Genomic DNA, 212,044 nt, shown 5'->3' on the forward strand with positions numbered 1-212,044 from the left:
GCCCTTGCAACAAAATCTTGAAGCCATACGTCACAGTTTCCCACCCCTACTCTGCCCACTCCGCCCAATAAGATCGCAATGTTTTGAGCCAACAATCATGGCGGAAACGAAAGTAGCCAATGAGACGTGCCGATGCTCGGTTGACCGATTTAATAGGATGAAGATACATATGGACAGATCCTCTATTTATAACATCCTTGAATGAAAGTAACAAATGTTGAAAGAAAGGAAAAAGAAAGCTTATCTTGTGGGTCTTGAAAAGAAGAAGAAAAAGAAATATGTAAAGATTCATCAAAGTGTTTCGTGTGTAATACTGTGTTATACAGGGCAGAATCATGGATACTACGAAAGGTTGATGAAAAAAATTGAAAACGGCACAAAATTGACTATGGTAAATGTGGGCTTCTGCAGGAATTTTCACAGTAGGGGACAAAGTTTATAATATTTATTTATTTTCTTTCTTCGGAAAAAATATTTGTAGCCTTCTGGTATAAAAGGCTCACTTCGGAATAAGGGACAAGAAAGGATGTGGACAAGAGTAGATTTTGATTAGTATGGTTACATCTCGGTATACTTTTCAGCAACAAGACAATGCTTGTGTATTTTGCTGATCTCTTAGTACATATAATACGAATAAAAATATATTTATAAGTTGGAAACGCAAAGAAAGAAATTATTGAAGAATTAAATTTAGAAAATTTTGCTCGTGTCATGAAAGTCAATTCAAATTATTGATTTGCTTGATTCCAGGGTCCCTCTTGCGGAATATCATAATGGTAAAGGATGGAGAAAATCAGCATGATTGAATAAAGAACCAATGGGGAAGTATTAATGTAAGTGGAGATCGCTAAAGCTGAGAAAGAAGCAAGTTCTCATATTATTTCAAATCAATTTGTTTAGTTAGAGAGTGTGATGAAGGGTGCTGGGGAAGTCAGAAGGTGCAGAAAAGGAAAGTTGCAAGAGAAACCGCAGCAGCACAGGCTCAACAGTAGAAATCGGCCCTGCGTTGTAATTGGCCATTTTACCGAGTATTTGCTAACTAACTTCATTGCCATCATAATCTTCACGAAGGAATTGCGATTGGAAATGCAAGTTGAAACTATTTTTAAATGACAGGAAATTGTTAGTTGCCAACTCACACTTTAGACTATATTGAGCCAAAGTAGTTTTTAACACTATTTTTACATTTCCTAATCCAAAACTATGCTGACAAAATGACGGCAAATTGTTGGTTGGCCAACATACACTTAAGACTATACTGAGTCAACGTATTTTTCAACTTTATTTTTGAACCTGTCAATCCAAAACTATACCGACAAAAATATGTACAGAGAAAATAACAAAAAATTTGTGGCACTATCTTTACTAGTTTTGTTTCTAATGACTATCGGACCATACTTGAAAAAATAGTCCTCATATATCCACTTAGTCTGTCCGTATGTCCATTCGGAAGACACAAAATATCAAGAAATACTTGATGGATCACCATCCACTTTGGCCAGGCTGTATGAAGCCAGGATGTTCCCAAAAACCAAATCAAACTCCTTTACGTGATTTCATTAACCGTGACACTACTATTTGTTTTTCTAGGAAAAAATCAAATACAGGATGATAAAATGGATAAAAATTTTGGATGTGTTATTTCTATCTGAAAAATACGACATGGTAACATTATGACGGTGTAAATATCATGTCGTATTCCTCAGTTGAGAAAATTTGTCTGGAATTAACACTATAACTATACTTCATACTATAACTTATTGTATTCTCTAAATTTTAATGGAAAATCCAAACTTGGCCCAACTTCTGATTTCAATTTACTCTTAAGCTCTAAATTAATCATTTCCAACAGACCGTTCCAAGTGTGATTGGAAAGTTTTAAGACTGGTCTTGTAATTTAAAAATGGCAGTAGTTACAGGCTATTGAGATGGATCTCCATCAAAGTAGTCCCCTGCTGTCTGAACACACCGATTCCAACGGTGTATCCACTTCTAGAAGCATTTCTGAAAATTATCTTTCGTAAGGGTGTGAAGAAATCTCTCTCCGTATTTCCCTGGATGTCTTCAATTGAGTCAAATCCCTTCCATGGGCCTTTATTTCTGGACCATACCTATAAACCCATGTTTTATCACTTGATTTTACCCTATTTAACAATTTTGGGTCTGTTTCGATTAAGCAGGTCTTGGGACACTTCCACTTGGTGTTGTTTATGCTCGTCTGACAACAATTTAAGAATGAATTTTGCAGACACTCGATGCATGTTCAAATCGTCAGTTAAGATTGACAGAACTGAGTTGAAACTTAAGTTCAGGTTGTCACCCATCTCTCTAATTGTAAGTCTACGGTTGGATTGCACTAAATCGCGAACTTTCACTATTTTTTCCTTGGCTTTTGATGTGGAAGGCCGGCCGGACTGAGGGTCATCTTCGGCTGATTCGCGGCCGTCTTTAAAACCAGATAAACACATTTGACCGGCTCAGACATTTATCTCCAAAATCTGTTTTTAAGAGTTCATAATTCTCCGAAGCAGATTACCTTGTTTTAAAACAAAATTTGACACAAACGCGTTGTTCAGTTCTTCATCTACTTTGCGCAAGTAATAATCCGCCATGAGACACACGCCCGCACGCACTCAACAGGTTGCTACACTGTACTGAACTAAGATATGGCAGTGATTCTTGCAGCACGTATCAAGGTCACGCCAACGGCAATTATATCTACTCCTCTTGAGTAGTAGTGCCACCTGTCTTAAAACTTACCAATCATACCTCGTATACCGTAGAAGCTAGCTTTCAGAACCAGGGAAATACTACAGTGAAGAGATGAGGTAGGGGAATGAAATAACAAGTGTTGATGATGAATCCATGGTCATAGATTCACGAGTAGTATGCTTCTATTATAAAACCATCGACTACGCTATTAATGTTCTTGTCTGCCTGTCAACTGTCTTTTATCAGATGTTCTGTCTGCTCTGCTCCTCCTTCTCTCCGTGCAGTCTACTGAGAAGAAGAGCAGAAAACTGCCATATCTTAGTTCAGTACAGTGTAGCAACCTGAAAATGTAACATGTAAGGAAGAGTTTTTAAATTGCATTAATTAAAAAAAAAACGTGTTTTAAACTTTAATATTTATTCAAACAAAATATATTCTTATTTACAAGCATACAGTAACTGAAGGTAGCAACTATAGAAATCCACGAAGTTTTTTATTTTTTGTTGAAAATTTTTTCTCGTAATATATTTCTTGAATAAAATAATGTGAAATATTTTTCTGTAGAATTTTTTAAAACTTTCAACTCTTTATACATTTTCAGGTAAGTTTATTTAAAGTTTTTAATTTGGCTCAATATGAACTCAGTACTTTTGACAAATAACTATTGTAAAACGAAACAATTTCGAGAAATGTAATACTGATTTTTTTTTAAAAAAAAACATATATATTTCTACACTAATATTTACCTATTATAATCATTCCCAAGATAGAACATGACTAGATTTTATATATAAAAAAATACTTCTAACAATTTAATACAACCCATCGTAAATGTTTACAATATACGTATATTAAAAAAGAATGCCCAATAGCTGCAAAATTGAATATTTATTACACAAATTTATTTTTGCAGCTAACTTTGTATAATACATTTACGGGTTTTTGATATATTATAGTTTGCAATACTCCTTTACAAATAAAATCTTTCTCTCTATTGTTAAGTACAAAACATAACTAAAATCATTTTTCCCACCTGGTAAACAGTTAAGAAAAAATAGTTTAAAGAATTAATGAACTTTGGAGACAACTGTAGCAACACAAAATAGATACAAAGAAAACTTTCATTTTTTTGAACACAACGGTGATTGATAAAATGTATTAGAAATTAATTATTATAATGGTATAAACAATAAAGAAATAAGTACATGATTAATTAAACATCCGTGTATCATGACTTGAATTATTGCTTTAAAGTGAATAAACTAATTTATTTTACAAAATAAAATTACAATAATAGTGCAAACAGTTTAAAATAATACTTTTTTTTTATTTTCTATTTGCTGATTTGTTTTGTGTTCTCTCCTTTAAGGAAGATGTTCTATTGATCCATTTCCTTGATTAGAACATTTATTGTTTGGAATTATTTTCAATAATGAAATACTTTATATATGCACATGAACACGTAATCAATATTGTATTCATATGCGTTGTTTTACAAATAACGTCAGTCAATCTTTTAAAGATATTCAATTATTTGCTTTCTGGAGTCTGTATGAATTGTTTAGAGTTGAAACAACATTGAAAGATGACATTTACGAAAAAGGAGAACACGTCGTTTTATCAGTAAAAGATAAACTTATTCATACAGATCCCTTAAAAGCTGTAAAAATAATATTCATTAAGATAGTGACTAATGCTGTTTTAATAAATATTGATTCTTATTATATTTCTTTTATACCTATTTCCGTCCACACAAGCCTTTCAGTTTGCACTTTGTTTTACAGTTTGATAATAATAAGCGATAAAACGAAATTATCCTTCGGGTACTTACAAACAATTACAGAACACATTGAAAAATATATAAACCCTTGGAGCAAAAGTGTACATTAATAGCTACATATGAATACATTGTAGTCAGTATATACATAGAAATAAAATAAATAATTACATATAAAAGGAATGCTGTATTTTTCATTGCATAAATAGTTCTTATTGCTGAATTCATGTTTAGACCCATTGTTTATGGAAATTAATGATATGCACGAATCACATCTGAATGTATTGAGGACTTCGAGTTAGGACAGTAAATTTAAAATATACTCTCTAACGTTTCTCGGTTCGATTGAAAACACTTTTAAAAAATCACATCGGGAAAAGGTAGACCCTCAAACTCGAAGTTTTCAACTTGTACAAGGGCATAAAAACTAAATAAGTAAATGGAAATGACAGATACGAGTACAACGTTATTACGAAAATCAAACGTAAAATTACGAGTTCCTAACAAAGCACTTAGTTCACAAAGATATCAATTCCTGAATATAAGTTCTCTGTATTTCTTTCGATAGATATAATACATCTTGAAGAATCGCTACACAGTTATATGTTAATTGATAAAATTGTTTATATTTCAGCAAAATAAAAGAAATTCGAGCTTGGATAGAAGGTTTCATACATATCTTCTCACGTCATATTTTTAGGGATTCAGGAAGCATGATTCCTTTAAATATTTCGTTCGCTTCTGTACATTCACTAAACCTGAAGTGAGAGTAATGACTGAAATTCAAAGTTAAAGATAAGATTTGCCTTCTTAGATGTCATTTCACTTCTTTAAACTTACATAGTGTATGATTGGCATACGCGTCTTTGGCGTGGGAAACCCGAGTTCGATTCCTGGTGGGAGCTCATATCCAGATCCCACGTTAAGCTGTAACTCTACATTTCATTTAGACATGAATCTAGTCTTTAAATTTTGTTACTGACTATCAGCTCCAATCTTCTAAAATGTTATAATAATAAGCTAATTGAACTCTAGGGAAACTAGAATTTTTCAGAACATTTGTCAGACTCTTGCAGTTGAGTGACATGAAGTTTAAAAACTAGTCTCAATAAAGTTTCTTTGTCTTTTGCAGATAAAAGAATGTATCTACTGGAATTTATGTTCTAAAATTAATAAATCTTCATTGCATTTTTTTTCTTTTTGACCTGAGCAAATTCATTTTATGATTTCTCCTAACTTCTATTTTTTTTAAAAGGAAATGTTACACATTGTTTCGCTTGCGATTACGAATATGCTTCTCTCTTATAAAATATGTGACCTTACTAAACATTCAGTTCTGTTTTCATGGTTTCATGACCACCAATTACTGCAAAATTTCATTATTAATGTTTGATTTTGATGGTGAGTAAGATCCTTTAAAATAAATAACTAATTAAATTTCCTATTATCGATACATATTACTAAATCTTCAAGAAAAAGTTAGAAGATAACTGGATGCCTTATATATAAAGTCTATTTGGCTTTCATAAATGAAATGAGTGCAAATGAATGGATGAATGAAATGAAAAGTGTTAGGTACAGCACTTTTACATTAAACGTGGCGTGCCTATATAAATATTTACTGGAGATCTACGATGAACTAAATAGTGAATTCAGTTCTGTAAGCATGTTGAATAATATTTTTGTTTTCCTGCAGCAGAAATGTAACACTAATTTAACCCTTTTAGCAACAAAAATTATTATGTTATTGAATTGCAAGTTTTTTGTGCGACTGTTTAAAATTTAGTGACTAGTAACTTCTTACAACGTATTATGTAAATGATTAATTTTTCCATTTAAAATCTCTTATTAAATATCATTATATATCTTAAATAACTAAATATAAACATTTAAATACATCTTTAGAAGAATGTTCATTCAATATACATATACTGTCTCTCGGAACATACAATTGGCAGGAATTTCACAATGCATAACCTTGTTCAAAAAAAATCTAGCCACATATCTCTCTTTAAAAGATCTCATTCTTACAATTGTGCATAGGACAATTTACCATGTATATTAACTTGAAACAAATATCATTAACAACGAACACAAAGTCATATATATATTTGTGTGTATGTGTGTGTGTGATTTACATTTATCTCCGGACTAGAAGAGGGTTACCATGATCCTTTGAACAAGACTATACAGGTAATTCCATCTAATAGTGCACAAAATATCTCACACATTAAAATAACAACTGCCTATATTTCTTACTATGATAAGCTATTCTATAATCTAAAATATTATTCTATAATCATAATCAACGGACTGATTCATAAGCTACTTCATAAGAAGATTTTTAATTGCAAAATAAAGAGTTAATTTGCAGAAGTCTTTTCAACACACAATATAACTTGCTCACTCATGCTTATTTTCATCACAGAAGAAGGAAGTTTTCTTTTTCTAGTTCCAGTATTTATTGTCAACACAAGCCATTGGATAGATATATAAATGGCTTCAACAAGGACATAGTCAGCAACACCGCTTCCGTTTATTTGGAAACTCATCAGCAACGCTTAATCTAAGAGCTCTTTCCATTTCTTCATCCTGCCTTTCTTGTAATAACGACGCCATTTGGTACATCGATTGATACACGTCTTGCCCAGTCTTTGCGCTAGTCTCGTAAAATAGTGCTTCCATCTCCTAAGGGAAAATAAATACATAAATAAAAACAATACAGTCTTCAGTGTATTCATATGATATATAAATAACATACAATATAATGTCTTAAGAAAGTGTTCTTCAACGTGTTTCATAATTTCAATAAGCAAGTGATAGGCTGGGCTACTGCAAAACAGTTCACAGCCAAGTAATAATGAACAGAGACGAAATGAAAAGCTATACTTGTATATGTTTTTTTAAATATATATATATATATATATATATATATATATATATATATATATATATATATATATATATATATATATATATATATATATATATATATATATTTGAGTTTAATGTTTTACGATTATGCATCGGGACTAAGGGAGACGATGGTGATGAGATTAATGATCATGATGGAATGATGAGACCGAAAGAACATGGAAGAACCCGAGAAAGTCCCTCCACACGGTTTATGTAATGTACTATAATATCCACATTCTCAAGTTTTCACGTTAGTTTAATATTACACTGCAATTCAATATGTACAGTTTAGTTCATAGGACCGCAAAATTAAAGCTTATGTAGGATGTGACAGCGAGCTGCAGAATGTAGCTTCAAGAATTTCTATATTTACAAAAGGTCTTTTCAGATTTATAGTAACGAATTTTGCACCGTTACCAGATTAAGAAATATCTCGATACCACCAGCTGTTGTTGCTTCATGTGCAGGCCCTATCTGTTAACACTAGAATGCCCGGTGGAGTCATTTTGACTCCTTCTCAGTAAACTTTTTATTACAATTTTCTTCCTACGCGAGTGACAAAAACTTTCCGTGATTTTAAACTATTTTCACTTCCATATATGATGAAAAAAATCAAACGTATAACTAAATATTTTGACGCGATTTTGCTAAATCTACCTTAAATGCCCAATGGAGTCATTTTGACTCCTTTCATAATTACAATAAAAATATATGTTGAAACACTTACTGTTGATCGGGATGCATAAAAGTTATCATAATAATCTAAAGGAGTGCCACAGGCTGTGGTCTTTTAATGGTAGAGCGCTCATCTATGGTTCATGAAGTCCCTGGTTCGATCTCAAAACACTGATGAAGTAGGCTTTCTGGCCGATAGACTCTCAATGGCTCAATGGTAGAGCACCTTTGTGGTCCGGATCAACACATATGTGTGGGTTTCCCTGACTTCTTCCGTTTCTTCCCACGTTCGTCATTCCACCATTATGATCCATTCCATTATCACATCTACTTTAGACTCGGTTCATAATCGTGGAACATTAAACTGAAGAAAACCCTAGTAGATGAACAATAATTATGTTACCTGTGATAATTTCTGTCCATCTTCAGTAGGAACTTGACGCCTGATTCCTTGTTCAACAAGGTCAAGCTTGTTGCCTGCCAATACCACTACTACGTCCCGTCCAGCATCATCCTGTAATATATATTAAAAAAATAATAGTAAACACATGGAACATTTATACACCTCTCAACTGTTCGGGATACATATTGTAATATTAGGCAATCTTGTCGCATAATGGAAGCACAGACTCCCTGCCACCAAAGAAATTACCACTGAGCCAGTGTTCGAAAAGTGATGGTAGCAATGTTTTGGAATAGCGAAGGAGTAATTTTCACTCATTGTGTTCTAGAGGGCACTTTAGTAATAGCTGTATTTTATGAACATACTTTGGAGATTATGCTCAGTGGTAGAGCGTTCACCTCTGGTGCTTGGGGTCCCGGGTTCGATCCCAGCCCCCGCCAAGTGAACTTTGTGGTGGACAAACACCGTGTTCGTGGGTTTTCTCGGGGTTCTCCCGTTTCCTCCCACTTTCTTCATTCCACCAATTTCATTCATCACTCATCATCACCGTCTCCTTTAGCCTAACCGGCATAACCGTGGGACGTAAAACTCAAAGATTTCATTTCATTTTTTGGAGATTATGCTAATCCCAACATTACGGGCAAAAGAAACTGAGAGGGTTGTTCATGTGCTTTTGCACGAAGATATCGGACACTTCTATTTAAGAACTTCCTTGGTAACAACAACTTTGAAGTGGTGTGTCATACTTCCAATTCACCAGACTTCGATCCCAGGAATTTTTGGCTGTTTTCGACAATTATTATATTTCAAACAATGAAGGACACTCTCAGTGGACGTTCATACTTAAATTAGGTCGCTTTGGCACAAGCAGTTTTCGCGTGGTCAAAACACCTATAAAGAAGCGTTCTTGGTGGAAATTTAAACTTTTGACGTTGTAAATAGTTTGTGAATTAAAAAATTAGAGATCTTAGAACTTTAACGTATCTCTAGGTAGAATTTCTCTTTTAGAAAGTGTTTTGGGTAAATTTTTATAGGACTTCAACGAAATGTGTGGTAAAATTTGGGGGTAATGGTAAGGGTAAGAGATAAAATGAAGAGTAATGGGGTAATGATGTTATCATGATAGATGTATTGAATGGTGTTTTCACACTTTATCTTATCCTCATTTCGCCTAACAGTTTATTAGTTGTCACTCAGATAAAAGTTACATCCTTAATTTTAGGCGAAACGCCAAGTCTATTTTTTCCTAATTCTCATTCTGCCCAACGATCTTATCAAGGAGGAAACATTCCAAGATAGAGAATCTGATAGTATTTCAAACCAGCACTGAAATTTCAATCCAATGTGTTAAAAGATAGATTGCGAAGCACATGTTGGCTTGTTTTCTTGTATCGATAATATATCATACTATGTAGATAATGCCTTAAGGTATGTTACATGTCTGGATGTGAATGTATTATTAAGATTTTTTAAAAAACATTTTTCATAAGTTGGTGATGTCGCAGGGCTTTAAAAAAAACTTTGACTAAGGCTATATTTGTTGTTGAAGGGCTATGCATTCTTTACGAATACCATACTGTTAACTTACATATTCATCTTAAGGCACGACTTAGTTCTTCATTTTTGGGAAATAAATAATATGTTTACAGTAATTTCTTCTGATTTTGAAATAATTTATGTTATAGTTATTGGAAATAAATATCCCTATATGAGATGGTTAAAGCTATAATTTGCCTACCTATTTATTTTATTTTATTTTATTTATTTATTTATTTATTATTTTTTTTTTTTGCCAATATGTCCTTTACTATATATATCAGTTACTTAGTTATAAATTTAGGTATAGAAACATTGCCAGATATCTTATTTCCCGTTGTTTCGTCCCTGATATGATCTTTTTGGAGGAATAAGCATTAGGTTAAATGTGAAATGGCCGATATGATTTTCAGCTGGAAATGAATTAAATCATGTTGAATGTGTATTTCTTCAGTGCAACATTTTATTTCTTTTCTAAATGGTTCTTGTCTTATTGTTATTTTCTATTTTCAAATGGTGACTCCGCGCAGTGTAGTTGCTAATGCTCGTCTTTGGTGAAAACAGCCCGGATTTGATTCCCGGTGGGCAAACCGGTCGGAATTACGTAGAAATCTTTTCAGGCCTGCAATCTTGAGTAAGGTTTTTTCTAGTTTTCTTTTATTCAAACAAGGAAAATAACGAGATGGTGCCTAAAGGTCTCAGGCCTCTTCCTTCCTTCCTATTTAAAATTTGGTAGTGTGATAGCCGAGGAACGTCATCCCTCATACGCGCTAAAATGGCCATACATGCTGGAAGAGCCAGAAATACAATTCCTAATTCCTAATTCAATTTTTTAATGTTCAACTCCATGTTTAAAACTAATACTTTTGTATATTAATGATCTCGAAGGTTTCTCTGGCTCTTAAAACCGGAAATTCAAGTCTAGTGTATATAGATGTAGAAGTTCAGCTTAGAAATACAGGATGTAAAAGGCAGGGACGATAGTAGGATTTAGAATATTCCGAGGAGGATGGGGAGGGAAGGGGTGAAGCAAAAGATAAACACTCAAGCATAGTGAAAATATACGCACACGCTTTGATGTACGTGTACATCGTGCAAAACAACAACTATTTGTGCTTTGAATAACTTTGTTAACTATAGCAAGTAAATATCAAACAACGAATCGTCAGATGAGATATCTGAGCAGCTTTGGCAGAAAATAATTCAGTATACAAAAAGATTGAACTTAGCTATATTATGAAGTGCTGGAATAAAAACATGTATAGAAACATTCTGAATTAATTTTAGGGCAAACACCACAAGTAATCTGATTGTACAGCCACCAGTAAAAGTATCTAGTAGTAATCTGCTAAGTAGTAAATGTTTGCTAATAAGCTTCATAGTTTCCGAATTAGATTGCTTTAATTAAAATCTTCATACTTTCGCCCATGGCTGTCCACACACAATAGAGTAAGGATAGGGCGAGGCGGAAACAATTGCCTAATCATGGATATTTATAATAGAATAACATGTGTAGAGCACTGTATTTATAAAGCAAATTACTACAAGATTTGCCAAGAAGAGACTTCATCTACTGCAATTTCTGTTTGATGAATACCAGTAAATGATATACCGTGTACAGTCACCAGCAAAAGTATCTCCCCACTAAGTGCTCTAATTCCATTACTTGGGGCAGTTGTGAGAACGCCTGGACAGATGCAACCCAACTTACACGTAACTTCTCTCGGCACTGACAGCAGTTGGCACTACTGAGTCAGGTATTTATGTAAAGAAAATAGTGAGTACGTGACGCACGAAACAGTTCTTCATTCTAAGACGAATATCTATGGTTCAAAGCGTGTTGTTCAATGAACACCATATATTATTCTCAATATTGCTGTGTGTAATGTACTATTTCGTTATATACTGTATGTTCAGAGAAATAAAAATACTGACCACGCATGAATAAAAAAACGCTAGAAAGTAGATGAAAATATCAAATCTAGAACAGCTGCTGGAAATAAGTTTGTAAATGATTGCCTCCATTGACAGTTCTTCTCCAACTCTCATTCCAACATTTTTTTTTTAAGGAGAAGATCTTGCTTGTCACACTGAGTATGCATTGAAATTGATATTGAAACATTTGAAAAAGTTTGAACCTGGCCGGGATTTGAAACCGGGTCCGTCGATTACAAGCTCAATGCGCTAAACACTTACCTACCGCGTCACTACATCTTCCGCCTAAACTATTAGCTAGTTAAAATCGTTGCATGTAAGACTATATACAAGATGCTAACGCTCGTATAAAGAGACGTTCCTCATGTGAGTGTCACAATGACTTACTCCAGGTTTCCTTCTTTAACTCAGAAACAAGTTATATAGACCTTCGTCAAAGAGGAAAATATTACGAAACGTTCTTCAAGTTGAGGCTATCTCATCGTTCTTAACGATGGTCCCGATTTACATTACTACTATTCTTTCTTATCTTAACTTAGAAGAAGAAAAGACGGCAGACATTATTTTCACATTCTTTGAATTGTATCAACACATGTAGAAATAGAAAGTTCTATTTTTATCTTCCGTAACTACTGGTTTAGTTTCTTATCTTTGTATGGGGAATTGTTAACAGAGTGGTAAAGCATAAAACTCGTTTGGCAGAGACAAGGGTTCGAATCCCTTGGCGAATCTTGTAGTAATTTGCTTTATAAATACAGTGCCCTACACATGTTATTCTATTACAAATATCCAGGATTAGGTAAATGTTTCCGCCTCCCCCTACCCTTACTCTATTGTGGACAGCCATGGGCGAAAGTATGGAGATTTTAATTAAAGCAATCTAATTCGGAAACTATAAAGCTTACTAGTAAACATTTGGAAAATTATAACAAACTATAGAAAATTTATTTTATCTAAACATCCATGATTTAGATTCATGTGGTAGTTGTACACACATTTTAAAATGGAAGTCTAGGTTGTTATTTTCAAAAGCAAAGCAAAAAAAAAAAAAAAAAAACTACTTACTCTAACATTAGATATCCATTGACGTACACTTTTGAATGTTTCTTCGGATGTGATATCATACATTACAAAAACACCATCAGCTTTTCGGTAATACTGTCTCGTAATGCTTCGAAATCTTTCTTGACCTGCAAAGAAATAACAGAAAGGAAGAAATAGTACATGGATTGGCATTAACTTGTTCCTGCCCTTTCAAATAACGGCATACTAAATTTGACACAACTTTGTTCATTAAGTACTTGCAGTAATTTAAAAAAGAAAAAATAAAGGAATTCTTTAGCTATCTAATATTATTATTTGAAACAAGTGAGTTCGTTTTATAGTGTAAAACTACGATAGAGTTCCAAATTATGGGAATTTAATATTCAAACTTAAAGTAGTACATCTATAACTACTGGTAGAAAAAGAGGAATAAGATCAAAGATAAGGATAGAATATGTTTCTCGGACGCGAATCCATTTCAAAAAGCCATTATTCGCTATCTCTTTCTCGGTTCTAATAAAGGAATAAAATCAGTGGTGAAACGTATTCTTGAGATACTGAATTCATATCTAAAAACTAATTGCTGCTGTCTATTTCCGTTGGTTTTCATAATTCGATCAGTAATATATCCGAAAAATTGATTACGTGTTGTTTGCCACGGTGACATTTGCCACGACTCAATTTTGGTGTTGTTTGCCACGGTATTGTTCTCTCTGATTTATCTTATATCATAATCATATTTGTCGATTATACAAAATCGACTTATAAGCTGAAGATTGCCAGATGACTATATTGTAACAATCAAATCTATTATATTTATAAACAGAATATATACAAGACAAACGGTCTCAAACACTTTATTGGGTTACTGCGCTATCGGCTGTTAACACCACAGTTAAATTTAGTCAAGTTGAATTCAAGCACTCGATGTAATCATCTGCGTGCTTACAAACTTCCCAAATGCATTTTGAAAATTGATATGATATACAATTTGTGTGTGTTCGAAGTGTAGGTAACATTGAATCATAGGCATATCATCAGGACCACTCGTAAGTGTGTGTGTGGGGGGGGAGCAATCTCGACAAATAGGGATTTTTTCCCTTTTAATATTTCATAACTTTCCTAGAGATTACATTAAACAAAATAATAATTAAGTATATGGATTCAGCAATCTCTTCAACATCTTTGATGAGAGAAAGGAAATTTAGTCTAATAGTAATACAAAAAAGTAGTGACTTTTGTATTGTTACTTGGCAATTTTTAAGCCCACAAAGATTATTAAAAATATTATTAAAAGTACACGGGCGGGCAATCTCTTCATAGCATTTCTGAAACAAGATGGAGTGTGCACGAACTGACAAGGAACGGACATGAACGTGTCATCCGGACATCAGAATCAAACCTAGTCCATTCGATAAACGTAACAAAGATACGGAATAGATATGAAGGAAAAGATTGTATAATAATGCACGCTTTCCTCTCATACCTTTTCTGTCTATCAATACAAAACTTGGTATAGTTATTTCTTATCTTCTATAGTATTTTTCGAGATACACTTGGAGTGCGTGTTTTTATCCGGGACCACTCCAGAGGGGTCCAATGTTGATGGGAGGGAATTTTTCCGACATTCTCCCAATTTTCCCTGTTCAAGTATGTTATGGGCCCCAATACATAGCACCTCTGGAAAGCTTGTTTCACGCTGAAGAGAATGAGCTATAAACCATGATTTTCCAATGAACAGTGTTGATGCAATAGCTATTTCACTGCTAGTCTACGATTTTCTTTATACTAACAGGGCTAATGGGTCCCAAGGACTTACTCCGTTGTCCATGACATAATTTTTTGTGCATGAACATATCTTTGTTCTGTTTATCGAATGAACTAGGTTTGATTTGGATGTCTGGATGACAGGTTCATGTCCGTTCCTTATGAGTAGGTTTGACTTAAGCGTCCGTTCAGCAGCAGACTATCAAGGTATATGAGACCTGGAGCTACAACATAACATGGAATCCGAACCACATGAGTGTATACCGATAATCGAGCCGCCTGCGAGTCCGAGTATGAACCAAATGTGATATGGTGTTATAGTCATTACTTTATTTCACCATTCTGAGCGCATAAATTTTACTCTATACTATGTTACCCCTATGGAAAGCCTGCTGCGGGACATTTAAAACGAGTTAGAAATGGCAAAAGGGCTATATGATATAAACTTTGAGTTTCGTAAGTTAACATACATACTTATGTTACAGTTGACATTTTGTAACTTTTCTATTCTTGCGAACGCCTGAACTATTATATATATATATATATATATATATATATATATATATATATATATATATATATATATATATATATATATATATATATATACAATTCTTAAATAGTACTGTATATATGGAGCAAAGGTGGCTCAGTGGTAAAGCATTCACTCTGGTGCTTGGGGTTTGTGATGGACAAACACCGTGTGCGTCAGTTTTCTCGGGATTCTTCTGTTTCCTACCACTTTCTTCATTGCACTATTTTTCATTCATTCTCATCATCACTATATCCTTTAGCTTACACGGCATAACAGTGGAACGTAAAACTGAACTTTTTCTTAAGTATATAAAATGCAGGTGCTTAATCGCATAATGTAACGAAAAACAGAACATCATGTAACAGTAGGTGATATTAAGAACTCTGTTAAAAGAGAAATTACAATTATGTCAATTTATTAATCTGTTGTGATATTAATGTTGTTTAGTGTTCATTTGTTTGGAGCTTAATGTTCTCCTCCAACAGCGAGTCTAATGAGACTCTCTCGTCCCAAAGAAGAGAACACTTACCACTTGTTCCAGGGTATCAAAAACAGAGGTGCCTGGGAACCCTTCCTTTCACTCCACGTGTGTGTGAATCTTTACGATAATGAGATTTAATAAAATCGGAATGGAAATACTCTGGCATAATCGTCGCAAACAATATCAAAATTGAGTCGTGGCAAACAACACACCACTGAAAAATTGAAGATTTTTACCACTTCCGGTCTCAACAAATAGATGCAGGCAGAGACAAAACACATTCTTGGGAGTCTGAATTTGCGTTTAAAATTTCTTTTCGATATCCCTTACTTTTTTGCTCTATTGAAATAAATATTGAAACTGCAAATACTAGTAAATTTCAATCACTTTCGGTATCCATAGATTGTTGCGAATGGTGATGGTATTTCTCTTAAGATGCTGAATCGACTACATAAGAAAAACAACATTTGACACCGTATATTACTGTTCCTGTTCTATAGTGACGTAGTAAGCATAACTAATTTTTACCACTTCCGGTTTAAAAAATAGAAGGTTAAGGGAGGATATGGAACGTATTCTTAGGACGCTGGATCGATTGAAAAACAACAGCTACACGATATGCTTTACCGTTCTTGCTTTACGAAAATCAGGATCGAAACCGGAAGTACTAGTAGCTACACGATATGCTTTACCGTTCTTGCTTTACGAAAATCAGAAGGTCTATTGAAACGGGAAGTACTAGTAAATTTCAACCATTTCCGGTTTGGGTAGAATGTCTCTGGTGGCGACGATGTTCTCTCGTAATGCGGAATGATTGCAAAAAGCACTTGTCGCTATCTACATTACCGTTTTTATTCTATTGCGAAAAATGTTGAAACTGGAAATTATTACTTTCAACTACTTCCAGTATGAATAAGGGGTTAAAGGAGAAGATGAAACCTATTATTTAAAAATGCTTCTTGATATCTCTTAACCGTTTTTACCTGTCGACAGACGGACGGACATAGCCGATCTATAAGAATACCGATAGTTTGGTTGTCTAATAAAACCACGAACTATCTTTCATATGGTTTTCAGAATACAACATTTTATACAGAACTATATGTTCCGGTACGTAGCCAAATTTTAAAAGACCACTGACATAAAAAAAAAAAAACTTTCCTATTCACGACAGTGATATTTGAAATAATTTTAGTAAACATTAATAGAATAGCAGTAGTGCAATATAGACTTGGCAGTAAGGTCTGTAGCTATATTATAGTAAAAGAACATAATTGTGTTATTTCACTACAAACTAAAATAAACAAATAATGAAGCTATACTATAATGAAGCTCGTATATAGCTTCATTATTATTTTTTTAGTTTGTAGCGAAATAGCACAATTATGTTCTTTTAAAGTGTCTGGCAGGTAGAGCTCGATTGGGACATTATGATTTTGTACCATAATGCAAATACAATTTTGCGTTATTTTACTTTTATCTTACAAGGTACATTCGCGAAGTGTCTCCTCGGGATTCGTGTAAAATTGATTCAAATTCAAAGCTCTCCGAGGCCCAATGTGTATTATACTAATTTTAGCGGCCCATACAAGTAATTTGCATATTTATCGGCCTTCATATATTCGGAATTCAATCATAAAATACTATAACGCTCGGACACAAAATTGCTTTTAGTTTCTTTAGATGTAACAGGATATGAATGTGGGCATACGCAAAACAAATTGGATCAAGTACTACTTCTCTAACGTATGTTACCCACTCCGGTCGCCATCTTGGATCCGCCATATTAAATTCAACTTTCGATTTTTTTAAAATGGGAATAGATCCAAGTGATACATCAAATTCATGTACAATTTTCTCGGAAATTCACTGGTGTAGTGAGTTTTACCGTACCTTGTGCCGTTTTCAAGGTATTGCATGTTAAATGTCAGGCACTTCACGAATATTGAACCAAATGACAGTTGCTCAGGGCCACGTGTGTATATGTAATCCTTTACGTGATTTATCGTTGACGAAATATTCTCTGAACGTATATACATGCAGACACAAAGACGTCAATACGGAAATGGTAGGTCTTCACTCAAATCTGATCGTATCTGAATTTGCATTTTGACCTTGATAAAATACATACTTGTCATAGTATAACATGAAAGTAATAACAACCACTCGTTGAAATGTAATAAGATTATGACACCAATGTTGTAAAGAGTTTGTTTACACCTACAGTATTTTTTCAGTTAGAAACTGTTTTGATTTGTCAACATCAAAAACGTAAGCATAATTGATATTACTCTGCAATGTCTATTCGCAAAGTGCCTGGAGGGATTTAACATGCAAACCTTCCAAACGGAACAAGCTACGGTAAAATTCACTAGACCAGTGAATTTCCGAGAAAATTGTACACGAATTTGATATATCACTTGCACCTATTTCTATATGAAAAACGGAACGTTGAATCCAATATGACGAATCTAAGATGGCGGCCGCGGTGTGTAACATGCGTCAGAAAAGCAGTACTTGATCCAATTTGTTTTGCTTATGCCCACAATCATGTCCAATTACATTTAAAGAAAGTAAAATCAATTTTGTGTCCGAGCGTTATAATAGTGTATGATTGCATTCTTGATATATGAAGACCCACAAATATGCACATTACCAGTATGGGGCGCTAAAATTAGTACAATACACATTGGGCCGAATAGAACTGTGCATTTGAATCAATTTTACACAAATTCCGAGGGGACACTTCGAGAATATACCTTGTTAGACTTAAATTAAATTCTGTACCATCTTTTTTTTTTCTTCAAAATTATCAAATGTTTCAACTTCTATATTTGTTGGTGTGTTGATTACCTGCTACTGATGGGCTGTTTAAACAGCTTGCCAAATTTAGTTAAGATTGGTTAAGCCCAACGACCAAAGTTAACTTTTCTTTGTCCATGGACTTTTATTTTAAAGAAAAACCTTGACCAATTAGGACAACATTGGTTTGGATCACTTATAATCTGATTAGGTAGATTGAGACTAGTAGAGGTCAAAGAATAATTTTGTCAAGTAAACGAACTCGTGAAATTTTCTCAGAAACGACTGGATATATTCACGTTAAAATCATAATAAGGGTCCATAATGAACTAATTGGGCGTTATGCCAAGTTAGCAGCCAACTTTGACCGCTTTTGTAGGTATAGAGGTTGTCCGTGAATGTTTATTTCTCAGAAACAGTTGGACAGTTCGATCACAATTGGTATGAAGACCACAAATGCTCTGCTTAGATCGTCTTTCAGTCGAGATTTGATAAAGACTAGTGGCCTAATTTGGTCAAGACCAAAAGCAGAAGCTGAATTAAAACGCTACTCGTAGGAAAGATTTAAAAAATTTAGAATAAATCGCCACTAAGTAATTTATTAGCTAACTTAGGTGTCCTGTAAAATTTAGGACCAAGTCCAACAATTTGAGCTACAAATGAAATCTTTCAGTTTAGCGTCCCACGCTTATGCGCTTTAGGCTGAGGGAGACGACGATTGAAGCAAGTGAATGATGTTGGAAGAATTGGTGGAATGAGAAAGTGGAAGGAAACGGGAGTACCCCGAGAAAACCCACGAACACAATATTGTCTACCACAAACTTACTTCTCCGGGGATCGAACCAGGACCCCACGCACCAGAGGTAACCGCTCTCCCACTAAGCCACCGTGCCCCCCCCCCATGAATTTGAGCTAAAATTGGCATGAAGTTCGCTAAGATCAAGTTAGCACACCTGCAAAATTCAGTTTAGACCGTCTAAGACTAAAAGTCAAATTTGATCACAGTTAAGAGAGTAAAAATTAATTATTTTAGGATAATTGCTTCTAGGATGCAAGGTAAAAGAAAATGTTACTTGTGATGTATAGTGTTCCGCTATAAAATTATTTTGGTGATGACATACAATTGCATTTAAAAATACAATAAATTGAAATTTCTATTCATAGACACTACATTGGAGATATTCTTTCATGAGTGCTTATCACTTTATTCACAATTTGATTTTTTCTTTATATACATTTAGCTAAAATTAACGTATTCATTAATTGATTATTGTTCAAGTAACTGGATTGGGTAGTACGGATTATAGGATAATCAAATGTCGGATAATACGTAACTTGACTGAATCTTTCTTTGTTAAAAAAAAAAGAAAAGTCTTTTGATGAAAGTATTGTGAACATCAGAAATGTAATGAAGCGTATACGGGAGTATACAGCGTATACCCACCGGATATTTTTAATAGATAAGCGTATACTCACTTTAAATCAAGGATGTAATCCAAGGTATAGGGGAGGTATACGCTACATTTTTGAAAATAGGCGAACGCATACCTATCAAAACAACTAACTCCAAAATAACTTGATAATAGGACCTAAAATATCGTTATGATTCTATAGATATTCAAACATTATTATAAACATACTCATTGTTAACCAGACATAGTTTCCATGTTGAACAAAGAAATATCAATAAGTAAAACAAATCGTGGGTATAATATAATCGATAACTAAGTATTACAATTTGGTAGGTTGTTTGGTTTGAAGTTCAACTTCCTTTTCACCACCGAATCTATATGAGATGTAGTGGTATCTCTATAGCTTGGCGTGAGATGCAAACAACATGAACTCCCACCAGAAAGAAAAGTATTTCATTTGGTTCATCTGCGAAAAAAAAATAATAATTACAAAGATAGTACCGGTATATATCAGAAGTCACCAGACTTAAGTATTTGGCGGTTGGAACGCTGTAACATGCAATGAGCACTTGGCTGCAATCGAGGCATAGAACATGTGCATAGTAGTTCAAATTACATTGCCAACTGCTGAAATAATTAAAAAAAAAAAATGCTAATTCACAAAGTGTATATGTAATTACTGCTTTTGATCTATGAGCATCAATATTGAAACCAGAATTTGCAGTGGATTTCAATCTCTCTCGGTTTTAGTACAGTGAGAAGAAGACCTACCCTTAAGACACTAATTCACATAAAAAAGATTTTCACTATCTTTTTACCGTTTTTGACCCATTGCGATTAATATTGTAGCCGAAAATGGTCGATTTTTACCACTTCCGATTCGACTAGCAGAATAAGAACAGAGATGTAACTTATTTTTGAGACGGTGAATTCACATTATAAACAGTTTCTCCCTATGTTTTACAGTTTCTGTTCTGATAGTTGTAGACAGACAGACGGACGGGCAGACAACCATTCTATGACTTCTCTTACCTATGTTTGGAAGTCTAAATGTATAATATAGCATTAACAGTCATAAGCCCTTCATTTGAGTAGCTTAATTTAACATGTTTTTATCTAAGTAAATAGGATATTTCGTTACATACGTTTGCACTAAAAATTATTAATAGTTTATAGTTATTGGTATCCTATTCATTCTTGTCTTTTTTTTAAGGATGAGAAAACTCTTCATTTGAAAGTGATGAAAAATTTCACTCATGAATGTATATCAAACATTTTGTTTTCAAATAATGTGTGATGAAAATTGTAAATCTCACCTGCAGTGTCCCATAACTGGAGAATGACTATTCTTTCCCTCACCAGAACATGTTTAATTCTGAAGTCTACTCCTACAGTTGCACTGTACGAAGGTTGGAAATCATCTGTACAAAACCTATACATAAAACAACGAAAGTTTAGATTTTTTTTTAAAAAAATATACACAAAATGTAAAATATTTTGCAGATGTATGTATTTCCTAAAATGTTTTAAGATGAACGTGCTATCCCAGGTTAGCTGACCGTTAGTTAATTCATTATGTATTTCTTTTATCAAGAGATAGACAACTAAGAACCTTATATACACATATGGAAAGAGTTGTATTCCTGTGTGAAGATTCACTTTACGAAGATTTGACAGTTATGGTTATAAATATAGCGTGTGGGCATATGCTATAAAAACGATAGTGTAAAAAAAAAAATCTATGCTAGGTGGCTACTAAAAGTAGGAAGTGTATCTAACCTGCGTAATACGAATCTGGTGGGCACGCACGGTAGCGCATCTGTAGGGAGGAGGCGCATCAGCGATGGTCGTATGTGCATAAATGAAGATAGTTCAAATTAGATGCCCTAGGTATTTACTCATCCCATGTGAATGTGGCCTAACACACACTGAATATACGGCACGAACAATTAAAACCAGATGAGAGAAACATAAGAAAACATTTACGGTTAAACCAATCAGAAAAATTAGCATTAGCAACACTGGGAGAAAATCATAAAAATTTGTTTGAAAATGTGTCAGTTTCTAGGAAAACCACGGATGGATGTCAAAAGTTGTTAACGGAAGCAATGGAAAATATTGAGGGATAGTACCATGAATAAGGAAGATTTCAAATTAAGTGTTATTTAGAACATTAACAATAACAATAAAAATAACGAACAAAAATAAATAAATAAATAATAATCAAATATCAGTCAAAATTATAAATTTAAAATTAAACTAAAAGTCTTAATAATATTTGATTAATACATATTGATAAATACATTTATAACAGAAAACAATTTTACAAATTTTCTCTACATTAATACAACTCTCATCATAACGCTTTTGAAACGTTAGTTGTAATGAAATTAAGCACGGAAGAAAATAGTCTTACTTATTGAATTACAAAGACCTCCGTGAAAATTGTATATATATAAGTGTTTTTTTCAGTCTATTGGGATAGTAAGAAAACACTTCCAAAGTATTCTAAATTTTGTAAGAATATGCTTTTCTTACCTTTGGATGAAAGACGTTTTTCCTACTGACGGATCTCCCAACATTACTATCTTGAACACTCTATCTGGTGGACTAGTCTAGAACAGAAGAAAATATAATGTAACACGAATTCAATATAGGCTGACATTCAAAAATCCGGCCAATTATGTTCCTTCAGATTTCCGGATGAATTTCGGAACGTGTTTGCAAATTTACCGCATTGGTGTGCCACTGTTTTCTGCAGGCCTACCGTTTATGTTTTAGAACGTAGTAGCCGATAATCAGTTATTGGGTCTGCTAAGAGGCATTCCTGATCATTCCTTATCATTTTATCATTTATTTGCTACTGTATAGCCTCATTATAGATTCAACAAAGAAAGAAAAATGCTGTAAAACGTAAACATTGTGGATTGTTGAACGAAAATTAAATAGGACTGTTTTACTTGGTGAATACTAAAATTTCATTCGCTTTTCATTAGTGTATAATTTTCTTTCATTAAAGGATTGTGCATAACCATCCAAAATTCGGCACCTCACAGGTCTGGAGGTTATTGAATTTTTGAATGTCAACCTGTGTACGCAACTCACATATCACCATATGAGATATTCTTATTATCTATCTTATTTACTCTTTAAAAATCTTGTTTAAGTATTTCTTAAAAGTAAGACTAACAAATATTTTCATATCTAAAGAATTAATAAACTAGATGAAGGTGTTTATGAAATTATATCAATAATTATTGTATACTTTACAGCATAATTGGTTGATGTAATTCAATGATTTGTACTTCCTCGTTTCGGAATGCAAATCGTGCTACTAAGCTGAATTGTATGCGTAAGCTGTTGATCCTGTTTTTAAATAAAGTAATGTCTCAACAGATTAACATATGTTTGGTAACTTCGGATTACTGCATAATCTGTTCTCGAAAAATAAAATGCCCAAAAAACCTTTGGTACAAGGACAGTTGGGCAGAATAGTTAAAGACAGATGTTCGTACGTGGACCAAGGAAGTCAATTGAATATTTCTACGAGGAAGTTAGGCTAGTGAAGCAGCGAGTGGAAAAAGGAAAATATTCCAAAATTAGAGGGGACTATTCCACGATAGCTATTTCTGTATAACTAAATATCCAATCTCATAACGTTTTTGGTTTTGGAAAATGAAAGCTCTTAGCAGCTATAAATGTCCAATACACTTTTTTTTTTTTTTTTTTTTTTTTGTATAAGCAACGATATTTCTGGTTAGGTTTTTTTTTCGTTTTCCAAAAGTAAGGAGTTGTGTGGAATCTTCTCTCTTTTCCATTCACTGGTTCCTAGAGTGAGATTCTTACAGCAATAAAAGCGGATGTAAATCAGAAGTCTGGAAGTTTATTTACAGATACTCTTGTTCTGAGTTTGATGTTTATTAATATTACTTCATTGCTCGAACCTCGAGCATTAAGTAGCAAAATTCTGTGTGACTACTATTCGGCTACTCTGATAGGAATGGGGGTTCTAGCACTTCAACAATTAACATCAGTCGTTGTGACTGGGCGTTCTGGCACGTACAAGGCGACATTTTAATGAGCGGATGTTTTGGCACTGGGTGTTTTGGTACTTCATCATTAACTCACGAATACTAAATAATCGTTTGTTGGAGGTAGGTATACGTTTCAACGCTCCTTTCACATGATTGCCCATAGTGCCTTCGATGTTGTAAGAGACTGCAATGGCGAGGCTTCATTGATTTATTGATTATAATTTAATTGTGACGTCAGCAGTGAGGCTATCAACGGCGATGTGAATAGGCAATGAGAACCGTTTCCATGTCGAAACAAGTGATGGCCGCGTGAGTGGGAAAATCAAAAGTGTGTTTACACTTGTCATACATGACTCCACGCTTGGTATTTTGATATAAGAAGCAACAGGCTACACATCCGAGATTGCCTCTGGTCTTCATTTAGGGAGATATGATTTGTATATCTATTACTCTTCAATTCTGTTCTGCGACCTTATCTGGACGCTTTCCAGGGTCCCATTCTGCAGCAGAATAAGATTTATTAAACCCACCGAGACACTTAGCATATTTATGCAATGTAAATACTGTATTTTATATTTTTAAACATCCTCTATAACATGTTTGGGATGTAAATACTGTTGGGTTTATTGCTGCCTACCATCATCTTTTTCTTGTGTACCGATTTTAGGTCAGATCAGTGGCGGATCCAAGGGGGGCGATCGGTGCGATCACCCCAGGAAAGGAAACTTTCTTATTTTATATATATAAATAAAACCCATCCCAGAGTTTGAATCTCTTGAAAGTAGCTCTAAGTAGCAGTATGACAACCCATCGCCGTCCCCTTCCCCAGAAGTCGGTCCTGGATCCGCCCCTGGGTCAGATTCGTGTATTTCTACTAGTGGTTAGCACATGAACCGTTTTTTTCGGTGTATAGAAAAAAACAAACTGGTTTCTATTACAAAACTTTTGTTTCTATTCAGCTACCAGCTTCGGCGAAAATCATACTGGTTTCAACAAAAACCCAACGGAAAATGGTTTCAGTGTAAAACCAAAAGGTATTAACATAAATAAAATATTTCCAGTTTATATATATATATATATATATATATATATATATATATATATATATATGTGTGTGTGTGTGTGTGTGTACTATATGTGAACGGTTTTGATCATCTTTAGTTTCTACTAGGTGTTCTTAAATGCGTTTCCTCTTGTATATATATATATATAGTAATATTTGAATGTTTTATGAATTATTTTCACAGTTCCTTGCTTTTTTTTAGTTTGATCTCCCACAATTATGCTCCGAGGCTACGAAATATGGCGACAACCACAATGAATGTTATGATAGAATGAAGAAAATGGGAGGAAATGAGAGAACCCCGAGAAATCGCATTCAAATTGTGTTTGTCCACTACAACGCCCTCTTGGCAAGAGCTGGGATCAAACCAGTACCTCCATACACAGAGGTGGATGCTTTACTACTGAGCCAACGCAGGTTCTAGAGTTTTTTGTTCTAACATTAGTATACATTAAAACATATGCCAATTCATTAACATATTTTTTTTTTTTTTTTTTTTAAATAAATCGATCTCTTTCTCTTATCACTAGGGAATCATGGATTGATAGACCTTTCAAGAACCAACAAGTAAAATTCAGCTGGTTTTCAACATTGTACAGCTAGAACACGCGAAACAATGATAAAATTAGTATCACTATACTACGATTGCAACGCTAAGTAGGAAAGAATAGTATAGAATAAATGTCTTAACCTAGGTATTGTTAAAAGTATACCATTGTAAACTACTTACTCTAGGCCAAGGTGTTAAACTGCAGTTACTTTTGCAATCTTCTGTTGTTAATGACAAATCCACCGGCGTCATTTTTTCATTTTCTGAACTACACAATTATATAAAGAAACCAATTAACAAATATATTGTATATATAATGTAATAAAATCTTACATTCTTAAAAGATTACTTTCGTTCTACGCATAAAGATTTTTGGAAGATGAAAAGCTTTTTCCTTTTTCTTCTTTTAATTTCACCATACTTATTATTTCATATAAACAATAATGCGCATAGTATCTTACGAATTGTTTATACAATGTTACTAGTTTATAGTATGTCATCATATAGATTAGAATCAGAATTTAAGCGACGATAGCTTTCTTTTTAATAAAATGTAGGGAAACTCAAAAGAATGCTAAAACACTTTAATTTATCACAAAAAAGCTTACGTACTTATATTTTTATCACGAAAACTAGAATTTCTTGATAAAACACGAGGTAAACGGACCTGAGTTTATTGAGTTGATTATCAGTTTAGCGTCCCTTTCAGCAGCAAGGCTATATTAAACGTGGACCTACAGCTTAACGTGGGATCTGATCTACGTGAATCCCCATTTGGAATCGAACCCGGGTCTCCCATGCCAAAGTCGCGTACACTAACCGTTTAGCCATGAGGGAGCTATGTAAACTGAATTAATGAACAACAGTTGTGTAACCTGGATATTTCAATAATGAAAATTGCATCAAATCGTGCTTGGCTTCAGAAAATCTGCGAACAAAATCCTAATAAAATTAGTTTAAATTTTAAAGTTGCAAATATTGGACATGTAAGATATGAAGCTTAGATATTAAATTAAAATTATTTGTTAAATAGTAAATAATTTGATCAATACCCAAGTAGAGCAATGTTCTAATTCAACAAAAGATACAAAAGGTAATTTTCACTCTCTCTCTCTCTCTCTCTCTCTCTCTCTCTCTCTCTATATATATATATATATATATATATATATATATATATAGAGAGAGAGAGAGAGAGAGAGAGAGAGAGAGAGAGGGAGAGATAATACACTATTGCTCCTTTAAAGATAATTTCACAATCACATTTTCTACTGTTCCACCAAATTGTTGATAAAATTTTCCTCCTGAAAAGATAATCTTCATAATCACATTTTCTATTGCCCAACTGAAAAGGTATGATAAAAATTTTCCTCCTGAAAATATAATCTTAATCACATATGCTATTGTTAACTAAATCACCATCATCATAGGTATTCTGCCCTTATTGGCAGGTCAGGCAACTGAGAAGCTTCCATGCTTCACGGTCCTCCGCTAACTTCTTCGACTTCTGTGATCTTTCTGTTTTTATATAATCCATTAATTGTAGTCTTCTTTGTCCCCTCCCTCTCTTTTCCGCTACCATACCCTCTAGGACGTCTCTCATGATACAATTTCTTCTTACGCAATGTCCCAACCAATTCTCTTCTTCTTCTTAATACTATCTAGAAGTGTTCTTTCCTCCCCACCATTTCTAACACTCTCTCATTCGTTTTCCGCTCGACCCAACTAATTCTTTCCATTCTTTTCCACATCCACATTTCGAAGGCTTCCAGTCGTTTTTCATCACTTTTACGTAATGACCATGTTTTCGCCCCATACATTACAACACTCCACAAGAAGTATTTTATGATTATTTTTTGCAACTCTTTATTCAAGGTCCCCCAGAAAAGAATTCTCTTATTCCTAAATGCTTCTTTTGCCTTTCCTATCCTTGCTTTTATTTCACGTTCGCACTTCATGTCATTACTATGAATGCTACTCAGATATCGAAAACTATTCACTTGTTCTATTTTCTCCCCCTCCCACTTTTATATTTGACGCAGATTGCTTCGCCCCAATCACCATGGCTTTTGTCTTTCTAACATTTATTTTCATCCCATATTCTTCAAAGCCCTTTCTCAGGTTTTCTAACATCTTACTGATTTTCTTTTCAGATTCTGCAACAGGCGCCATATCGTCTGCAAATCTTATGCATCTAATCATTCTACCTCCTACCGAAATGCCGTCATCATCATGTAGGCTCTTTTTCACTATCTCTTCTAGATAGGTATTAAATAGTGTTGGCGAGAGACAGCATCCTTGTCGAACTCCCCTTCCAATACTCTCCTCCATCAGTTCATCCCCTATCCTAACACTTACTTGTTGGTTTATGTATAAGTTTCTTATGAGTCTTCGATCTTTCCATTCCAACCCTATCTTCTTTAGAACTCCCAACAACAATTCCCAATTCACGCGGTCAAAAGCATTTTCTAGATCAATAAATGCAACATACACCTCTTTCCCTTTCTCTTTAAATCTTTCACCGATCGCCCTCAATAATCCAATAGCATCTCTTGTGGCCTAACCTCTCCTGAACCCGTACTTACCCTTTTTCATTTGTTCTTCTGTTCAGTATTCGGAACAGAACTTTAGCTTCATGAGATATGAAACTAATAGTTCTATAATCCTCACATCCCTTTCCCTTCTTAGCCATCGGTATCATAATCGTCTTCAGGAAGTCTTTTGGCCACTCTCCTGTTTCATATATTTCATTGCATAGTCGGAACAATTCTTTCTTTCCCTTGTCTTCCATATTTTTAATGAATTCGATTGGCATATTATCTATCTCGGTTGCCTTTCCATTTCTAATCTCGGATATAGCCTTTTCAAACTCATTTCGAAGAAGATTAAACCCTTTAACATCCTCGTTTACTACATTTTCTACTTCAACATTTAGGCTACACGGTCTATCCCGACTTTCATATAAATCTTCAAGAAATTCTTTCCACCTTCCTATGACCCCATTTCTCTCGTTGACTACCTTCCCATTCTTATTTTCTACTGCCATCGTACTACCACTTTGTTTCCTCCAAAATTCCATAGATTTCACCTCCTTGAGCATTTCCTTATATTTTTCCACTCTTTCTAATTCTTCTATGCCCTTACATTTTCTTCTATAAAACTCTTCCATCGCTTTGTCTGTTTCCGTTCGTAATTCATTATTTAACTTTCTATACATCGTTATGCCCTCTTCTGTATCAACCTGTTTCCACGTCTTTCTTTCCCTCATTTTCTGCAACATCTGCTCTGTAACCCATGGTTTCTTAGCCGTTTCTTGTTCGCGATAACTTACAGCTTCTTCTGCAGTCTGCTGTAATCAAACTTTAATATGCTCCTACCGTGCGCCTATTCTTTCCTCGTTTGAATATTTTTCTTCGAACTTTCCAACTAAAAGATTTCTTACTTCCTCGTTTTCCAACTTTTCAGTATTCAACACTTTATTGCCTCTTTTCTTCTCCTTACGAATATTTACTTTGGCCAGCACAAGATTATGATCAGAGAAAATATCGGCCTCGGGAACGATCTTCGTGTTCTTAGAGCTATTCCGATACTTGTCCTGAATCATAACATAGTCTATCTGATATCTTCCGCCGTCTATTGGTGATTTCCATGTATATCTTCTTTATTAAATTAAAATGGATTATAAAATTTTCGTTCTAAAGGTAATCTTAACAATCATATCTTTTATTGTTCAACTATAAATGAACGATAAAATTTTCCTTCAAAAAAGATAATATTCACAATCAAATTTTCTATTGTTCAACTAAAAATGGATGACAAAATTTTCCTCCTCAAAAGATAATCTTTACAATAATATTTCCTATTATTCAATTACAGATGTATGATAAAAGTTTCATCTTCTAAAGATAATCACTGCCTCACTAACTTCTGCACAAGTTTTCTTTCGGGTTGATAGACGACCAGAACGATGGACATCCAAAACACTATCCAGGCGAAAAACTTTCTTCTCCCACGTGATCCAAGTGTAATGCCTTGGTGACTCCTTACCGAACCATACATGAAATCTATCCATCACCTGTGGCATATTTTCGTTGTTGTGCTTCTGTTCATGGATTCCCACACTTGCACTAAGCGCTCCTCCAAAGTGAAGTCACTGGTATCTGCCATTGTTCACCAAACACGAAACGGCGAGACAATGAACTGGTCAACGCGCAGACTTTAGAATCCTCCCTCCGTGGGCAGTCACTTCATGTGAGGACCACTGCTGCCGTATCAATGATCAGGATGCGAGATTCAGATTTTAAATATCTTAACATCTTACATTGTTGTACACATTTAAACGGCGTGACAAACATCTTGGCATTTGAGGGCGGCGCCCGAAGTTCCCTTTAAATGCTGCTAACAAATGAGAGGCCAGCGGTATTGCCACGTTTATTTTGTACACATCCACGTCTATCCTCAGCCATCTGATTGCGCTGTAGTTTGTCTGCTTAGTCATAGCCACACCCCTTAGCATTAAGCAACGTCGCGTCAGAGCTTGCGTTTTATTCGTTTAGCTGAAATGCCAAGGTGTTTGTCGCAGGCTTTAGTTCGTGTGTTAAGGGACTTTCTGGCCACCCTATACTCTTCAATCAAAATTGATTTCTTCTTTGAACCACGGGATCTGTAGCTTCGCATCCGTTAAAAGATAGGATTCTTTACAGCAGGCTTCCTCAACCCATTTGATATCACGACCTCCCTTTATCACATCCTCTTGCCGGCGACCCCCAATAATAAACATTTTAATTGTTGCTGCTGATCATTTACACTTTGTTTATCTTTGTAAGCCACGTATAGGAATAGAAATAACAGTTCAATAATAAGTAGGGAAATAAAAATGTCTATCAAAATAAGAAATTGAAAGTAATCTACAAGAAATATTTTTCTGGTACTAGATCCTAATTACATTTATCTTTTTTTTTTTTTAACCTCTTTTATAACCCCCATGAATTTCCTCCACAAAATAAGAAATTGAAAGTAATATTCAAGAAATATTTTTCTGGTACTATATCCTAATTACATTTATTTATTTTTTTTTTTTTACCTCTTTCATGACCCCCATGAATTTCCTCTCACGAGCCCCTAGGAATGTCATTCCCCAGGTTGAGAAACTTCTCTTAGAGAACCGGTAGTTCGTAATACGAGCCGCAGACAGCGGCGATAACTCGAGGGTTGGGCGCACAAGGCTGAAGGTGCTTTCCTCTTATGTATGAAGAAACCAGAGACATAATTAATTAATGATGATTCCTGATCTCAGCACAATCATAGAATCATGAATTCTACACTTACTCTGCACGTGATGAAAAGTTGGTTAGATGTCATAAATATCACTCCGTATGAATTTATTTCTTCTACTTTCAAGCGATGGTAGGAGAGAAGGGAGTATGGTAATGCTGAAAACTCGAATTAGAGACTTCAACAGTTTAGCACGTTTGATGTCCCCATAGACATCGATAAAAGTTATTGTTATTACGTATTAATACTATTTTCTTATTTGTCCATGTATTCGTCCCGATATATGTAGGCCGAGAGACCACACCATTCAACTATTTTGATCAACTTTTAAACTTCATGTTTCTTTTATAAAATTCTTCAGTAGAGCTTTTCGAATTTTCTTCCTATCTTCAAAATGTTTTTAAAATGTGATTTTTTGGAGAAACGCATCTAACGATTTTGTTTATTTTTCATCGCAAAAATATTACAGCGGTATTAATGTTATTCATGGTAATACAAATAATAATTAAATTTTTACACATATGTACAGCAGTTACGTCTGAAATAAAGAAATTATCCACATAAGTAATTTGAAACTTATTTTAGGGGTACTATAATATGATGAATATGAATAAAGATATCGGAATGAGGGAAGTTACAAAGTGGAGCTGAAAACATTTAATCAGCACCTCTTCTGCATGCCAAAACTTACAAGGCTAACAGTTAAGCCTTCATGAAGTAGGGGACACGGAAGTATTGCTGGTTAGTGGTGGGCACAAAAACCGGTTTTTCGGTTTTTGGTTTTTCACCGAAACCGGTTTCGGTTTTCTTCAAAACCGGTTCGGTTTTCTCCGAAACCGGTTATCGGTTTTCTCCAAAACCGGTTCGGTTTTTTCACCTGATCCGGTTTCGGTTTTCTTCAATACCGATTCCGTTTTTTTTTCAAAATTTGTTCTATTTCTGACCAGAATGGTGTTTCGTTGTTCTCCGGAAACCGAATCCATTTCCACAGAAATAGTTTTATGTGTTTTCGAAAAGTTTTCACCGAAACCAGTTTCGGTGAAAACCGAACCGGTTTTGGAGAAAACCGAAATGTCGGTTTTTGGGTTTTGGTTTTTATAGAAACCGGTTTTCGGCTTTTATAAAAACCGGTTTTGCCCATCCCTATTGCTGGTAGCTTAGTGGCAGAGTCTTGCGAGAGATTGTGTTTCGATTTTTTGATAGTCTATCGATAAGATGATATTTATAAGACCATTGTGTTTACATGCGTTCTTCGCTCTACCTCTCTTACATATATTTGATGAAGAACTTGGTTGGTAGTTAGGTTGGACCACTGAAGCTATATAAGACGTTGATCTACAGTTTAACATAGAATCCTAAACACATGAGTTCTCACCGGGACAAGGACATTTCCTATGAAATAAGCAGAAAACGCAATAACTAGGTATTTATCCAAAACTATTTCTACTGTTAAATCTAATGTTATTTCTCAAGAATATACCTACAACGTAACATCAGATAAGCACTCTGATTGGCTGCCGATTCCTTCATCCTCTTTTTGATTGAGTTCGTCGAGTAGACTAGTCCCTCCCCGTTCTAGTGACGATGATCTCGAACTTTCGACAGACGATGTTAGTAATTTTTCCATGTGATTAGGAGATTGCTAGATAAAAGGAAAAGAAGTTATTTCAAATCAGTTAGAAATTATTAGAAAATAAGATAACATATTCTTACTCATTAATTAAAAGTACCTAGGTTTAGGAAACAGTAAGTTTTTATTTTTCACGTAGAAATAAAGAAGACCCACTACCAGAGGTGGCTCATGTGCAAAATTATCCAGTAAAAATTATGGTTTTGTCGCTTCAAACTAAGGGGAAAAGTTACTTGATGTAGGAGAATGTCGGATAAAACCGGGACCTGGGTTTTCTGGCTATATTAGTGCCACTATCTGTTAGTGGTGGATCCACGGGGGTGATAGGGGCGATCGCACCCCCCCAGAAGAGGGAAGTTTTTTTATTTTATATATAAATAAAACCCATCCTACAGTTTGAAGCTCTTTAAAAGTAGCTCTAAGTAGCAATATTACAACCCACCGCTCCCCCAGGAGTCCGTCCTGGTTTTGCCCTTGCTATCTGTTGGCCAACGCATAAAATTAGTTGCAAACAGCCGCCATGTCATTCTTAGTTTAAGAGAAAGTTGAGTAAGTGGCTCCTTTGTCGTTGGCAATGTGTTGAAAAATTTGTTTAGCAAAGTTTTGATTTGTTTCCCATCGATAATATAGACTACTGCTTGACTTATGTAAGTATACAACATATAAATATAACTCTTCCTGCTGTTATTTCATGTCTTGAATCAGGATTTTTGTGCTCTTTGAGAGGTGCTAGGCCTGTAGTTCTGAATAATGGCGTAGTAGGATAAAACCGGAACATCAACAGTCGGACAGGACCGGGTAGTACGTGTAAATTTGAGAAGGTTAGATACAGTGTCTTAACTGTAAAGGATGGGTACACGAAGTTTGTAGCAATGTGAACGAGTAATTTTTTTGTTCTTAGATTTAACCAAATTGTAACCTAAAGTTAATTTTTCTAAGTTATTGGTCTAATATAGTTTAGCCCTCTATATATCAGCGTTTCCCAACCGGTGTGCCGCGGCACACTGGTGTGCCGTGAATAGGCCACTGGTGTGCCGCGAGCAAATCAAAACAAAATTAATAATTCTATAGCAATCAAATTACAAAACGTAGGGGAAAATGTATATTTGTATTGAACATTACTATGAACCTTTACAATGAATCTACAACTTTAAGTTTCATGCCGTGTTACTTTTCTGTACATTTCTGATGTTGAAAAAAGTATTTGTTATTGTTATGACCATTATTGCTTCTTTATTGTTGCAGACTGTTTCGTAACTTGAAAATTTAAAATATCATTCAATCCTTTCGACAAATTACCTACGTTTGTGTTTTAGAAGTAAAGGAGATCTGTTTGTTCGTTCGTTATTTAGTGATCTTCCTTCGTAGTAAAAGGTTGGATACAGTTTTTAAAAAGAAAGCGTATTTTTAAAAACCTGAGTCCAATATTTCATTGTAATTGTTTTCTGTTTTTAAATTAGGATGAAAAATAAGCATAGTGATTTACCACGGGGAAAAAAAGTGATCGAGCTTTCTTCTCTATGCGAAGGAGATCAGTAATCAAAGGAAAAAATACCACTGTGTTTTATATTTACAAAAAATAATATCTATAAGTGTGTCGCGAGAATCCAAGTTACATCCGTAGTGTGCCGCAAGTTGAAAATGGTTGGGAATCGCTGCTCTATATTTTCGTACTTTTTAAGCTCACATGTTTTTTTCAGTTGTATTGATTCTTACTGTACTAGTTCTTGGAATATAATTACATATTTTTCTTGTAAAAGGAAAGTTTTTTAAATAATTATTTTATAGCACCCGGTTTCGTCCGATCTGGTCGGACAAAACCTAGTTTTTGCATATCCTTTAAAAAATGTTTTTGCTCTCGAAATTTACCAGCTTTTTCCACTGAAATAAACATTTTTGTGTCAATAAGAAATCTGTTTAGCATTTGAAAACTAATTCAAGGTATAATATCCATGTAGATGCTGAGGAACAAACAAAAACATTTTGAGTCCTGGTTTTGTCAGACTTTCTTCTACTATTTGTTCTATGCAACAATTAGTGTGATATTTAAGTTTTTTCTTTGAGTTTCAAACTGCGAAACTTCAATTTTTACCAATGTAACTGCCCTCACGAACTACCTCTGCTCACCACTCAGTTGATTGCCCAGCTACGTGTACACCACGTGAAAAAGTTTGGCTTGTATGGCGTGATAGTATCTCAATTCATATTGAAGCCGGAAAATGATAGTAGATTTCTATCATTTTTGGTTTTCGCAGAGAGGTTAGACTAGAGATGGAATATATTCTTGGGAAGCTTAATTGATTGTAGAAAACAGCTTCTCGCCTTTATAGTTTTTATTCTTTAGCAATCAACACTGAAACCAGAAGTAGTTGATTTCTGATACTTCCGGTTTGAATAAAAGGTTAAGAATGAAGATGGTATTTAGGCTTTTAGAACGCTCAATTGATATATAAAAAAGACACTTTTCGTTATCTCTTATCATTTTTGGTCCATGCAGATCAATATTGAAACCGGAAGTTGTAGTGGATTTTTATCACTACTGGTTTTAATAGAGAGTTAAGTATGAAAATTATATATACTCTTGGGACGCTAATCGATTGTAAAAAAACACTCTCGTTATCTAGGTGTTTCCGTTTTTGCTCTATAGTGATAAATGCTAAAAACCCAAAACGGTTTATGTTTTACTACTTTCGGTTTTAATATAATGTCTATTAACAAACGTGATTCCTAGGTTGTTTTTTTTTCTACATCTTGGCTAAAATTGATAGTGACCAATAAAGTAGTTTTTGATTTTTTGTCTTCGGGATTGATTGGCACACAGTCATTTCTTGTCCCTCAAGCGGACAACAGGGTAAATGTATAAATCTGTTTCGGTTGGTAAACGAATCTCTTTAAAAGGTAATTGGATAGTGTTGCTTTACTCTCATACTCAGAGAGGAAGAAGCAAATCATGCACACACTTTCACGCGAGTCAGAGTCCCTACGAGAACATGCAGCAGGAAATTGGTTGTACACTCATCTCCAAAATTATTGTCACATATCTATAACTGTCTTCTTGTAAGAATATAATTTGATAATGATTTTGCAGGGTACTTTTAATACTGATACTATGTGTATAATCGGGAAATGTATATTTGTGGTAAATTTCATAGGAAAAGATTTATACATACGAAAATTAGAATGAGTGAAACAAAATGTTACTAAATGGACAAGAAAGTTTTATTTTTGTTTTATTGTTCTTATTTACTGCTCTTTGACATGAAATTTGCCACATACATGTCTTTGCCGATTATACGCATACTAACATTATAAGAAATACAGGACGAATTCGTTATCAAATTATATTTCTAGAATAACATATTTATAGACATGCGACAATAATGTTGGACATAAGTGTACATGTAACACAATGAGTTTATCCTTCCTTTGAATTTCCTGAACAACCTAAGCACGGATGATATAATGATCAATATATTTAACTCAAACGTTTTTCAGTACTTCCTTCATGAAAATTTTCGCTCTTTGGTTGTATAGGAAGTAAGAGTACTTCGTATTCGAGGAATGTTAATATATAAAATGATCAGCACTATAATGAAACCATAAATACACAGTTCTTGCTTCTTTAATTCTAATCATATTTATCTGACTTTAGTTTCCAGTTTGCCATACCCCTTTTGAACCGAACACTGATCACTCTATCCTTGCCTGCTCTAATAGCTTAGTGGGCCCACCTAGACACGTTAGGGTAAGTAGGTTAGAACCAGCCTTCGGGATGAACACTCAGACGTAGATATTTTCAGTACTTATAGACCTTTGCAGTACTTATGGGACTAGAAGTCAGTCATCTTTCCAACAGAACACACAACTACCCAGTTGAAGGAAACATTCTTTCAATCGAACATGCTTTACACTTAATAGTTCTGTTATTTTATTAAAGTACTTGATTACAATATAGTTAGTTAGTTAGCTCGCTAATGATAGTGTGTTAGCTTTATTTGACTCTATCATAGTAACGTGTGAGTTCTGTTTCACAGTGTTAATCCACGATTGACTTCCATACTACACGAATTCAATACTAAAGCTGAAAGTTGTACATCCATAACTTATAGTTGCAATAGGGGCACAAGACCAAATATATATATATATAACCTGTTCCTCATACGCAGAATTCATATATACTGCATATATAGCCTATCCAATATAAATAAAATAAAGAGTTTGCTTGTGTGTCTATTTGTCTGTCTGTCTGCGGCCTGGGGACCAGACGAATGGACCGAGAGTTACCAAATTTGGATTAAAGGTACCTTGGTCCAGGCTCCAGACCAAGACGAAACGTTTTCTTCAAATTCCGAACCAGGGGGTCTCAGGGGGGCGTTTACCGGGACCGGCCTGGGGACCAGATAAGTTGACCGAGAGTTACCAAATTTGGTCACGGATACCTTGGATCAGGCCCCAGACCAAGGCGAAGTGTTTTTTTTTTAATTCAAACCAAGGAGGGGTTCAGGGAGGCGTTACCTGAACATGTAAAAGTAGTAGAAAATGACCGATATTAGTGTCGAATTCATAGTTTTCGCGGTCGCTGAGATCAATGGTGAAACTCTGATTGCATTAACTTCCAAATTCACCCTATTCCGCTGCGGGACGGGGGGTGACACCGAGACATATAAAAGTAATCCAAACTGACCGATATTAGCGTCAAATCCATAGTTTTCGCGGTCGCCAAAATGAATAGTGATACTCCCATAGGCGTTGACTTCCAAATACAACCCCCATACGAAAAATGGGTATATCCAGCTAGTAATTAATAAAATATACATAATTATAACATTAATAGCAGTCTCGTACTGTTTTTGTTCTATGGAAATCAATCTTAAAACTGGAAGAAGTAGTAAATTTCTACTACTTCCGGTTTTAATCAGAGACATAAGGGTGATAATATCTTTCCTTCATATATTGAATCGATTGCAATAAACATGTCGTTACCTATTACTTTATTTGTATAATGACATGGTGATCAACCTCTGTGATGATGGTTAGTTTCTACCACTTCCGGTTTGAACAGCGGAGGAGATTGAACTTATTCTTGGAACGTTGCATAGATCCCAAAACACCGCTTCTCTCTATCTCTTAACGTTTGGCTCTATCGCGATCTAAATTGAAAGCAGAAATGGTTTTTTGGTCTGAAAAGAAGTTAATGGGGTAGATGAAGCCCATTATTGGGACGCTGAATCAATTGACCAAAAAATCGCTTGTCGTTTTCTTACCGGTTTTGCTCCGTAGAGATCAATATTGAAACAAGAGGTATTAGTGAATGTATACCACTTCCGGTTTTAGTAGAGATATGTGGGTATATGGTGGCTTTTCTTCAGACGCCGAGTCAATTCCAAGAAACAACTTGTCCCTGTCTATTACCGTTTTTGTTCTACGGTGACCAAGGTTGAAACCAGAAATTGTTAATTTATAGCAATGGTTAATTTTATTGTCGATAATAATTAGCTCTTGAAGTTCTATTGAGTGAAAACATTACTAACATAAAATATATGGCAAGGTGATAGATATATAGCTAACAAGGGAAGTAGGCGAAGTAGTACGCGGGGATCTGCATGTGTTAGTGAAAAGGTCACAACGAGTACATCTCATACGTGAAATATCTAGCTTGAATGGGGCCTATAGGGGGCATGGCGACCATTTGGAGATCAGAACAAGACACGTTCTGAAACTCCAGAAAACGTGGATAAAATAGAAAGCTATGATGTAATGGTTTTGAGACGTGGTAAGGTAGCTGAATACGAATCTGGCATCAAATGTTTACAAATCAAAATGGCGGGCACAAATTACAAAAAATAAGCTTTGGATTTTAAATTGAGCATATTCGACTTTGCTATGTATGAATCGGGTGCCAAATGTGTAAAATTCAGCATGAGTGATCCAAGATGACGGACGAAATGCAAAACACTGCTATGGAATTGAAAGCGGGTAGGTAGAGGGTTTCATGGTCACGGGGTACGAATTCAATACTAAAAGTGCAAAATGCAATATGACGGATCCAATATGGCGAACAAAAAGTGCAAAACATATGTACAATGCGGACATATGTGTATCGAGATGAGCCTGGGCTCCGTCTCGTCTCGCTTCGATTTGAAAAAGCACATCTCGATCTCGAATTCGAGACGAGATTGCGACTAGTCTCGGTGTGGGTACCATCACTACTCATGAGACTGAATATTTGTCATACATATGGCCCACAAGTGTACACTGCATAATGTGATTCCGGAAAGAGAGTTGTGGAAGTAGCGATGTTTTAAACTCCAACGCGCACTTTTCACTGTTATTGTTCGGATCTTCAGATGATATCTGCAAATAATCGCAACGCACGCTACAGGCGCCATTTAAGTGAGATGTTACAGATGTAAAGTGTACTCAGTGTGAGCTATCTAACGATATATAACACATGCCGATCCCCTCGTATGTCTTTTACGGTGGGGGAGGGAGTTGGTAGTGAAATAACTCTTGTCTATGGTTGCAATCTGTTCGTATCACAAAACTTTTATGTGCGCTACAAAACCTGCCCTGCATTCCGTACCTTAACTTTGGCATGATTGTATAGCAAAATAAGCTCACTGTTTATTGTATTCACCGCCTGCTCCTACTTGACCCGTCATGCACTATACGTATTTTTCTATTACATGTGTAAGAATTACATATGTCCGATCTGTTCTTATTTTTTGCACTTTTGTCCACCATATTGGGTCCATTATATTGCATTTTGCACTTTTAACATTGAATTCGTACTCTGTAACTATGAAAACCTCTACCTACCCACTTTCAGTTCCATAGTAGTGTTTTACATTTTGTCCGCCATTTTGGATCTCCAATACTGAATATTACATTTTTGTTCTCCGATTCATATGTAGCGACATCAAATATCTCTATTTAACCAATTTCAGATCCATAGCTTGCTTTTTGTAATTTGTATCTGTCATGTTGGGTTCGCCATTTTGATTTGTAAACATTTGATGTTGGATTCATATTTATCTACCTTTTACATCTGTATATACCACATTTCAAAAACATTACATCATAACTTTCTATTTTATCCACGTTTTCTAGCGTTTCGGAGCGTGCCTTGTCCGGATTTTCAAATGCTCACCACGCTCCCTACAGGCCCCGTTCAAACGAGATATTTCACATGTGAGGTGTACTCGGTGTGACCTTTCCAACGATATATAACATATGTAGATCCCAGCGTACCACTTCAGTTACTTTCCTTGTAAGAGAATTACAACAGCACAATGTTTGTTGTGTGTTTTGTTTATATTATTATTATTATTATTATTATTATTATTATTATTATTATTATTATTATTATTATTATTATTATTATTATTATTATTATTTTCTGTGTGTGTGTATGAATACCCATACATTCAATGTGGACTTCAAAGTTACTATTATATTAGCATTAAGAGAAGCCTTTCAATTAATGAATGCGAATAATTGTTTTTTTCATATGAAGTCCTTACGTAGGAAGGAGCAAAACTTGGCCTCCTCTGTGAAAATAATAGTAATGAAGTACAGTTGACAACCCACATGTATATATAGTTCTAGTTTTTTAATACTACAGAACGTGGATGAAGGCTTATTATTCATCCATGGTGAAGCTTCTGCTAATGGGAAGACAATAGAACGTTGGATTATTTTCTACATCAGTGGCTGGAAAACGAAGATACTGCTGTGGATATGAATTTGCTACCAACGAAGACACAGAACTAATAATGTTGTAGAAGGATGGAATAACAAAATGAATACATTATTCGATAGACCCCATCCGAAGGTTTCAAGATTTGATTTCCTGCCTCAGGTTGGTAAGTAGAAAGCACGAATGTGATGTCTATCAGCAGTGGCGCAAATCTGTCTACAATACTAGGGTGAGGGGGGCAAGTAAGACCTTTTTTTTTTTTTTTTTGTTAAGCGATGCTCAAAATATTTGTAAAGTAGAAAAACAATCCTGTGATGGATCAGGGAGCAGAGTTGTCTTCAACATTGGGAGGCGGGTAGATTTGAGGCTTCTTCTGGGGGACATCAATTTCATCTCATTTTCCTTTCTGGCAATCAGACACAAATCATCACATTCCCCCCCCCAAAAAAAACACATTTCAAATCGGATTTTTGGGAGGGACAGTCCCCCCAGTTATCAGATTGGAGAGGACATGTCCCCTCATCTCCCCGGGATTTGCGCCAGTGTCTATCAGAGTAAAACTTAACCTAAAAGGGATTAAGAGAAAGGAGTAGTACGTAAAATGAATGAGAGAGTTACGAGAATCATTCAGAAGTGCGAAGTTGTTGGTGATTTCAGAAAATTCTTGAGAGTTTTTATCCGCGTTTAAAAGCTGAATAATGCATAACCTCCGGTGAAACTGATGATAAATATGATGCTGATATCTCATTGTTCATATAAGATATATAATAACAAGACTAGATAAATACTTGAAAATCATTTAAAAACACCACGAAGTGAAAATTAACAGTGATTTTAAACACAACAAAATAGTTGCTCATTGGCTCGGGGTTCTGATTATTTTGTCAGTCTCAAACCTAAAAAAGGCGAGAGAAAAATCAGCAGTTTATCATTAATGTTTTTATGTTTATATAATAATAATAATAATAATAATAATAATAATAATAATAATAATAATAATAATAATAATAATAATAATAATAATAATAATAATACTTTTTAAAACTATAGAAATTCAATAATAAATATTTTAAATCTCCAATTGATCGTAATTGTCACTGGAGGATTCAGATTAAGATAGACTACTTTCTCATTAATCACAATTATTGCAGGTCGTAGTTATCGAGACACCATTATTTTCATACTTTGTTCTCGGCTTTCCTAATGTTAAGTTTTCTGACGAGATTCCAAATAAACTTCTGTGTATCTTATATATTGTCCATGCTATCCACAAACTGCTGGACTAAGAGGAAGGCTACGAAGGCTGAATAAGAAGTGGGATCAACTGCTTTAGTGTTATTGTAAATGTAGCGTCACTACAGAGCTCGATCTGTGTTTCTAAATACGGTTGATTTCATTTTTCTTTGGCGAGACATTTGAAAGAAGAATGCTGGAAGAGGGAGTAAGGTGTACTGTGTGAGCAACTAACGATGATTTTCGTACCAGAAAATCTAAGCAGATTTCACTTATAGATTATACAAATACAGCCTTACTCAAGCTAATATCAGACTTGGAGCAGAAATTCAAGACAGTACGCGGTATATATGATACTAAAACGGGCCTCAGTGTATCAGCACTTCGGCAGAGACGGTCCAATAGGTAGAAACTGACTAAAACTAGCAAAACACTAAGCCCAAAAGCATTAACGAAGCTGGAAGCTGGAAGTTGCCTGTATCACATATGACGATGTTTAAGATTCTTCGTTAGGTCGCAAGAAATGACCATTCAATATTCAGATTTTGCATTAACTGCGAATAAATCAGTCACCAAGTAATGTTGAACTACCAATCAACACAATTGTAGACGAATATGAGGGCGAACAAATAGTTACGTGAAACCTCCACCAGGTGCGAAATATCGAAAACATCCATGTATGGGTGGGAGCCACTAACTACCAAGACTATGGACTATTCAGTCTTGTGAAATCATAATAATAAGCACGTCGCATCTTGGTTCATTGTGCGTGTTCTTTCAATAAAAATAAATAAATAAATAAATAAATAAATAAATAAAAAGTGGCATTTTGGGAACATCCCTTTAAGTTCACAATGGTTATTCGAGAACATCTAGGTATAGGTTCCATATAGGTTGATACGTACGGATCCCCACGAAACTGGGTACCATAGTTTCCATGTATTACAACAATGCGCTCCAGCATACATTTCGTGAAATGGTGCGTCACTAAGATATATATTGATTTGCAGAGTGTTACGTAGAATTTTACTGACATGGAATTGTATAGATTATGATAAATTGTGTGCGAGGGATGATGAATTATGTAATAGAGTATGAATCAATATATGCTATAATATGAATCAAACTAATAATGCATTTTCTATAGAGAAAAACGGACCAATACTTACCATCACTCTGTTCTTTTATTGCGTTGACTTAAAACTTATTTATAAGAGCTTAAACGTAGCACTGATTTTTATATAATTTGGAGGGAGAGAGCAGTCAGGTATGTGTTTCATTGTTCCAAATCTAAGCATAATTTGGGGTTAGACACGATTCCTCGGAATAGGTGCCCATGGAGCTTTACTGTCTTATGCAAAACATCTAGCGAACACCTGGGCATACTATTCTCTTACGATCTATATTTTAGTTAAGTATTTACATAGTTCCTTTCGTTAAGTATTAAAAAGTTGTTATTCATATTTGATACTTTTAAAGCAGTTAATTGGTGTGTATACTGGGAACCAGCTCCAGTATTTCTTTAAGAACATCCTGGCTAGGAACCTACCCATATGCTCACATACTCAGTAAGCTTGGGTCATATCTCAATTTCAAAATCAATTCGGGATTTAAAGGAATAGAAATTGCAACACGCAACTTCAAAAACACAGATAATGAAAATAATCCGTAGTATCAGTTTTTACATTTATGTGACAAAAGTAGAAGCAATCAACGCTTGACATTAGAATAAAAATAAGTAAATAAAACAGCAAGGGTACAATTTACATTCAGAGATTAGAGCATTTTCCTTCCTTCTATACATCTCGTATTATACCTATCGAAAGAACCAGGTTCTAAACAATAGATTTTATCTCAATGCTGATGTTCTTTAAAAAGAAGTTTTTTCTGTTTCCTGAAACACGAAGGTTTTGAAAATGTTCATCATTATTAACACCAATTATATTCTTGAATTAAAATTTATCATCATTTTAAAATTAAAGTGATATACGTATTATTCTGTTGGACAACAGACAATTTTAGTATTTAAGTATGGAACACAACCCATGAAAGGGAGGGGTTTCCAGTATTTTATTTAATGGATGTTTTCTTTACTTTTTAGGTGTATTTGCATGTTTGAGGCTACCTCTTTTCTCTCCAATACACGAATCACAGGTGAAAATACATTACCAATTCGAATAATTGCATTAATGAAACACATGATAAAACCAGCAGTATTAGAGACCGCTATGTTAGCCAAACAGACAAGAGGGGTAAAGGGAAATGAACTTTTAGTATGTCAATTTCCTGTAAACGATTATAATGTGGTCCAATCTCCAATTACACTATGAAAATAGCTGGAGATAATTTTTATTATATGCTTTCAACAAGGAAATTTCAATTGTGCAAGGTTTACTGAATTGATAGTGGGGGACACAAGTATGAATTGAATTTACATTTTTCTGTCTCATATCAAATATAATAAAAAGAACTTACCATGTAAAAATTATCATCACATTCAAAGTTATGAGAAATAGGAGATAAATCTTCTTCGTCGGCAATTAGTCTTGGGTTCATGTCTCGAATAAGAGATCCTGTGTCGCTGAAATTAGAGAAAAAGTATTATTTAGAAGAAGAAGAAGAAGAGAGAGAGAGAAAGAGAGAGATAAGAAAACACTCATACTACTTGGTGTTTTAAGTTTAGTCCAATATCAAATCATGTTAGATTTCTTAGAACTTCTTATATCTAATACTACATTTTTTAAAGAAATGACTTATTGAGCCTTTAGTAGAGATGCCCATTCCCCGAAACTTACCATTGTACCCTCCAAGTTCACTATTCTCGCTCCAAATTTACCATTCTCCAGTTGGATTGAACCATTTTCAATATATATAACAACAACGTCCTACTTATACATCCCATGCTATTACAACGACTTATCAAAAAGATAGTCGTAACCCTGGTTCGTTTGCTGAGATAAAAATTTGAAGTGGTAGTATTTCTTTGGCATAAAAATATTAGCTTCGATATTTAAATACTATTAATCTCACCTTTTTAATAAAACTGACCACGTCTCTAAACAGTGTTAAACTGGTTTATTAGTTGATATAACTTAAATATCCTTTTCTTAAAACTGTTAAGTACACAAATTCACTGACTAGGTAACCATAAAACATGTCCATATCAACAACTATCCCATAATAATCACTTACATATATTAAAAACATTCTTCTTTTGTTAATAAGAAATGAACATTCTACTAAGTATAGTGCATATGTATGAGTACTTTCTGCCCAAGGTACAGGTAAATATTACACAAACCAAAGTATTTTGTTATATAAAAATGTCGCTCGACAAAGGGACTGAATATAAAAGTCATGAGTAGGCTTGACTTTTATCTTCAAGAACCACTGGTCCGTTTACATTAGTGTTCTTACATAGCATATGTCCATCATATTTTGATCGCACCTTGTATATCTATTCATTATATTTCACATATACATATATATAAATACATTCATAACAAATCTTACATTTCATCAATATTTATCTTTAATTACATTAATTATATTTATTTCATTATTATCCATTATATTATTATTACATTTTCTTATTAAAATATCGTCGCTTATTTAATTAGTCGTCGCAGGGTGCGATTTCAAAAAATGTAAAGGACAAACGTGGGTTACAAATAATATTAATCTTTGCGGGCGCATTAAATAACAAACAAGTTAGATGTTGCATTTAAAGATATACATAGTAGCACTAAGATGTTATAATAAAGAAGAATCTCGTTCAAGTTAGTCGTTGAATAATTAGTTTTATAGAATAGAGCTTCTTTTTAACGTAATCTTTGACAATTAAGTTTTCAACACAAATCAATCTAATATAAATAATCTTTGCTTTTAATTAATTATAAATCGAATTATAATTCCTCATATTAACAAGAAAGAATAAAAATCATTTGAAAATTAATTTTCCAGTCTACCTAAAACTCTATTTAAGCAATTCAAGTATTTTTAAGAATCGTTTTCATTATTGATATTAACACATAAACTTTAAAATGAAAATTTACAAGAATCTACAACTAACATGAATTTAACCTAATTTCAGTAACGGTAATCAGGTTACATTCGAACTTGCATATGGTTCTAATAATGTACACTGTACTGCGCTATCATGATTAGGTTCTACATTGTTTTGTACATGTCTTTCATCGTGATTTTGATGTTGATATGAAGTCCCATCTCTTGATCTCCAATTACGTCTATCCACGTAGTTCGCTGTATTTTTGGAATTTCGCCATACATTACGTCGATTTTTAAATCTATTTTGACTATATGGTCTAACATATGAATTGCTACGATTAATTAGGTTAGGCGGATTCTCTACATAACCTTGTCTATTTTGCTCATTTTGATTGCTAGAGTATACTCGGCTTAGGTTAGGTTCTGTATTATTCACACTCCGAATATTTAAATTCCGAACAGGCACCAAATGATCTGAATTATTCTTATTTTTACCCATTCCTGATTGTGGATTCATGGCATGGTATTGAGTTTCGTAGCATTGGACAAGCATCAATAAATGACTGAAACTCATACACTGTGTGGAAAATAAGATCTGTTGCAGTTTAAATGGAAGCAAATTTCGGATCGATGCTATTATTCTCGATTCCGATTGCAAAGGATTAACGACCTTTAATTCGTTGTAGACATTTACAACAAATTCTACAACAGATTTGTGCAATCGAGGATTGAAGTGTTGATTTCTAAGGGTGGCATCTCTATTTGCCAGCAAAAAGTCATTTTCATAATTTGCGATCAATGCCGCTTTGAATTCCTCATATGAACTAATGTGATCACGTATTGCTTTAAACCATAAGGAACAAGGTGGGAGTAATACATGGGGTATTAATTTCTTATATTGTGATCGATCGATAGACATTATATTGCATTCGTCTTGGAATTTCTCTAAGAAAGAAGTAGCATTCTCATTACACTTACCACTGAATTTGCTCATAGCTCGGATTTCACTCATCTTAACACTTAATTTTACCTTCTTTTTCTCATTCCTTGTTCTTGTTGAGTGATAGTTCCTATCCGTGACGTGCTGTGTCGTGACACCATCTATGTTTCGCTCATCAGTACTCTTCGGACAACTTTCTTCTAGACCCCGGCGAAGGCGAGTTCATCTCTGGTGAGTGGGGAAACTCAAAGCGATCACTATCCAAGTTATTACGGTAAATGTTGTCTTTAGCCTGTAACGTTCTAATCTCTTCCTGAATAGTAGCTAACAACTGTGTATTTACACGTATGTTATTAGAATTGTTGCTAACCTGGATCTTTTGCTGTTTAATGGAAGATTCTATTACTTCTAAATCTTTTTTTACTGCACTAAGTTCTTGGTTTTGGTGATTGTGCCTTTCTTGACAATCATCGGATATCTTTTTTAACTTTTCCTCGAACTGTGAGGATATGTCGTTCACCACCTGGACAATTGTTTGTTTCTTTTCATCTGATTTCTGTTCTATCCGTCTACTTAATTCTTCATATTGCTTATTAGATTCGTCGAACTTCTGGTCCATTCGTCTACTTAATTCTTCATTCTGCTTGTTAGCTTGGTCAAACTTCTGTTCCATTTCGTCAAACTTCTGTTCCAATCGTCTGCTTAATTCTTCATTTTGCTTGTTAGCTTCGTCAAACTTCAGTTCTATCTTCTGTTCCATGGTCTGCTTTAATTCTTCATTTTGCTTCTTTATCTCGGTAGACATCTGCATTAATTGTCGCTGTAAAGCTAACAAGATATCTTCCGATGTCAATCCTGGTGTTACACTAGTCTCATCACTGTCACTAGTATTTGATTCCTGCTGCATTGTTTCGTTGTCCATTTTTCTAATGATTACTTTACCACTTCGCAATATGGTTAAGTTCGTATTCATAAAAGTAAATTCAACCTTACTCTTCTTCTTCGGGAACTGAATTTACAAAGTCCCGGGTGAGGTAAACCAAATTTTTACAACGACTTATCAAAAAGATAGTCGTAACCCTGGTTCGTTTGCTGAGATAAAAATTTGAAGTGGTAGTATTTCTTTGGCATAAAAATATTAGCTTCGATATTTAAATACCATTAATCTCACCTTTTTAATAAAACTGACCACGTCTCTAAACAGTGTTAAACTGGTTTATTAGTTGATATAACTTAAATATCCTTTTCTTAAAACTGTTAAGTACACAAATTCACTGACTAGGTAACCATAAAACATGTCCATATCAACAACTATCCCATAATAATCACTTACATATATTAAAAACATTCTTCTTTTGTTAATAAGAAATGAACATTCTACTAAGTATAGTGCAAATGTATGAGTACTTTCTGCCCAAGGTACAGGTAAATATTACACAAACCAAAGTATTTTGTTATACTATTCAGACTATTCTTAAACTACATGAAATTTTTAATACTATAACTCTCTCCTTAATACTTCGGCTATCTTCTTCTCCTTCTTGCTCTTTAAGGAAAGAAAGTTACCAAGCAGGTTGAACTGAGGAAGGAATAATTCCAGTAATGAAAGGGTTTCCTACGATTCATAAGGAAGTGATAAAACTGAAGCCGATGCTTAATTGCCGAGGGAATCTGTTTGAACCACTAGAGGAAAAGGTCAAGAGGATAGCTGAAGTGTTAAGGAGAGAGCAGGAGAGATGTGAAAGCAATGTTCCCGAGCTTGAAAATGGAGTACATATTAAAAACAGTGGAAGAGGAAATGGAGAAAAGAAATTATATGGTTGAGATGCAGAAAAAAATCAAAGAAGCATTGAAGACCATGTGGAAGAACAGTTTCTGCATTATAGCAGAGAAGTTAGCAAGGATCAAGGAGGGACTGAGCATAGGATCAAGACTGAGTCCTGTATTGGCGGAGATAGTTATGAACCGATGGGAATAGGAAACCAATAGGAAAGGGGGAACAAAGTTATGTTTTTCAGCGGGTAAGTCGACGATTGCTTTGGGATATGGAAGGGTAGTCAGAGGCAACTTATCAAATTTGTGAAGGAAATAGAAAATTAGGAAAAGGGCATAAAACTCGAATTGGAAGTAGAAGAGAAAGGGGTCATTGTGTTTCTAGATATGAAAATAAGCAGGCGGGGAGATGATTTGGTCACAGAATGGTTCCAGAAGAATGTGCATCAGGGAACTTCTTTCATAGAAGGAGCAATGTTAAACGATCAAGAAAAATTTCATGGAAAATATGGAGGAGACGATCATGTAGATTAGTAGTGACAGAAGAAAGGCAGAAGAGGATGTAGAAAAATTTCACAAACAATTGGAGACCAACGGATATGATAAAGGAAAAGTAAGGATAAAAAGGATAAAAAGAAAGGTTCAGAAAGGTAAGAAGAAGAAGGAAAAAAATGAAATGAAATCTTTAAGCTTAACGTCCCACGGTTAAGAAGAAGGAAAATTAGAAAGAAGAAGATAGAGGTAAAGGAAATAAGCCATGGTAGGGAATAGAAAGTATGGAAGAAGACATGGAGATAATTAAGAGGGTACTAAAGAAAATAGGGAACGTTTCAACATACAGGAAAGGGAGTAAGAGACTATTGGATGTCTTACGCAAAAGGAAGAAGAAGAAAGAAAAAATGAAATGAAATCTTTGAGTTTTACGTCCCACGTTTATGCCGGTTAGGCTAAAGGAGACGGTGATGATGAGTAATGAAAAGAAGACAGGAGGGAAGGAGGAAAGACGAGAGGAGCTGATGGAAAGAAGAGGAGTGGTTTGTAAGAAAAGTTTAGTGAACGAAACAGTTGCTATATTAATGAAACGGGAAAGAATCTAAAAGAACGGTAATTTGGCTACAAGCATATGATTTGAACTACTTATTAACTACCTCTATAAAACTTGTTGCGGAAATATTGCAGGATTCTGAAACATGGATATTTGGACAGAGCACATACTGGTTCCTAAGTGAAATCTTGATCCGACTTCGGTAGGTCCCATAGTATTGGAGTTATGGGCCTTTAAAGTTCATTTTTTCAAGTTTTTGGCAGCCTATAACTCCGAGCGGAAGCATTTGTGCACCCAGATTGGTCTATACTTTTTGTCTTATCTTAGTGTCAGGAATGACCTAAACAAGGTTGACGATGTTGTTTTGAAACACCCTGTATATTTTAAAACCCGATGGAGGAAGGAAGGTATATTTTATCGTTCTTGATTGATTTTAAATCCAAGTAGTGAGAATGAAGTATCCCCAAAGAAAATATATGACACATTACACCAAAGTCGAACATTATTAAGAGAAATTATCGTGTAACATATTTTAAAATACAGTGAAATAGGTTGCTGAATTAACTGTTCATTATTGATTGATTCTAATCCCATGGAAAAGAGTCAAAGAAAATAACGCTATATGTAACATTCTATAAAAAAACCGAATGCATTTTAGAAATTTTATCGTGAAACATTATAAAAAGAAACCGAGGAGGAAGAGAACGGCAAATCCACTACTTTATTCTTTCTTTACTGATTTTAACTCAATGCAGAAGGGAGGATTGCGAAGCTTCAAATAAAATGCACAACATATTACATCAAAATTCAACTTTTTTGACGAAAAATTATCGTGCAATGTTTTTTTAAAAATTGAGTAGTGGGGTAAATTAAACTTCTCATTTCTGGTGCATTTTAACCCCTAGCTTTGGAGTTATTCATAATATAGCAATATACACAAAAATTTAGTCACAATCAAAACTTTTTTTTTTTTTTTTAACGTGGCTTATGTTGGAAAGTTTGTCTTGGATGGGGTAGATTTGTACCCCATTTTCAGCTCATATTCTTGATTAATTGCAACCTCAAACAATAAGGTTACTTCTGCAAGTTGAAGGAAAGCCATACAAATCTTCAATAAAATCGGGTAACTTATGCATATGGGAGTTGTCGTGGAACAGACGAACTAAGGAGGAATGGACCGACACACAAACGCCGATCGAGTAGAATGGTAGAACTTTGGTACATTTGCTGTTATTATTATTATTATTATTATTATTATTATTATTATTATTATTATTATTATTATTATTATTATTATTATTATTATTATTATTATTGCTCTCTCACTGGAGCCACGAGATCTGCACAGGCCGGATTTTTTTAGCCCGGCCCGAGATCGTGTGATAATTAAATGAGCCCGAAATAAGCCCGAATTACAGAAACTTTATAATTTACGCAAAATTGTACTTTTATTTACAGCATATAGAAGTTTAATTTTGCAGTTGTGCTCTAAAAGTTCTCGAGAAAGAAACGGTCTAAACATCCAATAATTATCGTTCCACAGTACATTTACAAAGTTAGGCCCGAGAAATATACTTGATTGTTTATAAATTTATGGCCCGAGCCCGGCCCGTGGGCTTGGCCCGAGTCGTGCAGACCTCTAAGCCTCGTGCAGCACCAAAGGCATACGTGCTAGCTACTAGACGAAAGAAGGGGATTGAGGGAGCGTGAAATACAGGGTGCGGCACGTAAAACCGGCCCGTAAAGTGAACACATAAAATGAAATGTAATGTATTGAATATGACTACTCACCTTCACAGCAGGTGCTGAAAGTGTCCTCCGCCCACTTCAACACACATGTGAGCATGATTGAGAAGATTCATATATACCCTTGTCAGTTCTTGTGTTGTAATGCTATTGGTGACATCCTGGATCCTGGTCTTGAGTTCTTCAATTGTGTGTGGATTTGTTTCGTATACTCTTCCCTTTAACAGTCCCCATAAGTAAAAGTCACACGTGGACAAATTCTTTGTTTTCACAAAAGATCCAGTGAGAATGAACCCTTCAACAATGGCAACACACTTGGGTATCGAATACGGCATTATCACACACTGACACTCACCCGGCTTAACACAACGAGGCCTTTTTCTCAACTGGTTTCGACAAGTTTCACTGGCTGCGGCTGCACGTGACTGCTGCAGGTCACATAAGTCGACCCGACCTCGACACGCCATCTCTTGGTAGGAAGGTAGATTATTTAAGTGTTGCCAAAAACACAATATACCAGAATATTACGACGGGCCGGTTTTACGTGCCGCACCCTGTATATTGGTTCACGAAGGGGAATGCCTGGCAAACGAAGTTAGGAACTACCGGTCTAAACCAATCAGCTAAGCGAAGCGTGTTTTGCTTCCTTGTAAATATCATATAGTCCAATCGTATATTTCTTCAAAATGCCTGTTCTGCTAACCGTTAACAGAATTATACAAACAGGTAACGTCTTAGAGTATTTTAAGTATGTAGGTCTATACTAAATCGATGCATTACATATCGTACAATTTAAATAAGTAATTTAAAAGAATTTTCACTTACTTGATGTTTATTCTAACTTTCTCTTTGAGATTAATACTATTTTTATTGGTAATAGTGTTTGCCACTTCAACTTGAGGTGCTGTACAATTGGCGATTTCTCTTCGTGTATTCGGTTCTGTAGTTACGTGACAAGTATTCATATCAAGTTCATTCTGTAAACTAAAAATAAAATAAAAAAATATTAAGTTATAAAGAGGAAACTACGTATTTAAATTGAACTTAATTTAATAAAAAAAAATAGTACAAAATTGTCCTAAACTTTGAAATTATGGTTTCACGTACATCAGAAAATAATAAGCAAATATAATAAATTAATGGTGAAAGGAAAACGGGTATAAAGTTGGAAAAGTCAAACACACACACACGCACACATACATACACACACACACACACACACACACACACACACACACACACACACACACACACACACACACACACACATAAAATAATAATCGTATTGGCAGGGAATCAAACTGTAATCTTCAAAATGTGAGTAATGTTTCACTGTAGTATGTTAGACATAAAATAGTTCAGTTTCCATGTTTATAACTCAATTTCTTAAACATCAACTGACCACTCTTTTCTGGATATTATTTTGTACAAAATATGAGTCTTTAACTTCTTACGTTGTTTTATTATCATGAAGGAATAGCATTAGGAGATACTTAAGCGAGTACGTGGTTTAGAAATTGTCATTGTCATTTTTTCGTGCGAGTAAACTGAACTTCTATAGGATCGGAGTACACAGATGCGTTGGCTTACACAATGGAGATGCATTATTATTATTATTATTAACCATGTGAAAGGAAATACATTCATATTGCACACGTATATTAACCATGTGAAAGGAAATACATTCATATTGCACACGTAACCTTGCAAAGCAACTCATTACACAGGTCGCATTCACTATTAACAAATATGGATGTCCTAATTTACCAGCATGATCGCATGTTTCAATGAAAGAATTTTATAATGGACTAGCAGCGTTCACCCCGCTTCGCTGCGGTCACCCCGGAACGCAATAAACTTTGTTACTTAGATAATTTTTACTTTTTCGCTTTCAAGTGATATGATAAAAACCATAGAAGATTGCAGTAAATGTTAACATTATATCGCCTGTCATTTATGTTAACCCGCCGAGTGACACGGTCATGCGGGTTGCATATAAATACGTTTATTTTTACCTATGATGAACTAACAAAGGATTTGTACGTTATGGACACTTGAATGGTCAATTATCTCAAGACACTGGTAATTAAAAATTAAAGTGATATGATAAAAACCATCTAGGGTCCAAATCCTAATAACCCCCCAAAAATGAAAGAAATTGGTTCAGCCGTATTAGCGTGATGAGGGAACAAAGGATTTGTGCGTTCTCTTTTATATATAAGATATTTTTTTGCGTATGAACTTTTGTAGATCCATAATATCAACCTCTTTCAATACATATAAAGACTATATCTATATACTGGAAACTAGCAGTGAGATTTTTTACTTTCGAAGTTCTAAAATAATATTTTTGCTTTCGTATTTCTCTCGCACTTCTAGTCCCAAACTAAATTCTCCTTAACCCAAGTTATTAGGTTTTTTAATTCTTTTTTTTTTGCTACATAGAGGCTCTTCTCTCAAACTTTGATCAACGCACTGATTAACGCTGGATACAAGCCTGCTTATAATATTATAATAATTTTGGTAGAGTCAATAATGGACCGAGATTTATCCCCTTCACCAAATTTGATAAATACAAAACGTCTTTGATTACAAAGAGTACAATACTGTTTTCTCGTTAATGTCCTAGTAGAGGAGAGTAGGTGTTTTGCACGGTGCCCCTTCTCTCAAAGCAGTCTCCAAGGCACCTGCCGGTTCGGTGAGTCTGGAAGGATAGCCCCCTTAGCTCAAGGCAGATTCGCAAGGCTTGGTTGTAGAAAGGACCCGTAGTCCAGTGCGACCTCGGGAAGGATAGGTGTACCCCTAGTCCAGTGCGACCTCAGGGCGGTGTAGGTGATTTGATCAGTTGGACGACTGATGCTGGGTCCCTCGGTGCTCCTCCTTTTATTTGTCCTCTTCGGGTCCTTCCGTGGGATCCGTCTCTTTCGGTGTTCCTCGGTGTCTTTCGTGTCGGCTTCTTGTCTCCTAGGTTGATTATAAACAGTGGCGTAGCACACTTTTGCGCCCCCCCCCCGCAAAGTATAGAGAAGGGGCCCTAGTTGTAAAGCCGACAGAAGTAAGGTTGAAGTTCTACTTCTTTAAATCTTTATTCATCGCAAGACTTCGGGGCCCTCTATACCTCGGGGCCCCCCCGCACTGCGGGGGTTGCGGGGGCAGCTGCTACGCCACTGATTATAAACAATAGCACGTGTTGAGTTGACACGTGCGTCTGTCGTGATGTGGGGATCCTTGCAATATATAGCAAAAATCTTGCACAATACTATAAAAACTTCCAGAGGCTGTATTGGTATATTTTTACTGAAAAGTGAAACACTTTAATATAAGGCATATGCCTTGTCTGGATCTTTTTTAGTGCTTTACCTGGTTATTTCGTGCACTAAATATGAAAGGATTGGGGATTTTGTTGGTCACAATATGTTACTTATTGCTCTCTCGACGACTTGCATAAATAAAACATGAATGCAACAAATAAATATAAATATATATATTCTCTGAACCTGTAACAGAAATTTCTTATACTTTTTATTTAGCAAGATGTCTAAAGTAAAACTTAAAAACACAAATATACCTTAAATTTAGCAAACACTAACAACTAGGGTTCAGGGAAATCTTTGATAGAAAGTGGGAAATTGCCTTGATTGAATGTAATGACTCTAAAGTGTTTCAGAAGGTCAAAAAGGTTTGCTCCTCCTTTCAGAGAAGTGTTCCTCCTAAATAAACTCTTAATAAATTGTGTACTTTAATTAATGAAGTAATTTCTCAAAAGTTGTTAAGTTCCCTTAAACGACGGAGGGCTTAACATTAGGTTCGGTAGTAAGGTGAAAAATAACTTAACAAAACTTTCATATTCTCGAACATGAAAAATGCAGCTCAAATCAACAACACAGCTGACCGTAAGCAGGATAACTTAAAAAAAAAAAAAAAAATCAACCAAACCTTCGTTGCTATGACAATAGGCGTTCATAACCACAAATTTAAAGCATCAATTTATTGCCCTAAATTTGCCTAAATTGAATGTGACCACGAGGTACTTATTTTTTGCTACTAAGAGTTCTATTGCTTCAAAAGAAACATAACTTCTCTATCTAGGGGATTGTCTCATGTAACTTCTTCCGAAATACATGCCTCCTGAATCAAAACTAAATTTCAGGGTAGTTTCTCAGCCATTATTATAGGCTGATATTAAAATTTCCCGAACACCGGATCTTAGCTCGAAAACGAGAATGTAAGAAACAAGTCCGGTACCCACCCGTAACATGGAGCCTGAAAACTCCAACCCAAAATTTTCTTAGAAATGAAACCTACATGCTTCAACCAAAAAAATGCCCCCTGACTGCCACTCGGAGCGGTCTCTTATATATACGAGTCGAAACGCCACTCTCCAAGACAAAGGAGTGACTGTTATAGAGGATAACTATATATAGAGACAACCAACGAAGCATGTAGAACGGAGCTACAACTTGGTTTAGAAGCAATCAACCACGTTCTCAGCCGAACTGCTCAACGTTGTAATCTACGTATACTAGCTAAGAAAGTAAAAGAAAAAGTATTCGCATGATTGGAGTTGAGTTGATTTTGAGTTTAACGTCCCGTTCAGCAGCGAGGCTATGTGAGACGTGGACCTACTTATTAACGTGGAATCCGAACCACATGAGCTCCCGCCGGGAATCGAACCCGGGCCTCCCACGCCAAAGGCGCGTACGCTAACCGCTTAGCCACGGAGGAGCTCTCGCATGATTGGAGTTCTTTTCAATCCTGTAAATATAAGTAAATGATAGCTCAATTAAATATACATAGATCATACTCAACACTATAAACATATATACATGCTAAATGAATAATGAATGCTTTAAATAAATACTACCAGGATTAATTAATTACCAAGAAATTAAATAGGCTACCAGGATAAAAAGAAAAAAAAACATTCGAGTTTATTGCTGTAGCACAGCGAGCGAGGGGGGCAAGTTTCGGTCCCTGCTGAGGAAAAAGCGGTTTTAGTGGTCGACTGGAAACCATTTGGGACTCCATTCTATAATTGTTTTGGTCAATACATTGCAAAAATCTGCGATAATAGGCATAGTGGTTATGATTTACTTTTGCGCCTCTTTTGTTGCCTATTACGGTGCTGGGGGGCGCGGTGGCTCAGTGGTAGAGCGTTCACCTCTGGTGCTTGGGGTCCCGGGTTCGATCCCAGCCCCCGCCAAGTGAACTTTGTGGTGGACAAACACCGTGCTCGTGGGTTTTCTCGGGGTTCTCCCGTTTCCTCCCACTTTCTTCCTTCCACCATTTCACTCATCTCTCATCATCACCGTCTCCTTTAGCCTAACCGGCATAACCGTGGGACGTAAAACTCAAAGATTTCATTTCATTTTCTATTACGGTGCTGATACAGAATGACGCCATTGAACTTTAAGCAGACAAGTAAAATCTGTTGCTTCCGTCAACACGAAATTAATTGTATTTAGTATATTTTTTATTATATTCAGTCGTTAAGTTTCTCGAACTCTTTTTAAAAATGTAAAGGAAAGAATATATATAATACTTAAATTGCAATATATTACGTTTTTCGTGTTATTTTGATATTACTTTTTTATTTTTTATTTTTATTTATTTATTTATTTATTTATTTATTTATTTATTTTTTAGATATTACTCTCTAGAATATAACTGATAAGTAGACATCGGATTTTTAGGTACAAACCTATTTTTTTTCTTAGCTCAGAATGAAAAATAAAGTCGTATATGAAGGTTTTATGACAAATTAAAGCACTAGCATCAAGTTTTATTTTGCCTAAAAATGCCTAATTGACCGTTAGATCCTATTTTTGCCTATTTTGAGCAAACTAAACATGTGAAAATTTTCGAAAGGTTAAACACAAGAAAACTGTTGTACACACATGTTATGTCACCACAGCAGGCAGGGTGGCAAATATGGGGAAACATTTTTAGACCAGATCAAATGAATGATTCTTCTATCCCTACTGATTTGCCATACATCCGATCATACTACACAGGGCTCGGAAATACCACTTTCTAAGAATATTGAGCTTATTCAGGAAGTGAAGCAAAAAATCGTGGAAGTGCTCGGTGAAGTTGGAGAGAAAGTGAAGGTAAGTGCGTTTGCACACGGCAACGATAATATCGCTGGAAGCCCCGATAATATCGGTGTCGGTGTCGGCGTACTTTGCACACGTCGCCGACAATATCGGTGGAAGCCCCGACAATATCGTTGCCGGTGATGAGCGAAGTAAGCGACACACACAAAAAAATCTTCTCCATATATGAAAACAAATAGAAAAACAATAATTGGGAAAATTATTTTTTAAAACAAGGACTACAAAAACTGTTCTGAAGAGGTGTGGAGGACGGTACAAAACTTAGAAAAAATAGTCCTATGTCTAAACATGTTTAGATTTAACAGTGCTGTTTTAAATATATGCTGTAAACATATTATTTTCGTTTCGATGAGAATTGATGCTGCTGTACATTGCAAACTATATTAGTTTTAATTTTTGTTGGAACACTGTTACATATTGTATGTATATTATTTTGTTTTCCATGCAATTAACATTAATGTCATAGTAGATTAAATGATAAGATTCGAATTAGTAATTCTGTTTTATATTGCTCCATACATACACTGGCGCAAATCCCGGGGGAATGAAGGGGACATGTCCCCTCCAATCTTGGAACTGGGGAGATTGTCCCCCCCCCAATAATCCGATTTGAAATGCGTTTTTTGGGAGAGAAATTTGATTGTGTCCGATCGCCAGAAAGGAAAGTGAGATGAAATTAATGTCCACTCAGAATAAGCCTCAAATCTGTCCGCCCATATGTTGAAGACAACTCTGCTCCCCTGATCCTCCACAGCATTGTTTCTCGACTACAGAAATAGTTTGAACATCGCTATATATATATAACAGGCTTGCATAAACTTTTCGCCATGCTTTTTGCTTTTCAATTCTGTCCTTGAAAGAGTCTGTTATCTTATCCCATATGCAAGGTCTACATTCCACAAGTTCAATAAGGGTTAAAATATCGAATGGAAAAATTCCTGCCATTTCTAAAAATCTAAGCAAAACTAGAAAGATACGAATGCAATAATACACAACCTTTTCATTCAGCCACTGTAGCTAAACTGCAGAACTCTATCAGGGGGTCGATTTCGGTACAAAGGGGAGAGGGAAAACTTAGATACATAGCTTTGGTCTTTGTTTTCAATTGCCATTCCACAAATTATTTTTAAAAAGGGGGATTTGGGATAGTTTTGGAAACGAGAGAAAAAATCTGCAACAAGTGAAGCATGAAGTCACATCCCTATTGTTGAGAGCACAATCAAGAAAATGCCAAATGAGTAACTTGTCCTTGGAGCTTTGGAAAGAGCGTTTGATTGTGCTGGTTTCGTTTCAAAATAATAATAATTCTACTTTGACTTGTCAACAAATATTCTATTCAATCATTGCTTATTGAGTGGAACCGGGGAAAGTGATCTGCACACAATTCTGATGAAAATAAAAGAAAGTAATAATAATCAGGATTTTTTCCATATGCTTATGTTCACAGTGTATCAAACTGAAAATTATGCTTAAATTAATTTCCAGAATGTGTTAAAATTTAGAAGCATTAATAGATTAAAAAATATACCATCAAAGAGTGTGTGTGTGTGTGTGTGTGTGTGTGTGTGTGTGAGAGAGAGAGAGAGAGAGAGAGAGAGAGAGAGAGAGAAAGAACAAAAATATAAAAAGGAGAGGAAAATAATCAAGAAATGGTTATCTATATTTGCTATATTCTATTTGGTAATAGCTATTTAGAGGGAAACCAGTACTCTTAAGACTTCCCACATTTTATATTTATTTAATAAAGGGAATTAGCTACTCCAAAACAGAGACTGTAAAAAAATAATAAGCTGTTCCGAAGTTGTTTATAGGGCAAGATAATAATAATAATATTATACAATTGTAATAGAAAAAATGGAAACAAAATTCCAAAGACGAGAAACGAAACAAAAATACACAGCGCCTTGTCACTCACTCTCTTCATCTAACCCGCTGGCCGGCCGACATTATCGGTGGCGTGTGCATCCAATCATAAGAAAACATTGCCCCCGACAAAATCGGTGTCGGCGATACCGCCGACAGTATCGGGGGCTTGGCCGACAGCATCTGCGTGTCGGAGGATCGGCCGATAATATCGGTGGCGTGTGCAAGCTACGATTTGAATACATTGAAGTCGATTTCACCGCCGACATTATCGGTGGTCCCACCGATATTATCGTTGCCGTGTGCAAACGCACTAAAACTTGAAAGTGTATTGGAAAAGAACTTGGGACTCAAGAGTTTGTGTGCAGCAGCAGATATTTCGGCAGGAAAACAAAGCGAATACAAATGCGAAATACCAATCGAACATGTACCGAAGTTGAAGTTTGCCCCCATCACGTCAGTTGATGTGAAACGTTCATTCTCTGCTTACATGCTCATTATCACCTAAAACGGCACCGTTTCACCATAGAAAACCTGGAAAAGGTGCTTATTATTTACTGTGAGGGCAATTACGGCTTATGTGGTGCCGAAATGTGAAGGTGTTGTGTTTTATACTGAAGATTTATCTACAAACATATAGTTTTATTTAAAATTCTTAAGTTCAGCAGTATTTCAATATTAAGCAGGTTAAAATGTAAGGTAACATGACATTTGTGTATGCATTTCTATATCTTAAAATTGGTATTCAGATCGAAATGCATCATTCCATTAAATATGAGTATCTTTTATAAGAACCTATTTTTTTTTTCATTTTTAATGCCTAATTTAACATTTTTGGCACCAATTTTAGGCATCTAAAACATACTTTTTTAGAACCTAAAAATCCGATCTCTACTGATAAGGTACAATGGAGACAAACGAAGATGATTTACTTATATTATGTCCTATATCAGCAACGAAGCTATGTAAGACGAGAAAAAAAGGGGAGGATTCAGATTTTCAGCTTACGCGACTGATGTTGCAACACTTTTCTTTTATCTAACTTTACATTTTTCTGGCCATAGACTTAAATTTTAGAGAAAAATTTCAGAGTAACCATAATCATATTTTCTTCCATAGTAGTTTTCAACTTGTCAATTTTATGGAAATAGATGAACTACTATAACAATAAGTAAAATATATTCAAAAAATAAAATATACACACAACATAAAATATACCCACAATATTTTAAACTTGAAATAACAGTCAATTAATTGGATAACGGGGATGTACTGAACATCACATATTCCCACTGACAAACAAAAAAAAAAGAAAGAAAAAGAAAAGAAAGAAAGAAACAAACAAACAAACAAAGAAAAAGAAAATGCTGATACCCTTAAGCTTAAATTGGAACTATATCTAAATGGCTAGCGCACAGAGTGGATGTTCGAATTCTTCTTTGAGCAGGATTCCTTCTCATATACAGTACCACTGCTGAGAAAAGAGGGCATAACATTAATAAAACATTCCTTCTGTATTACCTATATGTTACAGCACTGATTCATAGTAATTTTTATGTAGATCACTTCAAATGCAAAGTACATAAGTCCATTTGTCAAAATCGGACGCTTTGTAGTGTGCTACTTTGTTTTTCAATATTGTAGCATCCTACATGATTGTGTTTACAAACAACCGACATACGCTTATATTTAGAAACGTCAACCATGTGTGTATTACTACCGATTACTAAACCTGCAGACGACAGGTACAACAGCGACGCCACTGGACGACGAAGGAACAATAGCGCACACGCCTTATCTGGAACACCTATGTAACTGAGAGGATTTCAGCGACAAGTATCAGCGTTGCCAGATCTAGCATAATGATGCTAGATCTAGCATAATTTGCATGTCTTTAGCATCAAGCCGTAAAACCTGTTGATGAGAAAGAAGTTGGTCGTGGGAAGAAAAAGAACGGCAGAAATGTATATCCTCTTCCACTGATTCATACAGTCGGTAAACCATAGAGCCAGTCTTTTTTCCGAAATAAGTTAGAAACGGCTTTGGGCTTTTTTTTTTTCTTTGATGGCTCCACCCAGGGTTTTCTAATCTTTAACTGCGAGGCATGGGCGAAACTATGCGGGCCATTCTCCTCCCAACTTTTTGACAACTTCACCATCTTTATTTCTGACTTCATGACCATCTTTATTCCTGAAATAAAAGGCCCGAGACCGACAAAACATCTCCCCCCCCAGCAGTCAATTCCCAACTCCGCTTATGCTGCGAGGTACAGTAATTTTCTTTCAAAATATGTAAACAAAGACTTTGTATTCATTTATACGATATATACGCCATTGAGTCTGGCAACGACTGCACTAGTTTAGTTAAGTTAAATCTTTGGTGCGTGAAGTAGTGAATTCTATCCACGCATTCTTGCGCTTTGCGTATTTGAAGTTACGTTATCGTATCTCAACTTCGTTTTTTTTCTTTCTTTTAAAACTCCTAAGTAATTATGAGGATCTAGCATAATTTACCGGAATTTAGCATAATTTCGATCAGGTTTTGGAATAATTCCGAGCTGTCAGTCTGGCAACGCTGACAAATATCAGTCCAGTCCCTGACTGGTCAAATCCCCTTCCTTGCCTTGCAGTGGAGCCAAGGAAGTACCTCATCTAAACTCAAAGCCTCTAGCTTACAGTAGAGCTCTTGGCTTTCTTTTCCTCCTGGCTTGCAGTGGAGTCTTGTGGGAACCTTTACCTCTCTCTCTGCTTACAGTGGAGCATTGGAAGATTCCTTATCATAACACAAGTTTGGCTTGCAGTGGAGCTCTATCAGGACTCTAACTCCTTTCTGCTTGCAGTGGAGCTTTGAGTGTCCTCCCCTCCTCACGTAGCTTTCCTGAGACTGTCAGGTCAAAGGAATACCTATTTTACTCAAACATTAGAGAATTTGTATCTATTTGTATTATAGTGGAATTTTGTGATAAAATCTGATAGCGGGAGAAAACGATTCCGGACTGTAATTTGCTCTACCTATGCTTTACCTTCACCTGCACCTGAACTTTACAATATGCTAAAATACATTTTATATGGACAAGACCTACCTGATATTGTCGGATAGATTATGTTGCATGTGTTGATTCATATCACGTGCATCTTTCTCATCCATCAACGTTGTGTTAATAGCTCGCAGGAGATGAAGCTGCCGAACTAATCCTACGAGTGAAACATAGATCATAACAAATTAATTGTCAAGTAAATCAAAATGTTTTATAAAGACACTTAAAAATATTTACACTTAACATGCTTGTAAATACATGTAGTGGTTACAGGTAGTTGTTAAAAATGAGTTGCTTTTTAACATATGTGAAAAGTTACTTCTCGCTCCTGGTTTCAGAGTAGACCTATCTCAGCAGCTTGTAATTTTCCCACTTTTCTAAAATCTAAATTTAAGACTAATAATCTCTTCAATAGAAGGTTATACCCAGGGGTGTAGACACAGGATTCCAAGTGGGAGCTCGGGTCTTTAAACTATTTCCTGGTTCCCCAAATAGGATTTGTGAGTTTGTCTATTATGAATTAATTAAACTTGTTTAATACCTAGAGCAAATGAAGAATGGTTATAATAGAATGTGAAAGATTTTTTTAAAAAGTAAATAAACCACGTTCAACAAGTTAATATTAAAATTAATTATCAATTTCTTTACTCTTATGTAGCTATATTGGAGCCAGCAAGAGAAGGTCTCTGATAGCTCGCAGTGATGTTGCCACTATTCACGTGTCACGGTGCATCTATAATGACAATTTAATTAATGATGTAAGACAGAGTGACCATGGTTGGTAACACTAGCTCCAAAGTAGGGTCTGTCTTGTCCAAACGCATGTGGTAAGAAACTTCAGAGACCATCTCTTGTTGGCTCTGCTATAGCTCGATGCAAATAGTTGCTACCTTATTACCATGTAATTAAATTTCAGTCTGATCTTAGTCTGATCTTATTTTTTCTTTTCTTTTCTTTTCTTTCACTTTTCTTTTTTTTTTTAAAAAAAAAAATACTTATACTCAAATAAACGTAAAGTCAAACAAATGGAATTTCATAAACATTTTTTTGTTTCCTTATGAATAGTTTACTGATACATTTCCTACAATTTGTGATTTTAACTTCACGAACTATTAAGACTAGTGTTTTAATATGGTAGTATACTGAAACTATAATTATAATTATAATTATAATTATATGTATGTACGTATGTACCATAGTATGTAAAGTGAGCTATTAATGATTTCAGATTAATATTCTGAAAGAAAACATTTGGTTTTGCTTTTGGGATGTACAAAAAAAAAGTCTCCTGAAAAAAAAAACATGAATAACTTACTGGCTACACCCTCTTTGAGGGAAGATATGGTATGGAAAAAGATGAAGCAAGAAACTAATGGATGTGATATTATTTGAACAACTTTATAAATGATTAACATGAAGTGCGTAAAATGTCATTCATAATTATAAAAGACCAACGTTCTCAGTCTTTACGTCACCCTAATTACTCATAGTAAACAGTCACGCTAATATATGTCACTCTCACTACCTGCTTTGCCTGCCGCCAATAGATGCTGCTAGCGTATGGGCAATTTTTCCGATTTAAAACTAAGTACTATGACGACTTAAATGCAACTTGAAAGCTGTATTCTTTCAATTTAATTAATTCAAAATAGGACAAGGGCTGTATTAATATCTGTGTATTTGGCATTAATATTTGTGTAATTCTACAGCCATATATTGTGACGATTAAATTGCCACTTAAACTGTGTGGTTTCGAGTTAAAATATTTCAAAATAGATAGCGAAGATATGGAGATGAACGTACTTCGCTACTATAATTAGGATAAGAACTGTAACCTTATTTAGATTTAAGCATTAATATTTGGGGCGTTCAGAGCACCAGCGAATCAACTCCAATTAGCAAAATCCTGACAAAAAAAGATACTACGTTTGAACGGTTCGCTTAAATACATAGAAATGTAAACACTGTTTTTTTTTTTTTTTTTTTTTTGAAACAACTAAAAATTCTTTAAGAAAATAAATACGCACAATTTTAATCTATAGTGTACAGCTGGCCGAAGGCTCGGGGGCAACAACTAATGTTGGTATGGACCACCACACTAAACTTTCTCGCTCCAATTTCTTAAACTAAAGCTTGGTATGCTGCAGTTATCAATTAAACATTTTCTTCTGAAATACGAACAAAATTATAAGACGTTTTCAGAAAATCTCGCCCAAAGAAAACACTTCTCAAAATAAAATACCCTCATAAGATCTTTTCAGAACAAATGAACAAATGACAATTATATTGTCAGGTTATTAATGCAATATTTATTTATGAAATATGAACAATATTGTCTGAGTCGTTTTGGAGAAACTCTTCCGAAAACCTTATCTTCAAGAATAAACTAAACCTCATACATTTTCTCAGGACAAATGAGTTATGTCATATTATCAAATCATTAATGAAATGTTTATTTATGAAATATAAACGAAATCACCTGAATCGATTTTGGGAAACTCGTCCAAAAAAAAAAAAAAAATCACCCCAAGAGTAAACTACCCCTTGTGGATCTTTCCCAGAGATATGGCTTAGTCTATATCACAGTATAGGGTTGTTATTGAAAATTTAATATATGAAAATATAAACCAAATCGTTACAGTTGTTTTTGAGAAAATCATAAATTTTGATTTTCACCCTTCAGCAAACTACTCTTAATTTTAGTAGTCGGAAGAAATTCGAAAAATCTCTCTGGATCATCACATTTGGTCTTGATACGTAGCACGGTATGGCGTCTAAGCGAATGTACACTCTTGTCCAAAATGATTGTCGCATATCTATAACTGTCTTCTTGTAAGAATATAATTTGATAATGATTTTGCAGGGCACTTTTAACACTGATACTATGTGTATAATCGAAAAATGTATATTTGTGGTAAATTTTATAGGAAACGGATTATAAATACGAAAATTATAATGAGTAAAACAAAATGTTGGTAAATGGACAAGAAAGTTTTATATCTGTTTTATTGTTCTTATTTACTGCTCTTTTGACATGAAATTTGCCACATACATGTCTTTGCCGATTATACAGATACTAACATTACAAGAAATGCCAGACGAATTCGTTATCAAATTATATTCCTACAACAATATATTTATAGAGTTGCGACAATAATTTTGGACATGAGTGTACATACATCAGGACGAACGGACGAACAGACGTCGAAAAATCACTTTTTCGGTATGCAATGTCTAAATCCGTTGAAATTGAGATTTTTCTCAATGACAAATATAACTTATTCTCTGCTTTCGTCGTTTGAAAGTTAAACGATTTTTGTATAGCACTCAGAAGTATAAAGAAAAGCAAAGTAGAAAAAAACGTAATGATATTTTTTGAAAAAAGACTGTTGAACGAAAGCAAATTTTTGATTGTTCTCCGCAACAGACAGTTAGAGCGATTATCTCATCCGAGTTCGTTAATGAAGTCAGTACGTCAATATGTTTACGGGTAACGGTAACGTTAGCGGTGACTATCCATATGGCGTGATCCTCTTTACTGTCTTTACCAGAGTTTACATTAATAATTGAAAATTTCATAGGTAAATAGATATAGTATATTACAAGTTTAATATGCCCATGAAGCACACCTATCCTTTACAATGAACTATTGTGACATTATATATATATATATATATATATATATATATATATATATATATATATATATATATATATATATACGAGAAGCAGTCAAAAAGTTTCGTTGTAACTATTTATTACCACAATATAGATACACATTCACTCAATCGCCTTCAAAATAAGCTCCTTGAGAACACATACATTTGTTCCACCGCTCCTACCATTGCTGGAAACAACACTGATAATCCTGTTTTGGTATGTTTCAAAATTCAGCCATCGCGTTGGTTTGAATGCCTTCTACGGTAGCAAAACGGTTACCTTTGAGGCCCTTTTTCATCTTGGGCAAATGCCAGAAATCCTCTGCTGCTTAATCCGGTGAGTAGGGAGGCTAGTAGAGGAGGGAAATGTTCGTTTCTTCGAGCCATTTTGCTACTGTAGAAGACATCCAAACCAACGCGACGGCTGAACTTTGAAACATATCAAAACAAGACTATTAGCGCTGTTTCCAGCAATGGCAGGAGCGTCGGAACAAATGTGTCTGTGTGTTCTCAAGGATCTTATTTTGAAGGCGATCGAGTGAATGTGTATCTATATTGTGGTAATAAATAGTTACAGCGAAACTTTTTGTCTGCCCCTCGTATATATGCAAGTGTATATATCCGAAAAATAATGAAAAGTATTTGTAGCCCAATTTAAAGTGAAACCTATAGCTCCATAGCAACTACATCCATATCAACTGCTTTTTTAACCTTTATATCTCTTAGAGCAACATCATCTTCTATAGCCAAACTCTTGCATGTTTTTTTTTTCTTTCTTTCTAAATGCTGTTAAGTACAAAATAAGGAAAGTAATAACATACCTTCTCTTTCCAGTGCTATTCCCTCGCAGATGTGAAACGCAGTAGATGCCCGTCTTCTTTTCTCGTACTTGCTTTGTTTTCGTAATTCATCAAGAGCGTGCTGTAATTCCTCCACTTCTCTTCGTTGTACTTCTAAACGAGATTCTAAATCCTCCTTTGAAGCACCAACAAAGAAAAGAGAATACAAGATAATGAGTTTAGAATGTATATTTTTAATAATATAGAAACCACTCCATTATCCACATTTACAACAGAAAAAGAAGTCGCATATCAAATACAATAAAATTAATAAATGTTTCCTTTGGTCTAGTGAATGTTAGCTAAATTTATCCACTCGTAACATTAAGTCTAAGTAACTTCGCAAATTCGCTTGATATGATGTATTTCCTGCTTAGCATACGCAAAAGGAAGAACTAAAAAGAGAGAAAAAATGAAAACATGTTTCCGGAGCTTGATCCCGTTCACCTGAACTAGTTAAAAAAAAGTTACAAAGGCAGCATCCGTTTCAACAGATAATAAAGGTTGTATTATGGTTAAATCAATGATCATGTACTTCAAGTGACGTAAGTATTTTTTTAAAATCTAAATTACAATTCATGATTCATCCTCATACAGAATAACTATGTTTTGGTTTTGAAGGTTATGACAATCACCTGATAGTAGACGACAAAACCATTCTTCGTTGACCAACCGTGGTTTCACCACACAGTAAATATAACTACTTGTATCGGGATGCTCGCTCATAAAGGAAAAAAAAAAAAAAAAAAAAGAGAGAGACATTGGTATCTAAACTTCGGCACATGAAGTTGAAAATAAACACTAATGTGTGTGAGTAATGCTATACCAAGGAGGAGGATTAAAAGAGAAAATTTATAAATTACGATTGTGTGCACAATTGCTGTACGAGGACTTAACCGACGTACACAACCAGAGCAGGTATGGCGGCCGATGGCCTTGCTGAACGCGAAAATCATGTGATTCGTGGAAGGCATAGTGGTTACGATTTCTGCGTCAGATTTTTGTTTCCGAAAAAGAATCGTTTTTGTCGATTTTCTCGATTTCCGAAACTCGATGAGAATATTTTGATATTGTTTAATGAGATATATCGATTGGTATATATATATCGATAGATATATATTGGATAAGTTTGGGTGAATCCGGACAGTTCTGATGTTTCTTTCTTTTACTGCTACCCCCTAAACAAAAATATCCAATACTTCGTCACATTATTTCATGATATGTTGGTATGCATGTACTGTACAACTGAAATAGTTTTCTTGGAATGGCATGTTAAGAAATAAAAAATAATAACTTTCTGAAAGTTGACGAAATCTTTGATTTGCAAATTTGGAAGGGTGAATCTGGACAGTAGATTGGTGATTCTGGACACTGAACTTTGAAGGAAGATATACACATGATAGGTATATTTTAGCTTACTACCTTGCTACACTAACATTCTAACATTATAAGTACAGAATATAAATACAAATACATGATAAATACATACAAATTACGAACATAGCAATTTCTATACTAATTACTGTTGAAATTGTAAGCTAAATGCACAGTAGTGTAACTACCACTATAGTGTTTAATAATTAAACATAGTAATCACATTTGTTTCTATTATAACTACATTGTACTACTATTTTTTGCTAGCAACAACTAGGCTATTAGTAAAATGTATAATAAGTGTGCAGTGAGACTAGAATTTATTTTTTAATTATTTTTTTTTACGTTAATGACGTCTGCCAGTTTCGTGAAGCACTAGTCATAATTCAGACACATCATCCACAGGTAAAATACAGCTCTTTATCACCTGCCACACATCTTTCATGAAACCAGGTCTTACACACAGCACAGGACACCCAGGAATCGTATTTGCTTGATGATGTGCATAATAATTCTCCCCACAAAATCCACAGTTGTTTTCATCCATACCTTCGATTTGTGTTTGGGGAAACAGTTTGAAACTAACTGCAATTCGTGACACTTAATCTTTTAACAATACATGTCCTTTGGGATGTGGGTTTGGAAGAAGCAACAGCAGGAAAAGATATGAATTGTTTAACTGAGGACTCTGAAGGCGATTGAGAGGATGAGTCTGATGACACAGAAGAGGAATTGTTTCCAGCTACTGGCGGATCATGTTCATTCGACAAAAGAAATTCATGTTCCCGAACTTGTTGCGGATCAAATGGGAATATAGTAGTGTACAATTTTTGAGCACCTTATGATTAGCATTTTGTAATTTAATTGTGTTTGTAGATCCTAAGATAATTTTATAGCTTTTCCTGGTGATTTCTCGGAGTCAATTTATGGCAAACTGAATAGACGCTAGATATAAGCAATAGACTTCACGTACAATTTCACACTCATAAACATGAAAAGTGAGAGAAGAGAGAATGTTCTGAATCCTCTTAGTTCATTAATCACATTGTCCGGATTCAGCGTAACGTAATAAACGTGTCCGAATTCACCCTTCCCTAAATGTCCGAATTTGCCCGTTTTAAGCACTGTACACTTGAGCACGCGTTGAGCAGGCACTCGCAAAGTAATAGAATTCTTCCAATATGTAACGAGTAAACTAGGGTCTCCGCTTCGATATATGTCTTACTTAATCATTTGCTGACAACCACTTCTGTGTAAAACCTTAACATATTCCACTAAAAAGTTACATCAGGTCAAAAAACATGCATGAACTTTCCTGTTTCTTCTTCTTTCCCTCACCGTCGAAACTACGTATAACACTCTTTGCACTTCCTACTCAGCATTGAACTATAGGAAGGTACAGTGCTTCAAATAGGCATCACAAGTCTCCACATTACACATGAGAAGAACAGTATTATCGTAAGCTTAGGATGTCCGGATTCAGCGACTGTCCGGAATCACCCAAACTTTCTATCTATTTATCTATCTATCTATCTATCTATATATATATATATATATATATATATATATATATATATATATATATATATATATATATATATATATAATTTGACAATCTTTTTTTGTTATCGTATGCCCATTTTTATCTGCTAATCATTGATAATACTTTTATATATATATATATATATATATATATATATATATATATATATATATATATATATATATATCCAGTATATTTTAACAATATAACAGTAAAAGTGATATATAGCATTATGTTCTTGAAATTTTTAAGAAGTAAAACTAATCTCTTTTAATGAAACTCAGTCAAAAATGTTTTAAAAATGGCATTTTAGGACTTTATTCTCACTTAAACCTTGACTGGAAAGTTATTTCGAATTTAAGAAATTTATATATATTCTGACAAGGGACCTAACCTACTCAATTACTAATTGCCTTACAACTCATTATTATTATTACTTTTCTTAGCAGACTTTTTATACATCTTATGAATTTTACAACAGCTGTAGTTTTGTCTATGAGTTGTTCGCAGCACTCAAAATAAATCCATTATTATTATTATTATTATTATTATTATTATTATTATTATTATTATTATTATTATTATTATTATTATTATTATTATTATTTAATAATCGAAGTTTAAAATAGTTTCTCTTCAATTGCACGTTACTGGGAACAGGAATTAATTTTCGTAATCTTCCGACAGATGTCACAGTCTTTCTTGTAATAAAAATGGAGGCTCTTGGTAAACCGCTTTCCTATCTTAGCTTCCAAGTTTGCTTTGTGCGTAAGTGCGTAATGACAGCAATGTGTTCATTTAATTATCGTTATTAAATTAGTGCGTCCCTTTTCAATTTAATCTCACTTGCATCACGAGATGGAAATACGCCAGCTTATCTTCAGTTCCTTACCTTCTCTTTGAGTAGTTTCGAGTTCTCTTGCTTGGCCTCCACTTCGCTGGATTTTATAGTTTGTAATCTCACTGCTAATTCCTGGCGCTGGTTCATCAGCTCTTGCATCTGAAAATCCTTGTTCTGTAGCAGTTCTTCTAAATCTTTCCTGGCTCGTTTTTCCTTCCATTTTTCCTATTAAAAGATACAAAAGAAAACAATGTCAAATCTAGGAAGAGCTAGGTTTTCCACCATTATCAGTTAAGAGATATTACTAATATTCGTATCTGAATGCGAGTATAATTCTATCGACATAATGAAGCGCTAACGTGTAATTGTTGTTTTAATGTTGTTATCAGTGTTGAATTTACATGGAGAGAATAAGAATCTCCCCGTCTCTTATAAATATTTTCTCTAACTGAATTACCACCGCGACATAAAAGTTTTTGCTCAAAATAGTAAAGCATCAACTTCTTTTGTGGATAATGGAATAACAATTGAAAACAAATATTGATTTTTTTTTTCAAATAAGTATCACAGAAACATTTGGATAGACTTCCTATTTACTAAATATCGCTCTCTGCCTTATTGAATCTTTTATGCTTTGTCTTCTTACTGAATAAATAATCTTTACTTAATTTAGAATACTGAATAATAAATCTGATATTGTTACTTTTCGTTTAACACGTAAATTTGAAATGTAATAAGGTAACGTAGTGATATTTGAAAAAAATATAAATTTATGTTGGTTGGCAACACTGTTAATTGATGGTATCTTAAAGTAGTTCAAATAATTTTCCCTTACCAATATTTGCATCGTATAAAATTTCAGCGTTTTATACGAAGAGCTCCCTGAAGCCCGATTTTACGTATACTGGAAAAATGGAACTGATGGCACCTATTCATAGTTTAAAATGAACAAAATGACATATAATCGTTTGTGTATAACCTGTCCTTCCCTGACCAAACTTTGTACGTAGCATTGCACTTGACTTTTACGGTAAAGGTTGTTTTCAAAAATATGGAAGGGATTATTGTTGACAAACTTAAAATACAAATACATTCGAGAATTTCGGAGAGGTTCTGGCCTTCGCGTTTCTCTTTTGACGTATTACTTCCTACCGTAAAAGATAAGTGTTATATAACATTAATTGTTCGAAACCGTGAACAGTAATTGAGTACAATCAGACAGCCTGTTTCAGAAAAGACTGTTTTTTGTCCTGGATTGAAATTATTGTTAGTAAGTTATGCAATACATTATAGATCCACACTTCCTGCATAGTTATATATTCAGAATTACTATGAAACGGTAAGAAGTGTCTTTAAATATGTGTATTTTGTGTACTATATTTGATAGATATTCGAAATCACGAACTATAGGGGGAGTAATCACAGTTTTATGAATATATTAAATGCTAATTAATTTATATAATTTAATAAAATCGAAATTCTTGTTTTTTCATCATTCGATATATTTGAACTTACTTACAAATAGACCGACTTCAAAACTATCTCTCACTTAGAAAGTTCTTAATAAGTATTTTCAGAATTCAGTATTGAAATGCGAACACAAGAGTGGTATTTCCCCATGTCTGAACATAGAATTCCCAGGATCATAGGGCGCAGACTACATGGGTGTATCAACTCTCAAGCATATCCTGAATTTTTGAATAGAAATTAATTTCGAAATTTCACTGTCAAGCTACACAATTACATATAAACTACAGACAGCTTCAAATTACGTGATTGCAACGTAATGTCAAATCTTTTAAAGGTTGATTCTAATCATTATTTATTTTAATATTTTCTGTCTCGTTCCTTTGGCCAATATTGCTAAACATTTGAAATAGAAGAACAAAATCTCAACGTTTAGTTTGCGTTTTGTTCAATACAAGCTTAGGCAATCATGGTAAAAGAAATTGAAAGAAAGAAAAAAAAAGAAAAATCTGACGCTTTTACAGTTTAAAAAATAATTTTACAGTTCATTCTATATTATAGTAGCCTATATCCGGGATGAAAATTACTAGCGTATAACATATTGAAAATTAAATGAGTTTCAGTTCAAAAAATAATTTTACAGTTCATTCTATGATATTATAGTAGCCTTTGGCCCCTTACATAGGTTCTGCAACTCTTACCTTGTTTGAGCTTCTAGTTTGGATCGGTTTAAAGATTATAATACAAGATTATGTGATTTATCTTATAAGCAAAGCGTGAACACCCATCGAGAAAATTATGTCAACGCGTATATCTGGGATTAAAATTACTAGCGTATAACATATTGAAAATTAAATGAGTTCTGAGTAGAAAATATGTTAAAAATCTCTTTAATGAAGTTTGAATAAATTGTACTTATGTATTAATGAAAGTACATCTTACCTCTTGAGCCAATGATTCTTTTTCTTCATTTAGTTGAGCCTCCATCTCTTCAAACAATCGTCGAACCTAATCAGCAAGTAAAATGAACAGTCATATGATCAAATTGATAGAATTATACTTATTTTAAAACATTTTCTGCTTTATTTGTATATGAATAATATACATATCTTGCTTTGATCTTCAGATTAGTCCTGATAAAATTATTGGAACAATTATTTGTATGATTATATACTTATTCGAATAACTAATATTCAAACATATATTATATGAATTTTTTAAACAAATTATTTGTATAGTCAATTAGCTAGTACTCCAATAATTGTACGTTATTCAAATAACTGTTTTTAAAAAAGCAAAGAAAATACAACCACTTTCTTGAAAATTTTGTTCTCACTCCAATTGCTATTGAAAATAGTGGCGTTTGGGATGCAAGAAGTTAAATTTATTAGGGAGGTAGGAAGACGAATTTCTTGCGTTTCCTGGAAGATTGTTCTAATTTTTTTCCAGCGCCGCAAATCCCAGAGGGGTGAGGGGTGACGTGTCCCCTCCAATCTTTTAATTGGGGGAACTGTTCCTTCCCAATAATCCGATTTGAAATGTGTGTTTTTTTTGGGGGGTGGGGGAGAAATGTGATGATTTGTGTTCGATTACCACAAAGAAAAGTGAGATGAAATTGATGTTCCCCCAGAATAAACCTCAAATCTGCCCACCTCCCAATGTCAAAGACAACTCTGCTCTCCTGACCTTCCACAGCGTTGTTTTTCAACTTCATTAATATTTTGAACATTGCTTAAAAAAAAAAAAAAAAAAAAGATTATGGGAACGGTCTTACCCTCCCCCCAATGTTGAATACGGATTTGTGTTTTTGATCTTTTCAAGTACAGAGCATAGCTGTTTCTATCCAACGTGGCGTCTCGTGGGTCCTTGACACTTTACTATCTAGAAAGGAACTGGACGAGGTGTTTGTTCTTTAATAAGAATAGAAATTTCATTGAATTCCATCCCTTTTGAAAACTTGTGGTAATAGAGTGCACAGTGTTTATTATATGTATATCTTAATTTGTTTCTATATGTGTTCATCATAAATCCCGTTTATATTTTAGTTGTATATGATTTATATCGTAAATTTCAGTCTGAAAAAAAATCGTGGCTTAAAAAAATATTGGTAAATTTATTTGTTTATTCGAATATCTTATATTTTAACCATTATTTGTTATTAAATCAATTATTCGAATAGTTATTTTGATTTATTTTAAAACCAGTATTCGAATCACTGGTTTGAAACTGGTGGACAACATTGTGTCCGTGTTATTTATTCGAATAACTAGTATTCGAACCATTGTGTGTTATTGAAATAATCATTCGAACAATTATTTCTTTATTCGAATAATGGTTCGTTTTCCGAATATTTACTAATTTGCTTCTTTTGAATAAATTGTTTAAATAATTATTCGAATTACACTAGCCTGCGATGGTTCTGTTTTTCAACACTAGATGATGGATTCCTATGTATCTTGGTGCGCTTAATCCAAAAAGGACCTTAGTTTGTTTCCATCACGTCCGACTTGTCAGCAAATGGCAAATGTAATATATGTCGAAATACATAATACGCAAATGTAATACGAGTATATGTCAAAAATATCACAAATATGCGACGTAATGACATAGTCGTTTCTTATATGGAACGTGTGGTACTGTGTGGCTTAGAGATGGGAGTAATATAGTAGAATGTAATACAAAAGAAATACTCACGAGTTTAGTCGTTGTGTCGATCTCTTTAGACCAGTAATGCTGTGTTTCTGGCTTTTCCACGCGTTTTCTCTTCTGGGTTCATCTCTGTGCAATATCCAGCAATAGTCCGCCATCATTGTTGTATTCCGTCGTTCTTGGTAACGCTTTTCCATTTCTTGGATGTCCTAATGGAATCTCTTACCCATATCTTCACTAACAGCACCCAGATTCTCAGGAAAGTAGTCCAAATGTAAATGTAGGAAATGAACCTTCAAATTCATGGAACAGCCTAACTTTTCGTACTTCAGCAGCATAGTGTTAATGATGGACTTGAAATTCGGATCCTTCTTGTTGCCCAGAAACTTGGTTACTACGCCTTTAAAGGCAACTCAGATTTGTTTTTCTGTAACTAAAATACACGAGATACGCTTGTCGCATTAACGTTGTTATCTGTGTTTTTTGCCTTGCCAACATGAACTCACCACAAATGTAACAAAAGGAATATGCAGACGTTTGACAACCTCTCGACGCCATGTCGAACACTGTATGTTTGTTTTTTCCGCCGACACATACTTTAGATCGCAGAGGATACGTACGAACGGTTGCGCCAGCACAAACAGTTGCAATGTACAACCAAGGGCGTCCATCAGGGGACAAGGTGGGGCGCTCCCCCCCAGGGGAAATTGTACTTGGGAATATCGAAAACCCAATACAATTTTTACATTAGTTACAACAAAATTTGAAACTATATATGAAATGTCGCTTATACTTGCCCCCCCTTGGAAACCACAACATGGGCGCCCTTGTGTACAACACGTTTAATGACGCGAATGCTGCCATCGGCCGGTTTATGCTGCCAGCGTTTCGTTTTCAACATAATCAAACAGATGGCGGTATTTCCTATGTCCTGACATCTGTCTGTACGTCTCATATCTGTGATGTTTTCAGACATATAACTCATTCTGACACATTGCGATTTGCAAACAATTCTAACGTGATGGAAGCAAACTACGATCATTTTTGGATTCAGTGCACCAAGATACATAGGAATTCATTATCAAATGTTGAAAAACATGACATAACCGAAATAATGCAGGTCTGTGTTATTATTTTGTGCGAATACTCGAACAACGAATATTCGAAGAATATGTTGTAGGAATATTGAAACACAAAATTATTCTCAATTGGGTTAACAAAACATACACAGAACCTACCATTGTTTCATTAGTAAGTATAAAGGTAACCAAGGAAGTTCCGTCTCTTTTTGGGAAGTCTGTGTTCCAGTGGCCCTCACACCGTGATTTGAATGCGAATGGAGATAAGGCGAAGGTCAGTTGTTGGTGTGGGTATATCCAACATACTACCTGGTTGTGGCAGTTAAGTTACACCGTGAACATGCGTGAGGACAGAGTGAACATTGGACCTCCACAGAGCGTCATAAGGGCGTGTATGCTGTACAAGTTCAAACTGGGGTCAAACACCGCTGCAGCGTTGTGGAGGATATGCCAGACCTTTGCTGAGGGCGTCGTGACTATGCGGACAGTGCACCGGTGGTTTAATGAAGTTAAGGACGGTGACGAAACACTCGAAGCGCACCACGTGCCGGAAGACCAACACATGTACAAAATGAAGATCTTCAGGCAACAATTGAGACAAACAGTGGCCAGACATGTGAGGAACTGCGACTAGGATGACCTGGGATACCATTCTACGTCTTGGATGGGAACACTACCATACTCTCGGGGGCGCGGTGGCTCAGTGGTAGAGCGTTTACCGCCGGTGCTTGGGGTCCCTGGTTCGATCCCAGTTCGCGCCGTGTGGACTTTGTGGTGGACAAACACCGTTTCCCGGGTTTCTCTCGTTTCTTCATTCCACTTTTTTCATTCCACCATTTCATTCATCTCTTATCATCACCGTCTCCTTTAGCCTAACCGGCATAACCGTGGGACGTAAAACTTAAAGATTTCATTTCATTTCACTACCACACTTTTCGAACATTGCACCGTCCGATTATCACCTCGCTTCACGGCCAATCATGTTCTATCGCAGTGGAATCCGTGGACTTCCAGAACGTTGGCAGAAGGTTGTCAATGCCGATGGGGACTATTTTTGATCTTCCAGGACGTCTTAGGTGATATATTGATGTTCGAAAGTGGTGGGTGAAAAAACGACAGAACTTTCTTGGCTACCTTTATATATGTTTTACCGCCTCCTGCTACATATATTCCAATAGCTGCTATGCAGTTGTGCGTATGTCTGCTACTTTCATTAAATTTATCATTGTATCTATCTTTACGCGATTAACTTTAATTCAAAGCAATTTCTCACATAGCTCAAAGAATGTATCTTTGTTTATCTAGCTCGGATACTGGAAGAAATAATTTATCAGTTATTTATTGTACATTTTGAAGACATGAAGGTGGATAAGTTCATCTAAGGACGTTATTACAATTGAGATAGAAGCAAGAGTAAAAGTACTTCATTTTCAAGGAAAGCAAGTCACAAAGGAAAAATCAGCAAAACTCTGAAAAAATATAAAGTTTTCTATCCAATATTACATTACAAATCAAAGAAGAAAAATCATTTATAAGACAACAGACGAGGGAATGTGATTTAGAGAAATACGACAAACCAGAAAATTGACCCCAATTCAGCTCCAAAAGGTGACAGAAAAGTATGTCACACCATATGTATAATATCAATTAATAATGCAGAACTGAAAACAACAAGTTCCAGCAAGACTCTAAAACTTACGCCCGCAATGAGGAGAAAACATGTTTAATGAACTAGAAATGTCCCAAATTGGACTTCTGGAAAGTAAGGTGCGACAATGTTGTAAGAACATAATTTAAACACTTGTTTACTTTAGACTTGGAAACTGACATAAGCACATTGGACACAAAGTTAATCATCCTCCCGTAGAGCACATATAATATAATAGCGGGAAAATCATATTATATGAATAATCGTCTGGATGTGTTTGAAAGTGACTCCACAAAACGTTGCAGAGATTACATAGCGATGTCAATCCTTGCGTTCATTATTAAATCTCGTGGTTCCAGTAAAGTAAGGAGATGCCTATTTCTATGTCCTCTGCTGCTTCAAATAATCCCACAGATTTTCAGTTGGATTTAAATATCAGAACTTCTCATGCTAAATGAAGTGTGACAGGGCACCTGAATGTTCCTTAAACCGTCTATAAATCGTTTGAGTGTTATATCCACGACGATCCCATCATGGAAAATGGGTATTTCCACTGCATGCTGATCATGGTGTTACGGAAATAGGAACTCTTACTGAGTCAGAATGTCCAAATAAACAGATTGATTCGTTTTGAAATTTACCTATACGAGTAGGTCCAACTCAGAGGGAGATAAACACTACTCCCTCACCATCATAGAACCTACTTCAGCATGAACCATACCCTTCACAAGGAGTAAAATGCATTATAAGGGCTTTCGGAACACTCGGCGCCTTGCATGATTGAAATAAAGACGAAAACGATACCCTCTCTTCCACATCATGTGTTCCCAGTTCGCTTCGGTTCAATGTCTGTATTTTTGAGCTTATTGAAGACGTATAACATTTACGCGCCGCAATAAGTAAGTACATTTACGCGTTAGATACTCGACTCTAATATTCATTCCATGAAATGTCTTTCGGTTGCTGAGATGGACTTGCATTCACATATTGCAGCAATTCCTGTCAGGTTTGAAAACGATTTTCTTTATCAGCCGCTAAACAGACTGTCAGTCTCTGTTTATCTCTAGCCCTAGGATTTTCCTAATTTACACTAGCCAAATGCTGGAATGGTACCTAACATAATGGTCTCAGACTGCTTCCTTCCTTCCCCATTGTTTTCTCCCTCTCCAATTTCCCGAGTACTGTGATCCTTCATATGTGACGGGTTAACCTGACGCCGGGATGCCGGGAGCCCAGAAATCTAATTCCTAATCCTATTAAGGCGAAACTAAAGGTGAAGTCGCTATCATTAAGCTCTTCATTACGACACCAGCAAGATGATAATACATAGATGGCTTATGAGATATAGGCCAAAATTGTTACTAATTCTTAAACTTCCAAATTTCTATGTAACTAAAATAATGTCCAAACCTCGTACATATATCAATGGATAGCTTGCATCGAGTCGAACAACGTGACATATTTGAGGCTAAATTCCCATTAGTAGTTTTGAAGAAAATCGAGAAAAACTTATTTTTAATGCGGTAAAATAAAAAGTATGTCGTTCATTGTCAATATTAATTTAAAACTTTTATTGTACTAGATTATATTGCAAAGTTCTACATGTGATGCTGTAAACACACTTCAGATGACACCAACAAAGACGTCGTCAATCATCGCCAATGATCGAAAAGTGAAGATTCAAGCAGTCAGCAATATTTCTGGATAAAAGAAGCCCACACATCACAGTCATCAATCTCCACCGAATGATCATTCACCATTCTCTAGGACGCCTGGTCTCTGATAGCTTCCTAGCTTGAACTGGTCCTCGCAATATCCTTGCCCGTCTTTAGGACGCATGGACTCGAGAATTCCTTTGCTCGAACGCCTGGTCCTCGCAAACACCTCACCATTCTCTAGGCGCCTGGTCTCAGAGTTTTATCCCCCTCTCTAGGACGCCTGCACACCTTGGCCGCAAGAGCCTTGATTCTATCGCCCTAGGTCGCTTGGTCATTTTGTTCCACTAGCGAACCACCAAAAAACTAGAGGAACTTATATATTTTATCTTTAATGTTTATTACTGCTATATAGATCTATTAGAAGAGACGTTTAAACTGTATAATAAAAGGTGATAAGAAAGTCCAAATTCCCGTGTACCATCTTTTAGCTCTAACTTAAAAGACAGAATTTTACAATATAGTTTTTTTTTTTTTTTTTTTTTTTTTAATTGTACTGCATATGTAAAAAGTAGTCTGTTAACTAACAGACTGTATTTATTATTGTTCGTGCTCTCCTAGAGGTGAAACCAATATAGTAATCTTAACAATGACACAGATATTTATGACAGTTACGCCCGTTCTAGTTGTAATGTTTGCCAAAAATTTTGGTTGACAGTAGTTTCGTATTTTAGTTTCATTCCTAGTGAATTATATTAATGAGAAGAATACTTATAGTGTCGAAACACTGCTTCGCATTCTTATTTTCTTTATTGGATATTTTTTGGCAAAATTGCTGATGCAGAACTTGATATACGAAGTATTGTGTCAGTAACAGTCCTGTATCAGATCTGAACAGTTCTGTACGTAGTTCTTAGAAGTGTAACACGAAGCATAAATGAGGGTGTAAAAGCCCTGTGATAAGTAAATTTTTCGTAGTTCTGTTAGAAATCAAATTTCTCTGTAACAGATCATAATTCTAATACTACCGATAACGTTTTCGGAAGATGTAAATTTTTAATTGATTCTATAAATAAGAGATTCTAAGCCAAAAAACTACGTTCTGAAGTTCTGATTCTAAATAATGAAATCGTACCTCTTCGTTGTGTGTTTCGCTCTTGGTCCTCAGTGCCTCTTCTAAAGTTTTCTGTTCCTCTTGTCGTCTTCGAAGTTCGTCTGCCAATTGTTGAAGGAATATCTCAAAGTGCTTCTGAATCCTTGGAGATGCTTCTTTTTGGACTTGTTTCCACAACTGTTGCAATACTTTCACACTGTGTATAAAGAAAATGATACAATTCAGAAATTTAATTGTATTCGTTTATCTGGTTATTCACGAAAAAATATTTAGAACGAAAAGGACTGTCATACGAGAAAATTGAAGACAGATTCCGTGAACAATAATATCTGGTTGCTGTTGAAATATTGCGTGTACAGAGGTTGGACTATGTTCATTGCACAGAAATTAGGAACGATGTGTTTAATGCGTTAGGAAACTCTTAGAAAAAGATATTTGAATATACCATGATAACACCAACAGGAACAACAACCCAACGTCTTAGCACAGAGTAAAATACATTAGGATTTGATTCTCGGCGCGAAATTTCAGCAATGTTATTCATTAAACTAAATAAAATCAATTTAAAACATCATTAGGTATAATTTAGAAAACTTTCAATAAGCAAACTAGATGTACCATTGACATACTTGGTTTGGGTTAAGTTGATTTGATTTTGTATCCCTTTCAGCAAAATCTGTTTCAAATAAGCAACTACAGATGGCTTTATCTTCGGCATTTTAAGTCCGCTCGACATCTAAACTCACGAATAGAAGAAACAGAAACAACACCGACACACAATCAGTCAACGTCTTGCGAATAAAATCAGAAAAAAATAAATACACTGCTGAACAAGACTGCACTTGGCTAGAAGATCAAAAAGTTTCGTGTAAATGTGTGTTTTTTTTATATTAAATAAGTGCAGTCTTGTTCAGCAGTGTGTTTATTTTTTTTCAGAAACAACACCCTTCTAACAATGAATATCGGTCTAAGATGCAAATGTTTGTGCTGAGTCATCTTCAAAAATACACTGTTTGGCTGTACCAACTCTACAGTTAAGCTGTCAGTTTCTATTGATTCTCAAGCATACGGTATTTATTGTTAATTTTCAAAAGAGATAGTTTTGTTCCATTTCGAAACAATCAATTTTAATAAATTGCTTCTTCGCCTTAGAGTGTTGTGCGGGCTGTAAACTAAGAAACTCTACAATGTTGCACTTGGCGATTTTTCAGATAGGATTTGTTGCGCTAGTATGTAAATACAGCAAGTAGCACAAGATTAACATTCCGAGAAAATGGAAACTGTTAAAAACTTTTTATATTTTCAGCATGCACGCTTGTTTGGCTTTCAACTTATTAGAAATCACGAAAACCATTCAACGAAATGTAAATGAAAAAAAAATTAAGAAATTTCTTTTAAATGACAATCATGGAAAATTTAAAATTAAATGTCCTAAAACGACACATTTTTTTTAAAAAAATATGCAAATTAAAAAATGACCTTTAAATGACTTACAATTTTAAAACTGACATAGAAATAAAAAATTTAAATAATGACAAAAAGAATGTATTTCTTAAACCTGAGAAGGATGTTCAGAATTTTTGTACTAGTTTAGCAATGTCTACGTTGCGCCAATTAAACAATGATAATGTCATCAAAACCTGGGTCCTAGTAAAGAGTAACTCCAAACTAACGTTTATCTCCTACGTGCTTGTTCATGGTTTTTCAGTTACCAAGTGAACTTCTTCTAATGGTACCATATATCATTTTGGATTAATATTTATACATTTTTACTTACTCTGAAAAAACTTCTTTGACATTCATTTCTTCAAGCAAAGTACATATATCTTCATCATCATCTCCTTCATCTGATGAAGATCGAGCTTCATCTTCTTCCGTGATGTCACTTCCCTCACTTGATCTCGAAGCTTCAGCGTTTGATCTTGCAAAATGACCTGAATTTCAAAATTAATAGATGAATAAGCTTTATATTTTTGAAAAGAGAAAAATTAAAGTACTTAAAAATTTCAATTTTAGAAGTTATTTAATGTTTGTAGATTTAAGAGCAAATTCTACTATATTAAAAAGATATAACGTATATATTTATGAGGTTGTCTAAAAGGTATAGAGCATTGTGCGTACGAATTGGCGTTAGATATCATATCTCAAGTTATATGTGTTCCAGCGGGTCAGACTTATCGCCATCTGACAGCAGAAAGTTGAAGCTGGTAGTTGGGCAAAAACTGTTTCTATTCTTATAATCAGATGTAAGATATTGCGCTGTGAATATAAGTTAACTTTCCGCAAAACTGTGTTATAGGTTACCTTTTTGTTTCGGTATATGCACGAATTCTACGCTGACCTGTGAAGAAGTTTCTGCTGTTTGTGGACAAGATACGTTATCAAAAGCAACAGCCAAGAGATGATTCAGTCGATTTCGTTTCGGAAATTTCGATGACCAAGATGCTCCTCGGAATTCTCCTGCGACGAATCACAGCAAAAATGGATGATATTGTGGCAAACGTTGAGCAAGACAGGCATGTAAGCAGTCATGACATTGCTAATGTTCTAGACATCACTCAGCAAACAGTTTTAGACTATTTGGAGAAAGCTGGCTACGAAAAGGAGCTCAATGTTTGGATAGCACATGATTTGACTCAAAACATTTACTTGATCAAATTTCTATCTGCGAATCTCTATTGAAACGTAACGAACTAGAGCCACTTCTGCAGCGGTTGATCACAAGTGGTCAAAAGTGGATAATCTACTACAACAATGTGTGAAAAAGAACGTGCTCGAAGTGAGGAAAAGCTCCACAGTCCGTGGCAAATCCTGCACTGATGCCCAAAAAGCTTATGTTGTGTGTTTGCTGGATTGGAAGCGCATTGTGCATCACGAACTGCTGGTGCCAGGAAGTACGATAAGCTCGGATCATTATTGTTGAAAATTAGAGCGAGTGCATCTAGCAATTCAAAAGAAACGGCTGGATCTGGTCAATACAAAGTTTGTCCTATAGCAGCTGACTATGCTTGACCGCACATTCCTTTAAAACCCATCAGAAATTGAGAGGACTTGGCTGGGAGGTTTTATGCACCCACCATACGCCACAGACCTGGTACCATCAGTCTACCATTTGTTTCAGTCTCTACAGAACTTTCTGAATGATGTTAAGTTAGTTTCAAAAGAAACCTGTTAGAAACCAGGTATACATATTTTGATCAGAAATCACAGAAATTCTACTGAGACGGGATTATGGTGTTGCCAGAAAAATAGCAGAAGGTCAATGTGATGAATGTGGGTTCTTAACCATTTAACCGTTATGAGGCATCAACGCTATGCCTCACTGTTTTTATAAATTTGTGCCACATGGCACTTATGGATGCTTCACACTTCTTTTTGTTTTCGAAGATTATACACATGCAGTACGCAGAATCGGTTCAAATAAAATAAGAAAAATCAAAATTACGTTTTGGCCCCAGGGATATAGTTTTTGCTAATACATTGTGGCAGTTAAAGGGTTAATATTATTTTCAAAGCACAGTAAATGTATTGTCAATTTTGACCTTCAAAAGCTCAATACCTTATACACGTATATAACGAATGAGACATATAACATTCGATAGACCACATTGACCTGAAGTTTGAATTGATTGATTTGATTTTCAGTTTAGCGTCCCTTTCAGCAGCTAGGCTATATGAGACGGGAACCTACAGCTTAACGTGGGATCTGAACTACATGAGCTTCCGGAGGGAATCAAACCCGGGTCTCCTACGCCAAAGGCTTGTGCGCTAACCGCTTAAATACAAGGGAGCTCGACCTGAAGAAAATTATATGGCAATTTTAAACCCTCATGCGCAATTTTCGAGAAAACAAGAAAAGCCAATTTTTATGGTGCTGAAAGTATATCTTCCTTTGCATCCGAAAATTTATTGTTTTTATTCTATCAGAACAGTGTTTATTTATTTATGTAATGGATATGTAAAAAAGAATAAATTGTTAACTCGCAGATTACTTGATTGTTGTCCGTCTTTTCCAATGGTGACATAGACACTTCTTCTATAGCAATGACGCACAGTACTTGTAATATATTTTACACAACTCGTTTAAACAAAAATTAATTGCATATTTGATAAATTTTCATACACCATAAAAATTATTACATATATATTCATCAATGTTTTTATTTACTTTTGGTCGTACCTTCCCCCCCAAAAAAAAGAAAAAAAAAAGAAAAGAAAACTGATCCATAGACTAGTAATTTTCAAGTGGATGCTCTATGACGTCAGAAGTTGTTGCTCGTATTCTTTGTAAATGTAGAACAGAGAAAGCAAGGAGAAGACAACAGTGTTGAGAGAAGACACTAGTGACAGATAAGCATGAAGTCGATGGTTTGTCGTTTACACTTATGAATTTGTGACTAATTGTGTTCAGTCTCTGGTCCAATCTCAACCTTTCTAAATTGACTTTGTGCTAAACAAACAACGTGTACATGGGTTTTCTCGGAATCTCCCATTTCCTTCGTTCCCTCATTAAAGTCTACCTCATCATCACCATCTTCCTTAGCCTGGGAGAATGATCGTCTGACGTCGAAGCAAAAATGACTAATCGTATACTATCAACATTTTATTTTAGTTCTACGTCACTCATATATGCTCGGATATTAAGAAAAACAAATGATGGAATGAGGAAAATAGGGAGAAACAGAGGAAACCCGAGAAAACCGACGCACACAGTGATTGTTCACCAAAAAACCGACTTGATACAAGTTTGGATTTAACAAGAGATCCCAGGCACACGGGTAAGCGCTCTACCACTGAGTTACTGTGGCTTCACTGCTAACACTTGTTTCATTGCTCCGCTCCTATGTCATTCATCATTACTAAGAAGAGACGGCATAATCGTTCGTGGAAAACAGAACGGAGTACATAGGTAATTTGTAGATTTTGTCAATATTTCTCTAGTTATCGGGAAAGATTTTGTGCAAGAAAATATATTATAAGTGGTATAAAGGATACTGATATCAAAATTACTATTAGTTTCAACATATCCTACACAGAATTTGTACAATTTTATTATTTTGAACATGAAATAAAAAGGACAGAAATGGCCAAAAAAGGGTCTTTAAATAGACAAAGCAAGGTTTCGTTTGTGGGCCTTTAAATAAATAGTTCAAGGCTTATAAAATGTTTTATAAACAATATTGTATATTATGTTGCAGAAACATAGACTACGTAAAAGCGACTAAAAAAAAAAAAAAAAAAAAAAAAAAAACGAGGTTGGATTTAAGAATTGACCAAATTTGCTGACTAACGAAAAAGTAATAATGAAGTGTGAGGGGGAGGGGGCACGGTGGGTCAATGATAAAGTGCTTACCTTTGGTAAGTAGGGTACATGTTTCGATCCCCGGTCAAGTAAGCTTGTGGTGGATAACATCGTGACCGTGGGTTTTTCTCGACTACTCTTGATTATTCCCACATTCCCATTCCACCACGTCTTCCATTATCATTCACTTGCTTTACTCATTGTCTCCCTTAGCTTAATGATCATAATTGTGGGACGTTAAATCGAAATATTTCATTTCATGAAGTGTGAGGAATAGAAAGAGAGAAAAGTAGAAAAAAGAGAAGTAGAAATATAAGTTGTAACTTAAAAAAGAAAGACGAAGACAAACTGAGTAGAACATTGGCTGGGAAGAAATTGTATCCTAAAGGATGTGATAAAAGGTGGAGGAAAGTAAAAAAAAGGTTGAAATTGAAGTTTCTAAATAGAAAACTGTTACGTCAAGACAAAAAAGTTAGCTTAGGTTCGTGATTTCAGTTTGGCGCAAGTGACATGTCAGTAATAACAGAATATCTATGATCAGGGGCGACTAAATGACCCTCCTCTCCTAGCCTGCTTGTATGTTCGCCAGGCCTGCATGTTTTGTCAGCCCAGCGAATAAAATTGAGAAAATATATGATTCGTCCTTTGTTCACTTTATGTGTAACAGAAAGATTGTAGCTGATTATCATAATATATATACAAGAATCGAGACTTGATTTTTCATTATAAAAATATTTTGTTTGGTTACCATGCTCATTCTGCCGCGACCACCAAGCTGATTTTCAGAAAAGTTAGATCTCATACAGATAATTTCAAACGTTTCCAGCTCAGATTCTAATTGGCCTTGACACATGAAACAAAATGTAGGATAGCAGAAAGGTTCACTCACCAACCCATAGAAATGTTCACTCACATTCAGCGAACGTGATCTCAGGAGTTGGGTTAAGAAAAATAGAAAATGTCCCCAAATATAGTTCTTATTTTGTTGTGGCCCACAAAGCGTTATAAATTTGTCATCACCGCTTTATGATGATGATGATGACTGCATGTAATATGGTTTTAAAAAATCTTTAAATAAACGTCTTTCATTCATTAGATGTACGGAACTCTGAAGATTGGTTCGGAGTTGCCAGTTGCAAGAGGTACACATTTGTTAGTTCATGTATGTCTTTTGGTGTTTTAATGGTGTCGTAAAAAACACAATTATCATGACGGTTGTGATTTTTGTATTCGTAAAATATCCAGATTTAACAGCAATATGAACTCTGCTACACAGATCAAATATTCCAACATTCTAACATTACCGACGACATTAATTTAGAATGTATTTATTTCACTGGATACAGAAGATAGAAATACATAACCTTTCTATCTGTCAAAATTGAATAATATGGAACGTGACTTGGATCTAATTGAAAGAAAGTGTGAACTTTTGGGGTCAAGACAGAAAGGAGAAAAAAATCTTTCAGATGCTTCAATGACCTTTTACTGGAACAACCTTTCGCTGAGGTACAGAAGAAATCAACTTTTTTTTTTTTTTTTAAAGGGAAGAATAATTGTATCTGATTTATCAACTGAAAGAAAAAATAGAGCCTAAACAGCTTTCTTCTTCACAATTGGTATTCAATTGGTTTCATGTCAGTCTCTTATTTAGCCTCCATCGTACCAACCCATCTAAAGAAAAAATGTAAACATGTTGAAAATGAATAGTATATGTGCTGTGTGATCTGAAGGTCTCTGGTAGTTAAAAATATCCGTTGTTTCCAAGACGAAAGTACAAAGCAGAAATATAGATTTCTAAACTATGCTATGCATGAGTATAGGAAATTTATAGGATTTCATTGGGTTGTCCGCATAGGCGGAGCTAGGAGTTGTCTGCTGGGGGGGGGGGTATTGGGGGCCAGACCTTTTGGTCGGTCTCGGAGGTCTTGGTAGGTGGCCATCTTATAGATGGCATTTTTATTTTTTTGTCAAAAAGTTCAGGGGGCAATGCCCCCCCATAACTCCGCCCATGGTTGTCCGTCAACAACAACCAGAACAAAAACGGTAAAAGACCATGAGAAACGGTTTCTAGATTTGGAGTCAGCGTCCAAAGAATAGATTACCTTCCTATCTCAATTGCGGTTTGTTACATTAAATTAGGATTGATTCGTTAGATTTTCAGTTTAATGTATCTTTCAGAAGCAAGGTTGTATGAGACGTGGACCTATAGCTTAACGTGAGATCCGTATCAAATGAAATTCAGCCGAGAATCAAACCTCGATCTCCCGCGCTAAAAGCACGTACACTAATCATACGTTAAAATAGGAATTATATATATATAACAATCTCAACAAATTCTCACTGCTAACTGAATCTTATGGCCATCATCATTCCATTGATTCCAAATGTGTATTAAAATTAAAATCTAATAATTATATTAAGGGTGTTAATTCTTCCAGTGCATTCTCATTCATCATCATACCTTAAGTTTCCTTATTATTCCATAAATTTTCGACTCTTTCCCTGACTTTGGTTCACAACTGTATTGAAAAGGTTTTCTTTTTTCTTCAGTATATCTCACAGGCATCCATCTTAACATATGCATCCAACTTATTGTTTAAGGAATTCACGCAATTTCATTAAGAAGGCTAAAGAGCATGTTGTTGAAAATTCTTGTCATTCATGTATTTGTTTCGCAAAAATTTAATAGTTGAGTCAAATATGACTAGACTATGGTGTCTGACATTATTTTAATATGTTGTAGCCTTCATATAGTTGGTTTTGAAGTGCTTGAGTACTTTTTTCCTTTAACCGAAAAATAAATTTACTTTCAGATATAGTAATGTGTTCATTTATTCAGTACTCCCGAAAAATCCCATTTATTTCAGACCAGCATGAGAACTTATTACGAACAAATCACAAAGCTCAAGTGTAAAAAAGAACACCATAAAGCAGTTTTCAAATTTTTTGCAACCTCTTTTGTTAAAAATGGACCATACCTTTAGGTGGTTCGCAAATATCAGAAACAATCTCTGCTGATATACTGGTTAGAGCTCGCGCTTTTAGTGCACATGGTCCCGAGTTCGATTCCCGGTGGGAGATCATTAAAAGGCATTATGAAATTATAGTTCCACGTCCCATATAGCCTCGATGTTGAAAAATGACGTTAAATTTCAACAAACAATCAAACAAAACAAATATCAAAAAGTAATAACCCTGTGCTACAACTTACCGAATCCTGCGAGAAATTCCTCCAAAGTAAGATAGCCATTGTCTTTCACATCTAGAGTATCAAACACAGCTTCAAGTTGGTCGGGAGATAAAGGAACTTCCGGGCGCATTCTCTGGAAGAGATTATAGAGACAATAAAGTTAAATAACATGGGAAGATTGATAAAAAATATTACAATTCAAATGATCATTTATTATCTTATTAAGTTAAGTTTCAAGACTATACTTTGCATGTTGTGGAGATATAGGATATAATATCATTTTGAACACAGAGAGAAAACAGTCCTGAATGACAAGAATCTAGTGTTTAGTTTTGAGTATTAAAAATATGTGGGTAAAAACATAATGTGACTCGATATAGTAAGTTTTTGGATTTCGGATTTCTATCCCCTTTTAATATCTGTTCGGTTTAGTGTCAGACTATTTTCTAAGAATAAATAACGAAGAACGTACATAATTTCACTTCTTTATAAAATATTCGAAACTTTGTAACAAACATGAAGATTGGAAACCTGGATTTCATTTTCGTGATTCAAACTTTCCTAAAAATTCAACGTCCTCAGGGCCGGCCTTAGGTAGTGCGGGGTCCGATTTGGAACATTCTGCGAGGCCCCAGGTTTAAAACTAACTTGCACCAGATTGATTGATAAATAGATATAGGTAGATAGACAGATTGCGTTCTTCCTGTTGCTCCAGTGGTTATACTCATTTCCCTTTATAAACTTTTCCCATCTGCAAAATTATCTGGTGTGAAAGCGCTCACCCTGTTCATTGCTTATAGCAGCTAATGTTTCAGAGAAATAACTCAAATGGAAATGCAGACAGTGAATGAATTTTAAAATACATATTTCATCCTTATGCCTTGCAGTTTTTCAAGAAGATTCTGTGCCAGTATTCATAGTTTTCTTCTCTTACGAGTAAACCTATCTATGTCGAAATCTAGTTTCTTGACAAAACTTGGCAGAGATGTGTGGAATATCAAGAAACGAGCGTAAGCAAAGTTTAAAATTCTTCCACCCATAAAGACGGCCGCGAGTGGCCAAAAATCTGATTGATCAGAATAAGCCATGACAGTGTGGTTCAAGTTTGAAAATTTCATTTTATTTGTAAATCGGGTAAAGGGATTAAAAACAAATACATTAATCGACAGCGGGAGGAAGTAGACATCTATTTGAGCTTATGCTTAGCATGGTTGCCATCTTGAAGCCGGCCATCTTTTATCTTTTTTTTAAATAGGAAGGGGGTCATGTTAATTTTACCAAATTTGGCTATAATTTTACGAGAAATACAATAGTAAAGTCTACGTTTCCATAAGTGTATATTTGTAAGATATGAAATGCACATTGATGTGAATTCATTGGTTCAAATATTTCTTAACAGCTGTATCTTTTTGAAAAGAATTCAAGTCAGGGAAACCTAATGCACGTTAGTGAGAACATCGTAGGTAGCCACTTATGAAAAGTATAATCAGTTTGAAATCGTTATCGACTGCAGACAAAATGAAATGGTGATGAGACGATTACAAACCTTAAGGAACTGATGAAAGGTGGATGACATAGTATTTTCTATTGGAATATTCGAGTTGGAAGACACTTTCATAAGCAGACACCTATTCAGTACTAGTATACATTCGGCTTTCCTGACTCGATTTTTTAAAAAAGTATATCCACGGGATTTTCCGCAGAAGAGGGCAAAGTTGTCCTCTGTTTTGTGTTTTTAATATAACTGAAATAAGAGAAAGGATATGCAAAGAAGTTGCACTGAGGCTGATTTATTTGATGCCATCTCGGTATTTGCGGTAGTGTTACATGACATAACCAGTAAGAACGCCACGAATTTTTACTTAGTGGGGTGTTCAAAATAAAAGACGGTGTGCACCAAGAATAATGATACACATTTTTACACATACTCAAAGAAAACAATATTTTTACTACCAGGGATGTGTGTAAGGAAATTTGAGGGAGTGTTAGGGGTGTTGGGGCTGTGCAGAAAGAAACTACTGCAGCATTAAATTCAGAAAATATTTGCTTATTCCCGGAAACTTAATACAAATTATTCATTTACTTGTTAGGGAGAGGCCATGTCCTCCTTTATAGAGTCCATGGATGTACCTGTATTAAAATATGTTGTGTGTACTTGGCAATCGAGAATAGCAGAGCCATCTTAACGGTATCATAGCTACTTGGCCGGGAGCCCCGCGAACAGAATTACATGTATTAGGAGTAAAATTTAAACATAGGGACCACAACACACTTTAATATGCTGTTAAAACGGCACTGGAGAGTAGAATAGACAGCACTAGCACGGGACCTCCTTAGGCGCGGGGCCTGATTGGGAGCAATCGGTCCAACCGGCTTAAAGCCGGCCCTGAACGTCCTTAAACTGAAATCATGAAGTAGATTAAAAATGTAAGTGAACTTCGTTTTATATAAAACTCTGCAGACATTTTACAGTGGAAAATTTGGCAATGAAGTATGGAAATTATTTTTTCAATGATTTGTATTTAAAAGTACTATCCCAGCATTAATCTAGATATAATTAAAAAAATATATGATCAGCCTTGCGATTCGAACTTGAAACCCCCGATTGAGAAATCACAGAGCTAATCACTCAGTTCCGTCCTCTAAATTATGAAATATTAGTACATAACATGCAATGGATAATTAATTTTGAAATAATTTGGTAAAGCATTTTGGTTCTTCCTAAAAGAACCAGACTATTAGTACGCCAGTTTGGTAGACTATGTGAGTTGTTTGTGAATATGTTAGTTGTTGCGTGTGGTTATGCTTTAATACCGTACGCAACACCAAGTTTACAAAGGAAGAAAACATACACTTAAATTTGGATTCGCAATTATGTTTTTATTCAAGGGTTTCTACTCGAAGAAGTGCTTGAACCTATGAACTCGTCCACCAAAAGAGAGTGTTGAAGCATGATTTAAAGAGGATCTAATCTAGACTATGGTTTATGAAATATCGTAATACCAATATTTATTCATCAGCATTCAAATTAATAATGTTTATTAGAATAATAACTATTGACTAAGGTATTGTAGGCTTAAAAGCGTTTGTTAAGTGGTTTAACATATACAGTGGTTTAACATAATGGAAACACTCATAAGGACGCGGTGGCTCAGTAGTAGAGCTTTCACTTCTGGTACATGGGGTCCCTGGTTCGATCCCACCTCGCGCCAATTGAACTTTGTGTTGGACAAACACCGTGTGGGGGGAGTTTTCTCGAGGGTCTCCCGTTTCCTCTCACTTTCTTCATTCCATCATTTTATTAATTTTTCATCATCACCGTCCTCTTTAGCCTGGCCGGCATAATCGTGAGTCGTTAAATTGAAATATTTCATTTCATTTTTAAAACACTCATGTACTGCACGTAATATTTTTTTTACTTGTTAGTAACACTGAACGTTCATGCACAACGGTTGTTTTAGAGTTAGTGTTGTTTAGTATTGCCCACGAGATGATTTATTTTTCGACTTGTCTTGTAATTTTGAAGAAGTCAAGTCTCATTTTGTAAATTTGTGCAGCTCTGATTTTTTAAAATTTCATCTAAAAGTTATCAAAAGAATTCCACGAGGGGTGTAATACAAAACAACATTTAAACCATATTTATTATTGGAGTATATGGAGTAATGAATTGCATATATTTAAACATTGATAAATGCTGTTCACTGTATTCGTACAATCACTCCAAATTATATATAGCACTAAAACAGTGTTCGAGATATAGGATTTGGGTTAACTAGTACTGTCCACGAGCTTCGAGAAACTTCTCGTCTCGTCTCAAATTTAAAAATGTACTCATCTGGAGACGAGACGAGAAATTTCTCATGTCGTGGGCAAAACTAATGCTGAATTATGTGATGGTGAGTAGTATGCAAGACGTTGCAGTACGTATTTGCCTGTGTAATAGGCCAGTCGTGTTGGTGCAAGATTAGACGCGACTCCAATTTTCAACTTCTTAACATAAATAAAAGCCCGAGAATAATGGGATGTTAAATTGTATCGAAAATATAACATCCCGAGTATACTCGTGTTATGTTTAAAACGACGGTTATACTCGCTTTCCTATATTTCTGTATGTTTCCGCCACATAGTGCTGTTGAAGTTGTTTTCGTGCTTTCCGGTAGATTTAATCTTCTCTACTTGGAATTCCGGTTTGTTTTCGTCTGTAGCAGTGGTTGTGATAAAGCAAATCCTGGCGTCTTGTCTTCTTCTGGGTTTCTTGACGGCATTCCTCTTGTATTTTCTATTTATTTTAATTATTCAAATGTATTTTCTAACTTATTTTCGGAAGTTCCATTGGTAATATTGGTCCCTTAGCGAGCACAAATACCGGTATACTTGGGGTTTTATTTTAAGTGCTTTTGAGATGCATGCATCTCATTGGGGAGTTGTCCACAATCAATATTATCATCATCATTTATAATCTTCTTAGGTGATTATTTCAATTGAATGATTAAAAAAAATATATTAAAATTTGAATGTCTTTTTGTTCAAAATCTACATGTTAAGAGGTTTCAAAGAAGTCCAATTGTGGAAGCGTTGTTAGCTGAAGCAAGTGTATTCAAGACTGTCAATGTGTCCAAGCTGATGATATACAAAATCTGTGGTATTACGCCAAGACAGAAGAGTAATAACGGAAAGAAATCAAGTCTAGTCGAGAGAGGTCACCGAACATGGAAGAGGTTTCAACAAGGACCCGAACGGCTAATGCGACACAACAGACCTTAGAACCTAACATCCATATATGGAACGACCTTTCTACGGGGGCTGATCAACAAATATTGAGACTGATTCTTTTAAACATGTGTTTATTACGAGGGCCATCCGGAAAGTGGTACCCGTTTGAGCAATAAAGACACAGTAGTACATATTAACAAATATATTTTCTACACATTTTTATTGGAAAGAGCATACTTTGCACTTTTTCTCACATAATCACCAAGCAAATTGAGGCATTTGTCATACCGTGTGACGAGTTTTTGTTCCAGCGTCATAGTCCTCCGCCGCCAGCGTATTGAGACACGTAGTCACGCCTCGTTTAAGTTCTTCATCGCTGTCAAATCTTTTTCCCGTCAGAAAGTCTTTAAGCTTCGTAAAGAGATGAAAATCCGAAGAGGCCAAGTCCGGGCTATACAGTGGATGGTCGAAGGTTTCCCACTTGCATTGCTGCAGAAGTTGTTGTGTTTTCGCAGCTGCATGGGGCCTGGCATTGTCATGAAGGAGAATGACGCCTGTAGACAACAGACCTTACCGTCGATTTTGTATGGCCCGCCGTAATTCTTTAATGTTTCACAATACGCATTAGCATTAATTGTGTCTCCACGGGACATAAAACCAATGAGCAGTACACCTTGTCGATCCCAGAATATGGTTGCCATGAGTTTCCTGGTGGACGGAACTGTCTTGATTTTTTTTTTTTTTTTTTTTTGTTGGTGAATGAGCGTGATGCCACTCCATGGACTGCCGTTTACTCTCAGGTGATGCATAACAAACCCATGTTTCGTCCTCTGTAATGATGCAATTCAGAAAAGAGTCTCCTTCATCGGAATAACGTCCCAGAAACATCAGTGCTGGAGCCATACGCTTGGTTTTGTGCTCATCTGTGAGCATGCAAGGGACCCACCTTGCACAGATTTTTGAATAATGCAGATGGTCTTTGACAATTTCATGAACAATTGTTCGAGACACATTAGGAAAATGTTCACAGAGTTCATCAATTATGACGCGTCGATCCTTCCTCACGCATTCGTCTACTGACCTCAGGAGTTCGTCTGTAATGACAGATGGTCTCCGTGAACGCTCCTCGTCGTGTGTACTCCCCCTTCCCAGGTTGAAGTTGCGACACCAGCGGCAAACAGAGGACTCGTCCATCACATTGTCTCCATACACCTCCTTTAATTGGCGATGAATTTCACAAGGTCGAACGTTTCGTGCATTAAGAAATTTATCACGGTCCTCACTTCACAACTGGCGGGGTTCTCAATTCATTTGATCATTATAAACGAGCACAGACACAACAGAGGCACTGCTAGCGTCACGCAACCTCACACAGAGCAGGCAGACAAGCGGTCTGACCTTGCCCAGCGGCTCCCCGAGTCATCAGCGCTTCATGCGGCGCAAACGGATACCACTTTCCGGATGGCCCTCGCACTCAAACTCTATGTTCACATGATCTTCATCAAAGTAGTCCCCTCCTGAGTGAATGCACTTCTTATAACGTTCCTGCCATTCCTGAAACACGTGATACATGCCATTTTTTGATATGTCCTTCAGAATCACCTCACACTTTGCGATTCCCTCGCTTACTTTCTCTCTGGATCTTAGTAATGTTACCAAGTTTCATCTCCAGTGATAATTGACTGAAGAAACTTATCTCCCTCAGCAAAGGAACGCAGTACCTCACGGGAAGTCTCAACTCGCACAACCTTTTGTTCCGGAGTCAACAGTCGTGGTACCCAAAGGGGAAAAAAATGGGACATATGGAGGTGATCGTGCATTATTGGAAAAACACTACCATATGAAATTCCCAACACTTCACTTACTTTACGTAATGTTATTCTTCGATCTTCACGGACAATCACAGCAGCAGTATTGATGTTTCTTTCTGTCACAAGAGAGGCTGAAACACCAGGTCCACCTTGTTTAACGCATGAAACTCGTCCTTCTTTGAATTCTTTGAACCACCGAAACACTGTTGCTCGAGGTAATGGACTTTCACCGTAAGCTTGCTTGAGGTTTTCGTATGTTTCAGAAGCTGTATGGTTCAAGCGAAAACAAAACTTTATTGCTCTATACTGTTCTTTTCGTGTAACCTCCATTGTACGCATATACACAGCACGTTGTGAGGCGAAATGGAAGCACTGTCTAAAATACAGTGGATCACTCCCACCTATCGATAAGACAATGCTGCCACCTAGTTAGAGTATACATGAAACACAACTCTCAACTATCAAACGTGCCGGCATTCGGCAGCAAAGGAAACTGCGGGACAATAATCAATCTCAGTTTTTGTTGATCAGCCCTCGTATAAAAAGAGTCAGACGAGAGCTGCATAAATGTTAACAACCACTTTCGAGTTGATTTTGGAATCTTTGATTACTGATAACCGTGAAAAAGAAGGTGCTAACATCAAACAATGGAGTGCTGACAATTGGAAGAAAGAAATATGGTTCGATAAGTAAATTTTCTCATTGTTTCTAATAGTAGATGGATGTTCAGAGAAGTGTATGTCCCGGACTGTCTGTCAACTTTCTACAATCAAACAAGCCTAATAGAAACATCTTGAATGAAACTTGAATTTTTTCTCCTTTACATTACATGGTAGATTCCGTTTCCGACATTTTTTATACATCATGTATTACTGTATAGAATAAAACTAACTCTATGTCCTATGACCTGGAGGTTCAATGCGGTATTCACAAAAGCTCTCCAATGATCTTTATCCTTAACCAATGGATCCTGTTTCTACTTTGTACTTCTATTTATGCAAAATCCACTTTAATATTGTCCTCCCATCCTTCCTAACGTCCTTTCCCGATGGGTTTTCAGTTAAAATTTTGAAGGTATTCCTACAGTTAATCATTGAAAGTCTATAGTTAATCACAGGAAAAGAATATATAATATTAAAACATTTTTAACCTTCAATAAACTACTGCGAAGAGTAGTATGAAGAGTAAAACAAAACATTTTCGAAAGGAAACAAATTAGTGTTTTGTCCTACTTAGTTGAATAACAATAACTCTGTGGGCCCCCAATGCTGATTTCGTCACCACCGAGGAGCAACATTTTTCCTGGCGTACAAACAGATAGGTCTGCAGTATCCATGACAATTTATTCAAATTATAGCATTAAATTGTTCAATTTCTTAGGTATTACCCTTTATTCAGTTCTCAGAGCAGAAATTCTGTAAGCCTGACTGACTTCTTCGAGGGTGAGGGCCCCGGAGCACTGCCTAGTTACGGCACTGGATATATGCTTATGTAATGCATTACAACCTTATGGACTCGTATAAGAAACAGAATGTACTGAAAGTGAGACGCGAACTATGCGAAACATCGTACTTTGAATCTAACTTGTTTGGTGATCCAACCTGAGACCACACATAGCAAAGATGAGTACCGTAGCTCCCACCACAAGGTTCAGGAAGTTCGTGTTATGAAGTGTCAATTAAAAACGGAGATATGAAACGGTAATGAAGCATTTGATCAATTTAAAACAAAATATATTGTAGTAATAGTAAATGCATATTGTAGTAATTTACCCTATTTGATAAGATAATGAACGTTATATTCTGTTATTAAAATGACAGAATAAGCAGAATATATTGGATAATAAATGATAAATTGTAAAATTTCAATTTCTGTACGATTAAATACCTTCGTGCTACTACGTGTTGCGTTATTCATTACGAGGTATTGAACAATTCTGATTCAAAGAAAGGAAATAAACTGCTGTATAGTACTGGAGTTAATTTAACAGAGTTTAATTGTATAGGCAGTACTGAGGCTATATGAGACAAAGTATATTGCTGAAAGTGAAATATGGGTTACTATTAGGGTTTTATCCCAGGTATGATATACCCACTGATGATTCTACGTACTTGCAACACATTCATGGAAAGCATTAGCGCTAGCAAATTAGCTATGAAGAGGTACAATAGATACCATACCATACCATACCATAATTCTAAGTGAGAAATAAAGACAAAAAATAAGCGAAAACGACAGATTGTACGGTAATAATACTTTCACAATTTTAGTTATACATTATTTATTTCAAGACTTTCGAGACGAGACCGAGACTTGGCCCTCGGGATCTAGACAAGCATCTGTTGACCGAGACAGAGATGACGATTTTTGATTTGAGACGAGACTGAGACCGATATTTATCAACCGAGACGAGACCGAAACTGGACAAAGTCTCGTCTCGTCTAATCTAGATACCATCCCTACTTACTGTACGTAAAATTGTAGAAGAAACAATAGGGTATCATCAATGTCGCCATAGAGGGTCGAAGCTGGCACCTTGGTTTTCAATCATATGATCCCGTATTTCTAGTTAACATGTTCAATATATTTCTATTCCCATCAATTCACACTGAAGCCCTGAAGGACTAGGGTTCCTTTGATACAGTATATCTCCCTTTTCTCTCGTCAGATTGGTTATTATGAAGAACATCAGTGTTTAAAAAAAGTCATACACAGAAGAAACAAAGAAAAATCAATCCAATATCTTCAGCTTGTCTAATATGCACGTTTATATTACAAACCATTTTTCTGGACTTCTTGTAGTTTTAGTAGAAGCATTGCAGACCATTTTAAATATCAAGCGTTCTTAAAGCGCATTCCACTATTATTTTTTTCAGTATAAATTTAATGAAATAATATTTGAAAGTAAAACGACAAACGGTAATTCTCGCCAAGTGGGCTTTGCGGTGGACAAACCCCGTGTACGTGGATTTTCTCGGGATTTTCCCATTTTCTCTCACTCCGTTAATTATCATCATCACCGTCTCCCTTAGCCTCGCAGCACAATTGTGAAACGTTACACTCAAAAATAAAAACAAGAAAAACAAATTGTAGTTGTGTTAAATGTTCAATTTAAATCTTGTTGTACGTAAATTAAAATAAAGATGCTAGTTCTTCAAAAGTATCTACAATGTATTACACGTTTCAATACCCGTGTTTGTGTCTATTTCAATGTGCAACAGATAGAGTCTATCGGTCTGTAGCTACAATTACCATAGATTTAACACACAAAACAGTGAACGCTCATGTAGCTGGTAACAGCTAGAGACATCCATGCAACTACAATGTATACAAAAACATGCCTACCATTTCCTGTTTGGGCAATGGATTTTCTGTGTTCGTCAATTAGTCAACTCCATGGTTTGTCTATTGTAAAGGTTGAACATATCGTTGTGGATAATGGGGGAAGGGAAACATGAAAGAGGATCTGCCATTTGACTATAACAAGAGGTTGAGAAACATTCAAAGGGACATCACTAGTTGCATAAAGTCAGACAATTTGTCCTAGAACAAAGAGAACTTTGTCACTCGAATGAGCTGTAGTTAACCACAGAAATGCAGTTCGTTCTATGTGGTCTTCACATGTTTCATTGTAGGGGTTAGTGTATATATATACACACACATATATATATATATATATATATATATATATATATAATGTGTGTGCGTGTGTAAGGGAGTATTTTGAGAGGGAAAAAAGCGGTAATGTCAATACCTGTGACAAGTATACTTCAAACAACGTCGCAGTTTGCAACTGTAAAAAAATGTATAAAAATAAATAGTAGGTTAGGTACTTTTGAGATTAGTATCTTGTTCTATTATTAATAGTTGCGCCACAATATCGAACTCCATAGTTATTCTCCGGCTCTCCCTGGGTCTCTCAACTGCTCTCCATCAATCAATACACAGCACGGACTGCTATGTCTTCAATAATTCAATATTACAGCTAACGGAAATGAAAACAACTGAGGTAAAGTAAGGGAAATGTGAATGACGAAAATTTAAAATAATGAAGGTATAAAATGGGCGTTACCCTGATAATTCAGTTTTTGATTTGGTTATAAGTAAAAGTATGTTTCCATATTGTTCAAATAGAACTAAACGTTAAAAACATTTTCATTTCACTGATTTCATATTCATTTTTCAACTAAATTAGTCCATGTAGTGTAAAGAAATATTGCATTTGATTTTTTATTCACTTCAAAAGAAAGATAATCATGTGTTAATAAATTTGAAAGGAAGCTATTAAGAATATGCGATGGAAATAAAAACTAGAAACACAAAATCATTAGTGACTGGAACAAAACAGCTGGGTATCAAACATAGAAGTAGGAGGGAGTAAGTAGAACACGCGACTAGTTTTCGATGCCTGAATAGTGTTATTATGGCGGACATGAAATACGAAAGCGAAATAAAAATATGGATAGGAATGACGAAAGAAAGATTTAGAAGGAAGAAAAATATATTTTGTGTTTTTTAATAAAAAATATTCAAGAAAAGACTCAAAAAAAGTTTTCAGTGGAGTGTTGTACTCTATGAGTGGAAGCGGGGTCACGATGGCTCAGTGGTATGGAACTTCTGATCTCACGGTGGCCGGGAATCGAAACAGAGACTTCTGATGCATGAGGTTCCTGGTTCGATTCCCGGCCAAGTAATTTTGGGGTGGACAACATCGTGTCCGTGAATTTTCTCGAGATACTGCCGTTTCTTCCCATTTTTTCATTCCATAAAATCTTCCATCATTATTCACTTGCCTTAATCATCGTTTTTCTTAGCCTAAAGCACATAAACTGGGACGTTAAACTGATATATTTCATCGTGGCGGAAGCACGAACGTTATGTAAAAGCAATGAATAAAGACCGCAGGCTTTCAAAATGTGAGTGTGGAGAAGGATTGAGACAATTAGCTGGATCGAATAGAAGACGAATACAATGTAAGAAATATTGAGAGGGGAAAGCATTTTAGATGTAAAGAGATAGAAGTGAAACTGGATGGGAAAATGATTGAAAAGGAACTGCATCACGAAGACCATACTAGAAGGTATGGTGGCAGGAAAAATGAGAGCAAGTGAAATATGTTACAATTGACGGACAGTATTAAAACAGAAAATTTCTACAAGACAAAGACGTTAGCTCAAGACCGATGAAAGGTTCAAGTTTGCGGCAAGTGACCCACAAATAATATGATTCCGATTCACTCTGTGTTCGGTCGGTAACACCTATAGAACAAGAAGTATTTCTTCTCGCGTCTGAAAACGGAAAGAAAGAGCACTACGGAGTAAAGGAAGCCAAAAATAGCAAGAAGACAAACAGCTTCAGGAGCACCCAGCGGTAGTTGAATTCGTGCTGGATATTGACCTATTATAAGATCTTGAACTCATCAATATGTATCTAAATAAGGAAGATATATGTATAAAAGTATATCAAATCACGTACAGAGAAAATTCCGTCATCACATACATGTGGCCCCTTGGGCATGTATTAACTAACTGTCCAGACCTGTATCAACTACACGAAAATACATACACACCCACAAAGAAGAACCACATATATACAAAGACATCAAGGTCACAATTTTCTGCGTGATATCTCATCAGATGTCAACTGAATACATCTGAAAAAATCTTCAATCTCAGAAAGTAACCTTCCACAATGTATCTAAAATCCTTTTCTTCAAGAATCACTTCACAAGAGACCTCAATAAGTTGCGTTTCTTATACAAAATGGACTCACCACCAACCGAGGCGCTTTTGCTTCATTTGTGGGGTCATTGTACAAGCGCAAGTAATTTCCCCGTGAACCAATTAAAAAATCAAGCACTCAAGGGCTCCTAGAATATTCAGTCAGTACTGTATTAACCAACTATCCAGACCTGTAGAGACTCTACAAAGGACCACAAACAATTTCTAGTAAACAATTTGACCAAGGAAGGAACAAGAACCCCACTCAAACATAGAATTATAAGTGCGCCAGAATCACTGCCTAACAAGCAACCAAAAGCAACAAATGCCCAACCAAGAAGAAATATCCCAAGAAATCAAACATGTTAAAAAATACTTCAAAAATGCATCCAATGAACTACTGATAAAATAACAGTAATAGTAAGAAACAGTAATTGAAGATATCAAAACCTGGGCTACATCTGTCTTGACCATCATCATCTCACTACAAGGTGACAACAAACTATTATGACTATTACGAAGACAAACTATTATGACGGCTTAACAAAAGATTCAGAAATAGAGTGATCATATACTTTATTGCACAAATAGTGGAATCTACGACGCATTTAAGAAATCCACATAACAAGAACATTCATATCAACTATAGTCACATACAATAGCACAACAAACAGAACTGACATATCAACATCCTAATTCTTAAAAAGAAAATGCACAATATGAAGGAGAGAGGAGTTAATTTTAAAAGACTAGAAGAAATTCCATCATTGTTTTCAAAATACTTTCTCCAACCTTCCAAGATACAGAAGACAAAATACCTTGCTCTAGAAGTTTTGTGTGATGTGTTTCGGTTTCTTGTCCAGTTCAGCTATTGAATAATATAAATTTCCATGAACAAAAATAGGTATTGCTAAACGTCCTGCTCTCAATGATTGGTGGAATCAAGGACACCGTACAAAAAGCATTACATTTCCTCGTCTGTCTGATTTGGGTGATTTTTGGATATTTTGTAGCTGAGTATCCCCCGGTCAATTGTTTATATGGAGCCAACTCCCTATGACCAACCTTGCGACCTCCAGAGGTCACCAAAGGCCACACTCTACAAACAACATTGCATTTCCTCGTCTGTCCGATTTGGGAGATTTTGGGATATATTGTAGCTGAGTACGTTCTGGGAAGTTGTTTATAGAGTAAACTCCCTATGGCCAATCCTGTGCCCTCCAGAGGTCACCAAAGGTCACACTAGCTCAAATTTGGCATACAAAAAATAGTTGTGTGTTATACTGGGCTACGAAAAATGAGGATAGTCCACGTAAACAACCAGAAAAAAATTACATCTATTTCTCTTTTCATATTCTTCTTCTTCCCTTCTTGAACAGCTTGTGCATAATTAAAAAATACATTTTGCCCACAAATACAAATAAAGATATAATAAAGATATTAGAATACAAGTATCGTTGTATGTGGCGCCTGAACAATAGAACCTTTATATATAAAAAAGAGAAATTTGGGCCGTTAACTATTACATACTAATTACTTAAATTTCTGAATGACCCTCGTATATATAAAAATTACAAGTCATACAATCATATATCATATTTTACATTTATATCAATATTATTTTCATATTTTATCTTAATCCTCATAATAAATTTAATTTCAAATATTTATATACTTCAACATCGATAACAGAAGGTACATTCAGATAACGGCATAGAAGTTGTTTAATTTTAGGTCCTTTTGGGGATATTGATACGTATTTTAAGTTGAAAGTTAACAAAGTCTATATTATTTTATCGGGCAAAACTAAGAAGATTGCGAAAAGGATATTATTAAGACATTTACATAATTGCTCTTTTAAACATGAAAGGATTAAATATATGATATATTCAAACAAAATACAAATTAAAATTGAAATATCGACAATATTTAGAACAAAACACGATAATTAACACGATAATTTATAATTAACATCATAAAAATTTGTATTACGGTTTGAACAAAAGAAGTTCTTATTAAGTTCATGAATGTACGAATTGTTCCATTTATTGATTCATTGAATTATCTTCATAGAATTCAAATGAAATGCAAATAACAAACAAAATCATAAGGGTATTTACAGTGACGTAAAGCAAAAATCATTGAATATATTCTTCTCGGACGCCGTAGCTTTAACTTAAGTTATGCTACCATAGGATTGAGTTAAGTTACATTGCGTAGCACAATCTTGTGTACAGTCTTGTCTATTACGTACTTCATCGGTATTCTGATTTCTATATTGCGAATTCCTACCATCTATGAACCTGTTTCGTGAAAACGTCGTACGATTATTATTTCTATTGCTATTCCTGTAATTAGGTTCGGTTCAAGTACCGGTAAAATGTAATTCCCATTAGAATGAAATCTATTATTATTTCACACATTTGAAATATCCTCTTGTTGAACATTGATATTAGGATAGAGGCATAATTAACGTGGCTATGATTAGGGTTAGCCTGCCCTCTATTGTATTTTGCATCATAGATTGGCTTTTAAAATTTTGAACAATCATAATGAGATAGTTGAAGTTGACGCACTGAGCCGAAATTAACATTTGTTGTAGCTTAAAAGGTAATAAGTATGGATGCTATTATCCTAGATTCAGGTTGAAAAGGATTAATTGATTTCAACTCATTATAAAGCTGATATTACAAAGTCAGTGATACTCCGGTCCAGTTCAGGATGATAATGCCTATTACGAATTAATGCATCCCTATTAGCTAACATAAAGTCATTTTCAAAGTTGGATAATAACGCATTCTTAAAATCAGACTAATTACGCAGGTTAACTTTGATAGCCTTAAACCAAGTTGAACAGGGAGGTAATAAAACGTGTGACAGGATTTTTAAGAATTTAGATTCATCCACCCCCATTAGATCACACTCATCTTCGAATTTCTCTATAGCTGGTATATCATCAGATCTTTCACTAAACTTTGTAAGTGATTTGATTTCACTGGCACGGAAAAATTTACCTCTGTTCCTATCCTTCACCTGTCGGAAATTCACAGGATGATTTCTTCCACGCTGCGAGGAACGTGGTTCTCCGATGCTGGTCCAAAGTAACCTCACTATCACTCCTTATTGAAGATTCAGATGAACCACTTTCTTTCACGTTCCTTCGGTGATGATACTGGAATGCCTGCATAATGTCAGTGAGAACTCTATCGCCGTTCGCATGAGCATTGACATGATTCTCATTAGTAGCAACAAGACTTTCTTTGATAGAATTCACTTCTTGCAACTCTCTAATCTGGTTATTATGTTCACTTATTTGGGTGGTGTGATCATTAACTATAGTTTCTATTACTTCAACGGAATTTTGCACCTCGGTAAATCTACGTATAATCTGTTCCATTTTAGCATCACTTTGTTCAATTCGTTGATTTATTTGTTCCGTTTGTTGTTTCATTCGGTCACCAAAATCTTGCTTTAATTGTTCCATCTGCTGATAGTCATTGGTTCCGTTTGTTGATTCATTTGGTCACCAAAATCTTGCCTCAGTTCTTGCTTTAATTGTCCCATCTACTGTTTAATTTAGATCGGCTAGGTCAGAGTAGTTTATCTCCCTATTACCGTTTGATTCAGTTGTATTTTCAATATCAGGAAGACTCATTTTGATATTTCTGAAAATTTTTCTGCCACTCCTTAATAAAGTACCGTATACTCCGTTTTGATGTTTTTTTAGCAAAATCACTACGTAGCCTTAAAATCAATCTGCAATCCTGGAGTTATTATCTAGGAGATTGTTTAGTTAACTTCACACAAATCTCCTAAAATTCTGAGGCGGTAAACCACCGATTTATATAAGGACCACAGTTCGTATATTTATATAAATAAGGCTACTGATATATCAATATCCATTTTACACACTGCATCAAGATATTACCTTTTATTGTAGTACCAAACAAGTTAAACAAGTACACTCTTTAAAAATTATACATATAGATTTCACGAGGTGGATCTTCAGATATACATTATTTATTTTTCGTTGCTATGACAACTAAACTCACATCGTCGAATCACTATTATAACAAATATAATCGCATAACAACCAGAAAAAAATTACATCTATTTCTCTTTTCATATTCTTCTTCCTTTTTTGAACAGCTTGTGCATAATTAAAAAATACATTTTGCCCACAAATACAAATAAAGATATAATAAAAATATTAGAATACAAGTATCGTTGTACATTTAACATATGAGTTAAGTTTAGTGCATATCATTGTCAAAAGTATTTATTTTAATGAAACCTGGATGTATTTTATTCGAGGTTTCCTAATGTTCCCTGTTACTTGAGTGGTTTACATCAGTGTGAGGTAACAGGGTGAAGTCTTTCGTTGGTTAAACATGTAATCGTTCAAAGGAAAAGGATGAATTTAGCTCGCACTGTAAAATAATGTTTCACGATAAATTATGTAAACTTGATCTGATTTTTATTAAATTTAGCGAGTACCTTATTTCAGGTTTGAGGTTGTTGAAAGGCAAGGGAGTAAAATAACTTTCCTAAAAATTACCTAATTTTCATCAAATGGAGTGTTAAATCTTCAAAGTGAGGTCTATTACTTGCGGTTCACATCGATCAGGGGCAAAGGGGTCAACAAAGGTATCAAGTACATATTTAAAAAAAAAAAACAGCACGTGTTTCTTTGAAGGCTCAAGAATTCTTATTGATTAACCATTGGGATTGAAATCAACTAAGAGTATTTTCATGGAAATGTCCAATATTTTTTGAAAAAATATTCGTTTGTACAGTATTAAAGCTCTTTTCAGATGAGAAGCAACACGAACAGAAGCCACTGGTCCGCGAACTTTAGCGCAGCGTTGCCAAGTTGCGGAATTCGCTTTCCTTTCTAGCTCTTTCTTCATCTAGGAATACGACAAATTAATTGACAGGGTTATTCACATCATAAAAGTGTTATTTTAATAAAATTTAGAATATTCACTGCTCACGCTGGAAATATAAATAAATATGAACTAAATTAATTGTCTTTTAGTTTATATCATTAGAAATGTTAAAACTCGTCGTCTATTTCATCCTGCCATAACCATTGCCTATGATAGTTTGTATTTTGTCGCTGTATTAGCCTGGGTCTTACACTTGTTATAACAGGTTACACATTTTGTTAGTCACTGTTTCATGAAATGTTCTCTCATAATTTTTCTACATGTTGTGTAAATGATCATTCTCAGTCTTCCTGCTGCGTGGTTAGTTTCTTCGTTGGTTTGGAGAAACCTTCCTCCCTGAGGATTTAGTTGCTTCAACACAGGTGAAGTACACAAACGAAATGAATTCTAAAATCTCTGATTTTATAGTTTTGGAAATTCACTTTTTGCTTTTCTTGCTTGTACGCGAATTTCTTTCTAACCTTTTTTTTTTAAAGAATGTATATATAAACTCTAAAAAAGATTCTTGAACCCACTTTTAAAAAAGTGGGGATCATTTTTTAAATACGTTTTATATAACTCAGGCAAATACAATGCGAATTTTTACTAAGAAAGAATTCGAGGAATAGTTACACAAGTAAAAACAAGAAACCTTGTTCCCGTCCAATTATATCATTTCTCTGCGTTTCGAACCAGTCAAGTTTGTTTTGCGTCCAATAATTTATGATACCATTTAGATGCCTGTTCGTTTGTTCAGCTAAGAAATGTTTGTTTTAAAATTGTTTTCATTTTCGAAAGAAATACTATCTTCTACTTTATTTATTTATACTTCTTGTTTAATGTTATACATATGAAAATGTTTGTTTAAAAATAGACACTTGCATATGCTCTCCAAGTAAAGAAAACCCAAGTAGTGTTAGTAAGTTATTTTCTTTACTATTTTGTGATAGATTACTTGTTTGATTTCATATAGAAGGAAAATGAACAAAGCTTTGAATTAAAATCTACTAACCGCTGGGCGATATAACGCATTCTAAAAATTTTCACAATTGTTTTGTATGGATGCATTTAAAAGTCTGTATCATGATAATCAGTTTTCATAGAAACATACGGTTTGCACGTATATGTTCATAATCAATTTTCTTACTTGCTAAAAACAGTAATTAATATAGTAATACAATATTTGTAGGTAACGCGTCTAGTATTGACAATTTTTGCAATGGTGCGAGGAGGCAGTAAATACTTTTATGAAACATATTTTGGATGTTTGGTTAAGATTGAAGACTTCCACTTACTTTTTTAAAAGAGAAATTATAATAATAAACAATTTCAACCCTTCAATTAATATTCACTATTTTATACAAATCTAATGCTCAATTGATAAAATATTTTTCTCATATCTCACTTATATTGAACTTTTGAATACCAGTGTGTATACGCGTTCATTATCATTTTGATTATTGCAAAGTATGACCAGTTGTAAGTGGCATTTTATACAGTGCAAATATGAAGTCTCCTTGGATGAGTGCATATACCTGTAAATAGTTAACCGATAGGGTACCAATATGAACTTGGTATAACCATAATTTAATACTCAAGTTAATAATAGTCATGTCGGACACATCATATATTGATTTACTTGGCGTTTTATAACTATTACAGAAATTGTTCATTCGTGCTGATCATGACGCATAAAATATAAAATAACTATTTCACTACAGAAATCAACTTAACTTAGTCTTTGTGATTCTATGCGATGATGATTCATAAAAATTACTTCAATTCTTATTATGAGTCACTAGATAGTCCTATGTTATGTCTGCTTCTGCTTCTGCTTTTTTTTTAGCCGATTAGGCAACGTTGGTTTCTAACTAAACAATACAAGTTGTACTATTGATTTCCAGTCTAACGTATGTGTTACGCTAACTTACACATATTTGAAAGTCTATTCCTATGAAACGAAATGAAATGAAATATTTCAGTTTACCATCCCAGATTATATCCGTTTGGCCACGAGAGACAATGACTAAGGCAAGTAAATGATGGTGAAAGAATTGGTAGATTGAGATTGTGTGTGGAAACGAGAGTACCCCAAGAAAATCCACGGATACAGGTTGGAAGAAAATAGAATAAGTGACTAGTTTTCTTTTAATACTTGGGTAGTAGTATTTAGTGATAACATGAAGTGCGAATGTGAAGTAAAAGTAACGATAGGAATGGCGAAAGAAACTTTTACGAGGAACTTTTTGTGGGTCCTCGAATAAAAAGTTTAGAAAAAGACTCATAAAATGCTTTATGTGGAGTATAGTACTACATGGAATAGAAAACATGAACATTACACAAAAGCAATGAAAAAGACTAGAAGCATTCGAAATGTGGATATGGAGAAGAATGGAGTGAATTAGCTGGGTCGGATGGAAAACGAATGAGGTGTGAGAAATACTGAAGAAGAAAGGAATAATTTTAATGTAATTAAAAAAAGGAAGAGAAACTGGTTTGGATTGATTGAGAAAGAAGTGTATCATGAAGGATGTTCAGGAACGTTGTGGCCGGAAATAGAAAGGAAAAAGGACGAAGGTGGCTACAATTGATGCACAGTACTTAAAAAAAAATTCCTACGCCAAGACGAAGAGATTGGCTGAAGGCTGTGATGCATGGAAACTTCTCAGTTGCGGCCAGAATACTTGTGATGATGATGATATGTCAGCGATGGAAGAATACATATGCTGCTGACGATGACTATAGAAGGGTAATGAAATGTTACATGATCATAAATGCCTGAACTCATGTGATCAGCAAACACCGTGTGCGTGGGTTTTCTCGGGGTTCTCCCGTTTCCTCCCACTTTCTTCATTCCACCATTTCATTCATTTCTCATAATCACCGTCTCCTTTAGCCTAACCGGCATAAACGTGGGACGTAAAACTCAAAGATTTCATTTCATTTTTCATGTGATCAGCATTCAAGAACTCGTATCTCACGCTCACTTGATTTCACACTACAAAATGAGTGTGAGATCGATTGAGTGAGAGTTCTAAATTGTGATGTGAACGTCAAGTTGGAAGAAGTTATGAGCGTAAAGTTGAGTGGATGTGATGTCAGATTGAACATGTGAAAATGAATGAAATGAAATTTCTAGTTTAACAAAAACACTGTAAGAAACAATGTGAGAGCATGGTTCTTCACAGGACGGGGCAGGATGGGAGACAATCAAAAGGGAGTTAATTATTCGAAATACAAGTCAAAACATATTAACTTATTAGATTAGCTTATTTACACTCTAAAGTACATTTACTGTAGTTATTAAAGTTATGTAATGTGTGTATATGATTGAATCTTCGGACGAACAACGGGACAAGCTCGATTGAATCAAAGCTGCGATTATCAGTGGAATGTTGAGATATTGGTGAAACAAGAAAATTTTTGTTGCCCAACAATTAGTTTTTGGATCAGCAGCCACAAAATTTTTGCACGGCCCCAAATTCGAGTTTTTATTTTTTATTTTTAAGCAATAAGCACATCATACTGAGTTAAGTGATACTTTGGATTTGGCAACACTATATGTAGTTCTCCAGATATAAGGCTTACATTTTTTTTTTTTTTTTATTGAAATGTATTGGATATTTTGATTCAAAAAGAGTTTCTCAGTAATTACTCTTAACTTTTCATTTTGTAAAAAGTTGAATGGAAGAACAAGGCACATCCATAATCCGTCCTAGTTTTGTGTAAAATGAGTTGAAGCCTTTTAAATAAATCCTGCAGAAGTTAGTGGTGCTTGTCCCGTTGTTTATCCGCTAGCCTCAAGTGTTGTTTTACATGAATTTTTATATGTAACATGTATCATGGTGTGTGAGTGTATGTATTCGCGGTTGCACTTATAAATCTCTGAGAAATCTTTCAGGGACGTCATTTGAGAGAGAGAAGGAGGAAACTGCCCCTGATTATGAGAACTGTATTGCATACCAATAAAAACGTGAATTTCTTGTTTCCCCCTTGGCAGAACAAAGCTATTCCATTAATACTGGAAAATGCTGATAATGCACATTACTGGAACTCTCATTGCTGGTCTAGTAGCAATGGCCCCGGGTTCGATAACCAGTGGGAGAGCATTGAACATATTAGGGTGGTTGAAAATCTATCCTAAACTACTTTACGTCTATAGCCTCAGTGCTGAAAAGGGACTTCAGCAAAGAAACAAACAATATTTGAAGTAAATAAATCACTTGTCATATCCCATTCACGTCTTAGATACAAGTTGAATGTCTTCACCGTTGATAATTATTAAGCATTCTGCCTGCTGGCAGGTCCCGGAGCTAATGAAAAAATCCTAGCAGATGTGGACTTTAATGAAAAAATCAAGAGTGATTAGGTTTTTTCAGAAAATTACTTCCATCAGAAAAATAAATTTTTAATCAGAAAATAATAATTAGGAAATAATTAAGATAATTGTAATCCACCCACACCCCATCTTACAATGTCCGGGATTAATGTCCAGAAACTATGGTAACCCTAACTTACACGACTAAAATGCCGCTGGACCATCGTTGGTCAGTTGATCGAAACTGATAAAAGGGTTTAAATATCTGCGATTCAGAGGAAACGAAGAGAAAGGAGAAAAGTATTTTGGTAAAACAGAGTGAAAGATTCAATTAATATTAATAACTTTTTAATGCAAAAAACAAACTTTAATTATCCTGATTTATAACCAAGTGCGCTTTTATATAGTCGACCATAAATTTTCTCCGGGACTATCCCAATACAGGAACATCATTTGGGGGGAAGAGGCAATGCCCTATAGACTAAAGGTCACGATGGGAATGATTATATGAAATAGTGGAATGAAATTAGTGGGAGACAACGGAATAGCTCCGATAAAACTCGCGCACATCATACAGCACATGTTTCTCCACCACAAATCCCACTTGAAACAAGCTGAGATAGAATCATGGACCCCACGCACCAGAGATGGACGCTCTACCACTGAGCCATCATGAACCAACTGCGCTTGTGTGTCAGTCTTTCGTCTCCTCCCTTACTCGAAGCGTTGTAATTAGTGTTGTAAAATTTCCGGAAATTTTGAACCCGTTGGTAAAACACCGTTGGAAAATAACAAAAATCTTTGTATTAGGTTAATTTTACTAGTAATAGAACAGTTTTTTTTTTTCAAATTTATGAAAGTGTAAGTTGAGAAACTTCAATATTTCAAATATTTAAAAGAAAGAAGCAATCGAAAATAAAACTGTTGTAATCATTCTTGAAAATTAGTAGTCTACACTCATTTCCTTTATACGCTTTTTAGCCGTTTATTCGTGGTTGTGCATTAATTACAAGCCTTTAAGAACTGCATACACATTTACCATCATGAAACGTTTTTGTTGCAACAAATAGGGCTCTTGAATGGAACTGAGTTCTTAATATGCTCTTTGATCTGGTGAAATTTTGTTAATTTTAAGCAAATTACTTCTTAAAAGGGAGAGCAGTAGGCAAATTTCACTAATACTCTTGCACTTAAACATATAATTACTACAGGGTTGCCCAAAAGTAGGTATACAGCCCTGCAATGATCAAGTATGACATTTCAGTTTATTAAGATCATGAGTTTCTTCGTTTCGGTCTGTTCCGAGTTTAAGTTATACGTGAAAAGAAATTAAGAACAAATAGTAAAGAAACTAAGTCAGTACCTGTATGGATAACAGTTAGTAAATGATACAAAATGCTATGAGCGGACTCGTATGGGGACTGTATACCTACTTTTGGGCCACCATGTATTATTAAATATTCTAATATAGAATTTTACATAAACTTTATGCACAAAATTTTGTATGTAAACAAATACCTGTTTTCTAGTGTGACAAATTATGTAAAAATGAAAGTGACTATATTTGTAACTTAACAACTTTTGAACCAAATGACCGATCTAGAAAAAAATTTCAACACAGGTGAGGTTCGGGCCTAGGATAGTTTTCATCATTACACTTTGAAGGTGCACCTTGGAGGAAGGAAGGGGATATATATTGAAAATGACCGATATTGGTGTCGAATCCATAGTTTTCGAGGTTGCTGAGATGAACAGTGACACTTTCGATGCCGTTTAAATCCGAATTCATCCCCATAAATTGGAGGAAGAGGATATATATATATATATATATATATATATATATATATATATATATATATATATATATATATATATATATATATATATAAATGATGGAAAATGATAGATATTAATGTCGAATTCATAGTTTTCGGGGCCACTGAGATAAACACTGACACTTTCGATGCCGTTTAAATCCAAATTTAAGCCCGCAAATTTAGGGGGGGGGGGGGAAGATATATAAAAATGATTGAAAATGGCCGATATAAGAGTCAAATCCATAGTTTTCGGGCTCGCTGAGATGAACAGTGACACTTTCGATGCTGCTTAAATCCAAATTCTACCCGCAAATTGGGTGAAGGGGAGATATATAAAAATGATGGAAAATGACCGATATTATTGTCGAATCCATAGTTTTTGGAGTCGTTGAGATGAACATTAACACTTCCAATGCCGTATAAAACCAAATTCAGCGACGCAACTTGGGGAGGGAGAAGGGATAGACACATAAAAATGATCGAAAATGGCAGATATTAGTGTCGAATCCATAGTTTTCGAGGACGCTCAGATGAACAATGACACTTCCGATGCCGTTTAAATCCAAATTGAGCCCCATCAGTACTCCTAAAGGGGGAGGATGACATGTAAAAGTAATTGAAAATGACTGATACTAGTGTCAAATTCATCTCAGACCATTGGGGTCCCAATTCATTGGTGACAGTTTTGGTGCCCTTTATGTCCAAAATGAAACGTATTCTTCACGTTCAAAGAACAGGTATTTTGCTAGTATTTAATAAGAACGAACGGAAGTTTCACTTGTTAAATTCTTTAATATAGTTTTCGCTACTCAAATTTACACTTGTGCTGTGTATATGTATGTATAAATAAGATCATCTCTCTTTCTAAATTGTTCGAAAAACATACAAATAATAAAGAGGGATTTTTACCAGAAATCAGAAAACTAAAAAGTAAAATTAAAACCTGTTGCTTTAAGTACTTTTCCTGCTAGCGAAATACATTGTATATGCGCTGCATAAACGTTACAGCAAATAAGATTAACATCAGGCGAAGAAATAGTTTTTAAATTATATTTTCCGGTTTTGCCACCGGAAATATATATTAAATGTATATATATATATATATATATATATATATATATATATATATATATATATTGGTATTAATTAAAATGATTCTGGCCCCGTTATTTTAAAACTTCCCTGCTATAAAGCGGGAACTTCATAAGATGGCTTAAAATTATTTAAATATGTCTACCTTAATTAATTTATTTTAGTATCTTTTGTAGCCATAACTTCATTCTATCTCGGTGCTAACTTTAAAGGAGTGGTGCACATATATTTGTTGACACACATTTTCCCCATTCTAATACAAGTGCTATTTGAAAAAAATCTGCAGTGATCACTGATTGTGGGTGCTTCACAGTGAATCACTGTGGCCCCCAAAAATGACCGGTTGAGGTGTTTTCTTTACAGCTCCAATGCTTCCGTTACAAGGAATTGATCATTACATAAGGCTGAGAAGGGAAGCTCTTGATTAACCATTCCTACTCTGTGATGTAGTGCGCATTACGTACTTTCTTTGTTTACATTTATCTTGTTCCACTAAAAGCTTGTGCCAGAAATACATTGGCAGTTGTCATGTGTTTTTTCCATTAGCACACATTAATCGATCCAATTCGTACTTCAAACCTTTCTATTCTACAATGTACCTTTTAGACAACAGCATAATAGTTGAGTAATGGTCATCTATTGGAAAGAATGAAAATCAATATAAACATAGACGCTCTGTCTTGCAGTTAGCTTGGTAGATGGAAAGCTGTGATTCCCTACAATGTTACAAATAACAAGGAAACTACATACAGCATCAAAGTATGGCTTTGTCGTGATCTAGAATTTAGAAATGAAATTTTATCAAGTGTCTAATATTTTTTTAATATTGATTCCTACTGCATAACTTCATCGTATGTTGAAATCAAATAGTTTAAGGTCCTGTGGTTTTGTCCTATAGTTTAAAAAAAAAAAAGCACGTGGTAAGTGTGAACGAATGGTAATGGAACCTTTGCTGGAAAAAGAAAGTAGGGGGAATCTGAAAAAGTCGAAAAAATCTAAAAACACAATGTAGTCCACCAAATCCCTCACAGTCTCGGACTAAACCAGAGAAACTTTCTCACCAAATCTCTGTCGCTGACCCTATGTACTCCGATCACAGCTTATTGTGTAACGTCATACATAAACAAGCAAACTATTAGGCCTATGTTTTAAGAGACGAAAATTGTAGAAAATTAGTAAATTCATACACTTGTTTTAAAAAGCCGTGCACATCTAATTGTATACTCTTCTGTGTTGGTGTTCCTGTCATATTGGAGTAAGTACAGAAGTGATTACGTAGAAGACGTGGAGATAAATGTCCGGTTGGGATGATTGAAAAGATACCCTAAATAAAAATAGGTAGCGTGCATGCCTTTGGTTCACAGGGTTCTGGTTCGATTCCCAGTGAAGCAGTTGGGGAATCTTGAACTTTGAATGCATTACGGTAGTTCGAATTCCACCTTTAACTATAGGTCAACGCCTCATAAAACCTCGGCAGTGGCGGAGCGAAGGGAGTGCCTGGGGCCAGGTCCCCTTGCTCAAATTCTTGGCCCGTCTAGTTCCCCCGGAAAAGAGTGATACTGTTATAGGTCGACAAATGATGAGTTGATAGTGGCCACACGTGAAACTACTACCGAAACATCTCTCGACAATAGAGTTACCAACTGCAGAATACCATATGTTGCAGTAGTCTGCGTTCCGAGTAAAAAGCTCCAGGCTCGTTTTTGTTTGTAGTACAGCTAGATCTAATTAATCGAAATCTGTAAAGTGCATGCATTGACCTCACTATCTGAACGTTCCTTTTAACCTCTGTCCCTTATCTGGTTATCTTCTTTGTTTTCGACAAAGAATCAGAAAAAAAAAGCATAATCAGTTGGCATTCTCATTCGCTTCGATGTTGAAAGTCATACTAAATTAAAGGATCTTCTTACAAATAGCATGCACTGCAGTAAAACATTACACTTTTGCTGGACGAAAGAATTCTTCGTACACTAAGTCATTAATTTCCATTTATTATGGCGACATAGAACATATGCATAACATCCATTACCTAATTTGGTATTGTTATTATTACTATCAAATAATATCGAGCCGTTTTGTTTGGAAGTTTTTATTATTTCTCTCATTCTGTTGTTCGTATCCCAGTCGTTCGAGAAAATTAAGATACTGAATACTACCAACACCTACTATTTGCTACTGATACTGGTTCTCCTTCTCGAATACCTTCTGGTCTTGTCTCTAGTACGTCTAGTTTCCTAACGCTCTTGGGCGTTGGCAACTCATAAAAACCTTCTGCTCCGATGTTAGCAAACGATGCTAGCGATCTCTAAGGAAAACTGAGTCAGTGCTTGTGGACCTATACTACTAACTAAAGCCTGGGGAAATGAGACTAAAAATCAGCGATTCTTTATAAATAAATCGTTCAGAAGTATTTTCTTTTAAACGATGTTAACTGTAGTTTAATCCCAAAACTGGTATTACTAGAGAAATTCCGAAGTTTATCACAGAGCCAGTGCTACAATCTCCTGATTACTAACCATCAAGTAAGATACCGAGATGATACAATTAGGTTAGGTTAGGTTAATAATGCGGCAGTAATGCTATTTTGTGTAAAAGTGGTAGTTACTGCCGTGATCAGGTTGTATCATCCCGTCATCTGATGGTTAGTAATCAGAAATATATCAGGAGTTTGTAGGACTGTTCACAGATATTCCATTCTGTAAGTTCAGTCAATGAATACCCATTTTTATCACAGGTTTATGTGTGTTCTTCGTCAAAATATGCATTTCTGAGAAAATTAAGTATTAAGTATTTCTGAGAAAATTACATTGTAGGACTTATGCAGAACAGTAAATCAGTGGTGATATGAATTTTCAACAGGATATACTAATTAATGCCCCTCCTTCAAATTTAAACTCAGAACTAACAATATTGATTTATCATGGACTACAGGATAATAGCGTTAAGTTTTTTCAACTATATTTGAATTTATTTTTAAGGCTTTGAAACATCCGAGACTCAGAGGATAGAAATGAGGAAAATGAGTCAATAGGGCCCTAAAAATTTTCCTAGTGACACCGAGGAAGAATCTTAGTAATCTCCTCAATCGAAATATTTATCCACGAGGGATCAATTACACCATCTTCCGAATCTTAAGTTGATGTTCTACCGCTGAGCTTTGGCCATTCGGTGTGGGTGTGAAATGTTTGTGTAATTGAATTCACGTCGAATTCTAAGAACTAGTGAAGGTAAACAAACGAAAGAAAAAAAAACGTGTATACTTCTTTTGCTGCAAGGAGTCCCGATTGAAACGTCTGTCCTAACACTGTTTGATATTAGCGAAAGAAAACACGTTTCCTCTTTTTTCTTCAAAGAGTGTTCACTTCATCATTTTACTAAAGGACAGGTACATTCATTACTTAGTTTTAGAGCTCAAGGGTAAAAGTAACCAAAAATAATTGAACTACGACCAGATCAAAACAAGATGCTACAACCGAGGCAGTTGCTCCGATCGCCAGCAAACTAATCTGTGTGTTTATTGGTGTAGATGTAGATGAAGGGATGCTAATCGCAGAATTTGCCCTGGGCACCAAATATCTAGTTTCGTCACTGATTAGGCTACCATATTTTTAGAGTGAAATCGGGACATTAAGAATATCACGAAATATTAAGAATATATTATAATTGTTGGCAGTTTACTTTAAAGTGAAACTTAGCTTCAAGAGCAAGGCTTAAATTTAAAGCGGGCTGGAACGGCAAATCAATGTCCTCCTAGAGTTCAGTTCCTGTTTCTGTGCATTTGTCTCTTAAGAAAATTTGTCCTTGTCCATCACTTTTTACTTTATTATTATTATTATTATTATTATTATTATTATTATTATTATTATTATTATTATTATTATTATTATTATTATTATTATTATTATTATTATTAATAATAATACTAATAATACAGTTTATCTACCAAACAACTATTTATATTATTATGCGGTATTAAACCAAATCTGGAACTTGTGATATTTATTTACTTCCATCATTCCATCCGGCAAATTAGTATGATCTGTACAAGAAGGAATGTTTTCGGGCTGCTAAAATTTGAGATAACTGCTGCCATGCTATAACTTTGAGCTTTGCCTTATCTCAAGTAGATGCAGATATGTCGGAAGGTTTGATTCTTGTACATTCACTAGTTCAAACGTTTTCGAAGATGAGGTCTGGAGAATATGACTCTTAACGAACAACATTCGAACAAATTTATCAAGAATGTTTGGAGATATGCAAAGAAAATGGTCTTGAAATCCCAGAGCCGGAAACAGATAGACTATAGGGGTTCCTCGTGGAAACGAACTCGACATTCGCCACCGAAATATCACAAATTTATTTTGGATGAATCTCTTCCTTCATTGGAGGCAGAAAACGAATTTTCTAAAGATAATGTATTAAGAGAATTTTTTTGCCTACTATTGATAAGGCAATGACTGAGACGGAAAAACGCTTTGGATCATGTAGCAAAATCATTAGATCAATCACCGATCTACATCCAAAAGGTGAAGACTTTCTAAATTACAACATTGTGGAGCCTATGGCCCAAAATTATGGACATATTCAAATGTGAACTCAAAATGCTCCCAAACACAATTAAGTTTTATTAAGACGAGAGAAAACCAAGGTTGATTCCTTGATGAATTTCGTTGATCTTTGCGTCTACCAAAACGCATTCCTATAAACCTACAAGCTAGATATCATCTCTGTGACTATATCAGTTTCTAATGCTAAATGTGAAAGGCCATTCTCATGTTTGAAAAGATTAATGACATACGAAATTCAATGACTGATAATAGGCTAAAAAACTTAGGATTACTTTATATTGAGAAGAAAATTACTAAATCGTTAGATCTTGAAGTTGTTGATAAGTTTGCTGCTGCCCACAAGAATAAAAAGATCCTCTTTTAAGTAGAGTTATGAATCTATAAGTTATTTTCTTTAAATGTAAAAGTGTATTTCTCTGCTTCCGCTTAAATCAACCAATCACAAATATTTTAAACGCAGTGATTAAATAACTACTTACTTATATTAGAAATCAATTGTATTAATGTACCCTAGTTGTTTGAGGTAGTAAATTCTTACATTTTCACTGTGAAAGAATAAAATCATGAACAAAAAAGATAAAAACATTCACCTTGAACACACAAACATATATATATATATATATATATATATATATATATATATATATATATATATATATATATATATATATATATATATATATATATATATATATATATATATAGAGAGAGAGAGAGAGAGAGAGAGAGTGTATGTGTGTGTGTGTGTGAATATATTTTTTTCATTCATTGAAGATGGCCCCTTCTTAATTTTCTTAGGCCCTTCATTGGCCCCCCTGAAAAAATTCTAGCTACGCTACTGAACCTCGGCGCTGAAAGGAACATATACCTCGAACCCAACCATGTTATTCGTAAATGGTGTGAAATTGAACAAGTGTGAAACTTCTGTACCCGTTTGAGATTTTTGTTTGAAACCAAAGTATTAACATAGCTTCTGATTATTTTTTAAGTGGGTGGTCAGAGTTTTTAATAATATGACTGTTCATACGTAGATTGCGCATCGCCAAGATTTTCCAACTATAAGGAGCATTTCTACAGCAGATCTTTAAAAATCTTTTAATATGTACAATGATTTTTAAGTAGCAGATGTACTAATTTGACGTCTTGTTTATTTTTCTAAAGAAGCATCAACATATCCGGGAGACTAGAATAAGATTCCCAATTGAAGAAAAGAGGACCGTGGTAGCTCAGTGTTTGTCACACTGAGGCACCAAGTGGCTTTTTGTGAACAAACACCATGTGTGTGGGAGGGGTATCTAAAGACTTTCTCGTTTCCTCCCACTTTCTCCTTTCCACCATTTCATTCTTTTCTAATTATCATCACTTTCTTTAGCCTAAACGGCATAACCGTGGGACGTAAAACTGAAAGATTTCATTTCATTTTTTTCAATTTCGGTAAAAAGCCGTTCTTCATCAATTTTTAATAAAATTTTTATTAAAATCGTTCGGCGAAAACTTCAGTAAATTGTAATCTCATATTTCATGCCACATAACTCGATAACCAAAAACTTGATATTATATTTCATGGACTTACATAGTAGGTCAAGGTCTATCATAATGCCAAATTTGATCCACATCGGAGGAGTTCGGTTTAACTAGATTTTATTTTGCGAAAACATGGAAGCCCAATGTTTGCTGGCCCATTACTCGAGAACCAAAATCCTGTACGCCTTAACCTTGTATAAGCTTGCATAAGAATTCAAAATCCAAGCTTGTGTATCCCAAGCTTGTATAAGAATTCAAAATTTATCATCATACCAAGTTTGTTTCAGATTGGATGAGCTCATTTGATATTTCTTAAACATGTGAAACGTCAAATTTGATGGTACATAACTCGAAAGTCACTAACTTGAACGTCATAACATTTTACAAGTCTGTAAAGCAGTTCAAACTCTACCACCACGTGAAGTGTGATCTAGATCAAATAAAATTGATTTTTTTTTTCGAAAATTTGGCCCCAAATGCGATGGTCAATAACTCGAGAACAAAACTAGCATCCACAACATAATATGTCATATAAGTACTAAGCTAGTCAAGATCTAGCATAATGCCAAGATTTATCCAGATCGGATGAGTTTGGTTGAATTCGTGATATATGTATATATAGGGTGTTTCAAAACAACACCGGCAACGTTTGGGAGGTGATTCCTGGCACAAAGATAAGACAAAAAGTATAGACCAACTGGGATACACAAATACTTCCTTTCGGAGTTATAGGCTGCCGAAGACAGGAAAAAAATGAACTTTCAACGTCCATAGCTCTAACACTATGGCACCTACCGTAGTCGGATCAAGACTTCGCTTAGGAACTAATATGTGCCCTATCCAAAAATACATGTTTCAGAATCCTAAGGTACTTACGCAACAATTTTTATAGAGGAAGTTTGGCTACGGGCATATTATTTGAAGTATTCACCAACTACATCTATAAAAATTGTTGCGGAACTACTGCAGGATTGTGAAACTTGTATATTTGGATAGAGTACATGTTAGTTTCTAAGTGTGGTGTACTTTTCTGTTTATGTAATTGAAATATCTTGTTAAGAGCATTGGCTAACCAAAATGCCTGTCACTGTTAAATAAGATACACCTTTTATTATAATGGAAACAAATTTAAATGATATTAAAAAGGGTTGCTAGTACATTTAAAATGATTTATTGAAATATAAAGACAATTTAAATGTAGTTACAAAATTAATAATTAACTAAAAAGTGAAAGCTAGTTAATTGAATGTTTATGAATTAGATGGGAGACATTTTCAATTATATGGTAAGAATTTTGAACATTTCCTATTGAAAATTACAATTTAACATTTATCCAAATTATGGGATAAGTAGAAGGATTGTTACTTACAATATTATTTGGCAGAAGAGCCCAGAAGTTCCAACCTTTGATGGGCAGGAGAGATCCATCTCTATGTTTTGAATCGATGGAGACTTCTTCAAAACAACTACCTTGCTTCTCCACTGTACCAACTGACCCCGAAGCAAATTTACGGCAGTCTTTTATATGAATCGTGTAACTGTGGTTAAATTCCTCTTAACCTATTTCTGTTGTGACCCACTCACCTACAGAAGTCACGTAGCATAGAACAATTTTTAGAATTTTTACTGTTAGGTGGAGACTTCTGGTCTCTTCTAACTCAATGAGCATAGAGAAATACATTAATTTTTGGTTTTTCCACCTGTATGAAAAATATTTAAAATATATCACTTTTTTTTCGACTGTGATTTTTTACCACATTACCCCTCCTAGAGTAAATTCATCGGGCAGGAGAGATCCATCTCTATGTTTTGAATCGATGGAGACTTCTTCAAAACAACTACCTTGCTTCTCCACTGTACCAACTGACCCCGAAGCAAATTTACGGCAGTCTTTTATATGAATCGTGTAACTGTGGTTAAATTCCTCTTAACCTATTTCTGTTGTGACCCACTCACCTACAGAAGTCACGTAGCATAGAACAATTTTTAGAATTTTTACTGTTAGGTGAAGACTTCTGGTCTCTTCTAACTCAATGAGCATAGAGAAATACATTAATTTTTGGTTTTTCCACCTGTATGAAAAATATTTAAAATATATCACTTTTTTTTCGACTGTGATTTTTTACCACATAAGTGAAGTCTTGACCCGACTACCGTAGGTCCTATAATTTTGGAGCTATGGACATCGAAAGTTGATTTTTTTTATGTTTTCGGCAGTCTATAACTCCGAAAGGAAGCATTTGTGCACCCAGGTTGGTCTATTCGTTTTGTCTTATTTTGTTGTCAGGAACCACCACCCAAAAGTTGTCAGTGTTGTTTTGAAACACCCTATATATATGGCCGATTCCAGAATTTTTACTTTCCGGATTCCGGAAAATAAAATCGGAAAAATCCGGAATTTAAAAATTCCGATTTCGAAAAATATCCGGAATTCGAAAAAATTCAAAATATTCCGAATTCCAGAAAGTGAAATTTCCCATTCTGGAGCATTTTGGCCACTACCAATATATATATACCAAGGTACAGTAATGGAAAAATTAAAAGCAACTCCATATAATTTTATGCGTTTACTTGATTTAGTAAAATGTTTCTACATAAGTAGCATAAACATACGATGAAAAATACATCAACCCAAATAAATTTTATGCAGAATGCAGATTACGTTACACAAGACACCAATATATGCAGCAATGGATGATATTTTACAAAATGTGATGTAAATGAAACATTCATCAACATCAACCTTTCCAAATGTTCATTTCATGGCCGAACCGAGTGAGGTTCGTACTCTACTATTTAATCGTGAAGAATTATTCTTCTCTCCACTGTCGTTGTGCATATGTTCACCATTACGCAGATGGAGTGTTGAAGTTGTCAGACGTCTAGTGAAACTTATCAGTTTTGCAATTCACGCTGATTATGAGATGATGACACAATAAACTGTCGCACAATAATAAAAGGACAGGATAATCGAGCAGAGGCACACTGAAGGCCATATTCCTCCAGAGCTCCCATGCCTTTGCCGTGTAGTCCAAGACAACTATTCCTATCTGGATAATAAAAATTGTAATTGTTCATAGCTAAAAAGATGATAACGACAGGATTATGAAATTTGTTCTACTTCTTCTTCAAAATGTATTTTAGGATAACCAGCAGCGCACATCTGTCTTTAACATTGACGGGGAGGTGGGGTTAGTCCGCTCCCATAATTTTCTTTCTTTAAGCAATGTTCAAAATATTTATGAAGTTGAAAAACAATGCTGTGGAGGATGAAGGGAGCAGAATTGTCTTCAACATTGGGAGGCGGGCAGATTTGAGGCTATTCTGAGGGGACATCAATTTCAAAACTCACTTTCCTTTGTGACAATCGGACATAAATCATCACATTTCTCTTCAAAAAACAAATTTTAAATTGGATTATTGATGGGGACAATCCCCCCAGTTTCAAGATTGGAGGGGCACATGTCCCCTTCATCCCACCGGGATTTGCGCCCGTGAGCATAACGCAAAAACAACTATTGTAAAAATAACTTAATAAATGTAAAAGCTATATCAGCAAGAATATCACGGGAGACCTATGCTATACTTCACCTGTAAGTAGTGTGCCTTCCATCAGCGGCTAGGCCCGATCGCGATTGCTCTGAAGACTATTCTAATGGCCGTGCCTTGAAATACTCGTCTCTCGGCAGAGGTCTGGTTTCTATTGAAAAGTCAGGAATTTTCCTTGCTTTCCTGTGCTCAAACTGGCTTGAACCATTTTTTTCCTTTTGTGTATGTGTATGTGTGTGTGTGTGTGTGTGTGTGTGTGTGTGTGTGTGTGTGTGTGTGTCTTTGTGTATGTACAATATATGTGTGTGAGACATGTGTAGTAGACTCACCAATGATGGTCATTTGCTGCAGTATGACTAGTCCTACGGCATACTAGCACAGCGGAGTCATGACTCATATGATCTAGTACAGACCTAATGTGAGCACAAAAACACCGTACCGCCTATTCAATCGAACACTTGCTAGAGAAAGGCCTCTCCAACGCTGAGACTGAGGCTCACTGTCAATTCTCTCAAGCCTCTCTCTCCATATCCCCTGCCCCGGCCTGGCTATCTTGCCTCTGGTCAATGTGCGGTCTACCTTAATATATGAATTGTCATTGTTTCCTTCAGAGGAAACAGGAATGGATACAGCTAGTAGACCTATAAATTAAGAGCTCCGATCTAATATGGACTATCAACACTTTTCATTTATATCTCGAGTCTAAGAATTTTATTTTACTTATTTGTATTTTGGGAAAGTGTCGCATGTTTTTTTTTCTTTTTTTTTGGGGGGGGGGAGTGACTCGGACTGACTCCATAAGGAAATCGGTTATTAATATAATAAATTACATCTTTAATATGCCCATGAAACTTTCATCGGTACAGCTGCATTAACATTTGTCATTTACATTCAATTATTATTATTAATTTAATGTCCCATGATTATGCAGCAAGGCTAAGGCAGACGGTAATGATAATATGGATGACGGAATGGTGGACCACAAGAAAACCCACCCATACAGTATTTGTCCAGCACAAACTCTACTTGGCGGGAGCTGGAATCCAGGAACCAGGAACCCCACGCGCTAGATGTCAGCGCTCTACTACTGAACCACTGCCTATTATTATTATTATTATTATTATTATTATTATTATTATTATTATTATTATTATTATTATTATTATTATTATTATTATTATTATTATTATTATTAGGATTTAGAGCAGCGGTTCCCAACCAATGTGCAGTGACATAATGGTGTATGTTGTATCGCGAAATTTTGGAATTTGGTAATTAGTTAAAATCAATTTTGAGACAGACTGTACCAACCAGTGTCTCCAGCGGTACCAACAATTTTCAGTACTACAAAGAGTCATTAGTTCATTGAAAGTTAGTCTTACAATGCTACCGTGCACTTTATATTACTATTAATAAAAAATCAAGTAATTGTGTTATGATGCCATGAATGTTGAGTAAAGTGTCGTCAGTCAAAAGAGGTTTCAAATCACTGGTTTACAATAATGCTGTACTAAATTGGATAATATTTAGTACAATCTCTACAAATGTGTGAGTGAAGAAGAATGAGTAAAACTAGCTAGGTTGAATGAAAAAAAAACTAGAATTAGTAAGTGCTAGAATTAGTAGGCTGGTAAAAAATTGCAGGATTAGGCAGAATTAGGCTATTTTAAAAGGAAAATAAATAACTCATTGAAACATAGTTTGAGAAACAATTGTATTCTGTGAGATGTTATGAAATTTATAGTAGAAGATAAAATAGGGAAGTAAGGAGAAATATAATTGGTGAACGCATAGAACGGAGAATTCATATGCTAGCTGAGGATTGTAGTGTATGAAAGTTTCTTCATTTGCAAGTGACCTACAAATGATCGCAGTAGTTGATGATGATGTTTAGAATTATTTATTTATTTATTTATTTATTATTATTATTATTATTATTATTATTATTATTATTATTATTATTATGTCTCAAAATACGAAAACTGTAATGTAAGAGATTTATATATATATATATATATATATATATATATATATATATATATATATATATATATATATTTCTGTCTCGATACAGAACAAGGCTATTATTTAAACACGCAAAAGAACCTTGTTTAGCCTTGGCCTTCACGCCACATTGCAATTTGTATGCTGCTCAAGCCTCGATGCGTAACCGCATGCATTAATTAATTCTTGTTTTCTTTTATGATTTTCTTCATTTGCAGATTGGACGTTATCCTATTTTACTTTGTAAGAACTACTATGCAATTTTTTACCAGTTTGCAAAACTAGACCAGCAGTTAAAAACGGCATTAGAAAATACGATTTGTTTTCGAAGAACTGTATTTATTACTTGGTGTATTTATAGCTGCTTTGCTTGCTTTACTGTAACAAGCGTTAATATAAAACTAGCCTATATGATTACAATACAGCTCTGTTCCCGTACTTACAAATCCTTCTAAGTGATTGTGGATGTATTACATCTAATTTAGAACTTTGAGTATAGAAATATACTTGTCACATTTAATTTTTTATATTGATTCTGTACAAAATTATCAGACCTAAATTTCATACTTATATAATAAATATAGTTCCTGATGTTCTTCTATATTTATAATTTTAATGGCACGTGCCAGTGGTGTAGCGTGAATTTGTACTCAATAGAAGTTTTAAACTTCCCAGCAGCATATACAGTATATGCATATTTGACTAATTTTCATAAAATTAACAAAATTTTGTTTTATTATTGAATTCACTTAATATCAATTATCTTATTACAAGTTGACAAAATCAACTATATTCGAAATGTGTAGAGAAAATGTCACCAACATTGTGAGGTGAGGTGATTTTGAGTTTTACGTCCCGTTCAGCAGCGAGGCTATATGAGACGTGGACCTACTGATTAACGTGGAATCCGAACCACATGAGCTCCCGCCGGGTCACCAACATTGTGTTCGAATGATTTTGCATAATGTATATGTACATAAAGAAGTGATTTTCCTATCTTAACAGGGATATATATATATATATATATATATATATATATATATATATATATATATATATATATATAGATAGATAGATAGATAGATATAGATATATATATATATAGATAGATAGATAGATAGATATATAGATATATATATAGATATATATATATTTGTCATTATTATTATTATTATTATTATTGAATTTCAATGTATTTAATATTATATTTGAATTTCATTTCCAATAATTTTTCAAGAATATTCGGAAAGACTGAGAATTGTTAAACCCGACATCTTTCCATTATATGTATAGAAAGATGTCATACATAACCTGAGTGCTCAAAAAGCACAATAAACTCATAAGAAGTACAATGAAACTTCCTTTTGCATTGTGTAACTGGAGTGTGTTGATTATCAGGTAAATAAGTACCGGTAAGTTAAATTTTCAGTATTACCACGACTTTATTGAATTTTCACCCTCTGTTTCCTCTAAATTTTGCGATAAATGTTTCACTGGTTCATAAAAATAGTTTCAATAATCAAGGAGAGTATTAGGCTTCTTTATCAAAAACCATAATAAGTTGTGTTTATAGTCTTTTGTATTCTTGTCTTTCTTAATGGACTTCAATGCTTCTAACTTAATCACTATCATTGCAGAGGCGGATCTAGAAGATAAAAACAGGGGGCGGGGAGGGCAACAAGAACCCAGACTACGATAAGTTTATCATGAGTTTATTATAAACTTTCAAAAATATATAAGTAATAGCTTTAATTATTCTTGTCATTCAAAAAACAGGGGGCCCTAGGCACCCTAGGTCTGGGCTAGAGCCGCCTCTGTATCACTGCCGTGAAAGTACCAATGGCAACCAAACTGGTTATCACTTGGAAAGTAATCATGAAGAACCTTGCACTTGTCGATTTTCTTTGATATGTTAACACCACGGAATTATTCTTCTTATGCCGGATAATAACATTAAGAAGCTGCTGTTGAGGAGTATATTTAAACGTGTATTCCGCTTCAACCAAAAACCTCGAAAGAGTACGGTTTGATATCCATTATCCAAAGAGATTAAATTAAACGTTATCATATCTAGAATAAGATAAGGCTTATATTCGAAACATTCGTTACCCCACACACTACTGTATAATTCTTATATCTATGTGTGTGAATTTGACAGTTATCATTTCTGTCGGTGCTAGCACCACTCTAACATTAATGTGTTCATCTTCATCTTTAAGGAGTCAACAGATCTATTATTAGACACCTATTATTCTTTTATTATTAACTTCTTACGTGTTGACAAAATCAACTATATTCAAAATTTATTACAAAGAAATGTCTCTTGTCATTGTGTTCGAATTTTTTGCAGACTATATAAAGAAGCCATTTTCTGATGTTAACAGGGAGAGATATATATTTAAGGCCTTTTCTCGCTGAGAGCGTATGGTTTCGATCCAAAGGTAAATAATAGATTCACATCCAGTACTGTGTAAGAAAATTCCACAAGTTGGTGACCAAAAGGATGCTGACAAAGATCACATTAAATACTGATGAACTTCTAAGATGTACACTTTTTCCTACAATCGTAACGTCTTCCAGTGTTCCACAAAAGAATCAACCTGCCGCTAATCTAAGAAAATGTTCTCTTCTGTGCTTTTCACTTGTCGAAGCTTCGTTACATTAAGCCTATTTGTGATCTAAAATTCCCAGCCAATCATCTGCACCTGAATACAATTGAATTGTCTTAACTGATCATCCAAAGATAATTTTATCATCTGCGTAAGATCAGACCTTAAAATGTTGTCCTAGCATGATCAAATAGCATTGATACTAGATTTTCCTAAAAGCCATATACAACCAGATTTAAAAAGTAAAGGACTAGGCAAGACTCCTTGTTTTGCTTTCTGTAAGATTGAGAAAGGAACTTATACTTCTCGACTACCATTGTTACATTCTTATCCAACAGCTCTCTGCAATTGATTCTCTACGTTTGGTACATGCTTACGTACTTAATAATTCCGGTACAAATTAATTACATCACCTTTAACTTTTTGAGAACAGAATGTGTTTACAAATGATCGTTACGGAAGTGGGCTTTCAATACAAGATACCAATACTGTAATATGTAACACAAGCAAGGCCTGGTAGTGATGCGGATGAAGATCTTAGATACACTGAAGATAGGTCTATTGTTGCTTTAGTTCCTTACTCTTTTCTACAATAGTCACTGTGCTCTCTGAGCGCTCTTGAGACTTGGCGGTCGATGACATGCATTTCTTGATCTGCTATCTTCTCTTTATATTCGCAGAAGTAATAGTACTTCTGGAGTCCATAAGAGGAATTGCCCATTGTTACACCTTATTGAGTTTATTCCTGGTAGCATCTAATAACGAGTGCGATTAGGAAATTCAGAGAGTGAAAAGCTGTGACCGAATCGATTGTTGAACCAAATCTCTGGCTTAACCTTACCCATATGCTAACCACTATGTTACACAGTCCGCTCCCTAACCATTCATTCATTCATTACCACTATTGATGCTCAACTAGTCACACCATATGAACTGTACTAAACTCTTTTCGTGCTTGTATAACAATATCTATAATAATGATCATCTAAGACGGTTGAATTTGATATGATATTCTAGTAGCACTTTCTCACTGAATTTTCATAGAATTCGCACCACCAATATGGGGATAAGTGTACAGCAAGATCAGTTAATTACTCTATTTCTGATAAAAATAGGTTTATATCGGTAGCCACAGGTCATTAAAGTATTTTAAATAGTTCTTACTCTGCTTACACACAGTGTATGTGCACAAACTGTCAGAGGCAGCAACTGGCATATATACAATTAATTTGACTGAAGGTTCCCATGGAAATCTTTATATTGGTCCTCAGTTTGTGCTAAACGGATGCTTGTTTCGCAGAATATTACATGTCTCAATTCTCTCTGTGAAAAATGTGTAATATCCAAAATAAATAAATAAATAAATAAAAAGTACTTCAAGTATCTTCTGTACTTTGTCATCTGGTCTACATAATTAAAATGATTGAAAATGATTGATTCTGAATATATGAAGAAATAACTAAATGACCAGGAAGAAAAGAACCGACTTCTTAGCAGCGCCATAGACAAATAAATATTCTGTCACATCAGAAAAATTTGAAAGTTAATTCTCTAGGTAATTTTCACTATAACTTGCAATGGTATCTGTCGTTTGTATCAATTTAGCTTTCGTGAAGAACATGGAGCAGTACCACTATTTTTAAGAGTTGTTGAGTTAGCCCGCAAAGCTACACCAAAGGGAGCTATTAGCATAGCCATTTAGGTCTCGAATACCTTTGAACTAGAATGGAATAAAGATTGCAATTACATGTTACTTGTGGAATTTCTGAAGGTTTCCAGAAAACTGATACAATTATTTCTTACATTTTTTTCCTTAGTCCAATATTAAGGCTGTTAGTTAAGAGTGACCTTTTCTTGTTGAATACTTCTTTGGCTATGGCAATTCTCGACCTGATCTCTTTGGTACAGTACGCCTATTTCGTCAAAACACTTCCCAGATATTTGAAATGATCGACCTTTTCAAATACCACTAAGGATAGTTTAATTTCTTTCTTTTTATACTGATGAATTGTTAAAGTTTAACGTCCTTTCCAGCAACAAGGCTATATGAAACATGGACCTACAGTTTAAGGTGGAATCCGAGCAGTGGCGGATCCAGGGGGAGGTGATCGAGGCGATCGCTTCCCCTCCCCAGAAGAGGAAAGTTTCTTATTTTTTTATATATAAATAAAAACCATCCCAGATTTTGAAGCCCTTAAAAGTAGCTCTAAGTAGCAGTATGATAATCCACCGCCCCCCCCCCAGAAGTCGGTCCTGGATTCGCCCCTGAATCGGAGCAACAGGAACAATTTCAGTGTTTCTCCTATTGTAGAATCGAGCCCGGAAACAAGTGCACGCAAGGTGCGCTAGACGCTAGACAAACATGGAGAACTTTACTTACATTGGAAATGGAACTGTGTTGAATAATTGGAAATAATGGGTATTACTATACCTAGGCACACATTTACCCAGAATAAAATGAAAACTGGTAGAAAGTACTAATACAATGTAAAATGTCAAATCTTTCTTGTTTACCACAGAGAAAACGAACACTAATTTTATATAAAAGGGGAAATAATATCCATCGAACCTACATCATTAGAATATTACAAAGGAACTAAACTCACAGAAAGAGCCGTTTGCCATGGAAACCACCGCAAAGGATCCGTCATTACACGATCTGGGCAAAATGGTTTTATCCTTAAAAATGGGAATCATTACTAATAATGAATCAATGCTGGTAGCTCATTTACCATATTGGAAAATATCCACAAGCGTTCTAAGAATTATCTGTGTATGTGTGTATGTGGTATATAACCACTGTAACAGTATGAATACCAATCGTGGTTTTCAGATTACACTCATCATTGGATTGGAGTTCGTAGATTGTCGTTCCACCCGGGAAATCAGAGAAATGTGTATACCGCCTATCAAAATAGCGCATGTAATCAACAAAGAAACAGAAATTGAATTGTAAAACTTCTCACTGCTTGTGAAAACAAAGTCATATTACTTATCCATATTTGAAAAACTCTATATAACACATGCATTCATAATAGATTTCGAAATTTCGAATTTGGACTTCATAAGATAAAGCTAACTATCTCTTCCTAAGTCAAAGTCACCCTTCCTAAATTCATGTCATATATTTTCCCTTTAACAGACTTTAATTTGATTTTGAGTTGAGTTGAGTTGATTTTTAGTTTAGCGTCCCTTTCAGCAGCGAGGCTATATGAGATGTATACCTACTGATTAACGTGGAATCAGAACCACATAAGCTTCCATTGGGAAACGAACCCAGGTCTCCCACGACAAAGGGGCGTCCGCTAACCGCTTAGCCACGAAGGAGCTCTTGTTCCTTTAAAAGCATGACTTGTTGCTAAACTTATTGTCCTACAGTACCAGCGCTCCTCAAATCTCAGGTCATTGATTAAAACATATTGTTCATTTGTAAACTATGTTCTTTATTTTTAATGGGGGCACGGTGGTTCAGTGGTAGAGCGTTCACCTCCGGTGCTTTGGGGCCTGGGTTCGATCCCAGCTCGCACCGTGTGGACCTCGTAGTGGACAAACACCGTGCTCGTGGGTTTTCTCCGGGTTCTCCCGTTTCCTCCCACTTTCATTATTCCACCATTTCACTCATTTCTCATCATCACCGTGTCCTTTAGCCTAACCGGCATAACCGTGGGACGTAAAGCTTACATATTTCATTTCATTTTCTTTATTTTTATGTTTTCTTTAAGCTTATAATAAGTTTCAAATAAATCTTCCTCGATCGCATAACATTTCAAAGATACGTTTGTGGACATCCATGACATAATGGCTCAAAATGGTACAGAAGAAATTCCAAATAAGTATATCATACGTAGTATGTTCTTCGTGTTTTAGGAAAGTTTCATTTACAAATGAAACAAATTCTACAATTTGATGTACAGTAGACTTTCGTCAGTCCAGTATCCAACCCAACAGTTCGGAATGCCCAATTGCCCGGCATGGTGCAGTTTGTATTCTTGGAAATGTGGAATTAAAATTAAATTTTGGTTGTATTTGAATTTAAATGATTATCTTGTTGTCCCTGGTAAACAGTATTTGCTGCCAAACATTATGTTATCAATGTATTCCGTTTACAATTTAACGTTTAACGATCGTGAGAGGCACTTCCTGGTAACCCGATATTGGCCAAATCCCGAACGTGTCGGATTATCGGACCCCTACTTTATCAGTATTATATCTTGTAGGCCAAAGGATGATAAATAAAGATCATAATGAAAAGTTGGTAGACTTAACCTGGTTGGAAGAAGTGAGAACAATGAGAATTCTTTCAAATGCGATATTGACCATCAAAAGCGTAAGTACGTGACTTTGACCTTCAATGGATGAACGCTGTATTACTTAGTGTATATAAAAAATACGTTACAATAGTTCGCTACATGCCTCATCTTGTCAGTACATTCATGAATTGAGATAGGCCTATCCTTTTAACCTGACACTTAAAATGCTACTTATAATAATGAACGAAATTAAATTAATAAACGAAAGATAAAGAGAGTTTCAAAATGCTGAAAGCATTGTCATTTTTAAAAAAAGATTTTAATAATTTCAAAATAGCAATTCAATCTTTAAAATAACTAATTTCAACACAAAACGTTGTAGTAGTACTGGAAAATGCTCCTGCGGCAATAATTTGCGTTCTTCCTTCTGCGTCTTTTAAACACAATTCACCCGAACTCGAATTCTTGCGCGAAATTCGAATGCCTGTGTAGGAATCTTAGTTTAGTTAACCTATCCTCACCTCGTTTTCTTCCCATGAAAATCAAAGATGAAAAAAAGGAGAAACACATTTATTAAACAAATATCAAACACGTGAGTATCGTTTCACAGTGTGAAACTAAGACTTCTAAACTATGCGAACTCAATACTCAAACTCGAAGTAGTGCTTCTGTAAGTACTGCTTGCAATAAAGTAATGAGATCAAAGATGTGTTTCTCGGACACTGAATTCATATCAAAAGGCCATTACTCGCTTTCTCTTACTGTTTTTGTTTTTTATAGCGATAAGGGTTAAAACCAAAAGTCAGTTACGTCAACCACTTTTCGGTTTGAATATAGGGCTAAGGGAGGAGATAAAACGTATTGTCGGGACACTGATTCAGTTGTAAAAAGCTGCATCTTGGTATCTTTTACTGTAATCAGTACGGAAATCAGTATTGAAACTAAAGTAATAGTAAATTTGGACCACTTCCAGATTTGGTAGAGTGTTCTGGGTAGTCATGATACGTTGTCTTAAGATTTTTTTAGGGTTGGATTTGAGTTTAATGTTCAGGGCAAGACTATATGAAACGTGGACCTACAACTTAACGTGGGATCCGAACTACATAAGCTCCTGCCGGGAACTGAACTCGGGTTTCACATGGAAAAGGCGCGTACGCTACCAACATAGCCATGAAAGAGCTCGCCTTGAGACGCTGTAGAGTTTGCAAAAAGCCGCTTGTCGCTATCTGTTACCGTTTTCGTCCTATAGCGATAGACGTTGAAACCAGAAATCACTAATTTGAATCACTTTGGGTTTGAGTAGAGAGTTACCTGAGCAGATGGAACTTATCCTTAGGACGCTGACTCGATTGCAGAAAACCGCAGCTTGTTAGATTTACCATATTCGCTCTACGAAAATCAGTATTAAAACCGTTAGAAGTAGTAAATTTGAAGCACTTGCGGATTTGGCAGAGTGTTGTGTATAGACATTGTATCTTGTCTTGAGACGGTGAATCGTTTACAAAAAACAGCTTCTTACTATCTTTATCCATTTTCATTCTATGGCGATAAACGTTGAAACCAGTATTGTAACCGGAAGTAAGATTAAATTTGAACCACTTCTGGTTTTGGTAGTGTTGTGAATGTCATGATCTGTGGCCTTAAGACGTTGAATGGCTTACCAAAAGTGGTTTCTCGCTGTTACCGTTTCCGTTCTATGGCAATAAACGTTGAAATCGTAAAAATCTAATTAGAACTACTTCCGGTTTGAATTGAGAACTAATGGAGGAGATGGGATCTACCACTGAGGTGCTGAATCATTTGCAAAAGAAAAAAAGACACATGTCGCCGTGATTTTCCTAATACCTGTCAACAGATAGACAGACGGACAAAGCCGATCTATAAGACTTCCGACACTTATGCATAGCATAGTTTGGAAATGAAAAGTCTGAATACCAAATTCCGGTCTCTAACTTTAAGAGATTCCGGGATTTCGATACCTTAGTATAATAATTGAAATCTCTCTCACACCTCTTTCTTCTCATCTCTTTTCTGTTCTGGGTAAAAAAAAAAAAAAAAAATAGGAACACGTGTTTAATTGTATTAAATGAGAAGTCTAAATACCAAATTTCAGTCTCTAATCTTAAGAACACACAAGCATTACCCTTTTATGATACAAATTTACACATTTAAATCTAATATATGCGTTCTATAAGTATTTAATCTTGAGAGACAACAATATCCATGAATCATCTAATAGAAATAAACAGGTCTGTGCACTAATACACAATAGTGTAACTACACTCCCTGTTGCAAAAGGAGACTCATAAATCTCACCACAAATAAAATTTCAATACTTCCCCCTCGATTTCTACAAATAAATTACTAATTTAACATTTGAAATTCATACAAAAATATACATAACTTATTATTAAAAGATTCAACTTAAAAATTTATAAGATTATCAAATGTTTCCATTTTTAAAACAATATAAATTTGAGAATTACATGTTTTCTTAAAAGCTGACTCTTTTTTAAAAAAAATTATATATATATATATATATATATATATATATATATATATATATATATATATATATATTCTATTTCTCTCCGCACTCCGTCTCACGTGAAATTTCCAAAAATATTTTTTTATGATACCTTACGTCACATCCTATTTAAAAGTGTATTGCCCAAACTTCAAGTTTCTAGCTGAAGCAGTTTCGGCTAGGTGTTGAATAGTCATTCAGGACTTCTTTTACATATAGAGAAGAGAACTCGCTGAAGTGTCCATTCTTCGCACGGGGAGAATATAAATGAAAAGTTTGAGCCCCTTTCCTCCTCCCTTAGGATATGCATTTCAATGAAAGTGTAATGACAAAAACCTGTAATATAATTTATTTTTGGGATACATTTTTGAACTCCCCCTACCCACATATGATACACTTTTTTATAAAAGTGGCATGATAAAAATCCAGCTTTAGGTAGGTACTAACTACATTCCAAAATTCATTTCAAACACGTTCAATATAGCCAAGAAAATATACAAAATGTTCCCTTTCCTCCTTTCCTTTTAAAACAGGACATTTCAAGGAAAAAAAAAAAAAAACACGCTACTTATTTTTGATGAGAAATTTATATATCGAGTTTCATGTTCCTAGCTTGAGGAAATTGTTAGATATTTACATTTTCGCATAAATTATGCCTCTTACCTCCCCTTAGGATACAAATTTTAAATTGACATGATTAGGTTCTAGTTTGAAGTAGATGATAGCTGTAGTCGAAAATTCGTTTCGAACGGTTCAACAGTTTTCCTATGATTCGATCACACAGAAAAACAGTAGAATAACAGAATACCCGTTCTTCACACGGGGAGAATAGTTCCATTTTGGATATAAAGAGCTCAATTTGGATTTAAAGAGCACCGAAAGTGTCACTGTTCGTCTCAGCGACCTCGAAAACTATGGATTCGACACTAAAATCGATAGTTTTCGATGATTTTTAAATATCTCTCCCTTCCCTAAATTGCACCGTCAAAGTAAAATAATAAAACCATCGTACACCTAAACCTCATATATGTTGAAAATTTGATCGAGGTCGGTCGGGTGGTTCAAGTTATTAAGTCACAAACATAGTCACTTTCATTTTTAGATAGATAGATAGATAAGCAATAAATTAGTTATTTTCCACTGGTCGATGTATGTCGTGAGAGAATGAGTACAACAAAGGAGAGGATGGGGATGAAGAAGAATTGAATATGTAGGTTTAAGCGATGTATGCATAGTCTGGTATCCACAAGTATTATGCACATCGACAATGTTATCGATGTTCTTATTTATTTATTTATTGCTTTTTCGTAACGCCAGGTTTCCTGCATTGCTCTTTTTTCATTGTGTCGTGATTTAGAGAAGGAGAAGCAGCACATTGTGTTCACAGAGCACTCACTTGAAAATGATTGCTCTAAACATTACTAAAATATACGGAAACGTATGATACTATCATAAGGTCTTCATTCTTTACCTTTCCTAATAATTATGGTATGAAGATTATAATATTCAGTTTTAGAACAGCTAAAACCATTTTAAAAAATCTTTTGACATCTATTGTCATACATTAGTAATGTAATTTCCCTAAACAGAGGGGGCCTGTCGCTCCTCGGGTTCGATTCGATGTTTCTGAGTTCGTGTCCCTGTCGTTCTAGGATACTGGTAAAACAAGTTAAACGAGTAAAATGCAAGTAAAATTATGTGGAATTCTAGTAATAAGTAGTAAAAGCAAGCTAATGAGGCACATTCTGTGAATCAGTGAACTTATATATATATATATATAGATAGATAGATAGATAGATAGATACATAGATAGATAGATATAGATATTTAAGTATACTGATTCACCGAATGTGCCACGAATATACAGTATATCGTGTGGTTCTGTAATCTAGCTCTCTACATCCGCCAACGGGTCCGGATTCAAGACCCGGCGTTGTTCGAAGCATATGTTAATGGCAGATTCTGCTTTTCATAACCTTCGGCTTACATAAGGACGCAAGATATAGAAACTGAAAAAGAACAGAGGGAATATTCCTCTAAGGATACTTTTTTAAAGGAAAAAAACTGAAGTAATGAGCCCTGAAGGTGATTCCAGATTTCCCCGGGAAGGACTTTCAATATGCTTGGAAAAGGTGTGAAAACACTAGTAACACACGTTGGCAATGAACGAAAATATGGTATCGAAGGGATTTCGAAGGTCCGGGAAAAACCTCTGAAATAATCATTGAATATACAATATTATTTGTTCTGTTACACCTACCTGCATATCTAGTTTAGTGATGAATCCTTTTCCTTCTTTATCACTGAGGGCAAAAAGCTCCTGAGCTCTTGCAGCAACAAGAGCCATCTCATCATCACCTCCAGGGGAATCCATCATCCCAGGTACCCAACTATGCTCTGCAAAGAATGAAACAAAAATAAATATGAATATGAGTCCCATTTCGTGATTAAAGCAACAGTAACAAACTGAAATAATCGTGAAACTGATGAAAGAAAATATATCAAATATCAGGTATAAATATTACTTATAATATAAGTGTTCTTCTTTATTAGCGTAAGAAATTACTTTCTCCATATTTGACAAAATCGCGATATGGTTAGTTAATGAGTTATCACTTACAAAACATTATGGAGGAAACATTATTTTTGTTTCCGGACAGACAGGTTTTCGTATCCGACGATATAGTGGGGCGGGTTAACTCGAAATATAAGAAGAATTATGCACTTTATGACTAAAACATGAAATTTTCAGAATATGATGTACATGCCACAAAGTGTATTTTAAGGTGTGGAAACATTTTGTGCTTGACCTCTGTTGACCTTGAAAGGTCATTGACCCTGGCGCACTACATAGTAGTCCAAGAAATATTGAAATTTCGTAATAAATGTCAAATACTGCAAAAATAACCAAATAAGCAACGTATGGGGTTAATAGGGGTGACATAAAGTTTTTGAGGATGCATCACAATGACGTCTGCCATCTTGAAATCCGCCATCTTGAATCTTCCTCAACTTTCTTAAATAGAAAGCATAGCAAGTGATATGTCATTTTAATAGCAAATTTTCTTATAAATTCAATATTGTGCTTATGTTTGCTCTATCAGTTAACTGGTACTAAGTGATAAGACATTTGTAATGTATACCTAATAAAAAGGAAAGGTCAGAAGAACCCACGGACAACGCAATCTTAAATGACTTATTTAACGTGCTCTCTATTTCTGTCGATTGTTATTTATTCTGAGTTTCCATAAAGGCAAAATGTTACGCAAAGTGCCGGTTGGAATGTTGGACTATACATCCGTAAATGTTTTGCAGCTGGACATCAATAATTTCCACCGAGTACACTACAGGCATAACAAATTTAGGGAAAAAAAACACAATTAGGTTATATTAAAATGTAATAAATAATACCAGTAAAACAAAAAAAAGTAAAGCAGTATATTGATTGTATTCCTGTACCGCAATTACAGTTTCTATTTGAGCTAAATATTTCTAAAATTAATTATCACAGCCTCCTGAACAGAAACATAATGTCGTGTGTTTCCTTGCTTTGTCTCGACATTTAGAGCGTTCAGTACAACCACTTCTGCATGAGGAGTACCACAGTTTGTAACAAGATTTTGAAGCTTCTAGAAGAGTCGTCCAGTGAGGTTGCCAACCCGTTTCTTCATTTGTTCACCCCCAGTCCGTAGGGCTTGGCCGTTATGAATCCAGTACTAACCAGGTAAGGCTGGATTCCAAATATTCGCCTGGTAGAAAACATGCTTCAAGTGAAACTTCAGATCATCTTGTGTTGGCGGAATATGTTCAAGCGTCCTAGACTCGTTTGAAAAGAGCTGCTTCCTTGCTTCATTAACTTTAATACAGTCACTTGTCCTGTCATGCATGAGAACCACAAAGCGTTCTAACTTTTCCAGTGAGCCCTCACTTACACTTGTTGGCACCTGAACCAACTCCTCAAAGGCTTCGGTTACCTCAGGGAGAGCTTTCCAAGTGTCCCATCTTGTCGTTTTCCTTTGCCAAAAAATGCAGATGTGGTGTCTGAGCAGATAAAAGCATGAAACACTGGAAGGGTATTGCAGATTCTTGGATCCAAACTTGCCACCAAATCATGGATAGGATGTGTCTGAAATTCGATCCAACTCCGAAAACTACCCACATTTCCTCAGGTTTAATCTTTAGGAACAAATTCAAAGCCAAAACAACTACATCTGCATCTACTGTACGTGTAGATACTTTTTGCTACCCTTCTGTAAACATCTAAACATAAAGAAACAAACGTGTCTCCTTCCTCATGAGAGCAAGGAGATAATTTACTTACATCGACCATTCTGGAGCACAAAGCACTGTACGTGCATTTCCATGTGTTGCATAAGTTGTCTTGCCATCTTGTATCGGCATATTCATAACTAGTTCAGCCATATACTCAAACAGTTCTGTTTTACTTATATCTACGGTTAGAAAATCTTTCCAGTTCCTTTGTAGTTGAGTATTTGGTCCTACTTTTCTTCTGACACCTCTTCCTCTGTTATGTCTCACTGTAGCTTTTAAGCTGTTTGTTCTGTACACATCAAAAGTATATCTACATGATTCGCGTTAGTTAATTGAGTGTTTACATAAGTCAGGAACACATTATCTGCATATTTCTTGAAAACGTTTGCAGTGGAAAGATTCAGCATTTGTACAATCGCTGCTCTGTCTAGGAACACAGCATCTAGAAATGGCGAGCCAACTGAAACAATATCCTTTGGTAAAATGCAGCTTACCAGATGTGACTTCGTACCAGTTCTTAAATTTCCATCTTGTGATAGGGATGGAGGTGTTTGCTGGTTTTCATGGCTGAAGAACTCATCGAAATCACCCTCACTTGTCTGACAAGATATGAACAACCGAGAGAAAAGACTGCAGTCATTTTTTAGTGCTTGAAGTTTTAACTTGTGCTTAGATTTGGATTTCAGTGGAGGTCTGCTAAAGAGCGGTAATTTGTTCTTAAAAATTGTGTCAGTAAGTGGTTTTGTGCGTTTAATTAGCCGTTCCTCCACGAAAGTCTTATATTGTTTCCTACCCACTTAGATAACTTTTCTGACCGTGTTTGCAACAGATTCATCCATAACTATCATCGTATCGAGCACAAAACGATTTTCTCTTTTCCAAGAATGGATTCCCCATATTCTTAATGACTTCTGTTAAGTACTAGACATCTTTCAAGAAATCATCTTCCACACTAGGTAATTGGTCATGATGTTGCTGATCACTAGTGCTCTCAAACGGGTCGGGTCGGGTCAGGTCAACTCGGGTCGGGTTATCGGGTCGGGTCAGTCGGGTCAGTTCGGGTCGGGTTGTCGGGTCAGGCTAATCGGGTCGGGTTGTCGGGTCGGGTCAGTCGGGTCAGCTCGGGTCGGGTTGTCGGGTCGGGTCAATCGGGTCAGCTCGGGTCGGGATGTCGGGTCGGGTCAATCGGGTCAGCTCGGGTCGGGTTGTCGGGTCGGGTCAATCGGGTCAGCTCGGGTCGGGTTATCGAGTCGGGTCAGTCGGGTTATCGGGTCGGGTTGTCGGGTCGGGTCAGTCGGGCCAGTTCACTTTGGTCAACTGAGTTTAGGTTGAGTTTAAACTCTGCTGGAGTCGAAAGCTGCTGTTTTTCACTAGCTGCCTAATTAAAAATAGCAATTTTCAATTGATTTTATAGAAACCATAAATCTATTTTGAACACTTGCAGCTAGTGTTTTTATGATAAATGCATATTTTTCTACTTGTGTGTACTTTAATTTTTAAATGTGGAAGATTGATTTTACCAATCGACTGTAATATTAATATCTACGCCAATATGGAGTCTGGATTTAGGTTTAAGCAACGCCAAAAGAGAGATTGGATAAGGACGACCAACCCCAAGCAGGGCCGCGGTGGCTCAGTGGTAGAGAATTCATCTCTGGTGCATGGTGTCCAGTAGCGTAGCTAGAGTTTTTTCAGGGGGGGGCAATGAAGGGCCCAAGAGGATTTTGAGGGAGACATCTCCAATATATATATATATATATATATATATATATATATATATATATATATATATATATATATATATATGTGTGTGTGTGTGTGTGTGTATTCAAGGTGAATATTTCCATCTTTATTGTTCATGATTTTACTCTTTGGAAAACAGTGAAAATATAAGAATTTAGTACCTCAAACAACTAGGATTCATTAATGCAATTGATTTCTAATATAAGTAAATAGTTATTTAATCATGGCGTTTAAAATATGTGTAGCTGGTTGACTTAAGTGGAAGCAAATACACTTTTACAGGTAAAGAATATAACTTATAGGTTCATGCCTCTACTTGATGAGGATCTTTCTATTCGTGTTGGCAGCAGCAAACATATCCACAACTTGTTAAAGATCTAACGATTTAGCAATTTTCTTCTCAATATAAAGTAACACTAAGTTTTTCAACCTATCATGAGTCATTGACTTGCATATACAAGTCTTTAATCTTTTCAAAGAAGAGAATGACCTTTCACATGTAGCACTAGAAACTGATATAATCACAGAGATGATACCTAGCTTGTAGGTTTCTAGGAATGCGATTTTGTAGACACAAAGATGATCAACGAAATTCGTTAAGGAATCAGCTTTCGTTTTCTTCTCGTCTTCATACAACTTAATTGTTAGAGCAACCCACATTATGCTTTATTTCTTGTTTAATTATGCTTTTTTTAAAATTATGCTTTATTGTTAATTTCAATGATTATTTTACATTAATCGTGTATAATGTATATTTATTATACATCAAATATTCTAAATATCTTGATCTATTTATTGATATTTTTTTTGCAACTAGTTTCTCTCATATTTAATGGACTTTCTACTTAATTCATTTTAAAGAGATGTGCTTTGCTCGAATAAATTTTTTCTATCATTTGTGTGCGCCTTACAGGTACACATATACAGAAAGGGAAAGTAAAAGATGCCACCGAAGTACAGAAAGTGCTTAAGTTCAAAAAGTAAACATAACAATACAGTGATGACCCCAGAGGGGGGCAAGGGGGGCGAGCGCCCCCCTAGTAGCTACTTCTGACCCCCTGACTGCCGCCTAGACTGCCCCCCCAGACTCGTACAATCTATAAACATTCTTCATGTAGTATTATATATCAGTATCATAACCAATCTCATTGACAAATTGTAGTCTACTTTCCATGAATTTACTATGTGGCAGATTAATCCTCAAGCTTTCTTCTTTGAGCGTCTGGGTATGCACGCATATTTCTGTTTTATAATTTAGCCCCTTTTGAGGTAAATTTTAGTTATACTTCTTTCTTATGATTTTTAATAATTGTGCCTAGCGAGCAATAGTAGGTTTGGTCGACTTGTTTTCTTCTCATTGGATCAACTTCGATTGGAAACAAAAGAAAGGTAAAACCAGTTACGTAACTTGTTTGTATTTGTCCAGGTTTGAAGTTTTCAGTTTCATATTTTGTTTTATTTAAAACTTCTTTTTTCTGAAACATTATTCTCGGCTTCCAATATTCAGAGGATGTGCTTATAACAGCTTAGTTTGCAACTACCAGGGCTTAATTTTTTGAAAGGGATAAAAAAAAAAAAAGTTTTGTTTTCTCTTCCTGCAAATGATAATAATAAATTTATGGAATGAAATTGATTCCCAATAAAATGTATTGTCAGAGTGCTGATCTTTAGTTAGTAATTGGTTTATACTAGTGCTCCTTTACTTATTTTGTTTCAAAGTACTGACGTGACGTCTACCATATTGACTAGGAACTGCTGAAAAATTCGTAGCCCAACCCAGAAGGAGTGCACGTGGATTGGTGAAGTTTTACTTCTTCTTCTCTTCCCCCGAGAGTCAATATACTACCTTGTACAGTGCTCCAGCTTTTGCAGAAAAGTTAAAAAAAATCTAGATTTCCTCGCACCACTGTTCGTAGCACTACCCCTATCAGATCTAAAATGGCATCTTTCAAGTGTTATTTAAGTTTGGGAAATAAGTACACGTAATAGTTAGACGGAGCTAAATCTGCGGAATAAGAATGATGATCTAGACATTGAAATCCTAGATTATGCAATGTCAGTTATGTTCACAGGGGCTTGATGGACAGGTGTATTCTCCTGAAGGAACAGAATTCCTTTCTTTTCATTTTCCGCAGCGTTGAACTTTGAATTTTCCTTTCAGTTTTGTAAGTAATGTAGAGATTCTGGATTAAATATCTGACCATTGAAGAGGTAGTCTACCACTCCATACTTATACCAGAAGAATGTTCCAAACAGTTTCTCAACCTACTTCTGTGTCTTGAACTTCTTGGGGCGATGGAGAAATGAGTGCTACTACTCCATTGACTGTTGTTCCGATTCAGGATCATAGTGGTACAACCATATTTCATCTATGGTTACTATTCGTCAGCGAAATTGATCAGCATTACGGTCAAATTGGAAGAATACTTCTCTTAATGCCGTTACCCTTTTATTCTCCTGACATATATATTGGGAACCCATTATGCCGAGAACTTGCGCATACCCAAGCCATTCTGAATTATGCTACCGACGAGTTCCAAAGAAATGCCCATAATCCCTGACAGAAGTTTTGCTGAGAAGGTAAAAACTGAGAAAGCGGGATGCAGACCTCAGACTATAATAAATATAAATAGCTTAAATTATTTTTGTCACACAAAACTGGGGTGGCCTAGGCCCTCCGGTCCCGGGCTACATCCACCACTGGCTGAAATGCTGCAGTTTTCAAGAATAATGTCACAAATTGCATCCATGATTCCAGGAAGAGTCATTGCTTTTAATCATCCTGGATGTAAAACATAATTTGTTGAGAAATTGCTACGTTTATACTAAGCCAATTACTTCTTCAACACTATATATAACGGAGGAGAGTCCCGCGGTGTTTCACTGATTTTCTAATTAATTTACTTCGGTGACTTTCCTTGGTGGAACAAAAATGTTATAACAGTAAGGATCTGGATGTTCGTGAAATTATCTGTTTGGGCACACACAATCACTTCAGAGGCCTGAGAAACAATAAGAATTTCATTATTAATATGAAAATTTATATTTGTACATACAGAGATATGTTTTTCTAAAGTACGGTTTCATTTTTCTACCTAGTACCTACACTCCTTCTGGATTGGACTACGACATTTTCAGCAGCTCCTCGTAAATTCTCTCTCTGGCTCTCTCTCTCTCTCTCTCTCTACATATATATATATATATATATATATATATATATATATATATATATATATATATAGAGAGAGAGAGAGAGAGAGAGAGAGAGAGATACGTAGCATATAGACGAATGTGTTACTTGTAGCATACGCGAAAGTAATTCAATTTATGTTTAGGCTTCAAAAGTTTCATTGAAAAATATTTCATGTGCAGACGTTACTTATTTGTTAGTTAAAATTTTATTTGAATAAGTTTAATTTATAATCATATAGATCTAACATAAAAACAGCAACGAAATACACAATGTAATGTAAAATAAGTCAAACGTAATAAATATATCATTTTTGGTATGGCAAATAGCCGCCCCCCGAAATTGTATCTACCCCTCTTTGCCCTCCTAAGAACTTAAAGCTGGCGTCGTCACTGTAACAATATAGTATGGAGTTCTTGCATACTATTCATTGTTGGCGGAAAAATTTCTTCTTTTACTTTCTTTTCTCCACATCAAAGGATTGCACCGGAAAGTTTACAGAAATGAAAATAAGCTCTTCATTGTTGCATTGGTATGTTCTCAATGATTTTGCATTGTAAATATCGGCTTTAAAAAAATATTAACACAGTATATTAAACTTTCAGTTAAAGAGAATTTTCCAAGAATTGTGCTATATATTTTAAATTATGCTTTATGCTTTATTTTCTAAAATTATGCTTTTAAAACTAGTTTCCCAATGTGAGTGCATTTTGGCGTTCACCCAGTGTCGTGACCATAGTGCTCTCAAACGGGTCGGGTTGACCCGACCCGACCCGTGACCCGACCCGACCCGACTCGGATCGGGTCAGTTCGGGTAGGGTTACGGGTCGAGTCGGGTCGGGTTGTCGGGTCGGGTCAGTCGGGTCAGTTCGGGTCGGGTTGTCAGGTCAGGCTACTCGGGTCGGGTTGTCGGGTCAGGTCAATCAGATCGGATCACGGTTCGAGGCAGTCGGGTCGGGTCGGGTTATTCGGGTCGGGTCAATCGGGTCAGCTCGGGTCGGGTTATTCGGGTCGGGTTGTCGGGTCGGGTCAACCGGGTCAGCTCGGGTCGGGTTATCGGGTCAGGTCAATCAGATCGGATCACGGTTCGAGGCAGTCGGGTCGGGTCGGGTCATCGGGTCGGGTCAGTCAATTCGGGTCACGGGTCGGGTCGAGTAGGTCTTCAACCCGACCCGACCCGACCCGTTGAGAGCACTACTGATCACTGTCCGAAACACATTAGTGTTTTGAGGAACAATGTTCTCGAATTCTTCAATCATTTTAGCAATTTCAGGACCAGCTAACATTCAACGACGTAATGCCCCAGAGTCTTCCGTGAGACCAGCTGCTCCGCCTGACCAATTATCGCAGCATTGTTCTGTTCATGGCACCGATCGAGAGCCATTCCTCAGAATTTTTTGCTTATTTTACGCACAACAAAAATTCCAGCTGTAAATTCTGCATGAATGGCTGTGTGCTCATCACGAAGAATGATCATATCTCACACATAAACCGAAAGCCACGTGAAGGAATGAGTGTGATCCAAGGCAAACATCCAAGGAAGCATGTAAATTATTTATTGCAGCTTTGGAAAATTCAAGATTGCTAATAGAACTCCAACTGACCAATGCAATATATATACTCTTAATATATATATATATATATACTGCTTTGGTCAGTTGGAGTTCTATTAGCAACCAGGGAGGCAATTCAGTATCTCTACATACAACTGAAAGTTACCTTCTCGCGACGACCTGACATAGAGAAGTATGACGACTTCCAGTGATAGTGTTTTGAAACAGAAGTAGAAATGTACACTCTAATCACTTCTTTGCTGCAACTATTCACCAAACGACACAGAGTTTACCTGTTGCACGCTATGGTCACTGTAAGCACCAAATGATACAAAACAGCAACTGTGACTTGATGGGCTCGACGAGTTCTTGTGACATGACTAGCTTTAATTAGGCGATCAACTTTCTCCGAACTTACAATAGCAGCTTCCACTAGAGCTGTAGTCCATCCTCCATTCTTTACTTATTCTCCGAGTACCTTCAAAATGGCCATCTCAATGTGGAGACCGCCAAGCACTATTACGTAATGATCTTTTCCATAACAATCTGGCCATGTCCACTGAGTTTTCTTTGCAATGGCGTACAGGAGTTGGTCAACTGTCAGAACTGGAATTTGTCCTGGATTTATGTAATGAATAGCTGCTTTCACAACGTCCATACAATGACGTATCATAGCCACTGAGTGCACATTTTCCACAAAAAGAGGCAATAGAGCATTCAGTGCTGGAGGAGGGAGACGTTTTCTTGTTTACAGTGAACTTCTTGAACACAATGTTCAGGAACGGACATGTATTGGATCTTCAAAGCTCAATTCCCCAAGAAACCGGTGAAACCTCAAGATACAAATAGGTAAATATGCTTAGCATACCCGGTACATTGTTTAATTTGAAAAACGAAACGCTATAAAAAATAAACAACACATAAAAGTGACTCATAATTTCATACCAGTAACTAATAAAGCAAAAATAAGCACAGTATTGAATTTGTAAAAAAATTGCTATTAAAATGATATATCACATGCTATGCTTTCTATTCATGAAATTTGATGAAGGTTAACAGGCAATTTGATGAGGATTTCAAGATGGCGGACGTCATTGTGATGCATCCTCAAAAACTTTCCGTCACCCCTGTTAACCACATACATTGCCTGTTTGGTTATATTTGCAGCATTTGACGTTTATTACGAAATTTCAGTACTTTTTGGACTATTATGTAGTGCGCCAAGGTCAATGACCTTTTAAGATCAACAGAGATCAAGCACAAAATGTTTCCACATCTTAAAATAAACCTTGTGGCATGTGCATCATATTCTGAAAATTTCATGCTTTAGTCATAATATGCACAATTTTTCACCTAACCCGCTCTACTAATATGCGTTGCGTATATTAGAGTCAGCTGTGATATTTCTAGCCGTGATTCTCAACCTAATTCCTATCACGAGCCTCAATTTATCACATCCTTATTCAGTGACCCCCTTATAATTTCTAATTTGTAATAAGCTTGTATGGGATTTTTAACATACCTATTGCGGAGATCTCATGCTATTTCCATAATAGTAGAATCCATTTCTTGTATATAGTGGATACAGTAACGTCCCAAAAAGCGAATGTATTAAAACCAAATTTGGTCAGTTTATTCATCTTCCGCTTATCTTCACGTCCCCATGAAACCGTCTCACGACCCCAAGGTTGAGAAACCCTGCTCTAGCTTGTACAAATGCTGTGATAGGTCGGGTGTCCTCAGATATTTAGAGCCAGATAACGATCGTTGGCTTGGATTTAAGGATGTAGATGACTTTCCATACCATAATCGAACATTTTATACATCTGGAATCACCTTCATAGACGAGAAATGCGGTTAGTAGTAATATTCAATTTTTCTATCGATTTCTTACTTTGATCGATCCTGAATCTGCTTATTAGTAGGCAAAGGTACTAAGTCAGTTGTGTTCTCTGTGCTAGCTTCCAGAGATGGCGGTGGTCAATGAAAACTTGACCCACCACCCCCGTGACCCACTTTGACCTACCATGACCCACTCTGACCCACCACCCACCATGACCCACTCCGACCCACCACTCACCATGAACCACTGACCTACCAAAACACATCATCAACCCTGACATATGATCCACGGTCTTTTCTCTACTGACTAAAGAGTTTACACTTGTAATAAAACCAGGTTGTGAAATTATCGCTAATCGGAGTTTGAATTTCTACGGTCAATCGCTTAAGGACCGCTCTGTTACAATAACAGTGGATCTTACCTTTATTATATAAAATGGTAAAGTGTTTCTCATGGGCCAAATAACGATGAATTTTAATTAAATTATCATAATATAATTATTTCCTAGTTGAATTATCGGTACTTTGCAGTGGAGAAAAGGATGAAATTTCAAAGTTTCAAATCAAGGCAAGTAGACCAACGTAAAGGAAGAAAAACCGTGTAAAATTTTTCATATAATTAAGCGTATAGTCCAAACTTAAAATTTTCGTGTAATTAAGCTTACAGTACAAATTTTATGCCTATTTTTCTCACAGCTTCATGGGTCAATTGCCCTGTGTTTTAAGTATTCCATATAATAAAATTAAGCTTCAGCAATTATTATAGTAGAAAGCAATGGATATATGAAGCGAAGCACTGTACTTTTTGATTCTCAATTAATAATGGTTTCTCAATTTGTTTCTCAACTAATATCGATCGTTTTCGATTATTTTTACAAACCAAATCACTACCAATTTTTAATATATAGAAAGTGCCGCTCTTCCCCCCATAAAGGAGAATTCTTATAAATGCTAGGATGCATTCTGTTCATTTTCAATAATAAAGAGATAATATACTGAATTTCAGCTCCGTCGGCTTGCGAGATAATTAAGGATGGGAACGAGTCCAGCTATAACTCGACTCGACTCGACTTTCGAATCGAGTCAAAGGTAATTTTCTCGAGTCGAGTCACTGTTTGAGGTCGAGTTTTGAGTCGAGTCGAGTTTGATAAATGGCTAACTTGTTCAGCTCGTTTTAACTCCGTTTGAAATCATGGCCTGATTAGACTGGAAAACAAAAGCCATGAGAAATATAAGCAGTAATGCGGAACACCTTTAGTGTTGCTCACGACAGCGGTGCATCTCGTCATGTACTTTTAGTGCATCTAGTGGAGTACTTTTAGTGTGTCTCGTCTCGTCTCGATAACGAAACGACAATAGATTTTTATAATGAGACAGCCTCAAATGTCATGAGCACCAATATAAGTATGTAGTTCTTACCGTCAAGGCTGAGACCTGCATGGTCGAATTTTTGAGCCCAAGCAGAAGCCCAACCCAGGTAGTGATGTCAACCGGCTCGGCTCGGTTCAACAGAGCGAGCTACTCGAGCCGGCTCGATTGTGTTGAGCCATCGGCTCGGTTGGGACAATCCATCGACTCGGCTCGATTGTGTTGAGCCATCGGCTCGGTTGGGATGAGCCACCGATTCGGCTCATGTGATCCATCGGCTCGAGCCAGCTCCTTTGAAACGAGTCCATCGGCTCGGTTCTTCAGCTTTACTGAGTCGATGGCTAGAACTGGCTCGGTTGGATGAGTAATCAATTCGGTTCGGTTCGGCTCGGATGAGCCATCGGTTCGAGCCAGCTCGATTAGGTGAGCTGTTGTCTCGGGTCATTTTTCAGTTCGGCTCGATAGTAAATAAGCTGTGAGCCGAGCCGATCGAGCCGTTGACAACCATAAACCCGGGTCGAATAGTATTGTGAAGATATGTGTATTTGGACATATGGAAAAGTTTCTTATTTTGAACAATGGGACATTTTATTTTAAAAGAACATTTCAGTCAAAAGCATCATCATTCGTTTCAAGTTAAATCACCTTTCGATTTTTTTTCTAAGTTCATTTGCCTTTGCTGTCTGTCATTTACTTCTTACGTTTGTAATTTCTTAATTAATAAAATAACAGATTGCTTACCCGTCTGCATTCCTATCATCACCTTACCTTGGTTAATCTACAAGCATGCACTTTCTTCATCGAGACGCAAATCAGAGTGAATAACCCAGGACATGAACCCGGAAAGAAGGCCAGACAAAATCGATGGAAAGACTATTGGAAGGGACAGTCGACATGGAGCGAGAGACGAGTTAGAATGTAAACCGCGAGCTTCATTTAGAAATTTACGATTGAAAGCCTTGCTCTGTCTTATAGAGCATCTTTGCTTCGGCTAACGCCAGATAGCCATCTACGACGATGTATTGCTTTTTAAGAAAAAGTTTTAAGTTTAACTAAAGTTGCGGTCTTCGTGAAGTTGGTTACTCAGTCCGGGTTTCGCCAACTCTTAACCTTGGTTACTGGAACGACCAGCCAGCCAAACAGAGGGATGGACGGACGTCGGCCCATTGGAGGAATCGTGGAGAGGACAACGATCAGACCTGCAAGTAAGTGCGAGTAGATTAACCTATCCCGAAAGTTACTCCCTTCTTGCCCCTTTTCACCCCCTTTAACATCACAGTCTGTTTCTTTTGTACGTGTTGGATTTCATTTAAATGCAACCCAGGTTAGATCCCGTACCTCATGTTTTGTTAAGTTCTATATTTACAAAATCCTGGGCGCAACTTGTCGGATCTGACATCCCCAAACACGTCAATTATTAACACATCATCTGAGCTCTCAGACCGACAAGGGGCGACTGCACATGGCGGAGATGTGGTTTTAACTTGTGTGGATGCACACATATCTGTGACCCTCGATTCACTTTGCATTAGTTTGTTTGCCGCCCACCGTTAGAATTTTATGAAATTCTATTTTTTCCACCCTCCCTCCACCCTCTCAATTTGTTGTATTATTTTGTTTTATGTGCATTTTAGTTACATTATTTAGAGATATTTAGTGAAAATGGTGAATACTAACATTATGGCACAAGCTCGTCTTACGTCTCTTGATTCTATTGTGCGCCCCACATTTTTTCACGGCAAGTATGGGGAAGACGTTATTCGCTTTTTTGAGTATTTCGAATCTTACTGCGTCATTTATGAGTTCAATGCAGTAAAGAAGCGTCATTTGCTTCCATATCTATTAAGGGACGGAGCCTTAGCGTGGTTTCTAGCTTTAACTAGGACAGACGAATTTGTGAACTTGTCGTATGTAGACATAAAGAGACGAATGATCACATTATTTGGTGGTTTTGTAGTTAAGAAGGTGACGGAACACACCATTCGTTCTAGAGATCAAAAAGAAGGGGAACCTATTATGACATATATTTATGAGTAGCTAGATCTCATACTTAGTTTTGATAAAGCCATGCCGATTCAACAACAAATTAATTTCCTTATTGAAGGGTTATTGCCTCAGTATTTTAAGCTTACATGCAACAAATCGTTTCCATCTGTTGATGCGTTATGTGAGTTTTTATTACAAGAACAGTCAGCTGAGTTAATAGTAAATTACAAGACGCTCATTAAATCTAATTCGAAAGAACAAATCTTGCAGTTTAGTACACCGGAATTTATCGCTAAGATAGCTGATGTTTCATTGCGCGATAATTCTCATGTTTCATTTCCTCTCGAAGAAGAACAGGAAAAAAAAGAAATGCTTGCACGTTTGCATTATCATATCTCATCCGCTGGGAAAGAATGCGGTGATCAACAGTCAGTAGATTCTATTCCGCCTCATCAACAGAAATGTAACTCTTTTTTTTCTTTTTGTTCCTCTGAATGTAAAAGTGCCGAGAATAATAATAATATGCATGATAGAATGGGCTCTGTGACGAATACTTCTGTTATTGCTAAGAACGAACAGAACAAGCGCAAACAGAATCATAGCACGTTTCACGTGAATAATAAAATACACTGTCCGTCCAAAGCATTAGAGTGCAACATGGCACAATTCAAGGGAAGTAATAATGGTAATGTTTTCCATAGCGGAAATAGTTCAGGGAATAGTGAAAGACCTGTTTTTAAGACCCACACGATTACTACGCCTATTGTTAGGGATAGGATTCTGCCTTGTATCAAAATTTGTATTGGCAACAAAGAGTATAAAGCATTGTTGGACTCTGGGAGTCAAATTTCAATTTGCACTAGAGAGCTCCTTCCTCCGAACACTAGACTTGTTAAAAGACGTACTATTATCCGTGGCATCTCGGGTAAAGGACTTGAAACTAACACGTTAGCTGTACTGAAGTTCAAAATTGACGGCTATTCATTTACGCATACTTTTAGAGTTGTTGACAAATTTGCATCTTCTGTTTTGTTGGGAAATGATTGGTTACTCCCTCAACATGTCACTATTAACCAGGATATTCACGTAGTTCACATAGTTAGGTTTGGGAAACCTACTGATCACGCGCTACCTGAAAGTCATGCTATAGGCACAATTTCTGAACAAACAGCGAACCTTATGCAAGCGTATTTCATAACGGCGAAATCTGTTACTTTGCCTCCAAATTCCAGTGTTTCAGTACCTGTTCGTAAAATTAATGATTTAGTGGGACTTAAAAATGTTTTGCAACCCAATGAGAAAATCTGTTCTAAAGCCGAAATTTTTGTTAATGAGTCTAGAGTGGATCCTGTTAATCCTGTCATTAGAGTAGTCAACCCAACCAACAAGAAGTTGTGTTTAGAGAAAAATCTCCATTTAGGTGAAGCTATTGACATTAGGCCGGGTGCACATGATCCAAATGATACAGATAGTGTTTAAAATCATGGTTTAGCCAGTAAACACGACAACGATAACTTTCCTGCTGGTTTTGATGTCAAGCGTGTGGACATTAACCCTCAACTTTCGGACGATCAGAAGCAAATGTTTTATTCTGTTATAGAGGAGTATAAGGATTGTTTTTCTTGGTCAGAGGATGATTTTGGAGTGGCCAAGGGCTACGTACATGAAATTAAAATGCTAGATAACGTCCCAGTTCACACCAATCAGTTTCCTATCCCCTTCCATTTAAGAGAAGAAGTTAAAAAACAGATTGATACTTTGCATAAACAAAAGGTTATTAGGAGGTGTATCTCGAGTTATAACTCGCCTATTCTTCTCGTGAAAAAGAAGTCAGGATCTTATAGATTTTGTTTGGATTGTAGAGCGATCAATTTACACATTGCACCAGACAGTTTTCCTGTACCGTCGATAGAAGACATTCTTTCGCGTCTTAGTAAGTGTCGCTACCTGTGCTGCTCGGACTTGCTCAGTGGTTTTTTTCAAGTGAAAATCGCGGAAGAATACCAACACGTCACTGCCTTTTCAATCCCAGGAGCGGGTTCTTTTTGTTTTACAGCACTTCCTCAAGGCCTTATCACTAGTTCCGCTGGTTTAAACAGATTAGTGAAAATGACATTGGAAGGATTAGAATCTGAACAAATTTTCGGGTACCTTGATGATTTTTTTTGGGGTAGGAATACTTTTGAGGATGTTATCAATCTCACCAAGAAGTTATTTCAACGAATTAGAGAACGTGGTCTTAAACTTGCACCAGAAAAAACGAAATTGGCTTATTTTTCATTAACAGTTTTGGGACACGATATTTCGTACGATGGCTTGCGAATTTCCAAGAAAATAACTGACTCCATTAGTAATTATGAACGTCCGAAGACGAAAAAACATGTGAAAAGTTTTCTAGGATTAGCTAGTTTTGTAAGACGATTCTTACCTAATTTTTCTGAAATTGCGGAGCCTTTGAATTCACTTCTCAGAAAGGATGTACCGTTTAAGTGGACACAAAAACAACAAGATGCTTTTGAGAAAATTAAAGATCTTATCATAAAATCGCCATATTTGATGCATTATAATCCGAAACACCCTGTATACTTGTTCTGTGATGCATCAACTCGCGGTCTGGCTGCCGTGCTCAAACAACCTATATCCTCTCCAGATGACCCAGAGTTAGCACCCATTGCTTATTGTAGCCGTAGCTTAAATAAAAGGGAGAAGTCTAGACACCCTTATGAACTTGAACTTTTGAGTATCATATGCCTTTAGATCCTTTCGTTATTTTTTACTAGGACGTCATTTTTTTTTGAAAACCGATTGTAAGAGTCTTTTGTTTTTGAAGCAGACGAAAAATGTAGGCAAATTTGCTAGGTGGCTTAGTTTTATTGAACAGTATAACTTTACTGTGACACACATATCTGGGGTATCTAATATAGAAGCCGATGCACTTTCACGTTTTTCTCGTGCCCCCAGGGACATTTCTGATGAGCAACAAAATGAGGAAGACCCTCGAGTATTTTCTTCCACTGTTACAGAGTGTAACAATATGCTAAGTGACGAGCCTTCTCTTAGAGATGAACAAATGAAGGACCCGTTTTATAAGGATATTTTTGATTGGTTAGAAAACAAGGAAAAGAAAAATCCCAAAATTGAAAGACAGGCATTTTATTTCACGGTTAAAGAAGGAATTTTGTATAGAAAACAAAAAACAACTAGTGGTATGAAATTTTTAGTTGCTGTACCTGTTTCATTACGCTATAAAGTTTTTGATGCGGCTCATACTTCTGCCATTGGTTCAAATCACGGAGGTTTTTCCAAGACATATGATCTTTTAGTGAAATCTGTGTATTTCCCTAATATGAAACAATATATCTATCAGAAATGCAAAGAATGTTTAATTTGCCAGTCCAGCAAAAATAAACCTGGTTCTGCTTATGGTACATTGCAAACGTATCCTCAAGTGCCGCCCTTCTATCGCATTTTCGTAGACATTGGAGGGGTGTACTCCTCGAGTAATATTTTGAGACACAAATATTTGATTGTCGTAGTCGATGCAGCTACTCGGTATAGTATCTGTGGTTCATTAGCAGATATAACAGCGTCTTCTGTAAGTAGTTTTCTTTATGAAAATGTAATTTTGAAATACGGTATTTTCAAAGAATTAGTCACAGACAAAGGTCCATGTTTTACAAGTAACCTATTCAAGGAGTTGTGTGCAATGATTGGAGCTAAGATTCGATTTGTAAATGTTCAAGCTCATTACGCTAACGGGACTGCTGAGATAGCTATCCGAAACATTGAACAGAAACTGAAATCTGCGTTGTGTAATAAAGATCAAGGAAAATGGGTCGAACTGCTGCCATCAATTGTGTTAGCCCACAATTTAACTGTTAATTTATCCTCTGGATACAGCCCCTTTGAACTTTTGCATGGATTCAGATGTAGAATGCTACACGAAGTAATTTTGGACACCCCTTGTCAATTTCAGGACAATGCTGAACGTTTACAGCAACTTGGAGAAATACGAGACAAAGCCCATGATAAATGGTTCCAGAGACATAAGACGGCAACGAAATTTTATGACAAACGTCATTCGAAACCCAATTTCAAAGTCGGAGACAAGGTATGGATTTTGGACAGCACCATGAAGAAAGGATCCACCAGAGCTTTCAGTGGACGTTATTTTGGTCCAGGAATAATTCAAGATATTGACCACCCAAATTCCTATTTTGTTAAGTTCAAGACTGCACGAGGAAGATTCAAGGTTGATTCGATTCCAGTACAAAGATTGAAGAAGTACTACGAGAGACAGGAGAAGGAAAACGAGGAAGAGGGAGAAGAAGATAATGTTGACTTGGATATACAAGACGTTGTGGAGGATGCTACTGCGAATGCCTGCTGTGCCGAAGAACAGGAAGAGATACAGAAGAGAGAGAAAGAAAAAGAAGAACACTATGAAATTATTTTTAATCCTTCGGTAAACATGATAGAAAAAGAAGAAGATATTCCATCTGTGAATCTTCGTGAGGTTGTGATTGCCAACCAATTACCCACTTGGGCTGAAATAGGGAAGAATTGTTCTGGTTTGAAACCGAAGTTTGGTGCCAATTCTGCAATCAACAAGAAAATCAGTGTTTTTCGAGGAGATATCGCTATGATTAAAGCTGACGCCGTTGTTAACCCTACGAATGAATTACTTATTCCATTAGGAGGAGCAGATAGAAGTATCCAAGAAGCTGCAGGAGAAGAATTTCGTAAAGATTGCGAGAAAATACGTTCTTTAAAACCAGGACAAGTGAAGATTGCTCCAGGCTATAATCTCCCCGCTGATCATGTATTATTGACATGTGGTCCTAGAGATGCGAACAAGAAGACTTTGGAAAATTGTTATAACAATTGTTTTGATTTTGTATTGAAAAATCAGTTTGCAACTGTGGCTTTTCCTTGCATCGCTGCTGGTGCATTTCATTTCCCTAAGGAACCTGCTGCGAGAATTGCATTGTTGAGTACACGAAAATTTTTAGAGGATCATGTGGACAACGTAGACCGTATTGTATTGTGTATTTTCGACAAGGAGAATTGGGATCTCTATCAGCGTCTTTTACCTGTGTATTTTCCCTTGGAAGAAGGAAAAGAAGTGGAAGCTGTTTCTCTGCAATGAAGTTTTTTTTAAAAAAAAAAGAGGAAAAAAGAAGACGGTTCTCAAAGGAAGATTTGATGGATTAGGAACATCTGTGAAGTTGGTGACGAATTTTGTTTTGACACTGGCCATGTCATTATGGAATTTGTTTTGGTTTGTTTGTATTTCTAAGTCTTGCCGGCAATAACAATTACAACGAAGATAAGGAGAAAAAGGAGTACTCATATAGACATCATTGTTTTTTCAGTTACTTAGAACTGTTGGTTAACTTTGTAGAACATGTTCTTTTTCTTGGTCATCTAATCAACATCTTATTGATACATTTTGTTTTGCAGAAGAAAACTAGGGAGATAGACGCAACTATGAATTGATATTTGTATACTATCTATGTTATGATAGTGATGAAGAAGGAATCCCTACGTTTTTTGCATTTTTCAAGATGCATTTTATGACCCAAATGTGGATGTAAAGAAGAACGAAGTTTTTCTTTCCCTGGATTTTTGATTCGATACTACGATTTGTTATTAGTTATTGGAAACGTACTCAGTCAATGTATTCTTTTCAAAGGAACATACACTGTTATAACCTCTTGTGTGATTTTAGTGATCTTTTGGAATGATCAATTTTTCATCGTCTGCAGTGTATATAGTAAACTTGCGTATTTCATCATGAAAATGACTTGGGATTTATGTATGACGAAGATTTGTACTTATTTGATATATACTTTTGTATATTTGAAGATTTGACTTGATTCCACATTTTCCTGTGGGCATACGTGCTTTTACTTTTGTATAAAAAAAAGTTTGTTTTTTTTCCTTTTAGCGCATAATTAGTTAGGGATTTAGAAATATGTTTGGTGATAGTCTGTCATGTTGATTTCTTTTGAGGTTTTTAATAGCCAGTGCAGAGGGCTATAACTCTGCCAATACGTCGGTCATTGTGGAACTAAATTCTCCACAATTCGTTTTTCTAAAACCTGAAATCAACATTCTTTTGTGTTGTTTTATCTGTTCTCTCTATGGGTAGCTAGATTAATTTTTCTTCTACCGCGTAATGATTATTTTGATTATAGAGTTACAATTTTATTGGAATTGGAGTTTTTATTTACTATATATAGATATATACGTATGGATTATGGTTTAGTTATTACTTTTGCTTTTTTCCCCCTGATTTTTCGTCGATTTTTATTCATTCCATCATTTTATCCAATTATTGTCCCTATTCTCATATCTTACGTGTTTTGGGCAGTCATTGACTGTATCCCCTAAATTTTGTGATGTCACTACTACATACCTGTCTACCCTACTCCTATAATCTACTTGTACTGAATGAACTTTCCAGTTATGTGATGTGTAAGGACATTGTACCTGTGATTTCCAGACCTACATTTGTGCTTAGTGATGCTGTGTTTACAACATCGACGTTGCTGTGCTTACGTCATTTGGCATTGACTGTTCTGCTGTCAACTGTGTTAGTGTGTGAACATTTCTGCTGTACTCATCATTTCTTATCATATGATTCTTTCCAGACTATATTTGCTGCTGTGTTTTTATCATGAACATTGAATGAAACTACAAAGATGCTTAACTTTTTTTTAAAACAGAAATTCTAAAAAGTGATTTTTTTGTTTGTCTCCGAAATGTTTTCATACGGGACTTTGATTTCAGGGGGGGGGATGTGAAGATATGTGTATTTGGACATATGGAAAAGTTTCTTATTTTGAACAATGGGACATTTTATTTTAAAAGAACATTTCAGTCAAAAGCATCATCATTCGTTTCAAGTTAAATCACCTTTCGATTTTTTTTTCTAAGTTCATTTGCCTTTGCTGTCTGTCATTTACTTCTTACGTTTGTAATTTCTTAATTAATAAAATAACAGATTGCTTACCCGTCTGCATTCCTATCATCACCTTACCTTGGTTAATCTACAAGCATGCACTTTCTTCATCGAGACGCAAATCAGAGTGAATAACCCAGGACATGAACCCGGAAAGAAGGCCAGACAAAATCGATGGAAAGACTATTGGAAGGGACAGTCGACATGGAGCGAGAGTCTTCTTTACATCTTTGGCCGGCGCCCTACAACTTTTAACAATTTTTGGTTCGAGCTCGAATACTTACTCCTCCGGAATTCAAACCCAGAACCTCGTGATAGATATCCTTGCCTCCTGAAGACTTTACGGAGATTGAGATCTACAGTCAACTAGTTTTCAGTATTCAGATAAAAACCGCCTATCTTTCATGGTTATACATGGTGTTGTAATAATAATAATAATAATAATAATAATAATAATAATAATAATAATAATAATAATAATAATAATAATAATAATAATAATAATAATAATATAAGAAGTAGTAGTGGTAGTAGTATCATTGATTGGTCTATGTAGGACACTTGAAAAGAGTACTTGAAACTACACACAGGGTTTAGCCGGAATTGGCTAGTTTTGGCTCGATTTGAGTTGGAGGAGTCGAGCTGTAAAATGTCTGTTTCGAGTCGAGTCGAGTTTCAAAGAAAACTCGCTCGGACTCGTTCGTGCCCATCCCTAGAGATACTCATTTTCTTTTGCAAAAATCTTGATCCGCACTACCCCCTTAGGATATGTATTATAATGAAAGTAATATGATATCTTAGTTTGGATTAAGACCTAACTATATACCAAAAGTCATTTCATTTGACTTTTCAATTTGGCCGTGATCAGGCACACATACTTACATTCAATTTTATATAATAATTTATATATTACAGCAATTCAAAAATGTATTTTTTTCAATAATTAGCTCCTCCAAAATTCACAAGTGTGTGTCTCGAAAGCCAAGTGATAGTATACGTCCTATTGCTATTATTACAATTACAAATATCAATATCCAAAAGTGCCTGAAGTTCTTTTATCATTAGACATACTCACCTTAGGAAATGAACAGAAACAAATGAAAAAGGAAAGGAAGTGGAGGCCTTGAAAGTAAAACGTAGACACATTCACCAGTGTTCAGAAGATGCTGTGTACAATGCAGTGAGCAGAGTGGGTCGGTAGCTCAGACTGGGTCATGGTGGGTGGTGCATCGCAGTGGGTCATGGTGGGTGGTGGGTCGCAGTGGGTCACATTTTTTATGACCCACGACCCGCTCAGAAAACTTGACCCACTGACCCACTCCATCTCTGCTAGCTTGTGTACCTATTATTTGTGTACTGCAAGACAGACATCGAACATCTCACGAGAAATGTTTATGATGTTTGTTGAATATCTGTCCCTACTCTGATTATCTGAACAGAATAACGTAGGTCGTAGAGGGAAGCTTTGTATCGGACCGAATGAAACTTATGTCACAGATTAAAGTGCCAAATTTTCCTTCCATTTCAGTGGTACGAGTCGTACCCATACCATCTTAGTACCGCAATAGTTTCTACGAAGATCTCGAAAATCCTTAATCTTATTCACATAAATATACATTTTTAAAAAATTGGAATTGGATTACATTTGATAGTACACTGAATAGTAAAAAGATAAATATTAGTGATCCATGAGATCATTGGCAATAAAATGGCTCATAAAAGAATTAATTTAATTATATGAAATGCACTCATTTATGAATGAGTGCTCCACGATTTTATGACCAATTATGAAATTCTGGAAAACGAAAATTCGTTTTTAGTGCACTTTTGAACAAAATCGTGTGCTTTAATTGTATCAGGGACGTCATTTGAGCCCCCAGGGACACAATGGCCTTCTCTAAATTTGTAGTTTATATACCATTTAATCAATAAGACAATAATGTCTATACCAATGAAAAATGAAAAAATCTACTTACATCGGGGTTTTTACCTCCCTCCCCCTAGCAAAGTCTGAAATGTCGCTGCTGTATGCATATAGTGCGAATATCCAACTGTTCGAGGTGCAAAGACGATAAGAATAGAAGGTGATATTATCTTTCCCAAACTTTATACAAACGTATTTCAATATGTATCTCGAGGAAAGAGATAAATGTGAACCGGGAACACATGACCCATTTTCATTTCTTGGATGACATTACCGCAAACAATAGTTTTTAGAGATCTACATTGCTCTTTTAGATCTACCAGAAGAGTAAAATATGACAGAAGAGTTTATCCAGGAAGTAAGCTAGGAAATCGCGTTGAAAATGAATATGAAAATAGCGAGAGTGGTGCTCAACAACTTTCCAAGAAAAATCAAGGATTGAAATTGAAAATAGTGATATGAGTTAATGGACATGATGAAAAGAAAGATGAGATGAAAACTAATTAAAAATCCAACAGAAAACAAACTAAGCTCTAAAAACTGAATACTTGCCTCAACAACAAGAAAAAGCAAAAGGCAAATAACGGCACAAAGTTATTTTCATTAACACGTAGACAAAGAGAAACTCTTGATTTCGAGTAGAAAGGAGGATATGGCTCGATATAAAAACGATGTCCTCAACGGGAGATCATTAACGCTTCGGCATTCGGTATTCAACGTTATTCAAAACTAAAGCTAGGAATTCTATGCTCGAAATTGATCCGGCATTCATGATTCCCAAGCTTAGATGTTTCAAGAAGAGCAGCATCCCATCCAAACACTGTCGAGATGGACCCTTATAAGCTAATCTCAACTCCAAGATGTGGCCATTAGTTCATATTCCATTGCAGAATCTTAGTTAGGGCGTTTAGATTTCAAGGGAAATCCTGTACAATTAGCGAAGTTGTGAGAAAAAAAAAACAACTAAAGTTTGCACGCTAGTAACAGTTATTTACAATATCTGGATATGAATCTCTTTAAGATCTAAAGGAAGCTTCAGGCAGAGATCTTAAAGATAAAATATTTTCAAAATCATCAGAAAAGCGGAATTGATTCCCTTGTGCACTAAACGCATCAGTTATCAGCAAATATATTTTTCTATACCTGATCTACTTCGTTTGGAGAAATATGATTTTAAACATTTCAGCACCTACCAGGCCCGGGTCACAGCCAAGCTTGAATAATTGGCTGGCTAGCTTCAGAACTCAAGATATGTGAGGAAGAAAACAGCATGTCTGACACCAAGATTCGAAGCGGATACACTACAGAAGATTGGTGATATTTGTTTAATGCACGTTATCAAGAGATACCAAACAAATTTCGAGTTCCCATGAGTCGCCGAGCAAGTACAATGTAAGTAGGATTTTATATATTCCTTCAGTCAGTAAAAGAAAAAGAGAATCATGCTCAAGGTATATTACGAGGGCTAGATCGTTTGAGATTAGCCTCTGTCAGTAGTGTAATTAAATAAGATATATTGCCTATTTAGCATGCTCAGTTGAATATAATGAGCTCTCTGTTGATTCTCTTTATTACCTTTAATACCATGTATAATCGTATTTAATCCAATTCTTGTAATCAAGGTCTATAAATAATATCTGAAACCCAAATGCAATTGCAATGCATGTAATTTGCATATATTACAACACAATTTCTCACTTAATTCCTATAGGCAGAAAAGTAACTACACAGAATCTTTCAGATAATCAAGGGAACGTAATAGAAATATAATAATAAGAAATTGTAAGAAGTGAATACTTATATCTATCTGGAACGAGAAGGTATCCACGGCAACTTTAAAAAAGAAATTCACAAATGTGTTGACCTAGACTGGAGAGTATTCGGAAGAAACAGCTTCTTACTGAAAAGTAAAATACCAATGTTTAAGTGTAAACATTTCAGTGAATACATTCTACCTGCCTTGACATATGAATCAAAACGTGATTTAAAAAAAAAAAAAAAAAATCTGCAGACTACAGAAGATATAAAGACATTCCTGCTAGAGATCACTCACAAAGGTAGGTGAAAAATCACACGGATTGGAAAGTTGACAAAAGTGACGGATGTTATCAGGAAAATAAAGGTATTCAAATGGCAGTGAGCTGTGCAAAGAGAAAAGACAGTTTACGAAAGAAATTCTTGATTCGATATTAAGAAGGTACCTAGGAAACGCCCTCGTAAAAGGTTGTGTGACGAAATCAAGAACCGTTGTACAGCAATGTGAAAAAGAATTACCCAAGATTGATGGTTATGGAGGAGTTGGAGTGGCATTCATCCAGCAGTGAATTGGCAATAGTTGATATATAGTATATACAATGCGCTCATATATACTATATATTATTTTATCCAAAACATTGCTATATTGAGAAACGTATAACCGCTTATAAAGGATATAATGCTGTAAATTTATGAACAACCATATTTCAACATTCTAAGCATTCCTTGCATGCATGGGACATATTCTGAATACGTTTCTTAATTTTATGCAAATAGCGAAACTCGGTTTACGCTTCACATTTTGTGTTTCCTAAGCTTTCCTTGGTTTCTTCAGCTTCTTTCATGTAGATATGATTCACGAGTCGTTAATTAGCTGCACAGGCGTAGCTTTCCGAAAGATACGGAAAGAAGCCTTATTCCAATCTCTATATGGCGTCTCTAATGTGATTTTGTATGTATACTTCTCCACGTGCTTTTTTTCTTTTCTTTCTTTATTGTATGTTTGTCCGAGTATTGGTTGATAATCTTTAGAAAAAATTGTACCATTTGTGAGAAGTTTCTCATCTTTTTCCTAACTTCTTATATATAGATAGTCTTAATTCATAGCTACATTGCTTCTACTCAGTGGCGTATTTACGATTTTGTTTCGGGGGGGGCTTTCCTAACTTTCGGGGAGGGCTTTGCCTGAAAATGTGAAAATTCTGCAAGATATTTCATATACTTTACTATAGTAAGTAAGATTTCGGGGGGGGGCTTAAGCCCGGAAGCCCCACCCTAAATACGCCACTGCTTCTACTATTAATGCTGTACCATTTTGATGTAGGACTTTTTTCTTTTTAAACATCGAAATCAATTTTTTTTCTTATTTTCCCTTGAAACACTTTCCACTGCATGCGTCACAGTTAGTGGCGTCATTTAAGGGGACAGAGGAAATAAGATACATATTTTAATCAATAGCATAGTAATATATTAATGAACAATCTGTGACTACTTATATCACTATTTCAGTAAGGATCTTGCCCCTCTCCCAGGAAAACCTGAAATGACGATCCTGGTAACAATGGAACTTCTCTTAATTCTTAAAGGAATTGTATTCTGAGGGTTGAAATAGAAGTAATTGTATTAGGAAAGGGAACAAAGGAAGCTGCAGTTGTACAGACATCAAATTTATACATCATCACCTACCCTCCTACACACACACACATACACACACACATTTCATATATAACCTTTAAAAAAATGCTATTTTCTCTTGTCGATGATTGTAGCAAATAAGATTATCAGATATAGATAAGATTATTAGATTTATGATACCCACTTTTTATCTAACTGCTTCCTTCTTTGGTTCCAAATTCCGCCAAGAATATCACTATTGAAAAAACTTTTTTCTTGTATATTCATTCGTCAGTTATATCCGAATTGACTAATTTCAGTGCAACTTTCTTTCACGTACAGAAAATGTAATTCCTAGACAATTTGTTCCGAATTTATTAATAAAGGGTACATAGAAGAAAGAAATACGGAATGGTTTGCACCTTTGCTGGCGACTAAAATTGGTGTTTGGGCAACCAAGGAAAGGATACCACAAACCTCCAGGTAAGCTAAGTGGTTATGGTTAGGGATTTCTCAATACTCCAGGAAAGCGAAGAGAGGTAGACGTCCCGCAGAACTCCAGACAAGCTACGGAAGGCAAGGAAACCACAGAGCTCCAGGCAAGCTAGGATCTCTCAGTGCTCCGAGCAGGCAAAGAGAGGGATTGAGTTCCCATAGAGATTCAGGCATGTTAAGAGGCTTGGGTCAGGTTAGATCTCTCAGAGCTCCAGGCAAGCTAAAGGAGGTGATGATCAGCCAAAACTGATGTCGATGAAGTTTCTATTGCATTTTATACCATTTCCTGAATAGCGATGGCTCTAGTGTTCATCTTTTGTCACATTACGAAGATGGTGACGGTGGCTGTAGTCTGCTTGCTCTTAGTAGTTGTACTAAGAGAACATGTGGTTTTGTTTACAAATAAGGAGCACGTGTGTTGTTTACAAATACAGACCACGTGTAGGATATTACATTATTGTCTTACTAATTGTCATATATTGTAACAAGAATTTCAAATACTTTTTCCTTCTTACTAATCGTTTTCTGACATTATATTTTTCTCTCGTACTATCAGGCCTTCTAAAAAAAATGTTGAGCCTTCTGCATACGAGCTGGCGTTGGTGTCTCAAATCTCAGGGTAGCCTATATGATTCGAAGCGGGTCAGCGCTAATGTCATTAGACAACTGATAGTTAAAGCAAATGTATGTGCAAAATTATAGGAAATCTTATAATGAGTCTTAAGGTTACCGTGAAGACGAATAAACTTTCCGCAAAATGACGCTATATTTTACAATTTTATTTCAATAAATGTGGAAATACTACGCAAGCCCGTGATAAAATTTGTGCTGTTCACAGATAAGATACATTGTCAAAAGTAACAGCCATAAGATGGTCCAGCTGGATATATTAATGTTGAAAATGCTTCACGCGGTTGTCGACCAATCACAAGAAAAGATGAAATTCTGCCAAACTCGAACAAGACCGGCAATCAGTCATGACATCGCCAATGACCCAAACATACAACACTAAACAGCGTTAAACCATTTGGAAAAAGTTGGCTACAAAAAGAAGCTCGGAGTTTGGGTGCTCTACAAGCATTCTATTTCTGTAGCAAAGAGGAATATATCTTGTTCTAAACTGCAACGTCTCTTCTATTCCAGACAAATTAAACTCAAATATCTTACAAGAACATAAATTTTATTATCACACCCAAAATAGCATATCAAGTTTCTATGAGGATATACTATGAAACAACATCAATATATGAAATTACATAATTTCATTGTTCTTAAGTGTATCTTTTAGACGGTGAATCCTATTGTCAAACCGTCTCTACTTTAGCTTTCTAAGTGTTCCCTGATAACCCACTTGAAGAATTACTCACAGTCTTTCATTTTCACGTTGCTTGTCTTTCATTAATTCAATGAAAGAATATATGTCAAGTCTTTCTTCGTAATTTGGCGTGCCAAAGTGATTCCACAAGTCACTGCAAATAGGTAAAAAATGCATTATTAGTACATTAAAACTTCAAAGGACTGCAGGAGAATCTACGTTGGAAAATTTTGGGTGAAACTAATTTATTTTATTATTATTATTATTATTATTATTATTATTATTATTATTATTATTATTATTATTATTATTATTATTATTATTATTATATTGTAAATCGAAAGAAGGTATTCTTTTGATAATTTACAAATCAGTGAATGCAGAAACTTCAATATGTGCACGCCACAAGAAAATCTATATTACACTTTACATGATGTTAATGGAAAAAAATGCTTTACTGTAGAGTGCTCGGAATAGCTTAATTAATGATTTCATAATTAAAAAACTTGCACTAAATGCCAGCTATCTATCTACGAAAGAAAACATTACTTACAGAGAAAATAACGTGTCACCATCATCCAGCCAAGTAGCTACAAGATAATCATGAAACTCCTGTTTTCTTAGCATCTCTTGACCCCTCCCCCCAGTTTTAACACACAGATCTCAAAATCAACTGAAAAATATTAAGGGCAGAGTGAATATATCTACAAAATTTCAAGCTTCTATTTAGAAAAGTAAAAAATATTGACCTATGTGAGAAGAATATCCTCACAATACCCCAAATTCCCGCATAAAACGGGAAATTTTCTAAGACATCTCTATTTATCCTACGATCATGGTTCGTTCCTCATTCTTTTCAGCATGTAAAATACTTTCTAACGGTATCATTCACATGTCTTCATCATGTATCTGAGGCGGGAAAATCGCGAAAGGATTTATTAAAAATATCCTTTTTTTTTTTACCCTTTTTACTCCTTTAAACACTCTTTGTGGCAACGCAGAGATCTGAAACATACCTGCAAAATACTAAGGAGTACACTGAATATATGTGCAAAATTTTAATCTTCTAGGTGCAAACGTAAGCCAGCAAAAAAAAAAAAAAAAAAAAAAAATGCTCACAGTACCATAAATTCCTATTTAAAACAAGATCTCAGGTAAAAATTTCCTGAGACATCCTTTTTATACTAGGATCATGGTTCGTACCTCATTCTCTTCAGAATAGAACAGCCTTTGAAACGGTACACCATGCTTTGCAACGGTACTCTTTGTGACTTTAGGTACTTTACTATTGGTATGTGCAGGACAAGGGCGCCGTTTTCTGTGTAAATTTGGGGGATCCATGGAAGATAAGCATTAGTAGAAGGGAAAAACGAATGACCATGTATTGTAGAAATAGGAGAACCTGCTTCAACTTAGCAATTAGAGGGTCTCGTCATTAGAGGGCCATTTCAACTTTGGGGGTCCAAGGCCACTAACTCCCCAGGATCGGCGCCCTTGGTGCAGGAGTACCAACTTAAGAGAGCTAATGAAGTTTATTCTAAATAATTAACCTTCAGCTAATTATTATTATTATTATTATTATTATTATTATTATTATTATTATTATTATTATTATTATTATTATTATTATTATTATTATTATTATTATTATTATTATTATAGCGCTCCGGAGTTTACGTATGCATTTGATATTTTTAATGAGAACCTAGCAGCCAGCACCATTTTTATTTTAAAGCTGAAATTATTTTCGAAATTATACATACTTTTATGTAAATTGGTAGCATGAGTCACTAGCATACACTCGTCACGAATTACTGGTGTGTTGATACGATGATTTTTGTCAAGTTATTTTTTTTTTTTTCATTTCTTGAAAATGAATCATAAGCAGGTGAGTTTTCTTTGAACATATATACTGTAGTTAACCTAAATATTTGTTCACTCCTTTGTGGATTTGCGCAAGAAATGAGTTCCTTCTGAGGATCCCTTATGACTTTATCTCTTTTCTTGTTGCTATTTTTGTTTTGCTAGCGGTACTTGTCTTAATAACTACATACTTTCACTACCTGACACTAGCTCATCACTATAAACAGAAATTCTAAATTTCGAATCAGAATCAAAGTACTTAATACAGTAATATCGTATTTTAATATACTTATCTCCGTTTTTCTTAGCAGTTAGCACTAAACAAACGAACACACACAATAACAAGTCAGTATTCGCTCCATAACAACACGGATACCAGACAAGCATGCTCAGCAAGTGCCTTTGAGACTACCTTCAAACAAAACACGACAGGTGACGCTCCATGAAGAAGAAATGCATCAGGTAAGGTGCAGAAGTCTGCATTAATCGAATAATCTTAAACCACAATGCATGTACATGTCTCAAATGACCCGTTTTTATTTTCAATCGTTCTCTCGGGTTGGAAATGCTGCACATCAGTGACAAAAACGAAATTTATACATACTAACGCCCCCATTTGATGCACGTAAATATTTTAGATTTCCTATGATGCACTTGTAGTTATGTGTGTTGTTTCTGACCATTCTCGATGAGGAAGCTCTTGAAAAAGAATTTTCCTACTCGGTCTTTGGGATATGTTAAACACATCTTAATCAATATAACAAACTTCTTTCGGTATTCCAAATTCTGCAAGAATGCTGTATAGTATTTATCTCCTAATATAATCGTATGCCTTTCTAAAATCAATAAATAATTGATATACTGGGGTATTGTATTCCCATTTATTTTCGAGTATTTGTATAATGGTAAATATCTGGTCCATAGTTGATTGATTTCGTCTAAATCCACACTGATAATCTCCAATAGGTTTCGCGTATGGGATTAGTCTTAATAATAGAATGTTTGAGAGAATTTTATAGATGTTGACACAAGAGGAATGCCTCGAAAATTATTACAATCCGCTTTGTCGCCTTTCTTGTGAATTGGAACAATGATTCTTTCCACTCTTGTGGTAATTCCTCCTTGTTCCAGATAAGAAGAATGAGTTTGTGTATCTTGTTCCACAATTTTCCCCTCTGGCTAAAATTATCTCAGCCTGATTTTATCTACACCTGGAGATTTGTGTTTCTTTAATTTCTTTATAGCAATTTTTACTTCTGTTCAGCTAGGCTCTGAAATTTATGGTTCTGCTGTTCATTTTCCTTTCCCCACGAACATTAGTTTTTGGCTGCGTGTTAAGCAAATCATCTAAGAAATCTTTCAATCTATTCAAGTTGCTATCTGTATCAGTAAGAATTGTTCCGTCGCCTCTCTTTAGTATATACGCGCGAGGTTGATACCCTTTAATTCTTAAATTCGTTGATATCCTTGAACATGTCAGGAATGTTTTCTTTTGCCATTATCTTCAAGTTCATTAATTTAAGCTTTAAAAAAATCGCGTTTTTCTCTTCTAAATATTTTGGAAGTTTACCGTCTGATGTCAACGACATTTAGTGTAGTTATATCGTTCGGGTTTTGTAGTCAACGTAATTTCGCCTGTTTTTCCCTCTCCATTAGTTTGGTGCATTCCTGGTCGAAGCATGATTTGTTCCCACGTATTTCCGCGTGTCCCAATTTTTCTCTTGCTAAAATATTTAATGCTATCCCTAATTTGAACTCAAGTATCTTCAACATTCAGAGCTTTCAAAACCTTCTAAAAACGAGAATTTATTATACTTCAATCTGATATTCCCCTCTCTCCTGGTTCTCCTCTAATTTCTTTAAACTAAACCTCTCCGTTTTCAGATGTTGAATATTCTCTTAATTCTCTCTTTCTTATTATCGCTGCTATCAGATAGAGATCAGTGTCACAGTCGAGTCCTCTGTACGAGCGAGCATCACTTATGCTAGACTGTCTTCTTCTATCTACTAAAACGTGATCAATTTGATAGTGTGTTCTTCCATCTGGCAAGGTCCATGTGTATTTATGAACATCGTGATGTGGGAATTTTGTTCCCTTCACGATAAGGTTTTTAGATGTTCCAAAGTTCACGAAAATAACTCCGTTGTCATTACTTTCCTTGTGCAGACTTACTTTCCCTATAACCGGCTTGAAAACATCCTGTCACCCTACCTTGGTATTCAAATCCTCTAATAGAATTTTCATATGGTATCGCGGGACTTCGTCGAATACCCGTGATACTTCTTAAAAGTGTCTTTTATGTCGTCATCCTTATCTTCTATTGTGGCACGTACATTTAGAACAATAGTATCACACCACCGACCCTTAACAGTAATAAAAGGAAGTCTATCATTAACAAGTTCAACCCGTTTAATTGCTGATGTTAAAAGAATCGAAATTAAAATGCTATTTGTGTGGTCACATACAGAATAAAACTACAAAAGTTTAAAATTATTAGTGGAAATTAATGCTGTCACTATTTCGAACATTTTAAAAGCACATAGTTTCTAATATATTTAACTTTCATTTCTTATCTATAGTATGGACCGTTACATACAGTTGTATTGTAAATTTCCGCAACTGTTCTTCAAGTGGATTTGTAAACAACCAAAGGTAGTTTTGTCAAGTTTTAAAAAAAGTCCAAAATACGCTTCTTGAGAACAGCTCAAATTTATGAAAGAATACATAATGATCGCTTTTGGCTGCTGCAATGGTCTGCCCAAGCAGCTTAATAAAAAATCATTGTAGTATAACAATAGGTGGTGTGCTTTTCTTATAAGTAAAAAAAGGAAGGAAAAGCTTGGTGTGGTGAGTGTAGGGGGCGCCGAAATGTCTAGCTACGGCTCTGGAATTTACCTATTATTTAATTAGTACTGATATTTCAGACAGAAACAAATGCATAGCTATATGCATATACTTTAAATTTTCATAGGATCTTTCGATTTTTTTAAAGTTTAGAATAAATGAAATGAAATGAAATTTTTGAGTTTTACGTCCCACGATTATGCCGGTTAGGCTAAAGGAGACGGTGATGATGAGAGATGAATGAAATGGTGGAATGAAGAAAGTGGGAGGAAACGGGAGAACTGCGAGAAAACCCACGCACATGCTGTTTGTCCACCACAAAGTTTACTTGGCGAGAGCAGGGTTTGAACCCGGGACCCCAAACACCAGAGGGGAACGCTCTACCACTGAGCTACCGCGGCCCCTTTTTTTAGTTTAGAATGGGAGTCTTACTTATGTATCTTTTTCAAGGTTATTCACGTACTGTATTTTGAAAGCTTACCTATTTTATTAATTTGGGCATCGTCAACGTCTACCATCTGTTTATTTCTTCTTCAAGGCAGCGCCGTAACTTAGATTTTTTCTGGGGGGCAAGCATTAATAAGCGTATTTGGGCCCCCTAGAAAAAGTTTTCAAATTCTTGGTCCCCACCTTTCCATCTTTGTTTTACTCTTTACGGGCCCCGGAGCCTGTGGGCCCTCACGCACTGCAAGGTCTGAGGGGCCGTTAGTTACGCGCCTGGGCCCGTTCCATACATGACAAATTAATTAAGGGGGACAATATTAAAAAATCTCAAAACCATACGAATAAATATTATTTCTAGGGCTCCTAATAGCAGACTATTTTACTGAAATGGTCCCACGACTCTTTTTGTTTTATTTACCTTTTGTGTGCTGGTTTGTTTACGTTATGTAGTGAACCTGTTTGATGCTTCATTCATTTGATGTTCAAATTGTGTATGGAGTAAGAAAATTTTGTCTTAAAATGGGCCCCTCTCAAACGACGGGAAGCTTCCCTGGGGGGCTGTTGCCCCCTGCCTCCTCACAAGTTACAGCCCTGCTTTAAGGACACCAATTCTAGTTACGTCTTGAAATTCTACACTAAGGAGTACACGACTGGTAACTTTGTTCCAAGAACACTAATAACAAACAAGAAAGGTAGCTCAGCGATTTTCCTGCAAATCTCCGCTGTAGAAACTTAAGTGATGAGACCTGTGGACCATACAATGATGATACAATTACAATTCATCTATAGGAGAATCATCGTCTTACAAATTCCCTTTACAAAGCAAACAAAAGAATTCCATTCCAGGCCAACGCAAGGACATGTGAATAACTCAATCACACGAGGATCTCCTAATGTCATACCTTGATGGAAGTTCTACGAAGATAATCAACAAAATTCTGGAGACGGCTACATCACTCACAACATTAATACTCCCAAGAAGTTGAGAACCTGTATCCACACATTTATCTACAAAATGCCGACTAAGCACTACACGTCGAACAGTCGATCAAACCAGCAGGACATCTACCAAAGATCATCAGCAGTTGCCTCTCATAGCAACCCATCTCTTGTGCATACAATAAGATTTCTACAATACCGAGCAAAAGAAAAGAGTTCACAAAACAACTCTGTTTTCAAACTCAGCAACTAGTCATGATAAATAGGTAGCAGATAAACAGTGACAAACCTGCCGTGTTTAGTCCCCCCCCCCTCACTTTTGATACTCTAGCTATGTATAATGAAACAGGAAAAATGAGACTCAATAGAAGATGATATGAGGACGACAGAAAGAAATACAAAGGTTTTAGCTCTCATAGAAAGAAATACAAACCGTTAGGAACATGGGTTTAGAAGTAAATGCAGAGGAAACTAAATACATGGAAGTTTGCCGTAACAGTAATACTATAAAAATTATAGATACATTAAAACATTATATAATACTTTTAGGTTGTAGTACATATCCTTTATAACCAAATAAAGGGTTCATTTTATTTGTCTGACTATGACTACTCGTAAACGCAGAGAATGGTATAAAACAACTTGGACTAGAATTCTAATTACATTTTACACTGCTTCACACATCGATCTTCGGTAGGGAAGGGTTTTGGGGATTGCTACGGCAGTACCATTTAAAAAGTTTTGGAACAAATACGTTCCTCCTCAGGTCCAATGTAAAATATAGTTCACTTCACTGTACTTATTACAGAAGACGTATTTTAATTAAGTGAATGTATATATTTAGCTGTGTAACACATAAATACATTTTTAAAACTAAAAGGAAGTCGATAGCTATTTAACACAAATATATCTGTCCAATTGTTTCATGGGAAATTTTATGTTTACTTTCTGTGAATGCTCTGTAATCGAGCAACTTGTTCGTAAACGCAGAGAATGGGATAAAACAACTTGGACTAGGATTCTAATTACATTCTATACTGCTTGATACATCGATCTTCGGTAGGGAAGGGTTTTGGGGATTGCTACAGCAATCCCATTTAAAAAGTTTTTAAACAAAGGTCCAATGTAAAATATATTTCACTTCACTGTACTTATTACAGAAGACGTATTTTACTTAATTAAATGTATATATTTAGCTGTGCAATACATAAATACATTTTTAAAACTAAAAAGAAGTCGATAGCTTTTTAACACAAATATATCTGTCCGATTGTCTCATGGGAAATTTCATGTTTACTTTCTGTGAGTGCTCTGTAATCGAGCAAATTGAAGTCATTGCGAAGTTTGCCATGTGTTGAGCAGAAAGAGAAATGATACTGATTACTTTCGAGCTTGTTTTTGCTCTAAGTTGTAGCCCTACTCCATGTTTATTTCCATTTTGATTTATTCTATTAATATTTAAAACAGAAAAATATAGATAAGAAAGAAAGTGAAGAGAATACTAATTATATTACGGTCTCTAGGTTCGGGTACTATCTAGGGATAGCCAGAACCGGTTCCTGGCGGAACCGGTTTTCGGGTCTGAACGGATCCGGATCTAGAAATTCCTCTTTGCAGTGTTTTGAAGGCCTCCTTTACGGATCTTTGGGGGCTTTCGGATCCAGGTCTGGAACCGGTTCCTAAGATCCGGTTCTGAAACCGGGTTTTCGGATCCAGGTCTGGAACTGGTTCTGAAAACCGGATCTCCGAGAACCGGTTCAGCCTGAGCCGGAACCTTGTGGCCATCCCTAGTACTATCAACTTAATGAAAGGAGGTTTGGTCGTATACTCACCGTCGCTGACGAGCCAATTGTACTGCAAAAGTAGGGTTAGAACTTTTCTTGTCAACAGTCTTATATAAATTATATTTGTTTTTGAACATCTCTTATAGCCTCACGAAGGAAATTTATGAGAAGCATAAGACACCGAGTTTAGCACCAGATGATTGTACAGAGGAACTAATGTACCCTTGCATTGTGCTACGTTAACTGCATTATTACTATGGCAAGAATAAAATATTAAAACATGCATGAAATATATGACATTACTTATCCTGTTGATGAAAATATCATCATAATATACGCACGGTTACGCTACTTGCATCATATTACTAGACACAAAATTAGCACTCGTTACATATCTTTTAAACATATATAGTTTAGGCTTTGAGAAATTACAATTACATAGTTTTACACACTATTGATATATCTTTGATTAGTAAAACATTGGCCCAAGAATAATATATGTAGACGAACGCGACCATTGCCAATACCGATTTAATACACGAACATTAACGATTCCGATAGTTTAATCCTCGGAAGACACAAACATTTTTTAAAGTAAAAATATATTAGTCTCCGACTATCACCTTATTTGGTATTACACTTTGAAAATTCAACTTTTCATTTTTAAAGCACACTGCTTACTTAGTATATTCGTATGAAACAATAAGACTTATTGAGTCAGAATTTTACAAAAGAGCAGGTGAATGTTTTAAGTGATGAAATTTGACTGCCCGCGCTTTCCGAGCGCCAGGCTTACCTTACACAATGGAAGCGCAAGAATACATTGATAGGAGGAAAGATAGTTCCCCCAAAACACTTAGTTTTTATGAGGTTGCTTCACTAATAAGAATTGATTAACTGATCATTGTCTTATTGGGAACATTAACCACATTTAAACACATAATAATGTAAATAATAAATGATTATTACAAAAATGCACATTATGACGTATAATTCAACTCTGCCATTTAGCTTAGGAATTCAGCTTTGGGTAGGAGGGAGAAGAGAGTTAAGCTGAGTTGAATTTTTTATCCATATCAGGCAATGCGAACACAGAAATGGGTGAGCAACCACACACACACATAGAGACTTATGAGCGAAAAGGTTCGCAGCATTTCGATTCTAAGAATTTTTGTCTTGGTGCGTACTAATTTCAAGAAATCCTCTTCCGTATACGAGGGTTGATTAAGAGATATATAACGATATCGTTATAATTATAGATTGCGTTACTTTTCATTGATTCGAGTTCAAAAATATATTACTTTTAATTGTATAACAAAATATAGTAGGAAAAATCTAGACAGTTGTACTCTTTTATGTATCAATTTGAGATATGAGAAGCCCCCTAGTTCAATCGAGACCATGTGAGTTCGTGGTGGATGGTATCGTGCAAGTGTGATCTCTTGGGATTGTCCCGTTTTCTCTCACTTTGTTATTCCACCAATTAATTTCACGATAATTCATGTCCATTAATAATACGTGTGCTTTTTTGCCTAAAGTACATCATAGGACGGGAAAATAGAAATTGCATGTAATTTTCCCAGCTCGCGCCGTGCGGAATTTGTGGTGGACAAACACCGTGCTCGTGGGTTTTTTCGGGGTTCTCCCGTTCCCTTCCACTCTCTTCATTCCACCACTTCACTCATCTCTCATCATCACCGTCTCCTTTAGCCTAACCAGCATAAACGTGGGACGTAAAACTTAAAGATTTCATTTCATTTCATCAAGTTTACTTTGATTACCTTTGTAATTTTTAATTTAGTGAGCACTTGTTTTGTAAATGACAGAACTTGATAAATACATTTCTCTCTCGCTCTTAAGGAACCTGCTTTAACGGATGTTGGAAGCAACGGACAAAATCTGGAGCAGCCGATTCAGTTTGAAAGTCTATTTAAGAACTAAAAATGTTGAACTTACTATATTCTAATAAATAAGTGTAAACAGGTATTTTCCACAGCAGCGTTATTTCAGAGTTTGCTTCGGCAGCGGGGAGAACAAGGAACCGTTCCTGCCCTCTTCAAAGAGCATCTATGATTTTACACTGTCAGATTGGAGTGAATGCTAAATTGAAAGAAAAATATTCTATTATTCCTCGTTTTCCAGTAACGTAATTTGAATGTAACTGTTGGCACAAAGAGAGAAAAATCAAGCGAATTTGGAAGGCGAATCCATAGACTCTGACTATAGGTGGCTTTCCTCGCGCTGCTCATGCCACGACATAACTCCAATCCTAGAGAATCTGTGTTGTAATTAGAGATGCAAGGGCTCGGAAAAAAACCGGCTCTTTTGGAAAAAAAAAACTCCGTTTTTTCTGCTTCGCTTTTTTGCTTGGGAAATTTTGGCTTTTTTCAAAATTCTGCTTTAAATTGAGAAAGCAGACTTTGTTTCGCTTCTCTATAACACAATAAATCATTTAATTAGTGGTTGATGCCGATAATAATATAAAACCTCGAAAATGAACCATGAATTTCGAAAAGATATTTCAAACAATTTTTCTTCAACATATTTACGTTATGAATTCCAAAGGATTAACCAATGTATATAATAAGATTTTTTTAACCTCCTATATACAAAAGTAAGCAGGGTTGGCAAGAACCATGGTTGTTTTTGAAAAAGTCAAAAACCCGTTTTTTGGGGGAAGTTTAAACCAGGATTTTTTTATGGCTTAAACCAGGTTTTTTGATTTATATTTTGCTTTATGTATTTATATTACATATTCACAGAAATAAGTTTCTTTCGCCTTAGTGTTATTATGCAACAATGGGGTTATTCTGGAAGAGGTCCCAAAAGCTTAAAGAAGTCCGGTCAGTAAATTTCTTAAATTGAGAAACTCCCGCCCTAGCCATAGGGAAAATCCCGTCATTACTTTAAATGTAAAACAATAACGGGAAAATCCTGTTATTGCTTTGCATGTAAAATTTAAAGGCCAACGTATCATAATCAGTACGCTAAAACTGAGGTATTAAATAACAAATTTAGTATGTAGATATCATTGAAAGTCCAATCCAAGCTAATGTTGGAAGCTACGAAGGCAATCGATAAATTTTACCAATTTCTATCAATATATTTAAGCAACCTTAGCTTCTTTATAAAACAGCAGGTATTCAGGCATGCAGAAATATACAATTTGGTTTCGTTTCGTATGTTTAGACTTAACATCCTTACGTAATACCGAGGTTATCAAGAAGACTTTCGCTTAAAGTGACATCCGAACCGCTACTTGGTTTACGCATGAAAGAAGGGTTGTGATTCGACCGAGAATTGAACATGGGACACCTTGATTAAAAGGTGAAAAGGAAATAAAACTAATGCAGATGTTTGATATGTGGAAACGTCACCATGAAGTTCACACGATTCGCCTTTTTCGTTCTTTTTATTATTTTTTTTATGGTTTAAACCAGTTATTAAAAAAAAAACTAATGTAAACCAGCCAACCTTAAAAGTAAACACTTCTTTAAAAAAAATACACAAATAACTAGCAAAATTGTATGTAGTATTTTTAGTTCAAAATATTCCATACCCTCTTTTTGAAACAAAATAAAATTAAAACATAAGAGAAATACTTAGATTTATATGGTACACTTAAAGGTTGCACATCTAGAGCTTTTGGTTCTGTATATTCTTGAAATTCTACTGTTAAGGTTTATAGAACCACCATCACGGTTTACCCAATCCTCAAGTTTTCTGAATTTTTAACAAGAAGGATTCAACATATCATTACGGAAACTTCCCTACCAAAAAAAAAAAAAAAAAAAAAGGACTACGGAATGTATTTAAGATGAATACAACTGCACAACAAACATGACTGAGTGGTTAGCTTTGGCGCTTCTTTCAGGAAGTCCCGGATTCAACCCAGCATTCGACCATTCTGACAAAGCTTTTCTTCATTCCATCTGTGAATGTAGAAATAGTGCGTGTACTGTGAGTTGGCAGACTTCCTTTCTTATTGTTTTTAAATCGTTATTATTACTAATTACTTGCAGTGACGGTTTAGCGAAGGTTAGGGGGGCGGTCTTTCGGACTGTAGCCTGTTCCCCAAAGTTACGAAATGTCTAAAACAAACGAAATATCTATTAGTTATACCTTTACTCATAAACTTTAAGCTCCCGTCAAATAAAAATTTCGAATGTTTACAAAAACTAAACATTAGTAAGAAAAACCCCTCTTAAAATACTTTTATAAATCCGCCACTGATTCTCAGTATAAAATGATCTTCAACGTTGTATTCGGAAGAGTATTCCTAAATATAAACGAAACGAAATATTAGTTATGCCTGTAATCATAAACTTCAAGCACCTCCCAAATAAAATTAGGACTTTTTAGAAAACGAAACAATCAAAGAAACCCCTCCCCAAGTACTTTTCTAAATCCGCTACTGATTATTTGTATAAATTGGTATTCAAGGTTGTATCCGGAAAATTACTGCTAAATCATTGTACAGCTACAGTATAACAGAAATGTGAAGTACGGTTTGATGGATATATAGAAAAACGTAACTTTAACTTTTGCGCTTGAAGCTGGAGATGACAAACTAAAATGATCTAACTGAGAGAAGAGAAAAAAATGTCGATAACTCAAAAGTTAAAATAAAGTTAAATAGCCTCTAAAATTGCTCTCAAATACTACATTTTTCATCTTAGCTTTAATTCGTAAAACATGTGCTCCATCCATCTTGATAGTGAATTTCAGAGCGAAATATGGCATTTAGGTCATGGAATTCTTATCTAACTATAGAATATACTATAAGAAAGCTATTTAGATAGAAAAATCATGAAAATGAAAAAAGCCAAAATTTCCAAAATTCTCGTTTTTTCCCAAAAAAGCCGGCTTTTTATGTGAAAGAAAAACATCGATTCAAAAAAGCCGGCTTTTTTACATCTCTAGTTGTAATGCAGATTTTTTTGGGCTCTGCGCACACAACCAGATAATGCTTTACCAAAGTACATAACCATAATTTTCTGTATTCTGCACGTGCTGATGGAGGCGATACACAATTCCATCTATTTGCAGCTGTACAGATTGGTCCTGCAGGTGCAGAAAATTTTTTGTGTGATTTAGAATTTTGCTGAATTTCTTCTCTCCGGAGTTTCTAGAATAAAAATCGACTTTTCTCTCTCAGTGTATTATTTCCTACAGATTTAATATCAGAAGTTACAGGCAATCGGCAATGTCATTGACTAATTGGAGTTCAATAATTCTTTTTAGCACCTAGGTTATATGGGAAGAGCTAACTGCTTAAAGTGAGATCCAAACCACCATTTCAGTCCGTATTCACCTTCGGGAATTGAATCTGGGACTATGCGCGCAGATAGCGCGTACTAGTTAAGTGTCTCCCAGAAATAATTTACAATGAAATTTAAAAGCCCGTGCTCTCTGGGGGACAATTGGAAATGCATTGTGGGTAACCTGTTGAAGAGAGCTGGCCGCCTTATAAAACCCCAGGCAAAGAACGTGAAGCTCTTGTCACAATGCATGGAGATTGGGCGGTCAGGGCTGTGCTTTGTGGTACTTTTGTTATTCACTCTCAGTATATTTGTACCAAGAGGACGTAAATACGACGAACATTCATAAAGTCCATACCTTTAGGTAGAATTTGTGTGAATACATGCGTTATTCATACATATGGTTCCAGCTTTAATCACATGCAAGATGGCGTTGATGAAGCGTAAAAAAACAAGATAATTGATGTGTTGGGTAGCGTGGAACCATTTTTTTTTTAAAAAAGATGGAAATCTGAGAAAAAAAAATCACGATAAAATGTTGATTGTGTACGGGAATAATTCGACAACGTACGAAACCGTGGAAAACTGGGAAAAACTGTTTCAATGTAGATGCACAAAACTGCAAGATGTATTATGCAGTTTTTGACGGAGGAACTACACGTGATCAAACAAATGGAAGTTTCAGTATTTTGCGATAGACTCATAGCCATCCAAACAGGCGCGCAGACTGAAATTTTTATTGGGAGGAATCCAAAATTCGGGGGTTAAAATTCTGTAAGACACTAATTTTATGTAGTATTGAATCGGTGTTGTTCTATAATAATAATAAAAAAAAATATGATAAATATTTTTTAAGTACTGTTATTTATATTCTCAGAAAAAATGATAGAATTAGGTTGTTTTTATAAGAAAAGAAAGAGTATAGATGAGGTGTAAGATCACACTTATACTACATCAATTATTACTCTGCTAAACTAGTGTAGTTGTATTAAGAAAGTATAGAAATTTATGTCGAGTTAGGAAGTTTAGGGAGGGTCCGGAGCCGGTGGAGCCCTGCGAGGGCGCGCCCCTGCAGGTAAACAATCTCGAGACAGTAGGACTGTAATAGAACATATACGAAAGAATATGGAGAATACCAATCCAAATATTTTATAGTCCAGCATATACTCTAAGCTTACCTTAAATACATAGGGACACAGTGGCTCAGTGGTACAGCCCTTATCTCTGGGACGTGGGGTCCCTGATTTGATCCCCGGCCAAGTAAGTTTGTGGTGGACAACATTGTATCTGTGTGTTTTCTCGGGGTACTCCCGTTTCTTCACACATTCTTAATCTGCCGATTCTTCCATTATCATTCACTTGACTCAATTATCCGTCTCCCTAAGCCTAAAGGAAATAATCGTAAGACGTCATACTGAAAGATGTACCTTAAATGTATGAGAGAACAAACATTTATGGGGATGGGTACTCGCTATATTTTAGAAAAAGATCGAGAATTACATCTTTCCAGAAATTCTAGCATGAAACCAGTGCCACGAAACTGGTGTTAGTGCTGGATTAGTGCACAATTTGATACTTTTGTCCCGCGACGCAAGTAGGCTAGTTGTCGCCTGAGGCAAGAACTCGCCTTAGCAATCCTTCCTCCCTGACCAACCAAACCAAAACGCTTTCTGACTACACCTAATATTGGTATCACACTGTAATTCTCCTAATCCATTTTTTCTTTAAGTTGTACAGCTTGATTTCAAAATTGCAGTACATAATTTAATTTTTAATACAAGATGAAACACCAAACTAATTTGTATTTGATTGTCAAATAATTTGAGAGTAGCATGCATGACATTCTTACAGTCTTTTCATAATAACTGCAAATCACAATGTTTTCCGGATTATATCGGGATGTGCAAATGTGTAGAACGAATCAGCAGTCTGTTGCTTTAGAATATAATATTTAATTATGACAGTCAAGCTGTAGTCTCGAGTGTTATAATTTGCACATTTGTTGTTGTTTGTTACATTTTGCAAATCTCTTAAATCGATGTAAGGTAAATGAAAACACAAAAAGATGGAACTAAAATTTAACTTTGCTGGCTCTTTTGGCTGCAAAGGTTCTTACAGTGTCCTCAAAAGATAGTTTTGAAGCTAACATATACTCTATGGATATGATCCTAAGGTTGGTGAATCGTTGTTATCCTGTTAAGTTTCTAATGTATTTTTTTATGATCTTTAGTTTGCTAAAACTCCTTTCCTTGCCTAATAGTGAAAATAAATATTTGCCCTGTTTTGCGCCCCCCCCCAATCCGGCCTGTTTTGCGCCAGGGGCATAAAGCCCGTTCCCCCTAGTTACGTCACTGCTTGTGCCTCGGCATCCGATCAAGAATTGATTTTGCATGCCGATTATCACTTTTTCTCCTTGTAACATATTTGGCCCAAAGCCACTTCAACGTTTTTTTTTTTTTTTTTTCATAATAATGTATGTCACTTTGGGTATCCTTATGATCCACAAATATATACATGCATGTATTTTCACTTCTTTAAGTCAACACCTTCCTATAGAAAATTCTTTCTCCTATGCGTCTGACCAAGGGACTTCGGCAATTAACAGAGTTTTGGCTCACTTTTTGGTAATTGAGCAATAAACTAATTTTACATTTAAAAAAAAAGCACATTTTGACTTAAGAATGAAATAGACAAATATCAAGTACAGTTTTCTTTTTATACATTATTTTCATACTTATAATTACGATATTACATTGCAACGCAGCGAACTTTGTTCTCTGCAAAGAACATTCTCACTACAATTCACAGATTGTTATTTTCTTTGTCCTATGTCTTTACAATTTTATTCCCATGGAAGATCCCTCCAGGATCGGGATCCTAGGCAGAAATTCGCTGCTATATGTTGCGTAAAAGCAAGGATGTTATAAAATAGGGTATCTGCCCATACAACAAAATTGTGAAGCCATACGTCACAGTTCCGCCACACCTACTCTGCCCGCTCCGCGCCATTAAGATCGCAATGTTTCGAGCTAACAAACATGCGGAAACGAGAGTAGCCAATCAGACGTACCAGCTCAGACGATGCTCACTTGTTTTTCGGCTTCACTGAGTTCATAGGATGAAGATACGTATGGGCAGAACCTCTATTTTATAATATCCTTGCGTAAAAGTTGTTTGGTTATACTACGAAACATGTAGCAGTGTCACGTGTATAGCACGTGAAGGAGTTTGGTTTGTATTGTATGATATTTCGTCAACTATTATTTAAACCAGAAATTGTAGTATATTCATACAACTTCCGGTTTTAGTAGAGAGATTAGGGTGAACATCAAAAATATATTCTTTAGACCAGCGTTTCCCAACCTTTTTCAACTTGCGGCACACTACGGGGGTAGCTTGAATTCCCGCGGCACACTCAAAGATATAATTATTATTTGCAAATATAAAGTACCGTGGTATTTTTCTGTGATTACCGATTTTCTCACAGAGAAGAAAGCTCGATCACTTCCCCCTCCCCCGTGGAAATCATTATGCTTATTTTTCATTTCAATTTAAAACTTCAAAACAATTGCAATGAAATATAGGATTCAGATTTTTTTTTTTTTTAAATACAATTTCTGTTTCGAAAGCTGTATCCGATTTTTCACTAACGAGAGAACCTATCCAATTGTAACTCTGACTTTGAGTCGAGACTATGGCCGTTGGATACCTTGTCCCAAAAGAACATAACACGAAAAGGGATACATTCTCGATCGCAACCGTTGCGGAGATATTAAGCTCCATACTATACATTACAAAGTCAGATTCCGGGTCAGATTTTTCGAAAACGGTCGGGTAAGGAAACTCAGCGAATACATATCAAATTAGTGTGAGGAACCCAGCACCTTCTGGATGAAAAACTTGTGTCCGCAGGGCACCCGCAGGTTCCCAGGCGGGGTCCAACTCAAAATTTGCAAATGGAACCGGGGGTCAGTAGCATACTGTATGAAAGCTATTGTTAAATAAAAGAAGATACAACAAATCTCAACTCTCCTGTGCCAACGGGTAACTGGTCAAAATGTCAATACAACCAACATCAGAAAAACTATGGCCACGCTTCTAAATCCGTTAAGTTGCGATAATAACAAAACAGAAAAACATGTTTAAAAGTGCAAGGTATTGAAGTAAAGCAAATTGCTGCAGTCTCTCACAGAATCGCACAACGGACCTTATCCAAGTATAAGTGTGACTTCGAATGACCAATAAACCATAGAATAACCATGACCATTGGATTTCGTGTCCTAGCAGAGAAAGGTTACATTGTCAATCGCAACCGTCGTGGAGGGTGAGAAGGTCAAAAGACAACGGTATATCCTTCGCGCATCGAGACCCCAGATTCACAGATTACACCGTGAAATTTCTGTCGGAGGATTTGCTGAACGAGAAACATGATGGTAAAGACGAATAGGAGTGATCTTGAACTGTGAGGCAACTTGGAGAGGAGTGGGATTGAAGAAACCTGGAATAATGGTGCAGAAATAAAATATATCGGAGAATGCTTTTGAGAGAGAGACTGCAGCAATTTGCTTTACGTCAATACCATGCACTTTTAAACATGTTTTTCTGTTTTGTTATTGTCGCAACTTAACAGATTTAGAAGCGTGGCCATAGATTTCCTGATGTAGGTTGTATTGACATTTTGACCAGTTGCCCCTTGGCACAGGGTTATTGTAGAGTTGAGAATTGTTCTATCTTCTTTTATTTAACAATAGCTTTCATATAATATGATACTTGACCCCCGGTTCCATTTGCAAATTTTGAGCTGGACCCCGCCTGGTACCCTGCGAGGGCCCCGGGGACCCAAATTTTTCATTCAAAAGGTTCTGGGCTCCCCACACTAATTTGATATTTATTCGCTGAGTTTCCTTACCCGACCGTTTCCGAAAAATCTGACTCGGAATCTGACTTTGTAATGTATAGTATAGAGCTCAATTTCTAACTTTTCACGCTTATATCTTCGCAACGGTTGCAGTCGAGGGTATATCCCTTTTCGTGTTATGTTCTTTTGGGACAAGGTATCCAACGGCCATAGTCTCGACTCGAAGTCAGAGTTACACTTGGATAGGTTCCCTCGTAAGAAGGAAGATCACTCAAGAACGAACGAACAAACAAATCTCTTGTACTTTTAAAACACAGTAGGTAATTTGTATGCACGTTTCCTTTGCCGAGAGGATTGAATGATTTCTTTAAAATTAAGTTACGAAATAGTCTGCAACAATAAAGAAGCAATAATGGTCATGACAATAATAACAAATACGTTTGTCCACATTAAAAATGTACAGAAAAATAACACAGCATGAAACTTAAAATTATAGATTCATAGTAGAGGTTCATAGTAATGTGAAATAACAAATATACAATTTTTGCCTATGTCTTGCAATTTATTGCTATAGAATTAATAATTTTGTTTCGATTTCCTCGCGGCACACCAGTGTGCCGCGGCACACCGGTTGGGAAACGCTGCTTTAGACCTTAAATTGATTACAGAAATCCTTTCTCGCTATCTGTTACCGTTTTCCATCTATTACAAGGAACGCTAAAACCGAAAGTAGTTAGTTTCAACCACTTCCGGTTCGAATAAGTAGCTGAGAGAGAATATGGTATATATTATGAGAATGGTAAATTGATTCAATAAAACAGCTTCTCGCTAATTCTTAGCATTTTTGCTCTATGTAGATCAATATTGAAACCGGAAGTCGTAGTGGATTTCTACCATTTCCACTTTTAGTAGCAACTTAAAGATGGAGATTAAATGCATTGTTGAGATGCTTAATCGATTGCAGGAACCCGATTCTTTCTATCTATTACCATTTCTACACCATAACGATTAACGGTAAAACCGGAAATGCTTGATTTTTCTGATTTTTTAAAAATACAGATTAGAATGGACATGAATTATATTCATGGGAAACATAATCAATTGCATAGAACCACTTCTTGTTATCGCTTACCGTTTTCAATCTATAACGATCAATGTCAAAACCGGAAGTGGTTCATTTGTGTTACTTCCGGTTTCAATAGAGAGATGGAATATGCTCTTGGGATACTTAATTGATCACAGAAAATCGCTTCTCGCTATCTATTACAGTTTTTATTCTAAGGCAAATAATGTTTTATTCTATGTCATTAGTGATCTCAACTACTTTTAGCTTGGATAGCAGATAAGAGAGAAGATGTTACCTATTGTTAAAAACTTAAGTCCTTTTTTTAAAAAAAAAACTCTTCTCCAGGGCGTAACTTGTGGGGGGCAGACAGTACCGTACGCAGGAATTTATTTCGGGGGGTCTAAACTAAATATTCCTAAAATTGCTCTTAAAATTGGGTTAAATTTACACAAAAGTCGAAATTTCGGGAAGGGTACGGACCCCCATGACTCACCTCCAGCGTACATCCCTACGGGCAAGGGGCAACAACCCCCAGGAAGCTCTCCGCCGTTCGAGGGGCCCACTTTAAGACAAAATTTTCTTAATCCATATACGGTACGAACATGAAATTATAAATGAAAACAGTTTGGCCTGGACGTTGATCAGTCAGTCACCTAGGGCTACTATTATATAGGCTTATAGAGATTTAAGATATACTGAAAGCATATTCATAGTTTTATTATGAGCTACGAACTATTAATAAAATTAGTCATTTTTAAACAGTGTGATGTGATGAAACACTGTTGTGCCGACTGAAGGTTTCAATGCGAAATAACTATCTTTCATTTTCTGAAATAATATTTTGGGTTATTGAACTGCATTTCTTCAGTAGACAATTATATTTTTTATGATCATAAATACAAAGCAAGAGCACCTTCATGGCCAAGCGGTTACCGTACTCACATTGTGTGTGGAAGAACCGGGTTCTATTCCCAGCAGGAGCTCATGTGGTTTGAATTTCACATTAATCAGTAGGTCCAAGTCTCATATAGCCTCGCTGCTGAACAAGACGTTCAACTCAAATACAAAACAATCTGGCATTAAGTGTTTAGAAAAGTTAAATTTTATAGTTATGCAGTAGGATTTTAAATTATACACTTACTACAACAAAAACAACAGTAAAAACAAAATATTAAAAACGCTGTAGTCTTTCAAAAAGTTTTTTTTTTTTAAAAAAAAAAAGATAAGTGGCATAATTTTCTGTTTTATGAGGCATGACTTTAGCTTATAGTTGAGCCACTTTCAGAAAATTTTGTTCGGGAGGGCAAAATCGTAGGCAATAGCAATTTAATTTAGCTTCGGGAGGCAGGAGCAAGAATTGGTTAACTTCAGGGAGACCCATCACCATGTTACTGCCAGCGGAGAGTAAACATGACACTACCTCAAGGTTTTAGGGGACTAAATGCCTATCAGGATTCGAAATGAAGTATATGAAATGCTGCTTTACCCAAATATCTAGAGCTCCTTCGCAGTTAAGCGGTTAGCGTACGCGCCTATGGCGTGGGAGACCCGGGTTTGATCCCCGGCGGGAGCTCATGTGGTTCGGATTCCACGTTAATCAGTAGGTCTTGTCTCATTTAGCGTCGCTGCTGAAAGAGACGGTTAAACTGAAAATCAAATCAACTCAACCCAAATATGTATATTGTAATACTTATATATATATATATATATATATATATATATATATATATATATATATATATATATATATATATATATATGTGTGTGTGATTTTTTGAGAAGGGGAGGAGCTAGTTATAGATTATAGTACAATAATTCATTGCACAACGATAGGCATTCAATATACTCTAACGTTGTTACACATTTCAGCATCTTATAAAAAACTTACGTACTATCTTCGTCAAAATACGTATATGGTACTTGAAGTAGTCAATTCGTTCCAAAGCTCCAAACAAAAGAACTACGTGCATCTTATGTTGTTGGTAACTGGGAGATGCACTGCGGGACATGCTGTATAATAGACCAACAAAACGAATATGAAACTTACTTCTGTACCAGGATAAAGATGATTCATACGCATTTAGACTCTCGGCAGTACCTTTAAACAAATGGGAAATTGTTTTCTATCCTTGATAATGGTTCATTAAAGAACAATTCTTTAAATTTAATGCTTTACGTGTCATATTTAACGAATCTATTTTATTCATTTTGTTCCTGAAATTCTTCTTCCAATGAATTTACCTGCGCACAAACAAACAAACAAAGCAAATGGATAAGGGAGCACGGAATAGGAATTGTGTTTAACCTTCATCTTTATACGATGTGTATTTATGCCTTTCAGTACACCACAATACATTGACAGAAAACAATAGCCTATAAAACAGTAACCTGTCCTTTCCACGAGCTCAACACCAGATCTTAATTGGTGTTACGCAACAGATAGCAGGAACAGATGCTATACTTCTTCCTTTTCCGTTGACACATTATACTCATCGATAGGAAGTCTATTATATGTGATTATGGTTGCAAACAGAATATGGGATGTGCTTCTGTTTACCAGATGTGTCTGTGTATTTATTGAAGAATTATCATGATTCATTCCCTGTAAACTCAGAAACATGTAACCTCATACACATATCATTTAACGAATACTTTTTAATTTAAAACTGAATGAGTTTCCTAGTTCAGTAAAGATCTACTTTTTCTTTTACACCTTTCTATCATATTTCCTCGAAAATAAGAAAGGGTCTTCTTATATTAACTTGTTGGTCTAAAAGATGAATCAGAGTTTATTTTCAGAGGGTGCCTTATTATTATTATTTTTTTATTTTGTCGCGAATTTTGTCGAGGAATTTGAAGCTTAAAATATATAAAACGATAATCATGCCTGTTGTGCTGTATGGTTGCAGAACATGGTCGTTTACTCATAGGGAAGAACGCAGACTGAAAGTATTTGAGAATAGAATCCTGAGGCGAATATTTGGACCCAAGAAAAACGGAAATCGGGGATGTGGAAACTTCATAACCATGAACTGCATAATTCATACCGTTTACCAAACATTGTTAGGGTCACCAAGTACAGGAGGCTCAGGTGGATAGGTCATGTAGCCAGAATAGAAGAAAGTAGGAACGCTTTCAAAGTTTTAACTGGAAATCCAATCGGAAAACGACCATTAGGAGGACCTAGGCGCAGATGGGAGGACAATTTTGAGATGAATCTGGCAGAAATAGGAATACAAAATAGAAACTGGATCCAGTGGCCAAGAACAGAAGTCAATGGAAAGGTTTCGTGAACGCGGCATTGGACCTTCGGGTTCCATACGTCTTAGAGTTAGTTAGTTACTCTTATTTTTTTTTTTTTTTTTTTTTTTAATGTACAGTCTAACACTGCCTATCGACTAACGTCCTTCTGAATGTTGTGAGAAAACTGACAAAATAAGTTTGTTGAGAAGTTTATCTAACTGCACATAGAAAAAATAACTAATCTACTATAAGGTAATCCGTTTGGGAGAGCTCTATCTATTGGCCATATTTTGGTGGTAGAGCTTAAGGAACAGATGGCTAGTGTGGACCAGATTTCTCGTATACACTAGAAACGAAACGTTGAAGTGAGAAAAATTGACTGAAATAAAAAAGCGCATTATATTAGCATTTATGGCAATCAAAAAGTCAGTCAGTAACTATATATTACAGAAAAATAAAACTAATGTCATTGGTCCACTTAAGGAATGAAATTTGTTAAGTCGAATGTTTCTTAGAGTGGATCAGTTCCAAAATCAAGTAAAACGCACAATCCATTGATGTCAAGTTCAAATCAAGATGAAATGGCGAATCGCAATTTGATTTCAGTCTGTTTTTTGCAGGTCATCTTTGAGACATTTTGGAGCTGAAAATAGTGGTAAAACACTTTTTGTTATGTTTTTTTGGCCAATCAGGATGTTTTAGTTTATTTTATGATATTCATACAATGTTCAAAAAGTCTCCAATACAGGAAACACGCATTGGTCCAGTCTGCGCAACTGATAGGTTGAAACTGAAAAACGTGCTTCTAAATTTAACGTTACACTACAGTCTTCAAACACATACTATATTGTAACTTAGAAAAAGTATTTGACGCTAATACACATTTCGATACTTGGTTATTACTGATGAAAACTAATTTGTATTGATCAAAAAAAAAAAAAAAAAAAAAAAAACTGTTCTTAATCTTTTTGCACTGAGTGCACATCGGAAGAGACTGTTCTCGAAAGATTCCTTTCCTCTTCTGCAGCCAATGTATTCAACTCTTATGTTTTCAATATATTAAGTAATCGAATTCAAAAGCCGGCCAAAGGGATCACGGTGACTCGCTCAGTGGTAGAGCACTTTCGTCTGGTGCGTGGGATCCCTGGTTCGATCTTCGGCCAAGTAAGTTTGTGATGGACAACGGGGTACTCCCGTTTCCTCCCACTTTCTCATTCCGCCAATTCTTTCACTATCATTTGCTTGCCTTCATCATCGTCTCCCTTAGGCTAACAGTCATAAACGTCGGACGTTAAACTGAAATATTTCATTTCATTTCAGAAGCCGGTCCAAATTCGGCAAACGTTTCCAAATTGAAAAAAAACAGATGCTTTACAGTATATTTTTCTCCATTTATTCTCACCTCTCAATTGTACTCTAGAAATATGATTTTAGTTTTAGGTCCTTGTTCACGGATGATGAAGTGGACTTCTAATAATTAACAAGTGTGCTTTCTGGACAATGACAAAATCGAGCCTAAGACTCTTAACTATTTGGTACATACGAGGCACGTGTAAAAAAAAGCGATATCTATTATATAAAAGAGAACGCACAAATCCTTTGTTAGCTCATCACGCTAATACGGCTGAACCAATTTCTTTCATTTTTGGGGGGTTATTAGGATTTGGACCCTAGATGGTTTTTATCATATCACTTTAATTTTTAATTACCAGTGTCTTGAGATAATTGACCATTCAAGTGTCCATAACGTACAAATCCTTTGTTAGTTCATCATAGGTATAAAAATAAACGTATTTATATGCAACCCGCATGACCGTGTCACTCGGCGGGTTAACATAAATGACAGGCGATATAATGTTAACATTTACTGGAATCTACTATGGTTTTTATCATATCACTTGAAAGCGAAAAAGTAAAAATTATCTAAGTAACACAACGTTTATTGCGTTCCGGGGTGACCGCAGCGAAGCGGGGCGGGTTAACATAAATGACAGGCGATATAATGTTAACATTTACTGCAATCTTCTATGGTTTTTATCATATCACTTGAAAGCGAAAAAGTAAAAATTATCTAAGTAACAAAGTTTATTGCGTTCCGGGGTGACCGCAGCGAAGCGGGGTGAACGCTGCTAGTTTTTTATAAAACAATAAAATGATAGAAGAAATTTATTGTGATTGATATACAAGTATTATAGCGAGCTGGCTTTAATGCGAGGCTGAGAAATTCAGAGTTGATTGACAGGTGCCCCACCCCGTCACCAAGAAACGATCACTCGACGGTCCTGGGCAAGGTTGCCAGTGCTTTGTCAAAAAAATTCACCTAATACTCACTTAATTCAAAGAGTTTACGCAAATTATGCAATCCCTATCGAAGATCCCTGTATACGTGAACACACGCAAGTTACGCTGTGATAGCAAATGCTTTAGTTTTTTCTCCCTCGCGATAGTTTGCCCTCTCTTACGCTGTGAAGCCATTGTCAAATGAATAATAAGCAGGGCCTGGATTTTGTTGACAAGTCAACTTTTTTCTGTTACGCATAGGACAAGGCAAGTTCAAATAAAAATGTTATCCATCAACTCTAGGTTCTAAAAATATATTTTTTTAAGGGTCAACCTTTGGTCACTTTTTGCCGTTTTGAAATTTCAGGTCAATTTTTAATATTTTAAGGTAACTTTTAGGTCACTTATGGTCTTTCTATTCTTTTTTTTTCAACATAAGGAAATATTTAAATGAACACGGTTTACGGATGTGGAAATGACGAAGTTGAATAATTTCTTTTCTTGCTTCCTGACTACTGGGGTGGAAAAACTGCATTCTTAACAAGCTAATGAAAACTAAACTGTAGCTGGTTGACGAAAGGTGAGGGTTGGTAGGTAGTCAAACAGATAGTTTTGGGTTGTTAACCACAAAGGATGTGATCATGTGCATAACTAAAAACGGATTATAAGGCGTAAGAAATATTTTAAACAGGTTTTTATCTATTATTCTCATGTAACCTACACTTGCGAACTTTAATTGGTTAAGAGTGCCTTCTGGTTTCAACTCGGGAGTGAATTGACGCTTTCAGTACGTACAGTGCCGTACAATGACCTGATCAATGCACATAAATGATCAATGGACTGCAACTAATTGAAACAATTTTTTTTGAATATGAGTGAGAAATGTTAATTAAAAATCCAATGAATATTAAAAAATGTCAATGTTTAACGAAATAAACGTTTAAGAAAACGCAAGTTTTAAGGTCAATTTTTGTGATTTTTAGGGTCATTTTACAGGAATTTTAGTGTCATTTTATAGTTCACTTTTTAGACAATTTTAGGTCAACAAGATCCGGGCCCTGACAATAAGCAACAAAACCACAACCACAACAGCAATCAACAAATAACCAACTCATACTAACTCTTCAGAATGACATTCATGTGACAATTTTCTAACCCTGGCAACGCTGACATATAGAAGGAGGGTAAGGGAGTATCGCAAGAGTCAGGCAGAAAAATGTTGAAATATTTCCCCCTCTACCTCAACCCCCGCTGGTAAACAAGCTAGCTCCCTATTATACCTCATACTTTTGCTATTTTCGACGTAGTCACCACGAACTTTAAGATATTTCCGATAGCATGGCACAAAAAATTGCCACCTGAGAATGCAGACAGTCCAGAACTGCGTGTTGAACACTTCACCGTCGTTGAAACGCTTTGATGCAAGTCACTTTTTTCAGGTGAAGAAAAAGAAAGAAATCGCTGAGGGCAACGTCGGGGCCGTAAGGGGGTGATTGATAGTTCTCATAGAAATCTTCGAATTGTGTCACGTGTTGGCAACCATTGCCATGGATCAGGAAAACTGCAATGCCGACTTTGGATGGCATGTCACAGATTTTACAGTGTTTGACAATATACGTGTGCTGTAATTGTTCGTCCTAGTTCCAAGAATACCACAAGAATCACACCTTTTCGGTCCCAAGACACGGCTACCATGATATTGTGAACTGATGGTGTTTGAAGTTCTTCGTTTTAGAAGAACCATGCAGGAGGAGCAGCTCAAAGTGCCGCAATTTTATTGACTGCTGCTTCGACTTCTCAGTGGCGTATGATATCCAGGTCTCATCCCCCGTTCCCCCGTCACTATGTGAGAAAAGAGATCATCCTCTCCTCAGTAGGCAAAAAAAAAAAAAATCACATGCAGTCATTCTTTGCTCTTTGTGAGCGTCTGACATCATTTGTGGCACACACTTCGCACAGAGTTTGAGGTAACCCAGCTTGCCGATCACAATACGATTCACTGTGTACGTAGTCACTTTTGGAAGCTCTGGTGAGTTCAGTTATTGTGAACTGGTAATTGGATCGCACTTTTTCATTAACGCATTTCACCACAACATCAGTAGGCCTTCCACTACATTCATCGTCATGAACTTTTGAACGCCCTTCCCGAAACTCTTTGTACCTTTACCTGAGTTTCTCTTCATTCATTACTATCTGTAAATGGCACACCATTCCTGATTGATGTTAGCTGCATTCTGTCCTTTGGTATTCAGAAATCATATGACAGATCTTACTTCACATTTGATTGGATTTTGTATTACGACAACATTTCACCTTACCACTATTTGCACGTACGCAACACCACTCGAACGATTCTATTATCTCTGTTGAAAGCATAGAATACTGGAGTATGCTCAATTTCATCCAACCTTGGATAAAAAAATTATCGTTTATTTTGCAATCCATTTTTTGTAATATTATTAGCGTTTAAAAAAAAGAAACGTATGCGAAGATGAAACATATAACAATTGATAAATCATCATTGAGTTGAACGAAATGATATGGGTGAGTATAATTCTTCATGCATATGTAATTTTCGAGAAAATCGATATAAACAAGTTCCTTTCTTTGTAAACCGAAGGAACGTATGTTGTACGATTATCACATCTGATAAAATTAAACTGATCCTGAAATATGCACTAATCAGTTTTCAGTATGGTTAATGAGATGTTATAAACTCTTAAACTTTAATTTTGTTTAACTATGGCATCATCTAAGGAGAAGACATATCAATCGATAGTTCACATAGAAATGAACAAACTGCCATGCTTGAAGAATTACCATGTGGAATTCTCGAAAAATTGAGAGAAGAATTTTTATGACATTGTAATGTATGTCATTCGTTGGCATCTAGTGTAATTGATAGTTTTTATTCCGCTGGAATAATTTATTTATATTAATTGTGTAATGAATAAGGGATGTAGCTAGAATGGAAGAAAGGAGAAACGCTTTCAAAGTCTTGACTGGAAGACCCATCGGAAAACGACCATTAGGAAGACCTAGGCGCAGATGGGAGGACAATATTAAGATGGATCTTGCAGAGATAGGAATACAAAGTAGAAACTGGATGCAATTAGCTAAGGATAGAAGTCAGTGGAGAGCTTTTGTGAACGCGGCATTGAACCTTCAGGTTCCATAGGCCATAGAGTTAGTTAGTTAGTTTTTTTTTAATGAATAGGGGAAACATGATCCGTTAACAGTGATGCACATACTGCTTGTAATTGGTGAAATGAGAATGCGGAAGGAAACGGTAGAACCTCGAGGAAACCCACGGACACGAGCTTGTTATACTATACCATTTATTATTGTGAAATGATATTTTAGAATTCCCTTTAAGAAAATTCTCTCTTCTGTTATATAGAGCAGAATGAGATGCTTATGAACTCAATTGACTCACTATCTAGTGGTGTTATCTTCCCATTCTTCACCTCGTATACACTAATTCTTGCTTACTTCGCTTTCCGTTTCAATTTCTAAACTATGTATAATTTCTTACTCCATCCGAACCTTCAATATTACCTAAGTAATTTACAATAATATTATTAGTTTACAATAGCATTCAGTCTCACTTTCAAACACATGTTTCGCCAAATCAACCAATACCAAATTTCATCCAATCAACTCTCATTACATCAGTCACAAGCTTTTCAATTCAACTTCGGCCCAGAAATCAGTAAACAAAAATATTTACCACTGTTCCGTTTCATGTTACCTAGACTTTGGATAATGCAGAACCTTACTTAATGAGGATCTGTACTATTATAGACTTCTAATCAGGTCCTCTTGATTTAACTCAGCTTTAAAACTCTTAAGCTTGTAATGATGAAATGTCTTTTCTTCTTGGTTAAATAATATCCGCAATGCATTACATTTTCACTGTTTAAAGGTTACATGCTAATAATATTGTCAAACAGATAAGAGTATTTGTTCTCTGCTATTCAGCTTTGAATTATGTACTTCGCTTCACGACATCATCATCATGTATAGTCTATCTAACCCAACAACAAAACCCTTATTAAAATACGAAAAAACATTCCTCTCATAACATGTACCTATTTCTTTAATTAAGAACCAACATCGTTAATTACTAAAGAGACCAGAGTATTGTAGTATGCATTATATATTTATTGTTTATGCATATACACACATAAAGATATGTATATACATAGCTAATTTAATAGCAAGTATCAATGGCAATGTGTTTATAACGACTTATTTGTGATGAACAGTTAAGACATTCTTACGTGAAATGTTCTATGTGTGGTATTTAAATAAATGTGGCGCCTAGTTGATGAGTTTGCATGTAATCATATTTACACAGCAATAAACAAAAGAAATTTTCTACCAGACGAAACTATGCTGACTTCTCAACATATATTTTATTTCCTTATTTTGTCATTTTATTTCCTTTGCGTCTATAATAATTAATTTCGAATATCCAAAGCTCCAATTTTCCTCAAAAATATACATTTTTTAAGTACACGTATGTCATTAATTTCATGATTCATATTGTGTCTACCAGTTCTGTATGCACACTCTTCATACAGCTATGCATAGTAATATTACATTCTATTTCGTATTTATCTGAGGTTTAGAAATGACATGAAATTAAATTTCTAGCTTAACGCCCCAAGATTATACACTGAAACTAGGCGACACAGTGGAGGCCGCGATGACTCAGTGGTAGAGAGTTTCCATGGGGTTCTTAGTTCGATCCTAGCTCGCGCCAAGTGAGCTTTGTGATGGACAAATACTGTTTGCGTGGGTTTTCTTGGGGTTCTCTCGTTTCCTCCTACTTTCTTCATTCCATCATTTCATTGATTTCTCATCATCACCGTCTCCTTTAGCCTAGTCAGCAAAACCGTGGGACTTAAAGATTTCATTTCATTTCACAAGTGACACAGTGATGAAAATGAGTGAAATGGTGGAATTAACTCAAGTGGGAGAAAATATCTAACAAGTAAAGGACCATATGGTTGTCGCGCAAATCAGATGCAGACATACGCCATCTGATTGAGCATGAAAAGATATGGAGAACACAGAAATTTAAGGTGCTAAGGGCCATAGGAAGCGGAGCGAGGAAAGAGGAAATATTGAATGTCGGCAAAATTGAAGAAAGCCAGGATGACTGGAAAAGTTAATTTCGTGCAAACAGGGAAAGAAAGTCAACCAAAAGAACGAAACTAAACATAACAAGGATATCAAGGACGAAGAAAGATTATAATCAGGGTTGCCATCCGGCCCACAGTGTTGCCAACGCTGCATAATATTGATATGGAAGATATAGCACAGTATAGCAATTCATGCATAAGGAAAAATATTAGTAACACAAAAAACAATTGAAAAGACTCTGTACACGTGCGTAAAAAGGTTTCACGTAGTCGTGAGTGAATATTACACCCGTGTGAATACAAATGGAGGAAAATAGAAAACAGTACGCACCATTTGTAGTTTAATTGCAGTTGACGTGAAGATCACGAATGAATGTGTGGTCAATACACAAACATTTCTCGCAGTGAGCACAGCGGATGAAACCCAGCTGGTCACACGCGTCTCTACAGCATTCCTCTGTGAGTCCTTTTTCAAAGCAATATGCGGAAGGTGTTTCACACTGTCCAGGATGTTCATTGGAGTAGCCACATTTGAAAAACGCAAAGCGTATCATCTTTAGGAATCGCCTAGAGGAAAACTGGTAATGAACAAATGACTAAAGGCGGAGAAAGTTCTCACGTTGCCACACATTAATACTGGAGAACGCTAACGTATCTGTGATGTACTTCACCATGTTTTTGAATGGACGAAAGAAGAACACATCAGCAGGTTGTATAAGGCCTGTACATTTCGGAGGAATCTGCTTTTTGTAGAACTGAACACCGTCAGGAACTGTCATGTTGTAAAGAGTGTCATCGTTGTTTGGAGTCCAAGAGTCAACCAAAAGCAAAACACGATTCTTACCCTGAAGGTCGGACCACAAAATTTCTTCCAGGAAGATTTGCAAATCCCGTTTGGTCATATTCGCTGATCTGCTTGCATATGCTTTCACATTGAGGAATTCAGCGATGCTCCCAAACACTTTCGTTTCTGTGTTATCATGTGCACCCCCTATCGTTAAACCTTTTTACGCACGTGTTCAGAGTCTTTTCAATTGTCTTTTGTGTTACTAATATTTTTCCTTGTGCATGAATTGCTATACTGTGCTATACCTTCCATATCAATGTTATGCAGCGCTGGCAACACTGCGGTCCGGATGGCAACCCTCATTATGATCTTTCTTCGTCCTTGATGCCCTTGTTATGTTTAGTTTCGTTCTTTTGGTTGACTTTCTTTCCCTATTTGCAAGAAATTAACTTTTCCCGTCATTCCTGACTTTCTTCAATTTTGCCGACATTCAATATTTCCTCTTTCCTCGCTCCGCTCCCTATGGCCCTTAGCACCTTAAATTTCTGTGTTCTCCATATCTTTTCATGCTCAATCAGATGGCGTATGTCTGCATCTGATTTGCGCGACAACCATATGGTCCCTTACTTGTAAGAGAAACACGAGAAATCTCACGCACACGGCGTTTGGTCACCACAAAGTTCACTTAGCGTAAGCTGGAATTGAACTATGAACCAGAGATAAGTACTCCAGTACTGAGCCACCGAAACCCCAATCGAGTTTTGCAAAAAATCTTAAATTAGTAGATGGAAACTAGATAGTTTAAAAATACAACAAAAGTTTTTGTGTAAAGTTGCTAAATTATTTTTTTTTTTACTTGTATAAATTAATCAATAGTAATAAGTATGGTTTACTTAAAGTATTTAAAACTTGAGGAAGTAGTTAATAATTGGGGGGAAGATTAATGATATCTATTTATGCCATCACATATCCTATTTTATAGTGTATTGTAATATTTGGTAAAACATATTTTGCACATACGTGTTTTGTTTCTCATCTTTTATTATGAATTATATAAATATTTTGTATAGTTTACGATATAAAAGATGACAAATATGTGATTTGTATAAGCTTTTAAAAGAGTTCTTCAAAGTTAAGAATAAGGAAGTTTCCCGCCCGTTGCAGCACGAAAGTTCAGGTTGGTGATTAAGAGTGATCCTCTCTGTAGCAGCTGGGTCAAGGAAATTTCTTTCCCGTTGCAATGTAATCTCATTTTTTAATTTTTCCTACCGTGTTATTTTCTTTTTCTTTTTTTTTTTTTTTTTTTGGTAATATTGTCATAATTTGTTGCAAATTTCCTGTATTAATAATATTTATTAAATCTTTCCAATTTTCCGTTTATTTCAATTAGTTAATCATGATTTGATTCGACTAACTTATAGCTAGCAAAATTCAAGTTTGTAACCCATTGAAATACATATATTTAGAAAAATTCTTCTGTCCAATGTGAATTTATATAATTTAAGTATTTTTCGTATTCTAAATATTCGATTTCTTTAATTGGGATAAATATTTTCAAAATTATTCACCCAGAAAATTCGATGATTGTTAAAAATAGGCGAATTATATTCATAGTTTCGTATATTTCCATATGTTTTAATGTAAACGTTGCAATGAAAATAGGCGTGTGAATCCCTGATTTGAGGAACGTCTGGGTTGAAATTAAGTTGTTGATGGTAATTGCAAATGGAAGTTCGTCGTGTTTAATGTCTGTTCTGGAATATATTTAACAGTTTTGCTAATTTCATCAGAAGTAAGGTATGTTTGACAATTGAAGTATAATTAGAAACACTCAAAAAGAAGTATTGAAATAAATTTGAAGAAAATATATTAAATGAAACAATCTGGAAAAATATCTGAAATGAAAAAGCACTTCTAATTTTATTAATTGTTTAACTTGTATAATCTGCTTATTGATTAATAAATCTTGAGCCTTACCATAAACTGAACCTTTATTTAGTTCTCAAAGTGGGGTTCGCGACGCCTTAAAATTGAAATGTGTTGATGTGTTGTAATAAAATGGAACTCACAGCTGTTGTGCAAGAAGTATTTCTTCAGTTACTAAAAAGAAAGCAATTAGAAATTATACCTACGTTTGTAAATTTAAATCTTTTCCTACTTTACTAAATTTCTGCCCTGTGAATATGAAGAGTTGTCTAAAAAGGCATTGCAACATTTGATGCCTTTTTCTACCACTTACTTATGTGAGCAGACCTTTTCTGCTCTTTGCAGTAAAGCGAAATCGTCTTAATGTGGAATTGGACCTAAGATTAATGGTGAAAAGACTTATTCCGGATTTCAATGCAATCATGGAAAAACAAAAATAATTTCATTCCTCACATTAGTGACCTCATATTTAAGAACATTGTTTATCAAGTGAATTTCCTTTAAAAAAAAAAAAAAAAAAAAAACGTTGCTTTTCAGTCTTGAAAGTTACTGTATTTTCAATTGAAATTTCGTTCACTATCAAACAGTTATGTATCCTTAGAATAAATTACTTATTGCATTATTATTTTCCTTGATCTTTTTCTTGTCAGTGGTAATTTTGATCAGTATACTTTTTTTAATACCATGTGAAATTTCAGATAGCATTGCAAGGGGGGTCCGCAGATCACTTTCCGATATGAACAGGAGGTCCGCGTTATTGGAAATATTGAGAACCACTGACTTAGAGGATTGTTCAAAATTAAGTTAAAACTAAATATAACGTTTTAGCAGTTTCAATATTACAATTCAAATTAATTTTACTGGTAGCAGAAGTTGACATTTTGAAAGCATAGCAAAGGCAACAAATATAATTTGTGGCTAGTTTTCTTTTAGTCCCTCTTTCCACAGAGTAAAATGACTGTATTTCCAAGCACTGCACAATATTTTTACTACGTATTTAAGTTATTAATATCTTAGCAGAATGAAAGAGTCTTGACGAATAAAAATGTAATTTTCATTTTTACAATTCAATGACTTCAAAATTATAGTATTGATAAAAATTCTTCAAACCAGCTTTCTTCCATAGAATGTTACTTATTATTGCACATAAAATCACAGCAAATTAATATCAATGGAATAAGTACAGTTTTGTGGATACTTTTATTTAAAATAAATCGTTCCTGGTGTTTACAAAATTAATTTATCACCAATATTTAGGTCCGAGGCTGGGTATATTTATTGGTTTTCGAATTGCCATTTCATTGACGGCAAGCAATATGCACGAGTCATGTTGGTTGCCCAACAACCGTATCAAGTTCCTGAAAATATATTTTGTAATGTGTATTGTGTAGATTGCCTAAGTTTAAATTGGTAGACAAGAAAGAACTATTATACACCAAGAAATGGATACAAATTCATATATATTTCTGTTCAGAATTTCTCGTATGCCTTATTCTCTGTTTGAAAAACATTTTATTCTGAGCTTCAGATATCCTATTAGAACATAATATAAGTTTAGTTTACAAAATTAAAGCCTTAAAGTATCATTTTGGGTATGATGTTAGTTAACTGCAGTAAAAGTTCATTATTTACAGAATTTATTTTTTCTTTATGTCTTGCCAATATATTTGAAATGGAAAACTTAGGTATAACGTTCTTATTCTCCCGCTCGTATTTTAACCCCAGTTTTATGTCGTGGGGTCTCACAGACCCCAAGGAATCATACATCTCGATTATTTCCTTATTTTGATAGTTAAAACACAGTACGTTTCTGACATCTTCAGAAATTCAATTTTACAGTATATTTTATGACTATAACAAATTTTCTTTCGCCTAAGCCATAATTATCTGACTTATTTGTAAACAACCCTGCTTTTTCTGTCGTGGGGTCTGTGTGACCCCACCTGGGAGTCAGTTTGCTAATAGTTATGAAGAAATTTTAAAATATATTGCTGAGACTTTCTGACAATTAACCTAATGTAAAATGATTTCAAAATAGTTCGTACTTGTTTGTTGATGGCAGTGGCGGATCTAGCCGGGGCTGGGTGGCCCAGGCCTCTTCAAACTTTTGAACGTCAAAAACAATTGAATTTATATATATTTTTCAAATTAAAATGGTTTGCGTAAAGTCATGATATACCTATCATAGACTGGAATCTGGTCCCCCCCAATTTTACCCCCTAAATCCGTCACTGGTTGATGGTGCTAAGGGACTAGAGCGAATTGTCTATTGCAAGGGGGAAAGTACTAGGAAAAGACAAATTATAAATTTGTGGTTTTAACTTTTCTTTTACTCTAATAATCACAGAATGTTTCCAAATAAGGCTGATGGGAGAACGTTTGTCTTCTTTCAGCGTATTTATATATGTTAGTTTATCACCAAATCGACCAAGTGGCCGTACCTCAGTTAGGCAAGTTAGATATCTTCACCGGTAAATCCAAGGTATACTCATTTGTAGGTAGCACAGTCCTACCCTCTACATTATCACTGGAAAATTGCAGAGTGACGTAACTTTGTGTGACTTGCAAATTTATCATTGACAATCTAGAAGGTGGGACTGTGTTATCCACAAATGAATATACCTTGCATCCACTGGTGAAGTTATTTGATCGAATTAGGAATACGCGCATCCAGAATTTGATGCATGCAAAGTAAACAGAAAGTTTGTTCGTGTATAACAGACCTTAGTTGATCGTAATTTCTTCAAATCTGAGAAGAAGAAGTTAATAATTTCTTCATTTGCCAGTGTGACCGCTGTTTTCGTCTCTCCCTGTAAGCAATCATTGTAATGTAGTGTATGCCTAATTGCTTTGCAAACAATTAGCTTTTCGGATGAAATTATTTGTTCTTCTTTATTATGTCTGAACCTAAGAGACCTCGAACTGTTATAATAGACGAAAATATTAGCTCTGTACTGTGGAGAAGAATCTGGCTCAGAACCTTGTGATGAAACTTTCAAAACATTTGTTCAAAAGTGGAAGGAACATTACTATGGAAAATTATTTTACAAGTGTGGAACTTGCTCAGTTCCTGCTAACTCAGAATCTCACTCTCGTTGGAACCATGAAGAAGAAAAAACGTGAAATTCCGGACATTATGCCACCTAGTAAATCTCGTAGTCCATTGACATTTGTCTTCGGATTCAACCGAGACCTAACGATCGTAAGTTATGCACCTAAGAGAAGCAAAGCTTGATTTTACTTAGCATGCAGCATCATGATACCGCTGTATCTGACTCAGGTAAGAAAAAGCCAGATATAACAAGACCAATGGGGCGGTGGATAAATTTGACCAAATGGTGAGAGAATTCACAACAAAACGGCAAACAAGAAGGTGGCCATTAGCTGTGTTCTTCAATATGGTAGATGCTACTGCGCTGAATGCATCTATAACTTTCAAAATTCAAAATCCAGATTTATGCAATAAACTCAATGCGAGGCTTAAATTTTTAACCAGCTTTGTCGAGGCCATGGTAAAGCCTCACTTGCAGCGAAGATGCGAGATGTCCGCAGGGTTACCAAAATCAGTGACTGAAGCAATGAAACACTTTTGAATCTCCAAAACTGAAAGGACTTCAACAATTTCAGCATCATCTGCAAACAGAGGAAAGCGTTGTCATCTTTGTGATAGGAAGAAGGACAGAAAAAGTAGACTAGTTTGTGAAAAATGCAACAAACATTTTTGTGCAGAGCATCAAGCAGTTATTTGTTGCAATATGAAAATAAACGTGAAAAAACTTAGTTCTCTTGTAATAATGAGAAATAGGTTGAAATGTACCAAATGTGAAATTGTATTTTGAGAATTAATAAAGATTAAATTGTAAAACAGAAGAGGATTTGCTTTTTAAATAAATATTAAGCGTAATAATAAATTGATAGGTTAGGTTAGGTTAGTGTTCATTGTAAATGGTAACAGTAAATTGTTAGTCGTGAGTTTCAATATAGATACAATCTACGATATTAGGTTAGGTTAAGTTAGTTGTGATTGTAAATTGTAATAGTATATTGTTAGTAGTAGAGATGCAAGGGCTCGGAAAAAAACCGGCTTTTTTGGAAAAAAACTCGGTTTTTTCTGCTTTGCTTTTTTGCTTGGGAAATTTTGGGCTTTTTTCAAAATACTGCTTTAAATTGATAAAACAGACTTTGTATCGCTTCTCTATAACACAAAAAATCATTTAATTAGTGGTTGATGCTGATAATAATATAAAACATCGAAAATAAACTATGAATTTCGAAAAAATATTTCAAACAATTTTTCTTTAACATTCTTTGTATTATGAATTCCACAGGATTAACCAATGTATATAATAAGAATTTTTTAACCTCCTATATACAAAAGTAAGCAGAGTTGGCAAGAACCGTGGTTGTTTTTGAAAATGCCAAAAAACCGTTTTTGGGGGGATGTTTAAACCAGGCTTTTTTGGTTTAAACCAGGCTTTTTTGACTTAGATTTTTTGCTTTATGTATTTATATTACATATTCACAGAAATAAGTTTGTTTCGCCTTGATGTTATTATGCAACAGCGGGGTTATGCCGGAAGAACTCTCATAAGCTTAAAGACGTGCGGTCAGTAAATTTCTTAAGTTGAGAATCTCCCGCCCTAGCCATTGGGAAAATCCCGTCATTACTTGAAATGTAAGACAATAACGGGAAAATCCTGTTATTGCTTTGCATGTAAAATTTAAAGGTCAACGTACCATAGTCAGTACGCTAAAACTGAGGTATTAAATTACAAATTTAGTACCGGTACGTAGATATCATTGAAAGTCCAATCCAAGCTAATGTTGGAAGTTACGTAGGCAATCGAAAAATTTTGCCAATTTCTATCAATATATTTAAGCAATATTGGCTTCTTTATAAAACAACACGCATTTAGGCATGCAGAAATATACAATTTGGTTTGTTTCGTATATTTAGGCTTAACATCCTTACGAAATACCGAGGTTATCAAGGAGAAGACTTTCGCTTAAACTGACATCCGAACCGCTACTTGGGTTACGCATGAAAGAAGGTTTGTGGGTCGACCAAGAATTGAACATGGGACACCTTGATTAAAAGGTGAAAGGGAAATAAAACTATTGCAGTTGGTTTGATATCTGGAAACGTCACCATGAAGTTCACACGATTCGCATTTTTCATTCTTTTTATTTTTGTGGTTTAAACCAGTTATTAAAAAAAAAAAAAGTTGGTGTAAACCAGCCAACCCTAAAAGTAAACACTTCTTCTTAAAGAACACAAATAACTAGCAAAATAGTATGTAGTATTTTTACTTCAAAATATTCCATACCCTCTTTTTGAAACAAAATAAAATTAAAATAAAACATAAGAGAAATACTTAGATTTATATGATACATTTAAAGGCTGCATATCTAGAGCTTTTGGTTCTGTATATTCTTGAAATTCTACAGTTAAGTTTTATAGAACCACCATCACAGTTTACCCAATCCTCAAGTTTTCTGAATTTTTAACAAGAGGGATTCAACATATCATTACGGAACTCCCCCCTCCCAAAAAAAAAAAAAAAAAAAAGACTACGGAATATATTTAAGTTAAGCTAAATACAACTGCACAACAAAAATGACTGAGTGATTAGCTTTTGAGCTTCTATCGGGAAGTCCGGGATTCAACCAGCATTCGACCATTCTGACAAAGCTTTTCTTTGTTCCATCTGTGAATGTAGAAATAGTGCGTATACTGTGAGTTGGCCGACTTCCTTTCTTATTGTTTTTAAATAGTTATTATTACTAATTACCAGCAGTGACGGTTTTGCGAAGGTTAGGGGGGCGGTCTTTCGGACTGAAGCCCGTTCCCCAAAGTTACGGAATGTCTGCAACAAACGAAATATCTATTATTTATGCCTTTACTCATAAACTTTAAGCTCCCGTTAAATAAAAATTACGAATGTTTAAAAAACTAAACATTAGTAAGAAACCCTTCCCAAAATACTTTTCTAAATCCGCCACTGATTCTCAGTATAAAATGATTTTTAAAGTTGTATCCGGAAGATTATTGTTAAACATATAAACGAAACGAAATATTAGTTATGTCTGTACTCATAAACTTCAAGCACTTCCCAAATAAAATTAGGACTTTTTAGGAAACGAAACAATCAGAAAAACCCCTCCTAAAGTACTTTTCTAAATCCGCTACTGATTATTTGTATAAATTGGTATTCAAGGTTGTGTCCGGAAAATTATTGCTAAATCACTTCACAGCTACAGTATAACAGATATGTGGAAGTACGGTTTGACGGATATATTGAAAAACGTACGCTTTGACGGATAAATAGAAAAACGGGCAAGTTTAACTTTTGCGCTAGAAGCTAGAGTACTAAAAGCTTTTAGAAATGAAACACGGATGACAAACTAAAGAAGAAAAAAAATGTCGATAACTCAAAAGTTAAAATAAAGTTAAATAGCCTCTAAAATTACCCTCAAATACTACATTCTTCATGTTAGCTTTAATTCGTAAAACATGTGCTCCATCCATCTTGATGGTGAATTTCAGAGCGAAATATCACATTCAGGTCATGAAATTCTTATCTAACTATAGAATATACTATAAGAAAGCTATTTAGATAGAAAAATCATGAAGTTGAAAAAAGCCAAAATTTCCAAAATTCTCGTTTTTTTTCCAAAAAAGCCGGCTTTTTATGTGAAAAAAACCATCGATTCAAAAAAGCCGGCTTTTTTGCATCTCTAGTTAGTAGTCATTTTCAATATAGATAAAGTCTAAGATGGTCATTTTAAATTGTAATATTAAATTGTTAGTGGTAATTTTCAATATAGATAAAGTCTACGATATTGGGGTCTGTGAGACCCCACGACAAAAGAATACGAAAAAATTTAGGACAAAAAATAGGAGTTAACGACATCAACCAATGCTATGTATATAGGCACACGCGTTCCGCTAACTTCCTCCGTAGAGGGTCTTAAGCTCCAAAAAAGAAGCATTTTTAACTGAAGTTTTAATTTATGCATAGATTTTAAATGATAACTTTGTTTCACTAAGTCTAGCTTTCCAGAACTACCTTTCCAGAACAGTTATTTCTAATTATACATACAAAAAAGCCAGCTTTTTGGGAGATAATTTTTTTACAATAAAAGCTTGCTTTAAAAGAAAAATGCAATTTTAGCTTTTCTCTCTGTTTGTGATTTTCTTATTCAACTATTACCTCTATTGTCTTGTAGTGCATTCAACAATTTAAAAAGTACCTTTATTCATCTATTCCTTGGAGCGAAGCTCCCCTTTGAAATGAAAATGAAATGAAATTTTGAGTTTTACGTCCCACGGTTATGCCGGTTAGGCTAAAGGAGACGGTGATAATGAGTAATGAATGAAATGGTGGAATGAAGAAAGTGGGAGGAAACGGGAGAACCCCGAGAAAAACCACGCACACGGTGTTTGTCCACCACAAAGTTCACTTGGCGGGAGAAGGGTTTGAACCCGAGATCCCTAGCACCAGAGGTGAACGCTCTACCACTGAGCCACCGCGGCCCCTCGAAGCTCCCCTTTACTCGACTTATGCGTTAGTTTGTACGGATACCCCTCCGAGATCCCTGAACCGTTCTTAAGAGTCTTCATCCCGGCGAAATTAAAACACTGCTAATTTTACAGTAATTATGTGATATCTTCAAATAGATAAAAGATAATTGAAATATGGAACAACAGCGTCCTAGACAATATTATTTTGCGTGAAGTACCGTTATCACAAGTCACCTAGTGGCTTTCCGTTTTCAGCTGTTTAGAAACGCGAAAATAAATGCCGATTTTCAAAATGGCTCGAAATCGAAAGCAGATAAGTGAGTCGTGATATCGGTTTCTCATGTAAAATAATATTGTCTAGGGCACCCTTGTTGTTCCACATTTCGAGTATCTTTTATCTATTGGAAGATATCACATAATTACTGTAAAATTATCGGTATTTTAATTTCGCCGGGATGAAGACTCTTAACGAAATTTAGAGCTAACCTGGTGGTTTGAGAGCGCGCGCTAAGTGTCATGAGGGGTTGTATGTCCAGATCGGTAGGGATGCGCACGAGACGAGTCGAGACAGAATTTTCCTGACAAAATTCGAGTCGAGACACAGCTATTCCAATAGAGAAGAATACATTTTTCGCGTCGAGACATCACTTTTACAGCTCAGTTTCGAGACGAGACAGCCTCAAATCTTGTCTCGTGCACATCCCTACAAATCGGACATACCATTGAGGAATAATCACCGAGAAACGAGATGCCCATAGACTTGAATTTGGAAAAGCATTTGGAAAATAATTCTCACTGGAAAATAAAATTTTCAGTATTAGAAATGGGGCAAAGCCCTTTTCGTTTTGTTCTGCGAACACAATCTTTCAGTCATTGTGCTTTTCGCTGATAGGCCAAATTTAATTATTTTCATGTGCTCGTTCACGAAAACGATGCACAAAAAAATCTATGAGTAATTAGTAAAGACCGGTCACTTCGTTTGCAATTATTGCAATTATTGGATACCTAGTTACTTATGATTACTATTTTCATTCCGGGGCTGGCTATCTTTATTGGTTTTAGAACTGGCATTTAATTCGTTGCCAGCAAGTATAAGTTATGCAACCAGCATATCACTAGGGTTATGTTGGTTACCTAACCACGTTATTAAGTTCCTGAAAGTCACACGTCTTGTCATATGTGTTGTACGGGTTGCCTAAATTCAAATTGACAGACAAGGAAAATATCATAAACGAGAAAATAAATTGAATTGGGTTTGAGTTTAGCGTCCCGTTCAGCAGCGAAGCTATATGAGACGTGGGCCTACACACGTGGGATCCGAACCACATGAGCTCCAGCCGGGAATTGAACCCAGACATCCCGCGCCAAAGTCTCATACACTAATCACTTACCAACGAAGTAGCTTAAGAAACAGATAGAAATTCATATTTGTTTTGGTAGTATATGCAATTTTGCTTATATCTCATTCTCCGTTCTGTAAACACTTTATTTTAAGCTTCAGATATTCTATTATAACCTAAATTTAAGGTCAATTTACAAAATTAAAGCCATAAATGACCATTTTGCGCATGATAGTTTGACTGTGGTAAAAATTCACTATTTGAAGAATTTAGTGTTTCTTCAAATCGTGACAATATATTTGAAATAAGAAAGTTGTGTATAGCGTCCCGTTTGAATTTAAAGGCTTCAATATAATTAGATAGATACACTTGTTCCGCGTAACCTCCTACATAAAAGATGTATTTAGCACCAAAACAGCTGAATTTTGGCTTTATAAATAAATTCTAAATGATAATTTTGTTCCACTAAATGTAACTAGTACATTCTCAGAACAGTTACTAATAACACTAATAAATTTTCACTAAAACATTTTTCTTGTAGAACGCTACTCTAATAGCTCTCCAAACAATTCGTTCGAACTAGAAAACCGATTGCGTTCGTCGATTTCTCCTTTTTCTTTCCTATTGAGGATCGATTATCCTTGGTTATTGAACTTTTCGTTTTTTTCTTCAGAATGCAGTCATTAATTTTTTTTTTTCGTGTTATAATGAGAAAAAAAGGTTTATCTACTAAAGTTACAATATTCAGTTGTTTTAAAAGACTTTCTTTGGATCCCCTTACATCTCTAGTCTGAATTCGAAGCTGGTTTAAACTGTTACACTATTAAAAATCAAGAGCAAATAACACTACTTGACTTGTGGGTGCAAACAGATTTATGCTCAAATGAAGAAAATATTGTAAAAGCTGTCAAGTAAGCAAGTCTCTAAAATCTTGTTCTGTTTAACCTAAGTAAATGTTGCTTCGTAGCTTCTACGATTCGATTCGCTTAGAATTTGTGTATATATCCGTCTGTCCATCTATTCATCTGTCTGTTCCACGATAACTCGTCTTTCACCCTGCCTCCGATTTATTTTAGGGGTCAAATATAAGTTTTCTAAAATTCATTCGGATTTGACATGTAATATACATTTTCTTTGACTCTTTTCTGTAATTCCCAGTGCTTGGAATTAAAAGCAGTTACGGATGAAAATTGAATTCAGTCTCCTCATGTAGCATGCGTGGAAGCATTTTTTAAAATTTCCCAATCATTCACCCAACATTAAATCAGTAAAAATGACGTAGTAATATATACTCTTCCTCCGATATATTTACAGTTACATGATAACTTATATAAAATCCATTCCATGTTGATACGATATATATATATAATCCGTAATCTCAAGTGCTTGGGATTAAAATCAGTCAAGAATGAGCAATGAACTTAGTCCCCTATTGTGATATGAAACATTGTGAACACTACCCTGACCCCACAGACTAAAACATACTGTATGTCTAATATATCTTTTGTAAAAGTGTTAGATTTTCATGGAATATGGCGTATAGTATTTGAGGTTTCACAATCATTCCCACTACTTGGATTTAAAATCAATCGAGAACCAGAGAGCGAACTTCTTCTCCTCTCCTAAGGTTTAAAAAAATATTCTTCGATGATTTTCATAAATATTATTCAATTTGAACACAATATGATGAATGTGTTTATCGAGGTTTTCACACTCTTGCAGTTGAAGTCAATCAAATAAGAGGAATTGCTCAACCTCCCTGAAGATTTAAAATTAAAAATTATGATAAATTTTCTAAAATATACAATATTGCGAATATAGTATCATTTTTCTGCGGATTAATAATCGTTTCAATTATTTCCAGTTGAAATAAGCCAATAAGGAGGGAGTACACTCATCCTAATTGTACCCTGAACCCTCTGTAGAATCTTATAAAAACTTTAACTTAAAAATTTGGACCAGATAAACTAAATGGCATGGTCTCTAGAGAAATATACGTGGCGTGTTTTTAAGTAAGAATTTCGGTCTGTGATTCATTTTCTTAGTGCTAAAGTCGTGAAAGCGGCTGTAATTCATCGCCAGAATAGTGAAGTGTATAGAGAAAACGGAAATGGTTTAAAGAGCCTTTAAAGATGGCTGCACGAATGTTCATGATGAGGAACGAAGTGGGCGACCTTCTGCCATCACTGAACACTCAAGCTTAAAGTCTCATCGCAGAATTTGGATGGCAAAACTTAATCACCTTTCGCACAGTCCCCATCTAGCGCCCAGTAACTACCACATATTCTTTCATTTAAAAGAGTATCTGGCTGATCAGCGCCACGACGACGATGATGAGATCAACAGCCGTGTTGCAATAGTTGTCAAATCAGGAGGCAAACTTGTATGAGGATGGTATTCAAACGCTTGTTGTAAGATACGATAAATGCCTTAATATTGGTGGAAACTACGTGGAAAAGTAGATTAGAGTACAGGCTTTCATGTAAAAATTGTTATCAAAATTATACTTTTATTATTATTATTATTTCAGAACGATAGTTACTTAAAAACATACCTCGAACATCTGGACGAACGGACGGACAGACAAAAAAAAAAAAAAAAAAAAAACTTTTCTGTATGTATGGGTCGTGAAATCTGTAAACCCGTTGAATGTCGAACTCTTTTTTGTTTTTATTTTACCCGATTAGCATTTTTTCTTTTCTTCTATCTTTCCTGGAAGTTAAAAAAATAGTTTTATGTAAAATGTCATGCTTTTGCTGCAACACTATGAGGCAGACATAAAATTAAGTTCTCTAGAAGGATACAAGTTCTTTAGAGCAGTACAGAAGTTTCTTCATAATAAAGTTCTTAATGTGAAAAAAATCAGATTTTGTCCTTCAAAAAAATGAAATTGAACAAGCAGAAATTTCTTCTTCAATTCTATACACGAGTAGTATCTTCTTAGGATCCAACTATTTGACACTACCACAGCGGCTTTTCTTAAAAGTTCTCTGCAGATGATTTTATCGTTTCTTCTGTAGTGAAGTATTTATATGTAAAAGATCTCGTATTAATTAAGCTTTCCGAAAGATAGAATTCATAAATGTCCCAAACAAGTGAATTATAGTATTAACATAGCATGTAGATAGATAAAAAAAAAATGGCAGAAAAGCTTAATATTAGAATGTATTTCATAAGATAAAATAAATGCAATACTGACTTATATGAATATGATAAGATTGACTTTTTTTTTCCTGAATTTTTTCCACAGATTCTGCGTTAGTGAGTATTTTCACATTATGGACTTTTCTATGATTTGGATGAGCTATGGGAATTTTATAAACACCTTACTGACTATTAAACCTTTACCTTACTCCTTCACTTTCTTTTAAGTATAATATAGGAACCAAAAATCTCCACATCATAATATAACATAAACTTGTATAGAAGGTCGAGGTCTACTAGTGTGCCACATTTGATCCAGATTGGATGAGCTTAGTTGAACTTCCGAACCAGTGGCGTATTTAAGGAGGGGCTTCCAACCTTAAGCCCCCCTCGAAATGTTGTTTACTATTTTAAAATAAGTGAAATATCTTGCAGAATTTTTACATTTCCAGGACTAAAGTTAGCAAAGCCCCCCCCCCCCCCGAAACAAAATCGTAAATACGCCACTTTCTCATACGATAGATGATACGCTCAGAGCACAAGGGAATCAAGTCTAATTAACAAGGTTGTGAAGAAAATAGAAGTAAAGTTTATTTGGTACGCTTAGATACATGGAAAATTTAACACTGTTTATTGCATTATTGGAAATAATATCTGGCAATGAAACCTTTAAAGTCTGAAAGGAGATAAAAATGTATAGACATAATGTACTCTCGTTTTTCATTTTTAAGAGAATAGGAAGTGGCCACCCTACCCATATTCTACTGATTTTAGTGACTCTATCTTAATACGTTAGAATAAATGGACTAGATTCTGCTATCCGTCATGCTACTTTGGCACCAAAAACTTCAGGAAATAAACAGTTGACCCTTTCAAATATGTTACAAAGCAGAGTAAATGTGTATCCGCTCTGCGTTATATATACAGTGTTCTATTTCTGACGCTACGCAACGGTACGGCCTACCGGCACCTTTTTAATGATAACAATATTTCCTCTTCTGTCTTAAAAAAGTGTTGACGAGAAACTTCGAAAATACCAAATAGAAAGAAATATAGTAAATATATATAGTTTTATTGGAAATCAGAGATTTTATTCTTTTCCTTTTTTCTCTCTAGAGAAAGAGTTGCGAACTTTTAACTATTGAAATCAGTTAATTGTATTCAGGGACTAGAAATATTTGGGCTCTTCTGTTTCTCGCGCGCTGACCGTTTTTTTTTTTTTTTTTTTTTTTTTTTTTTTTTTTTGCACGGTAATAGAAACCATAAAAGTTTTGAACCAATCAGAGTCTTTTTCTGAAAAGACGTCTCATAACGAAATAATCGTAACAAATTTGTCTATCGCTGAAGTTCGACTGAACTGAAAGCCAGTACAAAAATTCTGTTGGGAAGCCACCTCTGTACTTTCTCCGCAGAGGAGCCTTTGCTCAAATCTTATTTTAATATACTATATCCAATTAATTGTTTTTATACATTATTAGAAAGAGGATTAAGTGAAAACATCCCTTAGATTTTTTTCGCAACGTTTGTCTATTAATTTAGTAAAAAGGTTTGTAGAACATTTTGGTAGCATGACTAGTAATCTGAAGAATATTGTGTGAACTATGTACTATAAGGTATGTGTGTTATTATTGTAATTCAGTATTCGTGGAACTTTTGAAAAAAATAACAATAGCAACTTACTTTTACCCGTTTACAGAAAGAGAAGAAAGCAAGAAACAAATCACTTAGAAATATTCATTAACGTTTAGATATATTGTATTATAGAATTAAGATGCAAGAATAAGACATTTTGACAGCATAATATGTACGTAAGAGATTTTAGTTAAAAGACTGTAGTAATATGCAACTGGAGATTATTATTATTATTAATAACAATAATAGGTGATAATAATAATAATATTCTTAAAGGTATGCAGTTTTTTTAACCATTATGAACCATTATGAGATCAAGCGTACCGGCGGCATTTTTATTTTTATAATTATATATATATATATATATATATATATATATATATATATATATATATATATATATATATATATATATATATATATATATATATATATATATATATATAGGTATCCCATATTTAGGGTAATTTCGTGTTGCGGTATGTACACCCGCTAAATGTATTGTATGTGACCGTAAACACGCATTTGTGAAATAGCAGCTCCCTACGGGAACGTTAACCCGTGACGACTTGACGACAGTCATGAAATTCCGTTTCCACATTACGATAATATAATTTATTTAGAATGTCTAACCGTGATTACTGAGGAACTAAAACGCACAGAGAAACGAAACTTTGCACGAAGAAGCAACTAGAGAAAGAACGGTATCTGCCCGTTTATGGACGAACATCACCGGATGAACAGTGTTGCCAACCCAATTGAAAGTTGTGTTTTTATAAATAGAATGTCCTAACTTAGATATCATCATGGAAAGCATCAATAAAAACAAAGACAAAAGGGATGGTAGACGGAGATCAGTGTTGCAAACTTTTCGAGAAATAACGTAAATCATGTGTTACATGCAAACACCGTGGCACACACAGGGAGTGAGGTACTAACGTTTATACTCCTGAAATTAAATATTGACAAGAACTGCTAACGCTGACTCCAAGTCTAGATATTTCCGTTGAACAGTGTTGCCATCAACAGAAGAGAAAGTTGGAATTTGGAAACGTACAATATTTAAAAAAAAAGTCACTAGTGCAGAATGGTTTAAAACCTATAATGCAAGGCGGTAGAGCATGAGGAGCAGTACTGTGGTTATATGAGATCGGTAAGTCACGTAATGACCAAGATATTCGGTGTCTTGTTAAAGCTAAGAAGTAAGATTAGTAAAGGGTGGCAACGATGCACAGTGGGTTGAAATCCTAACAACCTGGTCAAAATATGAAAACAGAGTGCAATTTGCATGAGTTTATATATTCGTAGGTTTTCGAGGTGTCTGATAGCGATGATGACGTCAAAAGTGAAAAGTTCAGAATGGTTGATTCAATTTGGCGTACAAAATATGTTCGGAATGCTCCAAATGGGCTGAAAATTGAGTGAGTTATATTTGTGAGGTCTCTAACGTCACAATTGTAAAATTCAATATGCCGGAACCAATACGGTGGGTAAAACGGGCGTAAATGGCCATTTGGAGAATTTCGTAACGAATTTGCCATTCATATTGGATCCAGTAACAGGAACCAGAGCCGAGTTGGGCCTGAAAATGATAATGCTATCCAGTAACAGTTACTGGTGTTTGTGTTCGTGTCCCTGTCAAGAAGACCGTGCAGCTAAATGTCCCAATTGAGCAAATTAAAAAAAAATAGATAGTACGCACGCCTTTGGTGCACGGGGTTACTGGTTCGATTCCCTATGAAAGTGCCTTAGAATTTAAACGCATTATTATGGTACGGAATGCATTTTAAAATGTAGGTCGACTCCTCATACAGTCCTGGTGCTGAATAGAGATACCAATTCAGCCTCCAATCAATCAATCAAATGTTTATCCATCGTTAAGTAGCAGTATAATTGGTTTTGAAAAAATATTTCTAGAATCCAATTTTTATTTAGGCCTCAGCCAGCTATTGATTCCTACAATGTAATACTTTTAATGTTTATATCAGGGTGTATTTTGTTCATTGATGTAAGTTCTGTACAGATCTTTGGTTTCCAAGTCAATATCCATCGCATTTAGGATTTAAATTTCGTCAATTTTTCATTTAAGAAATTCACTAATTGTTATTTATGACAAGAAAATTTAACAAACCTGTTA

General features: G+C 35.4%; 1 protein-coding gene across 1 annotated transcript; it reads right to left on the reverse strand.

The window, feature by feature from the left end:
- Positions 1 to 3,675: 3,675 nt before the first annotated feature.
- LOC145694996 (EF-hand calcium-binding domain-containing protein 4B-like) lies at positions 3,676 to 136,189 on the reverse strand. The gene is made up of 17 exons (XM_081771826.1): positions 136,057 to 136,189; positions 88,388 to 88,499; positions 81,649 to 81,805; positions 79,893 to 80,067; positions 72,669 to 72,734; positions 70,311 to 70,484; positions 66,484 to 66,637; positions 62,049 to 62,160; positions 51,813 to 51,971; positions 43,951 to 44,056; positions 32,398 to 32,555; positions 25,823 to 25,910; positions 22,534 to 22,610; positions 21,312 to 21,427; positions 13,020 to 13,144; positions 8,484 to 8,594; positions 3,676 to 7,177 (listed from the first exon to the last, which is right to left on the reverse strand). The coding sequence occupies exons 1-17, from the start codon at positions 136,171 to 136,173 to the stop codon at positions 7,007 to 7,009; spliced, it is 2,178 nt and encodes a 725-aa protein (XP_081627952.1). The 5' UTR covers positions 136,174 to 136,189; the 3' UTR covers positions 3,676 to 7,006.
- Positions 136,190 to 212,044: the final 75,855 nt, after the last annotated feature.

Source organism: Thermobia domestica, chromosome 1 (assembly GCF_964235325.1).
Source record: "Thermobia domestica chromosome 1, izTheDome1.hap1.1, whole genome shotgun sequence".
Taxonomy (NCBI): Eukaryota; Metazoa; Arthropoda; class Insecta; order Zygentoma; family Lepismatidae; genus Thermobia; species Thermobia domestica.

Bases quoted from the DNA above. Each gene is read 5' to 3' on its own strand.
- LOC145694996 (XM_081771826.1), bottom strand. From the start codon at position 136,173: ATGATGGATTCCCCTGGAGGTGATGATGAGATGGCTCTTGTTGCTGCA. The intron at 44,057-51,812 runs GTAAGTGAAAAT...CTCTAATTTCAG, and splicing joins AAAGTTAGAATAAACATCAA to CGACACAGGATCTCTTATTC. The intron at 13,145-21,311 runs GTGAGATTTACA...ATTTCTTTGCAG, and splicing joins CCAGTTATGGGACACTGCAG to GTCAAGAAAGATTTCGAAGC.